The sequence below is a fragment of the Gadus chalcogrammus genome, chromosome 23, assembly GCF_026213295.1.
Source record: "Gadus chalcogrammus isolate NIFS_2021 chromosome 23, NIFS_Gcha_1.0, whole genome shotgun sequence".
Lineage (NCBI taxonomy): Eukaryota > Metazoa > Chordata > Actinopteri > Gadiformes > Gadidae > Gadus > Gadus chalcogrammus.
The window spans coordinates 8,107,344-8,367,356 of NC_079434.1; the positions used below are offsets into that span (position 1 = coordinate 8,107,344).

General features: G+C 44.5%; 12 protein-coding genes, 2 long non-coding RNA genes and 1 other non-coding gene across 28 annotated transcripts in view; 4 read left to right on the plus strand and 11 right to left on the minus strand.

The window, feature by feature from the left end:
- Nucleotides 1-612: 612 nt before the first annotated feature.
- LOC130377312 (sialoadhesin-like) lies at nt 613-7,477 on the minus strand. The gene is made up of 10 exons (XM_056584376.1): nt 7,272-7,477; nt 5,751-6,131; nt 5,375-5,593; nt 4,741-5,121; nt 4,423-4,641; nt 4,018-4,272; nt 3,821-3,914; nt 3,683-3,743; nt 1,173-1,361; nt 613-1,068 (listed from the first exon to the last, which is right to left on the minus strand). Exons 1-10 carry the CDS (start codon nt 7,324-7,326, stop codon nt 988-990), a joined length of 1,935 nt encoding a protein of 644 aa, XP_056440351.1. The 5' UTR covers nt 7,327-7,477; the 3' UTR covers nt 613-987.
- Nucleotides 7,478-15,797: 8,320 nt separating this feature from the next.
- LOC130377298 (uncharacterized) lies at nt 15,798-18,068 on the minus strand. 2 transcript variants are annotated; one of them, XR_008894142.1, is made up of 8 exons: nt 17,931-18,068; nt 17,585-17,703; nt 17,228-17,429; nt 16,878-16,958; nt 16,722-16,800; nt 16,536-16,648; nt 16,155-16,273; nt 15,798-15,999 (listed from the first exon to the last, which is right to left on the minus strand). It is a non-coding gene; the product is annotated as an uncharacterized LOC130377298 (long non-coding RNA). The 2 variants fall into 2 exon arrangements; XR_008894143.1 differs by having other exon boundaries at nt 16,155-16,296.
- A 44-nt stretch (nt 18,069-18,112) lies between these two features.
- On the minus strand, nt 18,113-19,426 carry LOC130377299 (uncharacterized). 2 transcript variants are annotated; one of them, XR_008894145.1, is made up of 6 exons: nt 19,357-19,426; nt 19,009-19,136; nt 18,648-18,685; nt 18,528-18,612; nt 18,293-18,373; nt 18,113-18,195 (listed from the first exon to the last, which is right to left on the minus strand). It is a non-coding gene; the product is annotated as an uncharacterized LOC130377299 (long non-coding RNA). The 2 variants fall into 2 exon arrangements; XR_008894144.1 differs by having other exon boundaries at nt 18,528-18,685.
- Nucleotides 19,427-24,417: 4,991 nt separating this feature from the next.
- LOC130377316 (protein adenylyltransferase SelO-like) lies at nt 24,418-44,928 on the minus strand. The gene is made up of 29 exons (XM_056584379.1): nt 44,852-44,928; nt 44,661-44,768; nt 43,102-43,479; nt 42,661-42,882; nt 42,021-42,409; nt 39,105-40,303; nt 38,651-38,911; nt 38,173-38,424; nt 37,824-38,058; nt 37,396-37,518; nt 31,847-32,301; nt 31,628-31,746; nt 31,216-31,344; nt 30,973-31,037; nt 30,823-30,879; nt 30,467-30,565; nt 30,205-30,272; nt 29,983-30,070; nt 29,827-29,896; nt 29,430-29,502; nt 29,255-29,338; nt 28,658-28,787; nt 28,486-28,530; nt 28,303-28,384; nt 27,872-27,964; nt 27,625-27,704; nt 27,467-27,510; nt 26,434-26,513; nt 24,418-26,222 (listed from the first exon to the last, which is right to left on the minus strand). Exons 11-29 carry the CDS (start codon nt 32,064-32,066, stop codon nt 26,100-26,102), a joined length of 1,749 nt encoding a protein of 582 aa, XP_056440354.1. The 5' UTR covers nt 32,067-32,301; nt 37,396-37,518; nt 37,824-38,058; nt 38,173-38,424; nt 38,651-38,911; nt 39,105-40,303; nt 42,021-42,409; nt 42,661-42,882; nt 43,102-43,479; nt 44,661-44,768; nt 44,852-44,928; the 3' UTR covers nt 24,418-26,099.
- Nucleotides 44,929-46,481: 1,553 nt separating this feature from the next.
- On the plus strand, nt 46,482-52,919 carry pdss1 (prenyl (decaprenyl) diphosphate synthase, subunit 1). Its single transcript, XM_056584462.1, has 11 exons — nt 46,482-46,673; nt 47,393-47,439; nt 47,550-47,682; nt 48,694-48,824; nt 49,112-49,256; nt 49,653-49,764; nt 50,251-50,360; nt 50,460-50,540; nt 50,910-51,023; nt 51,580-51,660; nt 51,770-52,919. The coding sequence occupies exons 1-11, from the start codon at nt 46,539-46,541 to the stop codon at nt 51,908-51,910; spliced, it is 1,230 nt and encodes a 409-aa protein (XP_056440437.1). The 5' UTR covers nt 46,482-46,538; the 3' UTR covers nt 51,911-52,919.
- On the minus strand, nt 52,885-93,160 carry abi1a (abl-interactor 1a). 5 transcript variants are annotated; one of them, XM_056584450.1, is made up of 12 exons: nt 92,905-93,160; nt 83,778-83,945; nt 70,650-70,826; nt 66,583-66,597; nt 65,720-65,826; nt 64,923-65,063; nt 62,490-62,581; nt 61,409-61,540; nt 58,896-59,249; nt 57,241-57,327; nt 56,205-56,390; nt 52,885-55,595 (listed from the first exon to the last, which is right to left on the minus strand). In XM_056584450.1, exons 1-12 carry the CDS (start codon nt 93,019-93,021, stop codon nt 55,420-55,422), a joined length of 1,752 nt encoding a protein of 583 aa, XP_056440425.1. In that variant the 5' UTR covers nt 93,022-93,160; the 3' UTR covers nt 52,885-55,419. The 5 variants fall into 5 exon arrangements, with proteins under 5 accessions (XP_056440425.1, XP_056440426.1, XP_056440427.1 ...); XM_056584451.1 differs by lacking the exon at nt 61,409-61,540; XM_056584452.1 differs by lacking the exons at nt 61,409-61,540; nt 66,583-66,597.
- Nucleotides 93,161-93,518: 358 nt separating this feature from the next.
- Nucleotides 93,519-102,770, plus strand: acbd5a (acyl-CoA binding domain containing 5a). 6 transcript variants are annotated; one of them, XM_056584458.1, is made up of 13 exons: nt 93,519-93,656; nt 93,973-94,093; nt 94,458-94,578; nt 95,179-95,251; nt 95,571-95,688; nt 96,662-96,898; nt 97,145-97,315; nt 98,935-99,026; nt 99,425-99,653; nt 100,328-100,572; nt 100,700-100,759; nt 100,979-101,106; nt 101,218-102,770. In XM_056584458.1, exons 2-12 carry the CDS (start codon nt 94,003-94,005, stop codon nt 101,093-101,095), a joined length of 1,554 nt encoding a protein of 517 aa, XP_056440433.1. In that variant the 5' UTR covers nt 93,519-93,656; nt 93,973-94,002; the 3' UTR covers nt 101,096-101,106; nt 101,218-102,770. The 6 variants fall into 6 exon arrangements, with proteins under 6 accessions (XP_056440433.1, XP_056440431.1, XP_056440432.1 ...); XM_056584456.1 differs by having other exon boundaries at nt 100,979-101,091; nt 101,218-102,769; XM_056584457.1 differs by having other exon boundaries at nt 100,982-101,091; nt 101,218-102,769.
- Nucleotides 102,771-103,610: 840 nt separating this feature from the next.
- Nucleotides 103,611-113,762, minus strand: mastl (microtubule associated serine/threonine kinase-like). Of its 2 annotated transcripts, XM_056584244.1 has the most exons (13): nt 113,379-113,762; nt 111,421-111,558; nt 111,183-111,322; nt 110,984-111,072; nt 110,783-110,889; nt 109,736-109,898; nt 109,428-109,576; nt 107,966-108,946; nt 107,492-107,633; nt 107,134-107,154; nt 106,249-106,362; nt 105,870-105,971; nt 103,622-104,734 (listed from the first exon to the last, which is right to left on the minus strand). In XM_056584244.1, exons 1-13 carry the CDS (start codon nt 113,559-113,561, stop codon nt 104,577-104,579), a joined length of 2,487 nt encoding a protein of 828 aa, XP_056440219.1. In that variant the 5' UTR covers nt 113,562-113,762; the 3' UTR covers nt 103,622-104,576. The 2 variants fall into 2 exon arrangements, with proteins under 2 accessions (XP_056440220.1, XP_056440219.1); XM_056584245.1 differs by lacking the exon at nt 107,134-107,154 and having other exon boundaries at nt 103,611-104,734; nt 113,379-113,761.
- Nucleotides 113,763-114,017: 255 nt separating this feature from the next.
- Nucleotides 114,018-125,391, plus strand: LOC130377358 (ATP-dependent zinc metalloprotease YME1L1-like). Its single transcript, XM_056584447.1, has 18 exons — nt 114,018-114,227; nt 115,052-115,183; nt 115,571-115,739; nt 116,388-116,480; nt 116,751-116,860; nt 117,534-117,684; nt 118,187-118,270; nt 118,663-118,836; nt 119,577-119,729; nt 120,004-120,136; nt 120,423-120,485; nt 121,229-121,341; nt 122,305-122,460; nt 122,910-123,061; nt 123,455-123,581; nt 123,906-123,979; nt 124,085-124,171; nt 124,283-125,391. Exons 1-18 carry the CDS (start codon nt 114,204-114,206, stop codon nt 124,421-124,423), a joined length of 2,136 nt encoding a protein of 711 aa, XP_056440422.1. The 5' UTR covers nt 114,018-114,203; the 3' UTR covers nt 124,424-125,391.
- Nucleotides 125,392-125,987: 596 nt separating this feature from the next.
- On the plus strand, nt 125,988-133,739 carry pks1 (polyketide synthase 1). The gene is made up of 6 exons (XM_056584473.1): nt 125,988-126,042; nt 126,129-126,282; nt 126,490-126,650; nt 126,763-126,966; nt 127,393-127,574; nt 127,854-133,739. Exons 1-6 carry the CDS (start codon nt 125,994-125,996, stop codon nt 133,341-133,343), a joined length of 6,240 nt encoding a protein of 2,079 aa, XP_056440448.1. The 5' UTR covers nt 125,988-125,993; the 3' UTR covers nt 133,344-133,739.
- An 8,600-nt stretch (nt 133,740-142,339) lies between these two features.
- Nucleotides 142,340-145,003, minus strand: LOC130377650 (phenolphthiocerol/phthiocerol polyketide synthase subunit B-like). The gene is made up of 4 exons (XM_056584807.1): nt 144,558-145,003; nt 143,942-144,148; nt 143,304-143,485; nt 142,340-142,507 (listed from the first exon to the last, which is right to left on the minus strand). Exons 1-4 carry the CDS (start codon nt 144,661-144,663, stop codon nt 142,340-142,342), a joined length of 663 nt encoding a protein of 220 aa, XP_056440782.1. The 5' UTR covers nt 144,664-145,003.
- A 1,659-nt stretch (nt 145,004-146,662) lies between these two features.
- Nucleotides 146,663-163,190, minus strand: LOC130377201 (retinol dehydrogenase 12-like). 2 transcript variants are annotated; one of them, XM_056584225.1, is made up of 7 exons: nt 162,834-163,190; nt 151,665-151,777; nt 150,808-150,963; nt 150,080-150,184; nt 149,661-149,870; nt 148,957-149,149; nt 146,663-148,659 (listed from the first exon to the last, which is right to left on the minus strand). In XM_056584225.1, exons 1-7 carry the CDS (start codon nt 162,941-162,943, stop codon nt 148,557-148,559), a joined length of 990 nt encoding a protein of 329 aa, XP_056440200.1. In that variant the 5' UTR covers nt 162,944-163,190; the 3' UTR covers nt 146,663-148,556. The 2 variants fall into 2 exon arrangements, with proteins under 2 accessions (XP_056440200.1, XP_056440201.1); XM_056584226.1 differs by lacking the exon at nt 162,834-163,190 and adding an exon at nt 152,022-152,527 and having other exon boundaries at nt 146,666-148,659.
- A 25,895-nt stretch (nt 163,191-189,085) lies between these two features.
- LOC130377275 (carbonic anhydrase 1-like) lies at nt 189,086-197,532 on the minus strand. Its single transcript, XM_056584317.1, has 7 exons — nt 197,398-197,532; nt 196,895-197,092; nt 194,297-194,415; nt 193,067-193,159; nt 192,505-192,567; nt 192,232-192,387; nt 189,086-190,778 (listed from the first exon to the last, which is right to left on the minus strand). The coding sequence occupies exons 1-7, from the start codon at nt 197,429-197,431 to the stop codon at nt 190,659-190,661; spliced, it is 783 nt and encodes a 260-aa protein (XP_056440292.1). The 5' UTR covers nt 197,432-197,532; the 3' UTR covers nt 189,086-190,658.
- An 885-nt stretch (nt 197,533-198,417) lies between these two features.
- Nucleotides 198,418-198,490, minus strand: trnak-cuu (transfer RNA lysine (anticodon CUU)). Its single transcript has one exon. It is a non-coding gene; the product is annotated as a tRNA-Lys (tRNA).
- Nucleotides 198,491-225,524: 27,034 nt separating this feature from the next.
- Nucleotides 225,525-260,013, minus strand: part of LOC130377559 (RNA-binding Raly-like protein) — a 55,644-nt gene continuing 21,155 nt past the window's right edge. Inside the window, exons 2-8 of the mRNA XM_056584715.1 lie at nt 242,119-242,194; nt 238,325-238,372; nt 237,037-237,221; nt 232,008-232,124; nt 230,554-230,723; nt 229,012-229,050; nt 225,525-226,873 (exon numbers count right to left, since the gene is read on the minus strand). Coding sequence (XP_056440690.1) covers nt 229,018-229,050; nt 230,554-230,723; nt 232,008-232,124; nt 237,037-237,221; nt 238,325-238,372; nt 242,119-242,194 — 629 coding nt within the window. The 3' untranslated portion in view covers nt 225,525-226,873; nt 229,012-229,017. The remainder of the gene's footprint in view (nt 226,874-229,011; nt 229,051-230,553; nt 230,724-232,007; nt 232,125-237,036; nt 237,222-238,324; nt 238,373-242,118; nt 242,195-260,013) is intronic.

Here is a 260,013-nt window from a genome sequence, read left to right on the forward strand (position 1 = left end):
ACACACACACGTACACACACACACACACACACACACACACACACACACACACACACACACACACACACACACACACACACACACACACACACAATGGTTTTTCATGGTTTTCCCTTTTGTCAAGTCTGTTGTGAGTCTTACTTCTCAAATGCTATCCTCAACACTCATGTGTTCACCTTTGATTTGATGATTTTCTTTTTAAACAATACTTTCTCCTTTATTTTCACAAAGACAATTTGTATCATCAGACTATCATACATTAAAGCATCCTCAAAACCCTCCCTAATTTCCTCCCTCCCTCCACATTGTTCAGGATAAAAAACAAATTTGTGGTGAATAGAAAATGTACGTCAATGTTTTCGGAGTCAAGAAGCTCCATTAGCATCTGTGGAGCAAGCGGGACAGCCAACCGGCCAGTTAAATATAGTTATGCAATATATATGTCAAGCAATGAAATAAAGTCAAGAAACTACAACATCGTTTGGGGTTCCAGGTCATCATGCAGTTAGCTGAACAAAATAAATGTAAAGGACAAAGAAAAAGCATCAGAATTATCATGAAGTCTGGGAACTACTGTGTCAACAGAACATTCAACACCATGTTTCTTGCATAATAGTGTTTAATAGTTTCCCCTTTGGTCATGTCAATGAGGCATGGAAGGCTGTTTTTTTATTGATAATGTAATCATTACTTAAGATTACCTTTTTAAAACTCCAATGTGATTGGATACTTTCATATTCATGTTATCATTTGATTAATATAGCGCAATAATGGAAAAGACCATCACAGGATCAGCAAACTCAAAAAATACAATTAAGAAAATGCAAAGATCCCATATTAATGATAGAGATGTAGAAAATAGCATTATAATGCACAGAAAACAAAGTGCAGTAGGATATGCAGCAAACAATCAGCCAACGTATTGTCCAGTTTCACCTGAATGAATGAGACACTATACTGAGTCCCACTCTCTAAATCCTACTGCCGCTACTGGTTCGCACTCTGGGGTGTTGATTTGACGGCGCTTACAACTGGGAGGTTCCTCCCATCTCTGTCTGGACCTGGTCCCTGAAAGAAGACAGAGGAGATATGAACTTCAGCCTCCCTGTAAAGCAGATCCATTGGGTTGATTACGTCCTTAAAGAGTCTATTTTGACCACAGAGTAAAGGACCTCATCTGTGTGGTTTGATTGGACACGGGAGCCAGCCAACCAGCGAGGGACTTCCTGGTTCTCTGAGAGAGAGGTCGGGATGATGGCAGAGTGATGGTCATCCTGCTCTTCTATTGGTTCTCTCTGTGCTGCGGGAGCCAAGTGATTGGTCCGAGCTGAGACGTTTTCATACACAGGAACAGGAAGTAGCTGATGGGGAGTGAGGACAGAAGAGAACATTTAGAAAACACTTCCTGAATGCAGTCCTGGAGGTCATGTGTTTCTGGTTCATCAAGAGACCCTTGGTGCTGACTAGTGGTCCCGGCATGCAGGCTGCTGTAGGCCTCACTTGAAGTCCCTCCTGCAACGTTTCCTCCAACTGTTGGGCTTTTGTCCTTTAACAACATCGTCATTTGCTTCTTTAAAACCAGATTAGACATCAATCATTTCCATCTTCTCATTCTGCACACTGGCAGAAGTACCTCAAGATAAGTTTTTCCTCCAGATCTCACCCTAGCACTCATCCTGAATCTCAACCTTTTCACAAACAAACTTTTTTCCACAAACAAACTTTTTCAAGTTTCTATTCTCAGATGACCCCACCATTGTTTTGAGAGTTGGTTGGGCCGCATTTGGGCGCGTTGGTTGGGTCCGCACGACAAAGTTTCCCCAAAGGAATATTTAGCCCAAACAGTCGCATGGTAGATACATAGATCTGGTAGGTCAGATGGTTTTCCACGTCAGCTGAGCTACGATGCTGTCCATGATGCTTACATGGCAAATGCGGCCCAACCAACTCTGCTTTCGGATATTTTATTTATTTTTTTTAGGCCAGAGTCCTGCACGGGTCAATTTTTTGAGACCCGCACCAGCGATGTCCAGCACCAGATCCGCCCCATCACCCGTGATAATATCAAAATGAAATCCGCACCCGCCGAGACCCGTTAATATTTGTCCTGTTAACCGACCCGTGCCCGTAGTAAATCACACACAAGCTAAAATCATTCAAATTAATGTGCTTTATTTGTATCTTGCACTATTGGAGCACGTATAGGATACCCTCTTGCGCTCCGCCTCCACAGGGGAGACGTTCCCGCCAGGGCCGATGCTCTCTCGGAGACAACACCCTTCACTTTGACCGGCAGTGGTCTGCTTATAGGTCGGGATGTAGCGGCCACCGATCCTTGATAGGCTGGGTACTTTATTCTTTCTTACTCACAACCGGAATTGTTCATTACTTCACTAAACTGACACGCACACTATCGCTCGCTCTCCTCGATCGTCCACTGACTTGCTGACGTCACACGCACACGCACACACACACACAGGGATATGCGTAGGCCTAGGAGATACTTTCTCGTAAGCACCAGATACTTTCTGGTGCTCACGAGAAACCCAAAAATAAATAAAAAATTGCCTCATTTCCCTTTACCATATTTTGTGTAGTGTTCGTTGTCCCCTCGTCAACCAGATCATTCCCTCACCTTACGTATCCTGCCTGCAATCACCTCATTCCCCTCACCTGTGTGCCCTTGTCTTCATCCCACCTTTAAATCATTCCTGTATCAATCCCTCCCCATGCATACTAGGTCACCTCACCTCCTTAGTTCCCTTGTCAGATCTTTATTTTTGTCATGTTCTTGCTTCCTCTTGGTTCCCAAATTTCAATGTATTTTTCGGCCTGTTCACGGAACAGAGATTTTGAGTTTCCTTATTAAAAGCCCAGTTCGTTATTTTCCTGAGTTGTCTGCAATTGTATCTATACCTCTTTGTCTTTGGCTTGTGATGGAAAATCTACATGTTGTATTGTTTTGGTCTATATGAATTTAAGTTTTGTTGCTATTCTGTGTAATTTTATATAGTGTCTGCCTTCTGGGCTCCTTTTGGGTCATTTAAAGTGTGAATGTTCGAGAGTCGTGTGAAGCATTTTATCGCCTGCCCTTTCCTATGTTTCTTGTCATGTAAATCACCCTCCACAATCCTTTGATGTGTGGGCCTGTTTTCTCGACCCCCTGGCTAGCGTCAACCAAGCCAGGGGTTTAGATGACACGGCCGCTACCCCCTCCAATGGCATTCCCCACAGCTGCAGTTGTAAAGATAACCATCTGGTACACAAAGGCTTTTGGTATTGGGGGACCACCCCCTAATAAACCCAAACGAATAAGAACTCATTGATTAGAAGACTCAGTGGACTTGTCTGAGCGTACCTTCAGAGAATGAAGTAACACGCAAAGAGGAGCTCCCATCTGGGGCCCCAGATTATTGTAATGTATGCCTGTTATGTTGTTTGTTGATGCATGTTGTGATGTATCTTTGTTCGTACTTTTAATACAAATATATATAACCACTAATTGTCAACAGTATTGTGTGCTTTTTGCATCTAAATATCTCATCTGCTTAGACGCAATATCTGATACAGAAATTGCCACGACAGGCTGCCCCGCCAGGATCCGCCTTGACACTCAGGGTTTATCCCCCGTGTGTCTTAGTAGTAAGGATGGGTTGGTAATAAATGGCTTCCGTTGTCTCACCTCCTCCACAGTATCTGGCCTTCCACCCTGTCCACATGCTTTACTGGAGGCCCTCTTTTTTCTGGAGAAGAGAACGGAGAGATGAAGAAGAAGGCACAGGAGAAGTAAAGGAACGGAAATTAAGAAAATAAATATCACCTCATCCAGAGGAAGACGAGGAGGAGTATGGTGGCCAGTAAGACAAAAATGGTTCCCACAGCTCCTGTTGTTGTCCATGATGATGATGTCGCCCCTGGTACATAGTCAGTTGATTTCAAACACTGATGACAAACTGCGAGATAATTATGCCACTGTTTAACTGTTTAGGTGTGTGTGTCTTTTAATTGAATAATTACCTTTAATGAACACTGAGGTGGAATTATGATGTCCTATTGCATTATGAGCTTGGCAGTAATAGTTTTCTTCATGCTCAGAAGTAATATAAGTGATGGTGTAGTTCTGTCCTGATTCTTTCACTGGGATTTCAGGTTCCTTGAACCAGGTGTAGTTAGCTGCTGGGTTGGCATCACTGCTGCAGCTCAGAGTCACAGAACTGCCCTCCTCTACTTCACCAGAGGGACTCATGGTCACTGAGGGGGTCTTTGGAGGATCTGTTAATAGTTAAAATTTTAATTTTAACATTTTTTAAATTAACATTAATTTAAAAAAAATCTGGCAGTTTGGATCCATTCATGAAAAATGACATGTAGTTCACACCCAAAAGGTAAAATTATACCTGGGATCATGTGGAGTGGACTTACACACTAAAGGAGAGTGGAGACGTTCATATCCTTCAAAAGAACATGAATAGCTGTCTCCAGACTGAATGTAGGCCCAGTAGTTCACTCGTTGTCCTACATTCTGTCCATTCCTGAACCAGATGTATGGAGGGTCACCAGCTAGGCCACACATACTGTGACACTCCAGCTTTGCATAGGAAGGATCAGTTGGGTAAAGAAAGGACACCTTTACCTGTATATCTGAATGAGTGAAGTTACACACAATTATGTAAAAAAATTAATATAAGACAACACCCACACAAAATCATAAACACACACACACTGGTAATCCAAGTTTACCTGTTACAGATAACATCACTCCAGGGTTACCAATATATTCCAAACCTAGTTGATTTGTTGTGACCATAAACTTGTAGACGGAAGAGTCACTCTGTCTCAGGTCTTTGATTCTCAGGGTACATGTTCCATGACATCTGGAACCGGTACATCTGACCTCTTCACAGCTGGATTCAACACGACCTGTATAGTCTGCATCGTGTTCCAGATCAACTGGCTGATACTTGTCTCCTTTAGTAAACCACAGTGTTCTGACTGTGGTAGGGCGGTACTTTACGTTGTCAGGGTATTCATAAGTGCAGTTGATGTCAACCATTGCTCCTCTTAAAGCACAGACATTACTAGATGAGTAAGTAACTGTCCAGTCACCATTACCCTGAAGCCCTGGGAAAAAAAAAACCATCTCATTGAGAATAATAAAGAATTCTCATTGTGAAAATAATCGTAAAAAAGCAATAAATAAATGAGCATCTGCCGAGAAAGCTGCAAGCAACAAAACAGGAGGCAAGGCCATCGGCCCTTTCAGAACAGGCCCGTTTTGAACAGGCTCTGCAGTCATTCATAGTAACCATAGTTCTGTACTCTAAAAGGTCCATTACATCTGGTATCATGTCAGTGTACTGTGGAGTGAACTTACACACTAAAGGAGAGGTGACACGTTCGTATCCTTCAACAGCACATGAATAGCTCCCATCAGACTGAATATACTCCCAGTAGTTTATTCCCTGTCCTACATTCTGTCCATTCCTGATCCAGATGTAGGGAGTGTCACCAGCTAGATCACACATACTGTGACACTCCAGCTCTGCCCAGGTAGGATTTTCAGGGTAAAGAAAGGACACCTTCACCTGGAGGTCTGGGTGTGAGATCAAATTACACACAATTATTCTAAATAATTAAGAACACACACACACACACACACACACACACACACACACACACACACACACACACACACACACACACACACACACACACACACACACACACACACATTGGTAATCCAAGTTTACCTGTTAAGGATAACATCACTCCAGGGTCACCAGTATATTCCCCTCCTGGTAGGTTTGTTGTGAACCTAAACTTGTAGACAGCAGAGTCACTCTGTCTCAGGTCTCTGATTATCAGGGTACATGTTCCATGACATCTGGACCCGGTACAGCTGACCTCTCCACAGCTGGATTCAACACGACCTGTATAGTCTGTATTGTGTTCCAAATCAACTGGCTGATACTTGTCTCCTTTAGTAAACCACTGTGTTCTGACTGTGTCAGGGCGGTACTGTACGTTGTCAGGGTATTCATAAGTGCAGTTGATGTCAACCATTGCTCCTCTTAAAGCACAGACATTACTAGATGAGTACGTAACTCTCCAGTCATCATTACCCTGAAGCACTGTGAAAAAAAAAACACATCTCATTGAGAATGACCAAGACACAGAGGTTCACCTGATGAACAGACCAGAAGATACATAAAGAGATGGAGGCTGGTGGGTGGAGATGGAAACTACGGATACATGCTGACCACTGAGCTGTGAGAGGAGCGTTCCAGAATCACAGGACACTAGTGGAGTAGCCAGGGGAGGTATCAAGTTCAACCCCCCCCCCCCCCCCCCCCCCCCTCTGGATTCAGGAATCTAAATATAGATATGGCACATTTTTTATTTGAATAAAAAGTAAGATTGGGTTAAGTTAAAGACCGTCATTTCATAATTTGCCATTACAACAGGTCATGCCATTTATTGAAATTAGCTATGAAAACTTTATAAAAAGGGTATATTAATAATTCATGATATAACATTAGTTCATCCAGCAATAAGCATCCAGCAAACCGGTAATGAATTATGGTAGGTTAGGCTACTAGGCTGTGTTTAGTCTCTGTAGGCCTCTGCCCTATAGTCTATGTGCTTATTTTGTGGCAAAAACCATACGTTTTTTAAATTACTTAGATGTGGAGGCTAGAATGTAGAGGAGAGGAGACAAGGATAGGATTGGACACTAGGGGAGGAAAGAAGGATATAAGAGTTGTGGTGAGGAGAATTCCAACATGGAATTCCAAGATTGATATTCCATGTCTACACCGTCGTTATTAGAATAAATGGGGGACAAACAGTAACTTCTGACATTTATATTTTTCAAAAGTCCAAAAATACCTAAATGATTATGTTTGCCTAATAACAAGGAAATGGCCATCAAATCCCAAAAGCCAATATATATTCTGAAAGATAATTCACACAGTATTTTGATCTAAAACCCAGTAAAGTACTTTCACTGCAAGAGGCTGTATACAACTTGCAGTGAAGTGGCATTTTTCCATGACCAATGAACCATAACTGAAGCATAGGAAGTGAACCATTCTCTATTCTCGTGGTCTGTTTAATGAAACACAGCGTTCTAGAGGGTGATTCCTTAATGTTCTGTTTACTATAATTCTATCTCCAACATGCTGTGGTTTCACCCTCTCCTCATTCCAGTTGCTTGGTTGTCATGTTATTGAAAATGCTCAACTGAATCATCACAATGTAAATAAACCTACCTGGTGCTGACAGAAGGAAAGCTAGAAATCCTCTTGCTGCTGATATTAGAGTCATAGTGCGTCCTCTCTCTCACTCTGTTATTCTGGGAGATATTTAAACACACCTGCAGGTCAACAATGAAAAGGTTCATGCAAAGAAAATCTATGAAAGACGTGTTAAGAATTGAAATAAAGGTTAAGAAAATATAACCACTTACGATAGAAGGCGTGGCTGGTTTGACATCTGGTCTGCGGTTTCAGTTCATCATACACTTGTGTTCGGTTTGACAGAAAACAAGAAAATACTTCCTCCTCACGCAGCAGAGTTAACCTGAAGCCTGGTAACTCATGGGCCTAGAACATATGATTACCTTTTAGACCACAATGAACACCCTTCATGTTTTATCTTTCAACGTCAGCGACGTTGCCACTGGTGCCACTTCTCATGGGCGTAGAGTCCGATCCTTGAGCCGCACATTCGTCCGCAGATGGAGCAAGGGAAAGCAGATGCAAGAAAGGTATCCGCTGCCCGCTCGTGTCTCTGGCTGCGCCTCTCGGAACGTCGGTCTTGGTTGGTTTGGTGAATTTGACAAACTGCAGTAGCACAAGTTACCTGCCAGACTGGTCTGTTGAGTGCCAGAGTTTCGAGCTGTGTGAGGGAAATGTTCGCTCGCTTTAGGAGGTCCCTGGTGTAGTTCTTAAAGCGCCACTTTTGCCCTCCAGCGGATCGCTTTGCGCCCATTAGTTGGCTGTAGCGGACTTGGCGGGGCAGGCGATGTTCAGGCATGCGTAAGATTCGATCTTCCCAGGACAGACCGAGGATCTTCTGTAGGCAGCGTACATGGAAGGCCTCTAGGTTGCTGATGTGCTGGCGGTATGGGGTCCATGACTTTGCCCCATAAAGCAGAGTGGAGAGACATAGCGCGTTGTAAACAGCGACCTTGGTACTGACCTTCAGGTTACGGTTTTCAAAAATCCTGCTGCCAGGCGTCCAAATGATGATGATGCTTTATTGATCCGGTTGTGTATTTCTGTGTAAAGGGAGCAGCATGAGGACAAAGTGGAGCCAAGGTAAGTGAAGTGATCCACTGCTTTAAGTGGAACACCGTGTGTGTGGAAACTGGGGGGGGCTGGGGGGTTTGAGATGGGTCATGACCTCGGTTTTTTTATGTTAACCTGTAGGCCGAAGGATTGGTACGGATCAGTTATTGTGTTGAGGGCGTGCAGCATATAGTCCGGGCTGTGAGCTAAGATGGCACAGTCATCAGCATACTGAAGCTCACAGATTTGGCGGGTCTTTGTCTTTGTTTGGGCCTGGAGCCGACGGATGTTGAAGAGGCTTCCATCAAGGCAGTATTCCACACGGACACCGTCTTCATGTCCCATGACACTGTGAAAGAGACAGGTGATGGCAGAGAGGAGGATATTAAAGAGCACCGGATCCAAGACACAGCCTTGCTTCACCCCAACGTTTACCTTGAAAAACTCTGACTGGAGTTCTCCTGTGAGCACTCTGGCTTGCATCCCGTCATGCAGCTACTGTAGGATGCTAAGAAACTTGGGTGGTACTCCAAGTTTGCAGAGGTATTTCCAGAGCAACTCACGGTTGACGGTGTCAAAAGCTTTGCTGAGGTCGATGAAGGCTATGTAAAGGTCTTTGTGATGCTCTCGGCTCTACTCCAGCAGCTGCCTCAAGACAAAAACCATGCCTGTCGTGGATCTGTTCTTCCGGAAACCGCACTGTGTTTCCGGAAGCACACCTTCTGAGATGTGCTCAACCAATCTGCTGATCATGATCTTGGCCAGGACTTTCCCTGCTTTCCCCGCATACTGCTCTGTCTCCCTTCGTTTATAAATGACCACGATGTTAGCATCCTTCCAGTTCTGTGGGAGGATCCCATGTTCCCAGATTTTTTGGATCAGGAGGTGCAGGCGACTCGTGAGGATGTATCCTCCGTTTTTGAAAACCTCTGCAGGGATTCCTCCAGGTCCAGCGCTTTTATTGTTCTTCAGCCCTGCAATGGCTTGCTGGATTTCTGAGTAAAGTAGTGGGATGTCCAGGTGCGTTGTTGGCGGCAGGTCTGGGAGATTATACAGAATATGTGGGTCGACAGGGTGGTTGAGGAGACTCTCAAAATGATTTGCCCAACGGGCAAGAATGTCGTGGCGGTCCTTGAAGAGTGTGGACCCATCAGTTGATCGGACTGGGGCAATCGCCCTCTTCCTGGGGCCGTACAATGTTTTTATGGCATCGTAAAAGATCCAGGTTCTGGATCTCTTACGCCTTTTGCACCCTCCAGGTGTCCCCCATATTCCGGAGGCCTCGCTGGGTTGCTGTTCTTGCAGCATTAAAGGTGGTTTTAAGGGTGGGAGATCCAGGGCAGGACAGGAGAGCTTTGTGGGCCTCATGCTTGGTTTTTAGGAGTGACTGTATCTCAGCTGAGTTACAGTCAAACCAGTCATGGTTAGTTTGGATCTGACCATGAGGTGGTCAGTCCAGCACTCAGCTCCGCGCATGACACGGTGGTGAGGACCTCTTTTCGGAGGAGATGCCAATGTTTTGAGCGGGGGTGCTGCCAGGTAGTCTTAAGCCTGTTCTTCATCTGGAGGATGGTGTTGGTAATGACTAGCTGGTGCTCTGCACAGAGGGAGAGGGGTCTGAGCCTGTTGTGGTTCATCTTCCCCACTCAATGCTGGCCAATGAATTTACTCCATTCCAGGTGCTCCGTGCCCACTCTAGCATTGGAATCTCCCATGAGTATGAGCCTGTCCGTAGCCGGGGTTTTCTGTAATATGGCATCAAGAGCTCTGTAGAAATCCTCTTTGACGTTATGCTCGGCATCAAGCGGTGGTGCATATGCACTGATAAGGGTGGCAAAGCGTTCCTTTGCCAGGGGAATGCGCCATGTCATCAGTCGTTCATTGATGCCGATGGGGAGTTCCGGAATGCGCTGCAGCAGTTTAGACTTCACAGCAAAGCCAACCTCATGATTACGGCGAGTACCTTCGGGGACCCCCTTCAGGAAGGTGTACCCAGCACCAACCTCTGACAGGGAGTCCTCCCCATGTAGTCTTGTCTCGCTGAGACCACCAGTGCTGTCCTGTGGTGGGGCCTGTCAGGAGTTCCAGCTAGGTCCAGCAGTGTGCGAATGTTCCACGAAGCAATGCTTAGCTTACTTTTATCTTTATATTTCGACCGCGAGGGGGGATGCTCCGACAGTTGCGGCTTACCGTCCGGAGTATGGGGAGCAGGCAACTTTTGGACCACCTTTTCTAGGTCCTTCCCCATCTCAGGGGTGAGCCGTGTGGGGCTGCTCAGTCGCAATGGAAGCTGCCGAAAAGACGCGCTGCTCCATCCCAGTCTTAACGACCATCACTCCATCGCCGCCTGTGTGCATGGTTTAGCTAGATACTCCCAGCCACATCCTTGGCCTGTACCCACCACCATTCCACAACGCCACAGGACAGGCAAGAAGGTTGCAAATAGGTGAGGATTAAGGTGACGTGTGGGTGCGCAGACCTCACTCCCACCAACTACACACCTACCAGATGGACCTCCAGCGGCATGAGGGAACCCATGACGACCTTCGTCTGGCAGGAGTTGCAGGGGGCTGCCGGTGGTCCGGTCAGTTGGACTCCGCCTGTGCCTGTCCCCAGGTGCAGGTTTTCGGGGTTTGCTCCCCTAGCCACTGTACCCTCCTGAGTTAACCCATGTGGCTATGGGGTGGCCTTCTTCCGCCTTCCCAGCCGTTGTGGTGGTTCTCACACCGACCATCTTCCGCCTGCTCCACCGTTGGGGTCTTCACTATTTACCCAAGCTGGGGCTATTTACCCATAACTGGGACAGCGGTTGACAGGCAAAAGGGCATTTCCACTCACCGATGGGCCTGCATGCCACGTCTCTGGGGCCCATTGCTGGTCCGAGATCCGGTACAACTTAGCCTGGGACCGCAAGGGACCAGTTACCATGTGTGCCACAGGGAGGCGTGTACGAGATCTTGGCAGTGGAGAGGCTATGTACCGGCTGAGGAGACTTACGCACTCGGCTCCTCTTTTCGCCCCTGATAACAAAGGGCTATCCGGTGGCAGTAGCTGAGAGCAGAGAGTAGCAAGCAGCATGCACTAACTACAAGCACTACTACTCCAACACTACTGCACAGACGCATCACATGCCCTGTGTGTGACACACACACACACACACACACACACACAACATAGTTATTGTTTTGTGGTAGAAATTAATGATTATATTCTATGGTAAACCATGATTATTATTAGGCCTATATATATCTAATGGTAGAAAACATTTAAAGCGTCTCTGGATTCTGATCCAGGGCTTGACACGGTGCCAGGGAGTCTGGGGTAAGAGCGTATGTTGGAAGGAACCCCCCACAGGAGCAGGAAGCTACGGGGTTAATGCGTGCTGACCTCAGCCTGGTGTCCTAAATTATTTTGTTGACAATTTGGTTAGACAAATTTATGATTGATTGTGGGCGGAAACCTCAAACCAGAAACTGCTTTGTGTGTGTGAATAAAGAGGAAGCTGAGATCTGTTGACCGCCAGTGCTTTGCAAACCATTCGGCTTTGTTGTTGCTTATTTGTGGGTAGCAATAAAGTCTCTGTCAATACTTGCTCCGGACCCCTCGATTTATTTTCCTCTATCTTAAGTTAGTCGAAGTGTTTAAATCTCGGTTAAATTCCACGACAGTTTCACTTTTAGTCAAGTCTGTTACTTGTGTGGCTTACCTCTCATGCTATCCCCAGGTTGTTGGACAGCACAGCTCTAGAGAGAACATCACCCACTGTGTTCCCCAGTGAACTTTTTTTATCAACAATAATTTCAACATACATTATTCAAACAGAAGTCTTTAATACAGTAAAACACCCCTCATCCCTCCCTCCCTCCGTCCCACCCCATTCTTCAGGATAAACAAAACAACGATAATAACTAAAGCTGAAAACACAGAAAAACTAACCAAAGAGTGCTTTCCAAAGTTTGCTTTCCTCTCACCACATGAGTAAGCTTCTCTAGTGGTAGGCTGGATGAGTTTCCACACCCACATACCAGGACTAGTAACGTCCAAACTCAACCAGATCAATGCAATTACTGGAGGAGACACATTAATAAAGGTTTGGTTTTGGATTTACTGAAAATATAATGAAAAGATGAACACAGATTAAACCCTTCTCTAGAGAGAAGAACACTCATGTGTTCACTAGTGAAATGATGAACTTGGAAAGAACACAACTCTAGATAAAGATTCATGTGTTGTGTTCACTAGTGATTACCGATGGTTCCTTGGATACATCATGCTGATGGTTCCTAACAAATGACTTTAAATGTGTGGTCCCTCCCCAAAATAACAGAAATAGCCAAGGTTCAGTCTCACAGTGATCCGTCTGACTTCTCCATTTTCTTACAGGTGTCTCAGCTATAAGAACATTTTGAGAAGTACAAGCTCTCAAATTAGTCGGAATACGACAAACGTTTGGATGAACTACCTACATTTTGTCTCAGTTAATCTCATACAAATATCAGTGACACGTTAACATAATCTTTTATGATACGCCTAAAGCCGAACAATTCATGCAATAGTGATGTACCAGATATATGGTTTATGCACATCTATTACATACCTTTACAACATATACAACACTTTTTAAGTTTGTTTTGGAAATGAGCTGCAAAAACAAAGCCAGATAGATCTCATGTGAAAGGCCATAGGGTGACCAGCATGTTGAAGTAAACTTAATGCTCTCATTAGGTTGGTTCTCAAAAAATCATTGGTTTTCTGAAAAAGAAAGTTGCTTGTGATTCAACTGTGTGTAAGTCAGTTATGGCATTAACAGGGAAGATTTGTATTCATTCATTTTAAACGTGGAGATAAAAGTGCTTTACAGTTGGGTGAAGTCTTAAACTGATTCTTGAGTGCGGATTCTAGTTTTTACAGCTAATTCTAATTACTACAGTACGTCTTGCTTCTGTCTGCTTCTCATTCAGTTGCACATTTAATAGGTGCCTTATAACGACTAATTAAGAGCCAATATGCTAATAATATGCAAGCCAATAAGCTACTAGTTAATGTGGTTCCTTAATATATAGTGTTAGGTAGTTAAAGTTTTTTATGTTTTGCTTAATTCACTTATATTGTCCTTTTTTGAGGCATTGCGAGAATTTGCACCCTCTACCGGTGGTGACGCTGCCACCCTTTGAATTGCTGCTGGTAGCGCATGACTAGAAGAAGGCAGGCCAGCAGATACCATAATTTACCGCTCCGTCTGTGATCTCGACTGGCGCTCCGTCTGTGACAAACTCTGTTTGTGCCTATGAAGCCTGCTGCGGCCTTTGCCTTTGGACTTTAAAGATGAACTGCAATGAAATTTAAAGTTGAGTTGATATAACAGATGTATTGTCTGCCTTCTCATTGGTACAATAACAAAAAATGGCTGAACTTGCTAAAAGGGATACAATTGCACGGTAAAAGTGTTGTTTATGTTACGGGGCGCCGCCATGTTGGATTTCAATAATCAGCTACATCACTGGCATGGTAACCTACTCCTACTCTGTGGCTTTAGCAGCCATAGCAGGTAATGAGTCAGACTCTGATGCTCGCTGAAATGGCTGCGGAAAAGCAAATAACCAGGTCTACAGGAGGATCATACTGCATTGCTGCAGTAATCAATTATATAGGGCCAAGGCAACTGGGGTAATCATACATTTCCACAGGCTACCTTTGAATAGGAAACCAGCCCTTATTACATGGCTGGCAGCCTTAAAACTGGCTAACCCTCCGATAGCCCCTGTCACGTCAGGCCCCGTCCACACGAAGCCGAATCGGGCGAAACCGCTCCGGTTTCGATCTATCCGGTTTCGGAGTATCTCCGTAAAGACGGAGTCAAGCGTAACCGGGTAGATCTGTAGAAACGCTGTAGTACACATGCCAGGCCCATAAGGGGCGCTGCTTCTGCTACAGAAATCCAGAAGAAAATTAAATAAGAAGAACAGGCAAGCATGCGCATAAAGGCTGCCCCCCGAACCACTAACAACACAAACAAACAGTCAGTCAACAGTCTTAATAAATAATGGCTTAGCAACCCAACAAGGGACATGATCTGCTGCAGAACGATTACAAGCCTGTGGTCCGCCATCATCTTTGTTGTGAGTTCTGAGACTCTGCGGGCTTAACAGTCATTGGCTAGAGGGTCGAGGGGTGGGGCGATGACGTCATCGTTTACGGTTTCAGTCGGTTTCAGGCATCCACACGAATCCGGGTAGATTTGAAACCACCTCCGAGGGAGGTTTCAGAAGTTTACGGTTTCGGTCAGCGGATTCGCCGGCTTCGTGTGGACGGAAGGCCGAACCGTACAAGACCTTTGCGGTTTCGCCATGAAATCGGCTTCGTGTGAACGGGGCCTCAATCTCCACAAGCTAGCACTCCGACCATAAAGTGTATAAACTATTACTCCGACGATGTCACACATCTATGTTTCCAACCTGCTAATTAAACCACGTCGGGTCTGTAAACAGATGTTCCACATATGTTCCTTGCATGTCTGGGTTCAGGTTCAGGGTCTGCGTTCAGGGCCTAATCGACCAGGTAAACACGCGTCCTGCCGTCCTCCGAGCTCCAGGAAACCAAGTTCCAGGGTAATATTTAGCTCAGACGTCGTTCACTCAATACATTCATGATCCAAAATCTGACCACAGCTTACCTCAGATCTGGTGAACTTGGCTTTTATTTCTTTCACTTCATATGTTTCGACCAATCCTGTTGCTGGAGGCAGAGCTATTTGCAGACAAACTAGACTAGCCCATGAACATTTTAAAATGTAAATAGACATTCCTGTATAATTAAGGTGTCTAAGGCTCCCTCTGCTGGACAACAGTCTCACACAAACTACATTTTCCGTTTGAACCAACGTAGCTATAGTACATTGTACATTGACGTGAGACGGGTTAGTGGATTGAACGTGTTGTAGTAGCAGAGAATGGCCTGCGGGGCAGTATGTACATTGTTAAATACATGAATAGGCTTGAATTTAGTAGTAATATGGAGGTTTCATATTTTTACGAAATGGATTATGTGAACATTACTGAATAACAATCATGTATATTAAATGTATTGCAGGAGTTTAGCTTGACATTAACCACGTTAAAGGACAATTAAATGAACCGCACCAAACATGTAGAAGTCAATGTGGGATTTTAATATATAAACAAAAACACTTGACAGAAGTTTGATACAATTTTTTAAAGGAAAGCCGAGGAAAACATTTTCCCAAATGAATCTTTTCAAAATGTCACCACCATTCCGAAAGCAAGTGAAGAGGTTTGTGTAAAAGCAGTCCTCCCTGACCAGCTCTGTCCCTGACTCTAAACCCTGACTCTCAACCCTAACGCTAAACCCTCTGAGGGCAGGAAGACGCGCCTTCCGTGTAAAGGTTTGAACCACAAAGAAGAAAGAAAAGAGGAAGCAATAGAGAGTAGTGAAGTAGTGAGGTTAGTGACAGACGTGAGGGAAAGGCGTGTGGAAGCACAAGGTTACATGTGGGGTCAAGAAGATCACTCCCACTGGAGGTCATTGATCCATCAGCCTCAGACTGCTGAGCTCAGCAGGTCTTCTGGAGGACGAGGCTCAGATGAACTGAGGAGACGGGACCAGCAGGATGTCAGGATCAGGGCGGGTTTAGCTCAGGTGTGTCTACCCCCGACCAAACAGGATCAGGTGAGGTTCAGCTCAGGTGCGACTGCCCGGACCAAACAAGGACATTGATTAGGTTCAATATTCAAAAGATGCAACATTATCTGAACCAAAGATAAGTCATTAAGGAGCAGGCAGGCTTTAGGGCACCTTGCTCAAGGACGCATCACTGTATTCTGAGGACTTGAACCTGGCACCTACCTAGTCCACTATGTCCAGATAATGCAAACTTATGAGGAATCCTTGATGGTAGTGCTGGTGGTCCTCAGGATTTGCCTTCCAGATGTACGGCTTCTCCATCAGTCTTCCAGATTCCTGGTCTGGTTACAAACGTAATTTGTCTCTAATGTAAGGTAGCAAACACAGTAGTAGTTTGTCTCTAATGAAAGGTAACAAACACAGTAGTAGTTGGGCTCTAATGTAAGGTCAAAAACACAGGAGTAGTTGGGCTCTAATGGCACGTAACAAAGTAGCAGCTGTAGTTTGTCTGGTAAACAACCACAATAGTATGCCGTAACTTGTACTGGACAAACTAATCCTGCATTACAACAAGTCCACTCGGTTTATTTTAGGCAAACTTACGAAGGATCCTGGTTGGTGGAGTGATGTCGTCCTCCAGAGTCTTGGCTCCTCCATCAGCTCTCCTCAGCCAGAGTCCTGGTCTGGAACAAACAGCGCGAGTCTGGCCCTAAAGTCTGGTAACAAACATGTAGTTTGTCTCATTTTTAAGCCCTTTATTTCCAGTTTGTTTGGTTAATACAAACTTACAATCCTTGTTGGTAGAGTGATGGTCATCCTCCAGATTCACGGCTCGCCTAACAGCTCGCCTCCGCTCCAGAAACATATTCTAGTAAGAAAACACAGCGGTAGTTGGTCAACGCATGTCAAAGTAACAGCTGTATTTTGCCCTTTTTACAAACTAACGAGGAATCCTTGTTGGTCGATTCCGAGTCGTCCTCCAGCGTCTCAGCTCCTCCAGCAGCTCTCCTCAGACAGAGTCCTGGTCTGGAACAAACAGCGGAAGTCTTGCTTCAACATGTGGTAAAACAGATGTAGTCGTCTGGTATATATGGTTCAAACGCTCCTCCCTGACCAGCTCTGTCCCTGACCCTAAACCCTGACTCTCAACCCTAACGCTAAACCCTCTGAGGGCAGGAAGACGCGCCTTCAGTGTAAAGGTTTGAACCACAGAGAAGGAAGAAAAGAGGAAGCAGTAGAGAGTAGTGAAGTTAGTGACAGACGTGAGGGAAAGGCGTGTGGAAGCACAAGGTTACATGTGGGGTCAAGAAGATCACTCCCACTGGAGGTCATTGATCCATCAGCCTCAGAATGCTGAGCTCAGCAGGTCTTCTGGAGGACGAGGCTCAGATGAACTGAGGAGACGGGACCAGCAGGATGTCAGGATCAGGGCGGGTTTAGCTCAGGTGTGTCTACCCCCGACCAAACAGGATCAGGTGAGGTTCAGCTCAGGTGCGACTGCCCGGACCAAACAAGGACATTGATTAGGTTCAACATTCAAAAGATGCAACATTATCTGAACCAAAGAGACGTCATTAAGGAGCAGGCAGGCTTTAGGGCACCTTGCTCAAGGACGCATCACTGTATTCTGAGGACTTGAACCTGGCACCTACCTAGTCCACTATGTCCAGATAATGCAAACTTATGAGGAATCCTTGATGGTAGTGCTGGTGGTCCTCAGGATATGCCTTCCAGATGTACGGCTTCTCCATCAGTCTTCCAGATTCCTGGTCTGGTTACAAACGCAATTTGTCTCTAATGTAAGGTAGCAAACACAGTAGTAGTTTGTCTCTAATGAAAGGTAACAAACACAGGAGTAGTTGGGCTCTAATGGCGCGTAACAAATTAGCAGCTGTAGTTTGTCTGGTAAACAACCACAATAGTATGCCGTAACTTGTACTGGACAAACTAATCCTGCATTACAACAAGTCCACTTTAGTTTATTTTAGGCAAACTTACGAAGGATCCTGGTTGGTGGAGTGATGTCGTCCTCCAGAGTCTTGGCTCCTCCATCAGCTCTCCTCAGCCAGAGTCCTGGTCTGGAACAAACAGCGCGAGTCTGGCCCTAAAGTCTGGTAACAAACATGTAGTTTGTCTTATTTTTAAGCCATTTATTTACAGCTTGTTTGGTTATTACAAACTTGCGATCCTTGTTGGTAGAGTGATGGTCATCCTCCGGATTCACGGCTCCCCTACCAGCTCGCCTCCGCTCCAGAAACACGTTCTAGTAAGAAAACACAGCGGCAGTTGGTTAATGTCAAAGTAACAGCTGTATTTTGCGCTTTAAGTCAACCATGTACAGTAAGTAAATACAAACTTACGAGATATCCTTGTTGGTCGATTCCTAGTCGTCCTCCAGCGTCTCAGCTCCTCCAGCAGCTCTCCTCAGACAGAGTCCTGGTCTGGAACAAACAGCGGAAGTCTTGCTTCAACATGTGGTAAATCAGATGTAGTCGTCTGGTATATATGGTACACACGCTGGTAGTTTGTGGTAACAGTATTCTACGAGAAGTGGCAGTGAGGGTGATGATCACTTCAGAGTCAAGCTCCATCTACCCCACGACAGACGTCCTTCACCAGGCAGGGCCTCCACCAGCTCCTCCACAAGGCAGGGCCTTCAGCACGACTCCTCCATCAGCTCCTTCAGCACGGCTACTCCATCAGCTCCTTCAGCACGGCTCCTCCATCAGCTCCTTCAGCCATGGATTCCTGGTCTGGTTGTAAACACAGTTGGTCTCAGCAATAAATCACCTGTGGACGCAACACACCCCACCTCCTGCATCTGAGGTTCACTTGTAAATTGGAAGACAAATTGAAACACTTAAAAGACAACGTCTGCAGATTGTCGCGTTCAGCAATTCATCCACTACGGTCGTAGCAGAACTAGTAACATTAATGGCTCATATGACTGTTGCATAACCCCCGTATGAATTAACTCAAATCACAGCTTGGCACACATTTAAAGTCATAAGATGATCAAAACCAGACCTAAACTACCGTGGATTTTAGTGTTTCAGATGAGCTTGGTGATGGTTACCCTCTGGTCCGGTGCTGCAGGCCGCTGGTCTCCAGCCTCAGTCTCCGGTCCAGCCTGGCACCACAAGCCTCCGGTCCCCAGCCTCTCAGCCTCGCCTTTCAGCTACAGCAGCAGATTTATATCAGCATCTGCCCAAAAATAAACTTAATTGACTCATCCGAAACCGAGTTACACAATTAATTGAACTATTATTTTATAACTCCAGGCTAGAAATGATTTGAAACCAGACATGAGCATCCCGTTTTTTGGGAATGAAGACAGAGCAGTCCACAAGTTTAAAGAAGTGGTTCAGGCCATGCATTGTAACTGACCTGAGAAGACTCTACTCACACACACCAGAGCACTGACCTGTTCTGGGGGACTTCTGACAGGAGGTGGAGGTCTGGCTCTGGGTGAGGAGGTGGAGCTCTTGCTCTGGACGAGGAGGCAGACACCTTGGGACAAACTACATGTTACCTTTTTAACCTTGCACAGCTCTAGTATCTTCTACTGTAACATGTGGGAATGACGGCCATTATTTTAGCTTCGATATTATCCAGTTGCTAACTCTGCACCAAAGTTGTTTAACGTCTTAACTTCTGTGGCAATTAATCACAGCAGATATTTAGAACGTACAAAAGCTGAAGTAACAAAGAACACTAAGCAGTATCGATATTAAATCAAATTTACTCAGCCATATTCAGGTGCTGGGTTCCTTGAAGAAATGTCAAATTGTCTTCCACCTTGAAATGATTTTCAGCCTTCACTGATGTCAAAAAATGGGGCCGCAAGTAGAACGCCGTTCTGTACGCAGCGAGAGTCCCGTCAACGTAAAAGTACGGCGCAACCATCGGAAATTATCAACATATTCGAGGTTACGCAAATACAATCCAGAACGTTCCGCCAGATTCCCTTAGGGGACTCCCGTCCAACTAACTGCCAGGTGGTTTCTTATGGTTGTCAAGACTACAACGTTCTATGCTAACCATTGGGACTAAATCAAGTGACCGCACTCAGAACCTTCCACGGCGGGAAGCACAAACCGTCCAACTGGAATCCGAACATTCCGGCCGGAACCAACCAAAGAAAAAACTGAACCAGCGCCTCACCTTGAGCTGAACGGAGGAAGATCCTGAAGTCCAGCGATGGTCTTCATTAAAAACACAGCCAACAGACTTACCTTGAGGAGATCTGTTTGTTGCTGTTGGTCATTACTACTACTACTATGCACCCAGTGTGTACAAGTTATATCACTCAAAACCATACGAAGAAGCAAATTACCATGTACAACAACTTTAAACCTAAAATCATTCAATACCGTGTCTACATTTTACAATTATCTAGATTATTCAGGGTACAAACCATACAGAGCAAATCTAAACGTTGAGCTCACCGAGAGCCGACCATAGCCCTGCAACGTCACCCTGACCGCCTCATCACCAACAGCAAATCATGCCAGCCAGCCAACACATGTACAGCTCCAGTGAGAAGTGAGCATCTGAGTGAAAAGACTGCCCATATTAAAAAGCCCTATTCCTGAACTATCCAACCATCTTCATGGTTTAAAGATTTACAGACTTGACATTCCATTGTGTTCTAATCCCCTTAGTCTGCTCCCACATTACTTATAAAACTCAACATCGCCATCACTAGAGTGTTGCATCCTACTCATGGGGTGTGGTCTGAGTGAGCAGAGATGCATGCTGGGATACAGTGCTGTCTGAAGTCTTCAGTTCTATAGAAACGCCCCTCAGGAGAAACCAAGTGTTTGAGAATCTGTCGTGACATCAGTTACATGAAATGGAATATCCTTCAAGATGGCGCCAGGATTCTCAGAGGAGAAAGGCCAAGAGGAAGATGTGTGGGTTCTTCCTCTCAGCCAGTAGAACACAACAACGGTCTTCATCAGAGTACCATGGAACACTTTGAAACATTCTCCTCTTTACATCTTGAAGCCCCAGTGAAGGTTCCCTTACCTCCTCAGCTGAAGAGCAACACTTCAGCTCGAAGAGCGCACTAGCTGGAGTTCCCGGATTGGTTCTGATTTAAGGGAACCAATCGTTCAGCTAGGCCTGTCCGAAACAAATACAGTTCAGCCTGAGAAGACGTGCAACTGAGAGCAAGACAAGATCCACAGGGCTCTCCATCAATCCAGCCAGGTAGGAAGAGCCGTCTCATTACAGGTCTGAAGGTCATCTTGAATATCCATTTAGGTCCCTATCCAACGTCACTCTCCTTGTGGAATTCCTTTTGGTGTCCATCCTCCATTGATCCTGATTGGTGTAGTCCTAGTTTGAAGTCACTGATCTGAACACACCACTTGCATCCTTTTACACTTGAGTTGGGTACTCTCCTTCCTGCCCAGTGTTTTGGATATCGCTCCAGAGCGTCGCTCAGGGCTCTTCATGTCTACTGGAGGCCCTTAAGTAAACGTGTGGCCGTCCATCAGGTATGATTTAGTTGACCATTCCAATATCCCAAGCCAATCACGCAGACCCCCGTATGAACATTATCACTGTCAAAGCAAGGCGGACACACACACACACAGACCCCATGCCAGGTGTGAGTGGGAGACACACACAGAACCCTAGCGATACTGAAAAATCTTCCATCTCATGTCACACACACACACACACACACACACACACACACACACACACACACACACACACACACACACACACACACACACACACACACACACCACCGAGCCATAAAAGGCCAAACAATCATGCAGGGTAAAAACCTCATGCCAAATAACATTCCATCACCCCCCCCCAGCTCTCCTGCCAGGGCACCCATAACAGAACAACCAATGTCTCCAGAGACGTAAATCATGTACAACATTCTTCAGTGGCGTCCCACATTGGTGATGGATTATGCTTGGCGTCTCCAAAATGTGTCCGAGGTTGATTCAACGTCTCTGAAGTCATGTCTTTGTAGTCCAGTGGTTTCCTGAATGCAAACGGTGCAGCTTTAGTCAGCCTGAGGACAGGAAGGAGGTCATCTGTTCAGAAGACCACCCAGTGGAGGGGGTGGCTCTTGAGGAGCAGGATCCATCTGGGGATGGCCCCAGATTAAGACCTTCTTGGAAATGAAACTGTTCCTGAGGAGTCACGATGCCTGGAGGGGACTGTTAAATGTGTTCCATGGTTCTGTGTCAGACTGAAGTTGCGTTTCAGTCGTTGAGATGAGGAGCCCCCTCATCTTCCCCTGGTGTTTCTCCTTCTGAACCCCTGTCTCCATCTTTAAGAGCATTCCAGTCCATGTAACTGACGTCACGACAGTTTCTCAAACACTCGGTTTCCCCTGAGGGGGCGTGTCTACAGACCTGTAGACTTCAGACATCTCTGTATCCCAGTATGCACCTCTGCTCACTCAGACCACACCCTCATTAGTAAAGCAAGACTCACGTGAAGAAGATGCAGAGCTCAGGAGAGTAGAATGAAAGAAGACTGAAGATATCAGAACCCAACCTATTACTCCAGCTTACAACACTAACTTGGAGCCTGTAACAATTTTAACTAATCATTTTAACCAACATAAACCAAACATCTAAGTAAACCATGAACCAATAAAACATCCTTAATACTCAGGTAACAGGTTAACTCACCAGGAAGCCAAAATACATCCATGTGCCCAAGAGTAATGAGAAATTAATGACTTACAGTTTGCAGTTATGCTTCATGGTTAAGTTGGGATACTCACAGAACTGCAGTTAAATATCCATGATAGACCTTTGAAGGAAGGAACAGTTTACTCATGGTCCAAATGAGACTTAACCAGCACAATCCCCGATTTCCTTCACACATTATCAGTGATTTATATTCAACATACAAGTCCAATAGTTGTGCTTTTCCACACAATACTCACATCAGGTTCAGATGAGATGCTCTTCTTTACTTCAAAAAGTCTTTAACCGGTTCCCTTTTAAGTGAAACGCACCAGATACTTCTCAGCTGCCTCTCGCTCCTGGTCTTCTGCCGAATGTCAGTCCTCCTGCTCCTTTTAAAATGGCTCCTCTGCCTCCGGCCAGGTGTCCCCCAATCTCGCTGATTGGGGAGAGAGTGATGCTCTTCGTCGCCACTCAATCACCCCACCTCAGACCCGCCCGGGCCGAGGTTTAAGTGGCGGGATGCCACAACACGCACACACCATAGGTATACACCATATAGATACGCACACACCATAGTTGCACACCATATAGATACACACCATAAAGATAAACACACCAAATAGACACACACCAAAGATTAACTTAACATAGATACAATCTAGATACCACCCCCCCACACACACACACACACACACACACACACACACACACACACACACACACACACAAAAGATACACTTACGGCTTAACCCAGAGTGAAAATGAAAATGCTGCGCGCCAAATTTATGTGTATGCTTTATTGTGCATGCAAACTTTTTCATAATGATTTATCTAAATAAACGAAATATGCGGTTTATTATAGCTTTGAATAGCTACCTGACTGCTATGCTATCCCCAAATGTCTAAAGTTCCATTCAAGTTATTGCAAATGAATACAAGTGAGGCAGACCTCACACACACACACACACACACACACACACACACACACACACACACACACACACACACACACACACACACGCACAGATCTGACTGGGGATAGGATAGGTTAATACACTTGAGGTGGTAAACAGGTTGTTGTTTATTCTCTTGCCAGAAGGACTATGTATATCTAGACTAGGCTACTTATAAATGTTTATGAATATTTTTATTTATTTTTTTCCCAAAGATCATATTCGGGGCTAATTAAATAACATCCGAGGCTTTATCCCCGAATAAAACAGCATAGGGACGCCACTGCCTTAAGCTAACATATTTATCCACCATAGCAGACACTTTAAATAATAGTTAGAATTACATGCAACTTATTTCAAATTTCAAATAGTATACATACAAATATATATAAAAACGAAAATGAAATGGCTAAAGTGCAAAATTATGATGTAGTCGAGTACAAACAGTCTACTCTCATTGCATTCTTTGGAAGTTAATTCTGACTGATATACTGTTATCTTCCACAGCATGACATAACACATCTCAGGAAGTGGTGGTGCTCCACTTTGTTGGAGAATCTCCATACTGAAGGGAGATTCTGAAGCAGATTTCCTGTGAATTCCAATATTAACATAACCTTAACAATGACCTACAAAAACTATTTGTGTGTGTGTGTGTGTGTGTGTGTGTGTGTGTGTGTGTGTGTGTGTGTGTGTGTGTGTGTGTGTGTGTGTGTGTGTGTGTGTGTTTGTGTGCAGTCATTGCAGACGGTTTGCTTATTTCACGGAGGAGGGCAGAGAGATGGCAAGAGGAACCTATCTTCGCTATCCAGAGGAAGCGCAAAGTGTCCGAAATGGAGGAGACGTAATATTTGTCTTTTCTTTATTTTTTATTGGTTTGTTTGAAGAGAAGAGCAGAAAATAAAATTGATAATAATGGATACCAATTCCAAGAAACATATTATTTGAAACGAAATGAAACCATATATTGGTTATTAAGCATACAATATACACCGCAAGAAAATAAAAAGGCAGACGTTTTTTGCAAAGCAAACAATTTCTGTTCCCTCTTTCTTCATTTGTCACGTGAAGTCGTTCCCCATTTTGTTCTACTTTCCCATCATTGCCAGTACGTTTTTTTTTTTATTATATCAATATTAATTTCAACAAAAATCAATAAATATAAAGAGAAAAGTCGACTCTCTCTAGCTTTCAATTCAATCCTGTTATTTGTTAGTTTTAATCCGACTGTACATTACATTGAAAGGATGAACCTCAGTTTTGTGATTTAGACCTCACTTGACCTCACTCCCAGAGGTCCACGGTGCAATGTTTTTTTTCACCACTGGGATGCTGACGGCGTTACCCGCCTACACAGACCTTACTCGATCTGGTTCCTGGCCCCTGAGAGTCTAAGCAGTGTCGCCAATTGAATACAATGACTGTATAGGGGGTTAGACTCCCAGTGGAAACGTTCTGGGTTCAATAGCCTTCGTGTAGGCATCCTTGATCAGGATGCCAAACCCAAACCTGTACCTTAAAGACCTGTGTCTGAATACACTGGAGGCCGCTTTGGATGAAAGCGAATGCACAATGACATACGTGAGTAATTAATTTGAGCACCTTGCACATGTTTCAGCGATCAAAGCAACGCTTGGAAGAATCTTTTGGGGGAAATGAGCGACAGGTAGGCCTACTATTGTATATTTGTTGTTGAAGTATTTGAATGTCTACATCAGCAAAGAAAGAAATAATAAAATACACCATGTTTCTATGATACCTTGGATCCAGTTAGATTTTATCAGAAAACATGATCTGTTCATGTGTTTTAATAAATTATAAAAAATAAAATAAACATTTTAGGCTTCATGAGATTGCAGAGTGCTTTGGAAAAACCTTCAGACATCTATCATTTTTTAATAAAATGTCTTCCTTAGACGCAATCAGGCATTTCTTACGTCTCCATGGTCAATTGACTGCTTATTGGCAGATTTTGATATGAACACAGGACATTGTACAGGATATATGAACACATGAAATGGGACAGAAATCTGGTGCCAAAAATCCTGAGGTGAAATCAACACATCATGACACAAGAAACAGACATTCACACGGTGTGGTAAAGTGTAAAATAATATCTGCAGGCTGATTTGATGGTGAGTTTTATTTTTGTTGTTTATTCGATTGGTATCAATATAGTCAACATAAAGATCCATTTCGCAAATTAATTAAGAATTTACTGTTTTATCTTCTCCTTAAATGTACACACATATTCCCTGTGGATGCTATGCTACGTTGCATGTTAGGGCACTTAGCATGCTAGCTAGCAGAGAGATTCGGACACAGAGCCTCTGATGCTCAGCCTACCCTGGGGAAGTAACGGATGAAAATATCCAAGTTCTCCGTATTTCTGTCCAACAGGAAATAAAAGGGAGGGAATGATGAGTTCTCAGGTGGCTCTGACCTTTAAGTTTGAGGTCAGCTGACATTTTCAGAAACAAAAACTCTTGTAGTTTCATACACACAGATCTGTATGTCTGAAACAATGACAGATGTTCTTCCAATCAGGAAGAGCAGCTGACCTTTAACCTCCGCCCCCACAGCGGAGGCCGCGCTGCATAGCCTGTCTCCTCTGCAGCGTCTTGCGCTATGAAGGGGTTCCCCAGAACATCATGTAACAGCACCACCTGGTGGTCAGAAGTGGAAAATACACTACATAGAATCATGTCATGCAAGATGGTAAAAACTGATACAATCTTGATACAAAAAAACACATGAAAACATAAGAATGTATCATCGTAAAGTAGTCATTCATGCCTATTTTTTTTAACAATATTGATTAATTCAAATCACAGACCGAACTGTATGGTCAAGAAGCTTCTGAAGCATTTTACAAACCTCTGAAAAGTCGTTGGTCTCTGCCTTCCTGGTGGCCGACTCAGCCATCCAGTTCCTCAGGACGTACCTGGGGTTCACACCTGTGGATACATTCACAGCACTTTAGAAGGGGTGACCTTGAATCTTGGCGATTCAAAACTTTGATTGGAAAACATCTGTCTTTAATAGTCGAGAAGCTGAAACTGTTGCCGGGTGACAGTGGGACATTCCAGGGAGTGATACAAAAACTCGGCTTCTAGAAGGAGCCTAGAGGTTATGCAATGTTTACTTTGTGGGGCTGGCATAATGATTAGGTCTTCTGTATGCAATCTGCTGTGTTATGTTTAAACAACACAAAATTATTGAGCACTATTGAGCCGCAAAAATGTGTATCTCAAGTTAATCCATGATCAGTGGATGATGGGTCTAGCCTGATCAATCAGATTAGACGCTGAGAAATCATACTCGCGGATACTACCCGAGTTTACTCTCTTCTTTAAGCGTCTTTAAAATGGAATTCGGGGGGGGTACTTGTATTTAACTGTTTTGGTAAAGAAAATCAATAGTAAAATGTTACAATATAAATAAAATAATAACAGTCCTTCAACCAATCAGACCAACGATCGCAACAATCGCTTCCCTGTCATCATTGTGTTAAACCAGCCAATAGCGCGCCAGGGGGAAAAACCAGCTTGGTGATTGGCTCTAGTAAAAGCGGATTGGAAACGGAAAGAAATGTATTGCCCTCCAGCCCCTGCTGCCGAGCGAATTCAAATCACTGCAGAACGGGCTGGGGGTACCCAGTCCAACACCGTAGCCTATCTCAACAATAACCGCATTTCATATATTTATTTTTATTTCAATATTTATACTTAAAAATATATTGTAATAAAATAAAAATTATAAAATAAAAATTGAAGCGGACTCAATTTGTGGTGCTCAGTGTTGATTCTGTGGCGCTGCGCCACACATTGGTCTATGTATGGGAAACACTGCAGATTCTTGAAAAATAAACCATATGTTGGGCTGAAATCGGGTGATTTGATGAACTTACTCTTCATCCGGTGCCGTCGATCCTCATCATCATCGCCTTCCTGTCTGGAAAGACAGACCAAAAGGTCAAATCACAGAAAGTACAATCGAGACCAGCTAAACAATACGTTTGAGGAAGAGATGCAATGTTGAGAAGAGACATGACGTTGTCTTGCTCACCTGGCCAGCCTGAGCAGGTACAACCTCGACCAATCAGAGAACAGCTGGTGGGACGAGAGGTCATGAAGAGCCCACGTCACCTACAGAGAGAGAGGAGGCATCAAAATCCCCGCTCGCACAGTAATGGCAATTTGGCAAGTTTAACAAAAATAATGCAACATTTTGACTTGCGTTGTATGTTAATAAAGTCTGGTGAGCCAGACAGACTGGGAGAGAAACAGGTAAGCGTGAGAACGTGATTGAGGACCTGAGTGAAGCCACCGCGGTGAAGCTGCTGCACTGACGCCTCGCTGAGCTGTCTGAAGGTCATGGTGAAGTCTGACCCCGTGTCCTCCATCATCTACCTCGCAGCCAATCCGAGGAGATAAACACACAAGCAGCCAATCAGAGAGCAGATATACACGCAGCCAATCAGAGAGCAGATATACACACAAGCAGCCAATCAGAGAAAAGAGAGACTAATGATACAATTAATATTATACTTACACAAAACCAATGGTGGTCATACATACATACATACATACATACATACATACATACATACATACATACATACATACATACATACATACATACATACATACATACACCTGGACTACACTCTGGTGCTGCTGCCATGGTCTGGTTCTCTCTTCTGCTGCTCAATACGTTCTAATCTTCTTGCTGGTAGAGTCTTACCTTAAGGAGGAAGGCTATAAGATTCCCGTCCTCCTCTTCATCACCCAGTAGCCCCAGCTTGGCCTTGAAGAGCTGGTGAAATCTGAAACCAAATAACAACATATATAAGACAAATAACCACTGTCTAAAGTTGGAAAACCAAGAGCCCAAGAAGAAAGCGATCAACACAATATGTATTCATACCTCATCTGGTAAAGTCCAGCGTAGCCCTTTAACACAGCTGCAGCCCTGGGGGGACACACAGACCTCTAGTTAGACCCTTACACACTCAAAGGACAATGGTCACGCTGGTCCATCTCCTGGTATGAGAGAGTGCTGCTTTACGTTACACCATGTGGACCATAGTTGTACGCACCGCTGCTGCTGGCTGGGGGAGAGGGCGGGCTGCAGGGATTCTAGAAGCTTCTCCAGGTTGAACAGACCCACGTCAGCCTGCGCTCCGATGCTGTAGCGGCCCTCGTCGTCTGAGGTGTTGGGGACAAAATCTGTGGACACAAATTATTCTATGATATGGCTTGAAAAAAATCCAGGAACAGAATGAGAAACAGGTAGATCGACTTTAGAAAGTGCTTAGAGCTGTGTGCTACACTAAATGGCTAATTTCCTAACTTTTTTAAGCTTATGAAATATTCAACCACTATTAACGATTACTATTAATTGTATTAATAATTAGTATTCTATACTAACTATCAAAACTAAAATAAAAAAGTCACAACCGTTTCTTTCTCTTTTATCTCATCTTTGCGAACCTAAGGCACCTAAGGCAATTTCCCCTTTCTAGTGTAAAGCTATTTCACTAGATACATCAGTGTACCACATTTTAAAGATTAAAAGTTTTCAAAAATATATGAGAAATTCGGTCACGGATACAAGATGGCTGAGATACAAAACTACATGGTAACCAGGAGGCCCTTTTGGAGCCAGCTAGGGAAACCTGAATGTTTGTATTTACTCGGGTCGTAGGACTCCATGAAGCCAAAAGGTCCGTAGTCGATGGTGATGGAGAGCAGGCTGAAGTTGTCTGTGTTGCAGACCCCTGGTGGACAAACGGGGTGTTACAGGAGGTCAGGGATGAAGAACTTCATGATGAAGTACTTTGTGAAGTACCAGGTGGTACAGGCACTCACCATGTGCAAAGCCGACAGCCATCCACTGGGCGATCAGGTGAGCTGTTTCCCTGACAACCGTAGAATAAAATACCTTTGATGAGGGAAATATTTTTAGTTTGAGTTGTCGCGAAGCAAGACCCCTAACCCTAACTACTCCAGACGAGCTGGCTGTCGCCTTGCATGGTGGACTCCGCTGTTGTTGCGTGAATTTGTGTATGAACCGTTGTAAGTTGCTTTTGATAAAAGCGTCTGCTAAATGCCATAAAAGTAAATCTAAATATGGGGGTTATATTTCTTTGTCCGTTTCATATGGAAGTGCTTCAGAATTGTTGTCATACAATCAAAAAGTAAGAGGACTGTACATACAATTATTATTATTATATTAATCCTAAGGTATTTGAAGTCTGATTCTCACCAAATATTTATCTGGGTCCTCTGTAGCAATGGCAGGGAAATTATTTTCAATGATGAAATTTAGTAATTTCCTGAGGGAAGCAAAAAAAAATAAACAGTTATTACAAGCCTTGCAATGTGAATATATTGATACCTTACTGATAGCTAAAATCCTGACCTGAGCAGATCTAGTTCCCCACCTCGGGTCAAGACCTCCAGGGATCCGATGCGGAACCAGGACCTGGCTAGTCTGAGAACTACAGCTCCTGAAGACCACAATACAAACCACCGCTCAGCGCGATGGACAAACACGCAGAAACTTCCAAACCTCTGCTTCAAGAAAGCTACGCATCTGCAAGTTAGTGAAAACAATTCAATCCTTTGGGACCCTGAACTGTACCTCTCTCTTTCCTCACGTTTCCGTCATAGAACTGATCTCTCCAAACCGACTCCTCGCTCACCACCAGACTACCAAGACACAAGAACACAAGAAGATATGGCATTCATACGTTTCAATTGTTTTTTTCCTATGAAAGGAAATCTATATTTACAAATAACATTTGACTTAGTATAAGCATTATCATTCTAAACAAAATTATGGATTTATTTTATTTTTTACGGTAGTCAGAGCCAGAGTAATGGATCCAGAGCTGCCCTCCTACCTGGCGGCTCTGCTGGTGGCAATGCCCAGCGCCTGCATGGCTTCACTGCACAGGAACTCTCTGACGGACGAACGCACCACCGCACGACCATCTCCAGCCCTGCATCAACGTGAAACGATGAGGGATTACATCACGCCCAGTAGGCCCTGACCAAGCGGCACTTGTCACTCTGTAAAGAGTGGGGGAGACGCCGAATGCGTCCTTTAAACAATGTGTGGCACAGGGGACATGCTCAAAGGGCCCGTGACAAGCTATCTTATATATATTTAAAAATATGTAAACGCAAACCCAAAGACTAAAAAAATTCATAAGGTGAATAAATGTGCGTGGCTCTCCATCCGGGAACACAGCACTACCTTGAATATGGTGTTTTCCCCGAGCCTTTGAGCTGTAGTTCCCATATTTCACCTTTTCTGTAAAACAATGCATTTTAAATCATTTTTATTATTATATGACTGTTATTATTGAACTATGTCTTGGCTTCAGTCTTGTGAAGCAGGACCCACCTGTTGGTATACTGGCCAAGCAGGTGAGCTCTCCCATCTCCTAACTGACCAGACCAGTAGCCAAACTGGGGAGAGATTCACATTCAGGAAACTTTATTGTTAACCAATTTGTCATCGGCCTCGTTCACATTAAATAGTTTAACACAATATCCAGTTGCAGACAAAACATTTTGAGAAAAGTGATGAATAATGTGTTTGAGTGCAGTATGTTTAATTTGTAGTTTTTTTGCCAATAGGTTTAACCTGGTGTCCTCCGTATCGGTGTGCCAAGGGAATCGAACCAGGTATGAGTTCAGCACCGCTGACGTAGTGCAGGAAGGCATCTGTCTGGGTGACTCTGATGTCCAAATCCAAGAGATCCTCAATGACGCTCTGCATATAAGAAATAACCACAAAATCATGATGATTTGAATAATTGTACAGGTAGGTTGTTGACTGTGTTGTATATAAACAGGATTCTGAATATACTATCAATCACTGAACTCATTTACATATCCACTTCAAAATACAATTGAATAGAGACTCAATGAAATAGTATATTTTACATCGATATCATCACATTGTAAATTCTCAAGAAGGACCTTGTTTATTGATCATAGATTTCTATGAAATACGTTTGGTCACTATGCCCTTAATAACAACCCTTTTGAAGCACCTTGGAGACTGCGGCCAATGTGACGGGAGCTCTGAGCGGAGCGGGGAGCGACCTGGAGAACACGCAGTTCTTCACAGTGCGGACGTAGTCGCCATCCACCTCGTCCATTGGAAACGATTCTGCAGAGACAATGGGACATTTCATATACGTGTCGTGTCTCTGAACTTGTTTTTCTGCATTGTGTATGCGTCACATGAAGAAAGGATGTATTATTGTTACCTATCAACTTCTGACAGGACACTTTGAAGAGGTCCATGCTGTGATTCGTGGTGTTTGTGACATTGGACGTTTGAGAATAAGCCCGATGAATTTTGGTTTGGTCATCGTGACTGTGGCACTCGTTTTCACCTTCGCAATAGCCCGGTTGATTCACAGCTTCTTGCAAAAAATGTTGTCCTCTCACGTAAACTACCAACAGCAACACATATATGGTCCACATTGGAACAAGAAATCCAGAAGTAACGCGTTCCAGTCGTTAGTATGTCTAGTCTTGATTTCAGATCAAACAATAGGGCATGCTATCTTAAACATTAAAGTAGTGATGTTATGGTTTGCGTCGAGGCATCGGGGCGTGTGTCGAGTACCTCGGCTCCTCCCCCAGCGAAGCTCCGTATCGAGTAGGATTCACATAGGCGAAATGACGTAGCGTGTGACGTTCGAGGCTTCATCTCGGGCTGTTCCGCGATATGGGTTCACAATTGGCACATTTTTACAAAAAGAAGACACAGTTCCAAGATCACTTTAATGGCTATTTAATTAATCACACTCATTCTCAGTCATCATGCAGTTCTATTATTACAATTATTAGTAGGCTACTGTAGTTGATAAGACATTCTATTTTGCCCGGGATGACTTAAAATCTTTGTCAAATGATTTTTTTTCTACCATGAGCTCGGGAGATATTTATGAACGGCACACTCACACGTATCACTGAAATGACTTTAATTCTCAAATGTTTTGATGTTGTACGAAGCAAACATCACATCATCACAGGAAACTCTTTCTTTCATCATAATTTCATTCACCACTAGGTGTCCCTAGCGTACTCATTTGAAGCTTCTAGGTCGAACCACTTTGATGGTTCATCTGGCTGCGAGGCTTTGACGTTGCATGAGGCATCATCTCGGCACCACTACATTAAAGGTCATGGTTACATCTAAACTATTGCAACTTCTACCACCATATAGGCTACTTCAACATAGACATCGAAGACCATACATTTTGTAGACTTCCGCGTTTCGCCATCTCATGTCATAGATATATATGTAACTACCTAGGTAAAGTTAGTTTCATATTCGACTTTCGCCATTTAGCGCAAGTGGATTGGCTCATGATGAAACTGGGGGAGTGGTTTCTCCATGTAGAAAAACAATGTGGCTCCGCCCACATTGTTTATATTTTTATGTTGGATCAAATATTTTGTTAACATATCTGTTAAATATATTCACATTGTTTTGCAAAAGTACCAAAATAGTGCATGTATATTATTGTAACAATGGTTGTCCTACTTCCACAACCATTCGCCTATACTAACAATTTAAAGGCTGTGTTGCAGGGTTTATGTTCCAACGAATTTGTGCATTTTGCTTGTTGGTAATAAAGATTTAAACTGTTATTTATTGTATTTAATGTTGTTAGGTATCATAAAACGGAATGTAATACGAAATAGTAGGTACTATTTTAGCGGTTTGCTATTGATTCTCATTTCCCCTGGAATGCATTGCATGACGTCACGTTGGGGAGACACGGACCAAAGCCGCATTGAGATCCTTGAGAGTAGAGACTAGTAAGAGAGTGTTCAGCAGATTATACAGATACATAAATAAATACATAGATATTATATATGGTTAGTATATGCTACACGTGAACCTCCAGTGGCAACCCGGCCCGAGGGGGAGAGCCAGAGAACATCCATTGCGTAACTCCAATAAACACAATGGAGAATACCTGAGGCAGAGGGTGAGGGAGATCAGGCCCTTTGTTGTTTTCCCAGAGAGGGGAACCGGGAGTCCGAGCGGAGCGGAGTACCTCCAGGACCCAATACGGACAGGCAGACTCGTGGATATAACAGACTTTCCCCGGCGACCACGAGAGAACCCACAGGCCAGGACGACGCGCGCCAACACGGCACACACCACCGGGACGGCATGAACGACGGGAGTGACCTCCCTCGCCAGGGACTAGACCGGCCCGGCCGGGGAGACAATTCCCCTGGACACCACCGTGGCTCACAGAGTCACTTGTATGATTTTTGGTTTTCCCACGTTGGGCACAGACCACGCAGGTTTTTTCCGTTACTTAATGAATAAACGCCCTACCGGGCTTTGACCGGGTCTTGGCGTGTGATTTTTTCGGCGTGAGAGAGACATTCCTGGGGCCGGGTCGCCACACTCCTAAGATGGCGCAATTTGATTGATTCTCTGTCTCGAGATATTGGGCAATATCCCATGATTGACACCTCAAACTCTATATTGTTTTCATCGCAAAATGTCCGCTAATAACAACAAATAAACCGCTAATAAAAACAAATAAATCCCGGCAAAAGTGTTATCTTGTTTATTTTTGGAGTGTTCACGTGTCGTATACTAAAAAATTTAATCAACAATTATTCGCCGAAGGCAAAGTAAATAGTGACTGAGCTTCATACTAGAAGTCATACTAAAAACGGATAGCAAGCGAAAGCTAAACCAGACTGTATCAATCACATACTTGTGGTCCATTCTAACTTATGGTAAGAGGCTAGTCTTTAAATCTTTTTATTGACTGAATGTTGAAGATGGTTGTTGTGGGCTGTCTGTCAACATCTGCCGGGTTGGACGATGTGCTTTGTGTGTGTGTTCAATGTACATCCACAATGTAAATATGTGGTCCATAGTGTTTAAATGTGGGCGATAGTGTTTAAATATGGGCGATAGTGTTTACATGTGGTCGATAGTGTTTACATGTGGTCCATAGTGTTTAAATGTGGTCGATAGTGTTTACATGTGGTCGATATTGCTTAAATGTGATCGACATTGTTTAAATATGGTAGATAGTGTTTAAATGTTCTTTTCCCTCACTCTCCACCTCATCCCTAACTCTCCACCTCAAGCTGGTGTGTAGTGAGCGTTCTGGCGCCAATTGGCTGCCGTGCATCACCCAACTGGGTGCTACATATTGGTGGTGGTTAGTGAGGTCCCCCCTTCACTTTTGGCGTCTTTGAGTGTTATTAATTATTATTATTCTTCATGTTTAACCTCTGTTTTCCTTTTATTCCTAGTCTGTTTTACATAGTTTTGAATGATGACTATATGCTCTGTAAGGTGACCTTGGGTGTCTTGAAAGGCGCCTCTAAATTAAATGTATTATTATTATTATTATTATTATCTGTCTGGTCGTGTTTGCGGTAGATTGATGGTTAAATAATGTCACACCATGATCGGTTATACTTGCAGGCACTCATTTGCAAGTGCACTGATTGCGTGTCCGATAGGCTAAGATAGCCCATAGCTAGCATTAGGCCTAACTATTTCTAGATCTGACTAAGTTTACCTGTACTTATCTGAACGACATAATCGCTGTCACTAGATATAAAGAAAACGTTTACTTTCACTCGGTGCTATGAACTGACAGTAAAAATAAATAAAAGTGTCATTATTGTATGCACTGCTGTTCATCGTTGCTGCGTTGCTAAATGATAGCAACTCTCCACTCATTCTCCTCTGCATGCATTTAATTGGCTTTGACCGCCATCAGTTCTCGACAATTCCTAATTCGCCCTCTCACGTCTGACAGGTTTGAAATCATATGGCTGTGGGCCATCATACATGTTATTTGTGGTTCTTGCCACCTCTTAGACGCCATAGTTCTAGAACTAGGCTGAGGTGAATGGCGGTAGAAAACACCCGTTACTGCCAAAAACGCCAAAAACTGGACTTTTAACACTATTGGAGACATTTTATAAATGATACACATATTTTGAGCGCTAATGTACCCATTAATCAAAACTTCCGGTGAACCTGCACGTAGGCTTTTGATAGAAATCCAGAGAAATCAATAACTTTGATTTTAAACATTAAAAGCGCAATAACTTTAGACACATGCATCAAGCAAGAGCAATTTATTCAGACTAAGTTGAGCAAGGTTGTGTTTGTGTCTCACAAAGGGTTGGTGTACTTTTGTTTCATTGAAACGTTCAAAGTTATTCAACAGGAGGAATTCTCTTTGAAATACAATTATGCTTTAGTGAAGCCAGGACAGCTAGGATGGTTAGCCTACCAACCCAGACAGGTATTTTCCGTTAAAGATCCCATGGCATGAAAATGACACTTTCTGAAGTTTTCTAACATTAATATGAGTTCCCCTAGTCTACCTATACTACCCCAGTAGCTAGGAATTGTGTTGGGTGCAAAACGAGCACAAGGCATTCTGCTCCGCCTTTGAGAAAACAAAGCTCAGACGCTTCGTTTTGGAATTTTCCCTGTATGTCGTCATAAGGGGGGATGCCACCTCCCCTTTCTCTGCCTTGCCAGCCCAGAGACTTTGGCCCGCCAATGAGATTCCAACGTGCGAGCGCCATGTGTGTGTGTGTGTGTGTGTGTGTGTGTGTGTGTGTGTGTGTGTGTGTGTGTGTGTGTGTGTGTGTGTGTGTGTGTGTGTGTGTTTACACACACTGTAATGCAAGTGTTTTACACTTCGTTATTTGGATAACCGTCTTCGTTATTTGGATAACCGACGTGTTATGGGGCATAACACGTCTGACTCTCGTCTCTGGTATTTCCACTCGTAGTGGGGGTTATCTCAGCCTTGGTTGAGAAGGAATTGGGGTAAAGAAACTTTGGCTTTGACTCCCTGAAGTACATGAACCACGACATGGAGGAGAAAGGGATTGATGCCCACGAATGTCTCCCGCTTGAGCTCCGCTTCCCGCTGCCGAGGGACCACCGCCTCGGCGCTGCCCGCTGCAGGAGAAGTGCCTAAGCGTTGCGAGCTGCCGAGGCGGTGGTCCCTCGGCAGCGAGGTTCCGGCGGGAGACAACCGCAGTCAACAATCCCTTTCTCCTCCATGTCGTGGTTCAGTCTACTTCAGATTGATGTGGACATGTAAGAACCAGAGACATCGGAGAACCTCCTCAGTTGCATTAAAGCTACAGACACCGAAACGGCTCGTTGCTGGAAAGCTCAATGTGCGACTGGCTCGTAGTGGCTGTAATATCTGCACCACGGCTGAATTTCGGGAACGTCTTCAAATGCTGTATTTGAGGCCCACTAATATCTATATCAAAGCATCCATAAAGTAGCATGCCATGGGACCTTTAAGAGCTCTCCTCACAGTTGCAGAACATCCTGGAAACCAGCAGGTGGTAGCGATGAAGCAGAACTACATCGCCCAGAGCGAGGCCTCGCTGGGGCAGTCACAAGTGGAACATACACAATCAGGTAAATAAGTCAAACAATTCAAGATTAATCAGATCATGTATAAGCAGTGTTGGCAAGTATTCAGTACTGGTAATTAAGCGTCTTTGTCCCGTTTAAACTAAATGGAAACACTTTATCTAGTTTCACTATTTAGATCAAACTGGTTAAATCTCTTGGTTGTTTTTTTGACAGTGATTTACATCTGTGAGGTTTCTGCCACCTGTGTCTGGTCACTTTCTCTGAAAAGAAGAAGAGAAAGTGACCGGAAGAACAAGAAGTACTTCAGTGACCCTGTAAAGCAGAACCATTGGATTGAGGAAGTCCCAAAACACAGAGTCTATTTCCTCTTTAGAAATACCAAGAGAAGCTTACCCAGGGACAACGTTGGGTCTCTTAATGTTGACCATAGGGTGGAATGGCATAGTGAAGGTCATCTTTCTCTTCTATTTCTTCTCTCTCTGGTTCAGCAGCCAAGTGATTGTTCAGAGCTAAGACCTATTCATAAACAGAAACAGAAGGTGGCTATCGGGAGTGAGGACAGAAGAGAACATTTAGAAAATACGTTTCACTTCGACGAATCTTCTAAATCGGGCAGAGGGTTGAACTTAAGACTTTTGTTTATGAAACTAGACACAAATGTACAGTCTGTCATAGCAACTGGGCTAGAGCAACAGATAAGGACCCTTACTAAGGTAACAACTAGAAGTCTCTTGTAGGACCTTGTGTGCGGGCCTCAGGGAATTTTCACTGTGTGTCTTAGTAAAGGATGGGTTAGAAATAAATGGCTTCCTGTGTCTCACCTCCTCCACGGTATCTGGCCTTCCTCCCTGTCCACATACTTTGCTGGAGGACCTCTTTCTTCTGGAGAAGAGAACAGAAAGAGGAAGAAGCAACAGCAGAAGTGAAGGAATGGAAAACGATAAAGAGAGAGAGCATCTTACCTCATCCAGAGGAAGGCGAGAAGGAGGAGTATGGTGGCCAGTAAGAAACCAATGGTTGTTACAGCTACCCTTGCTCTCTGTGATGATGATGTCACTGGAACATAGTCATATGATTTCAAGCACCTCACTGCAACATTAGTCTGCCAATGTTTAACTGTGCGTCTGTGACTGTAGGGATGGTGTGTGCTTCTTTTAAATGAACAATTACCTTTAATGAACAAAAAGGTAGTGTCATGATGTCCGATTTCATTATGAGCTTGGCAGTAGTAGTTTCCTCCAAGCTCAGATGTGATATTCGTGATGGTGTGGTTCTGCCCTGATTTTCTCACTGAGCCATGATCCTTGAACCAGGTGTAGTCAGCTGCTGGGTTGGCATCACTGCTGCAGCTCAGAGTCACTGAACTGCCCTCCTCTACTTCACCAGAGGGACTCATGGTCACTGAGGGGGTCATTGGTGCGTCTGTAATGAACATAAATGATCAATATCCACCCTAAAGATATAAAACTGTGTAAAGAATGCAACTACAATGCCAGTATGATACAGAACACTGCTTATGCTAATAAATACTACTAATTAATGAGTAATAGTGTTTTACAGTGATACAGCAATAAATGAATACCAGCTTAATATTTTAAAGACCAGATGTAGAAAAGGTGTTTACAAAGGAGAAAGATTTTCAACTCACACTTGACATCCATGAATATCGAGTTAGAGCTCAGTTGTCCATATTGGTTCTCTGCGTGACAGCGGTACGTTCCTCTGTCTTCAGGGCGGACTGAGGGGAAGGTATGAGGTTGACTTGGTTCCCAGGGCAGAGGTTGGTTGTTCTTGAACCAGGTGTACTCAGCTGCTGGGTTGGCATCACTGCTGCAGCTCAGAGTCACTGAACTGCCCTCCTTTATTTCACCAGAGGGACTTGGTAACGCTGATGCGTGTTTAGGCCCATCTGCAGACAAATAGAAACATGTAAAACAGCAGTTACATTTATATTCATGAGAGTATTAAAGATAATGACAATCAAAAAGTAGAGACGTTTTTGGGTACATTGCATAATTAATTTACTGACAAATAATGTTTACAAGATTCATTTATTTATTTTGAACATCTGTAATATGATGTAAAATATGTGTTTTACTCACATTTCACCATAATATTGATCAACTCAGATGTTGTCCTTAGCACAGTCTGAACTATACAGTAGTATCGTCCAGAGTCTGAAGACAGGATCCTTCTAAAGGCGAGGTATGGTCCCTGCTTCGTCTCCCTGGAGGAATGATCTGTGATTAACCTGAACCAGGTGTAGGTAGCTCCTGGGTTGGCATCACTGCTGCAGCTCAGAGTCACTGAATTGCCCTCCTCTATTTCACCAGAGGGACTTATGGTCACTGAGGGGGTCTTTGGAGCATCTGTTAACAGTTATATTTCATTAATTATAAAATACCGGCAGTTGGGTGCATCTAACAATAAATGTTTGTAGGCTATGTACGTATATATGTATGCATGTATGTATGTATGTATGTATGTATGTATGTATGTATGTATGTATGTATGTATGTATGTATGTATGTATGTATGTATGTATGTATGTATGTATGTATGTATGTATGTATGTATGTACTGTATGTATGTGTGTGTGTATGTAGGTCCTCTGTATATCTCTAGGACCGTTCATCTGATCTACTTCACGCTTGGCGTGCATATTGCTGAAGAAGTGCCGTGCTGACTTATTTGGAAACACGACACGTTCAACATTAACACACTTTGAACCAAACTGTGCAGCAGTGGGGCGGGGCTTCAGGGCTCTGCAGTTCACTTGGTCACTGTACTTGGATGCTGGATACACAACCTTTATATTAGTCTAACAATAATTAGAAGAGTCTCTGTATTTCTGCATGTATTTTCTGTTCATTCAAATCAACACACGTGTATTAGTGGGAATACAATGTGTGGTGTCTGTAAAGTTTTTTAAAGGAGCAACACTCGAGAAAGCTGCAACCATCAATACGGGGGGGGACAAGCAATGTGCCCTTTCTGATTGCTTGTTCATAGTAACATGTAGTTCTGTACCCTAAAAGGTCCATTACATCTGGTATCATGTCAGTGTGCTATTGAGGGGACTTACGCACTAAAGGAGAGCGGAGATGGTATCCTTCAACAGCACATGAATAGTTGTTTCCAGACTGACTGTAGTCCATGTAGTGCTCTCCCCGTCCTACATTCTGTCCATTCTTGAACCAGATGTAGGGAGTGTCACCAGCTTGACCGCACGTTTTGACACAATTCAGCTTTGCATAGGTAGGATCGACAGCGTAAGGAAAGTACAGCTTCACCTGGAGATCTGTGTGTGAGAACAAATTATACACAAATTATTGTAAATAATTAAGATAACATAACACACACACAGAAAAAAAGACTGTATGGAAAATCGTAAAAGAGGAGGAGAGACCCTGTCCGGAGGCCCAGACGGAGGGCTCGTCGGCCAGCGCCTGGTGGCCGGGTTTGCCAAGGAGCCCGGCCGGGCACAGCCAGAAATAGCGACCTGTCACCACCCCACCAACGTCTGGAGGAGGCCCCTGTCTTAGGGATCCTCAACTCGCACCTCGGGAGGAGCTTTTCTGGCATCCCTGTGGAGGTCGGGGTGTTGAACGAGAGTAGGCGATGTTCAAAACTTCCATTGCTGAAGCTGCGGTGGTGAGATGTGGCCTCACGGTCTTAGGTGCCTAACGGGGCGTTAACCATTGCACACCATGATGGACACCGGTGGTCAGGGAAGCCGTCCGACTGGAGAAGGAGGCCTTCCGGGATGCGTTATCCCGGAGGACTCCTGAGGCAGTTGAAGGGGAATGACAGGCTCAAAGAGCTGCAGCCGCTGCCGTGTCGGAGGCTAAGCGGCGGGTATGGTAGAAGTTCGGCCATGGAGAAGGACTTTCGATCGGCACCAAGGTGCTTCAGGAAAACCAGCCATCACCTCAGGAGGGGGAAACGGGGAACCATCCAAGCTGTGTACAGTAAGGATGACCTTTGTGGACCTCAACTGAGGAGGTAGTCAGATGGTGGAAGGAGCACTCCTGAAACCGACTAACAGCCCCTCAATGGTAGAGGCAGAGCTGGAGACTGATGGGGGTTCTTCGTCAATTTCCCTGGTGGAAGTCACGGCGGTAGTCAAACAACTCCACAGTGGCAAAGCCCCCGGGATTGATGAGATCCGGACAGAAATGGTGAAAGCTCTTTTTGCTTGGGAGTCTGGGACAGTGCCAAAGGAGTGGCAAACCGGGGTGGTTGTTACCCGGTTAAAAAAGGGGTACCAGAGAGTGTGTGCCAATTACAGGAGTAGCACACTACTCAGCCTCCCTGGTAAAGTCTACTCCAAGGTGCTGGAAATGAAGGTTTAGCCGATAGTCAAACCTCAGATTAAAGAGGAACAATGCGGTTTCCGCCACGGACGTGGAACAACGGCCCAGCTCTTAACTCTCGCAAGGATCCTGGAGGGGGCCTGGGAGTATGCCCATCCTGTCTACATGTGTCTTGTGGATCTGGAGAAGGCGTATGACCGGTACCTTGGGAGATACTGTGGGAGGTGCTGCGGGAGTATGGCTTTAGGGGGGTCATTTCCCCGGGCCATCAAATGGGTTGCTCAGAAGGGTGGCTGGTGTCTCCCTTCGAGATAGGGTGAGAAGCTGAGCCATCCGTGAGGAACTCGGAGTAGAGACGCTGCTCCTCTGCTTAGAAAGGAGTCAGTTGAGATGATTCGGGCATCTGGTAAGGATGCCCACTGGGCGCCTCCCTAGGGAGGTATTCCAGGCAGGTCTAGCAGGGAGGAGGCTCTGGGAAGACCCAGAACTAGGTGGAGAGATTATATCTAAACACTGGCCTGGGAACGCCTCGGGATCCCACTGTCAGACCTGGTCAATGTGGCCCGGGAAAAAGGGAAGTCTGGGGCCCCCTGCTTGAGCTGCTGCCCCCGCGACCCAACCCCAGATAAGGTTGAAGACCTTATAGATGAACACACACACACACAGACAGACACACTGCACTCATTGGTAATCCAAGTTGACCTGTTACAGATAACGTTATTTCAGGGTCACCAGGATATTCCCCTTTTGGATTGGTTTGTTGTGAACCTAAACTTGTAGGTAGCAGAGTCAGTCAGTCTCAGGTCTTTGATTCTCAGGGTACATTTTTCCATGACATCTGGTCCTGGCACAGCTGACCTCTCCACAGCTGTATTCAACACGACCTGTATAGTCTGCATCACATAACAGATCAGTATGCTGAGACTTGTTTCCTTTAGTAAACCACAGTGTTTTGACTGTGGTAGGGTTGTACTGTAGGTCGTAAGGGTATTCATAAGTGCTGTCGATGTCAGCCGTTGCTCCTCTTAAAGTGCAGACCAAAGAGGATTGGGGGTAAGTAACTGTCCCTTCACCATTATTACCCTGAAGTGCTGTGAAAAAAACAAACACATCAAATGAATTATACAGAAGTTTTAATTCTAACAATACAGAAATAAAAAAGTAATAAAGGAGGGGCCGTTGAGAAAGCTGCAAGCAGCAAAACAGGAAGCGAGCAATTGGCCCGTTCAGAACAGGCCTGCTCTAAACGGGCTCTGCACTCGTTCATAGTAACATGTAGTTCTGTACCCTCAAAGGTCCATCACATCTGGTATCATGTCAGTGTATTGTGGAATAGACTTACACACTACAGGAGAGCGGAGATGTTCGTATCCTTCAACAGCACATGAAAAGATTTCTCCACCCTCAGGTTGGTTCCAGTACCACTTTCCATCTCCTACATTAAATCCATTCCAAAACCAGATGTAGGTAGGGTCACCAGGTAGATCACACGTACTGAGACACTCCAGCTTTGTCCAGTCAGGACTGCTTATAGGGGAAGGAATGGACACCTTCACCCGGAGATCTAGGTGTGAAAACAAAGTTACACACAATTATAAAAGAATATTAAGATAAGACAACCCAAAAATGTACACGTACACACATATCTTCTAAAACGCACGCACGCACGCACACACACACACACACACACACACACACACACACACACACACACACACACACACACACACACACACACACACACACACACACACACACACACACTGGACTCATCATAGTTTACCTGTTACAGATAACGTGACTCCAGGGTCACCAGTATATTGCCTGGCGTGTCTTGTTGTGAACCTAAACTTGTAGACAGCAGAGTCACTATGTCTCAGGTCTTTGATTCTCAAGGTACATGTTCCATGACATCTCAGATGTTGACAATGGATCTCTCCACAGCTGTATTCAACACGACCTGTATAGTTTGTATCGTGTTCCAGATCAACTGGCTGAGACTTGTCTCCTTTAGTAAACCACAGTGAATTGACTGTTGCTTCTTCGTGCTGTATGTCGTCAGCGTATTCATAAGTGCAGCTGATGTCAACCATTGCTCCTCTTAAAGCACAGACATTACTAGTTGAGTAAGTAACTGTCCAGGCACCTTTGCCCTGAAGCACTGTGAAAAAACAAACGCATCTCATTGAGAACGAACAAGACACAGAGGTTCACCTGATGAACGGATCAGAAGATACATAATGAGATGAAGGCTGGTGGGGGGAGAAGAAAACTACAGATACATGCTGACCCCTGAGCTGTGAGAGGAACATTCCAGAACATCACGCATGACACTAGTGGAATAGCCAGGGAGGTATGGAGTTCAAACCCCCCTGAAATATAAAATAGTTATTATTTTTTATTTGAAGCCAAATTAAGATTGGGTTGTTAAGATAAAAAGATATTTTTGCAATTGCAACAGGATTCACATTAATTGAAATTAAGCCTTAAAAACGTTACTATATGGGCACATTATTTGTAACATTGAGCCATGCAGTAATAAGCCTCGATAATAAAACTATAGGCTTCCGCCCCATAGTCCATGTTCTTCTTTTGTGGTAATGTGACTGGCTAAATGTAATTAGTTTGATGAGTAGAAAAGGTTTGAAGAGGAGAGGAGGTGAAGAGAGGAGAGAAGGTTAGGATTGGAGAGAAGGAGAGGAAAGAAGGATATAGGAGTAGTGGTGAGGAGACAAAGTAAGGAGGGGAGAAGAGTGGAGACAAGGAGGAGGAGAGGAGACAAATAGAGGAGAGGAGACAAGGAAACGAGAGGAGAGGAGACAAGGAGAGGAAAGCAGGAGAGGAGAGTGGAGAGGGGACAGGAGAGGGCATGCAGTGTCTACCACTTAATCAGAATTCCAACATTGCAGCAGAAAATGTCTAAATCATCATTAATGGAATAAATGGTGGGAAAACTGTAGCTTTTGACATTTACCTTCTCTCAAAAAGTCTAACACAAACAAAATTAACCCTTTGATTAAGTAAATAGTTAAGGTTTGCCTAGCAACCGGTATTGCGTATTGTGATGTATAAACCAGTACAGTACTTTCACTACAAGAGGCTGTATACAACTTGCAGTGAAGTAATGAACCATAACTGAAACAAATAAAGTGGACCATTCTCTATTCGTGGTCTGTTTAACCAAACACAGCGTTCTACAGGGTGATTCTTTAATGTTCTATTTATTATTAATTTATCTTAAAAATGCTGTGGTTTCACCCTCTCCTCATTCCACGTGCTTGGTTGTCATGTTATTGAAACAGTTCAACTAAATGTTAACAATGTATCAACCAATCAACCAACCTGGTGCTGACAGAAGGAAAACTAGAAATCCTCTTGCTGCTGATCTTAAATTCATAGTGAGTCCTCTCCTCTCTCAATCTGTTTTTCTGGGGAGATATTTAAACACACCTGCAGGTCAAAAACACAATTAAAGGTAGAACAGGGAAAACTAAATGTGTTAAGCATTGGAATACAAGTTAAGAACATACAACCTCTTACTGTAGAGGAGGATGCTGGTCTGACATCTAGTCTGTGGTTCCAGTTCATCATGCAGCTGAATTGCTGACACCAAAACATATTGAAAGACTTCCTTCCTCATCCCACCATGATGAGCAGAAGAACAGAAACCTGCAAACTATTGGGCCTATCATAGAATTTTCCTTGTGTCTTGTTTTATCATCTGCTATTTTTTATTATCATTTTATTAATCTTCTGTCCTTCTGCTTCTTACTCAAGTACACACGCACGCAGGCAGGCAAACACGCGCACACACACACACACACACACACACACACACACACACACACACACACACACACACACACACACACACACACACACACACACACACACACACACACACACACACACACACACACGACTCATCATAGGTTACCTGTTACAGATAACATCACTCCAGGGTCACCAGTATATTCCTCGCCGGGTAGGTTTGTTGTGAACCTAAACTTGTAGACAGCAGAGTCATTCTGTCTTAGGTCTTTCTATCTAAATTTAAAATGTGTATCTAAATGTTAAATGTAAAACCTAATTGTGTCTTCAATTTATGACATTTGTATATAATTTTTAACATGGATTTTTTACATTTGAACATATAGTCGACGATTACATATAACGTGTTGTTTTACATGATTTTCTGTCTCAAGTGTCGGGAAAATTCGCTAAATGTGAGGAAAGTGAGCTAAATGTTGAAAATGTGCCAGCTAAATTTTTTTTTATTTTTTTTTAGAATCTGCACCACATAGCCAAGACGAGCCGGATATTGAACCAGCTAAATTGGAACTTACTTTATTCAGAAAACAAAGGTTATGAATGGAAGTTTAGTTTAGTTTATTAAAGATCCCCATTAGTCTACACACCATAGTGGAGACTATTCTTCCTGGGGTCCAGGCAAAAGACATTACAATACATATTAAAAAAAGTGCAGTACAGCATGATCATTGTTGGTGACCAAAACACAGACTTAGTAACCAACATTTACATTACATGTAAAAAATGCAAAAAACAAAAAACAGAGAATTAAAAACAAATTATTTTTGTCAGTCCAGAAATACCTTAAATAATAACCTAATCTACTCTAATTTCCTTTCTGATTATTGCTGCCTTAAGTTTCCTTTTGAATTCACCTTTATTCCTGGTTAGAGTCAAATATGAAGGGAGCAGATTCCAGTATGCAATGGCTCTGTACATTACTGTTTTTTTGAGTGCATTGGTTTTGGGTAGAGGACAAGTAAAGTGACCACTTGGTGCCTGTCTGGTATTATATCCATGTCTCTCATCTACAGGCGATTGCTGTAAAGACGTAGGAAGTATGTTGTGGAAGTAGGATAGACATTGCCTAAATAATATTCTATATAGGCCTATGTTTTATTATTATTTTTCAATACAGTGTGAATATATGTTACCCATCTTAAAAATCATATTTCAACAATAGTTAATATTAAAAAATGTCAACATAAAATAAAAAATTAATTGTTGATCATTTATCTCTCCCAGTTCTATAGTTACACCATCCACACTTGTTCCAAACGCCGAATAGCAAACGACTATCGAATATGAAACGAACTTCACCTCGGTATTCAGCGTCACACAAACGCCACCTGTTTCCTGTTCCTGTGTGCATTTCATAACCTCTCCGCCTTGTAATGTGTTTGGTGAAACATGGCGGTTCCGTGGAGGCACTGTTGGAGATGGAGCATAACAAACTGCACCAAGACACGGTTATCCAACTATGCGGTGTTCTCCACGCTGTCTCCCCGGGGGCCGGGTCCCATCGCCGGCGGGGCGCAGCAGGAGGTAAGGTAACCCTGCGGAGACCTGAGTTGGGAGGGGAGGACTGCGGTACAGCGTGTGCCTGTCCGCCCCGCAAGAAGGTCATAGTGTCTGGGCAACTGTCAGTTGGGATCTCAATGGAAGGATCTCATTGATAGTCCCTTGAGGCAGATTGGTGTTTATACGCTTGCGTTTACGCAGGACGAGACGTGCTTTTGTATGGAATGGGTTGTGTCTGTATTGAGTGTTCAGGTCCACTTGGAGGTTTATTATAAGCTCTTGACATTGCATTACAACTGCACTAAGCCATAACCGCCTCCTCCTTAGTTGTCCGCCATTGCAATAATGTAGATATACACTAATGCAAGGACGGATAGTTATATATTATTGTTACATTATTGTTTTAAGATTGTTTTATTGTTTAGTCATTGTGAATTGTGCAACTAACATATTAGTCGTGACTGGAGTCCATTGAACCAATCTAAATACTACTGACTTGAGGTCAGAATGTCTTTCTGCTTGGGATAAGTGAGGGTACATTGAAAAAAAAAAAATACAAATGTATAGACAGTTATTTTAATAGCCTGTTGGGATATATTTTATGAGTTATATAAAATATAAATTATGAGGTCATATTCACAAGTTGTAGAATATTTATAACATTGTAAAGTTAACATTACAGTTGTAATAACCACTGCTGACTGTGTGTGTGTGTGTGTGTGTGTGTGTGTGTGTGTTTACAGGTGCTTCCACCAACACACCCGGTGAACTTTAAGTATACATTTCCCAGGTATGTTATCAGCTCCACGCCCAAGACCATTAAAGACACAGTGCACTCTTTGTACCAGTAAGCCTTTATCATCTTCATAATCATATAATTTTATATGATTTTTTCATCAGGCACAAACCGAGGCAGCTGTGGCCTGCGTCTCAGTTGCGCTGTTGTAAGAAGATCCACAGTGACACCAAACTGAAGGATCCCTTCTCGCTCGCCCAGAAAGACCTCGCACATTTATATGACGACATCAAAAAGGTATTGCTATGCAACCTTTTTTTTTGGGTTGTAGTAAACCCCAACAGCCTGTTCAATCAGCACACCCATGCCGTCAACACAGCTTAACAGAAGTTCACTCTTGCTACAATAATGTGTCATGATGCAGTGAATGAGTGAAAAGAAAAATAATGTCATAACGTAGTGAGTGACGAAAAGTAAAATAATGTCATAAGATAGTGAATGGTAAGATACTGTCATAGCGTGGTGAATGAGTGAAAGGTAAGATACTGACATAAAGTGGTGAATAAGTGAAAGGTTAGATAGTGTCATAAGGTGGTGAATGAGTGAAAGCTAAGATACTGTCATGGGGTGGTGAATGAGTGAAAGGTAAGACTCTGTCATAAGATTGTGAATGAGTGAAAGGTAAGATGCTGTCATAAGGTGATGAATGAGTGAAGGGTAAGATGCTGTCATAAGGTGGTGAATGAGTGAAGGGTAAGATGCTGTCATAAGGTGGTGAATGAGTGAAGGGTAAGATGCTGTCATAAGGTGGTGAATGAGTGAAAGGTTAGATGCTGTCATAAGGTGGTGAATGAGTGAAGGGTAAGATGCTGTCATAAGGTGGTGAATGAGTGAAGGGTAAGATGCTGTCATAAGGTGGTGAATGAGTGAAGGGTAAGATGCTGTCATAAGGTGGTGAATGAGTGAAGGGTAAGATGCTGTCATAAGGTGGTGAATGAGTGAAGGGTAAGATGCTGTCATAAGGTGGTGAATGAGTGAAGGGTAAGATGCTGTCATAAGGTGGTGAATGAGTGAAGGGTAAGATGCTGTCATAAGGTTTGTGAATGAGTGAAGGGTAAGATGCTGTCATAAGCTGGTGAATGAGTGAAGGGTAAGATGCTGTCATAAGGTGGTGAATGAGTGAAAGGTTAGATGCTGTCATAAGGTGGTGAATGAGTGAAGGGTAAGATGCTGTCATAAGGTGGTGAATGAGTGAAAGGTTAGATGCTGTCATAAGGTGGTGGGTGTATAAGTGTCTTTGCCTGTCAGGAGCTGTATGTGTCCGGGGCGGAGCTCAGGTCTCTGTGTGACTACTACTTCGACGGTAAAGGGAAAGCCTTCCGGCCCATGATAGTGGTGCTGATGGCTCGAGCCCTCAACATCCACAGCAACAGTAAGGGGTGAGACGTCAGACCGCATGCTTTAACTAGTGGTAGTTATTATAGAGGTATTATAATTTTCCCTTTTCGCTTCCCGTTAGACATCCTGTATGGCTGTTTATAAAATAGAATATTTATTTTAAAACATAGATGTGAAAGCTGAGTCTCTTGACTAACAGTACTTCCATTGTATATACCATAATGATAATAATTGATTGTTATTATGAATATTTTCATTATTATACAACATATTGTGTAATGCTACCCCTGGGTTAATTGGCCCCCTCACCTATTGACCTTTGACCCAGCACTGACCTGCTGCCGGGCCAGCGTTCGGTGGCCATGATCTCGGAGATGATCCACACGGCCAGCCTGGTGCACGACGATGTCATCGACGGGTCGGACCAGCGGCGTGGCAAGAGCACCATCAACGACATGTGGGGCGAGCGCAAGGTACGCCGTCCCGACCAAGCCCCGGGAAGTGGGACGCTCTGAACTGGGACGTGTAAAACACACCATCGAACAACTAACGAGCTGAAAGTCGTTCAGTGTCAAGGTTTCACTGACGACAAGCAAAATAATGGCAAAGCCTTCTGCTCACACAGGGTTAATGGAAATCCAAGAGAGAGGAATTAGTGTATCATATGTAGTCATTATCACTTAAATTCAAAGTGGCTAACAGCAAGTACCGTGACGGGTTTTAAAGGGTCAGGGGGCATCTTGGTGAAGGTGGTCTGCGGACGTCGGGGAATCGAACCCGGCGCCTTTCGGCTCCTAACCGTGCAGCCGTCCAGACGGATGAGCGGGCGGTGCCGTGAGCTTCTCGTTCCTCCTCCTCCTTCTCCGCAGGCCATCCTGGCGGGAGACTTCATCCTATCTGCGGCCTCCATGGCGCTGGCTCGCATCGGGAACACGACGGTGGTGTCGGTGCTGTCGCAGGTCATAGAGGACCTGGTGAGAGGTACGGCCCCTTCCCCGGGGACACTGAATACAGACACTCAAACAAAAGGCAAATAAACAACGAGAGAGACAGACAGACAGAATTTGTCAGATGTTGTAGTTGGTCCTTCAAATATGGGATTTAAGTTGACTTTTGAATGAAAGGAGTATCAGTTTCGGATGGCCAGAGGGAGGGAATTCCGGAGGGTAGATGGAGGGTGGTTTAATGTGGTTGAACCCACTGCAACATTTGCTGGAAGTGCCTGATTGCCTAACTTCCACAACAGATACACTGTTACCCAATCACGACTACCACACGTTTACTCTTCAAAATAAAAGCCCCAGAGAGAGAATTAAGCTTCCTGGTCCAACAGCCGCTTTTGTAACCGCCTCCCCTCTGCCGCCCTTCCCTCATTGAAATGAATGGAGGCGGCGAGTTGCCGCGCGGTGGTGTGACAGCTGCTTTACTCTTTTCTGTCTCACCCGTCGGTCATTCTTCCCTCCCCAGGGGAGTTCATGCAGATGGGCTCCAAGGAGAACGAGAACGAGCGCTTCAAGCACTACTTGGACAAGACCTTCAAGAAGACGGCCAGCCTCATCGCCAACAGCTGTCGAGCAGTATGTACGTTCAGTACGCACCTTCCCCCGCCGCGGCCGGCTCCCCGCGACACGCCCTGCTCACCGTCCTCTGTCCGTCTGTCTGTCTGTTTTTAAAAGGTGTCCATCCTGGTGAACTCTGACCCGGAAGTGCATGAGATAGCGTTCCAGTACGGCAAGAACGTGGGCATTGCGTTCCAGGTGCGTGCTGACCTCTCGCTTCTTGTTTTTAAAAAAATAAAAATAAAAACGTGAATATTAATTAAAATTAAATTACGCTAATGTTAATAACTGCTGATTCTTATTGTTATAATTGATTTGTAATGGTGTTCTTACTTTTAGTTTTGTGGTGTTTATGTGCTTTGATTGTACTGGGATGTAAAATGGAACAATATGATGTAAATATTAAGTTTTGGGATTATTATTATTTGTTCTCGAATTGGTTAGTCCCATTTCTAATGGGTGAGATAGTTTAGGAGAGGGACAGGAGAAAATATGGATAAGATTGCAAACAGAATCTAAACCAGATGACTGGATGACTCCCTCTCTCCCCCCTCCCCCTCCCCCCAGCTGGTGGACGATGTGTTGGACTTCACGGCGTGCGCCGCTCACCTGGGGAAGCCGTCGGCGGCCGACCTCAAGCTGGGCCTCGCCACGGGCCCGGTGCTCTTCGCCTGCCAACAGGTGAGGCGCCGGGCGCACGCCTTCACACAGGAGGGCGGCATCATTTAGGACCACGTCACAACAGGAGACCTTAAACGACTCACTGTTAAAAAAGATGTAACATTTAAGTTAAGGTGACATATTACTACCGGGTTTGAGGGTGATTAGCCGTTACAAGCCGTTTTGAAAATCGGCCTCTTCTGACATTACAAGTGGGCGTGTCCACCTTAATGTATGACGGATAGATGAGCAACGTTTGCTACAGTCCACTGGGTAGGCCGGACGACTGATCTATCAGCACACATCTAGGTGGAGGACACGCCCACTTGTGATGTCAGAAGAGGCCGATTTTCAACATCTAGCTAATCACACTCACACCTGGTGGTATAACGTCACCAACTACAATAAAACCTGACAGGAAGTATTCTGACAGGAAGCGTCCAATTAGCTACGTGTGTCTGCTAGTCCTGCTTGATTGTATTCCATATCTGTAGTCTCGAGTGAGTGATGCCGCACTCCATGTTTGTAGTCCTGACGGTCTCTGAGCCTTACCGCACGATCTGGCTGTCTGTTCCAGTTCCCTGAGCTCCACTCTATGATCATGAGGCGCTTCTCCTCCCAGGGAGACGTGGAACGCGCCTGGCAGTACGTCCTCGAGGTGAGACCCTTCCCCTGCATATATACCATCTATATTATATTACAGAGCGATGGCGTGGCCAACACCAGCTAACCAGCCAGCCACTGCGTTCCTGTGTATGATGTTACAGAGCGACGGCGTGGAGCAGACTAGCTACCTGGCGAGGCACTACTGCGACGAGGCCGTCCGCCAGGTGAGCAGGCTCCGCCCCTCCCCGGAGCGCGACGCCCTCATCAGGCTCACCGAGATGGTGCTGACCCGGGACAAGTGACCCCGGGTGACCTCTCCCTGGCCCCGCCCCCTTCAGGCAGCTGCTGATAGGACAACTCGACTCAAGCCAAGCCCCTGTTGGGGCCAGTGTTGTTCGCCGGACTCCTTGTCATGGCGTCGGTGCTACTCTGAACTGGCCAATCCCGGAGTGCCGCAGTGATGACATCATGGCAGGGAGTGTCACAACTGCCAGGAATTAACTGAAAGAAACGCAGAGCGGGGGTCCGTCGTTTAACTTTGCTGTCTTAACTGTCTACACCCAAACAAATCCAACAGTATGCCAAAAGTCCTATATGATATAAATATATTTATTAAAAGAGTGGTTTACACTCCTGTGTGTTACAGTTGATGAATTGGAGAATCCCAAATACTACGAATTTGAGTCTTTTAGATGCAGCGGAATTAACCAATTTGAGCGAATTCTAGTCCACCGCACTGAACAACACTAAACTCTCACGTCACGTTTCGGTGTGTATTGCGTACTGCAGCTACCTCTCTCGTCACTCTAAACACGGCTAGTGCTAGTCATGGCTCCCATCGATTCTATCTGAATCGATGGGATTCCACAAGCGTTGGAAGGGTGTCATTGTCGTGTGTTTATGTGATGGTCAACACACTCCAGGTACAGAAGTTATTAAAATATCCATACTGGAATTTCCCCAAAACCCTGTAGATGGGCTAAACAGTGCTAATGCATAAGGGTAGAAAGTGAAAACAATCAAGTTCAATGGGAAGACCTTGACTGAACCTGGAGTTTTGCCACCGTCCTCACCGTTATAGGCTGACATTTGTGTGAACTTGTGTGTGTATATCCAAACTGTTGTGAGAATGCCAGTGTTTCTGTATAAAGAAGTGCTCTTTAACAGCTAAGGCCTTTACATCCACCAATGACCGTGTACTCTCATTAAAGAGACATGTTTTTTAAAATCCAAGTCTCCGTTTCTTTTGGATGGCCAGGGACCACAGCAGGGCATATTGTACATATAATGGTTTATTATAAAAGACTGTACATTAAGTTTTCAATGAACACATTATATATACAATGTAGGGGCAGAGATGTTGGACCCATTAAGTTTTCTAGCCATGAATCTGAACTTCTGTGTACATCCTCGTTTCAAATTAAACCAAACTTAATGCATTCCCCATGGAAACAAAAAGATGCTCATTAATCAAAGCCCCTTTTTTGTTTTGATGCAACCACCTTTTTTTTTCTGTAGTTTATTTCCCATGATGCATTGCAAATGGTAGGGTATTATTTTTTAGGTTCTGGTCAGATTAAGGATCTGGGGAAATGCAAGGCATCATGGGAGAAATCACCCAATCAGGCCATTATGTTGCACCCTCTTGTGAGGTAAAGGGTGATGCGTTAATCATACACTAGAATAATCTATAGCTTGACAAATCAAAGCTGAAAGATCAATTCAATCACTCACAACCCTTTCCTCATAATCTCAGATTCAGATTTCCTTTTTTTGCTCGGCGAGGGCTGGCAGTGATTGGCAAGTCATCTCAAACTGAAACATAACCCGGAGAAGACGGGGAACGCCTAGTTTCCCTCCGGAGACATTGTTCAATAGGCCATGACATTTGGACTGCTCCACATATTTTATAGAAGTAAAAAGTTATAAACAATGCGTCTGACATTGAAAGCCATAATCAAGATGTGAAACTGAAGTGTTCAAATTCTGAACCAAACGAAAATCAGCATTTTAAAAACCGGAGCCCTGAAAAAGTTCTTATTAAAAATTCTAAATCATTCAGTGATTTGGACAGTACAACAAATTAAACAATGCAATAAAAACAAATCAATTTGTATATATTGACAACATAAACGGTAATACATTTCATAAATTCTATATTGCATGCTTTCTCACCATGATGTGAATTTCCTGTGTAATTTGCCTTCAGGATATATAATTGTCCATACATACCTAGACAAGATTTATTGGTATTGGGATTAGTATTGTGGTTGATTAGATTAGCATAATCCCAGACAGCCATCGGTAATGGGCAGGCAGTGAATTAACCATTACATACAATTAGAGACTCTAATTGTATTTACAATTAGAGAACTACCAAATTAAGAGCGCATTGAGAGTTCTGCCGCATTCGACACAACCCTGAGTCACAACCATTCTGTATGATTTGCATACATAAATAAGCGTATGTCAATCCGTCAGCTCGCCTGTTCAAGTCAATATGTTATCTTTTTTTTTTTATCTTTTATTCACAGCCCTTAATTAAGATTAAAAAAACGTGTCTTTTAAGGAATCATCTGAGCTCGCTTTACCCATATGTTGACTTGGTTTACTGGACCGACCAATAAATCCCATAATGGCGGGAAACATGACCCAAGTTCATCATCCAAGTAGCCGTCAGGAATCTGTAGTACATTTAAGAAGTGTTGTAAAAGTTGCTGTTCTCGAGCTTGGTTGCAACGATCAGTCTCGGTATTCCCAGACTTCCAGAGACTGAACTAGAGTATCCGATCCATCGTACAGTTCCAAGACTTTGCAATCTTTCCCTGTTTATACGTTTCAACAAATCCCTCCTCTCCCCTCCCCGGTATGCAAACCGCAAAATAAACTCTTATCGATAAACATTTTTTATTTATTTATTTGCAAACATATTTGTTAAGGGGGCAATAACATTGTGATATCAAAAAGAAAAGCAGTTAAACGTTGTGCCTACGTATACGTTAGGATGGGGGGTGTTTGGGGTTTGACCTGGCGGCAGTGGTCTCGAGTTTAGACCAGGATCGCGGTATCAATAAATACGCCGCCACCACGCATTGGCCCTGCTAGCATCGCTAACTGAAGTTGACCAGCTAGCATTGCAAACTGGCCTCGGCTAGCTAGGGTCGCTTACTAGCCATGGCTAGCTAGCGTCACAAACTGGCCTCGGCTAGCTAGCGTCACAAACTTGCCTCGGCTAGCTAGCGTCGCAAACTGGCCTCGCCTAGCTAGCGTCGCAAACTGGCCTCGGCTAGCTAGCGTCGCAAACTGGCCTCGCCTAGCTAGCGTCGCAAACTGGCCTCGCCTAGCTAGCGTCGCAAACTGGCCTCGCCTTGCTAGCGTCGCAAACTGGCCTCGGCTAGCTAGCGTCGCAAACTGGCCTCGGCTAGCTAGCGTCGCAAACTGGCCTCGGCTAGCTAGCGTCGCAAACTGGCCTCGGCTAGCTAGCGTCGCAAACTGGCCTCGGCTAGCTAGCGTCGCAAACTGGCCTCGGCTAGCTTGCGTCGCAAACTGGCCTCGGCTAGCTTGCGTCGCAAACTGGCCTCGGCTAGCTTGCGTCGCAAACTGGCCTCGGCTAGCTTGCGTCGCAAACTGGCCTCGGCTAGCTTGCGTCGCAAACTGGCCTCGGCTAGCTTGCGTCGCAAACTGGCCTCGGCTAGCTAGCGTCTCTAACTGGCCTCGGCTAACTAAAGTCTACTAGCTAACATCGCTGACAGTCAGTAGCAAGCTTGCGTCACAAGGCGGCGTCTTTTAGCTAGCGCGGCTAGCGGCTAGCTCAGTCGGCGTAGTGCATGATGGACTCCACGTAGTTCCCGGGGAAGAGGCCGGTGACGCTACCGGACACGCCCTCGTACCAGCCGTCGTCGTTCTTCTTGATAATGTAGATGATGGCGCCCTCCATGAAGGATAGCTCGTCATCCTTGTCCTTGGAGTAGTCGTAGATGGCCACCACTGGAGAGGGGAATCATCAGGTTATAGACCAGGAGGTAGGACTACATTAATAGAACTGGTGTGGTAGAAGATGTAAATCGGGATTTGTAAAGGTTTTCAAAGCACACCAATAGGACGCACTAGAACACGCCAACAGCAGAATTATTTTTTAAGGTTCCATACAAAGTGGAACTTTTTTTTCTTCTCCACCTTTTAAATGTATTTGTATCTCTGTTATTGAGTTAATGAGTCAGTCTGTCCGTTTACTAGTCAGTTATTTAGTGAGTGAGATAACTTTTGAGTTAATCAGGTAGTCAGTCAGTTAGTCTCCACCTTTTTTGGTTTAGTTATTTTTTGTGTTATTGCGATAACTAGTCTATCCGGTAGTCAGTGAGTCAGTCTGTCAGGTAGTCAGTGAGTCAGTCTGTCAGGTAGTCAGTGAGTCAGTGAGTCAGTCTGTCAGTCTGTCAGTCTGTCAGGTAGTCAGTGAGTCAGTCTGTCAGTCTGTCAGGTGGTCAGTCAATCAGTGAGTCAGCCTGTGAGTCAGTGAGTCAGTCTGTCAGTGAGTCAGTCTGTCAGTGAGTCAGCATGTCAGTGAGTCAGCGAGTCAGCCAGTCAGTTAATCCCCACCTTTCTCGATGTAGTTCTTGGGGGCCCAGTTGGGGTCTCCGTCGGCGTAGGGGTCGCTGTAGTGGACCACAGCCGCCTCCTCCTCCTCGTAGTCCACGGGGGGAGGGGGAGGCGGCGGGGGGGAGTCGTCGAACAGCGCCATGCTGTCGGGCGGTGGTGGAGGCGGGGGGGTGGGCGAATCCGCGACTGGAACGAAGACGGTAAGGACAGTGAGGACCCGTAGTGAACTCCGTACGGGTCGGAGGCGAGGGGGAGGCGGAGGGATCTGGGGCATGGGACTGATTAGGTTAACCCCTTTCACCAGGAGCTGCTCGGTCATGCAGTCATGCCATGCAAGTTGTTGTGATCATGCATAAATCAGAAGTATACAATCATTGGTAAAGGGACATGCAAAAGGCCCAGGTTACTCATGCAGCTCAGAATATACACACATAAAGATACACCCACACAAATAGATTTTTTTTTTTTTCTCACATCGCTTAAAGTTACTGATATGCTTTAGCATCAAAGCATCCGTAGCATGTTGTGATGCCAAGACTAATGACTGACAAACTCCACAATTTTGGTGTTTGTATGGTTAAGGCGGCTGCCTTAACCATACAGTGCTGTGGGAAACACTGCACTACAGCAATACAACTTTTCCAACCAATAGAAGGTGATGCCCGAGTGATATTATAATCCTGACCAGCAGAGGGCGGCACCTTGCCCAATCTGTCCATCCTCATGTGGCCAATCTGGGAAAACCTTGACTCAATACAAAAAACTCTAAGATGCCTTTCCAGTCAGTTGAAATACAACAGAAGGACATGCCCCCGTCTAGCAATTTCATCACACATTAAAACCGCTTGAGGGGTCACAAACAATACATGTCACCGGAAAAAAAACAGTGAAGCTACGTTCGACTTCGACTTCTTCAGATCGGGACCAGCTATCTACACAGCGGCGGAGAGGAAGGAGGGAGGACCACTTTGCATGCAGGGGGAAGAGCGGTACAGGTGAGGACAGGTGAGGTACAGGTGAAGGGGGCGTGACTTACTGCTCTCCTGCATCCTGGCCACAAAGCCAGTGAGTGGAATTTGAGGTGTCAGCTGTGGCATGGGAGGCGGAGGAGGGGCGATAGACACTGAGGCATCGCACACAGACAGAGAGAGAGAGAGAGAGAGGAATCACGATGTATTGAAGAGAGAGAGACCGAGACCACGATGTATTGAAGAGAGATGAAGAGAGAAACATAATTAAGAAGAAGGGAAGAACAAAAAAGAGAAAGTGGATCAATTACAGAGAAATTAAAGATGAGCACAGTTATAAAGAGGTGTGCACACCACTCACAAGCAGATAATAACATCTGTGTTTGTGGTCTCATCTGTGTGAGTTTGTGGATTTGTGGCACAGCCCGGACAGTGTGACATTGTGCACGTGAGTGAACAGATATGGGGGGTTGCATGTGACGCACCATAGGCCACAGCCCTGGGCAGAGATCAGACCGATAGCGGCAATGCACTTCTCAGCCTCAGGTCAATCTTAAGGTAAATGGATGGCTGGCCCTGGCCACCAGAGGGAGCTGTTTCAACAACGTTTCTACAGCTCTCCATTTCGACTTTTCTTCACAACTCTCAACATTAGCTTTAAGTGGACTTTTGAACTACCCTTACAGTCTTGCAAAACTGTGTTCTTTACAAACTAACAAAGTGTTTGATCGGTCAAGAGACCATCAATCCAACTTTTAAATTCCAGTGTGAAAAACTGGACATGGCACAGTGTATTAGACCTACAGTAAAGTTAAACTTCCTCAAATTGTCCTAGTTTGAGACCAGGTGAAGCTTTACCTTTTAGAGAAGCAGTTCCTATTGCACTCCTGCCCAACACTGGCAGGGGGGAGCCCTGGTCTGTGGTCCTTCAAGGTTTTTTCCTTGATAATTAGTTTTTACTCTTCCTTTAGAGTTCTTATGGCTCGGGGCTGTTGTATAAATGGTGCCGTTGAAGCCCTTTGAGACTGACCTTGTGATAAAACCACTGTTCAAATAGCCATCGTGCCTGGCAAGTGCTCAGTGTACAAAGTCCAGACTTAAAAGGACGAGTTAAACCGTTGTGCAGTGGATAACACTCCTTTCTTGAACATAATTACGAGTGTTCCACGAGTCAGTACTGTTCCACGGTGAAGTCAGCGAGCTGGTTTTTCAAATGCCAGAGCGTATCGACCGCTGATCGTCTGGGTGCTATCTACAGGAGAATCCAAAGGCATGGGTGTCGGTTTGTCAATACTGAAGACATCCCTGGACTAGATAAAGGAGAAACCATGAGCTGCACTTTGAGAGGGAGCAGGGGAGTCGATACTTCCTCCCTGAAACCCAAGCCCCATACCTCCGGGGCCAGCTGACTTAGGCCTGACACAGCACAGATGACCTTTGAAGTCAAGGTCTTATGGCTTTGAGGAGTTAACTGTGTTGGATGATTGGGTGGCAAATAACACAGAACTGTTGATTGCAGTAACCCGTGTTCACCAGGGGTTGTCCCGGCAGTTAGCTTTAAAGCATTGTTACTTTTTAGCATTACACTTGGATACGGGTTTGTCAGGACAACCGGTTAGCCAACACAACTAGCTTGCAAACTCGAGAGTAACCAGTTAGCCAACACAACACAGCTAACAAACTAAAGATGGCCACGGCAAGATGGCGAGTGGGGGGGTCTTACTTGAGTTCAGCCCATAACCAGGGGTGCCTCCGTTAATGTGAGGCATTTGCTGTTGCTGCATCTGCGCCATCTGCTGCAGCTGTAGCTGCTGCTGTTGAATCTGTATCTGCTGCTGCTGCTGAAATTGCTGCTGCTGTTGTAGCTGTTGCTGCTGGAGCTGCTGTTGCTGGAGCTGCTGCTGCTGCTGCTGCAGGGAGAACTGGGAGGTGGTGGAGGGCGCGCGGCGGTAGGTTCCCGTGGCCGAAACCATGGAGACGGAAGAGGAGGTGGAGGAGTTGTGGCGCGAGATCTGCCGCGAGATGGTCCCGAACTGAGACATTGGGACGGGGCCCAGGCCTGGCCCAGGAATCACGGCTGCAGGGGCCCGCAAAGAAAGGAAGAAGAGGAGGAGGAAGAGGAGGAGCAGGAGGAACGGGGAGACAGGACAGAGGGGAGGCCAGAAGGTGGAGGAAGGGGGAGACAGGAGGAGGAGGAGGAAGGGGGCAACAGGAAGAGGTGAAGAAGGAGCAGGGTTTAGACGGCAAAGGAGGGAAAAAGAGGGAGAGAGAGAGAGGGAGAGAGAGGAGAATGAGCGACAGGCACAGATAAATATAAAGCAATAATTCTGTGTTATTGATGACTGGAACATTGATCTGATTCAGCAACATGAGAGAGAGAAGCAACCTGGTTAGAGTAACATAGGAATGGAGCAATAAGCAAATGACAGGAGAATACAACGAAGGATCAGAAATAAAAAAGAGGAGAAGAAGAGTAGAGAACGGTAGTACTGCTGGCTACTAGCTGATGGACAGCCCTGGTGATGATTCTGACTCTGGACTACAAACATGGAGTACGATGGTTTTCAGGACTTCCATTCATGTAGTTCAGAGACAATTAGGAAAACAAACATGGAGTGCAGCTGCACTCAATGTAGCCTACAAATTTGGAGGAAAATCAAGCAGCACCACAAGACTGTGTTCGTGTGTGCACTACCATCGATGAAAACAAAAACGCAGAGAGACACAGCTAGAGAGAAAGAGGGACACTGACAAACAGGAAGGGACAATATGAAAGAGAGAGCTGAACTTCCTGTTTACATTCCTGAAGGACGGAGGTCTCCCAGGAGATTCCGGGCTTCCCTTAGAGGAGCCAGGCCTTCACAAACAACCCACCCGCCCAAGCAGCACTAATGACCACAGAGGGTCTCCGGGGACGAACCTCCGCTCCTCACACGTTCCAAGAGATAAGTGTAGCATTCTCAAGAACCTCCTCATAAACACAGGGTCGTACACACTGCAGATTAAAGATGAAACAGCAATTCAGAGATCCTCTCACCACTGACATGCAATATATTAATAACTAGTACAGAATCCCTAATTGTGATTCTAGCTTTATGATGAAAACAGCTAGCAGGATACAGGTTTGTCTCTGAGATATCAACAGTGCAGTGGCCCACACTGATTCACACCATTCCTCATTCAGCAGCTGCTTTAATGCAAAGCACCTTCCCAAAGAATTTCGTTACAGGTAACTAGGGAGCAGGTAGGGGTTAGGGGAGGATGCATTAAGTTAGGCTACAGAAATTGGGGATTGAAACCCATTCCCTTTTGGCACCCAGACCACTACGCTATTCTGCCCTCACAAACTTCCTCCACAGATCCTATTCCACCTTCTTGGTTCTGAACCCTAGCATGAGGACGGAACTGAAGGAGGAACCCCACATTCAACCCTGGTAGGGTTAAGAATCCAAGATGGCTGCTCTGTGAAAAAGACCCATGCAGATGAACCATGACACCCTGTCCAACCAGAAGTCTTAATCCCACATCTGGAACAGGGAACTGAGACTCTTGAAGCTCCTTTGGGAACGTTCAGATTCCAGATGTAATCAGAACAACTGCATGCTTTTTACTTCTGCGTATTTACAGCCATGCCGCAGTATTGGATCAACGCTTTAATTAGGCTAAATAAACTCATTAAGTTTAGTCAAATATAAAATAAACAATTGAGCATACAAAATAAACCCAGGTGGTTTAGCAATATACCAAAAAAAGGAAGCATGGCATGAGGTTCATATGCTGATTTCAATTCAAGGTTTGTTTTGCTTTTGGAAAATATTATAATTCCGGTCCTTGGAGATAAAGGCAGATCTCAAAGAAGATCTGACCAGAGGAAGAAAAATACCACCACCATTATCATCATCATCATCAGCATATTCATGAACATCACGTCAAGTAGATTAAATTATTCAGATCCGTTTATCTTCACCAGATTTGAATGTTAGTTCAGTGAATCAGATTGTGATTCAAATCCTCTAATTTGTAGGAAAAACTGAAAACACTTTGGAGAAATCGATAAACATTAATTAATTCATGTTCCAGCCTAACCAACCACGAGTTCAGTGAGCAATGATTCAAACACAACAACACCACCACCAGCTTCACCACCGAAGTGATATCAACCCCGCCCGACAGAGGCGTGAGGGGGGGGACGGAGGTTCTGTGGCGGGCGGAGGCGGAGGCTGAAGGGGGTCTCACCTAGGGGTGGAGGAGGAGGTGGGTTGGCTAGCCCCGACATGGGGGGTGCCGGCAGGAGGGGTGGAGGAGGAGGAGGAGTAGGTGGGGGTGGGGGTGGGGGTGGGGCTCCAAGGGGAGGGAACAAGAACTGGACTGAAGCCAGCCAGTCAGAGTGGAGATATTAGACCGTGTGATGCCACATGCTAGAAAATGCAGCTCCCAACTGAAATCATATTATACAGCCAGATCTGTAATAACACTATACAGCTAGAGCTGTACAAACAGCTAGAGCTGCAGCCATACCACACAGCTAGAGCCGTAATCATAATACACAGCTAGAGCTGTAATCATACTATGCAGTTAGGGCACAAATTATACTATACAGTTAGAGCAGAAATTATATGATGTGATTCAACCACCAGCCACAAGGGGGCTACAATGGGACTTCCTTCCTACTCTCCTCCCAGTCCTACTTCCATTAGAAGGGTAGGAGGGAGTAGAGTGTGTGTTGGGGGTCTTCTTCAACACTCTTATGTAACATTCCACTACTATATTCAAGTGTGTGTGTGTCAGCCTCCTCTCTGGTTGGTGTTCAAATGCTGTTGCCATGGTGAACGGCCTAGTAGTACTTAGTCGGTGAGATGAGGTGAAAAACATCTGAAGGGACTGGTGATGGATCTGTTATAGTCTACTTATAAAATAAAATATTATACAATAAAGACAACACCAAATAATTACATTTCAGTGGTCTCTCTTTCCCTCTCTCCACCCCGCTCTTCCGCTCTCTCTATCTATCCCGCTCCCTCCCTCCCTCCCTCTCCCCGACCTATTTACATTATGGTGAATGAGTTGCGTTCACGATCACAAGGGTGGTTCATAATCCCTGTCCACCACACAGGCTTTATGTACCAATGCACCAACACCTTGTAAAACAATGGCTATCATATCAAACATGTGTTTAACCACTGATTCAAGTGTAACACATTATTATTATGATCATTATTACACTTATTATAAATACATGAGTCAATTTGCAAGGGTAAAGTAAAGGCTAAATTGTTTGTTAAAAATATTCCAAACCAGTCATCGTCTTAGCTCTCACCTGGTCCAGAGTTGGGGATGGAGGGCGTTGGCACGGCGATGGGCAGGCTGCTGCCGCTGTTCTCTCTGCTGCTGCTGCCCCCACTGCTCCCGCTGCAGGGCGAGAGAGGTAGGGGAGAACAGGGAAAAGAGAGAGAGGGAAAGACAGTTTGGTTAGTTGCTTTCTATTGTATTATTCACTTGATGTGGCAATATAAACATTGGTTACCCATGAAACTGATTAGACAATATGAGAGAGTAAGAGAGAGGGCGAGAGAGAGAGAGAAAGCGACCGAAAGTAAGAGTAAGAGAGAGCGCTAGAGAGAGGGAGAGAGAGACAGACAGATAGATGATCAATGGGGTTCATTGCAGAGACTGTTAGCGGTGCTAATGCTACAGCACTAATGCTAATGCTACAGTTGGCACTGCATCACCACCATCTCCTGTATTCTATAGGGCTGATCTCAGGCCACTTTAAGGAGTGGCACAGAAGTAACGAAATTGAAATCTTCTAGAAGTGAGATAAGTCAAGTGAAAACCCAATCCGACACATCATCGCCGAGGGCAGAAAGTACTACAGCCTCACCAAAATTGACCTCTCTCTCTACCCCTTCTGGATCCCTCGGCCTTCCTCTGTGCACCCCCCCCCCCCCCCCACCACCAGGCACGTCTTCTGCATCCCTGATATAAACTGATCCCTTGCACGTCTTCTGCATCCCTGATATAAACTGATCCCTTCCCCCCTTTCTCCCTCCATCCTCCCCCCCCCCCACTCTCCTCATCTCTGTAAAGGAATCCTTCCTGTGAAGTCATCGCACGCCTCCTCCCCCCACACCCCATTAACCCTGTCTCTCTTGATTCTTTCTGTTTGAGTGAACACACACACACCCACACACCGAGAGAGAGAGAGAAGAGAGAAGAGAGAAGAGAGAAGAGAGGAGAGAGAGAGAGAGAGAGAGTGAGAGAGAGAGATTTGCCCCCCCCCAGGGCATATCTCCTCTCTCAACCTGTGATCCATGTCACTCGTAGCCTGGGGCCTGAGGGGCTATAGGGTGGGGCTGACGAGAACAGGAGGGATGGGTTACTCTGGGTCCATGTGGGGACACCCATCCCCACATTGAAGGAGAGAGAGGGAGGTGGAGGGATTTAACCACTTTTCCTGCAGTCATCTGCTTATTTGCATTCCTCTCTCACACTCTCCATCCCTCGCTACATGGTCTACGATCCTCTGACCCACTGCGGCCAATCACACCGCTTTGTGTCGGGCCGAGGGGAAACGCCCAGCTCGTACAGAGGGGGTTAGTTGCCTTGCTTACATCAAGGGCTGAAGATTGGGCCTTGAGGTTCGACTCTGATCGGTTGACTCTTTAATAACTTACCAAAATAAAGATTTTGGGGGTGACAGCTTTGATTTTTGTATACCTTCACGTAATCAAAACACAGCATTTTCAGCGATTATTTTATCGATGTATTTGGTCAAATAAAAGCCACTAACTGAAATTAACATTTAGTCTCTGGTTCCAATCCAAGATGACAGCTTGCCAGAATCACCATAAGAATTATTTTATGTGCATAGTAGATGGGAGAGGGAGAGAAAAAACAGGGAAAATGAAAAGTGATGTAATATTTATAGCCATTGGGATTCAGCATTATAAGCCTTTTTAGCTAATGAGAAGAAGTCCGCTTCCTCATAACTCTGAATTAAAGAGTGCGTCATTTGCCATTTTCTTTCCCCACACAAAACAGAAAGAAAACTAGCCTCCTGAGGGACTTGAGTGCTGGCGTCGACTGGTTTTAGATTTGCAAACGGTACTTCATATCATAAGCTTTTAGCACTATTACCATCTGCTGAGTGATTGCGGCTTGGCTCAGAACCCTCCTTGGCCACATTTGGTTCAGGTTTTTAAGTTGAACCAAATGAGGAGACTCAAAGTGTACATCCTAGGATGGATAATCTCAGAGCTCTGCTTCTGCACACATTGATGCTAGTAAACCCGCTGCTTTGAGTGAGTGTGTATTTGTTAGAATAGACCAGAGGAGCAGGTTGAATTCTAATTGTACTTGAATGCTAATGCAGGGGACAAAGGGTGGCAGAAAGCGCTACTTCCTCTGGTCCTGGTGTGATGAGAATACCAGAGTGTTAGTGGAAGGGCAGGTTTGCACGCCTCCACTTGAGAGTTGTACATCAGCTACGAGCTTTGGGAGGCCTGTGAGTGAGTCCCACGCAGCTATTAAAACATGTGCTTTTTGGAGGAGTGTGAACATGTGGGGACCTCATTTTTGAAGAAAAAAATTGTGACAAAACTGGATCCACAATAGGTTGTGTACCTGTTTGCATACTGCCCCTGATGGCAAGAGGGTTTCCCTGTCATTACCAGCGAGCACACTGTCCTCGCGGGGGTAGTTTCTCACGCGTTTGCGGTTCCTAGTGGAAGGAGGGAGCGGCGGCAGGTACCTGTGCGTGCGTTGCCTCTGGTTGACGGAGGCCGTGCGGCCGGGGCTGTTCTGGTGGCTGAGCCGGGCGGGGCTGGTCATATAGTCGTTGGGCACCGTTGGCGGTTTCACCGGCTCCAGGGTCTTGTAGGACGCGTTGCGCCTGTCAGCAAAACATCGACCACAAGGTGACGGGTGAATTACTTCAAATATAATAGACTAAAACCGCCCCCATTTAATACTGGGTTTAATTTAAAGTGATTCAATTAAATGTTATTCTTATAGCCCTTAAACACCATTACAGTCTCAAAGGGCATAACAGGCCAAAATGTTATGCACCCACATGACCCAAGCCCCCAAAAGGGAAAGAAAGGTGCATCTAGATATTACAGGAAATATAAGTGTCTCCATTCTGTGGATGCTTCAATCCAAAGCGTCCTAAAACACAGCGAGTGCATACATTGCATATTACTCCAGACTGGCCGCGGTGGGAATCAAACCCCAAGGCCGTTGGTCGGGGTTCCACAGGCTAAAGGAATCTGCGTGAGCTTTTAAACTGATTCATCATTTACTGGAAAGTTAGACTGCAATGCGGTTAACTGACAGTTTGCCGTTAGCTCGACTCATGATATTTCACTTGGAGCGGAAATTGGAGGATCAGGTTTTTGCTTTGGCACTGGTAATTCATAACCAGTCCCATATCAGGTGATGCTATTGGCTCAATTTCCAACCAATAGGCAAAGAGCATCCGAATAATGAGATTTTGTTTCAACCGATAGTTTTTCTGCTATTCCGACAGTGTCGGTGGTTGGAACTTACCCCAAGGTGCCCCGCCCTGCCATGGGCGGGCTCGGGGGCTTCTGCGTCGGGGGATTGGTCCTCGACAGAGTTCCGCCACCTCTGATTGGCTGATTGTTTCCATGTTGCTGAGGGGGTATAAATGGAACACAGAACCAGTGAGTTGATGCTCAAATGTTAAGTACTAAACAACAGGAAGAATTAAGTGTGATATCCAACAGATGTTTTGGTCTTCCCAGATAGGCTATGTGTTAATAAAGCCATATCCTGAAACTGTGAAAAGTCCATGCCTGCTAGCAATTGCCTGAAGCAATTAGCACATCATCTGAGATTGAACTTTGTTTACTATGTATTTACTTTTTAACACAATCCCCAAGCTAACATCGGAAAAGGGATTTCTAGAAGTAAATATGGTGTTTCACATCTTGTTGTGGTGGCCCAGAAAGCACACACACACTCCAAGTAAACTCAGAATACTTAAATTATGCATTAATAACAAAAAGTCTCTATAAATGCAAATGTTTGTTTTTTGAACTCATTAAGAGAACCATAGCTAATCTGAGAGACCGTCATGGACAGAAGATAAACAAATAAATATACAGGCAACCAAAAAAGACAAACATGACAAACATAAATATAACAATATAGAGACGGACATCCAAAACATGTAAAGGATGACAGATTCACAGGGATTGTTAAAACTTAAATTACATCTATTTGGTTGGATTTTAGACTACAAGGATCAGGAGGAGGTGACACAAAAACTACAAGATCCACACTTACAGGAAGGATTGCTATAGGAGGGTATGGAGGTGGGAAGGTTGTGGGTTGGGTTAGGGGCGGGGTACTATGATACAATAGGTCATGTGACCTAGCCGGCTTACCTTGGCTTTTAGCCACTTAGCGTGGGCGAGCAACAAAAACAAGGGAGAGAGACACACACATAAAAAGGGCATGTCAAAATGGAAGTGTCAGAGGATAAGTTAAATAAGGACAGACACAGATTGAACATGAGATAGGGAAAACAAGAGAGAGAGAGAGGGACAGCTGGAGAGAGAGACTGCAAGAGTCGGACGAAGACAGAGCGAGAGCGAGAGAGAGAGAGAGAGAGAGAGATTTACACTGTGTGAACACAGAGCAAGACTCCGGCAGGTCAGTGTTTACAAGTTATACAGCAAGGTAGTTCCCTTGGCAACAGTCTGACCACACCCACCCACGCCCGGAGCCACACACTGTTGAAAAATAGACAGGATGCATCACTGGTCTCTGGGCGGGATAACCATCCCTTGAGAAGGGTATTAAAAGAAATCTTAATTTTCCTGGTCTCTGGAACTGTCTAGCACCTAGCATCTTGGCTTTATTTAAAAAAAAAGAAAGAAGAAAAAAAGAAAACGTAAGCTGCCGTCTTTGTGGTTTCTGGGTGTGAAAGCCTGGTTCTGTTCATCGCGTCGTACTACTTTGGCAGGAATAGGGCTGAAAAGTGACCGTTATCAGAATCTCAGAGCGAAAGTAGAGCTTTGACCTCTAACATGAGGGACACCCACTCAGAGACTAACAGCTCATCAATAATATAGTCCCTGTTAAGAGTAAGTACTGTAGTACAGAGTCCTGTAGTATGACCACACAGACTACACTAGAGACCACAGCACTACACTAGTAATAATACTAGTTTGTAACACTTTCTTATAAACTTGGTTTATAACTTTAAGTATTATGTTATAGGTGGTCAAACTAAGGTAAACTATGGTGCATAAATCTAAACAAGATCGATGATTATTTTGATTGCATTTGGTTATTGTAAAAACAGCTAGTTCACTTGCTGCTATATGAACAAAGAGCAACCATTGATTTCATTGTATTCAATTTATTAGTTTAGCTTCAAACAAATCGGACAAACAAGCCTTATTAAGATCAACATAAAGCTTAACGTTCCTAAATATCAACTGTATCTATCTAACAATGTATTATCTGTGAGTAGATGTCAGAGTCTTTGGTTATAAAACAGATTTCACAGAGAGTGGGGGCTGGCTCTTGTCCTTTCAGGAGCCTATGAGCTCAGATTTATCAGATTTAGACACAATTCAATTTGCAATCTAGGCCGGGACACAGAGTCCTCAGTCTGTTGCCCGGGCTCCTCTCACCAGAAACCTATGGCACAGCTGGTGTGGTGCAGGAAACACATTTACCAACAGCAGCTCTTAGATGTAGACATGAGTTTGTTATCAGCTCTGTAAGGCTTCGTTCTCCAAACATCACATGACTATCTCTAGTGCTAGTGGGGATATTTTATTTTTCAAGCAAATCGTGTCAACAGTTCGATATTATTCCTAATACCAAAACAAATAAATGGATGAATATCATTGCAACTGGGCTTTTAAGAAATAATAAGTACGTCAAAGATGATGTCAACCCATTGCCTCATAGTATGCATGTACGGCAAGCATGCAGGGACCGTATGCCTTGGTGAATCAACAGGGCGTGCCTGAGCCCAGTCCATCTGTATGTGTTTAATTCTGGCATCAGTAGGAGTCAACGGAGGAGCCGTCCCTTTACCAGAGGCTGGGGTATTAATGAGCAAAAATCGCCTTCATTAAGCCCCTCTTTAAGACTCTTATAATACCAGAGGCCTTGTCTCCCGTCTGTAGCGTGGACACCAACATCAGCAGCGTGAATACAGTGTTGAAGCTCAATAATGCAAGCATGTGCATTGTAGCTTGGCTGCGTTTCTGCATTCCACGCTTTCATTTTTTGCGCGTACTCACACAAACACACACACTTTGTTCAGATGAAAGATGCATGCATGTTCGATGTATTGCACTTTTACAGAGTTGCACGCACACATGCAAACACACTAACCCAGAGAGAGCAGTATATGTTGTGTGAAGTGAAAACCAATGAAAACCCAGCCACGCAGATGATGCGAGTTTCACAGTTAAACAACGCCCATACATAAGATTTGAATGGCCATTTACCACAGGTTAATCATGACAAAGTCAAGCATGAACCGAGGGTGTACTATGAATTAATATGAACTATTGATGTCGAGTATCGATTTCATCCCTTAATTGTGATGGATCCACTGCTGTGTCTATGCGTGTGTGCGTGCGTGCGTACATCGGCCCACTGATGCATCATTCATTCGCTAGCGAGGCTATATTGAACATCTATGCAGGCGTTGGCAGATTAAATCCAGGGGGATTACATCCCAACAAAACGTACGCAGGAATCCCATCATCCCGACAATAGATTCTGTCAGAGGGATGCGATACATCGGTAATCGGACAGGGACATGTACTATGGGACATGCTATGCATGACGTCATCACAGTCCATAGTTACGTAATTCCTGGGATGCTGAGGAACTGCACTATTATTACTGTTGCGCTTACATCGTTATCGCAACATCAGTATTCTCTGCAATCTGTAGTATGGCTACAATGATTTATATCAATTTAAACATTAACATATTCAACTTTGAGATAAAGTCGCACGGTAAAAAATGTAAATAATATTTTTTCTCCCTTTTTTTAATTTATAAAAGAATGATTCATACTTGTATTAACAAGTCGCCTATGCTCCAACTGCCTTCAAGGTCTCTTTGGGTCATACCTTCCTTCCAACAGCTAGCATTACAGAGCTCAGTCGCAGCAGTGCATAGAGAATGCCCTCAATGCTGCTACATCAATGGTTCTATAATGGCTGTCCCCTAATCCAATCCGCCGGTTGATTGCCATTGATTGGCTGATTGATAAGAGAAGACGGAACCCTTGGGGCAAGTCAGAAGGTATGGGGAGTGGCTGTGAAAGTGTTCCGGCCAATGGGATGCAATGCTGTTAACAGTGTTCCCATGGCGACCTCAATTACGACTAGCTTGTGTAGCCTAACATCAGTTTAAATCTTTAGAAAGTTTGGTAGTTTTATTACTTAATGTCAAACAAAGTTTGGTAGTTTTATTACTTAATGTCAAACAAAGTTTGGTCGTTTTATCACTAGTGGTAAATGTCGAGATAAAACATTAAGCTTTACAGGATTTGCTATTGGCATCTGGTTGTTCAGTCGGACCAGTACAAAGTTACCACTTGCCCCCAACGGATTCAACAGGACCAGAGAATGTGATTATGAGGGAAGGGTCGGGCATGAGTTCCTTTTAAAAACATCTCACTTGCTCCTCTGCTCCCTTCACACTCTCCCCATAGCACCCAGAATAGAGACGTTTAGAGAGAGTATGATGTAATGCCGTCACAGAGCCACACACTGATAGCACTCCCCCCAGGGGTAGAGAGACAAAGATCTCAGGTTGAAGAGAGGAAGAGAGGGGAGATGGAGAGATGGGTAGAGCGAGAGAGAGAGCTGGGTAGAGTGAGAGAGAGAGCTGGGTAGAGCGAGAGAGAGAGAGCTGGGTAGAGCGAGAGAGAGAGAGAGAGAGAGCTGGGTAGAGAGAGAGAGAGAGCGAGAGATAGATAGACAAAAGGAGCTGAAGAAAGAGAGAACCAAAAAGACATCAAGGTGGAGAGAGGGAGAGAGAAACGGAGAGGATCACCCCTGGAGGGAGATAGAGCATGTGTGGGTAGACGGAGACATTAAGAAATAACACCAGAAAGAACCCGTGTATCAGTCGGTGGGGGGCGCAAATACAGAATGACATAGCGTTTGTGAACACCTTGAATCCCGCGGGAAAGGGCCAAAACAAGGCCAACCAAAGTTCAATATGAAAACAGCTAACAGAACCTCCATGTAAAGGATGCTCACAGGACTTTAATACGAACCAGGCTCACAGAATACTGACAGAACTACGTCGAACATGACTTCAATATGATAACCGGTTACAGAAAAAACGACTAACATAAACTTGTTAGCCATAAGCTCAATATAAAAAGGGGCTCACCAAACTTCACATTTGAAAGCCAACAGAACATAGGACTGCGGAGAAGCCCCCTCTCTCGTCTCCCTACCTTGACCCCGTGGCCCACGTCGTCCAGCACGTTGTAGTCGATGGGCTTGCGGATGTAGCGCACGGGCCGCTCAATGTTGGCCGGCGCGATGATCTTGTGGGTGCGCGCCGTGTTCTTATTGGTGGTCAGGATGCCGATCTCTCGCCGGGCCACCTTCTCCTTGTGGATGTCCACCGTCTGTCAGGAGAACACCGTAGACGTTGTGATTCACAAAAAACTCACTCGCATGGAAACATTATCAACTCGCATTCAAGAATCAAAACACACAAGTGGTAAGTGTTCTTTTCTGCCAAGGGGATTTTGTGTCCTACGGACAAAGGGCTCCACGATAGTCAGTGAAGAGGATGTGGATAACAGCAACTATTTTATGGCATCTTGCTAAAGGTGGCCTTTACAGGTTAGGCTGCAGGTACTGGAGATCGCACCCAGAATCGTCGCACACCAGAAGCCACTAATGCACCGGGGCCCCCCTGCCGGGATGTTGGCTAGCACGTCATGCTACAGCTGGAGGACATAACAGAATAACACGGCGGTGCTTTTGATTACAAGGGTCTTAATGTTACTGGTAAGATCATGGTGCGAACCAGAGGCTGCGCTGTGAGGATCCCGGGGTGGTAATTACGTGCTATGCTACCCCCAGTCATTAGGATTTGTTAGGATTGTTAGAAATATACACACTTTGGCTACAAAGTGTATGCGAGGAACACAGACCTACTAGAAGGCATTCAATGGCTGAACATGTTCTGCACTCTTTCTGCTTTTCAAATGCATCCACACCACTCATTCTCCAGGTCATGCTCTCATTCAACAGATTAAGAATCATTAGTTATCCACCACATTAAAACGAGAGAGAGGAAGAGAAGCCAACCAAAGCATTTAGTCATTTTAACCACAGCAACCTTTTAACCGTTTGGACCCAGGAGCATTTCGGCTCGGAGTGGAACCCCCTTACAACGAGACTATCCTGCCTCCCTTACATAACGGATGACAGTTTGTATGCTCCAGGGTTCATGCCCGGTTCCCAGCTGTCAGAGAAGCCCTGTGCAGCCTCACTTGTTGCCAACACTTCTTCTCCTCCCTGGGAATTCACTCCCAGACTCCAGGGCCAAAAAGAAATGTCTTAAGAGAGAAAGAAAGCGAGAAGGGCATTTTGCTTAATGAAACTACTCTTGGGAAACGGCCAAATGCCACACACACACACACACACACACACACACACACACACAGTGGCAGTGTGTGTGCAGGTTTTTGTGTGCGTGTGTGCTCTAGAGGACAGGGCAGACCTCCTCCCCTAGCTGGTATCAGAGGTGGTCTGGAATATCTACCCCCCACCCTTCAACGTCTCCTTAAGAGAGCAGCCAAGTCCAGTTCATAAAGAAGAAGGAGCGAGTGCCCCCTCCAAGCAGGGAAGAAGCCAACAGAGGATTCTATTCATACTGCGGAGATCTGGATCGCCAGGGATACTGGTCCTTTAGTGAACCCCACTGTACTCTTCCCTGTACTCTGGTGGCTTATGTACTTCTTCAGCTCAGATACTCTTCTACTATGTACTATTTCAAACAGTGATGTCATATCTCTTTTGTACTGTACTCCCTTATAGTGTGTGCTCTCTTCTATAAGATACCGTCAACCTTTTTCTCAGCATTGTACTGTACACTCACTACACTCATATCTCTTAGAGACTACCGTCTTCTCTTATATGTACTATGCCATTTGCAGACTTCTCTCTTATGTACTGTACATGTACAGAATATAACTGTTCTTCTCTGAGAGCCAATGGTAGCCTGATACACGTGTGCAGTGTGTTCCAGATGTATTGTACACACACTTAAGTTGTGTAAATACTTCATGCAGAATTGAGAAACAAATGACGCAAGAGGAGAGATATGTACATGAGATCCATCTTGCATTATTTATATACCTTTTGGAAGATGAATGCACAAATGTATAAAATATCATACAAATGTGATAGCAATGTGTATTCTTTCTTATGGTATATACTAGATGTATTTTTCAAAACTTTATTTTTCAAAGCAAGTGTTCCTAGACTATACTGCAAACAAAACATGTAAAAAGAATTATGCCAATCGACTGCTTAAACCATTGAAGAGCTTTCTCCTTCAGGACCCTGCTGAGCCTGTGATCTCCTTCAGCTTGGCCGCCAGAAACCTACTGTGCCTTTCTTCAGAATAAGATGGGACTCAACCGAACAAAAAAGACAAAACCCTTCTATAGGATTACAAAGTGTCCTTTGTATCTTAACGTTTTTTATTAAAAAGTTTTTTTTTTTAAATGATTGATTAAAAAGCTACCATTAGATGGCACTCTTTCTGAAACTGATTCAAGATGTAATGCAGGACCTGCTTATTATTAATACACCGATATCTAGGCCAACCTATATCAAAATGTATTCTATGTAATGTATCTGATCCAAAGCTGTGCTCAAAGCGAATAAGTTGATGGGAGTCACACTTTAGCAAAAGTCTGAAGAACAAAACATTCAATTTGGTTGTTTTGCCTAAACGCTTCTTATCGTTGTCCTATCTTTGAAGTGACGCTATGCAGTGCTTCATGAATGCTGTGTGACCCACTTAAGGCCGCAATTGTTTGAAAAGAGGCAGCAATAATTTCTGTTGACAGCTGTTTCCTTCTCCATTTGGTGCAGATTTTCCCTCAAAAAAATAGGATCTTTGATTACCTCATCTCCACACATTGGGGCATTACGCTCTTGAGCAAAACACTGTACTGTGACGTAATTTGCAAGATCATGTATTTATGTGACACAAATGCATGTAGAAATCTAATCTTTTTGGATTGTTAAAGTTAAACCATCGGTGTACATTCAATATCAAAGTCTGTCTCAATCCATCAATAAATATAGCACACATCTACCAGCAACCAAGATAATGTATCTTATTCAGAGGCTAGCCTTACACTTCTAAGAGATGGTCTCAGAAGCTTTGAACAGCTTAGCGGCCTTATATGGACACTGACCTTTTATACTGGTCATGGTGGTTGCACAATAGTGGCAGTGTAGAAGTGGGCATTTTCAGAAACGCATTTAAAAATAGAGATGTCCATTTATCACGGCAACAAAGGGCATCTTTCCAAAACAAGAGAGCTGACACAGATGCACTGAAGCTCAAGTTGGGTCAAGGCATCCCAGCTCCTCCTTATCAGAGGGCACCACCCATACCAGCTGGCCAAAAAAGGGAAGTGAGAAGGCGACCTTGGGCTTGGGGGAGGGGTTACATCCTTCCTGTTCATTTGTTACGAAAGCATGACATGAAGTAGGTTCCTTATTTAGCAAACCCTCACACTGCGCGCAGTTTGACCCCGCCAGTAACGATGGCCCATCCCGTCACCAGTGACCAGTATACATTGGGGTTCGACTCCTAGCTGAAAGGTTCTCTGTTGGATGCCCTGACGAAGATAGTGCAACCCCTGTCCATCTCTTTAATGAGTCTCAATATTCACTGTTCATTTATAAGAAGGCGTTTGGATTCCTAGAGAATAGAGATACTCAGCACCAGGCTTCGACCGATATGGATTTTTTAGGGCCGATACCGATTTTTTTTCATCAGCCTTAGCCGATAACCGATACACCGACACCGATTTTCTTGAGCCGATACTACCCTGGAAATCCAGAGTTCTTGCGAGAGCACAATTTGAATTTGCTCAGCGAGTCACTCTAGGAACGAGCAATATACTTGTGTATATTCTGGGCCTCCCCTGGCCCAGAAAATGTATCAATAACATCGATGTATCAATATAGGCGGGCCAAAAGCGTTGCTGTTTTACCAACCGGATACGGAAAGTCTTATCTATTGGTCTGGATACGAAAGCCCTTGTATTCTTCTGATATTTTCAAATGCATGCTTGGTGCAGCCTCTCGAGTTGGGTCATTTGCATTACTCGTTGCCAGACCCTACAGCTTTCTAGACGTGGGTCTGGATTTCCAGGCTAAGTCTCCCTCAATTTTCATCATAGAAATGACACAATGATGATAACAAATGTTACAATTTCTAAATTTGAAAAATGTATTGAACTGTCTATAAATCATGCAGAAAAAAAAAGGTCAGATACCAGAAAAGAAGTCGGCCGATACGAAACACTTAAAAACGCAAATATCGGCCGATTATATATCGGTCAATCACTACTCAGCACTATCAAGTTGTGATCCTTCAGCACGTAATATTTACTTCAAATTTACTTCAACAAGTTAGGCTCTCAGTCTCACTTGAAAGGCTTTGGATAAAAGCTTCTGCTGAAAATATATGCAACGCCATTTCCTAAACAACTGGCTTTAGTGCTTTCGAATGTTTACCTATTTAAGCAGAGCTGTCCCAAAACAAACTGATTCCAAAGATTATTTGGAAATACTTAAGGCTATTAAGTATGGCAAGGAGAAGTAACTAAGGAGAAGTGTAGGCCTGCCCGCCTCACAAGCAGATCTGCTACTCTACTGCATGAAAACAGATGGAAGTGACATCACAACTGGCCTTCATCCACCTCTACACGACTATTCTGTATCATCTCTTCCGTGATTTCCCTGCCGGCAACATTCCTCAAGGAAAAAACTAGCTGAATAGTCTATTGTTTACTCGTCACTTAAATAACGTCCCAGACACACTGAGAAGCATGCCCAAACTAGGCAAAATCTTTTTTCCCTGTCTTTAAATGGAAATGACATTTAGTGAGAAAAGCCATTCCAGACCAACAGGCCTCAAGTCTTCTCATCTCTCCTCTTGTCTGAGCACTGACTTCATAACAGGCAGCCAGTTTCAAGTCAAGTCGCACTGGATTGGCTGGGTTCAGCTTCCGCAGACTGGTTTTTAAACGTTCAGCGTGTTCTATTCTCTTTGGCCACGTACACACTTATCGTTGTTTTACAATATTTCCAGATACATTTTCTCACGTCCAAGACAAAAACAAATGGAGGATCTAGGTCACACCTGGAACTGCATGTTGCTTCCTCCTCGTCCTCATCACCCCCGTTTCCCCATCCTCCTCCACAACCACATGCTCGAGAAAGGAGGAACCAAGGTAAAATAGGACCTCTTCCACACAAGGTTTCCGGCCTGCCTTCTACAATATAGGGATGGGCGTGGGTCAACACGGGTGTCACCATGACGATGGAATTCTTTCCGCCTTGCAAGCACCGACTGACAACCAAGCAGAGAGGAGAGAAAATATTTAAAGAACCTCTTATGGACTATGACCCGCCTGGCCCACAATGGAAAAAAATACAATTGGGAAGTGGGAGTCGCAGGATGCTGAGTGCTTGCAGAATGGTGCAGTGTTAGAGAGTTGGAGATTCAGATGATCAAACTGATACCAGAGAGAATAGTTGTTCATTTAAATTGGATTTAAAATTTGTAGTTGAACGTTAGTTTTTAATTTATTGGCTTGCATCTTTCAGACGCCCAGCCTGAATGGTCTGATTAGACACTTCAAAACAAGATCAGCACATAAAGAAGATATATGTGTGACTGTTTTACGAATACAGAATCAATCAATATACACAGAGGAATCCCACCCAGTCCTATAGTCAGAACATTCCGGTGTCCTCATTCCAAAACAATGAACTTTCAATGAGCAGAAAATAGATATGTATTGCGGTTGGTGTTCTGTTGCTACTACAATGACCCTTCGTGGCCCCGGCTTCTTTGCCATGTTTGCGGTTGGGGGGGGGGGGGGGGTCAGGGGCAGGAGGTTAGAGGTCAGCGAGAGATGGAAGAGCTAGGGAGTCACACATTTACAGAAGAACGTGCAACACGGCACAGATGAGTTATATGTCTGGCAGTAAACCAGGAATTTCAAATTCCTGCTTGACTACTTCTCCCTTCAGACTTAGATACACAAGTCTTAAGCAGAATTTCAAAAAGCCCCCCCGATTTGGATAACGAATGTAGACGCCGGATGGTTTAACTTTACCACTCCAAAAAAAACATGCAGAGTGACACCACACACACAGCAACCGGCATACAGACACAACCCACCCATGCACACATGGTAGTGTAGGCGTTGTCAGGTTGGGCTGAAGATTGTGTGAGATAAACGATGGAATAATACTCGACTAATTCTGTAATAGTGATGCAAGTACATTGGTATTTCAGGTTTACAAATACTTTTCAGGTGCATGGTCATATCAAATTAAAAGCATAAATGATTGGTCGAAGGCAGGTGTTTCACGAGCCAATGGCAAAAATAACTTGATTTGTGATCACAAAATACCTTTCTGCATGCATAGTGTGTGTGTGTGTGTGTGTGTGTGTGTGTGTGTGTGTGTGTGTGTGTGTGTGTGTGTGTGTGTGTGTGTGTGTGTGTGTGTGTGTGTGTGTGTGTGTGTGTGTGTGTGTGTGTGTGTGTGTGTGTGTGTGTGTGTGTGTGTGTGTAAACAAATGTGAAATAGTTAATGACAGGGCTTAACCCCAGAAGACTTATATTTAGGGAGAAAGAGAGGGAGCGGAGAAAGGAAGAAGAGAGAGACAGAAAACAAGAAATAGAGAGTGAAGCAGATAGGAAAGAAAGAAAGAGAACGGAGCCCAGATGTTCCAGTCTTCTGGCAGAGAGACTGAGGGTTGCTATGTTACACAGAGAGATCACAGTACAACAGCCCTGATTCCCATGCACTCAGTCCAAGAGACCCATCTCCTCTAAACTGTTTTCCCTGGCCGGATTCATACTACTGGCCTCCTCGCACGCCAGGAATTCCCTTTATCGTCCAATGAGAGCCCTCCAGGAGTTCTGGTCAGGTCAAGGTCATATGTACGCTGGGAGCCAAGATAAGCAGTGTGTGGGTACTAGGCGCATTGGTCACGTTTGTTCTGCAAGGAGTACGACGAGGGCCACGAAGCATGCGTTGTGTATGTTAACCAGATCTGATCTTTGAATCTGCCGGGAATCACATGGTCATGACAGGACGGGTTGTGTCAACCTGAGAAGGCATCTCCCACGCTAAATCGTTGTGAAAGTGAGACTTTCAATTTCAAAAATATTATTCGCAATCTACAATTTTGATTGACAACATACTCCTGATGCGCAACGTGTACGTCTATACTTGACATTTACATTACGACATATGAGCAACTGCAACCCATTGTTAGCTAATTATTTGGACACTCAACTCAACTGGATTTTCGCTTTTCCCCTATGAGGATTTGGGCTTGGAACCAGCGAACATGCGGTCACAATCTCTCAGCTGGAAACTCCTGGGCCAGCCGGCACTCCTCCCACCACATGCTGTGTTGTAGTCGTAATCATTCTGGCGAGGCAGTCCAACAACCGTCAGTGCCAACATGGCCCCCTCGGTGAAGACCAAGAGCCTCTCTGTTCTGCCCAGTAGGGTCTCAACGCAGTGCGGCGGTCAGCACATCCGAGGTTCTGTCGTCTGTGAAGAGACACTGCTCGGAGGTCACATGGGGATGCCAGCCAATGGAAACTGGACAGTTGATCTGCCAATTTTTTGTTCAAACTGGGCAGTTAACAGAAACCTTTTCCCGCCAGGCTCCTCTTGGGACTGTAATTGTTGCCTGACACCGGCAGCTTGAGCCAAGACGGCGGGTCAAGAGAGCCCTTCTCTTATCTGGCGCCACTTCTGATTTCACCTTATTCCCCCCCGCACCTCCTCTGAGCATTGAGGTGGATCCAGAAGCTATCATCAGATCAGAACTGAAGAGAATCATCAGATCTGAAGAGAATTGTGGAAGAACGACTCTCAACGATGACCGAAAAAAATCCTCAAGGTTTGCTTATAGCAACGTAACGTGGCACGCAAAGTAGTATGCAAATCAAGCAATGCCGCATGCAGGCACAGACCCAGGCGAAACCCTAGGGAAGACTTTCATAATCATAATGGCTGCCCCAGGTTTCTGTATTCTAAGAGGTGATTCTATTCAGTTAGTATTTAGTGATTTAGCAGATACTTTTATCAAAAGGGACTTTTGATACATTTTGTTGCGGAGGAGGTAGGGGTTAGGCAAGTCGCTCAAGGCCGCATTGGTACCAAGCCAAGTAGTAGCCCAGTGAACCTGGAAGGAAGGACCCACTTCTCTTCTCTACCTATATACACTCAAAAACGTGCAACATAACTGAAGGAAGATACAGCTTTAATTCTGCTTGATATTGCCTTAAAGTGAGCAATAACAATTGACAACAATGGTTAGACCGGCTAGCCAGTCACTGCCAGCCATTAGCAGGCATGTAGTTAATCCCAACCAATCCCTGGGCTTTAAACAGCAGAGAACCGATACAGGGCAGAAAAGGGCTAAACTCAAGCTATTCTATCATGAGACGGAATGAGTCATATTAACCGCTTATCGTGAGGAGCCCCACAACACTGTACAGCCATTGGTCGGCTATCAGTGACAGCAGAAGAAAAGTGTCATAAGGGGACATTATTACTTGGGTTGTTAGGGAGAAAGGAATGTTCTAGTAATGATGATGATCATGCGTTTTTTTTGTACAGCAGAGTAAACATGCAAAGAACGACAACAACGTTACAAACATTTATAATGCTCCATTGTAAACAGATTCTGGCACGCCTTCAGCTGGAACGCCTTGCTCAAAAGCACTGTGTGGCAATGCATGGCAATAGTTTCCAGTCTATTTTAATAAAATGTTATGAAGTGACCAAATTCTATATATTTTAAAATAAGATTGTTAATAGTAAGACTTTTTAAAAGGGTGAAATAAGGGCCTAGTGGTTGGACAAAAAAAGAAACCCAACACCACAAGTGAATAAACTCACACCCTCTCCATATTTGTGTGCGAGACATGATTAGTTGCACATGCAATGGCAGAGGGAGCCAAGAAAAACATGCAATCAACATCATGAGCTAATGTCGGGTAGACACAGCCTAGCATTAGCACAGTGAAGAGAACCAGACATGACAATACTTTTATCCTTAAAAGTATTGTCATGTCTGGTACCTCATAAGTGATCGTGACTCCAGGGCTGGGTGCCTTCTGGAATCAACACCGGCAAAAACAATGGATGATCGTTAAACAATACGCCCTAACCTCCAACCTGCTCCTAAATGACCTGGAAGTCCCTTTGGATTTAATTGTCTGCTAAATGACTAAAATAGTAAACTGTGGAAATGACCAGGGACACACACACGCACACACACACACACACACACACTTTCCCAGCTGGAGCGTTGCCATGGCTCCTCCACAGAAGGTTGATGGGTCACGGCTACTGCACGCATCCCAGAGAAACACAGTTGAGCTTCCTCGGCAGACGGAGGAAGACTTGCACTGGGGCTGGGCAAGGCGCATAAGTGTATTATGAATTAAATTATTATAGTGCATGATCACAATAGATATCAATGTCAATTGTGAACTTCCCATTATATTATCGATTTTATTACCCGATTTTCTTAGACATACATCTATGATCAACGACCGCCCGTGTTGCCAAGGTGATGCAGAGAGTATAAGCACAACCACTACACCAACACTAGACTGACCACATCCCCAGTCTTAACATGTCAACAACAAACATTAACTTCCCCCATACTCCCCCAAGTACTAGGTGAGATCAACAAGCAGTATGCTATTGAGACAATTAGTTTCATCAAGGGTTAGACTATTTGAAAAGGTGTTTACAGCTTTCAGAGTTATGGGAAGTTCGGAGTTTATGGACTAAATAATCGAATTATATTCTTATCCATTATTAATATTCGATTATATTCTAATAAATATGATCCACTTGTTATTATGATGGCCTTTTTTGGACCCCCATCATTATTATTCCTCCTGTGTGGCTGTTTAAAGCATGCTATTACTGTTTACTACCATTTAGTCTTTTAGTTATTCTATTAGACAATGATGACAAACAAATACTCAGGAGGATTGGTTGGCCAACACTCCAGGAAATGAAAGCCCTTAGCTAAGCATTACTGAACGCTTCCTGTTAGCCTCTAGTCTAGAACCTCCTGTAGTCTGAGAAGAGACCTTTGTTTTCTGCCATTTAGTAGGGCCCTTATCCAGAGCGACTTAGAGGTATATTTTTAGAAGTATGTCAGTAAGGATCAGGTAGAGGGTATAAGGCATCTTGGATGGACAGCGGACATTGGGGACTGAATCCTGAACCTTTCGGACAGAGAGTCCGAACATACTAACCACAGCCCTATCCTGCCCCAGAAAAACTATTTAGCATTTTAGAAGCTGCAACTTTTTTATGGTTAGATATAATTAGCAGGCAGGGGTTCTAGCATCTTGCTCTAGCATTGCGTTGTAGGGACAGCAGAAGTGTGGTGAACCCAGAGCCCTCTGCCCAGGGACACACACAGCCCAACCACTGGAGCACACAGTCCTACTAGTATGAACACAGGGGAAGCTGAAGTACAGTGACTACAGTACGCTCCGACCTTAAGCTAGTCTGTCGGTTAGCTCTGCCAAGTCACCGCACCCCGCCTAGCCCTACTGCGTATATGCCCATCCCTGGTGGCCTGCAGGGTTGCCATGGAAACCTCAGTGACCTAGGCCTGGCTTCTGTGACCATTATTTGGTAAAAAAATCTGTGGTCTGTCGCGTTGCTGGCTCTCCCTCCCACTCCTTCTCTCCCTCCCTCCACTGGCTTGTCTCCAATGCTCTACAGGACTGTTTTTATTTTTATTTATCCATGTTGTAAAGGATCATTTGACAATGCGTTCTAATATTTTCTTTCTTTATGTTATTCATATTTCATACTTCAGTAATACAATGAAGCTTTGAAAGGCTAACCCAGGGCCCACTTTAAACAGAACTACATTCTCTCCTGTGACTGGGATGACTCTGCCCAGCCCTGAAGAATTCCAGGTATTCTCGGAAACAGCTGTCAGGAAAACCAAACAAAACTGACGTACTACAAACAAAAAGCTCACTGCAATGCTGCTCACTGCAACGCCATGTCCTAGCGTGTCCGTGGCTTAGGGAGCTACATAGGGGTGCTACAGCTGTGTGCCAATATACAGTCTGGCGGCTAACATGAAGAGCTAAGCTAGTAGCGGTCACACGGCTTAGGAGCCATGGTTTCATCAAAGCGATTGGTGCCGTGATTGGATAAGAGGCTTGATCTACCTGCTTTTTCTAGCCAGGGCTTGGTGCCAGGTGCTCATGGTAAAGACACACCCTAACGGACGGGTACAGGTCTGCAGTGCTGTCTTGTCAGGTCGAGTTTAGCTACAATACCAGTATCCACCTTATTTTCAGCCAATTGTCTACAACATGTTAACTGTCTGTGTAATGGTGTATCGTTTTGCAGCCGTTTCTAACTATTTGACCTGTTTTACATCACATATCAAATCATGAATTATGACAAACTACTGATCCTAATGAAACTCTGAAATTGGCTCAATTCGACCAAGGGAAAAGTTTTTATTTAACAGCACAGAAATACAGAAATTTTATCTGTATGAATATTTAGCGGTTCCATCATAGATCGACATTACTTGCAATCCAAGAGTAAATTATCCAATGGATCTTGTGATTCTCAGGGTTTAAAACCAACAAAACAAACAGAATTACCAGGAAACTCTTTTGGTGAACTGGAATCTGAAGCATCCTGTTTTGTGTGAAATGTATATATATATATATATATATATATATATATATATATATATATATATATATATATATATATATATATATATATATATATATATATATATATATATATATATATATATATATATATATATATATATATATCAGTGGAGGCTTCTCCATTGAGGAGAGGGAGGAAGAGCCTCCCTAACATTGTTGAGAATAAAAAATGTAGATTGCCCAGACTATTGTAATGAATTAATGCCCTTAAATATGACTACTTTATTGCCTTTGAATATATAATGTTCGTTTCCCTGGGTAAAGGGACATTAGCACCCCCTATCGCCTATTGACAATTACTTCAGGGAGGAACGTCCTCCGGAAGCCGCCGTCCACTCCCATTCATTTTCCCGAAAGTACTGGCGGCCGGTGGATAACATGGGTTTCAATGGGAGAGAGGAGGAAAATCCTCCTCTGAGTGGGTGGGACCTTAAGGGGTATGATTCGCGCAAAAATCTATCCGTCTGCGCTATGAACCAATAAGCAGGATCCCTGGATGTTGAGCAGTGTTGCCAGATTGGTCAGATTTCCCACCCAATTGGGCTACTTTTAACCATGTTAGGCTGGAAAGATCATCATTGGGCGGGAAATCTGCCCAATCTGGCAACGCTGTCGATAGCAAACCCGGTCTGCATTGCCGCGGTGTTCAGTCTGAAAGACGCAGAGCAAGTGAAATCTGCGATAGCGCGATCCTAAATGCATAATGGAAACATTGGAAACGGAGGACATTGTTAACGTCTTATTACAAAAAGCATTCCATTCATCCAGTTACAGTGCTAAGTTAGCGACCAAAGAAAGAGGTAGACCACTTCCCAAAATCAAGGTCACCAGAAGTAATGGCAACCTCAGTGTTGTGAGTGCTACATGGTTTGCTAGGTACGCATGACTTACTGGTAGCATTACAAGCAATTGTAACTGAAAATAAACATAGCTAAATAACTTCAGTCAGTGAGGGCAAAAATAGGCCCAGATTTTTTGATTTACTTTTACAAATCAATAGTAGGCCTGATTTGACTAATATGCTTTGCATCCTTTCCTTCTCAAATTACAGTGATGCCACTGGTGGCTTTGTATACATTTTGTTCACATAACTCCCTCCCTGCTATTTTGTAGTTCACCAAAACACCCTGAAAGAACTTGAGTCTCACATTCTTATGCCACCATACACCAACAGTGCAAGCATGCCAATGGCAACCAAGCGCGCAGTCCTTCCTCCCTCACTTTAAAAACCACCAGCCGCCACTGATATATATATATATATAAATACATATGTGTCCATCTGTCGGCCTCCGTGTGTATATACAGTTTATGGATGTCTACAACAGACGGACTGAAATAAATAAACACGGTTGTGCATTTTCACTGTGTAGAGTGATGAGGTCGTTAGTTACTCAACTCTGTAATATGCACTACTAGCTAAACGATCTGCCCTGCTGTAGTAAACACACACACACTTTCTGCTTGAAAACACACACAAACATTCATGTTGGTTCACACACAGATCCCGTGAACGTAGCTGCATTGTGCCCTGACCTGGGAGATGTGGTTGATGGAGGACTCCATGCGGCGGAGCTGCGATGCTTGGATGTCCAGTAGCTGCAGCACATTGTTGGCCAGGGCATTGATCTGGTAGGCCACGCTGGCCAGGGACTGGGTGGTGTAGGCCTTGGTCTCCTCCAGGGCCTTGTGTTTGTCCTGGGCCTGGGGGACAGACAACCGAGGTCTTTAGGTTTCACATGCTTTGACCATGGGGGACACAAGTTTTATCATGACAAAATGGACAATTTATACTGCTATTGATGATAGCAGAGGGAGAGAAGGAGATAATACGATGGAGACAGGGAGGGGTGGAAGAGAGAGCGAGAGGTGGTAGAGAGGCAGAGAGAGAGAGGAGGGAGAGAGAGACAGCGAAAGAGCGAGAGAGGAGAGAGAGACCCACAGAGAAGCATTGACAGGAGAGCAGATGCAAGAAAAAAAAAAAGGGAAAGGTATAAGGTGTACAGTATAATATAAATATGTATCATGCATATATAATGAATGCCAGATGACTTTATGATTTATGAATAAACAATGAATATCTGCCTCTTCTTTTCCTTAGGGTTTCAGGAGGTGGAACCCAGACCCTGAGCAGGTATAGTGGATAGTACAACGTTACTACATTTGCACACACATTACCCACAACATGATAGTGAGCCTCTGACTTGTTTACCCTGTGGGCAGCAGAAGGGGCGGTGATGTGTGAAACGCAGGGAAAACAGAAATAAAGCAAAAACGAAACAAAGATGGGACGAAAGAATGAAATACCAAGTAAAGAAGAAATAAAGGATGTAAAAACTGGAGATGGTCAAATGAAAGGAATAAAAGTAGTACTCAATTATTGAAGTTCGAGTTTTACAGTGTGAAGTGAATAGCTGTGTGCGTGTACGTTCGTGTGTGCACTAGAGCATTTCTAATCTAAAAACAACCCACTTGGCTAGATTCCTGTGACCTGGGCAGGGCAGTTAGCAGCTTGTCTGTTTAGTGCCTTCTTTACACAGGTTGCATCTCAATGTGCCAAATCTTGCAGTAGCAATGAGATTAGCAGATGTGTAACCAAACAACACACTACAGGAAGCACACTTTACTCCAGAGGGCTGTAGCCCGGCTATACATCTGCTAAAAGTGTGTAGCAGCACATACCACACTCTCTCTCCGCTAACACTATCACTGGGAAGTCCTGCAGTAATGTACGGGGAAAATTGTTATCTGTCAACAGCATTCTGAGGGGTTTTCTGCTTGTTTTGAGGTAGCTTTAAAATTAAACTAGTTTCTCATTCCATTCACCTTTTGTATAAAAGTAGCAAATATAAAAGTAATGCTTTTATTATTCACCTTTTGAATAAAGGATTAACACTTAATGTTGTTTTAGGGGAAATCTCCCCCTAAATAACATTAACAACCATTGAATAAGACCTGAATCAGCCTTTAGAGTGTATCTGGATTTGGATGATGTTCAAAGAAATAACCCACACATGCTGGTGTTTGAAGCATCTTTTATTTTTTTCTACTGCTGTTACGCTGCAACAGTCACTCTCTAAAATCAATACCAGAAACAGCTAACCATTCTGCCAATACTGCAACCACCATTAAGAACCACAGGCAATAAACCCACACAGAAACTGCTCACTCGGACACACCGACCTCTTGATAATGTTTAGATAATAGGCCAGAGTAGTGTAGGTGCTAGGCTGTTTTAGTCCCAGCTGAAAGGTATGGGGTTCCAAACCCCAACGTCCACGGGCTGCCTGTATGCATCCTTCGGTAGAGATGCAGAGTTGCCGCTAACTGCTGCTTACGTCTTAAATTCAGTGTTTGATACATTGGATTAAAAAAGCATCTGCAATGACAAAAAGTAATACAAACATTGATTAGCTTAAACATATAAGCTTCATCAATAGAGGGATTATCAGTCTACGTCACTCCCCGCTCTATGCGCATGGCGTTTGCAGAAAGACGAGAGCGACAAGAGCCACATTCATGTCTTGTTGTGCGGTTGGTTGCACAAAACCTTTTAATAAGACTGATTATCCCATTTATTCTACTTCTTGCATGCCAACATAATAAAATTGAAATACTTTAATAATTATGCTTTTATTATTCGTATTGCATGCTTATTAAATGTAGGCCTATACTCTGTTTGAGTTCATCTCCCTCGAAAAGTAGTCCCCTTTAATTACAATCGATCCGACATGTTTTTGACACCTCAAAGGGCATTATCCCGCTTATACCATGGTCCCTTGCCAAAGAAAATAAATTAAGATCATTCATATATATTTTCATGCGTTTTACAATCCAAATATAACGTTTTTCACATAAATAGGACGGAACGTAGCTACAACTTGGCAACGGGAGGTATTCTAGTCCGCTGAGCTATGAGCCAGAGAGCTAACGTTATGGATTGTACATATTTATAATTCGAAATTCGTCCCAGCCTTTATACCAGATACTTTAGGGTTTATAGCATGTAACCGCTTTTTCTGATTACAGTTTAATGTAACAGTTAGCTGACAAAATTGCTAATTAACACTGCAACCCCGAATTAACCACACGGAGATAACAATGGCAACCGGTCAAAATTCAGATACAGTCAGATAGAAAAGAAAGAAAAGAGTAGTTAAGTAGAAGATATAGGGAATGTGAGGTAAGATAAGGGTGGGCGACATCTTGTGAGACAGAACCACCAGACCAACAGGGGTAAAGACATAAGCAGCATGGCACGTTCACCACGGTGTGATGTCATCATATTCCCTGTTTCCTTTTTTTCTTATAAGAGTATTCCACATGTATGGAATTCAAAATGTACACTTTTCTTTCAACAACTTGTTTACATGTATCTGCAAAATAAATAGATAGGAGGAATGTATTATTAGTAACTGAAGACTCAGGCTAACCCGATACACCGACATTGCAATGCGCATGGTCAAATTCTTCTACTCATTTGTCTCCCCGGCAGTAAATAGTTCAGACCAAACAAGATCCGGTCACATGATCCGTGGTCATGATATTAGGGTCAGAACTACCGGTCAATACTGCCCAGCTCAAGGGCTGCTTTTACTTTGAAGCCTCAGTTAAAAGATCAGTAATAGATCCAGTTGGGACCGGATATTAGAAACCAATGGTGGGTTTTTCCCATGCAAAACCAAGTCAATAAAGCCGTAGGTTCTTCGGGCAGGAGGTGAAACAAGTGTGTCGTAGTGTAGCAGAGGAGCTTAAGAGCCAGGGATCTCAGCGGGTTCCTCCCAGGGAACTGTAACCCTCCTGGGGCATTTCCTCTCATATTTCTCAACTGCAGCAATGACTGGAGGAAGGGGAGGAGGAGAAAGAGGAAGAGGAGGAGGTAGAGCGGGAGGAGGTAGAGCGGGAGGAGGCGGACATGAGCAGCTGAAGAGTTGTCAACATCTCACTCAGTCATTGGTTAAAAAACAATAAATCCACAGATTTAGTTATGCATGTCTAAAGGGAAAATGTGTATACAGAATTATCAAAGTAAAAGTGGTTGACCAGTGCAGCATCGCAAATTCATAAAACTATGAACTGCCCAGTGTGAACCAACTCTCACCACACACATCCGACCCCCCCTAGAGAGATGACACTTGAGAAGTTGCGGATCACAGGGTTTGAACCTCCTCCACCAGATACAGACAGACAGACAGAGAGACAGAGAGACAGAGAGACAGAGAGACAGAGAGACAGAGAGACAGAGAGACAGAGAGACAGAGACAGAGAGACAGAGAGAGACAGAGAGAGAGAGAGACTGCTCAGAGATCAGGAGACAACACACGGCCAGACAGCCTCCCACATCTCAGCTGGTCTCTCCAGCCAGAAGCTTCTTGGAGTACAAGCAGGACACCAACTGAATGAGTAGGCGAAGTCCTGGAAACTAACTACACATGCTCCCAACTCCAAACCATGATTCATGGCGGATATAGGATAGCACAACGAGAACGAATGTCATAGCAGGAAACATTGTGGTCCGGTTCACCTGGTTTCAGAATCTTCTCACAATACATGTTGCTACCGTTAGCCCAACTGTCAGTGGTTGTATGTGATCCCACTTGTCCAGGAGGGAAACAAGCTCAGAAGACAAAATAATGTGTAATCTCCAAACGTTATCCCCAAGTGTTATACACACTTCAGTCAGCAAGCAAAATGCACACATAGGAATGGAAAGACCCATGGCAGCAAACTACCAGTCCATAAAATAAACATTCAAAAGGTTTCCAATCCAAATTAAATCAGTTTTCCTCAGGATGGACAGAGATCCATGTGAAACCTTTTCTACATGGATCTGACCTTTGATCATATCCATATGTAGCAGGAGGACAGTGTGGAGATTGTCTTTGATGACTTGATGGAGCATTGACATGAACCCGGCTACCCTACAGACAACATTGTATTTGTTACCCTGTATTCCGCACCCTGCACATAGTGTACAGTAAATAACAGAATAGTGCACACAAGACACTTTGCTTCGTGTCGGTTATCGAGCAGTTATCACCCAAGGATCGACTGGGTTGAGATAAGCAGGACTTAAGGGCAGCCACTACAAGCTGCTGTTGGACATCTTGACACTGATTGGACGAAAAGGGAAGGATGGGAAGGGGGGGGGGAGCAGGAGAATCCACAAGAGACCGGGAGGACAGGATCGATCCATTCCGAGCATGTTCTTGTGTCTGTATGGTTTTTCTAGAAACAGCTTATAGTTGGTGCTAGACCACCGTACGGTAGTATGCATCCTACAATTGAAATTGCACAGCAACACTGCAATGTTTTAGTGAATCAAAGGCCAATACAGTGTGGTGGTTTACCTGACAATTGGTTTATTTATTTTAAGGCCCTACATTATACATGACACTATTAAAGAGATTATCATTATATACTTTATTCATAGCGTTTGAATTTCTAAAAATAACGATGATTATTAAAGTCATTAGGTGTAATACTAAGCCCCTCCGAGATTGTAGGAGGGAGACTTTCAGTTCAGAATTTAAAAAAAAGAGCATTGTTCTGTCTACTCTAACTGGCTGTGCCACTGTTGGACGCAACCTAGCGTAGCTTGCTGGGTGTGCTGTGGGTGGGAGGGGTTTTGGGAGTGTCCATAGTAAGATTATTGTAATCAGAGAGTAGTACGGGCGTCCCAGCATTTTTTATTTGTCCGCTTATCAGCAATAGGGTGTGATGTAGTTTATAACATTATTATAATCCCTTTCGACTAAAATATACGTTCAGGTGATTCCAATGGGCTAAATTTCTCACATTGTGACTTGAATTTCTTGGTGTTGTGTCAAGAGTGTAGCAATGTGTAATCTGGGAAAATAGTCCAGATTAATTCTGGATTACACTGATGTGACAGAAACAATGAGATATACACTGTGGAAATATTTAAAGATTGTCTACAGTTGGCATATTGGCTAGCATACAAAAGCACTTCCTTGCCAACGGCTGATTCAACAGAACTCAACCAGGAAGTCCCACTCACGAGATGGACGTGACAATTAAAATACCGGCATTATTAATACTAGGATTTTAATAATTCCCTTTCATGTCGTCGTCGTCGTCCCCCCCCTTTAGCATCCAAAAAAACTGTGTAAAACGGCATGAAGTAGTATCTTGACATGTCAAATGGGTCAACGGGACACAATGCATGGTTTCTTCCTCCTTAGCATGTAGCCGAACACTAGGGGGAGGGGAGCTTTAAAAGGCAGCCCAACGGCTAAATTTAACTGAATCTAGATCTATGACCCATTTACAGAGCGGAATCTGACCAGTTTACCTTTGCAGCACTTTGAAGTAAAATAAGACTTGAAAAAAAGAAAGTGTTTACCAATAGCTGTCCTGTTAATGCACCCCCACATTTCTGTGTCCTATATTCCGAATAGCATTCAGGCTGACTCTATGGATTGAACCAAAACCAACCACGGGTGGACGGCAGGTGATAGAATACATGAATGAACTGCGGCATTGAGAAACCAGGCCGCTGGTCTTCGTGAAAAAAGGAGGAAAAAATATATAAAGAAAGAAAAATGGGACTCTAATCCCGAGACGCATACAGGAAGCGTGAAAATTAAGAAAATTAGGAAAAGTGATTCATTTAGCAACGTTGGGAGCCCTGGCTCTCTCCCAGGGAACACTAGGTACGGCGTGAGTCATGTGACCTGGATATAACCAGGTCACTCCATTTCCTCCTTTTGACTCCAACATCTTGGTACACAAAACAATCCCTACAGGTGCAGCAGAGACACCTGTGTCGCATGAAACTACCCTAGTAGGAAATGGTCCAAATCGAAAATAGCTTCACCTCCAGCAGACTTAAGACACCGGCCTAGTACTCTTATTGTCGTTTGAAAAACGTTTTAACAGTGTTGCTTGGAGGTTCCATTAGGGATTTCTGACTTGATACATATTGTGCGTTAGCAGCTTGATAATGACCTCACCCTTTTGTCCTCCCCCCCACCCCTTCTCAAATAACCCTCTAAAACAGGATTGCAAAAAAGCATCAACCAAGACAAACACACACACACTTTCAGAATACTTCAGACAGAAGTAAACAGCAGACCCAATGTCAAAGTGAACTAAGGTGTACGTCAACTACTGAAACCTGGACATGGCATGCTGTTGAGATTGCATGCCATGCACCAAATCATGCCCTTCCATGCAGTGCTACACGATTCATTTAGGTTCTGCCTCTCTGCCTGTATTTGGATAAGGGATGAGCTGCTTCTGCATCATTGAGGCCTACACAGCAGGTGGCCGTGTTCGCCCAAAGATGACGGTTGGCGCGGCATATGGTCCGTGTCTCTCCCTGGCAGCAGGCTCGGGAAATGGCCCAGGGGGCCTGCACTTGTCACAGGTGTCTCAGGTGCAGAACAACGAGCTCAGCGACGGAGGGCAGGGAGGGTCAAGGAGGAGCGCGGCAGATGAATATCTTAAACCAGTTCTGTTTACACCTCGGTGTACCACTACAGAGTCTTCGCAAAAAGGCTTAATGCATAGTGGCTCCTCACTCTACTCCACACATTGTGTATGTAGACATATTACCAAAAACCATGACACAGCCTTCAATTCTGTACCAACATCAGTCTTCAAATGTCGTGGATTATGTATTACCACACACAGTCCACTACAATCAACTTGAAAAAAAGTAATATAAAGCTGACCAATTCGCCACTGTACTGTTAACAGTCTGGCAGTTATGCCAGATAGAGAGAGAGGGAGACAAGAGGTAGAGATCAATAGAGAGAAAACGAAAAATAGAGGTAGAAGCAAGAGAATTGAAGACAGGCTGAGACATGTGGGCCTATCCCTTTGAATGATTCACTGTGTGTGTGCGTGTGAGTGTGTCATCTCAAAGATGGAAAGACTGAACCAAGTGAGTAAAGAATATGACACACTTCATGGCCCTCACAATCCTATAATATTACTCTACACCATTCAACGTTATTTAACTAACTATAAACGTTAAAGAATAAAAACATGCATTTTGATGTATTTTTATATATTTAGTTTCATAACCATTCATATCAAATCAAAACCTAAAATATGGTGATAGTTCTCATCAGGTTGATTTTACATATTATAACCCGTTATAATGTTCATTTTGGGAGTTTGATCACATCAACTAAATATATGACTTTATGGTATAATCAGGATTCATACGTTTCATTGTATTGGACTAACCAATATTTTACAAATCCAGAAGAGACTTGTGAAATTTGTACAGTAACCTATAAAGCAATGTCTGAAGTCATTAATCAACCCACAGCAGGCTATATTTGTACATTATGATACAACAGAAGGCATACATGTCTATCTTTACAGCACATGTAACGCAGCCAATTGGATGTGACCACAGGCTAAGTCTGTTTTTCAAAGGTTTAAACTCTTTTGAAGGCCGTTTCTCTGACTGTGGTAATTAACAAGGGTCTCTTTAAATGGCCTTTTATTAGTGAGATGGATCATCAGAAACCTAAATACTGACAAGAAACCAAATTACCCCTAAAAACTAAATTATAGGGAGTCCTCCGGGACTGCATCGTGGTTGGGCACACCCTCCTCGGCTGTTAGGGCTTTCCTTCTGTGGTCTTCTGTGTTCCTTTTCCTCGTCAATATCGGTCACACTGTCTCTTCATTTCCAGGATGTAGTCCAATTCACAGGTTTTGGTTGTTGCCTTTATTCCACTTTTAGTCAAGCCCACAAAGTCAGATAAAAGTTAAGCACTATTCACATACTTGAGAAAAAATAACCTCCAACCATCAAACAGACGTAGTTATGGCAGAGTACTAAAACTAATTCGGCCAATCATATACAGTTATAGGCCTGTAGATAGATATATCTAGACTGTGTGCAACGTTGTCGAACAACTCAGATTGGCATCAACAGGCACATATAAGAAGCACTACAAAACCAAAAACATGGCCAAACTACTGAATATGAACTATGTCTAATTTGCATCTCAATAACTACTCAGGAAGTCAAGTAACGTTACATCCCACTCCTGAGTCTGACACATAAGTAACGTTACCTTGATTCAATTCAAACATTCAGCAGTCGTCAGCATTATATGAGGCCAAACGGGAGCAGTCTGCACTCGCTTTCGTGTATAAATAAAGCACAATGTGAACAGCTTTAAAACCACCGACCACCGACTCAAACACCGGACCCCCGGTCTCTATGTCGGTGTGGAGCGGGGTTAAGTTCGGACCGTTCAGAAGTAGACGACACACCCTCTGTGTAAACTAACCAAGAGAAATCATTGATTTAGCTGATCAACTACTCTGGTGAGCAGGCGTGGATGTTTCCTGCGGCACACAGCAACGTGTACTACCAGACATCATAGACATGAGTCACTATGAATACGACACCTTACAGATATTACATTGAGACATTATAGATATGAGACTGAGACAGAGACATTATAGATATGGGACAGAGAAATTATAGATATGAGACATTGAAGACATTGAGTCGCTTCTATGCAGCGGGCAGATTTCGCATCCACGCCCGGGGATCTTTATATACATATCCTGTCCCCGGACACATTCCTGGGTTTCAAGACGACAGGGAGGCGGGGGAAGCACTAGGAGACATGCTCGGGTGTTCCCTGGTGTTGTGTCTTCCTACCTGGACATAGTTGTTCTCGCAGTAGTCAGCTACTCTGGTCAGGTTCTGGTAACTCTCCACAAGCGCACGTTTACCGGCCGGAATCTCTTCCTCTAACAGCATTTGTAGCTCTGCCATTTTACATCTCTCCTCCGCAGAGCTTCCCCGGGCTAGCTTTCTCCCCCTTTTAGATTGAAAACCACCAGCAGCGCTTGCTTGACAAACTCCGTCGCTATTGTGGGATGCGAGCTGCTCTCGGCTCGGCGTAACCCCCCATCTGGGAGAGAAAAGTAGCACACAACGAGACACTTTGAACTCGGGCCGAGGGGCATGCCGGGTAACGTAGTGAAACGGAGCGAGATATCCGGTTGTAACGGTTTTCTAAATAGACGAGTAATCTCACCACCGGCCTATTTTCTTTGCAAATTTAAAATCAATACGTAACATGAAGTTCAAATATCAACAATATTGACTTAGTTTGCCGTGATTTTCTTTTATTTGTAAGTTACTTGTGTTATATACTGTCAGAATTACCAGTCGATTCCGTTTGGCTGACCGTGCTTTCTAACTACACTTCCCTGTAGTGCCTGTCCACGTAATGCATTCTGGGATGTGTAGGAACTATCCTCTTAATGTGGTTGCAAAGTTCCCGTCAAGATTGTCGAGAACTACAACTCCCTGAGCGTACAGTGCCTGTCATTACTTAGCTGTTTATGGCGTCTGTTTGTATGCGTTATAGATCTCCCCGCTGATATAGTCTCGATTTCTTCATGGTAAGTCACCTAATGTTACTGGCTATTTTGCTGCGAAGCGTCGATTAGTCTGTATTGTATTTAGTGTACATGAATTTATTAGAACTGGGTCAGCACACCGACACAGCCTCCTACTGGTGCTGTCCTCAAAACACTAGGCTTTGTGATTTTCTTTCCATAACATGGAGAGTTTAAGACGCGACGGCTTACCAAACGATTTCCATATCTAGCGTCTTATTACTGTAATCAATATCTTTATCCGGCTGTGCCAAATCCACTGATCACTGATCATGCGTGTACCTGCCCCTAAACTGCTGCCTGTTTCTCGACCCCGAAGGTTGTTTTATTTTGATTGTCTGGCTTCGTCATGGAGTGCGTCAGCATGGAGACTGGAAATCCACTGACACTGCTGCGCTTCGAGGCAGCCGTGAAAGTGATCAAGAGTTTACCTCCGGATGGTAAGGACGACCTACATACTGTATTCACTGTCGTCAGAAAAGCAGTGTCGGTGCTGTTTACGTACAGTCGGTATCCGTAGCTCCTACTCGAGGAGAGACAGGTGTGCTGGGGAATGAAGAATGATACATTTATAGACTCACACAGACGCAAATAGGTTGGTGAACCTCAGAAGTAGTTTCCAGAGTTGGTACACCTGTGTGGCAAACAGAACACCTTCCCCATTAAACCCATCAATGTCTACATGTCATATCTATGTTATATATTAAGTGTAAGTAACTGGCACATTCCTAAACCACACTCAGAATGTTGACATGTCTCAAGAGTCAGTGTAATACATAATCCAATACGTTTTTTTGTACCCAGGTTCTTTTCAGCCGTCAAACGACATGATGCTCAAATTCTACAGCTATTACAAGCAGGCCACGCTAGGCCCGTGCACAATCCCACGGCCTGGCTTCTGGGATGCTGTGGGGAAAGCAAAATGGTACATGGATCATACAATGTTCCCTATTTCTTGGCGCTGCCTTATCACCCTGGGGAGAGGGGGAGAGGGGGAGAGGGGGAGAGAGAGAGAGGGGGAGGGAGAGAGAGAGAGCGAGAGAGAGAGAGAGAGAGAGAGAGAGAGAGAGAGAGAGAGAGAGAGAGAGAGAGAGAGAGAGAGAGAGAGAGAGAGAGAGAGAGAGAGAGAGAGAGAGAGAGAGAGAGAGATCTTTGGACCTGGGCAGTGAATGGTACCGCAGGGAATGCAACCTCCTACCTACATAGCCGCATGGGGGGTTTCATGTGTCTGTGGGACACAGTGGAAATAATGCTACAATATATAAACTGTTGGAAGCTGTTCTTGATGATTATTGGATGTTTATTTATTTGCACACCCCCTCTGAGCATATCCAAGGGCTCTTTGACCCACCACGGTTCCGACCTTGAATAACCTCACTAAACTAAAAACACTGAAATCACTCTTACTCTAAACTGAAGTTGAAAGTTTTGCTTGACATAAATTAAAACGAAGTAGAAAAAGAGCATTGTGTTTGTCCAAACTCATATTAAATGTGTTATGTAACTTGTGTTTTGTGCCTTTTAGGGATGCTTGGAATTCACTTGGGGACATGGCAAAGGAAGAGGCAATGGCGGCCTATGTGAATGAGATGAAGCTGGTAACTATCTGTCGCTATTCTTTCTCCCTCTTTCGGTCTCATTCTGTGTCTTTCTCAGTCAGTACATGTCCTGATCAATAATCTATTACTAAGCAACCAATTGATTTCAAGTAAAATATGAAGACAATACATGCCTGTATATTTTATAATACTGAATTGTGCGTTGGATTATAACGGAGAGTTTGTCAAGTCTACTGGTGCACAGTAATGTGCTCATCACACCCCGCTCCCGCTCTGGTCATGTGGAGTGCACACATGGGCTAAGCCTCAGTTGGAGACGTATTGATCGATCGATCACTGATACGCCATTGATCCGCAGATCCTGGAGGGAATGCCGATCACGGACGAGGTGGAGGAGCTGCTGAAGGTGATGGGTCCGTTCTACGAGCTGGTGGACGAGAAGAAGAGGATAACGCAGATATCCGACCTGAGCAGTGGTACGGCGCTCCTCCTCGCCTCCTACCGCAGGGGGTTTTCTGCTTGTCTTTTGTCGATTCACCGTCCGTATTGTGTTCGTCTGTTGAGTTTTAATCCTCCTCTTCCATCACACGCTCAGCCCGTTTGACACAGTTTGCTAGGCAGCTTGAAGGCAAGTACATCGCTGTGTGTCGACCCCCCCCCCCCCCTGATCTACTGCCGTGTGGTGCTATCATTTAGTGACGTGTATTTGACCCCTCCATCCCTTAGAATCCTGTAGTGCGTACAGTAGGAACGTAGGGGAGAATGAGAGACGTTTGTCTGTTGTATTTGTGCTCAGATGTGTGCTCAGATGTCAGCAAGACCTCATCCCATATATAGATAGTCACAATGTCAAACGCATTGTTTACCTAGTTATTGAGCCAATCATAGGCCTATCATAGGGTATAACGTGAGCGTCTATGGTATGGAGGTGAAGCTGTTTGTTTGTTCCTTGTAGAGTTCCACCACATCCAAATGCAGCAATGCTGTCAACTGTGTCGTCCGTCTTGCCATCATAAAATAGACCTAGTAGTAACTGTAATAGACTTGGGTAATGTAGGCTTCCATCGTTGTCCAAAGAATGTGTGTTCACGGTTTTACGCTAGCTGTATGTATGTCTGAATAAATATGTTTTGCAATTTAGTCGAGTGGGTGCAAACACGCAAGGCATTAACCTTGCTCTACCAGTGGAGCTAGACAGGGACTCTAAACCCTAACCCTGGCAGTGGTCATGCCTTGCTCTACCAGTTGAGCTAGCGAGGGAATCAAACCCCCAACTGTGGCAGTGGTCAGGCCTTGCTCTAACAGTTGAGCTAGACAGGGAATTGAACCCCTAACCCTAGCAGTGTTGATGCCTTGCTCTACCCGTGGAGCTAGACAGTGACTTAATCCCCAGACCCCGGCAGTGGTATTTGCCTGCTGTCTATACTGACCAGGGGGTTGTGGTCGCAGGCTTCGGGACAATGCTGTCTTCGAGACCGTCAAAGAGTGTCACCAAGAGCATCATCAGGAACCTGGAGCTGAACGGCTCTCTGGAGGGCCGGCCCACCAGAACCAGACCCGAGCTCCTGGCCGGGGAACCTGCAGAGGAAGAGGAGGAGGACGATGATGAGGATGATGATGAAGAGGACGAAGAAGATGAGGAGGAGGAGGAGGCAGAAGAGGTGGAGACACACAAGGTCAAAAAAGGTAATGAAGACCAATCAACTTCTAACTTATTGTCTATTTCATTTTTTTGCTGTTGTGTTTTGGCCCCACTAGGGAAAATGAACTGTTTTAAGGTTGGCCATGTTCATATAAATTGATGGATCGATCACTCTCTTAAACAACAGTGAGGTTGGCGCAGTTCTTGTATTCGCTCACGCGCCAATGTGAAAATGAAGATTAAAGTAAGTGTGGACTATTATTGCTGACCATTCACAATTTTGATTACAGACCATAACTCCAATAAAAATGCTCCGTCGAGGAGAAGCAAGGGTCACCTGACCAATGGAAAGATGGCTAATGGTGGTCCCCACCTGACCAACAGACCTCAACCCAAGGCTACTCTGAACGGCCATGACGGGCCCCAGGACGCGGCTCACGTCAATGGACACACTCACCCAGGTCAGAAACCCGGCCATTTTGGATGTTCAGTGGATCAGTGTTCGAGGTTGACTTTCATTGTTTCTAATGGTTAACGTGTCGGTTCTGAGACCTGGTGTACCGATATTTCTGTTGATTATTTCCATATTTTCATAGCTTGATTTCTTGTCAAATCGTACTGTTCACTGTTTATTAATCTATTACTAAAAGTAACATTTAGTAGATGCTTTATATCCAATGTGACTTTGGTGAATTGAGACGCAGGTCGTTAAGGAGCAGGAGGGGGTTAGGGGTCATTTGCTCCAGGACACCGACAGGTTAGCCGGTGGACACTGGGGTATCGAACCCCGATCCTTCTGGCTGTGAGTCACACACCCTAGCTTTTACACTATCCTTCCCACTTGTCATACTCCGCTACTATTTTCGCGATGCAAGACGATTGAAGGTCTCCTCGCCTACCGAACATCTAGATTCAAGTTAGTTGTACGAAAAGCAGCAAGAATGGCCACTCAAAGGCCTGCGGGCGGCCCCTACCTTTGACCCGGAATGTAATGACCAGTAATGATGCTTCGCCCCATTCTCCTCCATTGGGAAGCTAACTGGAGGTATAGCGAATCACTTTGGAACATGGGTAAGAGAGCTTTTTAAAACATTTAAAATTGATGTCCAAGGCACCAGTAAATTTTTTCGATTTTGTTCAATCGAGTGCGATCAGTCCCCAAGATTGGTTAAATCAAGGACTTCCAGCTACGTCGTTTAGATATATTTGACCCAGGACTAGAAAGACGCATAGGCACGACGGTGTTTACCATCTCACATGACTTCTGCATGTCACCATATGAAGGGGCGTACTTAAATTGATAGGTTCAGTGAGGCAGGTTATTTCCAAACTCTTAATTGTTTCCACTCATTTTTAGCCACTAAACCTGGGAGAATGTCCTCAGTCTCTATTTCAGTGAAGCCTTTAGAGACTGACTTGTGAGTCGACTCCACTACATAAAAACGGCCTTTTAGAATGATTAAAGGGCGTGCTGGTTCATGGTTCATGTTTAGCCACTGAATCTGGGCACATTGTCCAAAGTGAACGGCGAGTGTGTACTACTTCTACTGATTCAACGGTATTATAGCTCTACTCCCAGCATGTCTAGGAAGCGCATTAAAATGGTTTCCAAACAGGTTGTCCCTCAGACTACCCCCTGGCCTCCATTGTCCAGGTGTTCTCTCTTTCCCCATGTGACCGTGGTAATCTCCTAATCTTAATCCCTGGCGAGCCTCAGCCCCTTTTTCCTTAGGGAAACACTTTGTGCTCCGAACAACCAGATAGTCCAAACTCCCCGTTTACCGCGGTAGACCAACCTGGCAGGCCAAAACACACCGTTTGTTTCTCTTGATGATCACACGGAGCATTTTAGATTCAGTCCTCGGTAGATGAAGGGGAAGAGGATTGCGACGGGGGCGAGATAGTCCAATGGCTCGGGTGTTCAATTCCCACCCGAAAGGACCCGGGTTCGATCCCTACCGTCCTTCAGCTCCGAGTAAATATCCTTGAGCGAGAGGGAGATGTCTAATCCCCATCTTCTCCTCACTGTGTGAACGGTTGCCTGACGGTTTTGTTGTGTTTCTTTCTTCCCCTGCTTCAGACCCCAGTGAGGAGCAGTCCGGTCTAAGTCCGGCCAATGACTCCGACAGCGAGGTCTACTGTGACTCTGTGGACCAGTTTGGTCAGGAAGAGGCAAGTCACACACACACACACACACACACACACACACACACACACACACACACACACACACACACACACACACACACACACACACACACACACACACACACACACACACACACACCCAAGTTGGAGCCTCTTCCTGGGGCAACACACACACACACACACACACACACACACACACACACACACACACACACACACACACACACACACACACACACACACACACACTGAAGAATGACAAACAAGTACAGTTATACATTATAGACCGATTACAGTTTTAAAATAGAACAATCCAGTAGAACCCCTTTGCTCTCCCTTCGTTAGGCTTCAGGTGAATGAGGTGTCTGTCCCATCAGGTCTCCTGGCCGGGCTCTGAGACACTCCCCTCTCTGCGTCCCCAGGGCTCCGAGAGGAACCGCAGCCCGCAGGACCTGGACGAAGACGAGGTCCAGGGCTCTTTCTCCCCCACGCCAGAGGGGGAGACCCACACACACCCGCCGGGGGAGCTGCCCGGGCCCGGGGAGGGGGTGCAGCGCGGGGGGGAGGAGGGGGAGGCCGGCGGGGGCAGCTCCCACAGACAGAGTCGCAGCGGGGACACGGCAGGGAGGTCCCAGGCCAGGGGAGGGAGAGGTAAGAGACGCTCTGACCCGGGGAGTACAGCTGCTTCTGGCTCGCTTTATACCCGCTAGCCCGGTAACTATTCCCTGTTGGACGTCAAGATACTTTTAAACCAGGAATTAATAACTGACTATTCTGGACTTTCCCACCTTTAAGGTTACTATTTCCTCCTTATCAATGATAGATGTCTACCCACCGAGTAACTATCCACTCTTAACCAGGCAATAATAACTGCCTTACCTGTCCATTACTTTACCCTTATTACTCTGCTTTGTTAAATACTCGATTCTGATTGGTCAATGACAGCACTCTACGGTCTTCTGTTTTTCCACTGCAGACTGCTGCTATGTGTGACAGTGGTTATAGGTTCAGGGTGATGTAAGACCTCCCCTCAGGGTTCATATCACAACAATGACTGGCGCGCTTTACATTATTCCTTACTTAACCAGTAAGTCGTCCATTTGCCAGTGGTCTAAGTGTCACAGACCTACGTCAAGCCTTTCATTTCCCTCAAAGAGGGAAATGGATGCGATCATATCTGCAACACCACTCGGGGTTTTGCCTCGAGTTGCGATGCCAAACCAAACTCCAATGCAGCTCTGACCTAGCGCGGTATCCAGACACAACCAATCGGATCACTTCTGCTTCTGTCAACACACTTCCTGTTATTGTTGTTCCTTCACCAGGCTCCCGGCCACCCGGGGGCTCCGCTTCGGAGAGGCTGGGGACGGGCGGCTGGCAGGGGGAGGAGGGGGACGGGGAGCGGTGGGGGGGCGCCGGGACCCCCGCCGGGAGCCTCAACGAGCAGATCGTGGTGGCCCTGGGACGGCTGCAGGAGGACATGCAGAGCGTCCTGCAGAGACTGCACACCCTGGAGGCCCTCAGCGCAACGCAGGTTAGAGGATCACCACGGGTTAGAGGAACAACACTGGTTAGTGGAGCACCACTGGTCACTAGCGCAACACGGTTGGATGCTCTGCATCTTTGTGTCGCTTGCTTCTAGCGGCTAAGAAATTCTTCATCTCTAATTTTGCTCATCTATTACACGCTTGTTGCAGGCGAGGTCGATGGCGATGTCTCCTACGTTCGGGTCACCCAGAGTGAACAGGTCAAGCAAGGTACAGTGAATTGACGCCATCAGCATCGTCATATTATGTTCCCGGCTTCTAAGCCGGCATTACCTGCAGAAGTATAAGCATTAGAAAAAAATGAGGTTGTGAATAAATGACATATATACATGTATCTATAAGACAGATATGTTTGGGGGAACCAGGCATTTAATTTGTACTACAACTGTGTTATTGGTGTGTGATGAGATCCTCCTCGTGTCGATCCAGCAGACCCCGTCCTGGTGGCCTTTCGACGTCTCCCCCGGCACGGTGGCGTTCGCGGTGGTCTGGCCGTTCGTGGTGCAGTGGCTCCTCCGCCTGTACCTCCAGCGGAGGAGAAGGTAACGCATTAAAAGGTCTCCATTTCAACACCCACATTTAACACTACTACAGTGTTTTGACGATCACCCCTAGTTCTGGAACCAGTAAAGGCATCCGCCATTTTGTTTGTTTTTAAACACCTTTAGAAGAATCGACTGAAGCGGTTTGGACCGGAACCCCCATGGTGACGGCACGGACCGCCACATTTGACCCGAGAATCCTTTTTGCCGTGTTGGTTTGGGTAGCTAACAGCTGTCCCCCCCCCCCCCCCCTCCCCCACTACCACTACTACATAGTCAGTAGCTTTTGCACTAGGAGTATGGCACCAAACGACAATAGACAAGTAGAAAAAGGGCGAGCAAGAGGAAGAGGGAGTCTCCTGGACTAAATGTGGAATTGAAGATAGATGAATGTATTGAATGTATTGAGGGCGACTGAAGGCCTGAATTGTGTGTTTTCAAGAAGAAGGATTTGTATAGAAAGACTATTTTCTTTGGGAAAGAAGGAAACCCTGAGAGGAGAGGATTATGGTTCAAGAAGAAGAAAATCAACGGTTTAAATCATTCAAACTAGTCCATGCGATGACTGCTTTAGTATTTTTTCACGGTGCTTCTATATTTATGTTTGAATATGGGCATCATCTTTTAATTATTCATAATTCTGTATAACGCATTGTTTGTCAAACCTGTTTGTCATTAGTTGCCCGGATAATGCTGCTACATGTTCTGATAATTGTTTCGAGGCAATGAGGGTCAAATGTGAAGATAATAAATAGTTAATCAACTCAAATACTTAATAAAATAAGACTCAATAAAAAGGCTCAATAGTTTGTATAACTATTTAGTATAATGGCTTAAAGTACATCTGAAGTTTGTGTATTACACCTGATCATTCATTGTAATTATTATTATTTTTTTTTTTAATCCATATCCATCCACTGTTTTACTCACTGATCATTATTTTCATACATTATATTAATTTAATTGTTTTCCAAATGCAAAAAGTGGCTCAACATCATAAGGTACTCTTAGCACTGGTGTAGCAAAAATAAAATGTAAAAGGTTGAATAAAAGTTGTTGAAGCACACCTGTTTAGTCCCGGACCAAAATTACAAATTTGTGAGTTACGCTGGATTTAATAATGTCATAATGAAGTTATTAATTGGTTTTGAGTGATTTCACCTGAATCTTTTGTCTTTAACCAAGTAGCCTTTCTTATTCTGTAGCTACATGCTTTAGCACCCATCAGTGGGGTTCCTGTAGCTACTGTGGTTTGTGAACTAATTTAAATGTTTAATGTGAAGATATCATTGTATAAATAGACAATGTTAAGTTTATTTCCAATGGTTATAAATAGTTATAATATTGCTTATACTGCGTGTGTAAATGTTAGCAAGCGGTGAGAATGTGTGTATGCATTATATACATAACTGTTATAATTAAAATGCAACATTTTAAATGCATTGTGTTAATATAGAATGTATATCAGATGTAGCAAGAGCTTTGAATATACAGTATATAATCTTTACAGAGAATTGTTTTATCAAATAATAAAAGTTTACCTTTTTACTGAAATCAACTAAGGCTTTCGCTATATTTCTGCCTTCCAATGGAGGAGTTTGCATGTTTATCGATAAGGAGCTGCGAATAAAAGAAAATAATAAAAGAAAGTGTATTTTGAGACATGCAGGCCTGTCAATTATTTCCCCAAATTCCACCAATCATGTTACCAATTGCATGATTACCAACAATTTGTTTTTATACAAATAACGTGACAATATTTCAAACTAGAATTATGAGCAAAGATATTTTAGTTAACAGCCAATAGTAACAGCTATAGTCTGTTGGGAAACATTAAATATATGTTTGGGCAGTGCTGCTTGCTTTGTGCAGAATTTGTATCTTGGAAATAAGGTCCAATGACATGCCACCAGGTGAGTGTGATTAGCCGTTACAAGCCGTTTTGAAAATCGGCCCTTTATGACATCATAAAAGGGCGTGTCCACCTTGATGTGTGAAAGATAGACAAGATAATGAAACTCACACCTGGTGGCATGTCATGGGACCTTTAATACTTCAGTCTGAGATCAGTTTATACGGAAGAGGATGAGGGCAACACGTGATTATTCTTTTGGCGTTCTGAGTTTAAACTCAGAATTATGGGTAGGATACCTGAATACCCGTATGTCTTTATACTGCTCTCTTTTGGCTATGTGTTGGTATTGCAACTTGGTTTGTGGCTATGTGCGGGAATTACACTTGTTTTTGTGGCCTTGAGCGTCTGGGTTTGTCGAACACCTGGGCTGCTCGTATCTCTAGAATTGGTACATGAATGAATGGCTTCTTGTATGGGCCGGCCGCCTCCCTAGGCTCAGGATCCCTTCCTAGGATGGGAAAGAAGCCTCTCTAGTTGCCAAGGACATATGTGGCCTGTTGTTATGAATGTGTGAATTATGTTACATTATCTGTATTCAAAGTTTTTATTGATTTGCAAGATGTAAATCAAGCATTATTATAATAACAAAACCAGAAAAATTCTATGATACAAACATCCATTTTATTTGTCATTGTCACGTAGAGAAACATAAAACTTTATGAGCAGCTACAGCATTCGGTGACCATTACTAAAGGAAAACCATTTCCTTCATAAACTGTAAATCTTTTAAAACACGATACAAGAAAAGACGTTTACTTTAAAAATGAAGAAGTGCATGGGTACTATACAACATGAATATATTAATGATTTCCTTATTTTTTTACAAGCTGCTTATTAACAAAGAACTACTTATTGATGTTGAAGAGGAGACCACTAATGATCCATTCTAAACACATATCGTTAGACAACTGTAATGTTAAAAACGAGGGCAACTGGTTTACAGTAGCAAGCAATACATTATCATGAAGCAATATTCACTAGAGATTTAGAACCATCCAATCGTTTGGTTAAAAGAAAAAATATTAAGACAAATATAGTCTCCTGTTCCAAGTCTTTTCGACCTACATTTATTCCTAGTGAAACCGTTGCTAAAACCTTTTAAAACTACAGAAACACACACACACACACACACACACACACACACACACACACACACACACACACACACACACACACACACACACACACACACACACACACACACACACACACACACACACACACACACACACACGCACACACACACGCCCCCCCCACCACCCAAGGATAATCAAATGCTAAAATTAAAATCGCCTCTGCCTGTAAAACCCAAAAGGATCCCAGGCGTGGTGGTCTCTAGAGGCTGACCCCAGGTGCGGGGGTCTCTAGAGGCTGAACCCAGGTGCGGGGGTCTCTAGAGGCTGAACCCAGGCGTGGGGGTCTCTAGAGGCTGAACCCAGGTGCGGGGGTCTCTAGAGGCTGAACCCGGGTGCGGGGGTCTCTAGAGGCTGAACCCAGGCGTGGGGGTCTCTAGAGGCTGACCCCAGGTGCGGGGGGTCTCTAGAGGCTGAACCCAGGTGTGGGGGGGTCTCTAGAGGCTGAACCCGGACACGACAAGGTGCTGGGCCTGGTTCCTCGCCTCAAAGTAGGACGTGTCCGTGTCGTTCTCCGGCTGGGGGACAAAGGGCATGGCCTGGTTCTGGATGTCGTCCCAGTCCTGGCCCTCGAACAAAGGGTGGCCGCTCAGCTCTGGCGGTTCAAATGACAAAACAGGACGTGAGAAGGCCTCTTATCTCAGAGCAAGTGAAGCAGCTTTGAGTTTGCATGAACCCCGTATCTGAATCTCATTTCTGGGACCTCTCAGGTGTCTCTCAACAGTCTGATACGCTTTTACTCTCTCAAATTCTTAATCCTACATTTGTTATGGAAGAGTGTTCTGGGTGGTTGCTGGGGTGTTCTGAGTGGCTGATACGACGGTCTGGGAGGTTTCTATGGTGTTGCATGTGGTATTCTATGCAGGGTTTCTGTCAATCAGCATTTACCGGCGAATGGCCGACTAGAAGGTTGATTTACTGGTAAATATAATTCTTTACGGCCATCTTGTTCCGGTACCTTTTTATTTAATTTATATATGCGTTGGTGCGTTGCTTACTGAATGCATGGTCCTACGATGGCCCTCTTTTATTATAATGCATGCGTGTACACCTGTATTAAATATGGCCTTTCAATTTCACATTCGGCCAGGTTGGCAAAAGAAAAGGCTAGCAGAAACCCTCATCCTATGGTATTTAAGGTGGTTGCTATGGTATTCTATGTTGTTTAGGGGGATGTCAAAAAGGTTTTAGGTGGTTGCTAAGGGGTTTCAGGTGGTTGCCAAAGGGTTAAAGTTGGTTACTAGGATGTTTAAGGTAGTTTCCATGGTGTTCTAGGTGGTTGCTAAGGGTGTTCTTGCTTTAAAAGTCTAATCATTTAAAAAGTATAAATAGTAAGTTTGGAGTCATTGTATAGATTTTTGGAATGTAAGGTAGTTCGTAAAGAAGAAGGATTTGAGTCCGTACTTTTGGGAAGATTATTAATAGTCCAGTCAGAGAATGGTTATTATTTGAACAGCCATTAAGTTGTAAACTCATGTTAATAACTCAACATAAGATTTCAATGCTTGTGTGTATGGGGAGAACATGTACAATTATCCCTGGCAAAAAGTATGAACACCATTGTTCAGAGATCTGAGATGAGCGATCACTGCGAGGAGCTCAAACTTTAGTAAAATAGCTCTATGTGGTCTGAATATTGTCTAACTGGGGCCAGTTTATAGGTTTGGAGTTCAAATGCTGTACATTCACAGCAGGAGAACACAGAAAACTGCACAGCTACCCAATCTCACCCTTGAGGCCGGCTCGCTTGGTCACGTCCATGGTCAGCAGGATCTCGATGGCGCTCCTGGCGTTCCCGGACAGCTCCTCCTCTCCCTCTGGCCACGGGATGTCTGGCGGGGGGACATTTAAAACATTAAAATGCATTCTGCAATCTATGGTATTGTGGGTGATTCATGGAATATAAATAAATGAATGCAATTTATTATTATTTTTTTTTTTTATATATATATATGCGCGATATTATTCCAGGTTTATAGTAATATTATCTTTGAGCAGATCGTGACTCAGAGAAAAGAACCAGAATCAGACCGTTGTCTGCTGAAGGGACATAGGAGGGAGGGGAGACCCCCCCCCCCCCCCCACTGGCCCCCCCCCCCTCCCACTGACCTCGGTTGAGGATGTTCTGGAAGACAAGCTGCGGCGTCTCGTCGTTGAAGGGGGGCACGCCCGTGAGGAACTCAAACAGGCACACCCCCAGGGCCCACCAGTCCACCATGAAGTCTAGAGGAGGACGGACGGACGGACAGACGGTCAGGAATGGCCCGTGAGATACACTCTTCAGGCATTCTGGTTAGGAGTGTGCGTTTTACTTTCACAGCAGCGGTGGGGGTGAACGAGGGATTATAACGAGATTAGATGACTGGACGAGCGAGGATTCAATTTCAAAGCATCCCAAGCCAACTGCACCAGTGGGGTGCATGAATGAACATTTAGTTTGATTATGGTTAAAAAATAGAATAAAAAATAATAATAAAAATTATAAATTTAAAACCCTGCTTTTTTCATTCCAAGTTGTAGTTAAAATAACTTATTCTATTGAATTAATATATAATATATATATTATATTTTATTTTATGGAAACGTATGGCAATAGGCAATTTAAATAACAGAATATGCGTGAGACATCTGGGCAAAAACAAACAGCATAGCAAATCACATCTTTTAAGACAACACCCCGATTGTGTCCATCTTAAAAGCCCAGCTGATCTTTTGAAAGCATGTGACCCCGCAACACATCACTATCAACCAGGTTAGTGTCAATCACAAAGGCCCCCCTCTTCCTCATTATGGAGACCGCCACACGCTAGAAAGATCCCCATCTCCTATTAGAAGTCCAGCTGAACACGGTTTAAGCACCAAACCGAAGTCAGCGAAAGCCAGGCAGCCATTTTGCCTCATCCCTATTAGTGGGTCGGGGTGGGGGGGGGTAGGTTAACATGCATGCTCGCGTGAAGCAGCAAGGTGTTAATTTGTCTTTTTAATAAAACTCACCACAACAACCGTATCCTGAAACTACAAACAGAAGACCCGTCATAAAATTATATTACACGTCGATCTTCCGACATAAAACATACAGTACTTTATGTACATTGTTTCAAATGCAGCACTTGCTTCAAGCGCAGTATGCAGTCGCATACTGCACACCTGTCTTGTTTTTAGTTGTTCAATGTATATCAAGAACTAAAATGCTAATTTGCTCTTGTATGCCATTCATATTCCTTCATGTAGCAGTGCAGCGCCACTCATTTCTCGTATGCCGAGCCCTTCTTTGTTCACTTGCTAATGCTTGGCTCATAAACAGATCCTGCAGATATCCAACGTGTTTTCGCCACAATCTTGTAACCCTTACCGTGCGGTTTGCCCAGCAGGAGTTCCGGGGCCAGATAGTCTGGGGTGCCCAGTATCTGGGCCCCCAGGGCCGGCACGGGGCCCCGGCGAACACTCTTGGGGGTCCTGAAGGGGGTGTGGGACGGCGTCATGGGCTGGGGCGTCTGGCTCACCGAGAGAAACCAGAGAAAACACACGAAAAGTTGAAATGATTAGAACATGGGAGGAACATGACATGTTGATTTAAAACTATGCCAATTTTTTGAAACGGTTAAAACAGATATTTCCTTGATATATGAGCTTCGAACTCCCAATACCGGATACTTGTGGATTAACAGCGAGCCCCATTAGTATGCATCATTACTATGCATCACTAGCATCCACCATGACGATTATCTTTAGCATGTACAGTACTACTATGATTAGCATTACACATCATCATCATCATCATCCTCATCATCATCCTCTTCCTCATCTTCCCCATCCTCCGCCCCACCTGATAGCGGGAGCCGTTGGAGCTGTGCGTCCTCTGGACGGGCGTGACGCCGCCCGTGACGAAGGACGGCATGGAGGACGTGTCCATGGACTCCACCGAGTGGCTGGAGAAGTTGGAGCGGCTGATGGAGCTGCAGTAGCTGCGGAACGCCACCCCGGGCCGGGGCTTCAGGAAGCACGGCGACTGGGCGGCCGAAGGCGGGGTGGTCGTGCCCGCCGGCACTCGGCCGAGGCAGGGCGACTGGAGCTCCCCCCGGCGGAACAGGTTGGGCCTCTGCGGGGTGGGCTCCGTCGAGGCCTCACGGCCCCCGGTGCGCTCCGCGCCCGGGGACGGCGTGGAGCGGCGGCGGCAGGACGGGCTGGAGGCCTCCGACGTGGGGCTCTCGCCGACGAGCACGGAGCTCTCGTTCTGCGAGCCGTCCGAGTCCAGGCACAGGTTGCGGCAGAGCTCCTGGTCCGAGGTGAAGCTGGAGTCCTCCGGCCCCGGGGCCAGGAACACGTCCTCCGCGGGGTCGTGCAGCTCGCCGAAGAGGTTCTTGGTGACGCCGAGCGGGCTGGAGATGCCGGGGGAAGCCCTGAGGTCCTCCAGGAGGACGGTGGAGAACGCCCCGGTGAGCCCCGAGGACCTCTCCTCCGGGGGGGTCTGGAAGGCCCCCTCGTAGGCCGTGTTGGCCCGCTTGGCCTGGGTCCCCGCCGCCCCCGCCGCCGCCTCGGGGCTCTTCTCCACGTCCGAGAACGTCCTCTTGCCGGGCGCCGGGCTGGCCGCCTGACCGTCCGACCCCGGTTGGGGGTCGTTCCCCTGGGGTGCGGTGGTGGGGTGTGCGGGCGGTCCGGAGGCCGCCTCGGCTGAGAACTTGAACTTATCGGACGAGGTCAGTTCGAGGCCCCGGTCTGCATCGGGACAGACGGACTCGGTCTTCGTCGGCTGGGTGTCGGAAGGCCCCTCGCCCACGGCCATGTTGCTTACAGGTTGGTTTTCTTTCTGGGGATCAACAATGCTGAGCATCAATGCCTCACATACCCCCAGATTATGAACATGGAATAGTGTTACTGATATTTCACACCCTTTGGGTCACCAAGTCAGATTTCAATATGTATATTGTTTCTCTAATGTGATCAAAAATATGATATTGTTGCAGGTGATCAGGCCCCAGAAAGGTAAAATGGTTGGAAAGTCCTTCCCCTGGCTATGTCCACTATGTTGGGCCTGTTTCGTCAACAAGTTTGACTAATGGCCAGGGTGTTGCTGGTGTGTTTGTCTCAAAGGCAAAACTCGGACCATGCAGATTTTTGATGGATGAGAAATCTCATGCATTTTTCGAAAAATGTACTTACTTGGACCAAAAGTCCAAGTAATTGTTTTACATTTGAACAGTGTTCTCCCTCAAATGTACAGCCCATAATATGGTCGAGAGCGTCTGCTGGGGACCACCCTGAATGACAGAATGTGGTGGAGCTCTGACCTCCTCACACTCCCACAGCGGGCTGCACTCGCCCTCCGACTCGGTGTTGCTGACGGCGCTCATGGTCTCGAACCTCCGCCGGGTCTTCAGCAGCGTGGGGGCCAGGTTCTTGCCCAGGTAGTGCGGGCTGAACATGCGCTTCATGGCCGCTGCGGAAGACAAGAAAAGCGTCAGCTGGCCCCCTACATAACGTGGGCGTGAAACGGTGCACCTAGCCGAGGGAAACAGACACACCTCGGCTTTCAGTGAAAGAGGGACAAAGTCGATCCAGTGGGACGGACCGTAGGAGGGCCTACACTACGACGTACCGCGTTTCTGGGAGGAGCCACCGGGCCCGAACATTCGATTCTTCTTCCTCTTGACCTGCAGCGAGCACAGGGCCTGCTTCTTGCGCTCGGCGCGGTCACATGACATGGGGCTGGGCACCGCTGACGCGCTACAGCTGCGCCGGTACTCCGCTTCTGGTGTGTTCTGGTGGAGGGAGGTGGTGGTTTGTAAACACGGGCCGGGACGGAGCTGCTACAGGGTAAACAGCTGCCTGGTTTCCATGGAGACCAAACCAGATTTGGGCTGGGGGGTCCCCAAGCAACCGTTTCTGGTTGTCCTGATCTGATCTTAGCCTTTCAAATGCAATGGGACTGTGACTTTTGAAAAACTGATATCAGGACAAAACTAATGAAATCCTTCAAATACAAAATATGGCATACAATTTTCTTTTATCATACAGTCTTAATTTGGATTTCCCAGCCAGGAGATTGATTAGGTACCCTCTTATCGTGGGAGGTATTTTGCCAGTCAAAAGCTAATCCTTTGCTTTTCCAGCAGTATGCCAAACTTTGAAAGTAAGGGTTGGGCCCTGCAAACTAGGGATCGACCGATACAGATTTTTTAGGGCCGATACGATACCGATATTTTTTCATCAGCCTTAGCCGATACGCCGATACCGATATTTAGAGCCGATTTTTAGAGCCGATACTGCTTTTGCTCCCTCAATCATAAAAATTATACTGATAACAAATGTTAAAAGTCTCAATTTAAAAAAAGGAACATTTATTGAACTTCAATGTAAAAAACTATATTTAACAAATAGTAAAAACAGGTGAGGTAGAACAAGTAAGAACAAGTAGATGAACAATATTTTACAAATATTAAAAACAGGTGAGGTAGAACAAGTAAAAAAACAAAAAAAAAACAGCAAAAGAAATATCGGCGATAATCAGCCGTGTATCGGCCGATACCGATACACGTAAAAAAGCGAATATCGGCCGATAATATCGGCCGACCGATATATCGGTCGATCTGCAAACATACGTTCACAGATGTGTGTGTGATAAAAAAACTTTTGTGTTACTTACAAATCCTAGAGAGCAGATCAAGGAGAGGACCTGGCCAGGGGTTCGAGAGTAGTGTTTATCCTGCTTGGCCAGGGAAGGGGTGGTCAGGATGTCTGACAGATTCAGCTCTGTCACAGAAAACAAGGGCCAGCATGAATGATACTGTCACTACGTAACATGTCCATCAGCAGGTTTCTCGTGCCACAAGATTGGTTTCTGTACCTCTATCCAGCTTAACTTTAGAAAGACCAAAGTCGGTCAGTTTGATGTGTCCTTCGTTGGAGATCAGCATATTGTCAGGTTTCAGGTCCCTACAAACAGTGTGTTCCAGATCAGATCCATACATTCAGAAGAACAGCAAGGGAACAAACAAGACACTTCTGGTTACAGCCGCTAAAGATTCTGTGAACAATCCACCCACCTGTGTATTATATTGTGACGGTGCAGATAGTCCAACGCCAGTGATACTTCTATAATGTATTTCACAGACATATCCTGGTCAAAATAACCATAGATGTGGAGAAGAGACTTAACGTCGCCACCAATGAGATATTCCATGACCTGCAAGTTAAAGCATTGAAATTTCATGATAAATGAACACCTTGTAGAAAGACACTATTGCAGAACATAGTGAAAAAACATGAATCTGCAAATGTTACCAGAAAGATTTTAGTGGCCGTTTGAAGGCAGTAGTACAGGTGGACCACAAAGGGACTTTTGCAGATGGCCAGGGCATCTCTCTCTCCCTTCATCTGGCCCGTCATGTTCTTATCCACCATGTCGGCTTTCCTCATCACCTAGTAGTAGAACATAGTAGTCAAATTCAGATTATTTTGTTAATTGCAGAGTAAAATGTTTGTTTCTACTGGTCTTACGTAACTCAAAATATAAGTATTCTTCAAGTGAACTGATACACACCCACACACCAATATAAATGAGCTCTGGGAAATTGCACACACAAGAAAATGTAAATGCAATGTGTTGCATGCGAGGAGACATAAATGGAAACTGGTTTGGGAACTGGTTGGCTAATCTCCCCCAAATGGAAATTATCTCTTTACTCCCTTACTCAGTTCACTCCCTCTTTCTAATTTCCCGCTGTGTGTGTAATTTAACCAGTGGAATTAAACATGGCTGTAGCGCCCTTTAGTGCTCTACCGCCCACCAGGTGCTCTCTGGGGATTCTGGGAGGAATTTTACTCTCCTAGCCAACATCCCTGAAGAGGGCCCCCTGTTGCCATTTCTCTGTGATTTCCACATCCTGACATGTCTAAATCTCAACCGTTGTTTATGGCATCTTCTTTTGCTCTCTCGCCCCTACACATTCAAAGCTGGTAACCAACTCAACCTAATATAAACCAGGAACTGCGCTACCAACGACTTAAGGTTCTGTATCTCCACCTTACATCTCAGACCACTTCTTATCTTACTCTCTCAACCTCCCAAACCTTCGCCATCAGCTCTCCCCTCACCGGACTCGTTCTCACTCATGCCTCCCTAATCGGCCACGGACATTCTTCTCTCTTTTTTGCCCTCGTCTCTGGACACTGGCCTATCAGGGGGCTCGCCCGACCCCTCTGGCGCCTTGGTTGTCAGACTCAGTGCATGCTGAAAGAACCACACTACGGGCAGCTGAAAGAGCGTGGTGCGAATCCTAGCGCCCTGACAACCTTCTTGCCTAATGCCTACCAATCACTTTGCGCTTTTTCGGCCTCCTATCTGCAGCTACATGTTCATTCTGTCATCTAAAATGTAATCTTCCGTCTCCAATCCCCCAAAAAAATCGTCCCATCTTCTCCAACAACCTCAATCACTCCCACAGCTCCCAAATAGTGTTTTTTGTTTGAAAGATAGATAATATACTCCTCATTTCCCCACCCACCTGCGGTCAACTCCCTTATCACCTCCCTCTCCCAAACAAGTAGTATCCTTTCTCACTTCCCACCGCCCAACAACCTGCCCTCTGGAACCTATCCCATCTCACCATCGTCTATTGCTCCTGACACCCTTCCTACCCTTACTCATCTCATTGACACATCTTGGACTACTGCTTGCTTTCCTACTGCCGTTAAAGCGGCAAGAGTGAACCTTCTTTTAAAGAAATCACACCCCCCATCTGATGTGGAGAATTACAGACATGTCTCAATTCTACCATGTCTCTCTAAAATACCCATGCAAAGAACATGCAGCTTAACCAACTCTCTGCATACCTCCACTAGAACAATCTTCTGGACCCTTCCTAGTGTGGATTTAAGGCCGGTGACTTACACTTCTAGAGATTTTTGACAACTGAGACCCTACCCATCTTCCTTCGCAGGTTGAAAACGAATCTGTTCAGACTGCATCTTGGTGAATGACAAAAAATGTATTAGAAAATAATAAATGGCTCATTGTCTTGTCTCTTATTTAAGCATATGGGGCGCATTTCATGATTATTTTACGTAATCACGTTAACCTTGCACTTTTTCAGTGTATATCTTCATTGTTGAATTCAAGTCGCTGAGGAGAGGACAAAAGTAATGTGTATACAAAAACACAATTAAGACAATGTATGCACAAAAGTGTCTAAGATAATAGATAGGTAGAAACCTGAATACTGGTTGATAAACCACGTTACCTTGATGGCATAGAGCTGAGCATTTGGCTTGCATTTTTTCCGTGCAAGGTACACCTTTCCAAAGGCTCCCCGGCTGATGGGCTTCAGGATCATGAAGTCATCGATGGAAGCTGGCTTTCGTGGATCATATGGCTTTACAATTGAGTTTGATTCATCTTCAGGGTGCTTCTCTTTTGCGTCCATGTTGTTATTTTTAAGTTCTGTGTAATAAGAAAAGGCGGTGTGCTTCGCTCGGCTTCATGTGGTAAACACGTCCAAACAAGTCAGGTTTGTTTTGAAAATTTGAAATCCGCACTTCTGCTGTGGGTCCTGAGAGACGGTGTTTGACGCACTGCCTGTGCCAAAGCAGAGGCTTTTGAACTCAAATTACGCGATTCTGGATAATAATTTATGACACAATGAACTTGAAAATATTCTGTACAATATTCAACTATATATATCTTTTAAAAATATATAATATGTTCAGGCAGTATAGTTGTCTTTCGTACAACTTATGTCCTTAAAACATATATATTCTTACTTGTAATAGAACAAAAATGAAATGTATTACTACTACAATTTTTTTTAGAGAAAAATATATTTTAAACGCAACGTTTGTATACCAATTTTAATCAGAATTACGCCAGATGACCCGGTAGTGATACCCGCTTGCGTCAATTTGTAGGCTCTTTGACCTTAACGAAGAAGCCCTTTTAATCGACACTGGAAAGTTGTGTAATAAAAACAAGGCGAACCAAAGGACCTTCATCTGGGGCATAGTCCTGTGTCCGGAGGGCTTTGTTCTCATACCATAACCATCAAAATCAACTGTGCTGCGGAGGAACGATGTTTTCGCTTTCGCCACAACAGGTAATGCTAACAGCTAGTTAGCCGGCCGGCTTGACAGCTATCTATATGCACAGATATCTTTATCTGTAATAATACATTCGCTTTATATAAACAATATCAGGCGAATGTATTATTATCTATAAACAATAGTTCCATTGATTGTATACATGTCTGTATTTTCACGTTTTACATTGAACTTGAGCTTTGCTTTAGATGGCAGCGCTTTATAGCTTTGTTCATATTTGTAGCTGGATCTATTACGTCACGCATACCTCGCGTTACATAGCGTCAGTCACCTACAGCATGTTGCTACTACTGCCTCATATTGCTACATTGACTGGGGAAACCTAGACATGCCTCACGTTACATGAACAGAGCGTTACATAGCGTCAGTCACCTACAGCATGTTGTTACTACTCCCTCATACCTCACGTTACATGAACAGATGGTTACATAGCGTCAGTCACCAACAGCATGTTGATATACTACCTCGTATTGCTCTATTGACTGGTGAAACCTAGACATACCTCACATTACATGAACAAAGGGTTACATAGCGTCAGTCACCTACAGTATGTTAATACTACTACCTCATATTGCTCTATTGACTGGTGAAACCTAGACATACCTCACGTTACATGAACAGTGGGTTACATAGCGTCAGTCACCTACAGCATGTTGCTACTACTCCCTCCTATTGCTCTATTGACTTGTGAAACCTAGACATACCTCGCCTGCCCTGCTGTCCTTAAAATACCTCATAGCAGTTCCATAAATGGAAGATGGTGTGTACATTTATCGTATCCTCTGCCATTACATGCATATTTCAATACCCCTCTCCCCAGATGATATTGCCCCTGAGCCAGCTCGCCAATGCGATCCATTCCCTGAAGAGTGCGGCTAGTTCGGCGGTCACAGCGTCTGTGCAGAACCTGCAGAGCGTCCCAGCTCCAGAGAACGACCTCCTGCCGAGAGATGTAAGTGGAGACTGGAGAGCATGTAAACAGTGACTATTACATTCCAAAACTCCTGGCATGCCAAGCTTCCTAAACAAACTGTTAGGAGCCGAGGCAGGACGGTTATATTATCCATATTGTGTTGGACTCTGGATGACTCAGTTGGCTGAAAATTGAACATTTGTTTTCATGAGCATTTAGTTTATTGTAGTTGAGGAGGGATGCAATGTTTTCTGCTGGCCAGACTGTACTAGGTGCTAATGCATATTGACCTACTTGGTGTAGATGGGCACGTAAAGTACATCGCTAGTTGGGTCGTAATTTACGTGTGTGTGTGTGTGTGATGGGTGGTGATTAATATAATCACGGTGTAGTAGTACTCAGTGTTGTGTTTCTTTGTCTCTCCAGCCCAGTGTGAGCCTGAAGGATGTGGGTCTGTCTGAGTTCGGGGCTGGTCAGCTGGAGGAGCTGGTCAGCAGGTTACTGCCCTGCCTGGGGCCGCTGGAGGCCCCCTCCTGCTCTTCCCCGTGGAGGACCTCTCACGCTTCCGCAAAATCCTTCTTCCACAACAAGCACGGTGAGAACAAGGCCGCTTGGTGGGATTGTATCTGGAGAGTTGTGTGTTCTTAACCCATGGTTCTGACCACTGGAAACGGTGATACTGTTTTAGCAAAGTGTTTCCATTCAAGCTTTATAATGAGCGAGGTTGTATATGAAATGCAACATACACCTTCACCATACACGATAAGTCGGAGACGCTTAACCCTCACTCGGACATCAAAATAAATCGCTGCTCAGATGGAGCTTCACCATCCAAACACACCATAGCGTTGTACTATAGTTGTCCAAACATCCAATCCACAGTGAAAGAGCTCAAAACATCGGCAATTCAATACATTCTGTGGCATCCATTATAAGTCCACAGCTACCCAGACTGAGCTCTACATGTCCACAAACACCTCGCCACCAGTGTCCCTTTATGGTGACGTTGAAGATTATACTAATAGGCACTTTGACGCTATGAGAAGAATGCATAGATGGGAGCAGAGTGGAATGTTCAAGCTGTTTGGTGGAGCCTGGCAAAAACATACGATTTCACTCCTGGATTTCAAGTTCTCCTGGATCAAAAGGGATGTGCTTTGAGTGGCTGTAGTTTCCAGTAAAGACCTGTATGGAGGCGGACGATGATGATGATGATGATGATGTTGTTGTTGTTGTCCTAAAGGGTTTACTCAGAGAACGGCTGGCTCGGCGGTATTCCACAGACAAACGCACAGCCCTCTGCAGTCACTCTGCACACAGCTGGACTATTTACCAGGTAGCAGTACAAAAAGTGTGTGTGTGTGTGTGTGTGTGTGTGTGTGTGTGTGTGTGTGTGTGTGTGTGTGTGTGTGTGTGTGTGTGTGTGTGTGTGTGTGTGTGTGTGTGTGTGTGTGTGTGTGTGTGTGTGTGTGTGTGAGAGAGAAAAACTCAGTCTGGATGACTTTGGATGAAGAGGTTTACTAAATGGCCGATAAGTAATGGTAACGAGGATCGTCATGCCCGCGGTTGTTGACCCTTATTCTCCTGTCTCCGGTCTGTCCCACAGCAGGCGTCCAGAGTCGTGGGTTCAAGACCCTGAAGTCGAGCACCAGGAGGAGGGACCCCGCCTACCAGGCCCCCTCAGAACCGGAGAGCTACACCCCAGCCTTCATGAAGGTGGGGGTCCCTAGTTCAGTTCATCTGTTTTTTTTATCAGTTTTGTCATGGTTACAGGATAATAACAAAATGTCGTTTTTCGTTGTCCACCCATTTATACATCATTTAAATCTCCATGAATCCATCACCCATTAATTTACCCATAATAACCCCACATAAATACCTCATAGCCTCCTCAAAAATACCCCATAGACTCCCCCCCCGTGTAGAGTCCTGTAGGGACTATACACACGCATAGTCTGGGATTACCGCGATGGGAGGAGTTGCTTTGGGTTGTGCTTGTTGAATTAAGTGCTGACAGTTTCCAACTTTCCCAGCTAAAATCCTTTTCTTTCAATTTCATCTTCTCTGGAAAAGTAGTTTTCTACATCATACACAAGCATGCATCTTGTAAGCTTTTGCTTTCTTTTTTTTCTTTTTCTTTTTTTACATGGCAGGATGGCTATACAACAGAGTGTAGGCCTAGTTCTGGGCTCTATTGTCTCCAAAGCTTTTGGAACAATTTGATGCAATATTTGTTGAAGTTTTTTACATGAACAAAGTTATGGTTTGTACAAGTCGTCCGGTCAACTTGAAAAACGATTAAAGACCAGACTCCTGTAGGCAGGCATTGACATGCCACGTTAACAGCATGTGAATAGCTAGCTCATAGTGGGAACTCTGTGACCTCCAGAGTCTCCTGGGCAGAGAGAAGGGCACCGAGGCCCAGACGGTGGACCAGCTGATGAAGCAGAAGAACCTCCCTGAGGCCCAGCAGGAGGCCTTCAAGACGGGCTTTACCGAGGGCTTCATGAAGTCCCAGGCCTACTCCCAGAGGACTCCAGGTACTGGAGGCCTCTCTATCTCTCTGTCTGTCTCTCTCTCTGTCTGGCTCTCTGTCTGTCTCTGGCTCTCTGTCTCTGTCTCTGTCTCTCTCTCTGTCTCTGTCTGTGTCTGTCTCTCTTTCAGTCTCTCTCTCTGGCTCTCTCTCTCTCTGGCTCTCTTTCATAGACACAGGTCTATATTTTTTCTTTCTTTCTTTCCCACCTTAGTTTAAAACTGGTTGCTTTAATAAAGATATTGGAGCAGAACACATTTTTATTCATTAATTAATTGATTGGCAATTGCTTGCCTTTTTTTTAAACGGCCAAAAAATATATATATATTCCATGTATTATTTTTAAGGGATTTACGGGATGATGTAAGAGATGTATTCATCCCATGCAACAGGTGCTGGTCACTGGAATAAGCAGTTGATAAAATGTGCAGTTGCTCTACGTCTCCACTAGGCAGCGATAGTGGGTTGTGGGTCTGTCCTAAGTTCCACGCTGTGTTTGTGTGCTCCAGAATCTGTGAGGCGGACCCGGTTGATCTTGTTGGTGCTGCTGGGGGCGGGCCTGTACGGTCTGTTCAGGTCGCCCTTCCTCTCCGGTAAGCACTCCTTTTCTGATGCAGGTTTTGGTTCAGCCTTCATTCATTTCTAGTATTAAGAAATGATTCAACACTAATATAAAAAACATATTATTTTGTGGCAAAGTTTATGACTGAATTGTGTTTTTAAAAAATAAAACCCTTAATTCTGTGGATCACGGAGGTGATCCACAGAATTATTCCTTACAGGCTATTCCTTACAGTTTGCATACATTTTCCTTTCTCTTTAAAGGCATTGGTAATGTTTGTTATTGGTTTTAATTAAGAACTATCTGACTAAAGAGATGACTGGTTAGGCAAGAACAATTTTGTTTGTGTGCGTCTGTGTTTAAATGGAGGGATTACTGTATTCCCAATGCTTAAAGCACTACCTCGTGTGGATTGGTTCACAGTGAGGTTCCGAGCCACCTCGGGCCTGGACTCGGCCGTGGACCCGGTCCAGGTGAAGAACGTGACCTTTGACCACGTGAAGGGCGTGGACGAGGCCAAGAACGAGCTGCAGGACGTCGTGGAGTTCCTCAGGAACCCCCAGAAGTTCACCGTTCTGGGGGGCAAGCTGCCCAAAGGTAGGAACCCCCTGAAGGGCCCCGCGCTGGGAGGCTGGCAAGCGGCCCGTAGTTAGGGGAGAGGAGATTTTAATGCTGACTTCAAATACCACTCAGCCCCTCCGCTAACATACAACTGCAACAAAGACAATGCTGAACGTCACCAAGGGGAATTTTACTGGACTCTTCCCGACATGCAGTATGATGAGGATGTTGGAAAACGGGTTAATGTATAGTTTGTATAGACAACAATACATGACCCGGTGCTATATGTTGATATGAAGGAGATCTCCTCGGAGTGTGGATGGTGTGTGCAGCCTCATCCAGCCCCACAGTCACTCTGACCTGGGCCTGGTGAGGCTGCTTAAATCAGCCATCCTCCAAACACACTCCACACACCCCCGACACCAAATTGAGGCTGGGGACCCTCATGTGTGAGTCCTCAGAGTCACACATTATATTGAGCTCCAATGGAATCCTCAGAGTTGTGTATCTTCCACGCGTTGCTCCGTGGTTGTCTACTCAAACCAGCCAATATATCCCATATAACATTATTCGAAAAACGACACAAAAAACGCAGAAAACAACACACAGACAAATCCTATGTCTAAAATAAATAGACGTATGTTTTTTGCTTTGGTTCCTGATGTCGCCACTAAAACAAATGAAAGGGACTAACGCCGACGTGCGGAGTCCGTTCCCCGCCCTCTGGGTCTGCCTGGGATGAGGTCCCGGGGACTAACTGTGGCCCCTGTCCTCAGGCGTCCTGCTGGTGGGACCCCCGGGCACCGGGAAGACCCTGCTGGCGCGCGCCGTGGCCGGGGAGGCCGACGTCCCCTTCTACTACGCCTCGGGGTCGGAGTTCGACGAGATGTTTGTGGGCGTGGGCGCCAGCCGCATCAGGAACCTCTTCAGTGAGTTCAGAACTCCGTTCTGTTTGGAAGACAATGAATACGTTGTTACTCTCCTTGTGTCTACCTGATGCTATGCTATCATGTTGCTATGCTATTTCAATGCTATGCGACCATCTCCGTGCTCTGTGGCTATCTTTATGACCTACTATCTTGATGCTAAGGAGGCTATGTCTCTGCTCTGAGGCTGTCTTTATGCTATGCTATCTCATGCTATTGGAGCCTGAGCAGGGATGCAGTCTGATAGTAACCACTCTGATGTCCTTGTTCTCTGCAGAGGAGGCGAAGGCAAGCGCCCCGTGTGTGATCTTCATCGATGAGCTGGACAGTGTGGGGGGGAAGAGGATTGAGTCCCCCATGCACCCCTACTCCAGGCAGACCATCAACCAGCTGCTGGCTGAGATGGACGGGTTGGTCCTCCCACCGTCTCACAGACTCTGACATTGTCCACACATAATAATAATAATAATAATAATAGTACATTTTATTTATAACGCACTTTGCATCAACTCAATGACCTCAAAGTGCTAGATACACATGGTATAATATGGTCCTCAGACGGTCTCATTTGGTCTACTGATAGTTAATGTGCATTGCATTTAAAAATGTTCTATGTATTTAACTATGAAATATTTTGAACTTTTATTAAATAATATATGTAATAATATCCATTCTAATCTCTGTTTTTCTTTCCAGGTTCAAACCAAACGAAGGAGTCATTGTTATCGGTGCTACAAATTTTGCAGAAGCTTTGGACAGGTATGATTTGATTTTATGATTCATTTATAAAGCAGGGGTTAATCTAAACCGGGAAAGAGGGGCGCTGCGCCTCCTTGTTTCAACCCAGCGCCTCCTTGTCGAAAATTTTAAATTACTTAAAATCTCCCGGAATGGAGAGCGAGCGAGCAAGACCGCGCACAGGAGACAGACGTGCTCCTAACCGCGTTCGCATCTGTGTAGCGAGCGCGCAGCACAACAGAGAGGGATCTAGAAACTGTGCATGAGGAAGTGTGCACGTGAGCCTCAGGCGCCTCCTGATTGGCCTGGATCGGTAAGTCAACCAATCAGTTTACAGTGTAGGCGGGCTTTTATCTCTTCTCCCGAACCAAATTTATCAGTTCAGTGAATCTAAGAGTGTCTGAGAAGAAAGAAAATAAAGCGTTTGGTGACTTAGCTTACAATGTTTTTAAAATGTCGTGCCGCGGGGTGAAGAAAAGCAAGGATTGTCTTGCAAATTTTCAAAAGCTCCGCAATCGCTCCATAACCCCCCCCCCCCCCGTCAACAATCCTCTGCCTAGGGTCCCCACACTCCCTAGAATCGCCCCTACCCTCGCCATTGATGTTTTCCCCCTTGTGAATTTTTTCTAGAAAAACCCCTGATAAAGTATGATTTAAATATATCATATACTGTTCATTTGCATTGCAGTGGATCTCCGTGTTGATGCTAAAATGGGAGGCATTTTGTAACATCCTAACTTTATTGAAACCATTTTGTGTGACAGTGCTCTGGTGAGGCCCGGGCGGTTCGACATGCAGGTCACCGTCCCCCGACCCGATGTCAAAGGTCGCACGGAGATCCTCAACTGGTACCTGTCCAAGATCAAGGTGGACCCTGGTAGGTCTCACCGCTAGTTAGCTTAGCTCCTTAACCCATGGCAGTGCTGACTATCACAAGTCAAACTCGTTATTATAGGAAATAAGGATGTCGCAACTCAGTGTTGTGGTCTGAGCTCCTCCCAAACTCCTCTTAGTTTAGTTTTTGTTACAGGAATTTTAAGTACAAATGGTAAGGGACATTAAGCTTCTGGAGTTTCTTTGTACAAATAATAATCTTTGACTTAATTTAGCAACAGTTCATGTATTTTTGTTCAATGTTTAATTAAAAAAAGTAAAGATTGATTTACCCTGATAGGAAAAAGCCACAAAGGCAAGCTACTGAGAACGCCTGTTTTCTAAGTGTAGAAGCTTCCACCATGTTCTCGCCGAGTCTTATCCCTCGGATCTAAAACTTCTGTCCTTCCTCCTCCGGAGTTAAAGACCGGAACTGTCCTCCATCACTGCCTCAACAAACTGCTCCAACATCTCTTTGTCTTCTGCTCCCTCCCTCCCTCCTTCCCCTCCTCTCCTCCCCCCCACCCTCTTATCACCCTTTCCTCCTCCCTCCTCTCCCCCACCCTTTTCGTTCCCCTTCTTCCTCCTCCTCCTGCCCTCTCTTCTCCCTCTTCTCTCCTCCTCCTTCTGCTCTCTCTCCTCCCTCCTCTCCCCTAACCTCTTCTCTCCCCCTTCCTCCTCCTCCTGCTCTCTCTCCTCCCTCCTCTCCCCTACCCTCTTCTCTCCCCTTCCTCCTCCTCCTGCTCTCTCTCCTCCCTCCTCTCCCCTACCCTCTTCTCTCCCCTTCCTCCTCCTCCTGCTCTCTCTCCTCCCTTCTCTCCCCTTCCTCCTCCTCCTGCTCTCTCTCCTCCCTTCTCTCCCCTACCCTCTTCTCTCCTCCTCCTCTTCCTGCCCTCTTTCCTCTCCCTCACCCTCTTCTCTCCTCCTCCTCCTCCTCCTCCTCTCCTCCTCCCTCCCATCCCCCCAGCGGTTGAGGCGGGGATCATAGCGCGCGGCACGGTGGGCTTCACGGGGGCGGAGCTGGAGAACCTGGTGAACCAGGCGGCGCTGAAGGCGGCCGTGGACCTGAGGGAGCGCGTCACCATGAGGGAGCTGGAGTTCGCCAAGGACAAGATCCTCATGGGTGAGGACGTAGGCACACAGACGCAGGGACGTACGCACAGAGGCACACGCACAAACGCGTATGCAGGTGCACTCACACGCACACCATGTTTGCAGACGCACGGACACGCGTATTGAGACGCACACACATATGCACACATATATGCAGGCGCACACCCACATATGCAGGCGCAGACACACACACGCACCCACCCACACATATGCAGGAGCACACGCACACACACAGATGCAGACACATGCACAAACACCCTCGGTGGGGCCCAAAAATATGTAGATTTTTATCATTTTGTTTTTTATTCAAATGATTAGCTTATGTTGGAATATTTAGAATTGTAGTCGGTGTAAGGTTATACAAAATGTCTTCATGATCTACACGTTAGTTAAATTACCTCAATAAAAGATAAAGTCCATCTTCAAAGGCGGTGAACTCGTATCCTCTTCCTGGCCCAGGTCCGGAGAGGCGCAGCGTGGACATCGACAAGAAGAACAAGGAGATCACGGCCTACCACGAGTCGGGGCACGCCATCGTGGCGTACTACACCAAGGACGCCATGCCCATCAACAAGGCCACCATCATGCCCCGCGGACCCACCCTCGGACACGTACGGCCACTTCCTGTTCCCCACCTCTCACCTGTGGTTGACGCATAGTAGAGAGCCAACACGCATACACGCACCACTTAGCCACTTACATGTGATGTAAGTGGCTAATATGGGCCAGTGAGAAGGGATTTTATGAAGTAATGGGGGAGGCGGGAATAATTAATTAATTAAGATTCCCCCCAAAAAATGATTCTAACTTCCATATACAGTATATATATATTTTTTATGTTTTACATTTTTTTTATCTATTTGTCTTGAGTTTACATTTGTTTGTTAACAGTATTGCAATTAATTAAATCATTTTTAATCCAAAATCGATTTTTTTTTTCCCGCTAAAGTTCCCCGCCCCTAGTAAAGAACAGGCCCTGATTAACATGCCTCTCACCCTGCCAGGTTTCCATGCTGCCGGAGAACGACCGGTGGAGCGAGACGCGGGCCCAGCTCCTGGCCCAGATGGACGTCAGCATGGGGGGCCGCGTGGCCGAGGAGCTCATCTTCGGAGACGAGTACATCACCACGGGTACGCCGCACTGCGTCATTAACCCGTTGAGATGCCCAGCTCCACAGTGTCTAGCAGGCCAGGGACACAGTTCTGGTTGGTCTGCAGCCTCACCCATAGGCATCCTAGCGCAGGACGCCCTAGCCCCTAGCCCCTACCTGTCCCTTCATGACTTGTACTTGACTCCCTCGAAGTCGCTTTCACTTTGATTACTAATAGCAAATTTATGATACAGATTTCTCAGTATATTTGGTTTGTATTTCATTTTCCTCCTTCTTGCATCTTGTGCAGCTACCCAAAGCATGTTTAACCCATTTTTTTAACCCGTGTGTGTGTGTGTTCCAGGTGCTTCCAGTGACTTTGACGGTGCCACCAAAATAGCCAAGATGATGGTGACCCGCTTTGGGATGAGTGACAAGGTGAGAGGACCTCTGTGTGTCAGACAGGAAAGGGAGGGGGGGGGGGGGGGGGTCTGATGTGTTAACGTAACTTAAGAGACTAAACCTCAGCCTGTGGTCCTTCAGCTGGGGGTCATGACCTACAACGACCTGACCAAGCAGAGCCCCGAGACCCAGGCCGCCGTGGAACAGGAAGTGCGCGTCCTTCTGAAGGTGAGCCTACCGTTTGGTGGTTACCATGGTGATGGTACTCCCCGCTGCCAGCACTGAGGCAGCATGAAGAGTCGTAACAAATTAATGAATCTGTCTTCTCTTGGCCTCCAGGACTCGTACGAGAGGGCCAGGACCCTCCTGAAGACCTACAGCCAGGAGCACGAGAACCTGGCGGGGGCGCTGCTCCGCCACGAGACCCTCGACGCCAAGGAGATCCGGCTGGTCCTGGAGGGCAAGGTGCTGGAGCACTGAACCCCCCCCCCCCCCCCACACACACACTCTGCTTCCTTTTATGGAATCATCCCCTGTGCTACATGGTCTTTAGTCAGTTTGTTATTTTATTTTCTATTTCTGTTGTCGGAGATAACCTAACAGACTATTATTATTATTATTATGTTTTATTCTGGAACTTTGATTAAAGGGGCCCTCATTTAACCACCAGGTGTGATGTTGGTTCGTAATTACAAGCAATTTTGAAAACTACCCAGCATCTCTTTGGGTTGACACTCCCACACGTGATGTCACTAGTGGATGGATTCTGAAACGGCTCGTAATGATCAGCCATTGATGAACATTACAGCTGGTGATCCAATAGGTGCTCTTGAATGGCGATTTTAAACACCTGAGTTGTACTTGGAAGACGAACACTTGTTTTGGTTAATAACTGAAATTGTCAGTTATGTGTAAACCTTGAACAATTTACATTATGTTAATATATAGACTGCAAACCAATGTTATCTTGCCAGTCCAATGATTGTCGACATGCCACCATATTTTTAGAAGTTAAAGAACGTGTTTTACCAAATAGCTGCAGCAAAAAATTGACTCTACTTGTGACCTTCATATTTTAGTTTGTGTTTTATTTTCCTCGGTTCAGCAGCATCTGCTGTTATTCGATGTCCTTTGTATTTATACGTGCCCAAAGTGTGTCTTTTATTTTTCTCCTTCTTGCATCGTGTGCAGCTACCCAAAGCTGAGCGAGAAGGGGTGTATATACTGTACCTGCGTGGATAGGAATCGGCCCTGTGCTTGTTTTTGTCTCCTAAAATAGGAAACAAGGTGCTGTGTCGAATATCAATAAAGGTTTTTAAACATGCATTGAAAGTTATGTCATTTGTATGACGTCATCGTATCATCGTATCACATTCACAACCGGCAAACAACTAACCTTTCCCTAAGAAGAAATTCCAACAGAAACCACTAGCAACTGTCTTGACTGAGCGATGCACCTTTCCTGCAAGGAACTTAAAAGGAATCTTTTAATTCCCTTTTTGTCTGTTAATCTCTACATTTTTCAGAACATTAAAGCAATTGCAGAATGATAATATTGTTTTTATGTTGGAATTTTTTTATTGTAGAGTAACCTTTACCTGAAGATGGAGATTTACATTTAAAGTAAGTTGCATACATAACTTCATAAGGTTTGAATAAGTGTCAGCTCCGTTAAGGTTTTGTAGAACCTTGGTAAGCAGCCTTATATACTTTGTTTCATGAAAAGTAATGATCAGAAACAGGGTTAGAATAACGCGGGAAAGGAAGAGGATAATTAAAGCCTTTCTCCGTCCCGACAGCGACAAACCCTGCATTATCTCCTTGTACCAAACCAGTCGTTTAACCTCCAATTAGTGTATTAAGTTCCTAATGAAGATCTGACAAGAGCTCTATTGTTGCTGCGCCTTCAGGCGGTCTGTATTTTGAGATGGAGGATACAAGCCACAGAATATAAAGAGGTGGTACGAAGGCAGGATAGAGCAGACAGACAGTGAACCATTCTGAGAACGGGTTGCTGTCAGGTCCATCTGAAACACAACTCGATGACAAAATGGAGGAGGAAATTGCTGTGGTTGGCATCGGATGCAACTTCCCTGGCGGTGAGTGAAGTAATACTTATTGTTTCAAGTGAATATGTAGTCTGAAAGCATGAACCTAACTCTTAACTATGCTTTTTGTGTTTAAGGGGAAGGACTGGACAGTTTCTGGAAGGTTCTTCTGGAGGGGAGGAACTGTGTGACGGATATACCAGAGGAGAGGTTTGACACTACGGGCTGGTTCTCTCCTGACGGTACCAGACCTGGTCGCACACAGGCCACCAGAGCCGCTCTCATAGACGGGTAAGAAAATACATTAAAGCCGTAATAACTTTTCCCTATTTTGTGATTTAGTCTGCACTTTTATCCCAAGAGATGTGGAGTTGAAGGTTCATAGAGATACGTCAAGTAAACATCCAGTCCAAGGCAGAACACACATCTCGTCATAAATGAATGTTGTTTTTGTTCATAATGTTAGTATTTTTCTATTGATACATTGATCTCCTCCAGGTTCAATGAGTTTGACCACCGGTTCTTTGGCTTGGCCGAAGCCGAGGCCGACTGCATGGACCCCCAGCAGAAGCTGCTGCTCCAGTGTGCCTTCAGGGCCTTAGAAGACTCTGGAACGCCCTTGGAGACGGCCCGCGGAAGCAGGACCGGCGTCTATATAGGTTAGCAGCGAACCCGATGTACTGTGAAACATGTACCTTAGGGGTGGGGGGCGGGTGTAACGTGACCCAGATGCTAATCGGCGCTGTGTGTATATAAACTATATTGTTACAGGGCTTATGAATAGGGACTACGAGACCATCGTCAACAACGACGCCGACGCCGTTAACCATTACAGCGCCACGGGGGCGGCCATGAGCATCGCCGCCAACAGGATCTCCTTCACCTTTGATCTCACGGGGCCGTCCTTCGCCATCGACAGCGCCTGCTCCTCCTCGCTGGTGGCGCTGCATTCAGCATGCCAGGGCATCCGGCAAGGTGAAGGATTGATTCAGTCAACCCCCTGTTCGAGTATTAGAAGGATATAATACATCCCCTTAAAATGGAAGTATTTGTCAGATCTTCACATTGAAATCCCCTCTATCACTTATAGTACATCACTATTGCAGACCAATATTACTAATAATGTTAGCAATAATATAACTGCGTCCTTGTTTAATTTGATACTGGTTATTACCACCATTGAACGACTATTTAGTCACTCAGAAGAAGCTTTTATCCAAAGCTACTTCCAGTGAATTCAGATACATGTAATTAAGGAGCAGGTAGGGGCTGGGCATCTTGCTCATCTTGCTGCCTATGGGTCGACTTTCAGCTCACTATGTTTTGTCTTTGAGTTAATCACCCTGATCACTGCACCATCCTCACCTCACGTCAATGACCTGTTCTCCACCCGTCCTCCAGGAGACTGTGAGATGGCCCTGTGTGGAGGGGTCAGCTGTATCATCGAGCCACGCATGTTTGTGGCACTCAGCAAGGCCAAGATGATCTCACCGGACGGTATCAGCAAGCCGTTCTCCAGCAGAGCAGACGGCTACGGCAGAGGAGAGGGCTGTGGAGTGGTGCTGCTGAAGCCCCTTAAAGATGTGAGAACGATCTATTAAGAAACATTGATTGCTTAAAAAATCACACTGGTAGAATAAGCAGTTTTGCTGACTTTTTCTTTCCACTGTTTCCAACTAGCTGTGGCCTTCTTGCAGTAATGATATTTTTTTAAATGGTTGCTGTTTGTATTCATCTATTTCTTACTGTTACGGAAATTCACTGTAAGTCCCTTTGGAAGTTTCTGCTAAAATATTAGTAGTAAATTAATATTAAACAAATATGACTCTTTAATGCTTTGTCTGTTGATTTTCTCTATCTAGGCTCTGAGAGACTTCAACAATATTTGGGGCATCATCAGCAAAACTGCAGTAAACCAAGATGGCCGCTCCGTCACTCCCATCACTAAACCCTCGATGAGCCAACAAGAGGAGCTTCTGCGCAGGATCTACTCCCAGTCCGACCTGGCGATGGTCCAGTACATAGAGGCCCACGGCACCGGGACCCCGGCAGGAGACCCCACAGAGGCGGGCAGCATCTCCAATGCCATCGCAAAAGCCAAACCTTCCGGCTCAGAGAAGCTTCGCATCGGTTCAGTAAAGAGCAACATCGGACACACGGAATCAGCCGCGGGAGTGGCAGGTCTCATCAAGGTCCTCCTGATGATGAAGCATGAAACCATCGTCCCGTCTGTGTTCTACTCCGAGGACAGCGGCAGTGTGGATGCAGCTGCACTCAACATAAAGATCCCCACAGAGCCAGAGAGGTGGGAGTCCAGTGGACCATCGGTGAGAGTGGCTGGGATCAACAGCTTTGGGTTTGGAGGCACCAACGCCCATGCAATTGTAAAAGACTACAGACAAACCTTGATCCCAAAGTCCATAAATATACATGGTAAAGAACCCTTTGTGATTTCTGCAGCCTCTGATAAATCACTTATGCTGACCATTGCAGATGTTTCCCAGAGGCTTTCCAGAGATCGTTCAATTGACCTGAATTCCCTATTGTATACCTCAGCCTGCAGGAGAAGTCATTATAAACACAAATACAGGAAGGTCTTCCTAGTGTCCTCAATTCTGGATTTAGAGCAACAACTTGCATCTGCACAGAACAAGAAGGCCGACTCCACCAAGCCGGACACACGAGTGGTGTTTGTGTTTTGTGGTAACGGAGTCACATCCCGGGGAATGTGCAAGCAGCTCTTTGAAGAGGAGCCGAAGTTCAGAGAGAAGGTCAGAGAGGTTGAAAAACTCTTCCAGGGTTTCAAAAAAATCAGCATCAACCAAAAGATTACAGATGATGAGGACAACGATGATTTCACAAAGCCTGATGTAATCCAACCACTGCTCTTTGCCGTTCAAGTTGGCATTGGCAGTCTTCTGAAACATTGGGGCATCAAGGCTGACGTGGTGCTTGGACACTCTGTCGGAGAGGTTGCTGCAGCTCACTATTCAGGCCTCCTTACTCTGGAGGAGGCTGTGAAAGTGGTGCACTACCGATCCTCTCTCCAGAGCAGAGTCACCGGAGGCAAAATGCTTGTCATCAGTAATCTGCCTGTTGCCAAAGTCTTGGAGATCCTCCCAGCCTACTCTGGGAAGGTTTGTATTGCAGCTTTCAACAGTCCTCTGTCCTGCACTCTGTCGGGCAATGCAGATGCCATTATGGCTCTCCACAAGAGGCTGGAAGCCATGGTTACAGACACAAACCTCTTCCTCCATATCTTGGATGTCCAAGCTGCATACCATAGTCACATGATGGACCCCATTCTAGATGACATTGAGCAAAACATAAACCGTCTGGCTGTAGGACATATGGACTGTGAGCTTTACTCCACTGTGACTGGGGACAAGTGTTCGGATGGAGATTTTACCACAGGCCGCTACTGGGTAAAGAACATAAGGGAGCCGGTTTTATTTGAACAAACCCTGAAAGCTTTGACCAGAAACACACAACAAGCGAGAAGGCATCTGGTCTTTGTGGAGATTGGACCTCGCAGAGCTCTGCAGAGGAACATTCTGGAGACTCTCGGAGAGGACACTATGGTCCTTACATCAGTTCAGCCACAGAGGGCTTCTGAGTCCATGTCGTCCACAGTGTCCCGACTATTCGAACTGGGTCTTCATGTCGACTGGCATCAGTTTTATGGTGGTAGAGAGACATTGCCCACAGAGTGTCCAGTATACCAGTTCGATAACTTGAAGAAAGAGTTGCAGTTTAAAGCCAGAAGAAAAGAAAATGAATCAACCATATTTTCTCACCATCTCCTTGTATCCAAAACACTGAACGGGGGTAACAGAGAGTACAAGTTCAACATCTCCTCTGAGACTTCCCCTTATCTTTGGCAACATAAGAACAATGGTGTTGCCATCGCACCAGGATCACTATATGTTGAGCTCGCTTTTGCCTCAATAATGGAAAGTCTGAGCAAGGCAAAGATACCAAGCACAAAACTTCTTGTGAGTTTATCTTTTAACAATCTACTCGCACTAAACTCTAACTCGCAACCAATCCAAGTAACTCTGGAGCATCGGAAGAATGAGGGTACATTTTGTATAGTGTCTTCTTCAGCATCACATGCATCAGGCACATATCACATGACATCCAGCCAGCTGCTGCTAGAAGAACAAACCATTAACCCTGGAGTCATTCGGCAAAGGTGTGAATCAGTCATCGACAGAGAAGAGATCTACTCGCTTCTTTCTCAAGCCGGGTTTGAGTATGGTTTTGTGTTCAGACAGCTCGAAGAAGTGCATTTTGGAACCCAGTCCAAGGAAGCAGTGACAACTGTTTGGGTTCCTGATGAGATTGCGTCACAGCTGCAGCAGTTCTTCCTCCATCCAGTGGTGATGGACTATTTCCTCCAAATGACAGCAGTAGTAGCAACCAAAGGCGAATCTCCCAGGCAGGGATTCCCCACGGCTGTGGGTTGCATCGCCATGTCAGCGCCACTTCAGCAGGAAATGCTCATCTACTTAAGAGCCACTCAAGAAACCCAAGAGTTCATTGAAGTATGTGGTTGCTTTGCGAGTAAAGACGGGGCAGTGCTGGTGGAACTTAAGGACGTAAGGATTTCCTTTTTGAGCGATGGGGCCGATGTTGTGGAGACCTTGTTCTTCCAAAACAAAATCATCTCGACTACTGAAGAGCTCGCCTTGAATCGTCAAAAGAAGGCTCTGGTATTTGAAGACCAATTAGGGGTTGCTAAAGCTCTAAGTCCATATCTACATCCTGAATCAATCTTCATTACCAACAAAGAGCAGTGGTTATCAAACAAGCTTCAGTACCTTGTTCTTCGCTCACAGAACACTGAAGACGAGTTAGAGGAGGTTTTATTCATGTGTGGAGCTCAGGATGTGAGTCATCTTTCCCCTGAGAATGTATCGTCCTCCTTGGTGGGCTGCTGTGAGCTGTTCCGAGAGGTGGTTCTTGCCTTAAAGGAAAGAAAACGCCCTTGCACGGTCCGGGTCATAACCTATAGAGCTGCAGAAAGGACCGTGGACCACATCAGTCCCGGCTTTGTACTCTCTGGCATGTTGAGAGCTTGTGCTGCTGAGGTCACAGAGCTCTCCTTCCAGCTGGTTGACCTGGCGTCTCTGTCCGGTGAAGACATTCAAACCCTGGTGCACGTCATAAACACCTGCAGACACCAGGAGGTCCTGATCTGCCAGGGTCATGCTTCTTTTACAAGAATAGCAAGATCTCCCATAAGTGATGCCACATTCACATGTGCTGTACCTCCAAGGGACTTTGTCCTGATGACAGCTGATCCTTATCGAATGCTAAACTTGTCTGCCATGCCTACCGAGGCTCTAACCAGTCCAGTCCAAGATAGGTCAGTGGAGGTCCAGCTCACCAAATTATGCACACATTCATCTGATTACTTCCCTGTAAGCACTTTTCATCTAGACTTTGGCGAGACAATGTATTGGAACAAGCACACCTCCCAGAATCATACGCTTCTTGCTTTGGATTTCAGCGGCATTGTGACCGCAACAGGAAGTCGGGTAGACAAGCTGAAAGTGGGAGACCACGTAGCATGTTGCTATCCGGTGGGCGCCACCTCCAAGGTAGTCGTACCCGAAGCAGCGTGCTATGACACGGATACACTCGGATTCCTGAGGGAGACACCCTGCTTGTCCTACTTTGTTCTGGCCTGGGAGGTCTTAGAAATAATTACGCCCCTTGGTAAACACCAGACGAGGTTGGCCATCATCTCCTCCAAACCAGCCTCCGGTTTGCTGGAGGTTTTGGTTTGGACGGCTAACAAGGCGGGGTGGCGCATCGTCTGTAGGCCACAGTTCACAAGTGACCTTCTGAAAAGCGATCGCTGCGATGCATTTGTATTCCTGCCACCTTATAACCAGTCTTGGTGTGGAATTTGTAAAACGGGGGCGAATTTGGAGAGTCATATGATCTTTGTGTGTAATGATCAAATGTCTTCAGCATTAGAACACATCTTCTCATGGGAAAGTGAAGAAACTCATGTGCACAAACTAAATGTTTCCCATGTGTTTCAGCGGTCCAATCTCAAACGACAGAAAAGGAAGATATTTCACTGGCTACTCTCTCTAGGCTTGAATAACATGGATCTTAAAAGGGCCACATTTCAGTTATCAGGGACACAAAATAGTCAGACATGTGAAGATGTTGAGTCCTACTTCACGACTGGCACCATTCAGCAGGTGGCTTTGGACCATGGTGGCCCAATGTCACAGGACTGTCCTTTGTCTGTTATTCCTTTTCTTATGAAACCAGAGCCTCTATTTAAGAAAAACGGCATCTACATCGTCACCGGAGGACTCTCCGGCTTGGGACTGGAGACGGTCAAATTCATCGCCCATCAGGGCGGAGGTTGTATCATAACTCTATCCAGAAGAAACATCTCCCCCGAAATCCAAACAGAAATGGAAACCCTCCAGAAGAGATGTGGCATGACTGTCATGAGCATCCAATGTGATGTTTCTCTTTCTACACAGGTAGAGGAAGCTATCACAACTATTGTTCAGAGTTTTCCCGCATGGTCGATCAAAGGAGTATTCCACAGTGCAGCTGTTCTGCACGACGCTCTAATTGAAAACCTGGACCGATCTCTCTTTCAAAAAGTGTTCAGGCCAAAAGTGAATGGAGTCCTCAACCTTCACTATGCTACACTACATAACAAACTCGACTACTTTGTGTGTTACTCCTCCATATCCTCCTTCATCGGCAACGCCTCGCAGTGCAACTACTCAGCTGCAAACTCCTTCCTGGACATGTTCTGTCATTATCGGAGAAACCTGGGACTGGCAGGGCAGTCCATCAACTGGGGACCATTGAACCTGGGACTCCTCTTGAACAAAGACCACTTCCAACGGTTCCTGGAGACCAAGGGGATGAGGATTATGGATGTCATGGAGGTTCACAAATCACTGGAGAAGTGTCTCCAGATGAATTACCCACAGCAGGTGGTCTGCAAGTTCAACTTCAGCACTCTAAGAGGCCACGTTCTCTCCCAGAACTCTTCCCTGAGAGAACGCCTGGCAGATCTGTTAGAGTTTGAACTGACCGACGACCTGCCCATCGAGCCAAAGCTTCAACCTTTGTCTTTGTTACACAAGAATTTGAGGAACATGCTGAGCAAGATTAGCAATGTTTTCACAGATGAGTTGGACGATGATGTGACTCTGAGTTCTCTGGGCATCGACTCTATGCTGGCCATGACTCTGCAGAACCAGCTGTTCCAAGATACAGGTGTGACCGTTCCTCTGGTGAGAATACTGGATCCCAAAAGCACACTGACGACACTGATAACCATTTTGAGCAATCGTGCATAGGAAAGAGGAATCAAATGAGTACCAACCAATCCAGAGTGCTTATCCTAAGTGACTTGCAGTGAAATATTTAAGAAACATGTCTTTAAGAAGCAGGTAGGGGTTAGCTTCTGGTTTAGGGATCACTACTGGTAAACTGTACATTTGCATCAAACCTAGCAACTTTTGACTAAACATTACCCTATCCCTAACCCTAACCTTTTGAATAAAGAGAAATGATTTGTTATTTGTACTGATTTGTATATGTATTGTGTTATGATTTAAGTCTTTGATAAAAGTCTTGTTTATTGTATTGCTTTGTATACTTGTCAATTAGATGTTGTTATATCGATTATTTTGGTAAGCTACAGTAATTCTAGTGTTGTGTAGAGTGCTTGAAGACATGTACTGAAACTACTGATTCTGGCCCACTTATTATTAACATATGATGCTACTATGCTAGTGTTTTTGTTTGTGATTTATTCACACAGCCATGATCATAGCCTTTTCGTAAATCAGAATTAAATAATATTACTATAGTGTTTGTTGTCTTTCCTTGTCTCACCATTTTTAAACAGGAATCCATTTCATATGAATAAATATAGCGTCCTAAGACCGCAACTCCAACCCTGCAGCAAACTGAAAGTATTAATAGTAATATCATTAAAGGGATTAGTTTGTAAATAAAATTAATAACTTACAAAAAAACAAGAATATGAATAATGTTTACTGAACTTCTTTCGCAACGCATTCAAATGATTAAATTGGGATTCTTTTTACAACTAGGAGTCAAACTCACCTCATACAAGGCAGAATGGGGAACAGACTAGCAATGACATTCGTGACGGAAAACAGGGATAGGATGATATCATTGGAGGCCTCAAACGCCAAATGTCAGGACACTGATGTGAAGTCACCTGGAGATAAAGTCAGTCAAACTAGGGCATGGGCTGTAGAGTGTGGGCAGTGTTGCAAAATGAGGTGAAACAGATGTGTGTGTGTGTGTGTGTGTGTGTTTGTGTGTGAGGGGGGGGGGGGGGGGGGGGTGGCGGGAGTTGGTCCTCATTGATTGACAAATAAGAGTTTTATAAAAAAAAATCTCTCCCTCAATGGCTCGCTCTCCTCCTGATGTCTCCCCCTATTTTTCTCTCTCTCTCTTTCTCTTTCTCTCCCTCTCTCTCTGTCTCTCTCTCTCTCTCTCTCTTTTCAGATCTGCCTCTCATTCTATCGCCCTCTCTCTCTCTCTCTCTCTCTCTCTCTCTCTCTCTCTCTCTCTCTCTCTCTCTCTCTCTCTCTCTCTCTCGCTCTTTATATCGCCCTCTCTCTCTTTCTATCTCTCTATCCCTCTCCCTCGCCTTTCCTGATTAGAAGATAAGAAGACATTTTATCGACTTGGCTATTAATGTTGAATAATTCCCTCTCTCTCTCACCCTCGCCTTCCCTGATAAGAAAATTAGAAGACATTTTATTGACTTGGCTATTAATGTTGAATAATTCTCACGCACTCTCCCTCACCTTTCCTGATTAGAAGATTAGAAGATCATTTATTGACTTGGCTATTAATGTTGAATAATTCAGTAACTACAGCATGACAATATTTGAATATTGCCTTATAGTTGAAGGGACCAAAACAAGGTTGTTATGTTCAAAACTGTGTCAAAGCGTGTTTTCAACTAACTATGTTCTACGCTGTTCGTTTTAGTTTATATGAATGGTATTGGTGTGAAAGACACCATTTAAAAACTATATGCAATATAGTGAGTAGCCAAGATAATTAAAAATAAAATACTAAATGTGCTTTTTGTTGGCACAGATGGTTTAAAAACATTGCTGGTACCATTGAGCCTAATATTCTATTTCAAAATGAATATTCCCCCTTCCACCTATACATTGAGTGTAGGCCTTTATTGAGTTGATTAACTCACTCCTTATGTGTATAAGACTGTATTGTATATTGTTCTACTTAAACCATACATTTATACTTTTGGATGGTTAGAAAGTCAAGATCTCTTTCAATTGGGGACTTGCTGTTCTTCGGGAGCCAAGACGCTCTAATATTGAACAGACGATGCCTGAAAAAGATAACATGTAGGTCTATATCACTGTGGCCTGTAGTGGGATGCTGGAGGCACATTGCAACGGCTTTAGATTGAAATGTAAAGAGCCTTTCACCACTATTAGACATGCTCCATGGTGCATGCACTTCTGTCATCACCTCCCCCCCCCCCCCCCCCCCCCCCCCCCCCCGGTCTCTCTTTCTCCCCCATACTCTCTATTGGTCTCTACCCGTCTCTCTCTCCACCCCTTGCTCTCTATCCCTCCCTTTCTCTTCCCCACGCCCTCTGCCTGTCCCTCGCTCTCTCTGATTGTGATATGTTGATTGATGGTCAAGGCTGACTTGACCATCAACACACATTTTGTGATTTATATTAATATTGGCCTTATTGGTCTAAGAATAATTGATTGTGTTAAAATGCACAAAATGTTTTGGAAAAATTAATGACTTGGACCAAAATCAACAAGCAAGCACAAAAATCTAAGACAGACTTAATGGTTAAATGTTTTATTTCTTACCTTTGACAAAGTCAAGTGGTGGATTATACAGGAAAAACATTTTTTATTTGAGAACAGTACTTCAATGAGCCATAAATCTGCTGTAGAACCGTTCCTTCTTGCAGAAAGTGTAACAGTAATATGGCTTTGAAGCAAGTGGAGGGCTTTTACACGACAGTGTGGTGTGGAAATATACATATGTGGCATTGAAATATAATATTCTTATATTAATAGTGATGACAAAAAAAAGAAAATTGTACTCTGACGATCATAATAATAACATTTTTATTAGATAATTTATCACATGCTTATATAAACCATGTCTGTTATCATAAAAACACCTGTGTTATTAACCTTGAAAGACCTTTTTCTTCCAAGAAAAATAACATCATCAGATTTATGATCTTATTCTGCCAGCATCATAAATCTGATTACGGAAAAATATTGATGATGGCACTGATTGCATGGTAATGGTCAGTCAAGGTTGTTTCCATCCAGACTAATTAACCAGATAATTTTAATAATAATAAATGCCTGCTGAAGGTTTCCTCCACTCATGCTCATGCTACTGGGATAACAGGGTTGTCTTCTTTCAGACTGGGAGCTCGATTCAAATATAGTGCATTGAAAAATAACCGGGAAACAAGAACAGGAAATTAATATACAGAGCATCTGTCAATGAAGCTTTAATTAATGTATCCAACATATGAATTCAAATATAAATAAACGTTAGAACATTTACAAACAGCCGACATGGCATAATGGAATGAATTATGTTTAGCAGTTTACTCATCTTCAAATTAAATCCAATACACTTTCAACAAAATTACAATAGAAAAATAGCAACTCTTTAAGACTGTGTTCTTTTTGATAACAATAACTAGAACAATGTCTTTGCAAAATACTGTACACATTATCCTGGCTGTATTGTTAAATATTTGCAAGTTGTGTACCCCTCAACAATGACAAATCATTTCTGACAATTACCATGAAGCAGAATTTGGTCAATATTAAATATATATATATATATATATAATATATAATATTAAAATAAAATAATTCTAAATGGACTACATTAATATCGTGAAAACATAATTTTCTTTCTCTAGAACTGAAAAACCAAATATGTAAACATAGTAAGATTAACTTGTTCCACGCCTCTGCACTATCTACAATTTACTTATTTAGAATTTTGTGGAGTCATCGTCTATGTCCTCAATACGAGGAGAACCATCCTCGCCTGATGTCTGACCTCCTGTCTCCTCCTCGTTCAGGCTATCTGCCACTGTTGAAATGGTAGAATTGGGGTCCAACAGTTTAACAAGGGGCACATTTACACCTCTCTCCTGAAAGATGAGATTTTGCAAAGTCATAGCCTGCATTGAGTCAATGCCCAGAGATGAGAGAGGGAGGTCATCTGTCAACTCGCTCATGTCGATCCCGATAGTCTCGCTGATTAGAGATTTGACATATTCTTTTGGTGGGACTGGGCCTTTTTGGTTTGACTGGGATTCCTCGACTTTGGACTTTTGAAAAGCCTCTTCTACGAGTGCGGACATGCGCATCGTCAAAGCAACATTCTGTGAGAGGATGTTGTACCGGATGTTTTTGAAGTGAAACCTGCATACAGCTTGTTGAGGTCTGTTCAGGACCAGGCACTGCTCCAAACTTTTGTGCACCTCGGGCACCTCCAACACCATCATCCCCTTGGCCTCCAAGAATCTTTGAAAGTGTTCCTTGTTCAGAAGCAATCCGAGGTTCATCGCTCCCCAGTTGATTGACTGACCAGGGAGGCCTTGCTTCCGTCTGTATTGGCAGAATGTGTCTAGGAAAGTGTTGGCAGCCGCGTAGTTTGTTTGCGACGCATTTCCTAGGAAAGACGAGATGGAGGAGTAGCACACAAAGTAGTCCAACTTGCAGTGAAGCGTAGCATGGTGCATGTTCAAGGCACCGTTCACTTTGGGTTTCAGAACCTTTTCGTAGAGGGATCGGTTCAGGGTCTCAATCAGCCCATCGTGTAAGACAACTGCACTGTGGAACACTCCTCGGATTGGACAGCCTGGAAACCTTAGTCCAATTGCACTGATAGCCCCTTTTACATGCTCAGAGATAGACACGTCGCACTCCATGGTGGTGATACATGTGCCACATTGTTTCTCTAGGCTGTTGAGCTCTTCCTGTACTTCTGAAGTAGGTTTGCTCCGGGAGAAGATTACAACATAGCCTCCGCCTCTCTGTGAGATGAACTTGACAGTTTCCAAGCCAAGCCCAGACAGACCACCTGCCACTACGTAGATTGACCTCTTTCTGAAAAGCAGTTTTTTTGTTTGCACCAAAGGGATTTCGGAAAGAGTGCCCTTGAGATCTTTTGCCAATGCAACCACCGCTAAAGAGCTTGTGGTGAAGTAGGACTCCACGCTCATGGGTAGGACATTGACGTTTTTGAAAGTCACACTCTGAAAGGTAAAGCTCTCGAAATCAAAAGCTTTCCGGTCAAACTTCATGGATTTAAGCCAATGCTGTATATGTGGCATCTGTGCACTTAAATTTCCCTTTTGAAGAATTGTTGGCATTTGAATGATTTGCACATGGACACGCTCCTTGACAATTTTAGACGCTTCTTGAGCTAGCAAACACTTGGACTGAGACTCACAGATGACGACAACATTGCAAACTCCAGGAATATTGCCACTTTTAATAATGACCGACTCATCAAATGGCGGCAGAATGATACAAGCATCCACTTGGCTCACATCCACTAAGGATCCATTGGACTGTGTGCCAACTATAACGGTAAACCCTGATTTGTAAGATGTGAGGGCCAAAACTTTGACCAGAGCAGAGTCACGAGCAGAAGAAATTATTGCGAGGCGATGTTTGGCTCTGGGCAAGGCTTTATGTATGATCTCCCATGCTAGCACAAAGTACGAAACACAGGGTATTTTGCAGAGGAACGGGAACCTTTTCGTTTTGTAGCACACCTCCTCTGGAACTGTGATCTCAGTGGCCGCAACTACAGGATAACAGGAGACAACATGGTCACCAACCTTCAGCTTCTTTACGTTCTTCCCAACCTCTGTTACAGTACCACTAAAATCCAGAGCGATCAACTTGTGATTCTGAGATGTGTGCTTGTTCCAGTAGATGGTGTGGCCAAATTTAAAGTGTGAATCAGTTTGAGGAAAGTAATCAGATGAATGAACGCATATCTTACTGAGGTTAATTTTAACTGAAGTCTCATTGATTGGTAGATCCTCACATGTGTCATAAGGAATGGCACACAGGCTAGTTAGTGCATAAGCATCATCTGTGTTTAGCACACAAGGTTCAGACAATGGAGAGCAGCAACTGTCTTCTGATCTGTCAACCACTTGAACAGGGGTACGTACAATCGAAGGCTTCAAAATTGCCCCATCTTCTACCAACAACTCAGGATACTTCTTGCAGGGATAGGACTTCAACACCTGGCCTAGGGCTGCAATGTCTTCGACAGAAGTTGAATTTATATCAATCAGCTGAAAGGAGAGATTTGGGATCTCTGCAGCGAAAGACCTCGTCATGCCCGAGATGGAAAAGCCTGCACTGATGTAGTCTACCGTGACGTCAGATGAGCGGTACGTTATTGCACGGATAGAGTTTGAAAACTGAATCTGCTTCAGCTCAAGAACTACTTGTCGGAAAATCTCACAGCAATCCACCAGATTTTCGAGGACCTTGTCCGGTGCCAATGAGGTCAGGTCTTCTTTACCCCACAGAAACAATACCTCATCAAAGTTATTCTTAATATCTGTGATCTTTAGGTTTGCCAACAGAGTAGGGAAACCATCATTTAGAATATCCCTTGAGTGTGAGAGAGAAATGTATCTAGATCCGGGGTCAATGTGTTGTTGTAAGCCTTTGGATATCCCTAAGCCGTCACAGAAAACCAGTGCCTTGGGAGGTAGAGAGGACTGGATTTCTTCAGAGACTACATTGTAGACATTGTGGTAAAAATACTCCTCAACCACATGGGAGGAACTCCCCAGGTATTTGATCATCACATGCTTAACCTCAACCAACACCCTACCATCTTCGTCAGTGATGCATCCACACACTTCAAAGTCATCAACACCCACAGCAGTCGCCCTGAGATATACGACCATCTCATCCTGCAGAGGTTCAAACACAGTCAGACTCCCTATTTTGGCAGGAAACCCTGGCCTGCCAGCAAATGCATGTGCCACTGTTACCGGCAGGAGTTGCATCAGGAGATCAAGTATAACGGGATGTATGCAGTACTCATGCAACTGCGACTTCAATTCTTCCGGTACTGTGATATGTGAGTAAGCCTCCATTAATTCTTCTCCATAATGTACATCGCCTTTATTGTGGAAGACATCCCCGTACTGAAAGCCGCCTTGTGACAGATATCTGTAGAATTCTTCACAACTTACTACAGAATTGCATCTTTTGTAAATGGAAGTTAAGGAGATCAGTGGCTTTAAACCTGCCTGCTTGCTAAATACTGTTCCTGATGCGTAGACAGCAGCTGAGGAGAATACAGTGAAACTAGTTTCATTCTCTGCACACTCTAATTGTACTTTCATTTCTGGTGCCTTCTGGGCTAAAACAAACGGACTTTGGAAGTTGACACTGAGCTGAACTGAGTTCAGAGGAACTTTTGGTTTGGCACTTTCCATGAAAGCAGACAGTCCCAGCTCTGCATAGAAAGAGCCTGGGATTATGGGTATGCCATTGTGTTTATGTTCTTGCAGGTAAAAGGATGTGTCGGACCATAGATTGCAGCTGAACACATTGCCTTCGTTGCCAGTTTGACAGAGGATGGGGTGATTGCTTGGTGTGTTTTTCTGCGCGGCTCCAATGATCACATCCCTCTCGGAGCAATCAAACTTGTACCTTGGGAAAGGCAACGGGGTTGTCTCACAGCCTCTATAATGCTGGTCCCAGTCTACATGAACCCCGACTTCAAAAAGCTTAGAAGGAACACTGAGCATTGTCTCGTGGTCCTTCTCTGGCAGGACAGAGGCAAGCACAGATGTGGTGTTTCCCAGTGTTTCTTGGATGTTTCTTTGCAAGGCCCTCCTTGGACCAATCTCAACACACACTACGTTCTTTTTCCCTTTCGCTGCTGAGCTTACAGCGTGATGAAAATACACCGGGTCACGGATGTTTCTAGCCCAGTATTCTCCTGTGCTGAAATCAGGATGCGCCATCTCCTTGCCTGTCACAGTAGAGAACAACTCTGTCTCAAGTTTGTTCACGCCCAAAGAGCCAATACTCTCACTAAGCTCAGACAATATCGGGTCCATCATGTAGCTGTGGTATGCAGCAGGGACATCAAGTATGCGCAGGAAGAGATTTTGACCATTGGCTGAGGCCTTGAGCTCATCGTGGATGCTCACTATCGCTCCTGCATCCCCTGAGAGAGTGCAGGATTGGAGGCTGTTGAAGGCTGCGATGCAAACTTTGTTAGCATACGGTTGAAGAATATCCTCAACACCTGATACTTCCATGTTACTGATAACAAGCATCTTCCCTCCTGTTACCCTGCATTGGTAAGTACTACGAGTGTAGATAACTTTAGCTGCTTCAGATAGGGAAAGCAGACCGGAACAATGTGCAGCAGCAACCTCACCCACAGAATGTCCCAGAACAGCATCGGGCTTGACCCCCCAGTGCCGGAGGAGAGTGAATATGCCAACCTGAATGGCAAAGAGAAGAGGCTGGACTACATCTGGTTTGGAAAAGTCCCTACTCTCCACCTCACTCTCAAGGTAGTCCATGATGTCCAGTGTTTTGTTGCTAAACGTGAGAAAATGTTCCCCAATCTCTTGGATTTTGTCCCTGAACACAGTCTCGTGTTCCAGAAGCTGTCTGCACATGCCGTGGTAGGTGACTCCATTGCCACAGAAAACAAACACCAACCGTGGATCAGAGTAGGAAGGGGAGGTCTTTTTAGTGAGCGTGGATTGGAGCTGGTCTTTCAGATCCTCTAAGGACGAGGTTAAGAGGGCTTTCCTGTATTTATGTTTCATATGGCTCCTCCTACAAGCCGACGTGTAGACGAGACACTCAATATCAATCTCACTCTGAGCACTGATCTGTTCAAGGGTGTCTTCAATCATCCATGAAAGGGATTTTAATGAATTGGCAGACATGACAAAGTATTTGCTTACCATCATCGCCTTACAGGTTTTCGTGGAGTGAAGCTTCGTGTGTTGTTTAACAATTGCATGGGCATTGGTTCCCCCAAACCCAAAGTTGTTAACTCCAGCTAGTCGTACTCCAGAGCTCTTCCAAGTCTCCGGCTCTGTGGGGATCTTTATGTTGAGTGCAGCTGCGTCCACACTGCCGCTGTCCTCGGAGTAGAACACAGACGGGACGATGGTTTCATGCTTCATCATCAGGAGGACCTTGATGAGACCCTGCCAACTCCCGCGGCTGATTCCGTGTGTCCGATGTGCTCTTTACTGAACCGATGCGAGCTTCTCTGAGCCGGAAGGTTTGGCTTTTGCGATGGCGTTTGAGATGCTGCCCGCCTCTGTGGGGTCTCCGGCCGGGGTCCCGGTGCCGTGGGCCTCTATGTACTGGACCATCGCCAGGTCGGACTGGGAGTAGAGCCTGCGCAGAAGATCCTTTGTTGGTCATCGAGGGTCTTAGTGATGGAGTGACGGAGCGGCCATCTTGGTTTACTGCAGTTTTGCTGATGATGCCCCAAATATTGTCATGGTCTGCCAAAGCCTGTTCAAAATAAAATTCATTGGATATGATTAATATCATATTTTCTATAATCTGTAATATTAAAAATAGTAATCGGGCGGTTATTAAGAGTACATTCATTCATTTAAGTTATCAATTTAACTTGCACAGAGCAAAACAAAGTAAGTGGCAGGGGATGTGACAACATTTTAAATGTCTAATACCTACAAACGAGTTCATATTGAGTGCAGTAATTTACAAGCAGTGATTCAAACTGTACTTTGATTCTTTGACAATAATCATGTGGCCCTTGAGCATCGTTTTCACTTTACCATCCTATGGATAATAAATACCAATTCTATCCTCTTTATTGCATAGTCTGTATTTTTAATGGGATGCATGCTAATGATTCACTCCTCCATGTGTTTCTATTTTCTATTTTTATTTTTTTATTTATGGTATATATGGTAAAGGTCTCCTCAAAGGATCATCTAATGGTGGACTTAAAAGTCATAGGACTTATTAACAATGCAAAGAGGAAGTAATTTTGCGAGAAAATAAGTTGAGAAGAATAATTTAAACCCTGGGTTAACTTTAGGTCTCATATTTGTGTTTTGTTGCTGAACATCCAACGTTGGCACCATCTAAACTGGCTTGACTGGCACGTTGAAAGACATCAGCCGCCTCGAAAAACTTTGAAAGATAATGTCACTGAGGGTTCAAGGTGGGTACCTGCTTTAGCGGCTTGAGCAGCACCACTCCGCAGCCCTCTCCCCGCCCGTAGCCGTCGGCCCGGCTGGAGAATGCCTTGCTGGTGCCTTCGGGGGAGATCATCTTGGCCTTGCTCAGAGCCACAAACACCCTGGGCTCAAAGATGCAGCTCACCCCCCCGCACAGCGCCATCTCACAGTCTCCTGGGGACAGAGAAGAGAGCCGGTGTCAAAGGTTTCTGGAGGAAATCTTAAGTGTAAATCGTGTGATTCTCTCTCTCGCTCCCGAGTCAATTACATTTATCATATCTTCCATATCTTATCTCTCTGTCTCTATCCCTCTTGTTCCCTCTCTATGTTGATATGTCTTCCTCTCCCTGTCTCTCTCTTTCTCTCTCCATGACTAAAATATCAAAAGATGAAATGTAAACTTGAAACCTATAGAGATCCTCAGACCACTAATTTTTCTTACAGCTTCTAACCATTTAGATTTACATTAAGGGCATTAAGCAGATGCTTTCATCCAAATCGACTTACAATATCTACATTTTGTCAGAAGGAACAGTTTATCTCTATTAGGAAGACATGGTCCATACAGACCTTGTACCCACACACAGTGCATTTCAGCATCGACACACTGTTCATAGGACCACCACAGACCTTGTTTGATGGCCTGACAGGCCAGGTGCAGAGCGACCAGCGAGGAGGAGCAGGCACAGTCGATGGACAGCGAGGGCCCGGTCAGGTTGAAGATGTAGGACACCCGGTTGGCTGCGATGCTCATGGCCAGGCCCGTGCCCGTCCAATGGTTGATCACGCTGGGGTGCATGTGTGCGGCAGACTGCTCGTAGTCCCTGTTCATCAGTCCTGGGAGGGAGACACATAGACAGACAGAGAGCGAGGGAGAGAGAGAATAACACCTTCTCTTTCAGATACCGGCAAGAATTATGTGAATTACATATGGATTGAGCCCCATAACTTTGTTGTTTTTATACTTTAAGATTAATGATAAATTCAATTCAAATTATTTATGAATGTTGTTGTAATCAAAAGATAATGCAAGGTTAAGTTTTGTCACACTTTACACTTTCAGACATACAGGAGTAGCTGAAGAGTTAACTCAATTTATCATTAAAGCATGTTCACAAATATCAAACCATTCTGAAGGCCCACAGGTATTACGTTTTCATACAGGTCCATGGTTTCCCTGAAAGTACATGTATGAATTCATGTCCTTCCTTCTATTACATCTGATTCATGTCTTCCATCATCTTACCAAAGAACACTCCGGTCCTGGAGCCGCTGGCCTTCTCCATGGGCAGCCCGGCGTTCTCCAGGGCCCGGTACACACACTGGAGCAGCTGCTTCTGCTGGGGGTCCATCTGCTCCACCTCGCTGTCGCTGATACCGAAGAGCTTGTGGTCAAACTCATTGAACCTGGAGAGCCCCAGAGCCCCAAAGAAAGCTGGTTAGGTCAGTTATGAGACAGCGATGGATGTATGTTCAGTGTGTATCTGCGTCAGTAATCAGTGTGGATGCTTTTATCCAAAGTGTCTTTCACTATCATAAGTGCCGTGTTTATGGTATGTTTGTGGTTCCCAGTGGGGACTGTTTCTGATCCTGGTGGTGTTAATGCCATTTGATAGAAAAGGAGTCAACTTCCTCTGTCTGTGTGTTGATGCCCTACTCAGTTGAGCAATTGAGCTTGAGAGGACCACAATGATAAATGCTAAGACACAGCTGGCTTGTTGTTTAATGGCATATTGGTACGAAATAATAATAAATTATTCACGGATGTCACTGTGTTTTGTTTCCCGTATTAGTTTTTAGGTAGCACCAATGTTATATCATAAAGACAATATACGCTGTTCTTCATTCTCCCATAAACAAGACCTGGTAATTTCCCGGAATACAGTATTAATACTTAAATCGACCACTACTTCGAAGGTCTGTGTTTTACTTATTACGATATTGGTTAAATGTACAATACTTTGTGTATCAATCTATTTGATGGTTGAATATGTTTTCTTGAGGCTTGGTGTCAATGCCCTTCAGACTGGTTAAGGCGATACAGAAGGAGAACGTACCCTTCGATGAGAGCGGCTTTCGCTGCCCGTGATTTCCCGGCTTTGTTGTCGTCCTTGTCGTACCAGTCAGCCACATCAAACCTCTCCTTGGGGATGGGCACAGAACAGTTCCGTCCCTCCAGCAGAACTTTCCAGAAGTTCTCCAAGCCCTCTCCTGTTATTTATAATAAACAGTTTACTGCAACTGATCGGTTCTGTATTCATGTATTTGATTGGCCTGTGTACTGGACAAGCTGAATGGAAGGGATGTCCTGGAATTAACCTTCATTTATCAAAATAATAATAATCTCAAAGTCGTAATTTTGCAACTATCAACTATCTTCATAAACATAACTGATTATTGTTTTGAATATTGTTTGATTAGCATTGTTTTGTTATACCTACTTCTTCCTTGTTAGGTCAATTAATGATTAATGAATAAATATGTGTGAATGGATGGTGACCCTCACCACCATGAAGAAATAGGCATGTTATTGCAGAGCAAGGCAAAAATAAATCACAGTGGGTTTCAGGGAAATTGTTAGATCTAATCCTGATTTAAATACATATCATGACAGCTACACTTCCAATATGTATGCATCAGCCAAAACTGGCCACATTTCTAAGCTATTTCTCCATCAAAAAGTGCACTTAAAGTTTTACTATACAAGTTTACCTCAATGCAACAATCGAACGGGGGTATTGCTCAAACAAATCAATTCAAAACTATTTACCCCCTGGGAAATTGCATCCAATTCCCACCACAGCAATTCCATCTTCCTCCATGGCTGCGGTGCATCACTCACATGTACCAAACAAAAAAGGCCTATCATGTAAATACATTGAAAACTTTACTCCAATAACTAAAACTTTGTTGAAATCAAGACAAAAACAAATTCTGTCCCTTCAGACCAAGGTGTTCCAAGGCACCTCTCATCTCCACTGCTAGTGGTCTCACCATCTGCTGACCCGCGCTTACTTAAGGGTGCATTTTGGTTATTAAACATTAATGATTGACCAGAACCGTGGCCATGGAGATGAAGAGAAGCACAGTTCTCCTTTATGGGGGGCTCACAAATGATAAGATTAAGTTGAATAAAGAAATCGGTTATCCAAGTAAACAGGGTATTTTAAAGCAGAGCTTATCTTCCCTCTCTAAGGAGAGGTGGAAAAAAGTGCATCGACTTTGGATTTTGTGTTTATTGTACTTGATACTTAAACTGTCACACTAAGAGTGTGAAGTCTTTTATCTGAGGTTAACAATCTATTAATATATGTTGTATATTAGTTAATGGAATATGAATAATCTGTCCCCGTTGTGAAAGAAACAATGAATTTATTTAAGGAGCATTCTTTGAATGTAATTTCTTATCTAATTAATATAAAATGTGTCATGATTTTGCAGGTGGCATCGGTACAATACGCTCATATTGGATCCATTCAACCCAACCATATAGAGTGTTCTGTAAGTGAGCACATGTTAATGATAAATAGCATGTTAATAAAGTCTCATTTAAGACTTTCAAGCATTGGCCAAGTGTTATCTGCATTTTAAAGCTTTCATAATAAAGACTCATCCGATCCTTAAGCACTGGAAAAACATTTGCAGATATTGAAAGATGATCAGAACTAGGTCAAGGTCACATTCAAGAAAGCAGAGTTGATAATATCAGTTGAAACTGATATTAAAAGCATTCCCTTTGACATTTCTGAGAACTATATTGATAAAAACAATCATGTACTTCCTGCTGACTTGGTTGTAGAACACAAGTTTATTTATATAGCGCCATTCAAAGTGCTTTACAAAGGAAATCACACGTAAAAACAAAAGGACAATCATTAAGAATAGAATAAAATAAAAAGAGAAAGAATAAAAGGGAAATATATAATAAAAAAGCAGAAAAGTTTAAATACAAGATATAAAAAATATATACGATGGTAATAGAATAAATGTTTTGCACACATTCATTGTTTATTGAAAAACTGCAGCAAACAGTTGTTTTCAGTCTTTTTTTTGCAGCAGCAATGATAAGAGATCCAATACAAGTGTTTAATGTTTAACTCTTTCCTCTCTGGCTCGACAAATATTAGTGGCCCATCCAGGCATTGACATGCTTAATAAAGTTGATGAGTGTAACAATCGGAACAGAGTGACCTGTCGATAAATAAATGTACATTTCAGTAGTATGCATATTTGTGGTAGGCTATATTGATAAAAAAAGAAAAAAAAAAGTGGGAGCTTATAAAGGTTGAACAGAAGTAGCCCAATCGTTTAGCCGTAGGGAACCCATCATGCTACTTTTCTTTTTTCTTTGAGTTATGCAGATAAAGAAAATCTTTTTTAAGCCACATTTTACAATTCTTGAACCGTTTTTGTTAATTGCAGAACATGAGGCAGATTTCAAGAGCAAGATATCCAAAGATGCAATCTTTCCAAAAAATATCTTCCCTAAATGTTAAGCATTTTTAAACAGGGACACTACTCATCCTGTCATACCTACTCTGGTTATTCTCTTTGATTAAATCATTCATTATAACTGGCTTAAGACATCAAAAGGCTAAAGATTTCTTAAGGTTTAGTGCACTAAACACATTTTCCATGTCATTTTGGACGTGATGAGGAACATGAATTAGATTTGCCAGGTTTACTGAAGATCTATTTCTGGTCCAAACATGAACATTTGAGGAAATGATAAGAGCCAGATCCTAACCTGTTTGTGGGGCCCTCCGGAGTGCTGTCTGAATTGAGACAGGAACCCTGGTCACACCAGTCTCTTAGCAGCTAAGCATAACTAGTGTAATCCTGGTGCTTGCTATCATGTGTAATTTTTCATGTGTTTTTCTATCCTGTGTTTTGGGATTTTCCATCATTTTATGCACATGGAGATTTCTTCTATACTGTCTAAACATGACAAATTGTTAGGCTAAATAGGGTGTGCTACACAGCTCATATAAATATTAAGAGGCTAGCCATAAAAATGATTCTTAACAGACGTGAAAAACTAAATTGGTTTGACAAGACAAAGTTTAAATTTGCCATTAAATTTAAATCAGAAGAAAAATACTATTTATTTTATATAGATATACATGAATATATATAATGGGACATTTAAAAAAAAACAGTTAGTAAACAGTAACAGATTGATTGAGTGCTAACGTAAGGCGTTGGGGCTGTGTTTGGTGACTCCCCAGGGCTGGTGGAGGGAGGCTCAGTCCCAGGACACGGAGAGCAGCTGGCAGCTCATCTCCCACAGCCTCTTGGCAGACTCCTCGCTCTGCCCCTCGGCGGAGCTGCTAGCCAGGGCACAGTCACTGTGGACAGGGACACAGTTGGGGTTTGAGTGGTTAGTCTTTTAAAATGGTTTAAAGGGTCCATATTGTAACCCCGGCTGTGATGTTGATTATCTAGTACAGGCTGTTTCAATTCCTAACCGATAGTGGCGGGTTGGAGGGCCACCCATGGGACATGTTTGATAGATGGATGGTTCAGCTGCCAGGCTACCCTGTGGATTGCACCGGCTGAAAATGCTCAACCATCCATCATCCATCTCGGTGGACACGCCCAGTTATGATGTCACAAAAGGGATCCCCTGTCACAACGGTGTTCACCTGTAGTATCCACCGCTCTGGTCCTCCAGGGCCGGCTCCACGGCGCAGTAGATGGAGGTCTGGGCCCCCTGGACGCAGGTCTTGGTGAAGGGGCTCACTATCTTCATGATGGTCTGCTGGGGCCCGTTCAGGTGGCGCCACAGCTCCGTCTGCACCACCCCTGGGTGTAGCGAGTAGGCTGCCACTCCGGTCCCTGGGAGATAACGTTAGGGCTTTAACATCTCTTTGAGAGCACTCTTGTTCCTGGAGTTAAAATGCAGCGGCAGCACCCCCTGTGGCCACAGAGGGTAGTGCAACGGCTGCCAAGATATTAAAAGGTGACATATTATACCACCAAGTGTGAGGGTGATAAGCCACTAAAAGCTCATTTTTTCAAAACGGCATGTCACGGCTAATCACACTCACACTTGTTGGTATAATATGTCACCTTTAAGCATGGCTAAATGCTAATAATCATTGTTCAACATTACTTGTGATTTATTACCATTAATCCTAACTAAAACATAAATCTTAAGCAGTTTATGGAAGGGCAGGTTAGAAACAAAGCTTATTAAATGTTTCATACTATTGATGTATTCTATTTTTATAATTTATGTAGCACTAAAAATAAGACATTTTCTGTGTGCCTCACATAGAACGTAGACATTTAAAACTAAGAATAAAGCTAATCAAAATAAACATAGCTCCAGTAAGTTCCAGCTGACCTTCTAGCTTCTTGGCCAGCGAGCGCGTGAACAGGACGTTGGCCAGCTTGCTCTGTTGGTAGGCAGCCTTTTTTTCGTAGCTCTTCTCACTGTTCAGGTCGTCAAAGTTCATGGCTCCCCAGGCGTGGGCCATGGACGACACGTTGATGATCCGGGCCGGCGCTGAGCGCTTGATCAGGTCGATCAGCAGGTGGGTCAACAGGAAGTGACCTAGCAGAAACGGTGGCAAAATAAAAGTTGCAATTTCAATATATTTTAATTGCATTTTAAAGTAATATAAAATACAGACACTGTTTTCTATGAAAACCCCCTCAGTATTTACATAGCATGATAGTTATGGTTACATGTTTGAAAAAAAGGGTGAACCAATGCAAAGAAAGCACAGTTATTATGCAACATCAAGGGTTGGCTCCCCCTACCAAAGTGGTTGACTCCGATTTGCATTTCAAATCCGTCCGCTGTCTTTCCGTATGGAATGGCCATGATGCCAGCGTTGTTGATGAGGATGTTGAGCTTGGACTCGCCTGCGTTAACACATTCATAGATCCGGCATCAATCAATCAATCAATCAATCAATCAATCAATCAATCAATCAATCAATCAATCAATCAATGACTCAATCGCATCTTAAAACGTCCCATATTCATTTATCTTTCTAGTGTTTTGATCTACAGTGGGATCTTGAATGTATTATGATGAAATTAATCATCCTTCATTTTATTACTTGTTATTGTGTTGTTGAGTGGGTGTGTACACTTATGGATGAATGTGAGGCATATTACAGCATTTTCAGTGACCACAGTTGCTAGGAAAGCACTTTATAAAAGCCAGTGTGAGGTAGTGCATCGTGTTCAGCCCAACCCCCATTAAACCATTTAGTGACATAATGCATGGGAGTGTCCGCCCAGATGCATGATGGGTAGATCAGCCCACCAGTTGGTACAGTCCACATAGTAGGCTAATCTATTAATCTATGGCTTGCAATGGCTGATCAACACCTCACCTGGTGTCACAACGTAAAATAATGACTCCCTATTTACAATGAGTAGCTACTCTCATTTACAATGAGAGTAGCTACTCATTGTAAATAGGGAGTCCTTTTTTTACATTGTAAATGAGAGTAGCTAACCATGGGACCAGTCCATACCTTGGTTGACGGCTTCGGCGAACTCTCTGATCGACTTGGTGTCTGATAGATCCAGTTTCATGTACACCACGTTGGTGTTCTGGGAGCCGTCCACCACCTCCTTCACGGCCGCCTCGCCCCTCTCTGCGTCCCTGCACGCCATGATGATCCGGGCCCCTGAACAACATTAAGGTGAGGAGGTTGGTTAAAAGGACCCCCATTTCACCACCAGGATCCAGGCTGGAGTCTCTTCTATTCAGTCATCACGGGTGACATCATAGGTTTGAGTGTCCCCTCCCTGCTGGAAGGAACCAACTGACTTGTCATGACTCATCAACAACAACCACACCTGATGGCGAAACATGGGCCCCTGAACAAAGACACATACATGTCTGTGTCCATACATATAGGAATGGACGCCGCATTGACTGCTTGGACCCGTTATTTTTAATACGTCAACATCTCAACCTTATTGGAGATCATGAACCCTTTAATAAAAAATACTTATTAATTTCAGTTAAGAAAAGTAAACGTTATAGATCTTCTCTCATCGCCAAAAAACGTTCACTCTCGTTCCTTCCTCCTTGACATGCCGGCCGATATGTGCGTAAACAGCACCCTCTAGATGAGGAACAGGTGATCTACTGCAGAACCGGCTATTATTACATGATTGTGGCAACAGAATTTAACTATAAAATCAAGCTGATCATTATTTTATAGATCGAGTAATGGATATAGGCCCGTGGTTGTAAACAGCAGTCCCCTTACCCTAACCATTCCTACCCACTGGCACTTGTATTTTAAAAGCTTGGTGTGATCTAATGCTGGGTGACATCCTCACTGGCAGTCTCTTAAATGGGATTATATGGAGTACTTGCCTCTCTTGGCCAGGTCGAGGGCTGTCTCCTTGCCTATGCCGGTGTTGGCCCCCGTGATAACCACCGTCTTGTCCTCCAGCCTCGCGGTGGAGGTCCAGGGTCGGAAGAGGTTTCTGAGACATGCGTTGCAACTTGTGTAATCAATACGGCAGTGAGATATGACAGCCCCACGTCATTTCAACACGCTTTAAAAGAATATGAATACATATATGTATACTAATTCATCGAAATAAACACAGGTACTTTGTTAACTTTAAAACATTACATTACATTACACTACAGAAGTGTCAAATCCATCAGGATAAGTATAGCTGACTTATATCCTCGTCTAAGTTGTATTAGTTGGAGATTCCTTACCTGAATTTTTGCATCTTGAGTGAATATCAAAACTCAGCCAAATGACAAGTGTTTTGATCACTAATATGTAAGTTAGTCAGGGTAATATTTCACTTCTGGTACAAAAGTGAGGCGAGGCGTCACTGCTGGTGGGCGATGCTTTGCGGAAATGTGTCTTCTGCTACTTCTGCTTCTTTGTTGTTTTTTTACTACACAATTATTGCAACATTACCGCCGCCTACTGTTCACAGAGATGAAGGACTGGACTCACTTATATTTACGTATATATATTTACAAAAAATATATATTGTGTCATAATGGGAATGTTATAGGCTACGTCCGCCCCTCACCTCTTGAGCTATCCTTTCACATCTTGTATCTTTCAATGTTTGCCTAACACAACATGACCCATCAGTCGCTATACGTCAGTGCAGAAATAAATACGTTTGTAGTACATTCCCTATAATTAAATGAACAGGTTTATGAATGGTGCTCTACAGTCAACCAAGCAACCTCAGCAGCAGCAGCAGTTGCAGCTTTGCTAACTCCCAAGGCCTCAGCAGCAGTAGCAGCCTTGCTAACACATCAAGGCCCCAGCAGTAGCAGTAGCAGCCTTGCTAACACCTCAAGGCCCCAGCAGTAGCAGTAGCAGCCTTGCTATCACCTCAAGGCCCCAGCAGCAGCAGCCTTGCTAACATCTGAAGCCCCCAGCAGCAGCAGCCTTGCTAACATCTCAAGGCCCCAGCAGCAGCAGCCCTCCTAACATCTCAAGGCCCCAGCAGCAGCAGCCTTGCTAACATCTCAAGGCCCCAGCAGCAGCAGCCCTCCTAACATCTCAAGGCCCCAGCAGCAGCAGCAGCAGCAGCAGCTAGCATAGTAAACTCAGTAATTTAAAGACAATGGCATTTTTCTTAACTTTAGTATGTTTGTTGACATTTTGGGACCTGACTCAAATGAATTGCCCCTTGGTGAGTACCACTAGCTATGTATTGAGCATGCAAGACACTTACTATAGTGGCACTAATGATAATGTTGCCGGGTATTTTCAGCAACCACAGTCTGATTTGGTTTGGGCCTCAAAACTGTGGTCGGACCCACCTAGGGACTTACATAAACTTCTATGTTTTTTTACTTTATATAATCTTACTCTTTCCCTTAAGGAAAGGCATTGCCTGGCATTAACACATGAAAAAACTGCTTCAAAATGTAATGTGAGATGAGGAGTGATGATTGTACTACTTTTACTTCTGCCTGGAGATGTGCAATCAAACCCTGGTCCTGAATTGCAATGTATCCAGACTCCCGCTGATTTTAAATTAATGTCTGGTCTCAACTGTATTCATCTTAATGTGCGCAGCTTAGTACCAAAGATGGACATGGTCAGAATTTGGGTTAGATCAACAGACGCAGACATTGTGGTCATCTCAGAAACTTGGCTGACAAAATCTATTACAAATGAAGACATTAGCATACTCGGATACAATGTTTATCGTACTGATAGGCCCAAGAAAGGTGGTGGTGTAGCCATTTTCGTTAAATCAAGATTTGATGCTTCAATTGTTCTGTCTGAGTCTATCTGTAAGCAATTAGAATTTTTGGCATTGAAGGTGGAAATAGCAAAGTCCCTCTCTATGACTGTTGTCGGGTGCTATAGGCCTCCATCTGCCACAACGGTCATTGCAGCATCTTTTGTCCAAATTAAATTACAATGAGCTTTTAATGGCTGGAGATCTGAATTGGGATTGGCTAAATGCAGTTTTGGATGAATTTAAATCTTTCTGTGACTCTATTAATCTTATCCAGCTGGTCAACCTACCTACAAGGCCAAATCTTAAAAATTCTGAAAAGTCCACTTTGATTGATCTAATTCTCACAAATGTTCCTCATAAATTCTTATCCTTGGGAGTTTTCTGCAATGATTTGAGTGATCATTGTGTTGTTGCTACTTGCAGGGACACAAAAATCCCCAAACGTAAACCACGCATTATTTTCAAGAGGAATTTAAAAATATTTAATGAACAGGCTTTTCATCATGATTTGTCTTTGGTAAATTGGGGACACATAGGTCTTTTGCCGGACGTGGAGTTAGCTTAGACAATCTTTAAGGAACACTTTGTGAACATTTTAAATAAACATGCCCCCATTGGGAAATTCAGGGTTAAGGGACGAGATAATCCCTGGTTTTCCCCAGAGTTGTCAGATACCATCCATCGACGTAATGTGGCATGGGTCAAAGCCAGAAAAAGAGATTTTGCCTCTGACTGGTCTATTTTCAGACAACAAAGGAAGAAATGCACTGCTTTTATTAAAAAGGCTAAATCTGAATATTATTTATCTGTCACAACTGAGAACGTTAATAATCCACAGAAATTTTAGAAAGTAATTAAATCTATGTCTGTAAGTATAAATCCTCCGGCTCTTCCGATATTTGTTCTAAAAGACTCGGTCCCAGTCTATGATAGAACAGACAGACAGGCAGTCTATGATAGTCTGAGGTTCTAAATTGTCTTACAATCATTTTGTATCATCTGGTTCTTTGTTTGATTCTACGGGAGCTGCCCCTGTGTCTCCCTGCACAGAAGCTCCAAGGTTTTCAGGAGAACCCTTTAATTTCTTACCTTTTACTGTGCAGCAAGTGCATCAAGCCCTCAAAACGTTGGATAGCAGGACCAAAATCCCCTGGACCTAATTCAATGGAGCCCTACTTTTTAGAAAATAGCAGTTGATTTTGTAGCACAGCCTCTTACACTCCTTTTTAATCTCTCAATTGAAAACAAAGAAATTTCATCTGTTTGGAAGTCAGCTTTTGTTACCCCCTTATTAAAAGGAGATGATCCAGCAGCTTTAACCAACTACAGGCCAATATCAAATCTATGTGCCTTGTCAAAAATTCTTGAATCTCTTGTGTGTGATCAGTTAAAAGAGTTTCTAACCTCCAATGATCTTCTCTCAAAACTGCAATCAGGCTTCAGGAAAAAGCACAGTACCATCACTGCAGCTACAAAAGTGATCAATGACATATTAGTTGCTCTCGATAAGAAGCAGCACTGTGCTTCACTTTTTATTGATCTGTCAAAGGCTTTTGACACTGTGGACCATGCTGTTTTAAAGCATAGGCTTCTTTGCTTGGGTTTGTCAAATCATGTAGTTTCCTGGTTCACAGATTATTTGAGTGACAGGACTCAGTGTATTAAATATGATGGTCTGTGTTCTGAATCTGTGAGTGTCCACAAGGGCGTGCCACAGGGTTCAATATTAGGACCCCTCTTGTTCATTATGTACTTTAATGATTTGGGAAAAAATGCCTTTTTATGCAGATGACACAATTATTTACTGTTTTGGATCAACTCCTGCTAGAGCTGTTGAATCTCTACAGAAAGCTTTTGATGTAGTCCAGCACACACTCCTGCAACGAAAATGAGTCCTCACCACTGAAAAAACTAAACAAATGTTGTTTTCAAACTCTAAGAAAGTACCTCAAACTGTCCCCACAGTGTCCACTCTTGAGGGAAATGTCATAGAGGTGGTTCATATCTATAAATATCTTGGTGTCTTGATTGATAACTCCCTTTCCTTCAAACCCCACATTGACAATCTTGTGAAGAAATTGAAACTTAAATTGGGCTTCTTCTTCAGGAACAAATTATGTTTCTCTTTTGAGGTGAAAAAGCGGCTTGTCACTGCAACGTTTTTATCCAGTTTAGATTATGGAGATTTGATTTATATGAATGCCAGCTAAATGTCTATGCAAGATTGATGCTGTTTACCATGCTTCTCTGAGGTTTATTACTAACTGTGGAGCCCTGACCCATCACTGTGAATTGTATTCTCGAGTGGGTTGGCCCTCTTAGTCCACCAGGAGGCTGGGACATTGGTGCACTTTCATTTATAAGGCCATGCTTGGGCTACTGCCATCATATATTTGTAATTTAATCACACAGAAAAGTGTTGCTTCTTACAGTCTGCGGTCAAACAATCAGATGCTTCTGTCAGTTCCATTTGCCCGCACTGAATTAGGAAAAAAGGCATTCGTCCACTCTGCTCCCACCACATGGAACTGGCTGCAAAAAGATAATGATTTAATAATGATTAAACAAAATGATTTATTTGAACGCTTTTAAATCTAAGATGCGAGCATTTCAGACCACTTCTTTTACTTGTAGATGTTTTTTATGAATTTGAATTTACTTGTAACTGTTTTTAATCATTTTAATTTCTGTCTATATGTTGTGAGTATAATATTTTGAGTGTACAATACATATGTTATTTGTTGCTGCCTCTTGGCCAGGACTCCCTCGAAAAAGAGGTTTTTAATCTCAATGGGTCTTTCGTGGTTAAATAAAGGTCACATCAAAGCAGATAAGCCAAAATTTAGTGACTATACCAGACTGTTATGATCCAACAATGTCAATATATATACTGTACATATTTAAGGCACAATCAAAATTTGAAGACTCAATTTAGTTTTATTTCATCAACTACTTATTCGTTGTCAATTGAAAATGCATCTGCGTTTACTTTTCAACCGATACGTTTGGCGCGCCTCACATTTACGTTTTCCCTCCACCAGTGGGCGTAATTGATCTTTGTATAATTATAACTGCAGCTTTTTTCAATTGCTTGAACACATTTTGCAAAACTTGTCTCATTGTGTCAAAACTCAACACACAAGCGAATACGACACAACACTGAGAAATATACCATTCACATCTATGTCGAATTGAAACTCTTCTATTGAAACCAAACAATCCTTTGTCAAAATGTCGGTCGATGACAAAATGATACACACTTGTATCATATGAATACACTTTCAGATCAGCAGCAGCACACTAGTCTACTTCATATAAAACACTGCAGTCTTCCATTTTCACTGTTTTTATTCAGTTCCACGTTTTCACAACAACCAAAAAATGTAATACCCAATACTGTACATTGCAGAAAGGTACTTTACAGTGCAGTAAATTCAGTTTAAGTAAAAATAAATCAAAAACAAACCAAAAATACACCACTGTACTGTAAAGACAGGAAAACAAGGCAATTGTTGGTGGGTGGGCTTATGGATCCTCGCCTTGTGTGCCGAATCCATTCTATGGATTGACCTTACCTCAATGTCTCCGCAGGCCTGATCCATTGTCTGCAGAAGAGGCATGCGGGCATGTGGTTGGCGGTCATATACACGCCATCTTTGAGGCGAAAAAAACCCTTCTATAGGTTTTAGAAATGGCGAGTATACGACTTCAGATTGTTTATGGTTGGTGTGCCAGTTCCGGACCAAAACAGCCCGATGGAAACAAACATTATCCCAGACAACAGCAAACCTGGGCTGCTCTGATCTGTCCTGTTCAGCCGCATCATGGAGTGCATCTTGAAATGTGATGATATGTTGGGTATTGTAGGGACCTATTTTTGCATGATTGTGCAGTTACCCTCGAAGGCTTATGGCGGCACACAATGATATATTTCCCCCGCGTTGCCTCGGGACGTGCACAATTGCCCTTTGGCCTTTTTGTAGCTGGCTGATAGATGTTCAGTTTTGTAATTGTTTTCAGGTGTTTATCTAAGTATTTTCAATTACCCAATGTGTTTTGTATTTTGAATAGATGTGTTTTCCCAATGGTACGCTGAGATTTCATTTTTGAACTAAGTGTCTAATGTATGAAATAGTGTGTAGTGTGCAGGAGCAAGTAGGTTGCAGAAAGGAGCAAGTGTGTTGCCAAATTGCAACTAAAGTGCAAGCAGTGCTTTTGTAGTATGGTTACATGTGTTTAAGGTACAGTAACAAATACTTCAAGTTGTGCTACTTTGGTCTAAGCATGTGTCTATAGTGTTCAAGCAATTGGCAAAAACTGTAAATAAAAACCTGTTTGGCTTAAAGATGACATGGTATTGACATAGCATATATATACACTATATATATGCTATACAATACTATATCTGACATGGTATTGACATACCATGTTGGACCATGCTAATGGCAAATACATCCTCTATATAAATCGCACCAATATCATTTAACATTAATAATTTACCACAGTTATATTACAAATCAGTATTAGGCTCCAAGGAACAAGCTCCCATTTGCCCACTCCCAGACTTATGAGTCCCAGAGTTTGTGAAGTGTTCAGACTTTCAGCAACCAGGAAAACATGTTTTTTCACCATCAGCTGATTGTGTGCAAGAAGATACTTCCTTCTTCCTGAATCTCATAGTTTCGTCACAAATACCTCTGTGTGTCTGTTATGTGCCCTGTCTGTCTGTTTCCGATTCAGAATCAGGAGTTTATTTTGTTAATCTTATTGTACAAATACACGAGTAAAATTTGTAGGCTTGGGTTCCATCAACAGTCCCATAGACGCAACAAACAGTGTGTGGTTGTATCTTTGTGTGTGTGTGTGTGTGTGTGTGTGTGTGTGTGTGTGTGTGTGTGTGCGTGTGCGTGTGTGTGGCGTCTATGTATTTGTGTGTGTAGACACAGGGACAAGGGAACGGTAGGCATCCCTGTGAGGACACAGTGGGGCATGTGTTTATTTATTTATATAGTTAATAACGTTACTATTGTCCTGATTAGGGGGAACTGCAGGATGTCCTGTCTGAGGATGCTCTCCCGAGACTGAATCACCTTTCCTGACTCCTGATTGCATTGTTCTCCCCCTCCTCATGTTTTGGTTAAGGCCTGGAGGACCGTGGATGTTTTTGAGGTCGGGTCGGCCAATTGGCCACTGACCTGGTTTGCAGTGTGTCTCATATCAGGGTCAATATCGTCTTACAAAGGACCAACTTTGGACTCTGTAGAGGTAGCGTGTTTGAAGTGTAATCTGAGTGCCAGCGGCACGCTTGCATTAGCTATTGTTCAGTGATCTCTCTGTGTTTGTAACCAAAGATACGCTGTGCAGTTCTATGTTTGTTTCTTCTTTACTGTGTTGTGTACGTATGTGTGTGTACGTATGGGGTGTGATGTGTTGTGTGTGTGTGTGTGTGTGGTGTGTGTGTGTGGTGTGTTTGTGTTGTGGTGTGTGTGTGTGTGTGTGTGTGTGTGTGTGTGTGTGTGCGCGCATTGTGCACATTTGTGGACATTCACTGCTTTGTTTGTCCTCATTGAATAAAGGCTTGGTCTTTGGGTCTGAATCCGTCAGCAACAACAGTTTACTCAGAGGAATTGGCGGTCCACAGAGAAGAGAGGAAATATAGTGAGAAGAATATGCCCCACACTCTGAATAAACCATGAGGGATATCCATTAGTAACAGAAAACTAATCTCAATAGGAGTCTGGTAATTGAGACACGATTTTTTGTGTATTTTACTGACTGAAAAAACAGATAGGACCAAACAGGCACGCAAGGCAAAGGAGAGCTAGGTTAAATCAGATATTAATGAAATTCTGGTAAGTATATGGATCATTGGTTGCGATGCACGATCACACACACACACACACACATGCGCACACACACAAACGCACACACACACACACACACACACACACACACACACACACACACACACACACACACACACACACACAAACACACGTAATCAAAGTTTTTTCAATAAAGGTATGTTTACATTGCACTTCAACTTAACAGACAGTTATGCTTTTAGAAATCTAAAAATGTGTAAAAACCTTTTACACATTTACAGCCGAAAGACCAGCCTCTAGGTGGCGGTAGGACAGAACACAACATTAAATCAATTCAATCTTTTCATCCTGTACCATTCCTTAGGCTTATGTTTGTTGAACCTTTTGGGTTGTACCAGTTTCAACTATCAACAGATTGTATAGGTCGTACATATTTTGAATTGAGTTTATGCGTCTCTTTCAATTCTAAACCTAATGCCTCATGCAACAAAAATAAAAAAAAACGGGTCAAATGTTATGGTCTGACACAATTAGCGTGACTTTCATTTGCCCTTTTAACTCCGGTCAGCCATGTAGCATTAAAGGTAGCGGAGCAGGTAACTCGTGTTTACATTACAAGCCTGACGCCAGCCCAGCGCCGTGGCCCCTGCAGCTTGGCACGCACAGGCTCAGACTGGTAGCCACAAAGTTCAGCCAACTCGGTTGAGTTTTTCTGAATTTTGGTTACTGTTAAATAATATAAATAACAAATATGTTAAACAAAGGTTGCAGGGTCCTACTACAGTCCAGCAATCAATACGGTTCAAGGCTGAATCTCGTTCGTCAAGTATTCTTTGAATAATAAATAGGGGCTAAAGGTTTTGTTGATGTCCATTTGTGAGCCATAGCCTAATTACGCCCCCTAAATCAAATGATCTCTCACCAGTTGGCTAAATTAGGTTGCCTAATTTCAAAATAAAAACCATTGTGAAGGTCAAGAGGTCACTCCTCCTTACATGCAGAATAACATCCAGTGGGCAACAGTAGCCTCTTGAGAACAGTTCATTCCTGTCCACTCCGCCCCCACCACACTTATTAAGGCGGTGCTTAATCTCTAGTCCTTACTTCTACACCCCTACCTGCACCAACCTCAGGGTCCCCCATGGGTATTATTTCTTCACATGGTCACTGCCGGCTCCATTAGGGGTACTTCAAAGAGCCTTTATGCCCAGTAACCTAAACATTCCCATTCCTCTGCCCTGACTCTCACCCCGACCCCTCCTCTCCACGGATCGCACAATCTCCCACGTCTAATGGTATTTTTCTTATTTTTTCGTAAACTGCTGCACTACTTCCTTGAAGATATCCATCTGAACCTTCATAATTGCGTGCTACACCCGCACCCCCCACCGCCAGTGGTCTTGTTACGCATGGATATCATGGTGCCTTCATCTTGTACAGGGCCGTTGAATGATCCTCTGAGTGCAAACATTAAACCGTGCCACATGGGCGACACTGATAACACAGCAAACAGGCCTGTTCCCAGCATAGGCTCAGAGCAGCTGTAACAGCTGTAAAAGTAACTGACATAATGTAATAGTGGATGACATGCCAGGGATAAGGAGTTAGCTGTACATTATCCATGCATCCTCGTGACGTGGCTACTTTCTGAAGAAATTTATAATTTGAGACATTATTTTAATTGCTTGTGAAAAAAACAAACATCTGTCAGGTTCTACGGTTGGAGCCTACGACCAGGTCTGCATCCATAGCAAGGCTCTGCTGTTCATATATAGCAGACCTCTGCTTTTAAGAAATAACAGCACGTAGAATGCTGTATTTGACCAATGAAAATTCAAGCTGGGTCATAAAATTTGACAGAATGCAACAGTATGCCTTGTTGACAATAGCAAACAGAATGTAACTAGTTAAGGAAATATAATAGCAGTTGACAGAATATGACAATAGCTGACAGAATGAGGCAGTCTTTGACCTAATGTAAACGTAGTTGACAGAATATGAAAGTCGCCGACAGAATGTTACAATAGTAGACGGAATGTTCCTAGCTATCAGAATGTAACAGTAGTCGACCAAACTCTGTGCAAACAGGACTGTCTTGTGGAATTGCCATGAGAAAGCTAACTTTTGCAGCAGAGTTAATGAACAGGACCGGAAAGTTTGGATAGAGTACCTCCCTATGGCCCCAGAGAGGCCCCTTGTTATCAGACAAATAGTCCTTTCAAAAACAGGACCCCAAAAGAAGGAAATGTGTGTATTACATAACTGCTACCCCTTCACCCCAGGCTCCAGAATGTACACGTAAGTGTAAAGGCACATGTCTGCTTAATCGACACCTTCTGGGGAGCATTTGTACTCAGAGAAAGAGAAGACCAATATTCAAGAAGAACAGCGATTAGCTAGCATATATTTGTTATTTGTTGTTTGTCTTTGTTTGTCATTCACTGCAGTTGTTACATTTGTTGAAATTAGAGTTATAAATAATTAGAAATTTGCTTGATTTTGCTCTGTTAAAAATAAATGAAAAGGGTTTATCCGAAAGGGTCTGAAGATGGGAGCGGATGTTATGCTGCATCTCAACCGAAGTGTTTATAGTTAGGGTTACACAGCATGCAGGTTGAAGCACTGTTTGAGTTTATAGATGTGAATACACGCCAAGCAGTTTGAACCAGTGTTAGAGTTTATAGTTATTATCACATGCCAAGCAGATTGAAACAGTGTTAGAGTTGGTTATTATTACACGCCGAGCAGTTTGAAGCACTGTTTGAGTTTATAGTTATTATCACACGCCAAGCCGTTTGAACCAGTGTTAGTGTTTATAGTTCTGATTACTGGCCAAGCAGTTTGAAGCATTGTAAAAGTTTAAAGTGTGTATGAATACATCTCATTTTGGTACTATCAAACTAAATTGATGGATTCACGGGAAATGTGCAGTTTAAATAAAACAATTGCCGGTGAACTATAGAAGGCTTTCACCTGAGGTCAAACACATTCCAAGCCCCCATCTTGGTGCTTTTTCCCAATTGGTTGCTGTATTTTTAGTAAAGAAGTACCAAGACCTCAGGCTTGAACCTTATGAGGCCATCAGTTAACACACATTTAGTTCCTGGAACAATCTAGGTTAGCTTCTAGGAGGTCAGAGGCTTCCCGCAAACTGACCTATAGAAACGCAATCCTAATCCAATTGTGCTGATGAGTAAGGCAAACAGACACACACACTCACACTCACACTCACACTCACACACACACACACACACACACACACCACACACACACACACACACACACACACACACACACACACGCACACACACAAATGATGATTCTTCTTAAGTTCCCTTCAGCTAGTTCTGCTCTCTGAGCTCTTAACATGCGCAGACACATGTCACTCACATGGCTCACACCACATGACCACTGTGAGTGGCGTCTTTTGAACAACCCCTTCCCAGATGACCACCCTTCCACGCATGTCCTCCACCTACCCTCGTCTCCTTCTCTCCAGCACCACCTGGTCCTCGTTCCAAGCGCACAGTCGGAGTCTTTTGTCTTTCATCTTGGACGTGACCATTTGTCTTGCACTGGACCAGAACATTCACCTTTAGTCATACAGCAGACGCTTTGATCCAATGTCCCAGAGAACAATAAAAGCATAACATAGAAATAGGAGTAGCTACGGAAAATCCCAGTGCCTCACAACCTGGTTTCAATAGCAACTGGACCCAATTCAGAGTAGCAGTAGGAATCAGAAAGTTGTTAGTATCAGTGGTAATGCAAAGGAACACAGGATTGGCAACCTGGCATTCTGCTTCTGTCTCAACAGCAGCTCAATAGCCAGCACTGCGGTGTCACCAGGGAGCTGTGGGGATGTTTGGCTGTGTTGGCTCTGCAAGGTCAGCAGTCTTTGGTTATTAAGATCCTGCGATCGAACTACAAGTTGAAACACACACTTACAGTCCAAGGCTATATATAGGTCTGCCTCAAAGAGTCTTTGAGGTTATGCCACAGAACGACAGTCTTTCCCAGACAGGGGTTGGCCTTTTACTGGTGATTGAAGTCAATGGTGCTGCCACAAAGTCATGCTTGTTGATTTTACAGTTCTGTGTTAATAGGTAATCTAAAAAGAAAAGAAAAAACGGAGCAAATTGAGCTCAAAGTTGATCATTAGAGTGTACCACCAATGAACAGACTATCCCTTAACTTGGATCATTAAGATCTGGTGAAACAACTAGCAGAAACGTGGGATTTACTAGCTAACAGCTTGACTTTATTATCATCGAAATATGTTATTATGATTTATATATTTTTTTAGTTTTCCTTATTGCATTCCTAAGCATATATAACTCATAGTGAGATGCTATCTGAAGGTCAATTGAGACATATTCTCCTCCAAGCGATTCTGCCAGATTCCCACAGTTTGAAAACTGTGTCAACCGTCGCTAGCGGCATGCTAGCCCCAGCAGGGGAAACCGCTAGCGAGTTCTCCATCGCCCACCACAGTTCGTACAGAATGTTCCCGGGGCTCATATGTAGACCGTCCTAACCCACTGGCCCCTCAATACCCTTCAGTCCTGGCACGGGATGTCATCACATGATGACATGAGAGTCATGCCGCTGCCGGTCGGCCCTGTGGAGATCAGGGGCAGCCGGGCTCAGGCCTGTGATAACCTGATCCTGAACAGACTGCCGCTGTAATTCATCACACTGACTCAATCACTCACAGGGCGAGCGGTCGCAGCCAGTCGGCCTGGCCTAGCCAAATCACACAGGGCGTGCTGTGTTATACAGATATAGATAGGGCTCTGCACGTGTTGTTACATATGATATGTTTATTTTCTACCCTAATGGGTTCCAGCATAGCGACACTTCGGGGGGGGGTAGAGCAGCTGGAGAGGGGCTGCTGGTGGTCTCGTGGATGTGTGTGTGTGAATGAGTTAAAGTCTTTGTTATTGAGTGAGTGTCTCTGTGAATGACTACATTTTCTGTGAACGAGTGATTTAAACAACGTATGTCTACAAGTGAATCAAAGTGAATGTGAGACGTAACATGCTAAGTGCTTTAACTCGAATTATATTAGTTTTCGTACAATTCATTTGCCAGGAAGTGATCGTGTTAGGCACAGTTGGACTTCAGGAAAGAGCAGTCGGACCCCAGTGTTACCAGCAGAGCTCTCTACTGTGTTCAATCCAGAGTCCCTCAGGGCGCATTGGTCTTGTCTTTTAGCTATAATTAGTTTACTGGTTTATTATGGAGCTGGATCTGTATATAACTGCCTGGATGGTTATTATCAGGTTAACTGGGCTGCAGCAGAGTCCAAACATACGGTTGAATTCCCACATTATGACTCCGTTTTAAAAACCCTCAATCGTTGCCTGGTACAAAAATGACATTGTAGTTATGTGGTTTGATTCCTACAATTACGTCCGTCCTACATTAAACATTCAGGCTTACAATTCAAACAGTTACAGACAATTAAGAAACAAACTAGAGAAAACACAAAGAGGCAGACAGATGGTTGAGCTGTGTGAATGAGTGCAAAAAGATTTGAAAGATGAGCGAATGACGCTCGTGTCCTCGTCAAGCAGAACCAAGATTCCCTCTGTCCTCCTGTGACCAACAGGCTTATCAGCAGATAAAGACCAAATCAAAACCAGGGCTGTACCAACAGGCGGGGGGATTAGACGTTGGACTTTATATTACTTCAGTCTACATCTGTTACAGAGGCCCTGAGGAGAAGACCAGATGCTAGTGTAAATCATGACTAAAGCCCTGTACATTCAGGTCAGGGTTCAGCAAAATATTCAAACACATTATTGTCAAGCAACAAATATTCACGTATTTAAAAAGGCCAATTTGGTTAATCCACCACTGCCAAAGAATATGAATTACACCAAGTATAATTCATATACTTGTGTTTTTTTGTATGTTTTGGCATTAATATAACTAATTTATCACAACGTTACATCCACATATACAATGAGTCATTTGGAGTTCGCCTTATCCTAATCAACATTGGTTAAATCATAAACTTTGCTGATATCTGTGAAGTCTGTGAGGAAGATGGAAGGTATTTACTGTTTAATAACATGGCTCTGAGCAATAGTTTTATTAGTATTTTGCAGTTTGTTGACATGAGGGGAAGTGTTGTGATTAGAAGAAGGCTGGACAAGAAGGACCTTCACAGCACTGTGTACACTCTGCATGTGAAACGCATTTGTAAGCAGGGCTCCTGCTCTGCAGCTATAAATCATGTTGGCGTGTATGTGAACCTGCCATGTGTGAGAGCACTGCCCATTGCTATGTGTGAAAGACCTGCTGGCTATTGCTCCAGGAAACCCTTCCCTAATATTCCACACAAAATGCACCCAATATTCCCCCCGGCATTGCTCTGGGGGGTGGGGGTGGTGGGTGTATTGCGTTTCTGGGTGCCTATCAACTGAATGTATTTCACTAGGTTCCAACTGCAGCCACTGCAGGCCTCAGCACCAATTTAATATCATAATATGTATAACACCCTTGTTTGGAATACTATTACTAATGGACTCTATTGACATCTAGCAGGTAGGGGCGTCTCGTTCAACGACAGCTAACGATAGACTGAGGATAGATGGATTTGAAAGATATTTTTGTCCGAACTAGTGTCCGAACTTTATCCGTACTGTAACTTTAAACTGCATTAGCTGTCGGCATTGCAGCAGCTCTGCAGTGGGGGCCAGCTGAGGCGTACTGCACCACCGTATAGCCTAGACCCCGGTCACCTCAGACCCAGGGGGACAGCCAACAGTATGGAGACGGATGGCTGAGAGAGGGGCGCAGAGAAGGGGAAACAGGGGCGTGGAGAGGGGGAGGAAGGGGTGTGGAGACGGGGGGAGAGGGGCGTGGAGAAGGGGAGAGAGAAGGGGGAGAGAGGGGTGTGGAGAGGGGGAGAAAGGGGTGTGGAGAGGGGGAGAAAGGGGTGTGGAGAGGGGGGAGAGAGGGGTGTGGAGAGGGGGAGAAAGGGGTGTGGAGAGGGGGGAGAGAGGGGTGTGGAGAGGGGGAGAAAGGGGTGTGGAGAGGGGGGGAGAGGGGCGTGGAGAAGGGGAGAGAGAAGGGGGAGAGAGGGGTGTGGAGAGGGGAGGAGAGGGGAGTGGAGAAGGGAGAGAGGGGGGAGAGGGGGGGAGAGGGGTGTCGAGAGGGGTGTGGAGAAGGGAGGAGAGGGGCGTGGAGAAGGGGAGAGAGAAGGGGGAGAGAGGGGTGTGGAGAAGGGGAGAGATGGGCGCAGAGAAGGGGAGAGAGGGGTGTGGAGGGGGAGAGAGGGGTGTGGAGAGGGGCGTGGAGAGGGGGAGAGAGGGGTGTGGAGGGGGAGAAAGGGGGGAGAGAGGGGTGTGGAGAGGGGGAGAGAGGGGTGTGGAGAGCGGGAGAGAGGGGTGTTGACAGGGTGGAGAAGGGGAGAGAGGGGTTTGGAGAAGGGGGAGACAGAGAGAGTATAAGTAAACCGAAGGCAGTATAGAAGTAAAGGAAGAGAGAGAGGGGATCAGGGAGGGGGGATGGGGAGGACAGTACGCGGTATGAGGAAGGATGCTTGAGACGAGAGAGGGAGAAAGGGGGGCAAGAGAGAGAAGGTCAGAGGAGAAGAGAGACAGAGGGGAAGATGGGAGAGAGAGAGGGGAGAAGGAGAAGGAGGGATAGCTAAAATGGAAACCTGGATAGAGTGCACGTCTGTCATGCTCTGCAAGTGGAGTGGCAGGACCTTTATGCTGCCCTTCATTCACATACACAAAGACAGAGACCATCAGAGAGAAGTGAGAGAGATTGAGAGGGAGAGTGAGAGGGGGAGGGAGGGAGGAAGGGAAGGAGGGAGGGAGGGAGGGAGGGAGGGACAGACAGAGAGAGTGTTCATATGCATGTGAATGAGAGAGTAGCACAGCAGCTCTGACTGGACTTTTGGTGGAACAGAGGAGAAAGCTGCCAGCTGCCAGCTCTTCATATTCTGTCAATGTCTTTAGTTCTGGATCTCGACACGCAGAATCAGGGCCCCTTCTCAGCCACCAAATCCTCACTAAGTCTGTGGCAGAAAGTGCTGAAATCATTTATGGTGGTATGCTTTTGTACCACCATGTTAAACATTCTAATGTTTAGCAATCATCTAAAATACTTGCACACATTCTTATTGCAGCACTTATTCTTCATTCTATGACCTCGTACAAGATTTAAATGTGCAGTGCTTGCAGTTAAATACAGTTGAGGTTGGAATGTAAATGCAAATTTTAGTTGCATTTACAAGATGCGTAACCAGCATGCGTAATGTTTGTGAGTTTAATTTCAGAGGTCTTTTGGTAAACTTCGCTCATCTCAAACAGGTTTTTACCTTTACACAATTTTTTTTAAATTTTGTATAACCTTTGTTTATCCATTTGAGTAAAGGTGTGTTTCAAAAGATTTTCCAAAAAGCAGCCTGGACGAAAAAGCAGCAAAATAAACATGGCTTCTTTTGCATTCAAGTGATTTTCTCCTCTAATTGCATGCTTTTTGTGTGCTTGTTTCGATCCCCCATTTTTGTAATGTAGTGCTGTTAGAGGCACAGAGCCTCAGCGATCAATGTAGCATCATGCTGATGCCCTTAGCCAGTAGACAGTCATGGATTCTGGACCCCGGCCTGGAAAAGTACTATTTTTATGATTCGTCTTTTTTTCCCCCCCTGCTTGTTTGCACAAATCCAACTTTCCATCTCAGACTATCCAACCACGCGGGCCACCGACCCCGTCCCTTCAGTGCTCGTCCACTAGCCACAGAGAACTGAAAACGACACTGCACGGCAATGGCGGTATCACATCTTTTTGTTGTTGCTATGACAACCGTTTTGGTGGCGATGAGGGGAGGGTGATATGTATGCTCCATTTTGACACAAAAGATTCTTTATAATGGTGGCAAGATAGACAAAGAGGAGGAGAGAGAGGGGGAGAGAAAGAGTGGGGGGAGATATGGGAGGGGGGGGGGTGAGGGGGAGAGATGCAGTGCATAAGCCGGAGGCTGGGATGGGAGAGAGAGACAAAGAGCGAGAGAGAGAGATCGAGAGAGAGAGAGAGAGAGAGAGAGAGAGAGAGAGAGAGAGAGAGAGAGAGAGAGAGAGAGAGAGAGAGAGAGAGAGAGAGAGAGAGAGAGAGAGAGAGAGAGAGAGAGAGAGAGAGAGAGAGAGAGAGAGAGAGAGAGAGAGAGAGAGAGAGAGAGAGACTTAAAGAGCTTAAATGAGCAATGGAGAGGAGAGAGATAGGGGTGGGAGATATATTAACAGAGAGGGGGGTGAGGTATAGAATGAGAAGAGGGAAGGAAAAGAGACAGAGAGAGAGGAGAGAGGGAGTGAGGAGATTAAGTGAGGACAGAGGGAGAGAGAGAGGACGTACAGAGGGGCTGGGAGTGCGTTGGGATGAATGTTAAAGTCCCTTCATCGCTCCTCTTTGTAGCTCCTTTTTGTCTACTGGTCGCCATTTGGCAGGCACACTGGGACCCACTAATGAGCTGGAGCAGAGCGTTCCATGGCTACTGGGAATGCTGGTAATGAGAAGGGATGATCTCTCGTGTATGATGAATACTCGTTTTGCACGTCAGTATTTGATGGCTGAATGTGTTTAAATGGGTTGTTAGATAACGGCGACTAGAACGAGTAATGTGGGGAAGGTCTTTGATAACATTGATGAGTTGAACGTTCACTTACAGTTTAATTATAACTAGTCATCTAAGAGTTCGATGGGCAATCATTTGTGCGTTCATGGAAAGAAAAAAACGCTGAGGCAGACAAAAATTAGGAATCATCTTGTTTGCCCTAGATTTTTGAATGTTTGAAAAAATGTGTGTGTTTGTGTTTGCATATGTGGTCTGTGTGTGTTTCTTTGTGTGTGCCCGTGCAACCCCAGCCATCCAATCATCTCTCCTTCCCCGTAACAGATAGACAATCACCATGGCGATCTGTCCTGGTTTCCATGCCAACGAGATGCAGGGCTGCTTCCCCCCTGGCATCAGAAAGATTTCTGACCTGGAATTGGCAAATAGCACTGGCAGACAAACACACGCCCCCCCCCCCACACACACACACAGACACGCACACACACAAGCACATAAGCACACAACACACACATACACACACACACACACACACACACACACACACACACACACACACACACACACACACACACACACACACACACACACACACACACACACCTTTTGACGGCCTGATGCTTGCCTGTTATTTAATCTGGAAAGCCAAAGAATCAGTGAATCATCTTCATACTTTGTGCTGATTAATCAGGATATATGTGGTTAATAATGTATGTAATAGTAAAGAAAATACAGAAAATAAAAACATTATTCAATTTACAATATTGAAATACATTTACATTGACATTTAGCAGAATATTTTATCCAAAGCAACTTACAATAAGTACATCTGTCAGAAATACATGTTGCACGATTAATAAGAAATCAATAAAATCAAGCCACACAACAGCCAATAGGCTGCCTGCCATATGTGCCCTGGCAGGTCGTTCTACAGCAGGCTGGCTCGGATGGAAAACCGAACATCACTGACACTCTGGAACAAACACACTCTGAGCAGGGAAGGTAGAGCCCTTCTTTATATTTAGTTTCCATTTCTAATACTGCTGCCCTATTTATCCGTCGACTGAAATTGCGCGTCTGACTAAGGCAATTTCTGACCGCACCTTTTCTTCAGTACGATAGAAAAAGTACAGTTTGAGGAGTGGGAAGAAAAATATTTTTTTGCAGACACTGCTTATATTTTCCGAGGGGGGGGGGTTGGATCGTATTAGGAAGCATTTCCGGGTTTGTTGGCGGTACGGTCGCAGTGGCGAAGCTTAGCCTGATCTTCATTAATCAACCTGACCCCCATACTTAACACAGATGTATTAAAAAATCTGCTTTAAACCAAATGGAACAAATAGGAATTGGACGGGATGCAGAGAGAAAGAATAAAAGTGCATAACTTTAAATCTCGTCCTGTGTCCTAACCTTTCCACCCAAACCACGTAGGCAAGGGTAGCTCTATGCCTGCCATTATACCTAAGGTGTGAGCCATAGGGTATGCGTGTGTATTGACCTTTGAACCCCTGTGAGGGAGCGACGTCTGGCTTCAGTCAGCTGGGGTAGGTCCAGGTGGGGTAGGTGTTCTCAACCATCACCCCTGGTCAACATGGAATTAAGATGAAATGAGAAAAGAAAAGATAAAAATGTTATGAGTCCCTGATGGAAAATGAAGGTGTCACTGCAATATATAATGTAGGATAGTGGTAAGAATTATTTTATGCTACCCATAAAAATAGTTTTACTATCTACCGACTGCAAGTACTGCAAGAAAACATTCTGTGCAAACGGACAATAAAGTATTATCTTATCTTAATTGAGCCGTTGGGTCTATGAGGCTTGGTTTGGTGAAATGCAGATCGCTCGGCTATGCTAATCGATGAATTGTGCTTGATACAAGACTCTGGATTTGGCTAAGGCGCTTAGAGATGTGTTATATATAGAGGGTAATGGGATTTGCGCTCTCTGGGAAACCGCCTTGGTACTGGAGCAGGAGAAGCCTGGATTCACCTCACCCTTTGTCATGGTGGTTATCCTACGGTTTCATTTATTTCTGTGTACTGATTGGGATTTACAGGCAAAAACTGTCCCCTCATTTTGTGGCTAATGTAGCTGTGCAGTTTATGTAGCTTATGTTGCTTACATTACTAATGTGGCTAGTGTTGGTTCTAAATGTTGCTTATGTAGCCAGTGTGGCTTATTGATCAAATGTGTCTAATTCAGCTAGTGTGGCTCATGTAAATCATGTGGCCAATGTAACTTATGTTTCTCATGTGAGTATTCTACAGATGCAAAGTGTTCATGGTGATATAATAACATAATAAATAATCCTAAAGCAGGATGAATGCAGACCTTTGTTGCCCCTTAAGCATCTTAGCCAAATTACTGATGGTTTGAGGAAGTGCTGCAGTAAGTCCAACAAGCTCCAGTGTGTTGTGATGCTAAATATTAGCCTGTGAAACAAACCCTCTGGTAAGCGTGGTGTCAGAACAAATGTCCCCTATTTACCGTGCGTGTTGCCCTGTCACCTCAATTTGAAATAGGGAGAGTCTTTATTTATAGCACAACTTTGAGGGATGTCTCACATTTGTCAATGTGTTAAGATTGGCATTAACACAATATAATAAAAGGGAGCGTAATAGAAATGGACAAAATTGAATAGAGAATAAGATGATGGGTAATGTACGATCAAATAGAACTGACAGTACAGAACGGAAAAAAATAGATTCAACAATATGGAAAATAGTCTAATCCTGTTCACAAAGATCAGCATTATGCTTCTGGGCTGTGAGCCATTGTCCGAAGTTGTCCAATTTTAAGCATCTGCTCGATTCTTGAAGAACAATACGATAAGTACTGCATGTTAACGGACATTAGACATATGCCACATACACATTGGGCTTTAACAACAGTGTCCGATAACAGCGTCTCCTAAATGTCCTACCGGTTATCCGACCAATCTATAATGGCAGACTGGTTGCATAACTGCAAACATTCCTCACGCAGTCACTGGGGAGTTTGCGTGATTGCAATCAGATGGACGATTTAGCCGGCTTGTTTTCACTGCAAACGCGCAAGAGATCTTCCTGTTTGGTTTCCCAACGCAGAGAGGACTCGGAGGAGCCTATCGGTGGGTTCAATCACACTGTCATCCTCAGGTCAGACGAGCCAAGCTGAATGTACAATCTTTACTGTGAGCGGTGCATTTTGTCCTCTGGAATAAAACACAGAGCTCGAGGACATATATGTCACTCAGCGGTCTGCACAGAATACAAAATATTATCACCATTATTAGGACTTCTTAGCCAACAGTGTGCTGATTGGAAATCCTCATGATCATCATGATCAACGATAGTATCATCATCATGAGCATCTCTATAGATATAGAGAGAAACAAGAGTGAGAGACATAGAGACAGATGAGATGACAAACAGAGGGATGGAGCATCAGAGAGAGTGTGAACGCTTGTTGGGGGAAGGCAAGTGTGAGAGAGAGAGAGAGAGAGAGAGAGAGAGAGAGAGAGAGAGAGAGAGAGAGAGAGAGAGAGAGAGAGAGAGAGAGAGAGAGAGAGAGAGAGAGAGAGAGAGAGAGAGAGAGAGAGAGAGAGAGAGAGAGAGAGAGAGAGAGAGAGAGAGAGAGAGGAGAGAGAGAGAGAGAGAGAGAGAGAGAGAGAGAGAGAGAGAGAGAGACACTGCATATCCATCTGGCTCTATGCTGTATCAGTAATTCAGGAGCATTCACTTTTCGGCTATACACACACATGCACGCACGCACACGCACGTGCATGCACACATGTACACACCGCACACACCACACGTACACACACACACAGCATGCACACACACACACACACACACACACACACACATGTCCGCATACACACACACACACACACACACACACACACACACACACACACACACACACACACACACACACACACACACACACACACACACACACACACACACACACACACACACACACACAGATACACAGCATCCAATCCAGTGGTGAGCCTTGGGTCCATCTCCCCTCTGACTGTTTGTCATATTTATTGTGAAAGTGTCATACTGGTTCCACTGAAGTTGAGCAAACATCCTCCAGTTTGGTTTCCCAGCACTGAGAACCTCTCAGTATCTGTGGTTTCAAAAGCTCTGTCCTTCTCCGGACCGATGTTGTGAGTCAAGCTATATGTGCGTCAACGGTCCAATCTTTACTGATTGGTCATACAAATAAATCCAAGTTCTGCTTTTTGAGTAGTAATACTTATCCTAGTATTTAAGCAGTGCCAGTGAGATAAATAGGATTTTTGATTGCTGATTAAAAAGAAAAAACGTTTTCAAAATAAAGGCGTTCAAATATCACATGCTGGGCTTTAAGTATAAATTGTGATGTGGCGGAGGCCTCAGGAAATACAATGTAACCATTAAGCCCTGTCCCAGAAGCCAGACATGGCCTCGGCTACAATCTGACCTTGATCCAACCCTATTATCTGAAATCTCATGGTCGGCTTAACATCAAAATAAAAGCATGTAATTAATTGCTTTTAGCCAATATCTCAGTATATCTCATATATCTCAGTTTTGTGCCCATTTGGATGTTGTCCCGTCTCCCTCATCAGAACATCTGCAAGCTACATGCACAGACTGCCTGTCTGACACAATCTATGTAAAACACACAGCACCCAACTGGAGAATTGAGGTCAATGAATTGGTTCAGATTCAGGAATGGGGTTAGCTATAGCCGGGGTTGGTATTAGCAAGGGTTAGCATTAGCTTGGGTAAGGATTAGCTGGGGTTCGGGTTAGCATCAGCTGGGGTGAGCTCAATAGAGGGTTGAAACAAAGAGCTATACAACATATATCACTCAGCTGTCCACTCCGAACAGCGATATAATCAGCTTTATGATTATATAATTATAACACGTGTCTTCATTTGAATCATCATCATTCTCAATATCAACAATAGCATCATCATCATGAGCATCCTCACTAAATATAGAGAGACACAGAGAGATAGAGAGCAAGAGACTGAGTCAGAAATGGAGCGCGAGACAGAGAGTAAGAGATAGAGCGAGAAACAAAGAGGGAGACAGAGGGAAAAAAAGAGATGGAGTGCGAGAGAAAGTGGAAGCTTGTGTGCGGGAGGAAAGAAAGACAGAGAGAGAGAGAGAGTGAGAGAGAGACGGAGAGGGCGTATCCTTCTGGCTATGCAGCCAATAACTCACGAACATGTCAAGCTATTTCGCTTGACATGTCTATAGGCACACATGCAGACACAAACACACACGCACACACACATCCCCCCCCCCCTCCCACACACACGCACACGCACACGCACACACACGCTCACAACGCATCCAATCAAGTGGTGAGTCCATGGGTCCCGCTCCCCTCTGGCCATTTATCATATTTACTTTGAAGGTGTCATCTCCGGTTGCCGGCTTGAGACCGTGGGCCTGCAGCGGACATCTTGGATCTCACCTTTCTGCAAGGCTGCACAAACACGATGTGCAGTTTCATTCGAGGTCCTGCCTGCAGCCATCCTTCAAGGGGCCTGGTACACATCAGTGTGTGTTCACCAAATTGAGGCCAAACTAAGGTGTGTGCAGCACAGTGGTCTTAGTTTGCGTGCGTGCGTAGAGCCTTGTACAAACTACTGAACGCGTACAGTTCTGTCATTACACTAGGTAAACAACTGATTTGTTTGCCCTCCTACCACATTCGTTTGACCGATGCATTTGTTTAGTAAACGCTTTTGTAAATCATTTAAATTAGCTTATTGCTCCATATGTGTGTTGTGATAAATGTCATTATGCAACATTGACATGGATTCTGGAAATAAATAATAATAAATAAATAAATGATACATTTAGAAATAGAATATGATAAATCATGGAAAGGAAAAGATCGACCATTGATTGGATACAGAGTTTCTGTTGCAGAACCCATGCATGAAGCAGGACTATACATTAGAGAAAACCCCAGCACGATGGGTCCTCTTTAACCAATGTATTTATTTCATTAGTGGAGGTAGAGGTTGTACACAATAACTTCCTGCAGTAGGGTCTTTCAAACAACACCGTAATACAACCAGGTAGGCTTCTGAAAGGCTTTCAAATGTACTTCCAAATGGTCTGCATCAAAACAGCACTTATCTGTCCTCTGGGTCCGTTTCAAACTAACGCCGTTCATACCGTACCAAAATGCAATCCCTTCTCCCCTGGGGTTTAGGGATTATCATTGGAGAGAGAATTAGTAGTACTATTGTGCATTTCAAGTGCACAGTACTTCTATGAGTTTAGTAAGCAGGGTATTTGAGGGCAAGTATTAGAAATAATATCTGGGTCTATTCAAATGGCCATGACTAGTATTATATTAGTTTAATTGCTTTTTCTAGCCATGTGTTTCAATGGCCAATTTCAATGATGGTATTTTTCAACGTAGACCAGTGTTCTATAATGAATCGTATAATCAGCGGCGTAGTGCGCTTCATCGGTTGGTTTGTTATCGACTGACAACCGTGCAGTAGTGTCAGGGCTGAGATTACACTGCGAGGGGCCATGTAAAGGAACCCCACCCTGGAAGACCATGGAACCCGGCCAGGGCCCTCTACTTCTAAACCGCCACTCTGAATACTCTCTGCTGCTGCGCTACAGACCCTTTGTGCCATTATCTCGCAGTCAATTCGTCTCATCAATCTTTCTCTTGACTTGTGCATTACCGTTTCCTGGAATTGTTTTATTGATGCACTCTAATATGTATTGGTTATTGATATATATTTAGATTTAAATGCACCTCCAACTGTTATGCAACAATTTCATTATCAAATTGTAATAGTTTTATGTATCAATTAATATCTAACAACTATGACGCAATATCAAATAGTAGTTCATGGTGGAATCTTATAAGTTGCAATAATAGGCCTACATACTTTAAATGTATGTCCTGTGCTATGATGTAACAATTACATAGTCTTAAATTGATTACATTTGACTTACGGAACAAATGCAACTAATGTTATTGAACTATGTCATCTAACATTTAACATGTTGCAACAAGAGGCAGGTGCAACTAGGCCCTCATAAAGTGTTACAATTGTACCTTATAACAAGTTTATTATGACCCTTAGATGTTGGAGACCAAAATAAAAGACCAAAATAAAAGTCTGCTTATACAACTTCCCTTGGGGGCTGTGTTTGCAGAAGTCTCGCTCTTTATCCATTTATTTCTTAACAAACTCATTCATCAGTGAATGCCCCGCATCGTATTCACAGCCAGTCATTAACCTGTCTGTTGAACTGTGGTTCCTTGTCACGCTAAAATACAGCGACAACAACACAATGACACATAATTACACAAGCTCAATTCATGCCGTCAAAGTGCATAGTGTGCTGTCCCTTCGTTAGTACAATCGATATATTCAATCAATGCAGGAAGCTCAAAGCGCACAGCAGCGTCAGGACCGACGCAGAAGGCCTATCTCTGCCTCCAAGACAAGAGTCCTATTTGAAGGGAGGGTAGAACAGAGCCACCGCTCGCGCTCTCTGTGCTTTTCTCCGTTGAAGCAATATCAGCCCAGTTCTTGTTTGAGTCGCATTACAAATATGAGGCCAAATGTTGTAGCATTGAGTATCCACTGAACAATGATCTACTGTTGGAAGGTGAGGTGATGGGAAAAGGTCTCGAGAGCTCTGTTTGCTTAGGATGTCATGAATAACGTCTGTGTTGGGATGTTTGGAGACCAGCTGTTCTGTGAGGAATATTTTCTTCCTCAAAGGGTTTCCGACGCGGCCAGACCAAGCTGGAATGATGGAAGGAAGGAGTTTTAATTAAATTGAAGACATATATAAACCCAATAAAGAGTTTTGACCTTAAGTTTGATTTAGGGTTGTGATAAGGCAATGGGAATGAATCAACCTTTAACCTCTCCAGCCCAATGTTGACCCAACAGTGTACTCCAAAGAACAGAAGGAGAGAGTAAAAACCCTCATATTTTCTAATATTCAGATCAAATATTGTCCAGCTGTATTAATACAATTGCATAAATCGATGTCCATCTATTTATATGTCTTAATGTCCTAAAACCTTTAGTATGGATTTATTAAGCGTCTCTCTAAATGCAGACCCTTGAAACCGTACCTTTGATATCAATCTGCATACATTCACTAGCTAGCTTGCTCCTTTTTGACCTCTTGTTCTCAGAGCTGCCAACTTTTCAAAAAACCTTGGAGCGAGATTTTGTTGGGGGTAACCAAAATTACCCCCGACAACGCAGTCACACAAGTTGGTGGCTCAGATTTGAGAGAATTTTAATTAATTGGATGTTGAACCCATGTTGTACCCTGCATTTTGGTGGTTTGTGGGTAGGCCCCAAGCCATTGATAGGGGCGGCTTACTGGAGATGGACAATATTGGTTACATTCTGTGAAGCAAAGACATAGCCGAAGGTCCACCCCCAGGAAATGTGGATTAAGTAGATTTGATTTCCTGCTTTCTAGAAGATTTTTGGGTGGTCTGCTTAAAATGTGCAATACCTGAACTTATTCTGATTCCTGTTTGGCATCAGGACTTGTAGGGCCTAGTCTGGAGTTGAACATTAAACCAGAAAACTATTGTTGTGCCTAAATGACTGCCTATGTGCCACAATATAGCCTTATTCATAGACCAGTGTAAGATTTGACCTAGGTAGGTTGATTGATATTTTGATCACAACAATTGTATTAAACAAATTCTGAACTGAAACCTAACCTAAATTGTGAATAATTGTGTTCTTAAGAGCACTTAATGATTTGTGCCAAAAACGACAAAACTAGTTAGGGAGATAAATTATTCTTCATTCAAAGCCTCCCACCACATGGTCCATTAGAAACAAATAAAAGTGCCACAAATAAAGTGCTTGAAGTGCTTAAACAGTACAACTTTTTCAAGCAATAAAACAGATGAACGCATTACAAAAATAACTAAAAATGAGGTAATCAGTATCAGAAGCAGATCAGAAGCTAGTCCTTGTCTATGATCTGTGGGCACGGTTATACTGGCCTGTGGCCTTCTTGGAGGCCTTGATGACATCTGAGGAGGGGTCCCATTTGAAACAGGGCTCCAGGTCGGCCATCTTTATGGTCATTATTGAGGACAGGGTGCCATCCAATGCTAGGCTGTTTCTGGTCTTGGTTTTGTTCAGTCCCACAACTGAAAACACCTACCAGCGTCTGCGTTGGAATGGGGCAACACCAGGACCAGCTTGGCGACGGCAGCAAGCCTCTCACATTCGTTGGCTCCTGTCACCTATGGAAAATGCATCAAGAACACAATGGAAAAACATACCTTGATTTTTTATTGATTAAAACTAAGTATGCTGTAGGTTGATCCATTAACCCAGTTCAGATAAAAATATGCAAAATTTGAAAAATACATGACAACATATGCATGCGACAATTTTATAGCAACACAGCCAAGCCACAGCTGCCAAATGGAAACACATAAAGTATTTTTTTTACTTTATGTTTCCGGGTTGCCATTTAAGCCCTACTTAATTGAACGACATTTCACTTTGTATGTTACAAGTATAATCTCAGATGAGAGTTATAGATTCCCATCTGACTTCTCTAGGTAGTTTCTCCCGCTGTCTCACTCTTCTTGTATCGCAAACTTCGGATGCAGCATATGGGTGCAGCACATAGGGTTCATTGGCGCTCATCAGCGCCATTTACCTGCGGGGAGTTTGGAAAGAAACAAAAGCGTCTCGGCTGAAGATCGATTTATTTTTTATTAGATTTATTTTTATTTATTTTTTGCCGTGACCAATTGGATGTGTGGCATGTGTGCGTGTGTAAACAGGCAATAGAGTGTGTCACAAGGTGAAACCATGAGAGTTGGCAGCTCTGAACTGTTCTAGATGTCGAGATCAGTGGAACTTTGATCTTGCTTAGCGAAGACGACTCTCGACTAGAGAGTAGCGTTACGGTTAACCTGGGAACCGCTCGGAGACATCCCTACAAGGTACACCTTGATGAAGAACCTGTATGGGGTGTAACACCTTATCTTTCTACTGTTCCATGTCCACAACCCCTAGCTTCCAGAATCTCAAGAAAGACATTCCTTATTTACACTAGCTTGCGTTATCCTAGAGAGTGGATCTTTCTTTCTACGCCCTTGTTTACTTCTAAACTATTTCCTTTCTTCATGAGGATGGCGCCAGACCTTTTGAAAAAAGAGAGCTAAAGGAATTATTTTGCAAGATAGAGATTTATTTTGAATTACTTTGTGAGATAGGTTTATTTATAATTCTGTAGTGAGATAGAGCTTTATCTAAAATTATTTAACAAGATAGGGTTTTATTTGTAGTTCTCCATCTGATTATCATTTCTTTTTCCGGATTGAGTACTCAACAGTTGAAATAGACTATTATTTATTGTTGAAGCAATGTATAGGCTATTGTCTTATCATAGTCTCAATGTCATCATGTAGGCTTATTGCATTTTTCATTGTGCTGTCTTGTGTAGCTGAATGAGTCTGTAAAAAATGCTTTACATATTTTTTTGCATGATTTTCAATAATGAAAAAAAACAACCATAAATTATCTGCACAGACATCTGCTGATAAAGAACAAAACAAAGGTGTTTGTACAATAGAGAGAGAGAGAGAGAGAGAGAGAGAGAGAGAGAGAGAGAGAGAGAGAGAGAGAGAGAGAGAGAGAGAGAGAGAGAGAGAGAGAGAGAGAGAGAGAGAGAGAGAGAGAGAGAGAGAGAGAGAGAGAGAGAGAGAGAGAGAGAGAGTACCGTATCTGAAATAGAACATTAAAATCTCCTTACATTATATAAACACTGCTTATTATAGGTCACTCTCAACTGCATGCTTTTAATTTGACACACGCAAATATTCAACATGCTATCAAACATAGGCAGCATGCTGATTAAAGTGTAATCATACCTGTGCTAATACAAGTCACGGCCAGCCCCAAAGGAAACCTTTAATGTGTAATCGCAGTCAAACAAGCCCAGCCTTTATTACAGATAGTATTGATAGTCCATATTCCAGGAGCAGATAAGCAACGATAATGCTATGATTATCGTACAGAAGCAGATATGTAGTATGTAGTACACTCACACTTCCTACTCGATTACCTTCTCTACGTGCTCATTTACTGTTTTCTCACACAGTTATATATCTGAATATCAATATTGATCAGTATTTGAAACATAACACAGTTTGCTACCAGGGGCCACTTCCAGTTCTATTGAAGGGGCCTTTTCTTCCAAGGCATGGGCCGTTTCAGGTGGTGGTTTCCAATCTAATCAAACAGTGCAATCAGTGTCATCCAGACTATGGAAAGATGCAACATTAACTTGTCACATTAGCAGACATGCTACATAGCATGCATGCAAAGTGAGCCCACCATAAATATTAGTCTACAAGCAAATACAGCCTACATGCTACATACGTCTACATGCAAAGCTAGCCCACATGCAAGAGCCTTAGGAAACATGCTGTAACCTCGGCATACATGCTAGGCTCACAGCATGCAACATGACACAGCCAGAAGCGCTGACACATCACTGAGTTTCTGCACAGCTCTCACACAGCTGTTGTGGCATGTAAGAGTTCTTTAAAAAGCACACCTTCCCGTCCTAAGCAGCGTACCATTGTGGAGCGGAGATCTCCGAGTCTCCGGTCCGCTCGGTAACCTGAGAGAGCTGACCTCGGTCTGTTCCACAGGAAACCCGAAGCCACATAGCAGCCAGCATACCTCCTGCAGGAACACAGGGAACCCTGACACACATATGGTAACGTGCACACGCACGCACGCACGCACGCACGCACGCACGCACGCACGCACGCACGCACGCACGCACGCACGCACGCACGCATGCACGCACGCACACACACTCACACACACATAGTGCACACACACACACACACACACACACACACACACACACACATAGTGCACACACACACACACACATAGTGCACACACGCACACACGCATGCTGCACACACACAGAAACACACACATGCTCACACATACTGCACACACACACACACACACACACACATACTGCACACACACACACACACACACACACATACACACACACACACACACACACACACACACACACACACACACACACACACACACACACACAGACGCACTCACAAACACACATACACACACACGCACACAGACTCACACATACACATTTAGTTAGTGTAAATTTGTCATGAGTCAATAAGTAACTGTTTTTGTGTAGTCATGCCCATACAACTGCCTCATAGTCTCCAAGTCATTTTTATGTGGTTTGGGACTTAGGGCCTGGAAGAGGACAGTTGTTGGCGGTGGCGAAGGTAGTGACCATTGTGTAGGGGTGGAGGTGGTGGTGTGTATGCAGGGTAGGGCTCTGTCGTGTTGCGGAGGTGGGCAGTAAGTGGGGTACTCGGCGGTAGGTACGGGGACGGCGATCGTATTCCGAGGGCGGTGTGGGTTAGAGGCGGTGGTAGTGTGAGGGGGTTGGTGTTGGGAGAGGAGGTAGTGTGGGGAACAGGAGGTGGTAGTCCTGGTTTTCTGAGGGTGGGGTGTCAGTGGTTGCGGTGGTGGTGTTGGAACAGTTGTTTAATAGAGGCGTAGGTAGTCGTGGGTTTCTGTGGGTGGGGTGGTGGTATTGGGGATGCAGATGTTTGATTGAGGTGGGGGTAGAGTGGGTGTTCTGAGGTTGGTGAGTTGGTGGAACAGTGGTGATGGCCACATTGGTCTGGGAGTGGGTCTATGGTGGTGTGTGCAGGGTTGTAATGAATGGCTGATGGTGGCCTGGGAGCAGGGTGGGGTCAGCTTGGCGTGGTGGTAGTAGTGGGAGGGTGACGTGGCAGTAGGACAGCCTCTAGAGGTGAACTAGAAAAGGGGTTCCTTTGGAGATTGACAGAAGAACATATGTGGGCCCCTAAACGCAGCACGCCCTTGTGCTATCAGGACCCACACCCCACCATACACGCACACACACCCTCTTTCAGAGCCGCATCAGCCCTTATCAGCCAGCAGCTCAGACCTTAGCTCGAAGCTGAACTCTGAATGCATGCACTGTAAAGGTCAAATATTTTTCACGGGAAGCTAGCTAGACTGCTAGATGCTAACGGCACTAATAAGGAATGGTCCAATTCTCAGTTTTATCAGTATTATCAGTCTGATTATATTTGTATTGTTATATGGTCATGTGGTTTCGGAGTTAAACTATAATTAGGCTCGATTTATGATGGTGGACGTTTACAACATGAGCTTTGAGTTTAAATCAGATCTTGTGTACAATAAATAGTTTAAATACTGTAGTGCTGTATTACAAGATTACATTTCCAATGAAAGGTAATGATGAAAATGGTGATCCATTGGGACAACAGATAGTGTAGGGTAGGGGGTAGGGTGTTAGAATCCCAGCCGATAGGGAGGCCGACTGGGTTTCATCCCCAAACGTCCACAGTCTACCTGTAGCCTTCCTATATCAAGATACCCTACAACAATCCGCTCCTTATCTGAATTCACTTGGACTTAGGATAAAAGCCTCTGCTAAAAATATAGTGATTATTAGATATATTGGTACTGTCCAAACACCAGCCCTAGATATATATAATGCCCATTGGCACACTCTTCCTCGGTGGCTTTTCTGAACTCCTCCACCACCAGGACTCAGGGGGAAGATGTTTAAAACCGGTTTATTGTAGAGCTAGAAGGACAATGATACTCAGTGATCTATGCCGCCATGTAGCAGATCGCCCCACGTGTTTGTGATGACGGATGGTTTCCCCTCTGCACATTGACTGCTCAATGCACAACAAATGTGCAACAAGTGTGCAGCCTCACCTGGCCCCAGAGTGCAATTAGTCTGCCTCGGCCAGGCGAGGCTGCTATACAGTCGTCGTGAACAGACCCTCCGTATACACACAGAGGGCCTTCACCCCAGAGGAGATTGAATCTATTCTGGTACCTTTGTATCCAGTGCATTGATGATAGAAACATAACAATCAAATCTTCTAAATGCTGTATCGCTATAGCATTAACTTGAAATAGTTGTAGCTTAGTTCACCACTTTGCTATTATTTTACTCTCTATACCCTTAAGGTGAGAGATCTAAGCTTTTACCTCATAGATGTAGCCTATTGCTTTGGCTGCAGGCTGCTTTTTATTTGTTATTTGTTTTTTTGTGTTTGTTTGTGTGTGTGTGTGTGTGTGTGTGTGTGTGTGTGTGTGTGTGTGTGTGTGTGTGTGTGTGTGTGTGTGTGTGTGTGTGTGTGTGTGTGTGTGTGTGTGTGTGTGTGTGTTTGAAAAGTACATATTTCTAAATAAGAACACTGCTATTAAATATTAACAAATGTTAAATCTCGTATTTCATGTCGTCTGAAAGATATCTGATACCTGCATATTCTGCCTGAAGCAACAGCTAATATGATATATATATATAACTCTATTGGTAATCATTGATATAGAATCCAAGGTGATATTATAGCCAAATTCGATTTATCATGCGTAAATAAACATCATGAAGAGAATCAGAACATTAATCCTTTATGTATTTCATATCATACTGGAGATTGGTTTTAATATATGCTGATTCATATCACACTAATGCAATTGCTGCGATGGTTTCTGTGATGGTAAGATAAATTGCGGTGAATAATGGTGCTCCTTGAGTTTAGAAAAACACTTTAAACCTTAGGTGGAGGACTTCTCAGACATGGACAAGCTTAGGGTGCGTTAGACGACCGCAGTCAGTACTGGACCATAATCATTTAGAATGGGAGGCCGGGTAAACGCTGTGGACGGGACGTGGGCTCTCTAAACATTATGATCCCCAGCTCATTTCCTGTCCTGAGCCCCCGCAGGCTCTTGGTGTAAACTCTGGCGTGTTATTCACTCGTGATTTTCTCTGCGAGTGGTCTGCATCGTATCATGTTACGGACGCCATGACATTATCCATGACGTTACCCCTTCATGGACTCATTTTCCTGTTTATTTTTGGTAAAGGTTAAATCACTGGCCATTGCCTCCGTTATTATCATTCTTTGCCCTTTATTATGTATGTTTTCACTGGTGATCTGTTTGTAATCTCTATAATATGGATGATATTTGGACCGCCTATTTTCATATATTTATACTTTACGCTATCAGCAAAACTGGGTTGTGAAAGAAAACTTTGGGATGGGAATCTATAGTGTGGATTGATAATACCAGTCCTGCCTTAACGATAGGCTAATTTATTCAAGAGGTTCCCGTCTTATCAAAGGGGTCATTTATAATTCTGTGAATTAAGGAAATATTGTCTTTATCATCTTGTCATCAACTCTTTGCTTTGTCGCTGGTTCCTGGTCAGCAGCGTTGGGTCCTCATTTAGGGGGGGTAGCATGTGCCATCCCAGCCCCCCCACGGACTTATAATGCGTTTTATTATCCATCCGTCTCGGAGGTCCGAGGACGTTGCCTAGCGACACGCCCGAACACGCCCATTTTCCTCGGACGGCGAACTCGCCATCTCGGTTGAACTCAGTGGTGACCGAGCAAAATTCCGAGACAGAATTCAAGATGGCTGCGCCCAGTGTGACTTGAAGCATGAACTGTTTTCATTGTGCTTGGACCGCTTTGGTGGTTTAAATGGCAATTTCAATCACTCGTATTACTGCAATACCTTACTGCGTCCGTATCTCTGCCTACCTATTTTGGAGCGCCTGGTACTCTGCCAATGCTACCGCGACAACAGCTTTCCGGGTGGCGTCCATGTTTTCCTCCAACGACCGAGCGAAATAATAAAACGCTTGAAGTGTGGGCGTGGCGTCAGATCCGAGATCCGAGTCGGTTCGCAGAGAATACTCAAACGCACCAGCCCTGCTTGTCAAGGCGAGAGTCTGTCTCTGCTCTCTATGGGCATCAGGAAAGGCCCCAATCTGCGTAAAGCGTGGAACACACTGGCCCAACCGTTGGCCATCTGAAACGTTCGGGGAGACTCTGACGATTCTGGGAACAAATCTGTTTGCTGTCTGGTCCGAGTCGACATGAAAAGTCTGAGAGTGTTTGCGGGTGAGGATTTGATTTTGAACCATCGGATACTCTTGATTGGTTGTGTGCTGCTAGCACACTGACGCTGATTAGCCAGCACAACGACGCTGACGCCGATGACTCTGATTCGCTGGCTGTGTGCCGCTAGCAAACAACCAGCGAATCAGCGCCCTATGTGGGAGGGGGCGGACTGGCGCCACGAGACTAGAGCCTGCATCTCGCTCAAGGGCAGAACGTACACGCTACTTTGTAGTTGGCACTGGCAATAGTCTTCGAGGTTTGTTTCAATGCAGCTTTTCTGCTGAACGGGTCAGACAAGAAGCAACGGTGTGGTCGGAAAAAGGAACTTGGCCGCTGAGTCTGGGCGGTGTGTAGGCCCCTTTCAACACCAGGCATTACGCCAGAACGTCTACTCACACAGTCTGGTGTATTCGAGAGCTCCAGTTGGTCTGACCCATGTAAACCAACCCCAGTTTAAATTACACTACGCTCCAACAAACCGAAGACAGAAACAATAAATACAGGACTTTATAGAAACCCTGTGATCCGCGAGTGTTGGTCAACCGAATGTTTTGAAGCGCTGATCCGTTGGAATGATATTATTTGATTAGACAGCTTCCTTACCGTCATGATAAAATGTTAATATTAATAGTAAATAGTTAAAGTTCAATCTTTCTTCTTAGATTCTCACATGAAAATTGGTCCATGGGTCACATTCATTTTTTATTTCGGACACTCAAAACAGAAACCCATGGTCTTGTAGAATAACAATTGGCATTTCATGAAAGAATGAAAGAAAGGAAGAATAGCCATCACATCAAACCATCCACTATGGATTTGAGATAGTTTAACCCACATACATCCAACATACGACACAAACAAAGGATAATACCTACAGCACGTACATGAAGCATATACCAAACACATTCTGTCCACTGTCCTGCCCTGCACTTAGTTCATTCAATGATCAATGAATTCCACAATCAGGGACCTCACTATTACTACTACAAAGAAAATCAATATTCCGACGTTTTGCCGTAAGGCCAGAACTGACATTACCTAATGGTAACTCATTGTCAACACAAGGTCAAAGTACAGTGACTGCGTCCGACAGTTGTGGAACAAAAGCCAGCTGAACGACGGCACTGTGGCCATGGTTCACATCAGAAACGTTTCTATGCACACATTCGCTCCGGCGCATAAATAACAATGACCCTGTTCTTTTATCTCTCTAACTACTTCCCCACCCTTTAAAGGTTTATCACTTTATGGTTTCACGGTAGTTTTCATTGTTTTATGATTACTTGTCCCCTGAGAATTTATATCTTATTGTAAATCACTCGGAAATGTTCAATAAACCACTTCCATTTGAAAAGTGCACTACAAATTTGTCTATTCTTAGTATTTGTTATCTACACATAATTGACAAGGATAATTTAATATGTTTATCACATTGGATAATTGTATAACAACATATAATCAACGGTATGTTGTGAAACAGCTGGATAGTGCCATAGTGGTTAGTGTGTTCGCTCCCCAACCTTAGCCCATACCTTGGCTTACCAAATACTAAATGTCATGTATAGCTAGTGGCTTTGGTTGGGGCGCTATGGTGATGCGTCATGTGATTCCTCAGAGCGCGCATGCATTGCTGCTGCATGCGCGCTCTGAGCTGCAACATGTCAGGCTACATGTTCATCACAGACGAGCAGCGGCCATCAGCTGACCGCTGAATGTCTGACCGACTGTCAGTGTGAATTTCCCTCTCTCTCCCTCCCATCTCTCCATCTCTCAACCATCTCTGTTTCATTCTCTCTCTTCTCTATGGCTGTATGCACCCCCCCCCCCCCTCTCTCTCTCTCTCTCTCTCTCTCTCTCTCTCTCTCTCTCTCTCTCTCTCTCTCTCTCTCTCTCTCTCTCTCTCTCTCTCTCTCTCTCTCTCTCTCTATGGCAGTATGCCCCCGCCCCTGTCTGTCTCTCTCTGTCTCACCCAACATCCCTCCCCCTCTCGTTCTCTCTCACTATCTCTGTATCTGTCTCCTCTGTGTCTATCTGATGACATTGTTGTGGGTTAAACGGTCACAACTCATACCAATCACGCTGCAGTGGCAGTAGATGCCGTTCTGTTCTGCATTGGCGCGGATACAAGACAACAGACCTCATGACATAGCAGCCTGCAACATGCTTCTCCTTCATGCAGAGATTAAAGATAAAGAGATTAAACACAGCTTGAACTTGTTTAGGACAGAACTCTGTAACAGACATTTAGCATTCCTCAAAATAGGTATCGTTCAGTGGTTAGTGTAGTGTTGAAGTCCGAGCGGAAAGGTTCTGTGTTTGACATCAAATGTCTGCAGCCTTCCTGCAGACATCAATGAGCAAGATGATCCCTAACCCCTACCTACTCTCAATGGCCTAGTGGAGTCTGTGTGGATGGGGGCTGGTTAAAGCAGCCTCGCCTGGTCCGAGCCTGACTGATTGGACTCGGGGGCGGGGCGAGGCTGCACACTCGTTGCACATTGAGCAGTCAATGTGAACATGTTAAATCAGCCGGCACCACGCACACGGAACATGGAGTACCAGGTCCTGTATCCTTGTCTACAAACTTCAACAACAACCCGGATTTCTAACACCATCACCCTGCGTGGAGTGGGGCATGGACCTTGTTACAGACCTTTACCTAAAACACTGTATGTTGCTTTGGATAAAATTACAATTTCAATTACAATGAGGGCATTTAGAAGACGCTTTTATCCAAAGCCACTTACATCGGTTAATACACACATTGACACACGGATGGCAGAGTCAACCATGCAAGGCGACAGCCAGCTCGTCAGGAGCAGTTAGGGTTAATTGTCTTGCTCAAGGACACATGAACACTCAGCTAGGAGGAGCTCGGGATCAAACTAGCAACCTTTCGGTTACAAGGCCAAACGTAAAAGGGTCTGAACATGCAGGATATACAGGATCTATATAAGGAAAAACTAAATGTACAGTTTAACCATGATCCATCAGTTCCTTGAGGGAAGTTTGCTCCAGCCCCCTCACATAAGTCCCCCCCCCCCCCCTCAGGAGCCTGAAACAGAACTAGACCACTAAATCATATAGTCCCAGTGCTCCCGAAGCAAGGCCAACCAATGGAAGCCGGGGGCAGCTGTGTGAGTGAGATAGCCCCCCAGGGACCTCCCCACCCCGCTACAGCTGTCACAACACCAGGAGACATCGCAGAACCGGCCGTACAGCTAGTGAGCATATTCCGTAAGGGCCCAATGGAACAGGACGGCCATTTTGAATTGGGCTAAAAAGGTAATGGTGGGGGGGGGGGGGGGGGGGGGGGGGGAACGGCGAGGGGAGTAGACACGCACACGCAAACACAAGCACTAATTTCTCCCCGTCTCTGTGGGCACAAAATCTTAACAGTGGAACAGTGATCCCAGTAACTATGGCTGCTCCTCCTCTTGACGTCTGAGCCAGAGAGAGTCTGGAGAGTTCTGCAGTCCTCTTCCAGGGTTTATTCCTGGAGCGACCTAGCAGACGGACAAACCTGCTCTGTTGAGCAGCCTCTGTTGTCCAGCCAAACCGTATGGGTGTCGTGTCGATCTGGACCAGAGGGAAACACAGACGTTCCTCTTCAGGATCTGAGGAGGACAGGCTCACTTCAAAGAAAGGGGATGAAGTCAGGATACAACATGAGGCTGTTGGCAAGCTGACAGCAGAGATCAACTTTTGGCTAACAGTTGGCCAACCTGAAATTGTTGCCGGTGGTTTACGAAACTCTTTTGGCGCTCCTTGGTTACTGGCAATTGCTAACCATGACACACTGGAACTTCTCTATTGACACCAGTGTTTTCCCACCGTCGATCGATCGACTTGGCGGGATTCCTAGTGCCTAATGTGTTCCATTGAACCTCGGCTTGGAACCTCTCTACGTGAGAGCTGGAAGAGGTGTTGTTTGATTTAAAATAATGAATTACTGCTAACTCTAAAACTACGTTTTCTTACAGATGATTGTACCCCAACTGATTAGATGATGAAGATTACATTATGAATAACATTTTCTTTTGCTTTTATATACAAACAGTTTGAGTCAATAAAGAAAATTAGACGTCACCAAAAACAGTTGTCACAAAATATATTTATTCAGCTAACAAAATGTCCACTTCAAAAATGGCAGAATGGCAATGACTGATTTCATGGTCCAGAAACAATTGGTATAAGGCAGATTTCTTTTTGTTGCTTTTTGCACCAAACACAATCATCATAATTATGCTCATGATTATTCATTACTCCTTGTAGATTTCCATTTTTCTTTAATTATCATTTAAGTCTTAAGATATTGTGGTCCAACTTTAAAAGTATCTCCATGATGTCGGCTTAGTTAGGCTTCAAACGGAGCACCAGGGTGAGACTAGCATTGGCTCGGAGAAACATGACAGTTGGCGTTGTGCAGTGACCAACATGGCCGCTCCTTTAACAGGAGATGTTTGTGCGTTTTTCAAAACATGTTAGCACACGACACAGTTTCATTAAAACTGACGAAACAAGACAAATAAATGACATGGTATACAAAATAATTCTTTGTCATGCGACCAGTTTTCTTTTTCTCTTGCCGTCACTTCCTCGCAACAAATTAGACTAAACATTAAGACGTCACATTCGAAATTTCATTCAGCAAGCAAGAAAATGTAGAAATCACTTGATCACAAATCCAATTTTTTTTTCTATTCGTACAATACATCACATGTATTACTAGGTAGGTACTATGTACTTAAGTATGTACTACTGTATGTATTCCTATGGAGCTCATTTAGAAAACAGATTTCCTCACAACACGGGACAGATGCATTGGATGTGGAACCGGGTATTGATTAAACAGAGCTATGCTACTCGCGCTAGCATGTTAATGCTAACGTGGTTCAAATGTTGTACTCAAACAGTAGTCACAAAGCAGGTCAGTGCCCACAGGCATGGCCTATACCTCCTGTGCATGTTAGCGCATGTGTGTGTGTGTGTGTGTGTGTGCATGTGCGTCAGAGGCGGATTTTCAGAAGCAGTTGGTCGTGCTCGCTATGCCTACCACTGCGTGTTTTAAGCTGGCGTGATCCTGCAGGGCAACGGGCAGAGGGAGATTACAGACCGACGTGCAGGATGAGAGATGGCTCGGCCATCTGTACGTCTGTCTGCAACCCATGCAGTCATGAATTGATGACAGAATCCAAGACCCCCTCCCCCGTAGCATAGCGTTCTGCCTCTAACTGGCTGCTTGGTTAGAATCTCAAAATTGGCAGGGCTACAGCTTGAAGCTAACACCAGCTAACGTAAGCTAACAGCCGGCACTTTCACCGCAAGCTTTGTCTCACGCCGGAGTGACGGAGAGCGGCCGAGTGCCGTGTGTGGCGACGCCGGCGCAGCAGCACTTCCACTGTTCCTAGGAGATGAATTACGCTCTGGGCACGATCTCTGGTTGGTTGGGAAATCTAAATGTCATTCTAAGCGGCGGGGGAGGCTATGTGTTCGATTAACACGCTTGGCGGGGGTTGAGGGATGGGGGTAGCGGTGGCAGTGGCTTTTATCTTTTTCTATTCAGCTCGTTCCTTTCTGGTCATGGGCCGACTGCTTTGTGGCACTCTGAAGAAGTAGGAGGGGGGGGGAGCAGGGGGGACGCGGGTGAGGACGGAGGAGGTGGGGGGTCTTATTTGAAGGAGGCCTTCACGGCACGGCCCTTCAGGGGCTGGGGGGGGCGGTAGTTGTCCACCATGCAGCAGGCGGCCTCGCCCACGCCGCTGAACTGAAGAGCTCTGAAGCTGGCCATCTGTGGAACGAGAGAGGGAAGAGGAGGAGGAGAAGAAGAGGGTGGTTAGACACCGTCACCTCATTGGCTACCGTCTAATGGGCCAATGCTAACAGGGCTAACAGTGACCAGGGCGTATGAATGTCAGTCGGAGGGTTCCCGGTTCGAACCCCAATATCCAATATATACATGTAGGCATGCTTCACCAATCTATCCCCAGCCAACTCCTTGGTGATAGGTATCTTAAGCTCACTTCAAGTGTCTTTGGGTAAAGACGTCTGCTAAACTGACGACAAAGGTGTTGAGTGGTTGCTTGTTGGAATATAAATAATGGGCCCTGTTTAGTTGATGGATTAGGGGAAGGAGGTGTGGCTGTGGGTCTACAAGTGCTGAAATGGACGGAAAATCGAACTGGAAGGAAGTGAAACTAAAACTGCATCTTCTAGCAAGCGGTGTTACTAAATAGCATGCCAGTAGGTTATAGGTTTCTGCCTTAGTGCTTCAGACGGCTGGTGATGGCTGATCACTTTCAGTCTCTCAATGCACCACAAGACCACCACTCTATTGGACAATCCCTGATATCTGAAGAATATCAATATATTGACAGCTAATATCAATGAAATGATAGTTGTAATCCTTGATCATACATGGAAATATGAATAACTGATAATATTCAAATGGCCACTTTCGAATGAAATGATGATAGTCTCAACTTGTTGGGAACTGGAACGACTTGTTTTTTGCAATGTGCCAAAGTTGTGTCCACACTGCACCTGTTTACTATGAAGACAAACAATCCCTGTCTACTGGTCACATGACCTCCATATCCCAACAATCCCACTAGAGGAAGTGGAGGTCAATTGAACTGAGGGTGATATGGTAAATATTTAGATGTTTAAGCTTAGTAGAAAACCCCAACAGCTGTGATTCTGCACTCATTGTGTGAGGCAAGTGCCCCCTTCTTGTGCAGTCTGGCGACATTCCCCTGCTACATAACTCAAGGTACAACATACAAACAAACAGCTTACTTTACAGTAAACTTAGGAAAGTCTCACAGAGGCGTTCACATCTGTTCATAAATAAATGTTAAAAAAGTGTGGTCACACGTAAAAACCCTCACTTATGACCGCAATCAAACTCCAGTCCTCATCATAGCCAGTCTAGATCAGCTCCCCTGATACGCTCGGTCATAGTCACACAAGGATGAGTGCTGTTTCTGTCCTAACTCCTCCACAATGAGAGTCTTCTTCTCTGGGCTTGGATTGGGTTTCCCCAGGTGAAAACCTGGATCCGCGCCGGACAATCCTCTCCTTGATTCAGGTTGTAATGGCGAGAATAATAAGAGGTGGGCATCGATATTATCAGCACGCTGTGCTTGGGCCCTGCCTGTGTGAGTGTGAGCTGCCCCCTCTCTTATCCCATCTACGGCAAATAGCCTCTGGACTGGCCAGCAGGGGGTGGTAGGTGGGTTTACCTGGGCAGGGCTGACGGAGATGGTCTCCTTGCAGACGATCCAGGTCACGCTCTCCAGCAGAGGGGGTGTGGTCAGGGAGCCGTCGTAGGTCCAATAGTCGAGGCAACCGGGCAGAAGGGTTGTGGGGTCGAAGCCGGGGAAGGTGGTCTGGGTGCCCTGAGAGGGAAAGCGGCGGGAGAAAAGTGAGCAGGGGGGGTGGTCGTGGTCGGAGGACGGGACACGTAAATGAAGGAGGAAGGGAGCTAGGTGGGATGAAGAGCAAGCGAGTCTTACTTTGGTCTTGATGGCGTCGAAGGTGTCCAGGACCTTCTGGAGCTGTGCGTTCGCAGCCCCGATCTTCAAAAAACAAAATTTTTACGATAAGCTAAAGTAATACTCTCAGGCAGCTGGAACAGGAAATGAAGATGTCTGATAATGGTCGGAGATGTCGTAAGTTGGGTTTTCCATATTGCTGCAATAAAAATAGCACTATAAGATAAGTGGAGGGGATAAGGGGGCAGGATAATGAACAGACCGATTGTTCCACTCCCAGCCAAAATGTCTGGGTTGAATCCACCCTCCATGACCACCAATTACATGTAAGCATCTTTCCTAGCATCCTACATGTTAGCATCCCTTACCCCCACCTGCTCATTATAGAATATATTGAATATCAAAGTCTGCGAGATGACTTAGAAGAGTAAGAGTTAATAATCCTATAATTATGGTATCCAGACAGTATCCTTACCTTATTCATGCACATGAATTTGCACAACACAACTACAACTAGCACCGACAAGAGCACATTAATGCTCACATCTTTGGAACACATTTATTATTGCGTTGGGGTACTGACCTTCAGGAATACTCCGACCACAGCAAGGCCATCAGACTTGCTGGCGGCTTCTCCAAAGCTGGGGTACTTGGTGTTCCAGTGCACCAGGTGGAGCTGGGAAACGGAGGGACAAAAGGCACCGGTAACTCGATTATTCACAAAGCACCGGCCGGGATTCTTTGGGCTTCAGGGGACCTTTGTGCTGTGCTTGGAGCCCATCAGAAGGGTTCACGCCTGGGGAGGTACATTCACTAGGAGACTGCAGGGGTGTGGAGGGCTGGGAGACTTTTCACTCAGGCTCAGGATTTGTACTAGAGTAAATTAATCAAAGCAACGCGCAAACGGGTCAAAACTGAGACCTTTTGTACTCTGCTTGATTAATTCACTTCCATTATGAAGGTTTCTAAGTTAAGAATGTTTTCAATTCAAAGCAAATATTTGAAACTTTACTCTGTGCCATCATGGTTCCTTTTTCTAATCTATTATCCACATTACTGATTGATTTATGTAATTGCAGCCAAACAAACAAATGACTAGCTAGGTAACTCATTCAAACTAATAAAGACATTAAATTCATTAAGTACTAGTTTACTAGAACGCTTTGAAGACACAAAACCGCAATGCAGAAGGATTTTGCATATGTTGCATTATTGATGGTTTCGGGATTTTCTTTATTTGGGAATGTATTGGTTTATCAGGTATAGTTTGTTTTTTAGTGGGTCCAGTATGTGGTGGTTTATTATGGCCAATGTGGTGGTTTACTGGGCCTAATATGTAGTGGTTTATGGGGGCGTGTTGGTTAACTGGGCCTAATATGTAGTGGTTTTTGGGGCCTATGTGGTGGTTTTCTGAGTCCAGTACATGGTGGTTTATGGGGGCCTATGTGGTGGTTTTTTGGGTCCAGTACATGGTGGTTTATGGGGGCCTATGTGGTGGTTTTCTGGGTCCAGTATATGGTGGTTTATGGGGGCCTATGTGGTGGTTTTCTGGGTCCAGTATATGGTGGTTTATGGGGGCCTATGTGGTGGTTTTCTGGGTCCAGTACATGGTGGTTTATGGGGGCCTATTTGGTGGTTTTCTGGGTCCAGTATATGGTGGTTTATGGGGGTCTATGTGGTGGTTAACTGGGTCCAGTATATGGTGGTTTATGGGTCCAATGTGGTGGTTAACTGGGTCCAGTACATGGTGGTTTATGGGGGCCTATGTGGTGGTTTTCTGGGTCCAGTACATGGTGGTTTTTGGGGTCCTTACCTCTGCGGCGTACTTGGTCCCGCTGATGGTGTGCTCGGAGCCATGATCGTCTGAGCCTCCCCAGTGGAAGTGGAACTGCTTGAGGCGGTAGACCCCTGAGATGGGTCCGTCCTTCAGAGCTGTGGAACACAAGATATACAGTCGATAAGAATACATGACATATCATTCTATTCAACTTCAATATAATTGAGGATGTTAAGTATAGGCTTTTGAGGGGGAATGCTCCTATGTCAAATTCCGTAATATATAACAATATACCAAGTCATATGAACGGCCATATGCCTCAAAGTTTTAATAAGAGACAGGAAATTTGTTATCTGAAGGTTTGAAGTTTGAATTTGATTAAATTACAATGTCTCTTCTACTTTTAATTAAGTCTAAGTTAAAGGTTAGGTTTTTTACTGTATTCATGGTTGATTTCCCTATATCACACTTTCATGTTCTTTAAGAGAAACATTAAAAAAATCATATTGTAAAAGAACCACAGTAGAGAGTGTTGAGGACGTGAGATACCCTTCAGATTGTTTCTTACGTTCTTAATAGGACGTGTTTCCAAGTATTACAGGTAGTAATACACACACACACACACACACACACACACACACACACACACACACACACACACACACACACACACACACACACACACACACACACACACACACACACACACACACACAGACAGGCAATCTGTTTGATGGCAGCCGCATTAGTTCCTGTTACGTAAGTGTGTGTGAGTGTGTGTGTTAGTGTGCATGCATGTGTGTGTTTGTGTGCTGCACAGAGGGCCAGACAGGTTGAGTCCAGGCCTACATAATGTCCAGGTATTGTTCACATCAAACAGCATTATATAAAGACGCTATTTATACACCACGTTGCATCAGATAGTCTATCTCTTAGCTAAATCTCTCCTCCACACACACATCCTCTCCTTAAGCAAACTGCAATATTTGTATATATGTTTTTATTTGTGTGTGTGTGTGTGTAGGAGTGTGTGTGTGTGTGTGTGTGTGTGTGTGTGTGTGTGTGTGTGTGTGTGTGTGTGTGTGTGTGTGTGTGTGTGTGTGTGTGTGTGAGTGTGTGTGTGTGTGTGTGAGAGTGTGTGTGTGTGTGTGTGTGTGTGTGTGTGTGTGTGTGTGTGTGTGTGTGTGTGTGTGTGTGTGTGTGTGTGTGTGTGTGTGTGTGTGTGTGTGTGTGTGTGTGTGTGTGTGTGTTTGTGAGTCTCTACCACAGCAACGTGATGCATGATCATGATCGTAGCATGACCATGACTTTGCCCACTAACAGGCAGCACAAGAACTGAGTCACATTAAAGGATTCACACTTCTGCATAATTAACTGGCAATTATCAAAGAATAGATATTAATTTTTTCAGGAATGCATGATTAAAAATGATTAAAAATCCCAATCTATTTGTAAATAAGAATAAAACACATTAACTTTAATTGCTTTTCGTCATTCATTTAATTAGTATATTTTTTTTGGTCATGTACTATTTTCGCATCTGTTCTGTCTTTACCTTTATTTGTATTCAAGGCTCTGTGTGCTACCATTTGTACTTCTAAGAGCATCTTGACCGTCAACTCAACGAAATAATGTTTAGATATGGAATCATTACAAGCAATGTCTTCCATGCATATAATAATCGTACAATACAAACATGATTATCTGCAGAATAATTCATGGTGAATGTAATCTTAGCCGCGCGAATGGTCTGGCTGATTTGATAAGCCTATCTCTCCGTCATCACCTTGCTTGACTTTGACCGGCTCCTCTAATTTCTCTTTAGTCGGCCCACTATGCTGGAGGCCCTCAGTCAGTATGCTCACACAAACACACGCATGCGCGCAAACGCGAAGACACGCGCGCGCGCGGGCGCACGTACTCACATACACAAACACTCGCGCGCACACACACACACACACACACACACACACACACACACACACACACACACACACACACACACACACACACACACACACGCGCGCGCGCATTCACACACACACACACACACACACACACACACACACACACACACACACACACACACACACACACACGCGCGCATTCACACACACACACACACACACACACACAACCACTCAAACACAAACAAACACACACACACACACACACACACACACACACACACACACACACACACACACACACACACACACACACACACACACACACACACACACACACACACACACACACAGTCCACAGACCACCACCAGGTCACCTCTAACGGGTACCGCGTGTCAGATTAATGGTTAACCCAACCCTGTCCAACTAAGAAAAGGACCAGTGCGCCTTTGACCTCGTCATAAATAATGCGGTCTGCCGTGGGAAAAGTTGCGTTACCAGTCAAATCTCTATTGTGTAAGAGTGAGTGTCTTGTGGGAGGCTCTCACTGCCGCCGCTCATCGTGTATATTCCTCAAATAATCTCTCTCTCTCTCGATTACATAAAATAACAATAGCAATTACATGCCGAAAATACGCAGCTCCAACATTTCACGCAGCGCAATGGGCAATGCGCATTCCAAGAATATGCATGGAGGTAAAGAAGATCAATTAAAAAGACCCTTACTGGAGCTGTCTGTGTCGTCGGTGAACGTCACTTGGAAGGAATGTCCGTTGTTGAGGATATCAATGCAGTCCTTAGCATCGTACTTGAGGCAGAGCGGCTTCAGGCCGGCGTCGTAAGACGCATCTGCAGGTACTATGTCGATGGGGGACTGGCGGGGCCCGTCGGCGATGGGGAAGTTTTTGACCCATTTCTCTGGTCCTGAAACGAAAAAAATGAAAAGATAAAATCATGACCTGAATGTCACACTAGCATTGTTGTAATGAAGGTGTGAAATTATCAATTCATTTTAGGTTGCATGGCATAACTTGTCAGTGGATGCGTTTGAAGGCGCAAAAAAAATGCCAGCCTCCTATTTGCCATATTAGTCATATTAATTCCTTTAATAACCCACCATATTTTTAAACGACAGGAATCGTGATATTTGATTGACATGCCCCCACCCTCTCCCCTAGGCTATGTCAAATGTATGAATGAATATCATGTCAATATGTAAATTGCCTCACCATTTTCGGCACTGTATCCCCAAGCGTGAGCCATGGTTACAAATTGAGTATCGAGAGCTGTGAGTTCCTAAATTGCTTCGTGGTGCCCGGGTGCGAAGAGCTGCCTGAGTTCTCAACCTGACAGCGAGCAGGGTTTATATATAGGGTCCCCATCTCTCACCCGCCGCTGGCCGCACGACGGAGAACGGGAGGAGTCACACCCGGACGGCTATACTGCAATCTAGTCAGCATCGATCTCTCTCTCTCTCTCTCTCTCTCTCTCTCTCTCTCTCTCTCTCTCTCTCTCTCTCTCTCTCTCTCTCTCTCTCTCTCTCTCTCTCGCGCTCTCTCGCGCTCTCTCTCTCTCTCTCTCTCGCGCTCTCTCTCTCTCGCGCTCTCTCTCTCTCGCGCTCACCGTCTCTCACCGTATCTCTCTCCCTCTCACTCAGCGTCTCTCTCTCTCTCTCTCTCTCTCTCTCTCACTCAGCGTCTCTCTCTCTCTCTCTAATAAACACACACACACACACACACACACACACACACACACACACACACACACACACACACACACACACACACACACACACACACACACACACACACACACACACACACACACACACACACACACACACACACACACACACACACTTTCCAGTCCTCCCCCTCCACTTGCGCCAGTTGCTTCTTTCTTTACGCTTGAAAACAATCCGTGCTTATTCCAGCTCCATTTTCGATATTTCTTTAATTTATCGCATATAAACCAAAATTCATTTCAATGAAGGATCATGCTGGGACGTTGAGCCACGTATGGTTGGGAAATACACTGAAGCATCCGTTCAAGCTACAGGCTGCCCGATTATTCAGAAGGGTTTGCTAACGCATGTATGTTAGGTAGAGACTTTGCAGACCTAAATCCCATGTGTGAGGATATTCGGTTGTTATTTACAGGGTATAAATATTTGTAGCTATAACCGTAAACAACTGAGTGGTATACTATTCATGCATGCTACATTTGTCACTCTGGAGATAAAACACTTGCGCCCAACGTGGGGCTCGAACCCACGACCCTGAGATTAAGAGTCTCATGCTCTACCGACTGAGCTAGCCGGGCGATGCTGACATATTCCGCTATTTCCAACCCAGTTTTTTCACTGAATGTCCAAAATAGTGTACTGGAGGGGAGAACAGGTGACAGGACAATTCTTTGCGTATGCATTTTGTAGGCTTATACCCTTGACCTCTGTTTGTATAAATATGCATGCATAACCGTATCACGGAAATTGCGTTTCTTTCCAGGCGCAGCAATAGCGTCACCATAGATGTGGTCCTCTGCTTCGGCTTGTTTATGAAACGCTATGCAACGTGAGAAGAATACAGCGCGTGGGGAGCGCGGAGGATAGCGGTGTTGGAACGCCACCTGCTGACGACAAGGGGTTTGAAATTCAGAACCATTTATCGTTTTAATTATTAAGCTGCTTGGATTTTATTTATATTACTAATAATATTATGAGGGAATAAATAAAAATGCATATAAATAGTAATGAAACTACTTTACTGCTAACAAATTCCTCATTTATTAATTGTTGAATGCTTGTTTCTCTCAGTTCAGATACGCGCGAAATCCACATTCATATTTGTACATCACGATTGTTAATAATTATATATTAATTATGCACATCCCTCGAGTAATTTTTAGTCTTTCCCATCGATGTAAAATAATATGTAGGCCTATGTATAATATATTTATTTTGTATGTGTTTAGGACATAATTATATCTATTTATATATGTATGTGTCCAATACTTCCATGTCTGTACAATATATATAGAAACGCCAATTATATATTGGCGTTTCTGCAAATCAAGTGTAAAAAAAAAGTCTTCGCATGCTTTGCTCGTCGAACATATTATACGTCATCAGCCAGCCGCCTGAGACAAACACACGAGGCTGCACAACAACTCCCGAGTGTTGCAAAGTTGTACTAAGGTACGTCGAGGGTCCTCCTTCGTTTTGACTCCTCGGTGAAATACATGTAGCCTATTTGTTTTGTTGCACATCCTTTAAAGTATAATGTTATGAAGTGAATTGTGGATTTGTTAGAACTTAAATTGTCACTTGTGCCTGCGTCCACACAGTGCTGCTCTCTCCTTCGCCAACGCGTTGTAAACATTAGAAACGAAAGCTTTCAGTTTAACAGCCTAACTTTTCTAACCTCGCTTTATTTCACCTCACGTGAACGGCTGTTATACAATGAAGCCATTCAAGAGTTATAGTTCGCAACGTTCCATTGGCATCGTTTGATGATGAACTTTCTTGGCTCTGCTACCTTTCCAGTAACCTGACATTACTTACCATGTCACCTTTTTTGCCAACACTTTAAGAATCATCAACCAGAAAAACACCTATTCTTATTCCGACTGAATGATATTCATTGTGATGAATGACACTTACACGTACGATTGATTATGCTTTGCATCTTGACTGTTTTCATTTTTTTCTTTAGTTGGGCAGGTATCAGTTGTCCACAAATTGTATCGATGTCACATCATTGAAAGTGATCTATTTGAATGTTTGGGACTGCGTCCATGGGCATGTATGGACTATGTATGCATAGACGTTATTGCACATTAGAACTATATTTTTTTTTTGTCCCGTTCATAAAAAAAAAGGAAAAACGCTTTATTGGTTAGGTTAAAGGTTGGGTAGGTGATTTGCGAAACGCCAGCAGATTTTGAAAATACACAACTCAAATGGTCCTACCCCCTCTCCTTCAACGCTGACTCTGACTCCACCCATTCCAAGTACCTGGACGCGCAATCATGCACGAGCGCGAACAGAGATGCGCGAGAGCGAGCCAGGCTAGCGTAGGTTTTCGTTTAACAACATGGCACTACATTCAGCTGTAAATTGCACCCAGTACCGCGGGAAGTAGGGGTGCTGGGGGTGCTGCAACACCCCCTGTCCGAGGCCCTGTCCTATCACAGAAAACGATCATTTCTAAAAACTCCGGCCAGAGTGGAGATTTCTGAAAACGCCGGTTATGTGTTGTCGGTTCAACGGGGAGAAACGGGATTTTAGTTTCTGAAGCGTCACATTATGCACCAGGAAATGCTTAACGTCATGTGAGCGCCCGCTGTACCGTATTGGTCCGAATATAAACACAAACCCCATTGTAAGACGACCTATATTTGGAAAAAAGATTTGAAGACCAGATCCGGTTTTTATGAATAAATAAATTGTATTCATTGAAATAATATACGAAAATAAAAAGGCATCGAATAAAACACGGCATTGCCACTAAACAGTAGTGCAAATAGGCCGTACTGATGTGTACACCAAAGACTATTCCTGACACTCCTCTGCCCCGCTGTGTTCGCTCTGGCTGTGGTCGCTCCGAACTGTTTCGGCCCGTGGCAAAGCGAGTCATCCTCGCTGCTGTCCAAGGCATGTTGAGACGCAGCATTTATTTAATGCTCATATGACCTAGTGCTGAAAAAAGGTTATATGAAAAAGTGTGAGGGTAGCGGTGGTGCGCTAAACTTGTTCTGTGAGCAGCTGGATGTGAACGATCGATTTTCAACTGTGCGCGCATGCACTGGTGTAATTGAGCTGCGCTGCTATACATCTTTTTTTATCAATGTAACGAGTTGCGAGTCTAGTGCAGGCTGAGTTTTTTTTTTCCCAGCACCCCCTGCTGAGAATACGTTCTCGCTGCTATGGTTGCACCAGATGTTATAAACATTAAACGGTCACATAAATCATTACTATTTTTAGAAAATGTATGTTTGTTTCATATAATTGTATTGGAAGTCCAGGTTTTCACTAGGGTTGCCGCGGTGTGGACATTTTCACACCGAGTAATACACTCGTCTCCACACCGGTATTACCGAGTATAAACGGTATAAACTTTGAAACTAGGTCAACCGCCACACAAGCATCGGTTTTTAGACCCTTCTCGTCCTTCAGTTGCCGCCAACGTTCGAAAGCAGCGCCTAGGATTATTCTTGATTTCAGTTTTTCTCTTTCAGCGTTTTTATTATCAATTACTCTCTGAAAAAGAGTTTTCCTTCTCTTTGCTGGTGGTGGTGGTGGTGGGGATGGTGGCGTCTTGTCTGCCATGGAAATTGTCTTCTACTGCTAGGTCCAAATGTGGATTAACTAGTTCCAGTAGCTACCGCAGGATAACAACAAACAGGAGCTTGCTCTGGGTCACGAGCTCTGGGTCACGAGTACTGCACGAAGGGGTCGCGCGCGGGGTGCACGAAGGGGTCGCGCGCGGGGCGCGGGGGAGGGGGAGTGCAGTACGACCGTTTGATTGACGTACTTACTGTCCAATGAAACTCGGTGGCAATGGATATGATTGGCTGGAGTTTTTCGAGCCCTGCCCGTTCCACAGATGATTGACAAGTTTAATTTTCATGTCAGTACTTCTAACTCAGTGGCTGTAAGCGGGTTATGATAAGGATTTCAAGTAATTTTGCAAAAATGGCCAAAAAAGCAAATCACCTATGCAACCTTTAAGACAAGCATGGATCAATGTAGGGAATCTGGAATATCTGAGTCAGTAGGGAGTACTTACAGAATCGTAACATGCTGATTGTTGTTTCCTGCTCTTGTCTCAGGTCAGTCATGGGGAAAAACAAACCGAGGGTTAAGAAGCAGCAAAATGTCTTCCAGGTGGCCAACAAACAAGGCAAAAGTAAGAACAAGGCAAAACGAGTCAAAACCTCACTGAAACAAGTAAGCACACTCACATTCTGCCTTGATGCTATGTATGTATGTATTTATTTGTCACTCCTGTGTTTTCCAAATCACATACTTTTTTTTTTTTTTATGTGTAGAACTTACTGCAGCCTCTCTTACAAAGTATGTACTGTTGCACACAGCGTATCTTACGTTGAGCAGAGGATTGTTGGGGAGAATAGCTAAAAAGCATGCTGACTTGCATACTGTGAAATGCGGCCGGCTGTAGTACAACATCCTGGTATTATTAGCATACTGCATTTCCATACTATATATTTTTACGGCGTATGGTAGTATGGGTATTTGAACGTAGGGTTAGTATATTAAGAACGCTATAACGGTTAGAGAATTCGCCTTGCGTGATCCTGGGGTCGCAGGTTTGTTGATTGCCACCCACTGCGAAGCAGTGTGTTGTTGGAGAAGCAACATCACGTGTGTACGTGTTGTCTTTCCAGATGAACGCTGTGAAACATGAGAAGGTGGAGAACCTGAACCAGATCTTCACAGAGGTCCAGAGGGACGTGAAGAGCATCTCTAAAAGTGTGGCTCCTGCGCCGCAGAAACCCACGCAGGTACAAGGCCCAAAGTCCCTCAATTAGGCCGTTGTTGTTCCACTAGACCTTGTTGTACCACGAACCTCGCTGAACATACCCAGGCTTTCTTGGGAAAACCTGGCTCGACAGAGCCGCAACTCGCAATTAGAGTGAAACGGTACCACGAATCTCACTTTAGATTCAATTAGTCGAACCAGGTTTTCCGCTTTAGGTTCAGTGCGGGTTCACTTGAAAGGGGCGTTTTTTGCGTAATTTTTCTCACCTTTACGATAGATCAAGCAGTCTATATGCGTTTAAGTGAAAAGATTCTGCATATTGTCTATAAAATAACTATGCCAAATGCAGAATTGTTCGCCATTAATCCAAATAGAATGATGATGATTTACAAATGCATAAGCAACGTCCATCCTGCCTTATTCTATCATTTAGGGAATTCACTTGAAATACACTCTATGTAAGAAATGTATTACATGTTTTCAACCGCTGAGAGGTAGCGGCTGTAGCGTAGTGGATTAGTATAAGACCCGAACGCCAGCGACCGGGGTTCAAATTCGGCGGTCTATCATCATGCATTTTACCCCCATAGTTGTGGTGCCAGCACGGCCTTGAAAATATGGGTTCAAGTTCGAAATAAGCACAAAAATATAATTCCATAAGCTTTAGTGAATAAGTATTCCATATGAATGAGAATTGGGACTTTTTAAGCTTCACATAAATTCGTGTCACTTGGGAGTCGAACCCCCCTCGCAGAAATTCAAAACTGGCGCGCTACCTCCACTCTAGCACTCTGTCACGGAGACACAATGCGCAACAGTAATCATTGTCTACATAAGGTCCAACAAGGACGATCAAATAACGAACACCCTCTGATGAGAATCTGTATCTCTCATGAAGAACCCCAATTTCGTTGTTTGCACAATGACAATAAAGTTTGAAATCTGAACATCGTCAGACAATGCCAAAGGATCGGTTCTGTCCCTTAAAACCCTCTGTCTCCGGAGAGACGCCTGTACGAGAAGTGCGCCGAGGTCCACGGGAACACCCACAAATGGTGACGCCATTGTCAGAGGAGGGGCTAGGAAGCTGCGCACGCCGATTTAAGTAGCCGATCTCCGGCTAGACTAAGCCGAAAAACTGCTCCCGACCAGGTTTGGTTGCGAGCATAAGTCACCATGGTGATACAGCGACGCTAAAAGAGATCGACTTTCGTGGTACAACTAACCCAGGCTTTGAGCTCAACATACCTCGCTAACCCTCTAAGCGAGCTTCGTGGTACAGGCCCCTGCTGTTCAGTCCTCAGAGACACTTTATGTAGCTGTTGGTGACATCACGAGTGGGTGTGTCTAACAAGATGTGCCCAGCCTACCTTATAGGCTTGTCGTGGGCTAGTCTATCCATTAGATGACACTACCTTGTGATGTTACAAGTGGATAGCTTATGAAAAGGCTTGTGACACACCTAGTGGTTAAATAGGCACCCTTTAACAGTAACACTTCTTGTTTTTCCTGAGGACCTAATCAGTGTTTTTTTTTTCTGTATCCGCAGACCGTCAGAGAGCCGCCAAAGGAAGCGGTTAACGTGGACAGCGCTGCACAGCTGTTCTCCCAGCTTGGGCAGAAGTAACCAGTGGGGTGGATCCACTGGTACAGTCTGTTCTCCCAGTTGGGGCAAATGTAACCAGCGGGTTATCTGCTGGTACAGTCTGCTCCACCAGCTGTAGCTGATGTAACCAGCGGGTTATCTTCTGTTACAGTCTGTTTTACCAGCCAGTATAAAAGACTACAAGAAGAAGGCGGACACATGTATAGACTGTTGGAAGTTGTCACGACAACGTGACTTTGAGCTCGAGATTTTCTTGATTATTTTGACACAAATTGTAATTAAGGAGATTGCAGACGGCTTATCTTGTACCATTGAAATAATTATTTCTTATATCATTGGAGTGTATTTGTGTAGTGTGCTTGTAATAGGTGTATAGGTTACATGTGAATTTGTGAAATGTGGACTGATGTTTAGGGATGGTAAAGCCCACTTGACATTCTCTTAATTAAAAAAATAAATAATTGTATACATTTGTGTATATTAAATCATTCCACAACTACATTCAGATATACTTGTGTTCATAATTGAGATATCTTTCCACACAGAACCGTACGTAACCCGAAAAGTTGCTGAAATTATACTTTTGGAGATGTCTCGGACAGTGTAGCGTTGAATCAGTATTCCGTCGACGTCGCCCGTCCGACCCAGCTGACACTCGAGGTCCCCGCGTGTCGGGTACCGGCTGATTGCCTGTCTCTATGGCAAATCCGGCTCGTCAATAAATCTCAAGTAGACCAAAATATATAAACCGCAAGTCGCAAAAAAAAAAAAATGGAAAACTGACAGCGCCAAACCAATGTGACCTTTCAAGGTTTGCAGACTCGAATTTGACGGTACAGACCTTGTCTCCCGTACGGTGTCCAACTGTTTAATTTAAGATCTGTTACGGCCTACTCTACAGAACGTCAACATGTCTGAGGTAGGCTATTCCGTAGCGTTCATCCTTGTAGATTTATTGTTTGTGTGGAATAATGCTCTCCAGAACAGTAAGGCATTGGTCGAATATCACTAAATCCGATTTCACTGGGCTAATGCTGTTTACATTCACAGACATCTCTCATCCCAGCATAGTGGGACTGTGTGGTGGTCGTTAGTGGTGCGTGTACATCCTAAATGTCTCCCCATCGACATCCAGATGGCTCTGTATCTGGAGCGACAGCGGGGCGGTGCTACCTCGCCCCCGGGGGGAGTGATGGAACAAAACAAACTCACTTGCGCACAGTTTTTTAAATGTCATCTGAACAAAGCGGGTTGTCCCCTGGGTGTGTGCGTATTTAGTGTTTGGTTGAGTTGTGAAAAACTTAAGTTTGGTTCCCTCCCAGCAAACTCCGAGACGTTTTTTGTTTTAGTCCTAAATATATGCAGATAGATCAATTATAAGTAAAAGATGAGGTTTACATTCCTCTGCTCTGCACGCTCAGTGTCTGTCACTAATGATGTTGACTGAGCGATGCCTGTAATTAAAATCAAACAAAACGTAATGGTTTTTTAAAATAAACTTGATTTATTCATTGTTGTACTCTGAGAGTCGCCTGATCACAGGGGATTAGTTAGAGGAGTAAGTAGCGGGGGAATTAAATGTCATCTGCGATCTTATCCTTGATGCTTTTAATCACTGTTTAAAAAAACGTCCACGAGGTGGCACTCGGAGGAGACTTTTCAGTCAGGTGCATGCATGCGTTACTTTTTCTCAAGAGTTTTTTGGTACACGCACGCTTGTGCGTAAACGCGTGTAGCCTATGTAGGTTTATGCGTTTCTATGTTTCTAAGTTCATAGGTTGCCGTGTGTATGTGTGTGTGCACATACGTGATGCGGATGGAGAGCGGTCTATCCTATTGCCAATGAGGTCCTGTTGCCTTTTTGCAGCGTGTCCCTCCCCCGGCGCAGATAGCTCTCTGCTCCCGACAGGAATAGCTTCAGAAAGGTTACAGCACCACCTGCCCCCCGTTCCTCTGACAGCCCAGACAGGCACAATGTGAGGGAGCGGGACCGAATGTGCATGGGGGCCCTGCTGCTTGTGTTGTGCTTTGTCGGTCATCAGTTTGCTTACACCATAATGTTTGTGACCAGACTTTTGTGTAACTGAAATTTTGAGGACATTAGGATGTCAAGGTTGGTACTTGGTACTGGGTCAGTTCTCAGTTTGCATATTTTTAACTGTGTGTGTGTGTGTGTGTGTGTGTGTGTGTGTGTGTGTGTGTGTGTGTGTGTGTGTGTGTGAGACTATCTTCTGTTGGACATGTGGTCTGGATGACGTTGCTTGTCTGTACATGGCTCTGTCAGTCTCACACCACTATGTGTGTGTCCAGACTAGAGGAAGTCGTATGAGGACTTGATGAGGTTGAGATGTTACCTATGCCATTTCTTTTTACCACCAGGTGGGATGTTGATTGGCCATTACCAGACATAATCAGTGTCACACCTGGTGGTAAAATAGGTGCCCCTTAAAATCCAAAGCCATGTCATAAAAAATCCTGATTACTGACATGTTACACATTGGTCCATTTTCGTCTTGCCATGACCATCAAGGATGCTCTAAATTCATAATCTCCGTCCATTTTTACCTAGAAGAGTTGTGTGGTACATATTGAAAAGGTAGCCTACTTCTTTATGCCTGTGGTAAGCACAAAATCCCAAAGGCAGAACTGAAGTTAGGAAGTCAGAACAACTGAAACCGGACCAGAGCTGACTTATGAGCTGTCTCAGAGAGCAGAGGGAGGCCATAACCTCGGGTGCTGCGGTCCATTATTGCCTGCTTCAGTTCAAACCCGCCCCCACCGCACGCCTCCGGTCTGGACCGGAAACCAAACCAAAAGGTGAGGCACACCGCGCAGACAACCTGGGCTGTTTAAGCGGTTATTTATTGATGTGATTATTGACAAGGAGGCACGAGCAGGCAGTGGAGGTGCTCTGAGGTGATCTGGCGGGTGGAGATGGAGATGGGCTTCACACCTGAGAGGGCTCAGAGCACACGTTGTGTTTTTTAACACCACCCGAAACACAACTGGGGGGATGTGAGTCCTGTGGCAGAGAGCAGCCTTGTGTTTGTTTGCTGTGTGTGTGTGTGTTTGTGTAAGAGAGAGTCGGGGAGTCAACAGATGTCGTGTTTTGTAAATGTCTGGCTGTTGTATCCAAACTCAGTCTTCATTTTGCTTGAATTGTGCTCAGAGAAACACAGTTACATACAATTCCCACACACATAGTTGCCTCCTTCCTCAGGTGGCTTTCTTTGAAAACAGTGGAATCACACAGACACACACACACACACACACACATATTCTCTCAGTCTCTACGGCTGTTACTCACATCCATCCATCTCACACACAAATCACCCAAGCACCGCTATACAAAGATATTTATCAGTGACCTACGGTCACACATCATAAATACATAAACAATCTTTTGATTAAGATAAATCTTCCGCAGCCAGCCAGCACAAAGTCTACACAATCACATTATGAGGCGATTCCACCTAAGGCATTTATGAATCAAGTGAATCACCATCGGCATCATTGTGATACACGTTTTGTTAAATCTCCAGGTTTCTAGACTTTCCAGTCTCATGGTGATTGACAGGCATGTCAGATATATTAACTATATTCTGTCTGATCTGTAGATATTGGGATGGACACATCAATTATATTACACATCAAAAGAGCCTGAGGCTACAGGCTGAATTGTACAGCCCTTCAGTGCGTTCACAGCACTCTACACTCCATGCTATACATCCTTTACACCGTAGTTCTGAAGGCCCTTTAAAGGTTAAGGAAACTCGGCACAGAGCCCTCCTTTAGAAGGGGAACTGGAGCGATCTCTCCTTTAGGCAGGGCTAGTCTAAAAGGGGCCAGGTAAACTTGCATCCATCCAATCAATCGCCCATGCCCCCCACACAAACATCCATCCTCAATCTATCAATCTGACTTGTTTAAAAAACACAATTGATCATCATATTCCTCACCATTCTCATAGTTTTTAAAATTGTGTAATTTCTTAAAACAGTTGTCAGGCGATAGCAGCCATTAAAGGTTGTTCATTGCTATGTGGCTAAGCTAGTTGCTATACCAGAGTTTCTTAAAACATTAAGTTGGTTGGCAACAAGAGAGAGATGAGATTTCAGCTATAGGGAGCTAGACCAACTTGCCTCTCACGACCGAAACCTCCAACCTCATATCTATTCCTGAGAAGCTGCAGATCAGTAATTGGCTCACTGAATCGTGTTCATGAAGTCTGTATCTGTAAAACCAGACAATGAATATTGTGTGCTTGCTTTGGGGATTTGAACATCCAGATATATGCAATTATGATATTGACATTTCGATTAAGTAATTTGGTAGACTCTTTTTCTTATTCAAACAAAGCCACTTAGCGACTTAGGTGAGGCTGAGAACAATTAACGCGCTCAATCAATATTGGAGCCGCTACAAAGAAAAGTGCTGCTTGAGCAAGTTTCTAAAGTGCCAAGTGGATAAAATTCAGAGCAGCTATAGGAATCAGGAACAAAAGGTAAGTCGTCTATTTAATGTTTCAGTACAGAGTGGTAGTCTGGGGCCTGGCAGGATGTAGATTGATATGTTCATACCTCTCAGCCCAAGCGCTCAAACAAAGAAATACACAAGGTGGTTGAGACAGAGGCTCCCGGCCGAGGCGTGGGCCTTCAGATGTTTCTGAAGACGGGGAGGGATTCTGCAGACCGTATGGCGCTAGGTGCTGCGGCGTGTGATGTATTATTCACCGTGTTTATGATGTTGCGTTGGAGAAGTGAACGGGAATGCTCGCAGCTGTGTCTGTTTTTCTCAATTTCAGTCATGTCTTCAGGGCACGGAGCCGGCGGTTTGTCCGACACAATTGATCCGTTACAGATATTTTCTTTTCAAATTCCCACCGTATTCTCTGCATACTTCTGAGAGGCAGAGCCCGGTGAATGCTAAGCAACCGGGCTGCTTCCCAGGGTTGCAGAACCCGGTGTTTGTAGTCGTGGTGAGGCCACAGTGAAAGAGGAGTATGGTGTTCTGGAAATGTCCTACCTGATGAGGTACTCTGCTGCCCCTGGTTTCGCCATGGTAACAGGTCTGTTGTTGTTCCCCTCCCCCTGTACACTGCGTGTGATACTTAGTTCAACCTCAAGCTAGGCCACTGACGTGCCCAAGAGGGGGGGGGGAGGGGGGGGGGGAGAGAGAATTGATGTGAGCGAGGCCAGGATGGAGAGAGGAGACGGAGACAGGAAACGAAAAATGAGAGAAGGGAGGATGAGAGAGGGGGTCAGCGAGAGTATAGAATACATTCATTTTTAGATCCACCGTTTAGTAAAATAATGGCTATGCTCTTGCTGAAAATAGGTCTACTAAGAATGGTAATAATGAATAAAGACTAAAACCTTCAGCCCATTTCCCCCCGTGAAGCGCAGGCCCTGAGCGCCGTGCCGCGGCAAGAGGGGGCGTGTGTGTGTCAAGACGCCACGCGCCCGAGCCCCGAGTGTGACCTTCATCCAGGAGTAATTTCCGCTCTCCGTCACCCTAATCCCACCTCGTTATAAACATCATGTCAGCCGTCACAACAGCCGCCGCCCGCCAGACAGCTACAGACCCCCAGACCCACGCCCCCTGCCCCCTCGCATTTACAAAGTCATTAAACAAGCGTCTTACTGCTGTCACGGTGATTGAGTTGTAGGCTACACCCTCCTCCCCACACCTCCCCCCCTCAATCACCCCTCCCCCCCCCATCTCACACACACACACACACACACACACACACACACACACACACACACACACACACACACACACACACACACACACACACACACACACACACACACACACACACACAGAGTCTGTATCCTTCCACAATGGTTTCCGTCTCAACGTTTATCCGATGGTCCCCCGGTCTCCTACGCGACGTTATCTCCTTCTGCAGCTGATGATATATATTTATAAAAAAATTAAAATGAAGACGGCCTCCATTAACTGTCGACCCTCGTCCTAGAGAAGGATAGAGAGAATTATGACTGAGTGAGGGAGAGAGTGGTGGGAGGTGAGAGACAGGGAATGAGGGAGGGGGGGGGGGCGGGGGAAAGAGTGAATGTGACAAGCGAGAGAAAAATAGAAGGTGAGGAAAAGAGAGAGCGAAGGCGAGAGGGTTTGAGAAAGAAAGCGATTTTGAGAGGGACGGTGAGTTAAAGAGATGGAGAGCGAAGGAGCGGTTCAATAGAACGAGACGCTGAGAAAGGTAGGATGGGGAGAGGGCGAGGGGAAGATGAGAGACATCAAGAAAAAGAGAGAGAGAGAGAATTGTCGAGGGGTTATAAATCCTGGTGTCTGCTGACGCTGGACTGCAGTATCTCACTCCGTTTATCAGGGTTCACCCTGGACTCCAGTATCTCACTCCGTTTATCAGGGTTCACCCTGGACTCTAGTATCTCACTCAGTTTATCAGGGTTCACCCTGGACTCTAGTATCTCACTCCGTTTATCAGGGTTCACCCTGGACTCTAGTATCTCACTCCGTTTATCAGGGTTCACCCTGGACTCTAGTATCTCACTCCGTTTATCAGGGTTCAACCTGGACTCTAGTATCTCACTGCGTTTATCAGGGTTCACCCTGGACTCTAGTATCTCACTCCGTTTATCAGGGTTCACCCTGGACTCTAGTATCTCACACAGTTTATCAGGGTTCACCCTGGACTCCAGTATCTCACTCAGTTAATCAGGGTTCACCCTGGACTCTAGTATCTCACTCCGTTTATCAGGGTTCACCCTGGACTCTAGTATCTCACTCCGTTTATCAGGGTTCACCCTGGACTCTAGTATCTCACTGCGTTTATCAGGGTTCACCCTGGACTCTAGTATCTCACTCAGTTTATCAGGGTTCACCCTGGACTCTAGTATCTCACTCAGTTTATCAGGGTTCAACCTGGACTCTAGTATCTCACTCAGTTTATCAGGGTTCACCCTGGACTCTAGTATCTCACTCCGTTTATCAGGGTTCACCCTGGACTCCAGTATCTCACTCAGTTAATCAGGGTTCACCCTGGACTCTAGTATCTCACTCAGTTTATCAGGGTTCAACCTGGACTCCAGTATCTCACTCAGTTAATCAGGGTTCACCCTGGACTCTAGTATCTCACTCCGTTTATCAGGGTTCACCCTGGACTCCAGTATCTCACTCAGTTAATCAGGGTTCACCCTGGACTCTAGTATCTCACTCCGTTTATCAGGGTTCAACCTGGACTCTGGTATCTCACTCCGTTTATCAGGGTTCAACCTGGACTCTAGTATCTCACACAGTTTATCAGGGTTCACCCTGGACTCTAGTATCTCACTCAGTTAATCAGGGTTCACCCTGGACTCCAGTATCTCACTCAGTTTATCAGGGTTCACCCTGGACTCTAGTATCTCACTCAGTTTATCAAAGTTCTCCGACTCCAACGTCTTCAGCCTCTCTTTTGAGCAGACTCACTGACGGGCTGAGGCAGGCAGGCACTGCTGAATACCAAGCAGGGGGAAGATTAGTTGGTGGTCTGCGTCTGGGTTTCTGGCACAGTACGACCAGGCCTGTTGGAGCTCTATCTGACCTTTATCAAATAACCTTCTCTCCTTCTACAAGCCCACCCCTGTGTATTGCCCTTGTCCTCGTTCCTAAATCCTATATGGATCTACTGATCTACCGGATTATCTATTGATCTACCATAGATTTATTGATCTACCTGATGATCGATTGATCTACCTGATGATCTATTGATCTACCTGATGATCTATTGATCTCCCTGATGAACTATTGATCTACCTGATGAACTATTGATCTACCTGATAATCTATTGATCTACCTGATGATCCATGGATCGTCCTGATAATCTATTGATCTACCTGATAATCCATTGTTCTACTTTATGATCTATTTATCTGCATTCTATTGATCAATTGATCTTCCTGATAAGCTACTAATCTACCTACAATCGATCTATTGCTGTACCCGATAGTCTTTGTATCTGCCTACTATCGATTAATTGATCCACCTGATAATCTTTTGATCTAGCTCGATAAACCATTGATCTACCTGATCATAGATCTACCTCAATCAATCCATTCATCAACCTATTCTTTCCATGTCTAAACTTTTAAAAAAAGGAAACATTTCAGAATCTTTTCAAAGAGATTAGATCATTTTGTGAGTGTTTTCTTGGCCCCCCATAGATGCAGATACATTAGGCCTACACATTAAGTGTCTGATGAAGATGATGGTATAATGTGATGATGATGGTCTAATCATGTGATGAGGCGGCGGAGGTTTGAGTCGTAATGGCGTAGTGGCGGTATCGTCTGAAGAGATTTAATATTTCTTCCAGGGAAAATTACATCATCTCTCCAACTAATCCAATTTCATGCCCCTGTATCAGGGAAATGAATAATACCCAGATAGAAAACATCCCAGCCTTGTTGGGGTAAATCCTTTTCTGCATCAGATTTGTTGTTGTGGCTCTTTAACTAATCCTTGGCAGATATACGGTACAGAAAAAATTCAGACGAATACAACAACAACCTTCCTGTAGGGTTTTAGCGTAGTTTGGCATTTTTTATTAAAGTTCTTAAATTGTATTGAAGATCAAAAAACATATTTAATAATCGGTTATGACAAACCTTTTCAGTTCGTGGCACTGGAAGGAAAAAACGAAAGAAATCAGAAGTAGCGGGCCTACTTAACTTAACGAAACCCATCCAAACCACTTAACGCTATCCCTTAAACCCAAAGCGATTATCGTTAGCAAATCCTTTCTTTTGGTCAAACTAGCAAACAAATGTAAACAAACGGTTGGCAGCCTAACTTTCTCGTTAATCAGTACGATCCTCAATTCTCCCGCGTCATACCGTGTTAGAGCAGATCTTCTATTCCCCAATCTACACAAGTTACCGGCTCAGAAACTAAGCCCCCCGTCCCCGTCCCTCCACTCCCCCACCCCACCGCCACCACAGCTTCCATTCTGCCGTCGGTATTGATTGCGTCGGTTCCTTTCAGGCTGATGAATGGAGGGGAAAAACGTATTTTGAGTAGCCACTTCCTATTCAGCGGTCGGCGGATCCAGGGAGGGGGGATAGACCCTGGGGTCGGTCCGTCGGAGAGACCGCCGTTCCACTGATTGCACGCATCGACCGCTGGGGCTGTCAGCCGCCGGCCCCCCCTTGGCCATCCTTCCCCCTCGCCCCACCTCACCCACCTCCCCCCCTCTGGAGTCACCGTCGGTCGGGCTCCACGGATCACCAGGCGTACGGAATCAATCCAGGACTCAAATATGGCCGGCCCCGTCACTGCCGCCGCAGCATCGTTTCCTTCTTGATTATTTTATTTTTCGCTATGCAAGGCCTTCTTTCCACGGCGTGATGGAGATCGATAGCCAATTTAGGGCTGAGGAGATGAGACGGATCTGGTTCATTTTAAAACGTTCCTCTTCCACGTCCCGCCCAAATGTCTCGGCAGACTTTCTGTCATCGGCGGCTAGCTCGGGAGGTTTTACTCCCGCGGCCGAGATATCAGAGTGTGTCATCTTGGGCATATAACTCCCGTTGTCGTTCAAAGTGTACCTTTCGAGCTGTTTGCCACAGCCATTGTTAAAGGGCTGCACACGTAAAGGTGACTAGACCACTCAGACGGGCTGGCTAAAACGATAGTCATAAATTGTAGACATCGGAAAGTTCAGCTGCTATACAGCCTGTTGCTATAGATCTCAAGGTGTTCTGGCAGTCTGGGGGAGGGGGGCACGTTGGAGCAGTGAGGGTTGCAGTTGCCACAGGTTCGAGGCACAGGTTTAAATCCCTGAGGTCCGGTCGCCCCCTTTCACCCCCCCCCCACCCCCTTTCACCCCTCTTACGGACTTATTGTATGTTGTACGTCCTGGCACTTAATGTAGCACTTATTGTATGTTGTACATCCTTGCACTTAAAAATAGTACTTACCATCTGATCCTAGCTAGCAACCTAACAATTGTTCATGTTTGGCACTTGGTTCTATGAACATCCTTACTGTACCGACAGATACTTATTGTTGTTTCTCTTTCTTCTGACAAATGTACTTATTCTACTAAATGCCCTCAATGTAAAAATGTAAATGAGGCAGTTAGTATATTGTCCGTCTGGAAATATGTCTTGTTAACATATTTCCACAGTACACCCATTTATACCTGGATAAAATAGGTAGACAGGATGGTGTTGTGGCTTTTCGACTCCCAATTAAAAGGGTCTGGGTTCGATCCCCAATGTCCAAACACATCCTCCAACGGCCGAGTGCGGAGCAGCCTCAGTCGCGTCCGCATTTTAAAAACAAGACATTGCTGTCGCTCGCCGCCTTTTGTTCCGCGGGAACGCTCGCCTCTGCATGAATGCTAATGGTGACATTTGATGCTAGCGTGGCGCTAACGTGTGACAGTGTTTGATTGCACCCTGACCTCTCTGGAGAGTGTAATTGTTTCGGCAACAGCAGCTGTCACGGATACCGAAAGCGCTCCCCTTTCCCTCGCACACTTTCTATCTCTCCCTCCTCTCTCTTCATCCCTCCCGCTCTCATTTTTTCTCTCTCTCTCATTCCATCTCTGCTCTCTTTCTGTCTCCCTACCTCTCTCTCTCTCGATCTCCCTCTCCATCTCTCTCTCTCTATCTCCTCTCACTTTCTCTCTCCCTACCTCTCCCGCTATGTCTCTCTCTGTCTCTTTCTCTCTCCCTACATCTACCTACTCTCTCGCACCATCCCTCTCTCCCTCCCTCTCTCATTTCTCTCTCTCGTTGCATCTCTCTCTCATTCACATTCATCTCCCCCTCTTTCTCTGCCTTACTCTATTTCAACCTCTCCCGCTCTCTCTCGCTCTCTCTCTCTCTCTCTCTGTCTGTCTGTCTGTCTGTCTGTCTGTCTGTCTGTCTGTCTGTCTGTCTGTCTGTCTGTCTGTCTGTCTGTCTGTCTGTCTGTCTGTCTGTCTGTGTGTATCTGTCTCTCTCTCTCTGTCTCTCTCTCTGTCTGTCTCTCTGTGTGTATCTGTCTCTCTCTCTCTGTCTCTCTCTCTCTCTCTCTCTGTCTGTCTCTCTGTGTGTATCTGTCTCTCTCTCTCTCTCTCTCTCTCTCTCTCTCTCTCTCTCTCTCTCTCTCTCTCTCTCTCTCTCTCTCTCTCTCTCTCTCTCTCTCTCTCTCTCTCTCTCTCTCTCTCCCAGCGCTCCTCCGTTCCTAATTATATGGTAGCAGCTTTAGCCCTGTGTTATCATTTCTGCCATGGAGACTCATAATAGAGGCTGTCTGTGTTCTATCAGCAACCGCCCGGCTGCTGTGTCAGCCGGGGAGCCGATGTCTCTAGGACCCTGGGGGAGCCGATGTCTCTAGGACCCTGGGGGAGCCTCACATCCTTATCCTCAGCCGGCCTCGGTGGACGGCGTGGACTGAGAGCAACACAAAGACCAGGATTCAATTACACACAGACACCTTGGGGGGGGGGGGGGGGGGGGGGGGGGGGAAGAGAGAGAGAGAGAGAGAGAGAGAGAGAGAGAGAGAGAGAGAGAGAGAGAGAGAGAGAGAGAGAGAGAGAGAGAGAGAGAGAGAGAGAGAGAGAGAGAGAGAGAGAGAGAGAGAGCGCGATGGAAGAGAGGAATGGCAGAGATCGAAAGAGGAGAGAGAGGGAGAGGGAGAGAGATAGAGATAGAGAGAGCTTCCTGTTAAAAAATATATTCTCTCCCGACTGCCGCCACCACCTTACACTGGCTTCCTGTCGGATGGTCAGTCTGATTTCCTGTTTTGTAATCGCTCCATCTTGTCCTTTCTGTCAGTCTGCCAGCCTTCTGTCTCTCTGTCAATTGCCTGTCTGTCTTTCTGCCTGTCCCTCTATCTGTGTCAGCCAGCCTGCCCTGCTTCCAGTCCATCTCTCGGCCTGTCTGTAATCTCTTTGCATTGTGTAACTTATCCCTCTTGCTACTTGCTTACCAATTTGCAGGCAAAGCCTCTAAATTATGAATCATCGTGTATTGGCATTATCAATGCAATCAAAGAATGCTGCTCACAAATTCAGACCTCCACATGGTGGAATACACAGTGGTGCATAACATTACGCTGACCAGAGTGGTTAAGGTGAATCCCCAGACTCAATACAAACAGTACACCTCTAACTTTAGAACAGGTTTTATTTTTCATATTGCCCGAAACTACAAAACCAATACATTAATAAATTTATCTTTTTTTGTTCTCGTTTGGGAGTTCTCCCTGCATAGTGCGTATACATCGCTCATCCGCCTATCTAAAGACTGTCTTCATATCACATGAGCTCATAATAATAATAATAATAATACATTGGTTTTATATAGCGCTTTTCTCGGTACCCAAAGACGCTTTACAAAAAACACAAAACAAAAAGGATACAAATGAACAGTACGGTACATACATGCATACATACAAATACTCCCAAAACAACAATACAGAGAAAGATAGGACAATGAGAAAGAGAGAGAGTGAAACATTTTTTGTCAGGTGTTGTAAGTGATGTTGAAGAGATGTGTTTTGAGTTTACTTTTGAAAGACTGCAGTGAATCAGAGTTACGGATGGCCAGGGGGATGGAGTTCAAGAGGGTGGGGGCGGCGATGGCAAAGGCTCTGTCCCCTATGGTGCGGTATTTGGTCCTGGTGATGGGGATGAGGGTGTTGGCAACAGTGGAGCGTGTTCGGTGTGGGTCAATGGGGCGTTGGAGGAGATCTGTCAGGTATGAGGGGGCAAGGTTGTTTAGGGCTTTGTAGGTGGTGAGGAGGATCTTGAAATGTATGCGTTGTTTTACTGGAAGCCAATGAAGTTGACGTAGGACGGGCGTGATGTGTTCTCTGGAGGGAGTGTGGGTGAGCAGTCTAGCAGCGGAGTTTTGAACATATTGCAGTTTTTGAAGAACAGTGGAGGGGAGACCATACAGGATGCTATTGCAGTAGTCGAGTCTGGAGGTGATGAAGGCATGAATTAGTGTTTCAGCAGCTGAGAAGGAGAGAGTGGGTCGAAGGCGTGCTATGTTCCGGAGGTGGAAGAAGGATATTTTAGTGACGTGGTTTATGTGTGACTTGAAGGAGAGTGCAGGGTCCATGTAGATGCCAAGGTTTCTGACCAGGGCGGAGGGAGTGACAGAGTGACCATCAATGCAGAGTGAGTAGTTCTGGGAGGTGGGGAGTGTGGATTTTGGGCCAAAGATTATAATTTCAGTTTTATTGCTGTTGAGTTTGAGGAAGTTGTGGTTCATCCAGGTTTTTATGTCGGTGAGGCAGTTGGTGAGGGTCGAGAGAATAGCTGGAGTGATGGTTTTGGTGGTGATGAAGAGTTGAGTGTCATCGGCATAGCAGTGAAACTGAAGTCCATGGCGGCGGATGATGTGGCCAAGTGGGAGCATATAGAGGATGAAGAGGATGGGGCCAAGCACTGAGCCTTGAGGGACTCCGTGTGAGACAGGGGTGGTGTGGGATTTGTGGTTGTTTATGGCGATATAGTGAAATCTTTCTGACAGGTATGAGTTTAACCAGGAGAGGGCGGAGTCAGTGATGCCTAAGGATTTCAGGCGGCTGAGGAGGATGGAGTGGTTGACGGTGTCGAAGGCAGCACTGAGGTCCAGGAGGAGGAGAATGGTGAGGGAGCCGGAATCAGAGGAGAGTAGGAGATCGTTTGTGACTTTGATTAGTGCTGTTTCAGTGCTGTGGTGGGTTCTAAAGCCGGATTGGAATGTTTCATATAGGTTATTGGAGAGGAGGTAAGTCTTGAGTTGAGTTGCGATGGCTCTTTCCAGTAATTTTGAGATGAATGTGAGGTTGGAGATGGGTCTGAAATTGTTGGGGTCGTCAGAGTCAAGACCAGGTTTTTTAAGGAGAGGGGTGATGGCAGCAAGTTTAAGAGGTGGGGGGACAGTGCCAGAGGTAAGGGAGGAGTTGATGATGTCAGTGATCAGTGGGGCGAGAGAGGTAAAACAGGCTTTGACGAGTTCAGAGGGCATGGGGTCCAGGGGGGAGGTGGATGATTTCATGGTGGAGAGTATTTTGGAGAGGTCTGCAGTGGTTATCGGTGAGAAGGTAGAGAGCCGGTGGTCTGAGGATGAAGGAGGTGTGGGTTCGGGGACCGGGGTGGAGGCAGAGGAGGTTGCAAGCTGGTTGTGGATGTTTTCTATTTTGGAGTTGAAAAATGAAATGAGGTTGTTGCATTTCTCCGGGGTGAATGAGGATGAAATGTTGTCGGGGGGCTTGAGGAGTTTATTTATGGTAGAAAACAGGGTTCGTGGGTTGGAGGATCCAGAGTGAATGATGCCAGAGTAGTATACTGAACGGGCTTTGTTTAGTGCTGATTTGTAGAGGTTTGTGTGCTCTTTGTATGCCAGGGCGTGTACTGTGAGACCGGTTTTCTTGTGGAGTCGTTCTAGTTGTCGCAGTTGTTTTTTTAATTTGTGAAGTTCCGGGGTGAACCAGGGAGCCGAGTGAGTAAAGGTGACAGTTTTGGTTTTTAGGGGGGCCAGTTTGTTGAGGGATGAAGACAGTGTGCTGTTGTAGATGTTGACGAGGTCCATGGGGGTTGGGCTTGCAGGAAAGGTGAGGCTTGAAAGAGTGTTTGATATGCAGGTGGAGAGAGAGACTGGGCAGATGGATTTAATGTTGCGGAAAGTTATTGTGCGGACCGGTTTGAGTTGGGGGGCGGGAATGTCAACGTCAAGTGTGATGGCCAGGTGGTCAGATATGGAGAGGTCAGTGCTGGAGATATTGTAGATGTGGAGGCCAATGGAGCAAACCAGGTCCAAGATGTGTCCACGGTTGTGGGTGGGAAAGTTGATGTGTTGTGTGAAGCCGAGGCAGTTGATAAAGTCCAGAAAGTCCATGGCATTTTTACAGTCCGGGGAGTCAATGTGACATAACACACCAGTCCCTTCTGTTTCCAGTGTGCCATATAGCTCACCATATTACAGACCACCATATTACAGACCACCATATTACTGCCTGTTATCTCTCAGTAGCCTTCACGGGAGATTGCTACACCATTACAAAAAAATATGGTGCAGTATGTGTTGTTTCATCATTTCTGTCACATTTCTGTGCTGATCGACACTCAGATTCACACATCTAGTGAGTGCCCATGTAGCGCAAAACTGCAGGAAATTGTCACTTTGTTTTTTTGAAATTATGAATTTCTTTCCCTAAGGATCAGAAAAGACTCAAGAGCGACAAAATCGATATGCAGATGTACTATGGGAAGACGATGGCAAGAGCACGGTATAGAGAGGAATAAAAAGTAGTGTTGTCTCATAAAGTGAAACAACCACAGCAGTTAGAAATTAACATAAGAAACATCTGTGGGGGCATGATGTTAACCTCTTCCCCCTCAAAGAGGAATTAATGAATTCTGAAAATACATAAATAGTATAAAAGCAAAAATCCTTACTTCCCAAGAGACTTCACTGAGCGGGAGAGGGGGAAAGAAGCAAAGCCGTTATATCGAGCTGCGCGGTGTGATGCACAGATTATTGGCAACACTTGCAGAATCATTTTAATAGCGGCCTCGGAAAAATACGACACAACGCCGCCGTGAGCTAATATCATATAAATGTTAATGACGATCCACGCAGGTGGTGAGGGAAATGAGGTATCCTCCGCCAAGCTGATATCCCGCCAACTTCTGGCTTCTGTGTTTAATTAGGTTTTTCCTGCTTATTTCTAGATTTTCTTCCCCCCTCTCCCCCCGCCACCCCCCTCTCCCCCCGCCACCCCCCTCTCCTCCTATGTCTGCATAAGTAAACAAGGACAAAAGAAGGAAGATAGGCAGGCTGGTAAATACATAGAGAAGGCTGAGAGAGAAAGTGGAGAGTGTTTCCGACGTTGTTCGAAGCCCAGTGTTCCTGGAGGCAGAATGCGTTGTGTTTACCTCGACCGAGCTCAGCGGGGGACTCTTGTTCTCTTCCAGCGGGCCGTATGTCTGTGCTGCGGTTGTTGTTTAAATAAATGAACCAAACGGTGGAGCCAACAGCGGAGCAGGGGTGGCCGGTGCGACTCCGGACTGCGCCCTGGCGTGTTAGTGTGCTAGGCGGGTCCGCGGTAGACGCGGTGCCGACCGCTGGGTCACAGTTTGACGCTAGGCTACCGCCGCTAGCCGGACGAGTAAACACGCTGATTTGATACTGACCAGATAAGCCTGGATTTTCACTTTCCTTTTTTTTGTGTGTAAACACATACACACACACATACACTCACGCATACACACACCCTCACTCTCACACACACACAACCACACGCATTGACACACAAAGGCACACACCCACACCGGACACACACACACACACACACACACACACACACACACACACACACACACACACACACACACACACACACACACACACACACACACACACACACACACACACACACACACACAAAGGCACGCGGGCAAACACACGAATAGATGCAGACACACAAACTCACACACAAACAAACAAACACATGCTCAGTAAATATTGGCAGTGTTGAATCTCACAAATGTATATATGTGTTTGCGTCATTGCCTTACGATTGAGTCATTTATGTTTGTTTTATTAAATGTCTTAGAAAAACGGAAATATGTTGTTGCTTCTCGGATCAGGCTGTGCTGTCCCCATGTCTAGGAACTCAGTTAGGCTGTAAACCCCGTCTGGGGATTCAGTGTCACCATAGATGGACGTGGCTTTGTGAGGCCAGAGGTTGCTTGAAGGATAGACATAGAAAAGTCTCAGGGTTCCTTGAAACAACTTCCCCATACCCCAAACGGCCCAGTCCTAGCACAGTGACCGCTGCTCATACAAGTAGAGAGTATCCATGGATACCCATAGACATCTTATATGATAGACGGAGCATCGAATGCTACCGCCTACTGGCGCTGACGAGACGCGGGGCCGCCATCTTGGAGTGGTCATCCGCTCCACTCAGTGTAATCCGTTTGGCTGGAGCAATGAACTGTCAGCGCATTTAATTAATCATACCTCACTGAATACCACAGATTTTCATGCGTTTCTTTGTCACACGTGTAGCTATGATAAAGGCCACATGGTTTGGCGTGTTTTATTATTCAATACCAATTATACCAATAGTACGGTAATGTTAAATCTTACTTGTGAAAAGTAATCCCCCGATTCCTATTGTGGATGGTTTGCAGATTTGAGCAGGAATACGCTGAACAACAGCCCGGCATCCTGTTTCTGATGCTGTTGCTGCTCCCGGTTGACCACTCCAAGATGGCGGCCGTATTTCTCGCGTCCCAGCAGCCAATGCTCCGTCTATGCTGCCTCGAACCGATGTCTATGTGGATACCAGTACCAATGGAATCCAAACTGAACCCCGGAAGTAGTTCTCCCACAAACATGGATTGGATAAGTCACACAGCTCCCAAGAGCCAATTAGGAGAAGCTTCTCTTTTAAGGCAGAGCTCAAACGCTGGAGAAACAAAACACTGTGCACGCAATGTTTAAATTTCACCCTCGAGACTGAACTAAGGTGCACTTATTTTACGCTGCAACTAAGTTGTTTCATCGGAATACACTCAGTCATCTTTTAAGCTTTTTTCTTCGTCTTGTCTCTAACCATCTGAACTAAGTGAAGAATTGTGTTCTCTACGACTAGGCCTTTCAACAAAACAAGCGGGGAAAAAAAGAGGAACAGAAAAACTAAAGATTATTCTACAAGCTTTACCTTTAGTGAAAACCATGCACTCTTCCTTAATAGCACAAGTACATGGGGTATTCCAGTCAGGTTCAAGCATTTAACAAGGAAATGGTCCTAAGAAATTCCACTGGCATTTCCTAAATTAAACCAGAGTTAAAATGCACCCTATGTGGATTTGAGCAAGCAAAGTTCTGCATGATTTGATTGACATCATTCGGAGCCAATGAACGGTGAAATGGGCAGGCCACCCAAGGAGGCCTATCAGAATTCTCACCACCTGTGCGACTGCATTGGCTACACCCCTGCTCGCAATCAATTCTCTGTAGGAAACAAGCGGTGAGAGTGTGTTATTCCGGGTGAGTAGTTGCCTCATGCATAGGTTAAACGAGAGCAGCAGGGGTCCCCCCGCCCACCACGGTGCTGAAATGGACGCCTAATAAGCTGGAGCATTGACGCTGGCTTTCATTAACCTCCCGTTTTACTGTGCTTGGCTGGGAGACTAGAGGATAGCTAAACCAGCGGTTGCAGCTCAGCCCCGGTCAGACGGTGTCTAATGGAGTTGTACAGTCTAATGAATGAATGAATGAATCTCACATTAATCCATTCATTAGCCTGTTAGCATTGATGCCCTCAGTGCAATGTGTGGATAAATGCTGGATAATGTGTTTGTTGGACGTATCTCTGGCCTGTAATCTTAATGGGTGAACGATTGTTCCACATTGATCCGTGGATTAATTAAGAGTTGCAGACACTCTGTGTATGTTGCATTACAATTTAATTGAGTTGAAAACAATAGAGCACAATAAAATAGCACAGAATACAATAAAAAGGTTGATTACAAAAAAATATTTACCATACAATTTGGATCAATACAATAAAATTAAAATCTGAAGCAAGTCGACGAACAAATAATATTATTGAATTAAATGTGAACAATAGAATATAACTGGCATTTGAGTGTGTGTGTGTGTGTGTGTGTGTGTGTGTGTGCGTGTGCGTGTGTGTGCAGTCGACCTGGAGAACAGACAGGAGTAGAAGTTCTGTGAAGCAGATGATTGTTCTGGAATATGAGGAATTATTTAGTGTTGACATGACCCTTTTTTGGAGACCAACAACACAACGTGCAAACCGTGTGTGTGTATCAATGTGTTTGTTTGGGTTGCGTTGTAGGCCGACTCAGTGTGTGTATCGCAGTGTGCGTAGTTTAAAGGATAATATAAGAAAAAGAAAGATTGTATTGATTCAGAATTGTTTTTATGGCCTCTGCCAATTCAACAAAGTCTGTCAGGTCGGTTAGCCATAGCAGTGGGCTGTTCTTCAGAAATCACACACCGGGGAAGGCCCCGATTGACCGATTAGATTAATCAAGGGTTCATGAAAGCCTTCTAACAACACTTTTTCAAGTGTGCGTGTGTGCTTTTTGCGTTTTTCTGAATTTGTGTTTTGTTTTCTTGTTTAGTTTGTGTATTTTGTTTTCTGTGGGAGTGTGTGTGCATGTATGTGTTGTGTCGCAGAGTCCGTGCTTTTTTTCATACCACGCACATGTGTGTTGAACCATGTGTTTGTGTTGTACCTTGTGTGTGTTGTGTGGGTGCATGTGTGTGTGCTTTAAAGAGTTGATGTGTGTGTTTTACACTGCGTGTGGATATTACAAAGTTTGTGTGTGTATGTTTTGCAGAGTGTTTGTGTGAGTGTTGTGTTTCTTTACTGTGCATGGAATTTGGTTCAATCTTGTGTAACATTAAACGCGAAGTGAACCCATCATCAGAGCCTCCCCACTGTGACCTATTTCCAGAGGAAACAGGATATGACATCAGGGCTCACCGTGGGAGGGATATGATTTGATGGTTCGGCTGCTCTGGCGGTGGTGGGCAGAACCCTTCTAGATCGTGATCCCCCCTGTTGGGGCTCAATACTCTCTCCATCTACCCAGCCCTGGTCAGGCAAAACACCAGTGAAAGAAAAATCGTCTTTGTCTCGTTTTTGAACACCTCAGTATACTTTGATCAGTTGGAACAAGTTTTGTGAATGTTCCTCTTTGATCCACACTCGGGTCCCGTTCTCTTCGTAACATCAAAGTTATTTATTTCAGAGTTACTTCAACGTGACAACGTGACACCGAGAGGGGATGCTATTGCTAGCGCCACCGGTGTGGTGCTGCTACGCGTCTGGGGAGCGGTAAATGTTGTTGTTGACTGTTACTTTCCGGCCCCTATAGTTTAACGCCCCCGTGGTGTGTGCCAGATTTCATATCCAACATTTCTAATTGTAAAACTCGTACACTAGCTTGAAAAAAAAACTAGCTTGTCTTAAGCATGGGGATAACAACTCTCCCATAGTGTAGAATCCCCCATTATTTTATTTGTTCCATGGAATAGTGTTCAAAGTCAAGCTGAAATAGGGTTCATTTACACTTTCAAAAGCTCTTCTATAGCGCTCCATACATATAGTATATATACCATGAATAACTAGTGCTGTAGCTAATCGAACAATGGACCAATACACTTACCAATCAATGGATTGTTCAATCAACCAATACAGCCTAAAATTGAATAGCCTATTGTTACGTATTTTAAGCACATAATCTGCCCCCACATAACCAATTGGAAGCAGGATCGAACACACAAGCTGCATTACCCACATAGATAATAGGAAGCAGGATCGAACACATAAGCTGCAATAACTACTCAGCCACAGATGGCAGCACCTCTAGACAGGTGAGGAGGGCGGAGCCAATACGTCACACAGGCCACGCCTACTTCACATAGGTCACGCCCACTTGATACTAACCAGCGCGGGGTTCAGATTGAGGTCAGAGACACAGGCGGACCCCCAGAGAGCCTCGGGCATAAGCCCCGGGGCTCGAAGTTGCTCTTCAGTATTTCTCTCCACGCGTGTTGGATACAATTCCCTCCCTTTTGCTTCATAGTTACCATACCGAAATACTTGAACAAATAAAGGAGTTAAAAGCGACCCGGATTGGACTACTTTCTTCAAGAATGCTGCACTATTGCCTAAAAACTGTATCCATCTAGTCGTTTTTAGCTGTCTGCCATTTTGTGAGGGGTTGACATGAGACAAAGTACCAACACATCAAATGGAATGAGAGACGACTCCCTGAGTCCATCAATTACATTTAATGGATGACATCTGAAAATGGATTCATAGCTGCCGCCGGTGCTGATGAGGCAGCAAAGATTTAGGGATGTCAATGAAACCTGTAATTACTGAATACCACCGTACATCATCACTACCATTATCTCATTGAAACCTCTCCGAGGGATCGCTCGCCTGTCACCTAATAATGGTACGCTATTGTCAAAGACTTGTCTGGGATGATATTTATTTGCTTACAATATGTCAGGTCTGATATTTATTTGTTAAAAGACATTTCAGGTCTGAAATGTATTGGTTAAAGACCTGTCTGGTTGGATATTTATTTGTTAAAGACTTGTCTCGTCTGATATTTATTTGCTAAAGAAAGTGTTTGTAACAAACAAAATGGTGGGACAAATCAAGTGTGACACTAAGAATAACTCTTTATTGACAGAGAAGAACACAAATAATTAATCTGCATGGATTCCAATTGATTTTACTTCATGAATCCTGTGGGCTTACGACAGTTGTGATTAAATTAAAATACATTAGAAGGTACAATAAACATGCTTTAATAAAAAAAAAAATCTATTTTTTTTTGGTCAAATCTCTTTTTATACAAAAAATGTACATTCTATTTAACAGTTCATTTTCCGACCACTGAATTTCTCTTATAAAGCATATATACTCGTCCAACCCACCTCAACATCCTGATGTCTAATTCCATATGAACTCTTATTATTTTTTCTTTCTTGTTCCGCAATTTCTCTATTTAAAATAAGTATAACACAATCTATTTACAAGGAAACTCCAAAGCAAAGTCGTTGATTAAGTTGTGATTCATATTAATAATAATCATAATAATAACAGTAACCCCAAATACTGCTAAAAATGAAATACTGCTAAAAATGATCAGATTAAGTATGATGGTGATGAAGCAGGGAGATTTTAGTTTTTGCAAGACATCACTGACATTTTTCTAAAATACAAGACCAACATGGTGTGGACACTTTTGCTTGATTGACTTCATAGAATACAAAAATATTTATTCCCTTTCGTTGTAATGAATTTATTCCGAACAAACTTTTGGAATTTCGGTAACGGCCAGGCGTGCGAGTTGGAATTTAAAATACACAAACAACCTTCTTGGTCGTGAAGCCATCACCGGTTAAAGTAGAGTGATGGGTTGAACGTCAGCAAAACAGAGCTCACTGGGGCACAGACGAGGAGAGGGATCAATTTAAAATGAATACAACGTGAACAATGCGTTTCAGCACACGATCCACCCCACCGCCTTTGCAATAAACATAAATTGATTTCGCTGTGATTCATTAATAATTCATCAACAATTTGCCTCATTTTCAGTCACTGTGTGGAATGCTGCATTGAGACAAACACTTTTTTAATTACACTCCACCTTAATGAATCACATCAGATCTAGCAAAATAAAATGCAAAAATTTGCTTTATGGAATACTCCTTCCCTTTCGGAAACGACATCCGATGTCCGTTTGTAGAAAGAAAAACACAGAACGTAAAGAGTTATCCGTGAGGTGCCACAAGCCAAAATACTTTACAGGTGTGTCTTCAACAGGTTTTCATTTAGAAAGAGGGCGCGCGTCGCCGCCAATTGTTTCATGATGATCCGTCGGGGGGGAGTCTGCAAATGGCGGGGAAGGGGAGGGATTCGAACACAACCTGGAACGACTCCAACCGTACGGATGTGAGCCGGTCGTGGGGGGTGGGTGGGGTGTATCCTTCCACCGTCGTCGTGTGTCTGGAAGGAGGAGAAGACGGAGGAGTTCATCCATCGCGGCCGAGCGGAAACGCCGGCGACTTTCGCTAGCTGGAGCGACGGGAGCCGCAACAAAAGCAGACGGTGGAGGGTGGGGGTGGAGGAGGGTGGAGGAAGGAAAGAACATCACGTTAGGGGGCTGATTTGGCTGCGCTACGTGGCGTCCGCTGCTTATTATAATGTCACACACATCTGCTGGGGATTACAAACTAGAGCGGAGGGGCTGTCAGGGCCAGCTCTGAGGATGGGGGGGGGGGGGTGAAGAGCTAGCCATCGTTCGCTAATCTTCCCGGACCCCAATTCTAATAGATCTTTCCCGTGGTCGCGATATAAAAAAACGGTTTAAAAAACTCGCTCACATAATCAAAGACCGATCTTTCTGTCCTTTTTAAGCACGTCTGCAGAGAGGGTATGGGGTGTAAACAAATAAATATACATTGTGTGTTTATATATATATATATATATATATATATAGGGGGGAGCTGCAACATGATGGATATTTCCAATGATGCATTTGAAATGGTTTTAGGTGTGGGTTGAGGTTGAGGACGTGTAGGGGGAAGGCAATGCATCATGGGAATAGCTGCAAAAAAGCTCTGTCTACCTGTGATCATATTCAAACCCAGCATGTCTGTAGCTATGTGTGTCTGTGTGTGTGTGTGTGTGTGTGTGTGTGTGTGTGTGTGTGTGTGTGTGTGTGTGTGTGTGTGTGAACATTTCAGCCTTTTTTTTAATAGGAAAGTTGTGTCTCTCCACATGGCCTCGGGTAGAATTTAAACGAGTGGACACTGGGCTGGGGGGAGGGGGAGGGGGTAGATAGAGAGAAAGTGAGGAGAAGGGAGACATGGGAGCTCCTTTGTATTCAGGTGAGTGTTGGACGAGCAGATGCCTGCACAGCCAGCGGAACGACAGAGAGAGTGAGAGAGAGGATAGCGCCATCTTCACACTCAACATTCACACACACACTCTTATTTTGTAAAAAGGATTTAGGATTAAAAATTCCGAGCTTCAGATGTAATATCTGAAATGGGCCACTCTATCTGTATAGACGGGCGCGGAGCGTGTTTTAATCACATATTCACACTCCCACGCTCTTATTTGGTGGAGAGGTTTAAGGTGAAAAAGTTGTGGATATGACATCCGAATAGTGCAGTTTTCTATCTGTTGGAGAAGAACAAAGGTCTTTCTCGCGAATCCAGATCATATTGAGATCGCTCGCGTTGCTATTTTGTAAAAGGTTGAAAAGGTTGCACTTTGAGGGATCGAAATAAAAATCCCAGTTTCCAAACATAAACGTCTTAAGGTTACGACATTTCCACCGAACGGCTAATAAATTACGCTGAACTCGACGGATTGGGGCGCCCGCGTCATTACCCACAAGTCTCGGGGGCGAGGGGCGGGGGTACACCCTCTGGCGTCACGCCGCCCTTTCCCCGCGGCGGTAACTGCCAGATAGATGTTGTTGAGGGGCCGTTCTGCATCATTAGCATGTCGTTATAGCCTTCTTTATCACTGACCGCATTAGCCACCCTTTGCCGGCATTGGCCTCGGAAATGTCACGCGGATTAATGTCTAAATGTTTGCAGATGCTCCCTTGGGAAGACCGCTGCTTGTTCCATTTACAGGAGGTGTTGAGCTGTCAATGGGTTTTAATAACGGCAGGAGAGTCTTGTGCTTCAACCCTTAATGCCTGCAGTCTGAGCTGTGGGCATCCTTGAGCCTCTAACAACTACTAATCTGCTTGCTCATTGAGGACTTGTGTCTGAATTCACTGAAAGGTGATTCAAATAAAAGAGTCTGCTAAATGACTGTATTGTACAAGGTAATGATGGTAATTCTTTTATGAAAGTCAAATAATCAATAAATACATTCCTGCTGTGCTGTCATCTTGCCACAACATTGCATTATGTTTTTTGTTGACCTTCTGTCAACCAAAAAACAGAAGGTCAACATATTTGCAGAGATCTGCCCAACTCTTCAAACCATAAGCCAACGTAACCTAAACATAACCTAACACTATAGCCTTTCCTAAATTATCCCTGTTCTAACCTAACCCTAACCCTAGCTTAACCCAAATGGAACTTAACCCCACCACCTACACGTTTACAGGTGTTTAACGTGTGGTTCATGGTTAGGGTGAGGACACATGATGATCTATGGGGTTATCCATAGGAGACAAATAATCTCACCCAGCTTCAGTTGTCAATATCAGAAACGTGGTTCTCTATCTGCAGAGAAAAGAGCAAAGGACAGTATTTTAATGAAATCCACCTGACATATTGTCTCACAACAATAATAATATAATTTCTCCTTCACAAAATATTGTTCTGTGACATGAAATCTCTTCCTCGCATCAGAGGTCTATCATAATATAGTGATAGGGTATGATACGGTAGGAAGCAATATCATGAACGCGACACAAAGGGGACAGTGTCTTTCATTCCAAACTGAATATTTCAGGTCACAGCAGTTAGTGCAGCAAAGTGTGATGGGAATATGAAATAGTCACATTATAAATTTGGCAAAGGCTTTTAAAAAAACTGCTAATGCTATTATATGACTAAGGGGTTAAAAGCGTGCAAACAGGAAAGTGTGTGTTTTTTATCTGTGTGTAGTCATGAGGGATTTTTGGCCAGTGCCGGATTTTGCGTGTTTGTGTGTGTCTCTCTGTTTGTGTGCATGTCTCTGTGTTTGTGTGTGTGTGTGTGTGTGTGTGTGTGTGTGTGTGTGTGTGTGTGTGTGTGTGTGTGTGTGTGTGTGTGTGTGTGTGTGTGTGTGTGTGTGTGTTTGTTTGGAGACCTTGGTTCTACTCTGGAGGCCAGAGTCAGCACCAAGGAGAGACTGTCAGCCTGTCCTAACCTTGCTCACCCCCACCGCTCACTCATGTGAACCTCGCTTGCCCGCACATCTCAGGCCATGAATAATTCTGGAGAATTAGCTTTCAGGGAGCGAGACAGCCTGCCCACCATGACCCACCCCCAACCCTCCCCCCAGCGGTCCTCTCTCTCTGGCTCTCTGGCTCTCTAATTCAAATAAGCTCATTTCCCCACTCAATCTCTTAATTTCTCACTTAAGCCCTCTCTCTCTCTCTCTCTCTCTCTCTCTCTCTCTCTCTCTCTCTCTCTCTCTCTCTATATATATATATCCGACTCTCTTCTCTCTATCAATCCTCCCTTCAGTTTCGATCTTCTTTGTATTTCACTCTCCCAAAATATCTCTCTCCCTCCACCCCTCAAACTCGCCCACAATCGTCTCGCTTTATTCACCCTCAAACCCCATCCCCTGACAGCTACTTGTCATCGTCGCTCCTCGTCTCACTCTCCTCCACTCATCTTCCTCAACCCTCATCTCTGACTCCAGCCTTCTCCTCTTTCCTCTCCTCCGCTTCTCTTCCTCATCCCCCTCCTCTACCTCCTCCTCCTCCTCTTTTCTCTCCTCCGCCTCCTCCTCTTCTCTTCCTCATCCCTCTCCTCGGACTTCAGCCTTCTCCTCTTCCCTATGCTCCCCTCACCTCCTTCTCGCCTCCTCCTCCCCCAGCCTTCTCCTCTTCCTCCTCCTCTCCTCCACCTCCTCCTCTACTCTTCCTCATCCCTCTCCTCCACCTTCAGCCTCCTCCTCCTATCCTCTTCCTCCTCCTCTGCTCCACCTCCTCCTCTACTCTTCCTCATCCCTCTCCTCCACCTCCAACCCTCTCCCTCTCCTCCTCCTCCTCCTCCTCCTCCTCCTCCTACCAGGTGGCGGCTCCCCTCCTCGTCGTAGTCCTCCTCTCCCCCGTCAGTCAGCGCTCCCGCCTCCCCGTCTAGCGCCTCCTCCCCCGCCTCCTCCCCCGAGTTCTCCCCTGCCTCCGACACCGACTCCTCGTTCAGGGAGTCGCAGTTCTCCTCGTACTTCCGCTGGGCATCTGAGGGGAGAGAGAGAGAGCGAGAGAGAGAGAGAGAGCGAGAGAGAGCGAGAGAGAGAGAGAGCGAGAGAGAGAGAGAGAGGGAAAGGGGGAGAGGGGGAGAAAGAGAGAGAGAGAGAGAGAGAGAGAGAGAGAGAGAGAGAGAGAGAGAGAGAGAGAGAGAGAGAGAGAGAGAGAGAGATCATGTTCTTAAATGCTCTGGCAGTATGAAAATGTTTTTCGTTGCCATGCCAATAAAAAGCCTGAAGACAAAAGGGAAAGGGAGGATGAGAGAGAGAGAATGTGAGAGAAAGAGAGAGAAAACGCGTGAAAGAGAGAGAGAGGGAGAGAGAGGCAACTCTCTTCCTACCTGCCACTAAATGACTCCTACTTCAGTTCACCACAACATACCCTTGGATAAAAGGCTCTAACTGAAGAACTGAACGCAAACAAACATGGCACTGTTTCCACAGCTCCACGTATGACAGTGGGCAGTACAAGCGAAGACGGATCAATTCACCAAAGCGTCATAGTTAAGCGCCCGGCAAAATCTGTCTTCCAGAGGTATCTACGCTCCATATCTATCCTCTGTACCTAGCCTCCATATCTGCCCTCCATACTTGTCCTCTGGCCAGGGATGTTTCCACAGAGAGCCCCTCTACAGCGTCAGAGATGCGGCGGTGCTGTCTGGCCCTCATGACAGACGGGCAGCTCTTCCTCTTATCTCTCGGCCCGTCAGCGAGATGGATGGACCACACCTCTCGCTCCCATATCCCCCTCTCCCAGTGTGTCCCGGGTTATTACACCACCGCACCACCTCGTCTCCCTCTCCTTCCGGCTATCTCTCTCCTGCTTTTCTTCCACCGTATCCACCTCCATGGCGCTCTCGGTAGCCCACACACTCTCTCTCCCCACTTTTCCATCTATTCATTCTCTTTATCCATTCCTCCCCTCTCTCTGTAGCACTTTCTCATCGTTGCGATTTTCTCTTCTCTCTGTATCCACCACACTCTCCTTTTTATCGTCACGCGTCTATGTTCACTCTCTTTATACCAGCTTTCTCTCTCCCTCACTCTTTCTCTCTCTTTGTCTCTCTCTATTTCTCTCTCTCTCTTTCTCTCTCTCTCTCCCTGTCTCTCTCCCTCTCTCTCTATTCCTTTTCTATATATATATACCCTAACATCAATCTTTCTTCCCTTCTTCCTCCGCCCTCACTCTGTCCTCCACACACCCAAAATTATTACTCTCCCTCTCTCTCCTTTACCCCCCCCCATGGTGATGACGTCATGGATCCGCGATGCTCACCACACTCGGCTCTCTGCTGCTTCTCGATCTTGTCCAGGCGTCCTAGCAGGGAGTCTATCTTCACCTTGATCTGTCCAAGCTCTCGCTTGATGATCTGCAGCTGGTCCGTCTTCACCGCTGACAACACACACACACACACACACACACACACACACACACACACACACACACACACACACACACACACACACACACACACACACACACACACACACACACACACACACACACACAAATCCCTTCATCATCGTTGTTATTATCAACATCATCATCTTCATCATCATCATCATCATCATCATCATCATCATCATCATCATCTTCACCCCCCCCCCCCCTCCCTGCATCTCACTGGATCATTTCCTATGCGATAGCGATCGGTATCGTCAGCTTTGTCTTATCGTTTGCTAACACCACCCAAAAAAAGCTTTAGCCACCATCTCATTTCCTCAGGGAGGCTGAGGTTTTAATCTAATCCAGCGATGTTGCTGTGGCCCCAATATCGCGTTCGGGGGACTGCTCACCACAAGCTTTGTCTTATCGTTAGCTAAACACGGTCATAAGTGTTAGCCACCATCTCTTCCCTAGTTAAGAACGGTAAGACCACACCGAGGCCCCGGTTACGAGCGGGGCCCACACAGCACGTTTGGGACGCTGCTTATCACAGTTTTTTCTTATCGTAAACTAACACCAGAAATCCAGTTTCTTCAGGTGTGTGTCCCAGGTCTTAGTCCAGAGACTTCACTGAGGCTCCCTCGTAGTGAATGCGGCCCCTGTAACCAATGTGACACCCTGCTGTTTTCAATTTGGAGATTAGCGTGTGGCTTAGCAGTGCCCTGCTGTGCCTTGGTGTTAAATGTGAGTCCGCTAGTGCATGTAGCCGTTGATGTTAGCTTTACGGCTCTGTGATGTTTGCATGAAGCATAACCGAGGCAACAGCTTAAGCCTTTCTTTAACGTTATCAAAACAAACTGCATTGGCACAGCGCTGTATGTTTATGTTATGCAATTTGAAAAGAACCACAGAAAGGGTTGCATTATTTCTTTATCAAAAGGAAAGTTACAATGACTGAACATTCACCTGAATGAATTGATTTGTCTTTTATGGTGACACGCTAAAGTTAGCGTCCAAATAAAAGCGTGATGACTCTTTCATTGTGCTATGCTCAAAGGCACCTTGGCACTAATTCATACTAGACAGAGTCTTAAATCTGAAGATGCAGACACATTCCAATTTGGACTTTTATATCCCAACTCCATCAACCAACATGAGAAGTCTTAAACTTAAACCATTTTACATCCAACAAGACATAGGCAATGTTTTGTCATGATAGGGCTTGTATATCAGAATGCATCTTGGGATTTTTGTGGACAATACTCTGTCGTAAATATACATATACCGTAACCTAGGCTAATGAAATGAGAAACGCTGGGCCAGTTACAAGCCCCATTACTTATTCTTTTCTGAATTCTACCTTTTATCAAATTAACTGTAATCTGAGATTTCAATGCACTTAGATTTAGCGTATATATGAGTAGGCTGCATACAACCCGATTCGTGGGATGATTTGAGGCATTTTTCAAACTGCAGCAAAGCAACAGAAATCCACCAAACAGCCGATTTCTACACGAAAATATGTTTACTGCTTCAACGTCTCTCCCCCGAGGACTCGTGAATGTGGATAAATAACCGAGTACAAGCAAATCACATGAAATTGCCTCAACGTCGACAGCTAAACCTTGACACGCCGAAAACTAATCCCCATGCGCTCTCTCAGATACGTCTCCCTCAATTCAAACTGTCCCCATCCGACCGACGCAGAGAGAGAGAGAGAGAGAGAGAGAGAGAGAGAGAGAGAGAGAGAGAGAGAGAGAGAGAGAGAGAGAGAGAGAGAGAGAGAGAGAGAGAGAGAGAGAGAGAGAGAGAGAGAGAGAGAGAGAGAGAGAGAGAGAGAGAGAGAGAGAGAGAGAGAGGGGGAGAGAGGGAGGGGGAGAGAGGGAGGGGGAGAGAGAGAGAGAGAGAGAGAGAGAGAGAAGTAGAGGGTTGAATTATTTATTTCGCAGCTGGAAACCCCAAGCTGATTAAAGCATAAAAAAGAAAAAGAAAAAAAAAAGTTTAAAAGAAAAACCTAATCCCCTTCTCCAGTGGTGTGTCGTTTCAGGAGATTGAGGGTGAGAGGTGGGCGTCTGCGGGGGCTCCGGCGGAGGAGGGCAGTTGACAGAGACATCAGAGAGGAGAGCAGTAAAATCCCTTTGACACCCATCACAGCCTGGCAAGACATGGCGTGGGCTGGTGGGTGGGTGGGTGGATGCTGGAGTTTGACGAGTTGGTCGCAAACACACACACACACACGGTGAGTCAAGTCCTCCCGACTGTTTTTCAGCGGCTCCCGGAGGCACACCATACATGCGCCAAGGTTCACCTTAAAGCACGTCCACACGAATCAGATTCGATTAAGTCAGGTTTAACATTGCTTCTTCGACCGCACCCCCCCCCCCTCCTACCCCCGTACGCGGGTCACAGACCTCCGAACACGCCTCAGAGGCCTGGAGGTTTGGGGTGTAGGAGCTGAATTAGTTTCTAATCAGATGGAGGGAAACAGGCCGAGGAGATATCAGAAGATACCCGTGTTTGTGTGAGCCGGTTCTGCATAATGTTTACATCCTCTGAGTTCATCTCAACATGGCGCGGCACTTGATTAATCCCCGAGATTTAACGCTTGATCCTAACCAACATTCGTGCCGGGAGGAAACTGTGAAATCTGTGTGATTTGGCAGAGAGACTCACATGCACAAACAAACAACACACACAAGCACACATGTTCGCACTTGTTTTAGCACAATCTCAGTTTGCTTGCCTTGCCATGTTTGCCGTCCTTTGATGATAACAACGTCCGGAACAGTCGCTAATTTTCGATAGCCACAGGCTTTGTGCCTTTGTGTTATCAAAGAGACAAACACATAGTCCTTATCTATCAACATTTGGCCGGCTGAGCTTGTCCCTGGCATGCCAGGAAAAAAAATTAATGAGTGTGGAAAAAAAAGGTCCTCATTTGGCACTAACAGAGATTTCAAAGTAGAGGCAGTGGAAGCTAATTTTGGTTAATTACCCTGGCAAAAAATTGGTTATTCGTCCCGTGGATTGATCGGTAGTCCGTATTATTTAAATGTTTGCATTAATAAATATTGACCTGCGGGGGCTGCCGCTGCTGAGCTCATTTGAAACAGCAAAATTGAGCGGGAGAAAATCAGCGGTTGGCATTGCTAATATCACAGAGGCGTCTTGCGGCCAATTTCTAGAAAATACACAGCGACCTTTAAAACTGAGAAATGTGGCTCTGTTAAACTCAAACACGGCTAGAACTCGAAGCAAGTCAGCACAACTTATAGTGTCAGAAATGTTGATATTGTTTAGATAGTGTCTGTGCTGTTTGAAAGGGCAGCAGCTGGCTCAAAGTTCAAATTATTTATAACTTTCATCTGGGCTGCCAGAACTTGGTGGTGGTGGTGTTGGAGTTTCGGAGCAGCCTAATTGCCTGCCCGGACTGAGGGCCTATCTCCACATATTTAACCATTCTCATGGCAGGGGGACTAGTCGCTCGATACCACAACTAGTGGGTAAATGTCCATGTGATCAATGGCCCCCTGACAAACGTTTATTTACGACCTGAACACCGCGAGGGGAGCCTAAACTTCCTGAACCATTTCAGACAATCGACCCAACACACTGGCCTCCTCGTCCGCCGAGCCAATCTCCCCCCGCCAGCGCAAACCAAAACAGCCATTTCTCATGATACTGGCAGAGGCAAATTAGTCTCCCCGACGCACAGGGCCACTGCCTCGATAGAGGGGAGAATTCATCGACTCGGCCCCAAAAAAAGGAGTTTGAATGTGTTACTTTTTTTCATTTTGTCTCTGGACTACACACCCGGTGCAAACGTTCCCATGACAGATCTCACCAAGCTGTCTGTGCTGATAACACCGGGCTAAACACAAAAACAACAGCTACACACACGCGCACACACACACACACACACACACACACACACACACACACACACACACACACACACACACACACACACACACACACACACACACACACACACACACACACACACACACACACACACACACACACACACAAAAACAGACACACATACACACTCACACAAGCGCGCCACAGCCAATTATACTCCAGCCGGGGGAAAAACTGACAGGGAAACAACTGACCACAGTCCCTGCGGGGCCCCGAGGGAGACCCTGTTGTTGTGAGACTAATTACAGAGAGGGGGCGGTGGAGTTGCCATGTTTCACAGGTTAATCGCAACAGGCAATAAACACTGTGGACAGTTGTGGCCCAGGTGAGGCCGGCTGTACCTTATTAGGCTTGTTAAGATGGACTAATTGGAGATTGGTGAATTCCAATTAGACTAATTGGAAATGTGCATCGGCCAATTAGTCTAATTGGCGATTGGAGATCATACAGAACCGGGTGCGGTAATCCATTAGTCACGGTCACATGGCTTTTGTAAAGTGGCCGCAGGCAGTGCTATGTATCTAAAACAGTAGTTCAATAACCGCTCATAGAGATGCCAATAGCAGCGTTTGTCATCGTCCACAACAAACGAAACACAACGTAACGAGCAGATGATGCAAACGGAGTGATGGTTGGATTGATTAATAGACAGATTGGTCATTAGGATAATGTCTGTGGCCTGACGGATGGAGGATGGAACGGCTGGCTGGGCTGGATGGATGGAAGGCTGATGGGATAAACGTTCTTTTCTGGACGGACAGACAGACTGATGGATGAATGGATGGATGAATGGTTGCATGGAACGGAGGAAGTTAAGACGACCCAGCACATATTAGTGTTCAATAAGGCAGGAACGTCTCGGCACCATTCATCAATCAACACCCCCATTAGGCCTGTCTGATTCTCCCCCCCCCCCCCCCCCCCCCCCATCCCAAGCACCACCCGGGGTGACCCAGCAGGGGGTCCTGTTTGGTTTGAGGTCCCCCTTACTCACGTTTGGGGCCGGTGGAGGACGATGAGGAGGTGGGAGGTCTGGAGGAGGAGGAGGAGGAAGAGGAGGAGGTCTTCACGGGGAAGGTGGTCTTCGCTCGGCGCGTGGAGGGCGCCACAACCCGGGAGCGCTTCAAGGGGATGACGGCTCTGGGGGGCGGGGCCACACGGCCGTGGTAGTCAAACAGCCTGGGGAGGGGAGCATTGGGTCGGATGTAACTCTTTATTTAAACAGCACTTTTAAAGTATATCATATTTATATAATTATATAGAAGTTTGGTTTGTATATATGTGGGAATAAATCTAGCTGTATTTATAACACACTTAGAAAGTATGCAACATTTACATTTGTATATAACATAAGTATATAAATATATACTGTATGTAGAATACAAAGTTCTTAAAAAGTGAAACAATGCAACAAGAATAAAGACTGAGTCTGGGATATTTCTGAGCAAACAAAACAAACCCATTTTGGGCTATTAAATTACTATTACTTAGGGAACCAACACAATTGTAAACTTTCCCCACCACGGCTCACTGTATCATCCATTCCTTCTATCGATTTCTTCCCACCTATCAGATGATTCCATGGCTACCCTACAGGTGTATCTCGAGGATGCGGCGTGCCGTTCCTAAAGCAATCAGCCACCACCTATTTCTCAGGTGCAGTCCTCCCACCACCCCTCCAACGATTGTCCTTCAGGGAAACTCCGCCAAGGACAGGCGGACTGGTCTGCCAGCCAGGCGGACGTTCAAATCTCTCTCAAGTCTCTCTTTCCAAAGTACAATAACATCCCTCTTCCCCGGGAAGACGGAAGAGCCATCGCAGGCAATCACGGTCCCATCAACCTTCCCCTTCAGAGCAGCGTGCGGAAGCATGAGGGATGGTTCAATAAATGCCAGGCGTAGCACTAGCAACCTGCCCGGGAGAAAGGAGGACTTCCTGCTGGAGAAATGCCAGGCGCTCCCTCGCTAACGAGGCCGGGGCTAGCTCACATGACATCGTTCATTTTCATCCGTTCGTCGGGACTAATCTATATATACATATATCTCCCACTCCGATACTTTGACTCGCTTTAGGTTTCGTTTTTAATTAGTTCTGGAAGATGGGACTGTACCCAAGCTTTAGATCATCGGCTATTGTTAAAGAAAATATATTGTCTATCTCAAATGATATGTTTGCTCTAATGTCATCTATAGTATAAATTATTTGTAATCTATCAGCACAGATTGCTTCATGTTCAATTTTGTTTTCTTTTTTTCATGTTGGATTTGAAATTATTACGCACCTGCTGTAGAAATCATCTCTGTAGTACTCGTAGTCAAACTCGTAGCCACTGGGAAACAGAGAGAGAGAGAGAGAGAGAGAGAGAGAGAGAGAGAGAGAGAGAGAGAGAGAGAGAGAGAGAGAGAGAGAGAGAGAGAGAGGGAGAGGGAGAGGGAGAGGGAGAGGGAGAGGGAGAGAGAGAGAGAGAAATGGTAACAGATGTTTTATGGAAACTATTTTGGATCTGTCAAGACTGAATATAAGTAAATCCAAGCAGTTTAGCCATAATGGACACAATCTATTTAATGACAAGCTAGCGGCAAGATGAGCCGCAAAGCTTCAGAAGGAATAATTCTAAAAAGCTAAAATGGCGGCCATTTACAAAACAACTGAATTAACTGTAACCAAGAAACTAATGCCAACTGAATGCTAAACGTAGAATCCAGAGTTAGAACGCATTCCATGAAAGCATTCATTTTCTCAGTTGGGAATTTAAAAAGGATTAATGTATTACCATTTTAATTTGGAAAAGATGGCTGTTAGTTCTGTTAGTTTGGCATTTTCTTTTTCCCCCCTCAAAAACGACTAACATAGAGCGTATTACCATTTAGAGCTTTGAGAGGTGCATTGCAGTAATGATGGATTAAACTGGAGTGAATTAATGAACAAACACAAACTGTCCGCCACAAATCTGTGTGTGTGTGTGTGTGTGTGTGTGTGTGTGTGTGTGTGTGTGTGTGTGTGTGTGTGTGTGTGTGTGTGTGTGTGTGTGTGTGTGTGTGTGTGTGTGTGTGTGTGTGTGTGTGTTTGTGTGTGTAATCAAGCAGTGATATGACGTGTGAAGGAACAGTTCTAACGTTGAAACAACACATCAGGGTCATGCTTAATGAGGAATGGCAACATTTACTTTGAAGACATTTTGTTTGCCCTAAACAACAAACGCAAGCAAAGGGCAAAATACACAAGGCAAACCAATATTGACTTACAGTTATTAACTTGCATTAAAAGACAAAAAATTAATGGAGAAATAGACCCTCGGCCTGAGTTTGGGTCTTACCTGTCCACAGGTGTTTTTACGTTTTGCTTGTTAAGCTTTTTTCCTTATTCATGAATGAGAAAAAATAAATAATTGCGCAAAAATAAATAAATTCAGCGGTCAGTTGTAATTTTTTCTTGCCTGTGGTCAGGTTTGATTGTGTCTGTACTGGATACAGGTGTGATTGGTGATTACATGTACCCAGGTTTGAATCACTCCCATTATTATTATTAGGGCCGAAATCGCGACCCTCAAAGCCACGAACCTGTCTCGCCGTGAAGCGGGACACGCCCTTTCTAACTCCCATTATACTTCCAGTCAAGATCCAGCCACGTCATATGAGCTGTGCCAGGGTTTCCGTTGTCCGGTAATGGAAAAAAATAAATGTCAGACAAAATTGTATCTCTCCGGTCAAATTGTCCGATTGAAATTAGCTAATAATCAGTTTAAATAATAGTCTGCAACAAGATGCCCTCGATGTGATGACAGCGTTCCGTGGCTACAGAGGATTGCATTTCTCCAAGCGTGAAACAATAGCCTGTGTGATTCCTGTCTCTATTGTTTTGTGTGCTTTTGTGTGCAGTTGGTCTGCTTATAGGTCGGAATGAAGCAGCCACCAATTTTTGACAGGCTGGGTACTTTATTCTTATACACAACCGGACTCGTTCGTTCCTTCACTAGACTGACACACATACACGCTACCGCTCGTTCTCCTTGCTCGTCCACTCACTCGCTTACGTCACACACACACACATACGCTGCCATTCTCGCGCACTCTACGCTGCTCGTAACACTTTTTTTTAAAATGTATTTAAGCCATCTAGCCTAATAAGAAAGGAGAGTATAGAATATTGGATCGAAATCGAAACCTATGCAGGTCACTTTGACCGGCACCGTTTTTTCTAGTGGGAACGCTGGTTCAAATTACTATTATTTATTTGACATTAATATTTTCAAATACGTAAGCCTAAACCACAAAACTAGGTGAGGGTTTTTGCCTACCTGCTAGCATCCTCCAACTGCAATCTTTGGTTATTTATTAATTAATTTTGCTATAGGCCTACTTCAATAGTATTCTTTCTTTTCAAATCTGTTCAGTGTTACAAATTATTTGTTATTAAATGTTACATTTTTTTTTAAGTTAATTGTTATGTAAGTAAGCTCCAGCCTATTTTTTTGGTTTCTGCTCGAAAATGACATACCCAAAATGAAAAGAGAATATCTCTGCATCTACAACGTCTATTTGAATAATTGTGGTGTCATTATAAAGGGAACACTTGTGAAATGTGTTCAGATTTATAAGTATCTCTATTTATGTCACTGGCTCAGAGTAAATTAAGTTGGTACACAAGCATGAATGACTGATTGAATGATTTCATTTCTGCCCCAAAAAAATCACACTTCTTCCATGAATATCTCTTTGAAATGATACTGATGAAGCTAAAATTCGAAATCAAATCATAGCACAAGGTGTGAACATTATCTCTGCAAAGTTAGATCATCATAAAGTTAAGCAGAGCAAAATTACAGAGGTTTTAATAATGACTATTTAGGCGGACTCTCTAAATCGGTCATTTGGGCACATTTGGGCACCATCTTTGCCATTTGTAGTTTTTGATGTACTGAACTATATATTTCACTTTTATGTCATTATCTGTGTTCATCACATACTTTTAACAGTTTTAGATTTTTCTTCTGATTTTTAATTTTTCTCAGTACTCGTCAGAATGCGTGCGTAAAGAGGCCACTACCGGAGGTAGCTCTCCTGATGTAGCTCTCCTGAGCTACATCCTGTTACGCAGGCTAATAATTCGGCCGGGGATTGGTCGATTTAGATGATTGACACCTCATTTTAACCGTAAGAGCCAATAGATTTTAGGGGCAGTATCGAAATGTGTGCCAGACACATGATTGGCTAACAGTAAGGAAGCGAATACTACTAGCGCGTAACCAACTTCGATGCATTCTTCATGAAAGGAAGCCATCTTACACCAAAAATAAGTGAGGTTCACATTAAAATTGGTTATAAACAAATGCAGACATGTTGGACGTACTAAAACCGGAGTTCATTGCTCTCAAGTACAACTTTTCATCAAGAAATTGCAAAGGTAAGACAGAATTTATGTTAGTCGCTGTAAATAAGTGGTTGTATACCTTTGTATTCTTTGGCTGCTGGTTCACTGAGTTTTTATCGTAGGGCCTTGACAGTGGTACTGTCGAACTCGTCATGGTCTTAGCTTTCATTTGAGATGATATTGTTTGTGTACAATGAAGTATCGGTGCGGTATCAATGGAAATGTGGAGAGTGGGTTGACTTTCTGACGCTATTCAGATTTTGATATTTGATTATTAATATGCTTGGTGTTTGAGTTGGGTTTGGTGTGCATAACAACTTATATGTGCTTGTAGCGGAGTTTCTCATGTTTAATTTGATGTGCAGTATGACTATTTCTACACAATAAGGGCAGTGTTGTTTGCCTTTTGCTGCGAGAGTTGGGAGAGGTGGGAATGGTTCTCATATGTTATCAGGAGTGTTTGGGTCTTCCCTGTATACAGGTATGAAAGGTTATTACCTGTATACAGCCATGAAAGGTTGCTAGCTGTACACGGGTAGGAATGGTTCTCATATGTATACAGGAGTGTTTGGATGTTACCGATATACAGTTGTGATAGGTTAATACCTGTACACAGGTGTGAACTGTCCTCGCCTGTACACAGGTGTGATTGGGCTTTACCTGAAAACAGGAATGATTGGACATCAAGGTTTGATCGGTTCTTACCTGTACACAGCCGACAGTGGCCGCTTGTTTCCCGGCTTGGGCCTGTATGGCTTGGGCTCACCCGCCATGTTTATATCTGGAAGAAAATAGAAACAGAAATACTGGTCAGTCATTGGCTCCCAGAAAGATACCTTCCACATTGCCAACCATACCGGTTCATATGACAACCCCTTCTCCACTACAAGAGTATTTACATCAAGGCCTAAAAAAATCCCTCAAGCCTAGCAACATGCAGTGCACAAGACAGCACTGTGCCTAAAAAAGTAATTACAAGAGAACCAGTGTCTTAAAAAATATATTGGAAACTGCAACTCAATATGACAGTTGCCTTAAAAAAAAATCTGGAACGTTCCCTAAGAATACCAAGAAAAGGAAGGGAGGGTTTTGTCTGTAAACCAGAAAAGAAAATTCCCACAACCAAAGGCATGTCTCCAAAACTGGATTTTGAAGTGGCTTTGATTTTGCAGGCATTTATTTTCGAGTGTGAACATTTCCCTGGGTGTGCTGCAGTCAACACCGACACGCGGTCTTCCGCTTTCAGAAGCGCCTGGATGTTGGCCTGTGTAGTACTTGAGTGTGTGATGACTGTACTCGTGGGCCCCGGTTCAAAGCAGGTTTATGTCCCTGGAGATAGATATCCATTCTCATTGGAGGAACACAAAGCCAATGGATGGCTGCAGCAGAGCAGAAGAGACCCTGAGACCGAAAGGCATCGCCGGAATTTTATAGTTTCAACCCATGAAGGAGGATGTACAAATATGGTAATATTGTTGTTCGAATAGAGAGGAGAGAGGAGTTTCTCACCAATGTAATCCAAAATAGAATTAAACAAAAAGAATGAAATAGAAATTGCAAGTTTGATTAAAAATCTAAATTAGTGAAGTAATTAGTCTCCATGAGCATTGTTGTGATGAATGTTAAAAAGTAGTTCAAATGAATTAATTGAAAAAAAGAGAGAAGAAAACATAACCTACATAACTTAACAAAATAAACATTGGCCTGTTTCCTGCAGCAAATCTCTTCACGGGAAATGAGATTATAGCCTGAAATGAGTATGAAAAGACACGCAGAGAAACAGTTTATGGAATGATACGTTGAGAAATTGGTTTCTGTGTGTATGAAGATAGTCATGGTCTTCTGTGTGTGTGTGTGTGTGTGTGTTTGTGTCTGATTATATGTGTGGGGATAATCATTCGCTTATTTGTGTAACCACATGTGTGCTCCCACACATGTGTTTGTGGGAGGACATAGTTGCTACAGAGAGCATGGAAAATAATGTGATGTTGACGTTGGAAATTATTACAATCATCAAACTTCAAATGCATGTAAAGAGAGACGTACCAATTAGGGATGCAAACAATTAATCGATTATCGATTAATTGTCGATAAGAGATTACTCGATTAAAATAAATTACTTGCAATTAATCGCATTTTAACCCGTAATTCCCCAACCTTCCACATGAGGGCGCACTTGACGCCAGACGTACTTGACGCACACGCGGGAACACAAGCGGGAACACAAGAAAAGCAGGGCCGTGTTCCAATACCCGTACTTCCATGAATATACTTAAAGGAAGTATACTATCCGCACTGGCTACTACGTACATTTTTCAGATGCGAGTGCTGTTCCAAATCGAGTACTCCGTGGTGCACTAACCGGAAATTACGATCACGACTGCCGCCGTGGCTCCTCCCCCGCAATAAACATCCCGCTTTGAACGGTGAACTCTTTACGCCTAGCAGCTATAAAAAGCTATAAAAACTATAAAAACTACAAAATGACTATATTAATGCAGGCTATGTGAAAAATGCGCCGACTTTTAGCTCAGCCTGGCTCCGCCTCTTCTGCTACGTAGCTAAGAAGGCTGCCGTTGAGTACGGGGAGTGTCCTTCGATCCACACTTCACGATTAGCCCGTTTTGAGTACGGCATCCGGGTCCTTGAAGTATACTTCTTTTCGCAGGATCTGAATTGGAGTAATGCGTACTCAAATTTTGGCTAGTAAGTACGGACAGTACGGGTATTGGAACACGGCAGGACGGAGTGCAGTATGGAGCCACTTTAAGTTGGTTAATGACGACAAAGACGCCAAATGCACAATATGTGGAAGTATTCTAAAGTACAACAACTAAACGGCTTTGTTGAATTACCACCTAAATGTGTCACATTCAGAAGGAAATTCAGCTTCTCAGAAGAATTGCCGCTTATCAATTAATCGATCATCGATCGATAAGATGAAACAACTATCGATTAATGAATTACTCGATAATTTGCATCCCTAGTACCAATCATGCAATCGAATGAAATCAACCCCAAACAGCCCCGCAAGACTCTGAACCGGGATCTGTGTGAACAGTGGATCTGCTGATTGGGGGAATTAACAAAGAGATTTCAGTAGGCTTTTACTCGATATAAGTAATCCTGAACTTTAGTACTCTAGCACTTTAGCACTTTTTTTTAATGACGATACTTGGCAATGTCCTCTCTGGAGAGAACACAATAAAATTAGGACAAAAGAGCCAAACACAGCAGAACAAGGGGCCAGCAGGGTGATTAATGAAGGAACAGTATACAAATGAGAAAACCGAACAATAGTATACTTGTATGAAACAGACCCTAGATTGCTACTGTTTGGGTTATTTTCTCTTAAGTGGTCTTTTTTAATGTTTAACGGAATGAGGTTAAAGTTGTCGTCATCAGTTAGAATCCGGTAGACCTTGCTTGAAATATGGTGTGTGTGTGTGTGTGTGTGTGTGTGTGTGTGTGTGTGTGTGTGTGTGTGTGTGTGTGTGTGTGGTGTGTGTGTGTGTGTGTGTGTGTGTGTGTGTGTGTGTGTGTGTGTGTGTGTGTGGTTGGTTCTACTGTGTGGAGGTGTCCATGGTTCTCTTGTGTGTGCGTGTGTGTGGGTGCGGTTTGGGTTATACTATATGGAGCTGTCCATGGTTCTTGTGTGGTGTGTGTTCTACTCTTTAGAGCTGTCCATGGTTCTGGTGTGTGTGTGTGAGGGAGGGGGGTGTCCTACTCAATAGAGCTGTCCATGGTTCTGTTGTGTGTGTGTGGGAGGGGGGTGTCCTCCTCAATAGAGCTGTCCATGGTTCTGGTGTGTGTGGGAGGGGGGGGTCCTACTCAATAGAGCTGTCCATGGTTCTGGTGTGTGTGTGTGAGAGGAGGGGGGGGTCCTACTCAATAGAGCTGTCCATGGTTCTGGTGTGTGTGTGTGTGAGAGGAGGGGGGGGTCCTACTCAATAGAGCTGTCCATGGTTCTGGTATATTTATGTAGTTGACTCTTTTATCCAAACCAATTAACAATAAGTGCATTCAACCGTGAAGCAACAACTTGGAAATTGCAAGAATTAAATTAATCAAATGAGCAAACAGTTTCAAGTGCTTCATTCCAAAACTATACTTTTAGATGATAGCGATAGAGAAAGTTTAATTGTTTTGTATTTTTTTGTATTTTTCATTATTTTTGGTGCCGAGCTTAGCAAAGAGACACGGCAAAACCATCCTGTCGGACAGGGTTATGCATTCTTGTTGTCCCTATTGGCAACTGTGGGTCTCAATATGTCCAAAGAAATACACCGATTCCAATATAACGATTATTGATGTCCCTTTTTCCACCGAATGTCTACCCGAGCGGTAGACAACATCTGCATCTTTTCTGACTCTTCTCTTGCTCTGCGTTCTCCATGGAGTTCAGACTCAAACTGACTCTTATATACTTTCCATCAGTGAATATACATTCTGTTCTACGTTTGTGCAATCAACTTCCACTTATTCATATGACTTCCCCTGATCCCATAACTCCGCTACACTCTGCAATATTTCTTGTAGGATTGGTTGAGCAATATGTGCGGTGGAAGTCTGCAGTTGCTCAGAATATTGATCGTTCTCAGCCTCTCCTTTCAGGGACTTTGGATAAAAGCCAAATGTCTCTCTGTGTGAATGTTTGATGTCCAAACCAGTTCACCACCATGTGCCTGAGAACTAAATGCCTGCTGGTTGCCAGGAGGGCGGGGGGGGTTTGAGGGGAGGAAAAGAAAAGAAACGAGAAGGGAAGAGCGAGAGAGAAGAGATTAGAGGAGGGGGAGAGGGGAAAAGGAGGAGCAGCAACAAGAAGAGGCGAGAACCGAAGAGAAAAGAGGAAGGACAATAGATGGGAGGAGAAGAGGCACAACAAGGAGGGGAGAGAAGGTACAAGGAGAGGAGAGAGGGGCCCTCAGACCTCCACAGAAGACAAAAGCTGTGAAAGCTGTCTATTCAAACAGGCCTCAGTTCCCCCCACTCCCCTGGTCAATGGCAGCATCCTCACTAACCAATGTGGTCCCCCCGCTCACTGCAGTGTCGGGGGTCCCCCCCCCGCCCCGAGACCACCACTCCCCTGGTCAATGGCAGCATCCTCACTAACCAATGTGGTCCCCCCGCTCACTGCAGTGTCGGGGGTCCCCGCCCCGAGACCACCACTCCCCTGGTCAATGGCAGCATCCTCACTAGCCAATGTGGTCCCCCCACTCACTGCAGTGTCGGGGGGTGTCAAACAGAGAGAAACGAGAGGGGCCCTTAAATTTAGGTCCCTCTGTGTTATTGAGCATCCAGCCACCTCTGCGTCTTCTTTGTGGAGATACTGAATCTATTATAGAGCCACCGCTATGGAGCACAGCCTCACAATACTCCATGGAGCTGCTTGCTTTGTGCAGCGGTGCACAATGCGGGACAACGGGACATTTTGAAGTGCCGCGGAGAATGTGATGGACTTGATCAGAGTGGCACTCAAAGAGTTTCAATGGTTTAATAAGACTTAGAAGACCTTGAGAAAGAGCATTTCAAAAGAAAGATTTAAGGGATGACTTGGAGCTTGGAAAAAATTATATTAAATTGTCACAATTGTGAAAATGTTACACATTTGTAACGTTTTTTGTAAAACAATTAGGGCAATAACAAAAATCTGCCAATACAGTTCATTGTATATAATAATGAGCAGAAAACAATATATAAATCCAGTATGTGTTTTTAACAATAAATTAGTGATAATGAAGGTGTTTGTGGTAGTTCCAGCGTACTTTTACTATAGGAATACATCGTTAAGTGCTTTACACGCTGAGGACATCGTGAGGCAGGGCTTGGGCACACAGAGGCCTTGCATCCTGCATCATACTAGCCCGTAGGTTTTTTTTATCTCTGCTCTGAGAGAGAGAGAGAGAGAGAGAGAGTAGGAGATAGAGAGAGAGAGAGAGAGAGAGAGAGAGAGAGAGAGAGAGAGAGAGAGAGAGAGAGAGAGAGAGAGAGAGAGAGAGAGCGAGAGAGAGAGAGAGGAGAGAGAGAGAGAGAGAGAGAGAGAGAGAGAGAGAGAGAGAGAGAGAGAGAGAGAGAGAATTTGGAGGAATACTCTGTAGATGAGGGAGAAGAAACAAGCATTTTAGCCCAGAGTAGAGGTGCCTTCTTCATTTGGAACGGCATCTAGGGCTTAGTACACACATAGCCGCATCCATATACACACACACACACATAGATATGCAAATGCTTGTCTACCTGAATAACATATACACTGTATTAAAAGCCCTGGTCATATCAGACTGCAGCCTCTCATTTCTCACTTCTTCTCTCTCTCTCTCTCTCTCTCTCTCTCTCTCTCTCTCTCTCTCTCTCTCTCTCTCTCTCTCTCTCTCTCTCTCTCTCTCTGGTGTCTACTCCTCGCCCGCTCAATACCTCGGTTTTCTCCTTCTCTTACACAACAGATGCAAACAAATCCTCTCGTACCAATACTGCCAGAGGAGAAACACACATATATACAAGAGAGTGAGAGAGACAAAGTGAGAGGGAAATAAAGTGAGTGGGATAGTGTTTGAGAAATACATATACAGGTATATATAGGAGAGAATATATATACTGTGTGTATATATATATATATATATATATATATAGAGAGAAATGGAAAGAGAGAGGAGAGACAGTAAGAAAGAGAAAGTTAGAGTGAAAGAGACGAAAAGAGAGAGAAGGAGAGAGGGATAGAAAGAGAAAGTGAGAGTGAAAGAGATGGAAAGAAAGAGAAGGAGAGAGGTAAAGAATGAGAGGACGATTTGGAGAGTGAGAGGACTAAAAACGTCAAAGTATTGGTTGTGCCTGTCGGCTGTCGACGGTGTTTCCAAATATCCTCCGCTGGTGCCAGCTGTTGAGCCGCCGTCATCCGTCACTCCTAACTGTTTGGATAACGAAAAAAATTCAATCACACGGCTGCCATTTTCTATCCGCAGTATTCCATGCCAATATGTCTCCGTCAGATGTGACCATTAGGCCATTAGGGAGGCAACGTCAAAATGGCTGCTGTCTAGAGAACGGGGAACACAGCCAAAGGTCTTACACTCCATGCTCTTAAACGATTTTGGCATTAGTTTAAACTGTCAAGCAACTATAAATAATATATAATAATGATTATATATATATAAATATATGTTGTATGCCAAGATGATTTTGTTATTTTTCCATCGTTAAATAATGAGTTGCCTTGGAAATAAAATAAAATAAAAAATCAATGACATTAAAGCCCTCTTGAATTAAAATGATTTAAAAACGTCTAAAGCCTTGTCAAATATATATCTTATAAATATATTTGTTAACTGCCTTGTGGATGTTTGGACTGAGGATTATGACTGTCGACTAAACGAATAGGGATCATATCTATCCGTAGCACACCATTCACCTGACAATCTGACACATCGCTAGGGCAAAGGCGTTGGAGTTAAAAATACCCCTTCTCCCTTCCTCGTTTCCCAACCCATTCCCTTTTTCTGCGAGGCGCGAGCCCGGGTGATTGATGGCATTAAAGTCAATTATAGGCAATGGAGATGGAGCGCGAGTGTGAGAGAGGGAACTTAGAGAGACAGAGGGAAAAGAGAGGCAAAGGGAGAATGAGAGAGAAAGCGTTCTCCTTCTCTATTATTTTGGAACTAAAGTCTGGAACCAATTACAGCGGCGTCCTAATTAGACGAACAAAGCAACCAATTATGATAATTATGATAATTGCTCATCAGCGGGAGCGCTAACAGATAGAGCTAGCCTGTTGGTGGGGGGGGGGGGGGGCTTGGCTGGGGAGGCATCGGCCAGCAATTCTCCCTCCAGGTTAGGTGTGCTTGATTCGGGCTGCTTAGTAGGATGTGACGCTGCGGCTGGAGGAGGAATTATCCTTCATTACCACGGCTGTGATGATGTCCACTCACAAGTGGTTCTTCAAACCCCCCAGTCTCTGAATAAAATACCTTATTTCATTCTCTTACCACACTGGATTTAATGGTGCCAGGGTCCTGTTGAGATCAACTCATGGGGCATGGAATTACCTGTGCCAGAGTTAGGGGTTAAATTCCCTGTCTAACTCCACTGGTGGACCAAGGCACTACCACTGCCATGGTTATGGGATAGTTCCCTGTCTAGCTCCACTGGTGGACCAAGGCATTAACCCTGCCAGGGTTATGGGATAGTTCCCTGTCTAGCTCCACTGGTGGACCAAGGCATTACCCCTGCCAGGGTTAGGGGTTCTATCCCTACTCTGGCCACCCATGCTGCAAATCTTTGCACTCATGTTGGATAAATGCCTCCAATAAATATAACACATAATAACTGTAGTGATATACATAGGAACCTGTATGTAAGGAGATTGGGGAAGGTTTTGGGGTGAACACAAACAAGAAGGTAATGAAGTACCCAAGGCTACACGGCTATTGTATTACTCAAAAAGAAGGAAAGCAGGCTGGAAGGAATGAAGTCACTAAAGTTATCCCTCCTTCTCGGACAAGAGCTTGAATACAAGAGACAATAGAGGAATGGTCCTAAAGCTTCACTGAAAAGTCATTATATACTGAAGGTCGGTTTAAAAGGCTTGTTTATTGGGCAATTGAAGGAGACTGAAATGTACCATTGGGTGAGATTTGTCCACTAATGTACCAACAATATGGAACAAAATGAGACTTATTTCAAAATGCTTTGCAGCCCCAATAGTGCGCTCTGTCTCTGGCACCAGAGCGAGCCTCAGCCAGGCCTCGGGGAGTCACGCTCATCTGCACGACTTTCCACAGCTTATGCTACAAAAGCCGTTTCCCGAGCTGCACTCGTTCTGTTGTAGAGTAATGCCTTTTTGTGTCTGGGGTAAATTGGAGGTTTGCCTTCGCTGCTTAGTGAGATGTGAAGATGTAGCTGTTGTAGCTGGCTTTCCTTCTGTTGTAATAAGCCCAGAACTACGGACAAATCCTTGTGGGGACATTTTTGTATTGTGTTCCTCTTTAAAATAACACACGTCTCGCCTCTTTTATCATTGCGGGGACATCTTGTATCAGGGTCATTTATCGGTACATTTCTTCAATAGTTTTGGTCATTGTGGGTACATCTTGTATCATGGTCCTTTAAAGGTACACTTCTTCAATAGTTTGTTTATTGTGGGGACATCTTGTATGATGGCCATTTAAAAGAACACTTCTAAAAATATTTGTTGTAATTTTGGGGACATCTTAATACATAAATTAATCTTGTATCATGGTCATTTAAAAGTACACTTCTTAAATAGTTTGGGTCATCGTGTGGACATCTTGTATCATGGTAATTTAAAAGTAAACTTCTTAAAAAGTTTTGGTCATTGTGGGGACATTTCCATCACATGTTCTCAACACTGCTCACCTGATCTTTCTTGACGTGCAGGGACATTGTAATGCCATGCAGTAAAACAACTTGTTTACCAATCAAGGGCCCCTGACAACAGCCGGGCCCCAGCAGGGTCTGTCTCAGATGGCTGCCGTCTAATTACGCGGCTCAAACAGTGGCGCCATCTGCATATCAAAGGTGCTGCTCAAACCGCCCCTAACCCCCAAACATCAAACACCGCGCAGCCAGCACTAATAACCAACACAGTTTACACCAAGTCGCCTTCAAATATTGAATCACAATTAACAATGTTGAAAATAAAACGAAAACAGCATCATTCTGGATGTTTCATTGAATACAGCTTTACTGGCCTTTACAAAGCAAAGGGCGTTTTTTTTCTGTATATTATACGTAACGCTGAATTGTATGTATCGATACGTCTAACTATATGCATCATTAGATAATTAATTGCATCACTATTGATCAGTTAGGATATATTTTTCCTCACCTCTTTTATCTATGGGAAAAAAGCTACTTCCATCCACACCTCACTCTAGAGAATCCTGCTTAACTTATTCACCTGGAAACGACACACACACACACACACACACACACACACACACACACACACACACACACACACACACACACACACACACACACACACACACACACACACACACACACACACACACACACACACACAGAGAGAGAGACACATACAAATGCACAGAGATCCCCCCCTCTCTGTGAGAGTCATCGCAACTAGCAAAAAAACCTCACTTACCACGCCATGACACATTCTGTCACCACAACAAAACAACAACAACAACAACAATAATGAAAACTCAACAGGGAAATCAGGCCAGGCGTCTCTAGACAGAAGAAGACGTTGCTTAAATAAGAAACCGCTTGGAGCTGGGAGGGTAGAAACCAGCAATGGAGGATTCGTGGGCGGTACAACCCTTTGGTAGACACAGACGAATGTGTGTGTGTTCAGAAGCACGCTTTTCCAGGCAATACTCGGTGGTCGGGAGGGAAGTACTTGTGACAACCGTTGATAATGAGATTATTCTGGGGGGCTTATCTTTGACTCGGTCTCCCACTGCTTAGCGTGGAGTCTATAAAGAGACATCCCCTCATCGGCCTCGAAGGGGCGACATAAGGGAAACGCTTCTCTAGGCAATCGCCAAATCATGGCAGTTTAAAGCCCACGTCTTGGCACTTTAAACCCCCCACTAAAACATTTATAGACTAAAAATGCTTTTGATGTCAATCTCTCATCACCTGTCTCTCTTTCCGCTGCTTTATGTGTGTGTTTGGAAAAGTTTGAATGAAAATTTTATTTTTATTGATGTCCGATTTTGTTTCTCTTGTGTTTGATTGCCATTGTAAAGTGACTGTAGAGTGTCTGGAAAAGTGCTGCATGCTCGAATGTGTTGTTGTTATTATTGCTTAGTGTCTTGCAGGGAGAGGATAGACTGAGCAAGTAGTCCAACAGCAGGAGGTAACAGACGTGCCTGGTGGAAATGTGGGCCACTGAATATGTTAGTCTGCCTGCTTATGCATGTGCTTAAGGATCCACTGTAACGAATGTGTCTATGCAAATGTCTTCGAGTGGTGTATGTGTGTGTGTGTTTTTGTTTATGTCCATTTGCCTGTGTGGGTGTTTGCTTATGTTTGTGTGTGTCTGTGCGTGTGTGTGTGTGTGTGTGTGTGTGCGTTTGTGTGTTTAGGTGTCCATTTGCCTGCGTGGGTGTTTGTTTAAGTGTGTGTGTGTGTGTGTGTGTGTGTGTGTGTGTGTGTGTGTGTGTGTGTGTGTGTGTGTGTGTGTGTGTGTGTGTGTGTGTGTGTGTGTGTGTGTGTGTGTGTGTGTGTGTGTGTGTGTGTGTGTTTGTGTGTGCGTGGGTATGTACACATGTACATGCATGCGTGTAAATGTTTGCACACATGTGCGGCGCATTGATTTGTAACCGTTAAAAGGCAGCGCTATTGAAGCATAAAGCATACCCTTGGAACGCTGTTGAGTATCCGACAATGCTGCGGTATGAATCTATCATTTAGCAGTGAAGGACTAGAGCGTGTGATTCAGCGGCACCTGGTTCTGTAAACACCCGGCTCCCTTTCCCCGGAGGCGCCGCCGGCCCGCTCCACTGAGCCTTGCTTTCCCCCGGTGTCGTTCGCAGACACGCAGCAGAGTACAAACACAGACCTTTAACGGCTGTGGTCCCTGTCTTATCGAGCTCTCCTCACGTTGCCATCGACAACGCCTCACCTGGCACAGGAGGGACTCGCTGTTCTCCTGGCAACCGCCGAACCCAGCGAGCGGTTGGTCGGTCAGGGTTTGGGGTGGGAGACGGTAGAGAGAAGGAGGGAGACGGGAGAGAGAGGGAGGGAGAGGGGAGAGAGAGGGAGGGAGACGGGAGAGAGAGGGAGGGAGACGGGAGAGAGAGAGAGGGAGGGAGACGGGAGGAGACACAGAGCGGAGAACGGAGACGCACGCTGAAGGCTGTCTCAATTGAATACCAACAGAGAGGGGGTTAAGCACAGTCTGTACAGCAGAGATGTACCGCTCTCTGAAAGCCCTACACACACTCCAGTTCCCACGCACTTGAGTTATTCAGCATAAGTTTTTATCCGAAGCGACTTCCTGTGAATTGTTTTAGATCCAGGTCATTAAGGACGGAGGGGTTACGCCATCGTGTTCAAGGATGCCTAGAGATGAGGCTGCAGGCATTCCTTAAACCTAGGCTTAAACCTAAACCAGAAAACAATGATAGTTAGCATTTGGGATCTGCCAACGGTTTGGCTTACTTAAGGTTAAGGGCAGCATGGCAGCAATCAGTGGTGTTTGGTTGCGCTATACTTGTAATTAGAATGCAAGGGAGTGTAATTTGGAAGGTGGCTTGTTGATAACTTCAGTCAGCTGATTATCAATTACTTTTCCAATCATTTATATATTATAGAAATTTCTTTTCTTATTCAAAGTGCTCTTCTAAGCTCTACAGGGCCCAGTTTCAATGTAAAACAATGCATTTACACTCAACTAGGGAGACTCAACTAAATCCCTTAAAGTACTATTGAAGGAAGTGGTCATAACTTTTTTTATCTTTGTTCAAATATATATGCTACAATTACATATTGTTGAATACTTGTAATTATTCAACAATATTTTCACCTAATTGCCCATTTTAGGGTTTTCCTAGTCGAAACGGGAGGCCCGTTTCGACTAGGAAAACCCTAAAATGGGCAATTAGGTGAGCCCCTCCCCCTGTCCACGGCCGCTCCCTTAACCAACATCGCTATCGTTGCCATGACAGCCACTTGCCGGCCTGGTGGGGAGATAGCATCGCTCGTGAGAGAGAGAGAGAGAGAGAGAGAGAGAGAGAGAGAGAGAGAGAGGAGAGAGAGAGAGAGAGAGAGAGAGAGAGAGAGAGAGAGAGAGAGAGAGAGAGAGAGAGAGAGAGAGAGAGAGAGAGAGAGAGAGAGAGAGAGAGAGAGAGAGAGAGAGAGAGAGAGAGAGAGAGAGAGAGAGAGAGAGAGAGAGAGAGAGAGAGAGAGAGAGAGACCATGGTATCATGAAAACAGACGGAAGCTTTTGTCTGAAGGACGACCAGCCTGTTATTAAAATGTTGGCTGTTTGGACATGTTGAGATAAAGACAAACAATGTGTGAGAGGAGAGCCTTCGTGATATATGCAGAAGGCACGGAGGGAGACACGCACGCACGTGCGCGCGCACACACACAGTCATGCACCGCACGAAAAACTGAGAGAAGTGGCACCCTGGAAAGCAATTAAAGGGAAAGTATTCTTGAAGAGGCGATAATAAAAAATGTATGAACTTTAACGCAGCCTGAAGAGACTACGATGAAACATGCATGAACTCTAACACTGCCTGGCTCACAAACAATCTGTGATATTGATAGACTGTGATGGACTTGAGCTGTCCCAAGATGTCCTTCTTCATTATCTCGTTCTCAGGCTACCTGGCTAACGGTTCACTACTATGTCTTGTGTTGGATTAGAGAGATGTGAGACGCCACCTTGATGTAGTCAAGTATCTGATGTTGATGGACTTATCTCATGAATCAGACTTTAGATTATTGATCTAAAGTGATGGCGAGGGTGTTTTTTTCCGCTCGCTTCGTATTTGTTAAGACCAATCATGCCGCTGGAAGCGGGGGTCTGTAATTGGCCGTTTTGAATGAACACAAACTCGGCCAGCCAAGTTAAACCCTAAAAAAAGTGTTGGTAAAAGTTTCAAATCGACACTTTGTAGAGCGGCCTCTGTGGAAATACCCTTATTATATCCCCTTCTGAGAGCTTTGTCTACTTGCACAAATCCGTTTCCCTTCTGATCTCCGCAACGAATCGGGGAACAGGGCGTGACTCCTCCCCTTCAGCTCATGGTTCTCTGGCCCAGGCTCTGGGGCGTCGGTCCCCAGGAAGCTGCCTCTATAAGACAGCAGGACCCCTGGGTCCCAGGTGGACAGACAGACATCAGGTGTCTGTACAGCTGGATCTTGTCATTGGTGCTTCATACAAACAAATGTATTTTATATTTTCAACTTTTTACCATAAAGTCATTTTGAAGATGCTTTAATCCAAAGTGACAGTGAGTGCAGATACATGTCTTGATGAGCTGGTTCGGGTTTCTGCGTGAGGATTACATATCGGTTGTGGGCATTGGGAATCAAACTCGGACCCTTTTACTGGGGGTAAAACACCTTAGCCATTACACTGACCTGCTACCCCTCTAACCCCACCCCTCCTTTATACTTTTGCACGAGGCAAGGGTAAACCTTGTGTGTATAAATGTATAGCCCCCCCCCCCCCCCCCATGACTGAACAACAATTTCCAAATAGAGTAACAAAGCAACAGCAAGGTTACGTCAGACACACTGCAGGTGCTGCAGACCGCCTCGCCGCCGACGGTCCAAGGACCCTGTGCTTTAGACCTCCTCACCAGTTTGAAAGGCATGAAGAAAAACATAAAATCGCTGTGTTATTGAAAAATTCCAAGACTTAGTAACGCAGGTGGCTTTGTTGTTACAGTACATCCTTGGTCGTTCCTTGTAAGTTTGGATAAGAGTTTCTGATCTGCCGGATCTGTATTTTAAGATGTTGGCGGAACAGGATTTGGGATTTAGATTCGAAACAGGATTCATTTGGTTGAGCCAAGAGAGACCAAAGTGACAATGAACCAGAACAGCACGATGAATAAATAAAGGATTTCATAAATATGACAATGTCGACTGGAAGGTTTAGATTTTGCAAATAACTCCTCGATCCATGGTTTTTTGTTTTAAAGGTTTCATTCGTGTTAGGTGATACAATTTTATTATATGATTTTTTTTCTACAAAAGTAATAACCTATATATCTAAATGAATGCTTTGAAAATTACAAAAATCGGAGCCTCTAACCGTCAAAACGTTTCAGAGTGAAAACCATAGAGCTCATCTCGCCTCCACATGACTTAAACACCTGGGTTTTGGCGGGAACACCTCATTGTCTCTCCCGCTCCGCTCTAAATCTTCCCCATCATCCAGGCCATGCATACTGCTGATCAACACGCCCAAGGTTGAATGCAGGGGACAAGCCATAAAGTTGTTTGTACCCTGTGTACATATTTGGAAATAGCAAGGCCAAAAGGGTGAATTATTTGTGTGCGTTCCTGTGCTGAATTCATTCATCTGTTCATCATTCATAGAACACAGAGGAAGATCCGATTAAATCACCCTCGGGATTTAACCTCAAATGGATCAGTTCCGAGTCCAATGTTTCTATCTTTCGTTTTAATTAACTGACGTCTCACACTCGTTTTTTTGTAAGTGATATTTTTTGTTTGTTATTAAATTGATAATTGGTATTATTATAGTTATTATTAATGATTAGATATTGCTATTATTGCGGCGTGTTTTTAAGAGTTTCAGGTAGGCAATTACGTTAATTATGTTCATATCATGTCAATTATGTTACTTTAAAGTGGCCTGTGCTTAGAGAAGACAAAAGTGAATATTTAAATCCAGGTTTTTAAAAACTCTGTTTCTCTTTTATGACAGCTTTAAAGACCTTTTTCTATCTTAGTGTTTTATTCTTGTCCAACTGTACTCACAAAATGTATGAGATTTCACGTCTGGAAACGTGAGACAGTGGCCTACATCTGTTTATGTTGTGCCATACTGCTGTTGTCTATTTTCGTTCCATACATTGCGCTCTGGGTCTCCGTAAATGTGTTCATTATTGCACAATCGCAGGCAGCCCAGAATACCATTAATAAATGATTGCATCGCTTTGAGCGCTTTCTCAAGACAGAAAACAATGACTGACGGATCCGATCTCCAAGGTTGACAGAGTAGGCTTCAAGGTTTCGAAATAATGAAATGAAACTCCCTGAAGTATGAGAATATATCTCGACCCTATAATAAGGTGGCGTCACGTGTTGTTGTTGAATTGAACTGAATGACAGGGGGTAAGTTAAATGGGTGATTGTTTTTTCTTATAAATCTGACTTGATTGTTGTGTTAAAATGACATACAATGACATGAAATGACAAAAATAGTTCAACAATTATAAGGATGTATCTGCGGATACATAGAAACGATCAATGGACAATTGGAACATCTGCAGGGTAGAATAAAGACTTTCTGCTTCATTGTCTGTTAATTCATATCAACTATTGAAATCAATTAATGACAAACTAAGCCGAAGTCATCGCTCTCACGACATTATGAATAGGCTATCTCATATGTTAGCGGTGACCGCGCTTTTACGCATAACTTTACCCAAAGCCAGAACTGGACTCAGCATTTTTGGTCATACACTTTTACTCCCGAGACACACGGAGCACCTCTCTTACATTGTACACACAGTCGATAATCATCAAGTTATTTAAATATCGCCAGTATGAAATGTAGATGGATTCATATTATCAGGCAAAACAAGGCGCCCGGTATTGCGCCTTCGTGACGCACACTTACAGCGGTGGTTACGACGCTTCCCCTTGTACATGCTCATCCTGTAGCGGTCCAGCTTGGCGCTTTAAATCTCCCCAACAGATACAGAAACGGACTCAATGTCAGGCTATCGCAGGACGGGACAGTAGTAGTGTAGAGGTAGACTGGGCGCTGGAACAACCGATCCCTTCTTCTTCAGTCAGAGGAGGAGAAGAGGATAACTGAACTGGAGTCTCTCTCTTGAGGGAGGACCGAACCAAAAGCACACAGAGAGGGGTGCAGAGCAAGCTCTCCGGAATATAGAGTGCAGCTATCGACCCCCTCTCTGCTTTATTTAGGCACGGTGGAATAATTACGCACAGTGTAATAGCCTGGCAATAGCTTGGTACATTGCCATGGCGTATGGATTTGAGTTGTTGTAGTAACAGTATCAGTACTTCTAAATCACAATAAAGAATAGATTACCCAGGCATATAGTCTATCTTTTTTTTGGGGGGGGGGGGGGGGGGGGGGGGGGGATAGAAAGGTACATTTAGCCTATTTGCGGAAAAATGTGTGCTTTTTTAAAATACATTTATATTTATGAAGAACGGTGGAAAAAAAAGCTCAAATAGTAAACGAAACAACTGATAAGAAGAGGGAATTAAAATGTATGTGTGAATGAATAAGCCCATCTGACGAGAAAGGGCCACGTTTCTGTGTACAACAGTGACCCCTGCCGTGCGTAATGGATTACTACAACAATCGACCAAATCGACTAGGTATTTTATAGGCCTACTTATTGTCGTAAATGGGCATCTATGCCACGTTTCTCACAGTTTTCTTCCTCTTAGATTTAGGCATGCTTACACGAGGAAGAGGCTGTGATGACTTATTGGCCCATGAGTTATGCTCAGTTCCACTTAAAGAGAGCCTTTTCAGCATTAGAGCCGGCGGTAGACAACTTTATTCTCGCTATTTGGAAGCGGTGCTTGTGTTTCATTTTGATGTGTTGTTCATTCAGTCCGTCAGTCAGTTTGTCTGTGTATTGCTGGGTTGGACACTCACACATTGTTCTGTACATTTAAACTTTCACCAACACACAATGAGAGCGAGAAAAATACTAGGCCTATTTCAGTAAAACCAACCCATCTTTTTGTTTTTCTCTCCGAACATAGCATTAGCCGTGGGTGCGGAGCAACGGCACATTCTGTCCTATCCATTAAAGAGCCGCATCAGCATAATGACTTCTGCCATTAGTGCTTACAATTATTCCTCTGGCCCGTCGGTCTGTGAAGGCTAATGCATTTCAGAGCGACCTGTCAATCACCAGCAGGCCCCACCCCCCAACGTTACCCCCAGAATACACGATCAGACCGCTGCTGAGAGGGAGCTGGTGTTATGAATGTTCTCATGCCTTACTGCGCATTGTATTCCTACATCAATACATTGCAATCCTACAATGCAATACATAAGAGGTGGGATCGCCTAGCAGCTGAAGGATGCTTGACTCCCAGGCACAAAGTACTTGGTTTGATTCCCACTGTCTGCACACTAACCTGTAGACAAGAGGCTGGGAGTCTGACGCCCACCTGCTCATTCATGCCATGCAACCGCGTGATGCAAAAAAAACATCTTGTAGATGACTTCACATAGTATACCTAGTACATTACTTGTTTCACCTTCAATTCTTTTTTAGAATCACACATTTCTGGGAAACTTGTGAATTATTATTATTTTCAGGTTGGTTTGTGTCGGCTCGATCTGGGGTAGTACCCATGTAAGCCGGAAGTATCTACAGTTTGGAAGAAGGAGAAATAGAGGATATATTTCCCATGGGACCCCCTGCCTTTGGTGACAGAGCATCGGGCCATTCCCTCTGGCAGCACGGTTGTCTGTTTTAAAGAGGAACGTGACGTGACACGCGTAGACTTAAACACGGTCTCAGAGGGCTTCAAAGGCCCAGACCACATCTCCTGTCCCCAGAGTAAAACCCCACTAAAAGCAAGATGGAAACTAATGAAAAAGAGTACAGAGTAAATTAAGGCAGCCCTCCTAGCTCCTTAACCAAAACCAAGAAATAAACCCAGATAAAAATAGTCAAAGGCAAAATAAATAATCTAGGCCTTTAGCAAAAACATTAAAATGTGACATTTCATATTTGGCAGTTATAACCATCACACCACACATCATCATGAATAAAAATATATATATATCCGTAACAAAATCCATTTTCAACTGGAAATGATGGGATTTAGCCTGAAACAAGATCCTTCTCCCAAACATTAAGAACTTTCCTAACTTGCCTAATGTTATTCTGCGAGCGTCTAAAT

Bases quoted from the DNA above. Each gene is read 5' to 3' on its own strand.
- LOC130377650 (XM_056584807.1), bottom strand. From the start codon at position 144,663: ATGGACCCCCAGCAGAAGCAGCTGCTCCAGTGTGTGTACCGGGCCCTG. The intron at 144,149-144,557 runs GTAAGATGATGG...TCTCCCTCCCAG, and splicing joins CAGGACCGGAGTGTTCTTTG to GACTGATGAACAGGGACTAC. The intron at 143,486-143,941 runs GTCTGTGGTGGT...CTCTGTCCCCAG, and splicing joins CTGTCAGGCCATCAAACAAG to GAGACTGTGAGATGGCGCTG.
- abi1a (XM_056584450.1), bottom strand. From the start codon at position 93,021: ATGGCAGAGCTACAAATGCTGTTAGAGGAAGAGATTCCGGCCGGTAAA. The intron at 61,541-62,489 runs GTGAGAGCTAAG...GGCTGGCTTCAG, and splicing joins CATCCCCAACTCTGGACCAG to TCCAGTTCTTGTTCCCTCCC. The intron at 55,596-56,204 runs GTGGGGATTAAC...TCCCCTCTCCAG, and splicing joins CAAGAACTACATCGAGAAAG to TGGTGGCCATCTACGACTAC.
- acbd5a (XM_056584456.1), top strand. From the start codon at position 94,003: ATGGAGTGCGTCAGCATGGAGACTGGAAATCCACTGACACTGCTGCGC. The intron at 99,654-100,327 runs GTAAGAGACGCT...TTCCTTCACCAG, and splicing joins CCAGGCCAGGGGAGGGAGAG to GCTCCCGGCCACCCGGGGGC. The intron at 100,573-100,699 runs GTTAGTGGAGCA...CGCTTGTTGCAG, and splicing joins GGGTTAGAGGAACAACACTG to GCGAGGTCGATGGCGATGTC.
- LOC130377358 (XM_056584447.1), top strand. From the start codon at position 114,204: ATGTTTTCGCTTTCGCCACAACAG. The intron at 117,685-118,186 runs GTACTGGAGGCC...TGTGTGCTCCAG, and splicing joins CTACTCCCAGAGGACTCCAG to AATCTGTGAGGCGGACCCGG. The intron at 120,486-121,228 runs GTATGATTTGAT...TTTGTGTGACAG, and splicing joins TTTGCAGAAGCTTTGGACAG to TGCTCTGGTGAGGCCCGGGC.
- pdss1 (XM_056584462.1), top strand. From the start codon at position 46,539: ATGGCGGTTCCGTGGAGGCACTGTTGGAGATGGAGCATAACAAACTGC. The intron at 49,765-50,250 runs GTACGGCCCCTT...TTCCCTCCCCAG, and splicing joins CATAGAGGACCTGGTGAGAG to GGGAGTTCATGCAGATGGGC. The intron at 50,541-50,909 runs GTGCGTGCTGAC...CCCTCCCCCCAG, and splicing joins ACGTGGGCATTGCGTTCCAG to CTGGTGGACGATGTGTTGGA.
- LOC130377201 (XM_056584225.1), bottom strand. From the start codon at position 162,943: ATGTTCTGGTCCAGTGCAAGACAAATGGTCACGTCCAAGATGAAAGAC. The intron at 150,964-151,664 runs GCAAGTACTCCA...AATGTTGTTCAG, and splicing joins CCTCGACCTGGCCAAGAGAG to GGGCCCGGATCATCATGGCG. The intron at 149,871-150,079 runs GTAGGGGGAGCC...CGTTTCTGCTAG, and splicing joins AATCGGAGTCAACCACTTTG to GTCACTTCCTGTTGACCCAC.
- LOC130377316 (XM_056584379.1), bottom strand. From the start codon at position 32,066: ATGTGGACCATATATGTGTTGCTGTTGGTAGTTTACGTGAGAGGACAA. The intron at 30,880-30,972 runs GTGGGTCCTGCT...ATTGTTTTACAG, and splicing joins CTTGGCCAGTATACCAACAG to AAAAGGTGAAATATGGGAAC. The intron at 28,531-28,657 runs GTGCGTACAACT...GTGTCCCCCCAG, and splicing joins TCCCCCAGCCAGCAGCAGCG to GGCTGCAGCTGTGTTAAAGG.
- LOC130377275 (XM_056584317.1), bottom strand. From the start codon at position 197,431: ATGGCTCACGCTTGGGGATACAGTGCCGAAAATG. The intron at 192,568-193,066 runs GTCAGTACCCCA...TGTTTTTTGAAG, and splicing joins TGGTCGGAGTATTCCTGAAG to ATCGGGGCTGCGAACGCACA. The intron at 192,388-192,504 runs GTAAGACTCGCT...TTTCCCTCTCAG, and splicing joins TCGACGCCATCAAGACCAAA to GGCACCCAGACCACCTTCCC.
- mastl (XM_056584244.1), bottom strand. From the start codon at position 113,561: ATGGACGCAAAAGAGAAGCACCCTGAAGATGAATCAAACTCAATTGTA. The intron at 111,073-111,182 runs GTGGGTGGATTG...CACTGTTTGTAG, and splicing joins CGTCACAATATAATACACAG to GGACCTGAAACCTGACAATA. The intron at 104,735-105,869 runs GTGAGATTGGGT...TTGAACCGCCAG, and splicing joins CAAGCGAGCCGGCCTCAAGG to AGCTGAGCGGCCACCCTTTG.
- LOC130377312 (XM_056584376.1), bottom strand. From the start codon at position 7,326: ATGACTCTAATATCAGCAGCAAGAGGATTTCTAGCTTTCCTTCTGTCA. The intron at 4,273-4,422 runs GTAAGTCCACTC...AACTATTAACAG, and splicing joins TCTCCACTCTCCTTTAGTGT to ATCCTCCAAAGACCCCCTCA. The intron at 3,744-3,820 runs GTGATATTTATT...TCTCTTCTCCAG, and splicing joins CTCGTCTTCCTCTGGATGAG to AAAAAAGAGGGCCTCCAGTA.
- pks1 (XM_056584473.1), top strand. From the start codon at position 125,994: ATGGAGGAGGAAATTGCTGTGGTTGGCATCGGATGCAACTTCCCTGGC. The intron at 126,283-126,489 runs GTAAGAAAATAC...GATCTCCTCCAG, and splicing joins AGAGCCGCTCTCATAGACGG to GTTCAATGAGTTTGACCACC. The intron at 127,575-127,853 runs GTGAGAACGATC...TTCTCTATCTAG, and splicing joins TGCTGAAGCCCCTTAAAGAT to GCTCTGAGAGACTTCAACAA.